The sequence below is a fragment of the Pieris brassicae genome, chromosome 9 (genome assembly GCF_905147105.1).
Source record: "Pieris brassicae chromosome 9, ilPieBrab1.1, whole genome shotgun sequence".
NCBI classification, from domain to species: domain Eukaryota; kingdom Metazoa; phylum Arthropoda; class Insecta; order Lepidoptera; family Pieridae; genus Pieris; species Pieris brassicae.
In genome coordinates, this window is record NC_059673.1 from 12,661,421 (window position 1) to 12,949,778 (window position 288,358).

General features: G+C 33.3%; 11 protein-coding genes and 1 long non-coding RNA gene across 44 annotated transcripts; 6 read left to right on the forward strand and 6 right to left on the reverse strand.

Moving 5' to 3' along the window:
• Positions 1–22,748: 22,748 nt before the first annotated feature.
• On the reverse strand, positions 22,749–26,344 carry LOC123714572 (V-type proton ATPase subunit D). Its single transcript, XM_045668890.1, has 6 exons — positions 26,197–26,344; positions 25,969–26,086; positions 25,535–25,682; positions 25,051–25,266; positions 24,420–24,550; positions 22,749–23,267 (listed from the first exon to the last, which is right to left on the reverse strand). The coding sequence occupies exons 1-6, from the start codon at positions 26,235–26,237 to the stop codon at positions 23,178–23,180; spliced, it is 744 nt and encodes a 247-aa protein (XP_045524846.1). The 5' UTR covers positions 26,238–26,344; the 3' UTR covers positions 22,749–23,177.
• Positions 26,345–30,855: 4,511 nt separating this feature from the next.
• On the forward strand, positions 30,856–33,000 carry LOC123714649 (gastrula zinc finger protein XlCGF62.1-like). Of its 4 annotated transcripts, none has more exons than XM_045669007.1 (5): positions 30,856–31,022; positions 31,098–31,213; positions 31,281–31,675; positions 31,759–32,222; positions 32,529–33,000. In XM_045669007.1, exons 2-5 carry the CDS (start codon positions 31,106–31,108, stop codon positions 32,762–32,764), a joined length of 1,203 nt encoding a protein of 400 aa, XP_045524963.1. In that variant the 5' UTR covers positions 30,856–31,022; positions 31,098–31,105; the 3' UTR covers positions 32,765–33,000. The 4 variants fall into 4 exon arrangements, with proteins under 4 accessions (XP_045524963.1, XP_045524961.1, XP_045524962.1 ...); XM_045669005.1 differs by having other exon boundaries at positions 31,281–31,678; positions 32,529–32,999; XM_045669006.1 differs by having other exon boundaries at positions 30,856–31,213; positions 31,281–31,678; positions 32,529–32,999.
• Positions 33,001–37,300: 4,300 nt separating this feature from the next.
• LOC123714614 lies at positions 37,301–82,744 on the forward strand. 3 transcript variants are annotated; one of them, XM_045668962.1, is made up of 7 exons: positions 37,301–37,689; positions 76,773–76,964; positions 78,092–78,272; positions 78,967–79,068; positions 79,354–79,526; positions 80,147–80,674; positions 81,558–82,744. In XM_045668962.1, the coding sequence occupies exons 2-7, from the start codon at positions 76,784–76,786 to the stop codon at positions 81,905–81,907; spliced, it is 1,515 nt and encodes a 504-aa protein (XP_045524918.1). In that variant the 5' UTR covers positions 37,301–37,689; positions 76,773–76,783; the 3' UTR covers positions 81,908–82,744. The 3 variants fall into 3 exon arrangements, with proteins under 3 accessions (XP_045524918.1, XP_045524917.1, XP_045524919.1); XM_045668961.1 differs by lacking the exon at positions 37,301–37,689 and adding an exon at positions 38,883–39,018; XM_045668963.1 differs by lacking the exons at positions 37,301–37,689; positions 76,773–76,964 and adding an exon at positions 77,672–77,987.
• Positions 82,745–84,175: 1,431 nt separating this feature from the next.
• LOC123714691 (spectrin beta chain) lies at positions 84,176–153,899 on the forward strand. 13 transcript variants are annotated; one of them, XM_045669064.1, is made up of 39 exons: positions 84,176–84,458; positions 118,509–118,680; positions 121,483–121,634; positions 122,038–122,211; positions 123,188–123,476; positions 124,240–124,411; positions 124,645–124,773; positions 125,103–125,315; positions 125,944–126,141; positions 127,106–127,235; positions 127,338–127,487; positions 128,148–128,287; positions 128,740–128,864; positions 129,692–129,822; positions 131,158–131,303; positions 132,402–132,525; positions 133,258–133,508; positions 134,229–134,388; positions 134,747–134,885; positions 135,172–135,353; positions 135,973–136,087; positions 136,277–136,401; positions 136,829–137,019; positions 137,146–138,308; positions 138,732–138,993; positions 139,567–139,771; positions 139,985–140,179; positions 140,744–140,923; positions 142,263–142,507; positions 143,378–143,601; positions 143,820–144,016; positions 146,575–146,722; positions 147,728–147,790; positions 149,069–149,173; positions 149,847–149,990; positions 150,481–150,574; positions 150,885–151,064; positions 151,197–151,367; positions 152,954–153,899. In XM_045669064.1, exons 2-39 carry the CDS (start codon positions 118,545–118,547, stop codon positions 152,955–152,957), a joined length of 7,152 nt encoding a protein of 2,383 aa, XP_045525020.1. In that variant the 5' UTR covers positions 84,176–84,458; positions 118,509–118,544; the 3' UTR covers positions 152,958–153,899. The 13 variants fall into 13 exon arrangements, with proteins under 13 accessions (XP_045525020.1, XP_045525016.1, XP_045525024.1 ...); XM_045669060.1 differs by lacking the exon at positions 152,954–153,899 and having other exon boundaries at positions 151,197–151,419; XM_045669070.1 differs by lacking the exon at positions 149,847–149,990 and having other exon boundaries at positions 84,177–84,458.
• A 964-nt stretch (positions 153,900–154,863) lies between these two features.
• Positions 154,864–159,829, forward strand: LOC123714332 (brachyurin-like). Its single transcript, XM_045668554.1, has 7 exons — positions 154,864–154,970; positions 155,455–155,586; positions 155,818–155,971; positions 156,668–156,766; positions 157,371–157,507; positions 158,027–158,083; positions 159,629–159,829. The coding sequence occupies exons 1-7, from the start codon at positions 154,914–154,916 to the stop codon at positions 159,746–159,748; spliced, it is 756 nt and encodes a 251-aa protein (XP_045524510.1). The 5' UTR covers positions 154,864–154,913; the 3' UTR covers positions 159,749–159,829.
• A 125-nt stretch (positions 159,830–159,954) lies between these two features.
• Positions 159,955–209,073, reverse strand: LOC123714286 (fasciculation and elongation protein zeta-2). The gene is made up of 7 exons (XM_045668501.1): positions 208,527–209,073; positions 169,804–169,912; positions 168,113–168,244; positions 167,718–167,841; positions 162,546–162,799; positions 161,893–161,968; positions 159,955–161,554 (listed from the first exon to the last, which is right to left on the reverse strand). Exons 1-7 carry the CDS (start codon positions 208,934–208,936, stop codon positions 161,472–161,474), a joined length of 1,188 nt encoding a protein of 395 aa, XP_045524457.1. The 5' UTR covers positions 208,937–209,073; the 3' UTR covers positions 159,955–161,471.
• A 777-nt stretch (positions 209,074–209,850) lies between these two features.
• Positions 209,851–213,690, forward strand: LOC123714452 (dnaJ-like protein 60). Of its 2 annotated transcripts, none has more exons than XM_045668693.1 (6): positions 209,851–210,011; positions 210,081–210,174; positions 210,355–210,521; positions 211,173–211,346; positions 212,179–212,281; positions 213,234–213,690. In XM_045668693.1, the coding sequence occupies exons 1-6, from the start codon at positions 209,950–209,952 to the stop codon at positions 213,336–213,338; spliced, it is 705 nt and encodes a 234-aa protein (XP_045524649.1). In that variant the 5' UTR covers positions 209,851–209,949; the 3' UTR covers positions 213,339–213,690. The 2 variants fall into 2 exon arrangements, with proteins under 2 accessions (XP_045524649.1, XP_045524648.1); XM_045668692.1 differs by having other exon boundaries at positions 209,854–210,011; positions 210,066–210,174.
• A 149-nt stretch (positions 213,691–213,839) lies between these two features.
• LOC123714453 lies at positions 213,840–218,855 on the reverse strand. Of its 3 annotated transcripts, none has more exons than XM_045668694.1 (5): positions 218,715–218,855; positions 217,851–217,950; positions 216,859–217,039; positions 216,185–216,387; positions 213,840–215,037 (listed from the first exon to the last, which is right to left on the reverse strand). In XM_045668694.1, exons 2-5 carry the CDS (start codon positions 217,916–217,918, stop codon positions 214,854–214,856), a joined length of 636 nt encoding a protein of 211 aa, XP_045524650.1. In that variant the 5' UTR covers positions 217,919–217,950; positions 218,715–218,855; the 3' UTR covers positions 213,840–214,853. The 3 variants fall into 3 exon arrangements, with proteins under 3 accessions (XP_045524650.1, XP_045524651.1, XP_045524652.1); XM_045668695.1 differs by having other exon boundaries at positions 217,851–217,965; positions 218,715–218,790; XM_045668696.1 differs by having other exon boundaries at positions 217,851–217,978; positions 218,715–218,790.
• A 13,919-nt stretch (positions 218,856–232,774) lies between these two features.
• Positions 232,775–253,123, reverse strand: LOC123714063 (gustatory receptor for sugar taste 64f-like). Of its 7 annotated transcripts, none has more exons than XM_045668154.1 (12): positions 253,055–253,123; positions 243,866–243,977; positions 242,085–242,226; positions 241,334–241,452; positions 240,587–240,766; positions 239,645–239,793; positions 237,895–238,017; positions 236,647–236,801; positions 235,651–235,698; positions 234,630–234,798; positions 233,814–233,903; positions 232,775–232,937 (listed from the first exon to the last, which is right to left on the reverse strand). In XM_045668154.1, the coding sequence occupies exons 2-12, from the start codon at positions 243,897–243,899 to the stop codon at positions 232,848–232,850; spliced, it is 1,299 nt and encodes a 432-aa protein (XP_045524110.1). In that variant the 5' UTR covers positions 243,900–243,977; positions 253,055–253,123; the 3' UTR covers positions 232,775–232,847. The 7 variants fall into 7 exon arrangements, with proteins under 7 accessions (XP_045524110.1, XP_045524107.1, XP_045524105.1 ...); XM_045668151.1 differs by having other exon boundaries at positions 243,866–244,003; positions 253,055–253,110; XM_045668149.1 differs by lacking the exon at positions 253,055–253,123 and adding an exon at positions 251,231–251,300 and having other exon boundaries at positions 243,866–244,003.
• Positions 253,124–256,312: 3,189 nt separating this feature from the next.
• LOC123714420 (gustatory receptor for sugar taste 64f-like) lies at positions 256,313–267,526 on the reverse strand. The gene is made up of 11 exons (XM_045668661.1): positions 267,405–267,526; positions 266,704–266,825; positions 265,318–265,497; positions 263,239–263,390; positions 262,740–262,862; positions 262,069–262,223; positions 260,572–260,619; positions 260,350–260,512; positions 258,967–259,056; positions 258,546–258,586; positions 256,313–256,376 (listed from the first exon to the last, which is right to left on the reverse strand). The coding sequence occupies exons 1-11, from the start codon at positions 267,524–267,526 to the stop codon at positions 256,313–256,315; spliced, it is 1,260 nt and encodes a 419-aa protein (XP_045524617.1).
• Positions 267,527–272,005: 4,479 nt separating this feature from the next.
• On the reverse strand, positions 272,006–283,345 carry LOC123714064 (gustatory receptor for sugar taste 64f-like). 2 transcript variants are annotated; one of them, XM_045668158.1, is made up of 11 exons: positions 283,208–283,345; positions 282,315–282,423; positions 280,059–280,180; positions 279,321–279,506; positions 278,237–278,391; positions 277,484–277,606; positions 276,922–277,079; positions 275,133–275,189; positions 274,367–274,523; positions 272,797–272,886; positions 272,006–272,419 (listed from the first exon to the last, which is right to left on the reverse strand). In XM_045668158.1, the coding sequence occupies exons 2-11, from the start codon at positions 282,416–282,418 to the stop codon at positions 272,357–272,359; spliced, it is 1,215 nt and encodes a 404-aa protein (XP_045524114.1). In that variant the 5' UTR covers positions 282,419–282,423; positions 283,208–283,345; the 3' UTR covers positions 272,006–272,356. The 2 variants fall into 2 exon arrangements, with proteins under 2 accessions (XP_045524114.1, XP_045524113.1); XM_045668157.1 differs by lacking the exon at positions 283,208–283,345 and adding an exon at positions 282,833–283,010.
• Positions 283,346–283,650: 305 nt separating this feature from the next.
• Positions 283,651–287,517, forward strand: LOC123714065. Of its 6 annotated transcripts, none has more exons than XR_006754264.1 (4): positions 283,671–283,774; positions 285,031–285,243; positions 285,749–285,814; positions 286,611–287,517. It is a non-coding gene; the product is annotated as an uncharacterized LOC123714065 (long non-coding RNA). The 6 variants fall into 6 exon arrangements; XR_006754263.1 differs by lacking the exon at positions 286,611–287,517 and adding an exon at positions 284,242–284,318 and having other exon boundaries at positions 283,675–283,774; positions 285,749–285,829; XR_006754265.1 differs by lacking the exon at positions 286,611–287,517 and adding an exon at positions 284,175–284,318 and having other exon boundaries at positions 283,747–283,774; positions 285,749–285,829.
• Positions 287,518–288,358: the final 841 nt, after the last annotated feature.

Here is a 288,358-nt window from a genome sequence, read left to right on the forward strand (position 1 = left end):
ACTCACGACTAAGCAATGAAACTTGTATTACAAAGCTAATTGTTAACCGAGTACCCATTTTTATTGAAGTAAGTACTTTACCAATGCATTATTTTAAAGAAATCGAATAAAACAGATAAAAATCTTTTTCCATTCCGTTTGAACGTAACAAAGCTTAATTCACTATGGCTACTAATTATTTTTAAAAAGTACAATTGACATTTTGGATACGGATAACATTTTGAAAATAATAAAATCTTTTTAGGTTAGTATAAACTTCCTACACAGCGAGGAATGTATGTCAAACGGTAGCAAGACATTGACCCGGTCTTATCGGACTTGCAAAGCGACCGTTCGACAATCCTCTTGAAATATAATCTACCTTGAGTTATTTATTACTTGCGGTGTACTTGGATTCGAAATTTGAATTGCGATTATATATTTGAACGCTCATAGAATTCCTTTTTCAATTAAAAAGTGACCCATATAGGTAACGTAACTTCTGAAACTTCTACGTCAGGTGGTAATAAAAAATTACTGATTACATGTTTGTTATAGAGGATATATGTATGTTAAGGATGCACTAAATTGGAGGGTTACGAACAAAGAACCCATTGGAAGTTCCGTTCAATTGTGATTGGTCAGCGACAACGGGTGAATCGTCATGAGACGTTAAGATATTAATTCCGTTTGGTAAAGCAAACTCATACGCTTCTTTCGTCTTACATTCTCGCGTCAAGGTTATGAAAGCTTATGTAAACAAAAAAACACATATCTTAGCGTAACATATAATCTAGTGCTACAGCCCTGTATAGCTTTAGACTGTATCATTGATTTGATGAATTTTCTTAAATACATGGTCAGTCTTCTGACACATCCAAACATGCGCTTATTACATCATACTACAATAGTGTTGAGTTCGTCGTCAAAACTTGCCAAGACAAGAATACTATCTAATCCGTATGAGACGATTTCATAAGCATTAATCTACGAATTTATCATGTCATATTAATTTTGTGATCTGTTTGGCCCTTCATCGATTTTATTCCTTTATTCTCGACGTAATGTATAAATTAAAGGAACTTGACAACAGACAACAGAGGAAGCGATTTTTTTGAACATATCATCGACACAACGGGAAACAAATAGCTTAGTAAATGGAATCCTTAAATTCGAAGTTATCAGAAAGGTTTATGATTGAGGTTTGGTTTCATAAATAAAACCTAAATCAAAATTACATACACTTTATGACAAAGATGTTGTGGATTATTTCAAAATATAAATGAATCGTAAAAATGTTGCTAAGCGCAAAACACGAAGATAGCTGGACTAATCGAATATTTTTTTTTAATTTATTCCTAGAAACTCTGAGGAAGATTTTTATTGAGAGCAAAGGTAGGCTAAAAGACATATTAAGGCGAAATGAAGTTCGTAGGGCAGCGAGTAATAAATAAAAAAGTAATTTAGAAATATTACTCCTAATACCTGTCAACATTATTTATCTAGGCATCTATGAAAGAAACTCTGCCCACATCTGCTGGAGTTTTTGTGTCAAGAAATGCTGTAAGATAACTAAAATACCAATGCTCTGTGAAAGAACTTCTCCGGCGTACAATACAATACAATTGGTACCTATTAGGTCCTATATCATACATATGGATACTCAGATCTCAAAATCTACTAAACTGTGTTTGATGAAAATGTTCTTTAAATTGGTTTATATTTGGAACTAAAAAACCTTTTTAAAGTTTCCGACAAATTGGTTGACATACACGCCGACATTTAGCATAATTGCTTGACCCCAAACAGATACACAAATATTTTTAACGCACAATATCAGATACAGGTCAAATAGATGCCCTTTTTGAGGTCTGATAATTTGCAAATTATTACATTTGCAATTAATGTAAATTTTAAATTATCCGAGCGGCTTGATCCCTTGGCGTTGCGGAGAGATGTGGATGCATCTACCGCATTTACCATGGAGAGTGTTCGAAGGGATTGTTGTTGTTGAACCTGCACCTGAGTTTCATCATCGGTCGTCGAGGCAGAATACGAAATTCTCGTTTGTCACCTAGATATCAGTCTATACCCAACTGAGCCCAGTGCACCACCACTATGTAGAACCAGTTGTCCACTGAAGTATTTCCAAACCAATTCCACTTAGGGTCCTTCAGATATTATCCTTCAGATTTAAGATAAGACCGTACCAATTCCTAAAACGCCGGCAACACACTCACAAAATTGATCTAACGCTAGTCGCCACACTACACAAGGGTTGTAACGTGTAATTTTACGTTGTAATTTACGTAAGATTACACTAATTCCGTGGTATACAGTGCATGGTTAAAATATATTTTTTAAGTGTTACGACTATTCATTTTATTACATATAAGACCTGAAGTATTCGTAAATATAAGTGTGTGCTTATAATACTATATTTGAAAGTTGTTATAAGCGTGCGTATTAGTTTTTAAAACCCCAGAGCCATGCCAAAATATGTGCCTGCCTCTGCAGAATCGAAATCCAATTCGGCTAGCATAATTTTTGTGCTTTTTGTGAGTTTCTATCTGGATAGTTTGAATATCTCAGAATCCATAGATTGGGAAATTTTATTATAAAGGACGGGGAGCCTAATTGCAAAAAAAGCGTTGGCCAAACAATGCTATTCGTTTATGCGTCGGTCATATCAAAAAAGTCTGTTCTTAGATATGTCCAAATTTATTAGTATTATTAGTTAGTGTATGAAGTGTATATCTCATATAGCATAGGATTTCGGCGTAACAGAACTCTTTTCGGTACGTCTGAGGAATGGCTATTTCGGCGTCCCGTAGACTCGTGTTTTTATAGGATGTGTGTCTCAGCCCTAATAGTATTATACGCTTTAAAAAGGGCATAAATATTTTAAAACTTAGTTTAACTTCAACCCTTTAAAGACATTTTACCCGGCAGTAAAACTAGCTCACAATTTTCGTCTAGTGTCTACACAATATACTACGAGTTACGTAACGAACGAAAAAGTTTTCAGTTTAAGTCTGCACTAGGGTCTTTCTATATAACATAGTTATTCAATTGAATAAACAGATCATGGTAATTACGTCGACAAAATTGTAAGAAAAGTATGGATATCTTACTATGTGTTTTTGTTAGTTAGGTTATGATCCAGATGCTTAAGGCTTAAGCCAAGTGAGTTCTGTTTTTTTTCTTTTTATAAGCTGTTGTCTTCTTTCAGGAATTTACGTGCTGTTTGATACACCAATGGTGCTACAACTTTTACGGGCCTCAGATTTATATATCTGTTCCGTAGTCATTTAGTAGGGGGAGCAATCTTTTCTACCTGACACACACCATCGACAGTTTTTCGCTATTGTTTCTTTCACCGTACGAGCGAGTGTTAAATGCGCACATAGAAAGTCCTTTGAAGCACAGCTTCTTTTGCGTGCTATTTGTGCTGTTTTTAATATTACTTTCGTTTAGACAACTTCGGGAGGTCTAATAGCTTAATAGATCGGAGCGGCTTATTTGTATTGTAACATAATTGCAAATAATAAATCTATTTTAACAAAATAAAGGCGTTTTATAAACTTAAAAAATGTATATAAATGGTATGTTTATTTCTGTGTACTAGTATGTTGTATGTCCTTCAGTCACTTTACTGTGGTTGTTAGCGGAATTACCGGTCGAAGGTCTGTGTCTCATTTCTAGTTTCAGTAAGTCACCTAATCAAATGATTTTAACGTTAGCGTTACTACGGCTAGATAAAACATATTAAACTTTTATTGATGTAAAAGCTACATTGCGAGGAACTACTTTCGAGGTAATAACAGTCAAAATCCTTCATAAAATGAAAGATTTCTAACAATTCATTTCTCATTCAAACTCGACTATTATTCTTAAAAACAAAAGAAAGTTTCTTTTGGTGATTATTGTATTGTAATTGGGATATTGTTTATTTTTCTGGGAATATTATGATTAAGGAATGATCTTTTATGGTTCTTCGATGGCGTATCTAAAATATATAACGTAAATGAACTAGAAACTATGTGGAACCAGTATTTCCTAACCAATTCAACTTAGGGAACCTAACCCTTAAATAACCCCTAAAGAAAAGAGCGTACCAATTCTTAAAAAGCCGACAAACCGACAAGCCTTGGCAATATGAGAGTTGAGCCTGCTGCCCGTTAGCCTCCTGTTAGATAAAAAACAATTTTACGCAAAGAACTTCCGTCTAGTTCTTTATTTTGCACTATTAAGAATAAACACGTGTTTCTTAGAAAATAAGAATAAAATAAAAATATTGGTACAGTATACCTCTTTGACCAATTGTAAGCTTATTTACTCTACTAGTCATATATATAACCCATATGGTTTGCCAGTATTAAATAATAGATATCACTGTAAGAACTTACTAGAAACTAAATATTGTGTATATTTTAGATAACCATATAAAACTGGACCAAATTTCGTTTTCTTTAAGCATGCACTGCTTATTTTACTAGAAAATAATGCCCCCACAAGTTTCAGTACTAGGCCACTAAGACCACATAAATATAAAGAGTTCTTTGAAAATAAGTTAAGCGCAAAATTACTGTTTGGAAGTCGGTGAGTTTGGAGTGGGACGCGGCTAGGTGAGGATGCGATGCGGCGGCGCGGCAAGGGGCAGGGTTGCGCGGGGAGGGGAAATAATCGATACCCCATAGAAACATAAGAAGGGTGGACATACGGGCCAGATTATAGCATTTTGGCGCGTAAATGTCGAAGCGCTTGAGAAAGTTCTTTTTTTTAAATGGCATCTGTGCTCGTCAAATTTATTATTTAGCCTTTATTTTTTAATGTACTTAAATGTTATTTTTTGATGCGTTATAACTTTACAAAGTTTTAATAAAATTTATATTTTATAATATCTTTTGCTTAGTTATCTATTTTAACCTCGTAGGTGATTTTATTTAGAAACATATGTGCTATTTTTATATAATATAATTATATATAAGCATTCGCTTTGTCAATATGTTACATACCATAGATATTCGATGTCGATAAAGATATTTGGTTAATGTATATAACATTTACGTGTAATAGCTCCGTTAATAGCACACTGATTTGTAGCAGAACAGAAAAAAACAGAAACTTTTATCTTTACCGCACAACGATAAATTGTTAATTTTTATTTGTGAATTTTTACAAGTACGATTTATTTTTCTGAAATAAAATTATTATTATTATCAACTAGCGAATATGGCTATTCAAAAGATTTTTTTTAAAAACAACTTATAATAGTGATTTACTAATCATCCACCATGACTTTCCCGTGTCATAAATAAAAGAACCCCTGTCCCCATGAATGGTACAGATGCAGCATTGCAGTGCGGTGTCACTGACCTCATAATGCCCGCGATGTCAAATTGTCAATATTAAATCCGCGCCACAGATTATCGTACAATCAACATGTAGATTATACGCTTTATTTAATTGTATCTATGGCTTTCACGTCTATATTTATTTGAAAGTGACTTCTATACAAACTTTATTATCTAATTAAATTATGAATGAATCCTAACCTATTAAAGTAAAGGAGTTTCAGTTTTAGGACTGAAATCTTCTTATATTGCTTCTAAAATTAACATTATCGAGAAGTATCGGACTCTAGAAGGAACCTTAGAAAATAAATTCCTAATAAATTATTATGTAGTGTGTTCAATTGTAATTGATAACCAACACACTTGTTTACCGACTCAATTACATAAAAATTGAGGACAATATAATTAATATCTTCACAGGAATGTAGACTTTTGATGCATTAAACGCAACAATAATTAATAAACGGTCAATTTAACCGTCTCATAATCGTTTAACATTTATAACTCCTACATACGACTCAAAATCGCGTAAAAAATCTGTAACTCGTGGTCTAAAACGAAAAGTTTTGTTGGTAAATCGTTTAACATAACCAATACAACTTGGTCTGTATCGTGAATCATTTTTCTGTTGAAGCAAGTTTGGTTTTTAAGTTGTTAGTAGGTCTATATATAGTGGCGATGATATTCTAAGAGGTGGCCAATGACGGAATGAGTCACGGGTGCATTCTTCACTGGTCTCGTATCCGTTCCTTTTTTGTTTTAATTTTCGGAGTGTCGACGCAACGTGTTACTACCGAATTAACAATAGGCCTTTAACACCTTTTAAAACATTTTTGTTTAATTGAATAAAAGAAACTCATAAACCAAAGAAATTTTGGTTTCCAATTGAATTTAATATCTGTTGTAGAGTTTTTTGTGATATATGAATGAATTATAGAGTGAGTGATAATAATCTCGAATTACAAGATATTTGTAGTTTGACAGTTTTTATTTCTCGGGATTCACTTCATAATTAAAACAATCCTTTTTCACGATAAAACAAATTATAGCTTGCTTTGCTTTTAAGTTATTCCTAAATCCCTGCCCGGAATACATATAATACTTGAAACGATAAATATTTATGACACCTCCGCAAACTTGTACGAAAGTGCGGGGAAAAATTCAATAAAACTAATCTTCTGTGGAATACATTTGTGTCATAAAAGTCATATTCGCAATTTTATTCTATATCACTATACGAGAAGTGATCTTTGAATCCTTAACTGTAATTTGTCAGATAATATAAATACTCATTATCCACATGCATCCACATACTCACTCACGCCTTTACGCGCGTTGTTAAATGTAATTGAAAAAAACATCTATTTTGGTATTTACTATAAGTTTGTTATGACCTGACACATGTATTTTTAACTTAAAAGGGTTCCCAAATATAACACATTTAAAAAAAATTACATAAATATAATGACAATGTAGTAGGTACATAATATTAGTACTATTGGCTTAGTGAAGAGTAAGGTCGAAACTTAAATCTTGTTGCAGTAATTTTTGGAGTCACCCTCATCACTTACTTCCTCCTTCAAATCGGGAAAGCCTTTTCGGCGGAGTTTGATGACAAACTTAGTGACACGAGAATTATATATAGATTTACATTCAAACGAAATTATTTTCCTTGTGAGCCTCTTACACGTACGTACTCTTACTTCTTGCCTCCTATTACATTTAAAAAATCTGACGTAAAAAACTTCCGTCTAGTGCTATATTGACGTAAGTATTAAGAATCATTAAGGAGGATTAAACACGATGTGACAGTTAATTTGAAATTAGACTTATAATAACGCATTGCGTGCTTCTGAGACAATGATGTCAAGCAAAAAACAATTGCAAACTAAAGTTTTGTCTGTAAGCTACGGATTAGGTTAGATTTTATTAAATATTCTAAGTCGGTATCCTTATAATATTTTTAACAATTTGGTTTTATTTTTTTCTATCATGACTAAAGTTCACGTGAAGGATGACTGATGACTATGTGTTGTTTTAGGACAACTTAGTAACAGTCTTGTAAAACTAAACTAATAATAATTTTGGACTGAAAGAGACGCCCTAAACGTGGTCACACTATACCCCTTTGAAGGGCAACAAGCTATAGACATCAGATATATTTGTACGTCTATAGTTCTATATATAATTGAATTTTTTTTTGTTATTTTCGTCATCTTTTTAAAACTATTTTGAATGCTATCTCATTTATAGTTTGAGGTAAGACCGTTTTAAGTACAAAGATATTGGAGAACTCTGATATTGTATGATTTAGAGTCCAGACAAAGAGTTAAGTGACACAGACAAAAGCGTTTTGGATTTTGACATTTGAAAGTCATAGCTGTCTCGACTATGATCCTCCATTAATACAAAGATTAAGTATATAATAACTTTAATACAATATAGGAATGGCACAATACCGAATCCTTTGTTCCGCAATCATCAAACCTCTTAATCCGAAATTATATACAGGAACAAACAAAATATTACGCATAATCGCTTAAAAATATTGTTTTTCATAATCTTTTTCAATCAATTTACCGTGCGCGCCGCAAAAGGGCGTAACAGCAAACTCGACTCTATGGCACAGCGTTCCGCAAGGGAGGTTTCTGGGCGGACTAGGGGCTGACGGGGGAAACGTTATGTGAATTAATGAATTATTTGTTAGACTCTTAACAAGTTACTTCTATCATAAATAGTATTTTTTAGGTCAGTTATTGCTGCTACTAACGGCTTACACACACACACACAATTATTTTTGGTGATATAGACATTATGAGTAGATATTTTTTTAAGATTTAACTGCCAATTTATTGCACGACTATCAATGCGAAATCAATTACATAAGAAAATAATAATTTATTTGCGAGTGCAAATTGGACAAAGACAATTACAGATTCAATAAAGATTTCGTGTTGCTATTAAATATATAAAAATATTTACCATGTGCTCCACAGACTATATAAAATTATGTATTATTCTTTGAGTCTCTTGATCTATGTTTTGTATTTAGAACGAAAATAGAAATCAACGTAAAGATAATTATATATTTGAATGAGATAAAACCCTTACCTTGAATCATAATTTATCTAAAAATAAATGTTTAAAGTTTCTGTCTCATTCATATAATTTATCTTATAATATGATTTGAGACATTTTAACAGTACAAAATCTTTTCATAATTAGCAATAATGTCTATATCTTTCGTTACCTTCGGTACTTAAACAAAATATTGCAAACAAGTTTGGGAACATTACTGCTTCATCATCACTAAGTGTGGTGATGATGAGGCGCCGTACAATGAATCTTAAGATAAAAAAAATACCTTAAAATACTATGTAACATACATACATCACAAATTCCCGCTTGATAACTCTATTTTTAGATTATTCATATCTTTATTGAATAGTAAGCAAATATTAAATAAAGATTTTTCAAATCTTAAACATCTCTACCTACGTGAAACCCGCTCAATCGAATCTCTAATGTAGCCTTCTAAAATTCAATTTAAGAGTATTCCTAGACATACTCCTATATATTTTTTAGAGAATACATAAAAATTAAAAACACACTTTTATATGTAATTTAAGTAACAAGATATTGTAATATATTAATGTAATTGAAAGATATATTAAATAACGATAACAATGATAGTAATAATTCTATTACAATTAATGAAATTCTGTAATAATCTTAGTAGTAATAAGGTAAAATGAAATAATTGTATTATTTGTATTCATGTCTATGATAATAAAAGCCTTTTGTTAAACTTTATCCAATTTAACTTTATTTAAGCAATTTCTGTAAAGTTGCAGATTGTAGATAATTTTTCGAAAAATAAGGTCATAAAGAAGTTCCACTTCATACGTGTGTACACTAGTACACGCACACATTTTTAATTTTCGACACCCTTATTACAAAAAAGTATTTTAGTCCGAATCGAAAATAAATATACAGAGAAACGTTTACGTAATACTGCAGTACAAAAATAATGCAGTGAATTCTAATAACAGGTTGGACTTAATGTAAATTGTAAGCAGATCACTTACGCAGGTGTCACTCGATAAACACTACAGCACGATTACCTATCACAATAATTCAACTTTGTAGAGCTAAATCTCTCTAAATGCCACGGCATATTACACCCTCCCTACATACATATATAATCCATTTTCGTGTAAAATATCAACCCTAATAAAATAAGTGGGAGCCCTATTGTTGCTTACGAGAAGATGTAATCTCTTATTTTATTATTACCTCAGTCCACAGTAAACTTTGATTGGAAGTTTATGCTTTAAAGTTATGACAATAAAGGTGATGTTTACTTGCAAGTATTTTTTCGTGGTCGTCGGATAGCGATGACATTCCATACTATTCTTGTTTTCTAGTAGTAATCGTAGTCTACTTATCTTTTGATATTCACAGCACAGCGTAAAGCAAAGAGCCTTTACTTGCTTTTGCAAAATATTTATTATCTGTTTTAAATGTTTTGTCGTCTTTTGTATGATCTAATAATCAATTTATAATCAAAATAATATGACATATATAATAATATATAGTGCAAATTAAAACGAAATAGTAACTATGAGAAGCATATGGCAGACAGAGAAGCATAATAGTGCCTCTCAGATGAGCAAGGATGCTGTACAATACGTAAATATTAAATGAAATAAAGAATTTTTATGAAGTACTGTTAGGTTGTAATGTTGTATATTAATAGAATTGGTTAACTTTCAACATTATAAATTGAAACCTTTCAAACAAATAAAGGTGTAGCAAGCCCATCAAACAATTTGTCCGACAAGATAAATTAATGGATAAACGCTGTAAGCTAGCGAGCAGCGCCATCTCTTGACGAGTTAAATTATTATTTTAGAACGTTTTACTTAATATTTTATATAACATTATCTGTATACATACCTATTCTAGTACAACAGTGTTTAACAAAAAATAAGGCTTGGTGGATATTTGCGTAGAATTATTTTAGAAAATAAATTAATGAAAATCCTGACTTGTTTGGATTTTTAAAATTATTTTAAATTTAAGTATTTCATAGGCGTTTAAGGTTTGTTACCATAAACAAACACATTGTGGTAACGCTTTTGACTTTTAAGTATCCGTAAGTACGAATTAACCAATAATTCATTCTGTTTTATCTACACAAATATTACCGGAGAGATTCATAGATAAAAAATAACTACAGATCATAACAAGTTTTGTTTTAGTAAGCTAATAAATATACAAGAATTCTAAAGTTATTTTCGTCATGTTTTACAATTTGTAACGGCGAAGAAAAGGTTATTTTTCTTCTACGCATTAGGACTCAATAGTCTACAGAATCGCTCAACTGATTGATCGATATAGTTGACTCAATATACGCAGGGTTGGCGCCATGGGTCCTTGGCATAATATTAAACGATAGACAGCTATTTATTAAGTAGAATGATGATAATAAGATGGCGCTTCATATCAACTTACTGGCGTATTGTCAGTGATTTGGTAGATCAGGTAGGTTTAAAGATTTTATTTTATTTTTTATTTATAAATTCTAAAAACAACGTGTTATTTATAACAGAAAATAGGACATCACCAATTTTACACACATACATATACAGATCAATTATATTAGAACATAAGCAAGCTAGCAAGAGAAATTAAACAAGCAACCACAAAATAAAAAATAAATAATAATGACTAAAAAAAATCATTATAACTAAAAATAAAAATAAAATGTTAATAATTTTAATAAACATTAAAACATGTTCAGAGTAATGAACTGTGGTTATTAAATCCTAATAAAAAACTCAAAGTCATAGTCAAAAATCATTTATTCATATAGGTAACACAATATACACTTATGAACGTCAATAAAAAAGAAATATACATTAAATGCTTCTAATTTTACATTTACTGCCAGTTCTCAAATCAAGGGCGTAGAACGGAAAAGAAGAACTGGCAATAAACTCTCCGCCACTCTTTTTAATCGCCAAGTTTTTTTGTATTACACAACGTTTGTAAGGAGCTGCAACCATTACACCATGTTCCACATGACATCAGCAGATGAGACAAAGAGAGCCGGAAAGACTTGAAGTGAGGCTCAAGACCAAACGCCATGGAGACTCAACGAACGAATGAACCCACTCCTATTTCATGTATCTTAAGAGCTATATTGTAAAAGCCATATCATATTTTGCGGCAACTAATCAAAATTATTACTACATCAAAAAAATATCATACAAAATTATTTAATAAAGATGTGCCAACCCTGTACTTCAGATGCAATTTAACCCTCCTAGTATCGACAAGCAATGAGCAGCAACTGAACAAATCTTAGGGCGACACATGTCTCGTAAATATAATAAAATAAAGCTAACTACTAAAAGTACTAAGTAAAGTGAGTACTAAAATTTTTACTATTCAAATAATTTGTATTATTCATATATACCATAGTCATGTCCAAGAATACCTAAGATAAATAGTCGATTAAGGAAATAGGCGACCTCCGTACTACTGAGTCCTATTATCACCTCTGGGCGGGAGCTCCCCAGAACCAGCTCCTTCCACTTGACCGTATTCTACAAAGAGTGATTGAAATCGTAGACCAGTCACTTTCCGAGCGGCTTGATCTCTTGGCCTTGCGTACAGATGTGGGGTCATTCTGTATGTTCTACCGTAGAATTACCATGGAAAGTGTTCAGAGGAGATTTTTGAATTAATACCTTCTGCTTAGTTTCAGCATCGAACCTAGAAGCGAAATACGAAATTTGACTCAAAATACCTCGACGTCTGTTGTTCCATAACTGAGTGATTGCGATGAGCGAACTGCGAGGAAAGCAGTGGAACCAGCTGTCGACTGAAGTATTTGCAAACCAATTTCACTCAGGATCCTTCAAGAAACGTACCTGCGAGCCTTCTAGGTATTTCCATGGGCGCGATATAACTTAACATCGGGTGAGCCTCCTGCCCGTTTGCCCTCTATTACATAATATATAACTAATGTGGCCATGTTACATAAAAACTTTTATTTTATTCCAACTTTTTAATTATTTTGAATTTCGAACACGTATATCATTTTAAAAACTTCTTTCGACTTTGAGCCATTTCACATATTGTTTCGTGTTCATTACCAAATTACAATATGAAATATGGTGTTAAAGAAAATAGGATTGCAGCGGGCCTTGCACAAAGCCATCGGTCATATTCCAGACACTTCAAACGATTTGTTATCAGCCGTAAGTTCGTATAATATCGTACTATCAACAGATACAACAAGACTTCGTCTGAACACCATAAAAGATCGGCGCGGCCGCATGTTGTTAGAACTACAACTGCTGTTAATGCTGCCAGAATTTGTCGAAATCCCATTAGGAACCAAAAAATCTTATCGCGAGAAATGAAGATTCCCTCTGGAACTCAGGGTATGATTAAACAAGACCTGAAGCTCGGTGCATCAGTGATGGTTTCGTGTGGCATGTTAAGATCCGTGATATGTCACGGAGTCACAAAACTACATTTTTGTGAAAAAGGAGTGAAAATTTCAGCCATAGTATATCAAGATACAGTCTTAGATCATGTTGTGAAACCTCTCAGCAATACGGTTTTTAAAAATATACCGTGGACTTTCGAGCAGGATTCTGAACCTGTTCACAAGGCACGAACTACCAAAGCCTGGCTTAAAACCAACGTTCCGAACTTTATAAAAGGTGAAGACTGACCCTCGTCTAGCCCAGACCTCAACCCTTTAAGACTTCAAATTATGCTCAGTTTAAGAGGACCTGGCCTGCTGTAACGACACGATGACATTAAGTCTCTTAAAAGATCTTCGGAGCAAGCAGTGGCGAAATTTCCCTTGGAAATATGCGTAATTATATATATTCGTGGTGAAGATTAAAGGCCTGTATAAGCCAAGGGTGGCCGAAATAAATAGAATTTTTTATTTGCAGAGACTTTAATAAATATGTAGGTATAAATGTTAATAAAATTAGATAACTTCATTCGAAAAATGCATTTCCATTTTTAACAGATCTTATGGCTGGACCAGGTATCCGTTTAGTTTTGAGTTTATTCGTCACAAACATTAAAAATACAATTATTTACATTTAATAATTGTGTAATTTATTCTAAACCATTGGAATAATTATTAAATATACTTATACCTACGTTATAAAATTGTAGGCTTTTGTTGTTGACTTCGGAAATTGCAAATATATGACAAAAAACAAACACAATAATAAAAATATTTTTTTAGGTCTGGTTTGTATCTGTTTCGTGACCATTTGTCAATCTGATACACAGCACAGCCAGAGCCCCGGCTGTGCACCAATGGACCTTCTTTCTATTTGCGCATTTATCATTGAAAGATTAACGGTGAAAGAAACCATCGTTAGGAAAAAGTCGCCGGCGATACACAGGCACAGGAGGCTGTTTACCTACTTGCCTATTAGATTGACAAATGATCATAAAACCTGCAACCTCGGGGATGAGACCAACACTGCTATGAAGGCGAAGAAAACCAAAACAGCCGTATAAATGTGACAACACAAGGATAATTCAAATTATATACCGTAAATATTAAAATCATAGCATTCGTATCGTCAACAATGAAAACAGAAGCCCTTTTGAGACTTTAAAACATCTTCTAAACTGTAGATATTAAATAAAATTGCGTATTCTCAGTAAAAATAATGTTCTCTTAAAAAGCTATGTCTTCACTAATTCATAAAGTTTTGGTAACAGTTATCCGGCGAATGTGGATCAAAAATTAATTTCGCGAGGGGGAACCACGCCTTGAACAATCTAGAACAAGTTGGATGGCATTTTGTATAAAACGTAATTGAATATATAATTATTATACACGCTAGTTTACGAATATAAAATTACCAAAGTCTGTTGTTGTCTTTGCTAAACACGAGAGAGGGTAGTAATATGAGAGAGGTATGCTGAATCATTTTTCACCTATCTTAACAGCCTAAACAGAGGACTATTACTATATTATCGGCTTATAAAAACTGTAGGATATGAACTTCCATATAAAATTACCTGTACACAGCGGTTTTGTTCGCGATAAATTGATCGTAGGGTGATGTATAACTGGACTATTCCCTATTTTGACATTATATTCTTTCTTTAGTTTATATGCTTACACTTTATATTAAAAATGTATTTTTTAATAATAAATTATTCAATTAAGTACCTCATAGCAAAAATATAAATGAATAATTAGAAAAAATGCCTTGAATATACCCTAATATAATGTAATATAAATTATTTACTTTAATTAATCTAAATATAATAAATATGTATACCTTACGGCACATATCTATTTTACTTATTTTCTAAAGAGCTTTCTGAGATCAAAAGAATGGATATAAAAGCTTAGTTTCGATTTGGGTCAGACTTTTCATGTTTCAGGACACTAGGCAATCGTTATAAACGCGCACTTCTCTATGCTAATGAAATTCTCTTTTAATTAAAAATCCTGCTTCTATAAACAAAGCTATGGAACATAGAGTATTATTTTGACTGAAATTTGATGAGGAAAAATATATACAAAAAAAATTACTGAAGCACATAAAAAAAATAGCATTAATCAGGTTTTAGCTAGGTCAATGAGTATTAAGTTTTGAGTTCTCTGTGACTAAACAAATATCGTATCGCCCATAAGTCAATGACAACCGTAATATGGCACTTTCGTGGAATACGTTTTTAGTTCAATAAGGGTGTCTAGATGAAGCTATATTTTGGTTTAACCGCATTCGAGACTCATTAGCTTTTAAACTAATAGAGTTGGAACTGAATTTGAAGTTTGGAAGTGATAATTGTTATAGAGACAACTAGGCGATATAAATAAAAATGTGTTTGATTGAGGTCTTTACGAATTTATTAGGCCAAATACAAAGTGCAAACTTATTTTCTGGATTTGAGCCGCATTAACCTAGTTATATCCTTCCATCGCACCACAACTGTCAATTTATATATATGTGAATAAAATCCTTCCTTCCGAGAAGGGAAAAAATTAATGGCATCTAAGACCGAACGAATCGATGTGTGTCAAGCACAAGTGGCTGATCACCTACTTGACACAGGTGTTAAAATCTATGGCCCACAGACAAACAACGTAATGAAAATCTATGGTAAACATACCGCTTTATCCTACTTATTTTTATTCTCTCGTCAAAAAGGGCTACCATATCACCTACTTGAAACCGGTGTTATAATCGAAAGCCCACAGAGAGAACGTAATTGGAATCAATGGTAAACATACCGGTTTATCCGACTTATTTTTAATGTGTCAAAAAAAGCAAAATACTTTTACCGCCAATAATCTCGTCTAATCTCTTGTCTCACATATTACATTTTTTAAATAACTTATAGTCTGTGCCCTCAATAAGTTTATCTTACAAAATGTTTTCAGTATCAAACCATCGGAGTTTTTACTGAGAACTTAGGGGTGGCTGTGGGGGTTTCAAGTGTTGTTCGCTGTAAACGTCACGAGTGATCATCGTTAAATGTAACTCTAGATGGATTTCAAGCAAATACCGCAAAAGTTACCTTATGTGACATAAAAAAATGATTTATTTTTGTTCGTATTTGTAAAATACATTATTTCACATCAGAAATATACAAATACGAATACATAGTTACCATCTAAAGTTAGTATAGTAATTATTATTATGGCATTTGGGCTGATATCTAGACGGACGGGTTTCATAAAAAATTCCTTTAGAAGCAAGCCCTGATTAGAGCACGAAAACTTCGTTATTAAGGGTCGAATGCACGTCCCTAGGGTGGAGAATAGTTATTAGTTTAACACTACTAACTAGTGTATATGTTATGTCGATGGCCTAGCTCATAACCTCTTCGAGACTCGAAGGTTCATCGTCCCTATAATATTAAAAAAATAGCATTTTTAAACTAGCCGTTTCTTTTTACTTGATTTTATTTATTATTTCTATTACTAAATTTAAATTACTAATCGACTAGTTAAAACTAAATACAATTAATACAAAAAAGGAAACGAAAACACTACAACAAACAGAGAAAACAATGCCTCCTATGTTTAAATACCATTGTTAAAAGTGCCAAGTGCGTATTGATAAGGGTCGATTCAAATACTTTCATTTAAATTACATGAGCAATTCATAAACAGGCAGCATCACCTGGTGCTAACAGACACTGCCGCCAATATTTGCTTTTGAGAGAAAAAATATTAGTTTTAAAAATACCGAATAAATAAAATGCTTTTAATTTATTGATAGACAGGGAGATAGTGACACAAAAATTTTCATTGCATAACCCCAGAAGAACCGCCATACTGGTACAAATGGCCCAATATTTTGCGTCACTATCTCCCAGTCTATGATAATGTAATATAATCTGTCATGCCTAAACCTATTGAAATAGCAATTTGAATAAAGGGTTTATGCTAAGGTTTCGCACAAAGTGCTTTGAAAGTGAAAATTCAATTCAAGAAACCAATTTTCATTGACAATTCAAAGACAGGTTTAACCGCCCACACTAGCGTTATAAATAAATATGACAGTTAAAACGGTAAGTATATACGTAATATGAAGGATTGGATTCTAGGTATCTCGATCGCCGAATGTCATATGTGTCATCCAAAGATAAAAACAGCGTAACAATGAATTATGTATATCGAGATACATATATGCATACAAAAGTACTATCAGTGTCAGAATTTAAACGATTATAAAATGTCTTCATTTTCTTGATTTATTCCTTCATAACACGACGCCTTAGAGCATGCCTGATAACTGTTATCTAATCACGATTTTTCTACACGAATTATGAATTTCAAAGTGAGTGTAATGACGTAGCTATTTGCCATGGTGGCGAAGCATTGTTGGCCAAGTGGCGTGCGAATTACATCCCTGAGGTCGTAGGTTCGACCCTGGCCTAATGAACTTTCTTGAAGAAAAAAAAACCTCATGGGATAACTGGCCGATGTCTGTGTTTGATTGACTTGGTATCCTGATCACCTACTGCCTAAGAGAAAATACAAATAATCACAAAACAGATACAGAAATATGAGGTTCAGACTTAAAACATTACATAATCCAGGTGGCCGTGTGATAAGCCAGCGGTGGAGTTCGAAACATGGTCTACCGAAAATGAAACCTTTGCAATAGTCGCCGTCTATAAAATGAAGGTGACCTTCTGACTGAATAATTACCGATGCGAAGAAATTGAGATAAATCCAAATTAGTTTAAATAAAATTATATCTATTCATTATAAAGTGTAAGATATGGGAAACTTTTTAAGTAAAAATACCTGTGTCAGGGTTCCCAGCTCTTCCATATCAAACTTAATAGACTTACGTAACACTTTTTTCGTTTTTTCAATTACAGTTTTGAATTATTATTATATTTTTAACACCTGTCGCATACTGTAGCAACTTGGCCAACACTTTCCACCTATTAAAAAGTATTCTTATTTAAAGAGTATTGTACTATACGACACCGACACTGTGGATCGAAACACCCAATCTAGAAAGCATTTAAATTTTTAATTAACTTTGTAAGACGCGAGTCAAACACAAATCTAATTTCATGCAGACATTTTGACAGAATTGGTTGTGATTTCAGATTAGTTGATATACTTATAGACTATACATATATTATGTGTATTTTTTCCGGTGTACATATACAGTGTTATAGGTAATTCGAATGTTATATGTGTAACTATTTGCAATAATTTTAATCGTCATTTGCAAAAACCATTTTTGAGTTACAATATTTGCTGGCTTTAAAAAAAAATATTCGAAAGAGTATCAATTGAATTTTCACTTTATTTTAAAAACGATTATACACTATCTTTTTATCCATATATATTTAATGGTTTTAATAGATATGATACAATATACTCAAAAGATCCGACTTTTTAGTACCTAAAAAATGAACCCTTTAGGCCAATTATTCAATAAAGACCAATATAATTAATTATTTATTCTACCAAAGGCCATCAGACAAGGGAATTACTCAGCCTTAATTTCTAATGGTCTCCATATTTCACAAAAGTAATATTTCGTGGTGCCCCACGAGACTATTGACAATTTATCCGGGACTGACAACTCACCAGAAGGAAAACAAATTGAATGTAATTGGCATTTTAACTGGGAATCAAAACCAATAACGCAGTTATATTATGGGATAACGTGTAGCTTTCATAAAAATATTTCTATTGAAAGTACTTTGTCATAATACTCGTTCTAATTTAGACTAATAATCGTTTAACACTATCTACGGCGTAGCTCTACGTCGTAGTATTAGTATTGTCATTGTTTTTTTATATATTTGCAATTCGCCGCCCACTAAGGCGCTGTATCTAAGCCTATAGGTGTGTCAAAGATCGATGGCACTATGTATGATAGGGAAAGATAATAGACAATATAAAGAATACAGCTTTAAGAAAAACAACTAAGGTAACATATGTTTCAATAAAAGTAAAAAAACTAAATCGAAAAAGGGCGGGTACATGGCAAGATAAATGGAAAAGTACAGCAAAAAATACTAAACTTGGGCCCACGGTACGGCAAATGAAAAATAAGAAGACATATTAGAAGTTGGATATACCAAATTAAAGATATAGCAGGTGGTGGCATGGCAGTGAGTAGCACAGTGCAGAGTGAAATGACGGGATTTGGAGAAGGCCTTAGCCAAAAAAGAGACACACAAATGAATATTTAAATATAAACGTGTTTAAATGTAAACCATCTGAATTAAAAGGCTATCATTAATTAAAATTAATCAGTATTCGGAGTCTTCTATTAAAATTATTAACTATTACAATTATACATCTTAACGGTGTCACAAATCAAAGCTCAATTGGAAAGACACGTAAGAACGCTTACAAGCAATGGAACTTACAACATTCCGCAGTCATCAGTCAAATATCGAAACAAATTGTGTTTTTTTTATATCTTGAAAACTTAACCCTGCAGTAATCTAAGGGCATTACCCTCCGCGGGGCGCCCTTAGTCTAGCCGCATCACAAATTGCTATGCCTATTCTCTAGGTTCTGCAAAACACAGAAAGCGAAGTTAATAAATTTTATTATTTTATCTGAGTTTCGTAATTTAAAACGTATTAATATTAAAGTATCCACTGTAAATCAAACGATTAAACGATCAAAGTAGGTATAAAACATCAAATAATTTTTATAAAAGCATGGTGAAATGTAGAGCTTTTTCATGCCCATGGGGGCGAATTAATTTCAAAGAGTGAATAAGTTCAAAGTTCAAGTGGCCAGCAGGCAATGAGCCTGAAATTATAAAGTTTAAAGGTCTGGGTGTATCTTATCAGGCGTAGGAAGGCTCGTGGGATGTTCAAAGAAATGTCGAACTCCGCTCGACCGCTAACAGTAATCTATTTAATGTCAAATTAATCTATTTTCATGAATATTAATATCGTGGCTCCTATAAAAAAACAGCTGTCATCCTATCAACATTATAATTTGATAATTACAGACTATAGGGTATGCCCTATTGTATAGGGTGTTATGACAGTTGGGCTGAAAAGTTCGTAGGTTCGTAAAATATTTTTTTTTTATAGAATTTGATCCGTTTCAATTTCGTTTTGATAGCGATACGACGTTTATAAAGGTACCAATTTTTATAATGCGATTTGAATTTAGCTTCAAAGTTGACTTCAGTTTCGTCGATTACCTCTTCATCAGCGCAAAATTTCTATCCAGCGAGCATTCTTTTGAGGTTTGAAAACTGGTAAAAGTAGCTGGGATGGAAGTATTAGGCACGGTCCTTATATTCTGGAAATAACGTGTAATTGACTTCTAACGTTGCACATTTGTAGGCAAAATATTTTATGCATTATTTCTCGATATCAGCACTTTATACTTGCAACTAGCTAGCGGTGTTTCTATTATTAATCTATTCTGTGATACGTGTAGTAAGTATGATCTTACAATTTAGTAATAGAGATCCAATGTTTACGTGGAGCCTGTTTGTTAAGAGGGTTTATTCAAAAAATTGTTTGGAATTTGAATTTTAGGTTCTCATTATATTTTTGGAAAATTTACTTACTGTGTTTCGTTCACAATTTCCTAGTGATTTCTAAAACCTTTTATTTAAGTTTCGTATATGAACCAATAATTCCACAATTTGGTTAATTATGTATGTTATATATTGGGCATCATAATTTTAGAAAGGCTTAGGTCGGGCATTGCAAAGTTATGGAAACACTGGTCTAGATGCTTTTATGAATAAAATTTAACAAGTATAAATTTAATAATAATGTCAAAAATTTAACATATATATATATATATATTATATATTTACTCAGAAGGAGGGGGCTTACCTGATGTTAACTGAGACCGCCACCCATGGACACTCGCACAAAGCTCGCAAGTGCATTGCCGGTCTTTGAACACACATATATATACAGTTATTCCAGTAAACTAGCCTAATGAAGCTTATAAACCTTAAATTATTCTATTCTAATATATGCTAAAGTACGAAAATTAGAATAAATTTAAACTATAAAAGCTGGAAATGGGCTACGAGGCGGTAGCGCGCTACACTTTCGTAGTTTCATAATTCAAATTCCAAATGAAATACCATAAACAAAAACCTAAGAGAATTTCCTCCGTAACATCCATAAAAGGCACAAAGCTTGTTCCACATTCATCGCACAGAGTGTACCCTGTGTCATTGTAAATGAACTCGCAATAAGTCACCCCTCTGGATTCACTCCATCCGAACTAGACTGATAAAACGACTAGTTGACAAACTAGTTGGATTTACATTCACTATGTAATACTAATGCTGGAAAACTTCTTTGTTTAAGTAAATATACATAATTTTAGCCCTATTTGTCAATATCGTTCGTTTGCAATAAGGACTAAAGATTGAAGAGTTATTTGAGGCTCGGAGCCAAAGGCTTATGTCATAAAATCAATTTTATATTCTAGAATGTTGAAAAACATAGTTATTTTTTATACACAAATATTATGAATGCCAATTTTGGTAGGGCTTTAACGCATATCGCTAATAAACCGGAGTTTAACAGGTAACGTACAAACTCAACTAGTGAAACAATGTTTTTAGCACAGTGGCATTGATATATTTTTGCGTCTAGACAAGAATGATTAATAAAACAGCGAGATAAGTGTTTGGCCCATTGGTGGTTTCATTACGAGATGTGTGGATGAAATTTTTATTAAACACAAATTACATAGACGTATATTATACTGACGATTTATGACTTAGTATGTCGTTAAGGATAAATCGTTATTCATAAGATAAGGTTATATATTTTTATATATATTTTGTAATAAACGAAAATAGTACATATAAATCTCTCTATTTCTTCAAAAATCTTAATTATGAAATTTAAAAAAGAATAAGACCATAAACAGATAAAACCTTATAATCGTCTTAAACTTGTCATAGATTTAACTTTTTTCACTAAATGACTTTGACAATAGTTTGCTGATGGCTTTGGATCAAACGTCAAATGCATTTGACATTTAAAAACAAGAGTATAATTCAAACATAAAAAAAGTCGAAAAATCTTTAGTAAAATGAAATCAGTCGTAAATTCCGAACGCTCGGTTTCGTCCTTAAGCTTTCAGGCGAGGATATGTCACTCATCCCCTGCGATAAGGCGAAAATTTGGTTTACGGAAGTCTGTACCAGCTGCAATAGTCCTTTGGGCATTCCACAAAATGCCATCAAAGGAAGGACTGACTGCTCAAAGACTAATAAGTTTCCTCAAAAAGCATTATAAAGTGGACTATTCGACGAAAGGCGCAATTTCTATAGCGACAATCCTCAAATGTGCCGTTGAATTTGGTTTATTGCATAAACGTGGTAATCGATACTTTTTAACGGCCAATCGATAACTATAATCTATGTACGTATTGTTTGTCTATTATACAGTATTTGGAGAAATAATAAATCTATAGCAAATTAGTTTATTTCATAAAATTAAGTTAAACTAACAATTGTAGTTTCCTTTAGTTTATTTATTTTAAAGCACTAATAAAAAGTCAAATAAACAAGTTATAACCAATGTGGAGATTATAGGTGCGGACTGCGTGCCCATAATAATGTTTTTCATTAGTTTAAGAGAAATATTGCTAAAGGATTACAAAAAAAGTCTTAAGGCTGGGCTTTCTATAATCGGATGGGCAATCCTACAAAATATAAAGATCGTTCAGGTCCTGCAGCCGATCGCACATTGTAGTCATTCTGTTGAGGGGAGCGTAAAACCCCAAATTAGAGCGCTTAGTGGAGATAAAATAACAATAGTTTACGTTTCAACTCCTTTTAAGTATCCACGAAGCCAATGGATAGAAATATTTGCTTTGCTTAAAAGCCTTAAAATAAAATAACATTTCAATCAATAATATTTATAATTCATAATATATCGCTTCACAAACTTTTATTTACATGATCTTACTTAAAATATAACAACGAAAATACTAGTTGGTGTACTTATGCGATCTTTACTTAAGGGACATTCCCGCGGACAATACCATAAACATACTTGCACACGTATACGCGTACGCACGCGTTTTCGCGTATACGCATATCTACACGTATACGCATTGCCTTACTTGTTTTCTTCTGTAATATAAATATCTGATTTAAAAACTGAATAACTCTAAACCTTGGAATGCTTACATACATTTAGCCATACAAACAGGGAGAACCGATTAAGCGTTAACATGGGTATGTACAGAACATTATGAAAACTTTGAACTAATATTTGATCAAACGTCATTGGACCAAATTGCAGTCTACTGTATGGCTATGAATGGATTTAGAAGAGCAAGTCCTCGTCGCCTTCATCCAGAAGATTTACGATATCACCACGAATATCCACACCGGCTGCCGCCAAAGCTTTCTTTTTCTGAAAATATGAATTATCAATAGGTTGAACAGTTTACTAAAATTCAAATTATTATTACTAGTGGCATGTATGATTGAAGTAATTTTAGAGTAAAAATAATATACATATAAATAAATCTATAAATGCTTTTGGTAAACAATATTACATATTTTGACACGAACAAGACGTTCAGAGGTTGAAATTGTAATCTTCTGTGCTTGTAAATAAAACTGTTTATAAAAAAAAAAATAAGTGTCTTAAAGTGGATTAGAGGTTCGTTGATACGATTTATAACTAGATATTTTATTTGTATTTAAGACTAGTTAAGTCAAGTGAAGTCCACTAGTAATAATAACAAAAAAGTAAATTAATGTTGTATAGAACCTCGTAAAAACAGAAGGTACGTAACGTGGAATAACAATAAATTTTGAGTCGGGACTTAGCGCTAATAATTGTAATTAATATTATTTAAAAATATTTTTTTGTTACAATTTTTACTTAAACGTAACGTTATTTGTTAGTAGCACTGATTGTTTATTATAAAATGAATGCCAAAAATCTAGAATATTACATTTTAATGTGGTATATATAGCTATTGATTGAGGGTTGCCATCCTGCCTATACAAATATTTTTCAGGGGAATTATCATATACACACACCGGTTTCCAGTAGTTCGAAACACGCACCATCGGACGTAGGTCAACCCATCCGAATAGTAATAATTACTATACTAGTAATAGTAATTAACGTAAGTAAACTCTTCAATTACTTATTCCTGTTAACGTATTTCCTATCATATTATACCTGTTTATAAAATTAATTCAGAGAGCAATTTAGCAACGAAGTCTCACTACGAATATATACCAAGAATTATTCCATTGTTAAAAATCAATATAAATAATGATGAAAATTAATATAAATAGTGTCTTTCAGAATGACTTAATTCTTATAATCGTCATTGTATATATAATATGTTTTAGCAGTTTTTTGTATTTAAAAGTTAACAGTTATTTATTTTTCAGCTCTGGATTATTAATAAACAGTTTAATAAAATAATCATGAACATTTTTTGAAATTCCGCAATTTGCTGACCACTTTACTATAAATACCAAATGTATTGTAGCTACGGGCTAGATAATTAAGTAAAATTAATTTATAAATTATGATATTTACAGCTTCAGCCTTATCTTTGATGATTTTCTTCTTGTCCTGGATTTTCTTAAGCCGGTAGAATTCCTCACGCTCAACTTCATCCAACTCGGAGATAATGTAGGCAAGAGTTGCTTCAAGGCGTGGTATGATTACTGAAAATAAATTATCCTTACTGTTATCTTTTCAAGCTGGCAAAGTAAATACAATAGTGGCTGACACAGAGATTAGACATATGACAAACTTTTTAATTCCAAAAGTATCATTTAAAGTTAAAACAAAAAACATCTTTTGAAGATGAATAATTTTTTCTTTTTATTAAAAACTAAGCTACAGAAACTTTAACCAGAGATTTTACTACTAAATATTTACATTGTCACCTTATTAAATGGCTGTAAATGTTAAATATGTTGTTTGACCTATGTAAATAATGAACAATGTAAAACTCGCCTTGCATAAAAATACTTGCATTTATCTATTTAATTTAATTTATCTATTAAATCTATTTAATGTATTTAATTAATGAAAAATAATTACTAATAAAGAAATATTTTTACATACAAAAAAGAAATGTAGTCAAGGTCACAGAAATTCACACCTAAACACAACACAAAACCTTTTCTCAAATTATCTATGAAGTATTGAACACACTTACCATGCTCAATAGCATTAACACGTCTGTTGGTAACCTTGATCACCTCATCAAGAGTGACAAAAGATGTCTGCAGTGAAGCCAACTCAACCAGAAGCTTCACAGCACTCTGGAAGTTCTTCTTGAGCTTGGTCAATTGCTGCCCACCGCGAGCCAGACCCGCTAACTCATAAGTGTCTGAACCATCTTGGTATGACTCAAAGATTGGAAGGGTTACACCTGAAATTAACCAGAGTATGTTTCAAATAAGGTACTAAAAAAAGCAAATAGTTAGTCGAGGTAATATGAAATTATTAAAAATAGTGCTTTCTTACTTAAAACCTCTCTTTGGAAACAAGGAATTTTAACTTCTTTTTAATTTATATATATGTTTAAATATGTCCTATCATAGTATATGACTATGTAAAATGAAATTACTTATTAATTATACATTGAAAATTTGCAAAAAATCTATGATAAATTCCCACTATTATATTATATTACTTACCAGCAACATTGTCCTTCTTTGATCGAATTTTTATTTGAGCCTTTGTAACATTCTGGAGAACTACCTGATTAAAGTCCCCAGTTGTGAATTTTGCCTCAGCCAATGAAAATGCAGCTTCCTTCATGACTTCACCCATCAAAGTTTTAGTCTAAATGGTTTTTTAAAGGAACATTAAACACAACATTAGAAAAATTTAACAGTTATTCTTGACAATTTTTCTAAATTATTTTCTAATGTATTCAAGTCTTTTTAATTAGTCACACTGTAATTGAATATGACATTTTTGTATTTAAATATTGTTTTTTTTTAGAATACATATTACAGAATCTGCTTACACTTTATGTAAAGATGATTATTAAATTTAAAAAAAAATGTAAGTAGTATCTTTCTTGCAATTTTTATGCAGTAATAGTAGTAACAGTAATGATACGTACCTCAATAATTTTACTCAGGATCATACGGAACCTCACTTGCAAAGCATCTGCTTTTTTCTTAAGAAGTCCATGACCCTTTTGTGCTCCAGCCAATCGATTTTTTATCAACATCTGAGCACTGAAAGGAACGAAATTACAGGTTTTTATGACCATTAATCACTTTGGTGTACACATAAGTTGGTACATAGAAAAAATATCAAATATGTCAGTAACGGGAATCTAGCTTACCCTCGGGAAGGGAATATTGGTAATCTATCCTTTGAAGACATTTTCGGTTGTTATTTTATTTAATTCAGCAATTACTAAATATTATCCAGCAATTTACTCCCAATCCCAATCAGGTGATGGCTGTTGACAGCGGACAGCCCGTCGATCAATTTTGTCTATGGTTGGTCTTGTGATCTCGCTCTAAAAAATTAAGATAGAATACAGATTAAAAAACCTACTACATTAAACTTATTTGTCAATTTTCATTACGACTTAGGACTAAATAAATAGAAACAAAGGATATTAGTTTAATAAAAATATAGGTATGTACATTTGAATAACATTGTAATTTTTAATCTTTTATTGATCCTTCGACTATAAAGTCTGGCTAATGAAAGAAGATATTGAAAAAGCGCGGCAAATTAAAAAAAAAATTATGGTAACCCTAAAAGTTTGGTATATTTTGTGGATTAAACTTACTTGATACTTGATTTTCTTTTATTATTTTTTACATTGATAGTAACTGTATTTCTATGAAAGTAAATACTATACGTATTTAGTCTTTTACTATTGATACTTAAAGTGACTAGCATTGCATGGAAAACTAAATCTATATTTATTACAAAACACAACTTTATTCGGAATAATCAAAATCAGAATCCAAAAAATAAATATGCATAAATTCATCAGAGTCATTGCTGTTATCACTGTCTCTCACATTGATTATGAAACTTTCCAAATGTTCCTCTGTAGTTCTGTCCCTTTCTTTATATTTATTTTCCACATGTACAACATGATCAGTCATTTTCTTCCACTCTTCTACTGTTACATTTTCAAATGACTCTTTAATCACTTGTTCTAACTGCTATGTAGTCAATTTAATATTTTTATTTGCTACTCCACGTTTTGCCAGACTCCATACCATTTAGCATTAATAATGCATCCATAATGGCATTTAGATCAGAATGGAGGTAGTCTCAATACCCCATGACCTCATTCATTGGCTCTGGTTTATACCATTTTACTAGAGATAGCAGTTCTGCTTCCGTATGGTACTCTTCAAATTGAATATTATTCAAAGTAAGCCATTTTCTTATCTCATGTTTGCGATTCTGTGTCGTAGAGGCTTTATTTACTATAACGGTATGGTAACTGGGGTTTCCTGGGGTAGGAGCTTTTCTTTTAACCACTTCTTCAAGTTGGTAGCATTCATATCATGGTGATAATCAGCCATTTTTGATATAGTGCTAAATACTTATAATCAGTTCGGCACAGGAACTTTCCCAGGCCCTGCTAGTACAATTATGTACATTTTCCAGATGAAATATTTTCAATAGCACCACTTGTAGAAGGACCTTGCCACGATTTTGTGGGCTTGTAGTTTTTATGGTTGCAAATAGCATCCATGTCAAAATTATCCAAATGAGACACTGTTGGTTTATGATGTCGTTTTTTTTCAAGGTGTGCTCCAGACACCTTGATTTGTTGCCCCTTCTTTTTTTATTCTGTGTATTAATATTACACTTACACCTGGAAAAAAATGAAAAGGTTATTACCACACCCAGTTTTTTTTTTCAAATTTACTTGAATAGTATTGAAAATTTTGCCAGTGATGGAAGTGATTTCTTTAAAGTACTGGTTCTGGGATTTTGTTCTATCTTTCTGCTCTAAATCAGTGAGCTTACCAATAGTTCTCACTATTGCATCGACTCTAAATCTTCCAGATTTCCTGCGAAAGAAACGATATATTCCATCAAATAAAACAAAGTATAGGCTATTATACCTGTTAACTATTCAGAAAAAAAAATATAATAGAAATAAAAATGAGTAATTGCATGAAGTATCAAGACAATAAATCATACTAACCTAAGAAATTTAACACCACACGTAAACAATCTTGTTTTTGGTAGAATTCAGCTTCTTTTTCTTCTTGTTTATCTTGGAATTTGGATATCATGCAGAACAATATCTCTCGAACTTTTAATGGCTTTACTCGTATTTAAACACGTAAATGAATAAATAAGAAGAAAATAAACCAAAGCGAATGTTTGACAGCAGCAATATAGTTTTCAAATAATTCAGTTATCTTCTTTCATTAGCCAGATTCAAGTCGTGCTAGTGATGTGATCGTTGCGAGCTGAACGGATCGAGGTGCGGATCGATTGAATACTTAAAATATCGGACAACGCAATCCGATCTTGTGTCATCGAATTCCTCAGATATGATTTAATAATTTTAAGCTTCGAAAAACTCCTTTCAGCAAATGCAGCTGTAACAGGTGTGGTAGCAATAATTCTCAAGACTATTACTATAGTGGGGTAAACTTCAGTTATTTTTTTTATTATTATGTATTTTAACACCTAGATAATGTTTTGACTTCTTTGAGATGTCTGTCAATATCATTTTCCTCGGCTATTTCTCTCGCTGTTACAACAGATGACTGAAAACCATTTTCTCGGTAATTATCGAGCCAATTTGTGAATGCGTATAGGTGTTGTATAGCCACATCTAAGTGCAAGATTTCACTTTGCCACATTTATCTTTGTAAGAATGTTAATAAAGTTAATAATGTTTATACCTAGATAACAGTGAAAATGTTTAGAGAATGAAAAACGGCTTTATGAAGAATGTTGCCAATACTTTTATTGTTTTTCGAAGTAACCTCCGTTCCTTTCTATTTATCATTACACTCGATGGAACCACTGATAAAAGCATTGGGTCCATTCTTCCTTAGGGTATTTTCACCGAATCTTCACGGCTCGTAAAGAGAATATCTTGAATTGTATCTTTAGTTCTTGGGAATAAATGAAAGTTGCAGGGTGCCGGGTCAGGACTGTATGGCGGATGACTAATTATCTCGATACCTGCCATAGTCACATATTCAACAGTCCGTTTTGTTGATCGAGCTGAAGCATTGTCGTGGTGAAGGAAGATCCTGCTTCGAGGGGGCTACTGTCGAATTTTGTCCAAGGTAACAGGCAACCACCAGCGATTGACATACCCGTCTGCAGTAACTGTCCTTCCATCTTCTTGCACAACTGTCGCGAAATGACCTTTCCGACCAAAGAATGAGCCAATCATTTTCATTATTTACCTTAGTTGGTCCATCCTCGAAATGAAACACTAACTGAGCTGATTGTCTTTTGGTTTCGGGTTCGAAGCAAAAAGTATAACTTTCATCACCTATGACAATGTCAATTGCAGCATTTGAGTTACTGTCGTTGAACTTATCTAAAATTTGGCGACACCAGTCCATGCGAAGGTGTTTCTAGTCGTCGGATAAAGTATGGGGAATCCATCTATCGTCATCGTTGTGGGTTTAGTAATCCATCGTTATTGAGTAAACCCACAACGAAAGTCATAATAGGTAAATCATTGACCGAATATTTTGTTTATAACAAGATTTTTAGATTTGCTGCCAATTCACAAAAACAAATGGCAAAAGAATGCAATATACCTAGTACATTAGGTTGCCAAAGAGTTCTAAAATTTAAATTCAAAAAAGTTTTCATTAACAATATTTCTAACTGGCCAGTTCTAAATAATTTTAGTGTTACCAACGCATTTCAATTTAATAAGTGTTATTTCAAAAGTTACTAAAGTAAACTATATTTTTTATAATTTGATAAAGTTTATACCTCAGGTTAATAAAACTTACATCACAATTGAATCAGCTTTATTTATCAAGTAAATTAAGTTTATATCTTAGATTGGCTAAATTTATATCTCAGGTTAATAAAGTACATATATCAAGTTGACAAAGTTTATATCTTTAGTTTTTTTTTTAATTTATAACACTACTCCCCTGCCATAGTGTCCATTGACTTTTTATCTCACATTTTTTCCAAAATAAAAACAAGATACATTTCATTAATTTCACTAGTTCGCGAATGGCGGGCTATGTGTCCTGAAATACGCCCCCACTGCATCGGTAATATTTTTATTTACAATATTCATGGGCGAGCCGGGGCGCAATTCCTCGCGAGACCCGCTCTATCGGTTTTGTTTGCCGCCTTTAAATATTTAAAAAAAATGTATCTTTAGTTAATAATGATTACATCTAAATTAAATAAAGTTTATATCCCAGGTTGATAAAGCTTATATCTCAATTTAATAAAGTTTATATCTCAGGTTGATAAAGCTTATATCTCAATTTAATAAAGTTTATATCTAAATTTAATAAAGTTTATTGCTCAAGTTAATAAAGTTTATTGCTCAATTTAATAAAGTTTATTGCTCAAGTTGATAAAGTTTATTGATCAAGATCAACCTATTGTTAACAGCCCGAGGCGAAATTGTGCAAAGTAGATACTATAGAGTATGTAAACGCTAAAAGGAAGCGGTTGGCCATAACAGAGCTAATAATGCAAGGAAACACAAATGGAATCATCATTAAATTTAAAAAGTAGATTTTTTTTATATGCTTACGCTGTAAGAGCGAGGCCCCGGGAGGTTGGCTTGTTCGCCACTCCTAATGCCGCCGCTGTATGTACATATCGTTCGTTTTTTTGGATTCATCATTTGAAAATCGAATCACATACATCTCACCACTAGGCAATAATGATTTCAGTATTATTGTCAAAGTCTCTAATTTACTCATTCATATTGGCCTATGACATTGACTTTAACAAGTAACAAAATGTCTATAATTAATAAGTAATAAATCCTATCAACTATCAAGTCAAGATTGAGGTTTTGCCTGTGATAACATATTTTATTTATTTGTAATTATAATATAACAATATATAGACATGCATAAAATATATGATTTGTCGAATTTCATAAATATTCGATAATGTTAAAACCGAAAAAGTATTTTAGGATAGATATTAAGTGACTAATAATAAGTAAGATACTACATACTGATGATCATCATTATAAGCTAAAAAACATTTATATACTTACTTTAACTTTATATTTAGATATACGAATGGCGGTAAACTTGTGTAGAATATGTCTGGAGAGTGGAGCTACCATACCACTGTTTGTAAACAGAAGTAATATTTTAACAAAACTTTCGTTTTGTGTAAATGAAACAGTAAGTTAACATACTTTTATAAATTACTCGTGCTTGTATATTTCTTCTCAATATAATTTAATTTTAGATTACAGATACAGAAGGATATCCTAAAAATATATGCTCTAATTGTAAACATTCATTATTTGAAGTGTATAATTTTATTACAAAATTCAAAGAAACACACAATATACTTAGGAATAAATTATTAGTCAAACAAGAAGAATTTAACTACAGTCTTGATAGTTGTATTGGCCAAATTGAAGTTAAAATCAAGCAAGAAAACTTTAAAAATGAATGTAGTGATGATGAGCCCCTTTGTGGTTTCAGCCAGATAAAAAAAGAATCAGAGACTGAGAACAAATCTAAAGAGAGAATTAGACTGAATAAATTACGACAATCATTTAAGAAAAATCTTACTAGAACCAATACAATAGCTTCATCTATACTAGAGGGCGAATTTGTATGGATTGGTGACACATGGTGGTAATTTTTTATTCTTATAAACACTTCTTACTCCCCTTATACATTTAATGTTTTAATAAACCTAATTAAACATTTTCTAGTTTAAATACCACTAAAGTATCAACATCAAAAAAAAAGGAAACATCAAAACTAAAACAGAAACAAAATAGAGTTGATATAAAATTACCAAAAGAAAAGGTTGAAAAACCTAAAGTACCTAAATTATGTGATCTATGTGGTGTTACATTTAAGAGCTTAGATAAATTAGCCATACATAAAAGGAATATTCACTTTAAGAAACCAACAAAATGTCCAGAATGTCCACAAATATTAGCTTCAAATTATTATTTAAATAGACACATACGAAGGTGTCATAAAAAAGAGGATAACTTTATATGTGCTACATGTGGTAGAGGTTTTACATTTAGAGGAGAAATGATGACCCATGTTAAAAATGTGCACAATAAACACTTAAAACCAAGAAAAACATTTTCGTGTGATCTCTGTGATAAAGTATTTAAGTGTCAGAAGTCTGTCACCATTCATATCAGATCTGCTCACACAGGTATAGTAATTGTCAGAATTCATTCATTTATTCATTAGAATAATCATTATTATAATACAGTAAAAGTAATTATTCTGTATTTTATGGTGTCTAATTCATTAATGTAAGTGTTCAATAAGTGGTAGAAAATGATTTGTTAAACTATTCATACTACATGCAAACTCTCTCCTCAATGGTTTATGTCTTTTTATTTTAAAGAGTAATTTTCCGGACTTAGATTCTCATGCTCATTATGTCTGTTATATGAATAATTTAAGTGTGTAAAAGACAAATTAAAACAATGTTTTTGAAATAAAAATATTTCAGGTCAACGGCCAGCAGTTTGTACTGTATGCGATAGTAGTTTTTTCCATGAAGATTATCTCAAAGAGCACATGCGTTTACATACAGGTGAAACTCCATTTAAGTGTCCTGTATGTGGGCGAGGGTATGCTCAACTTGGTAATATGAAAAGTCATCTTAGGATACATAGAAAATCAGAAGTTAATCCAGATTTACTTAGTAAATTGAGACCTAATTATTTAAGATTATTAAAGCCATAATTATGAAGCAGTTGATGGGGATTTAACTATATCCTTATTAAGTTTTTAACGAGATCATATTACATTTGCAAATTTAATGCAATGAGATTTATTATTTAAATTAGTTAAAACGAATTATATTTTTAAATGGTGCTTTGTTTATTATAGTGGATGTTTTTTCAGTTAAGCTTTATAGTAGAATAGTAGACTATATAAAGTGTGTAAATTAAGAATAGAGAATATATAATAAAATTGTCCAAAGGTAACATTTTTGTTTTTAAAAATAAAAGATTTTGTTTAACATCTTGTTTTAATACAAACTCGTAGAAGTAAGTATTTAAAAAAAACACTTGAGTGATTACAAACAAGTAACTATGGAAAGATACAATTGTACACAGTGAACATTTTATGCATACAGTATTAGTTTGTAAGGACTGCAGTATTTGTTTGTTTAATATTTTGTTACGACCGAATATTACTAACGCAACCGTAATATACCACTTATAATTAGGGTAAGATTCACAAAAGAGAAACGCAAATTGTGACTTCCGAATTTAACCCCCATTTAATTAAGGGGTTAAATTTAGAAACAAGAATTAGCGATAAGTTTGACTCCCGTACATAGTCATAGACTGCGCGAAGTGTCTTTTTTTAAATCTTACCCTTAGAATATTTGTAATCACTCTCTTTCTATTTCCGGAATTAAGTTTTTATTCGTCCACAGAGTAGCATAGTAGTAGGTGGATTGTTAAAATGTATTTAAATTTGCTTGTCCGTAAAATAAATTTGATAAGGAAGTGTTAAACTTAAGTAGACAAGAATTGGGATAGAAGTCAATTGGCATTTGGCATGTACTTTTTTTAATAAGCGAAGAATTAATGTTTCCAAAAAAATAGCAAACTTTATGTGTATATATGTTGTTTTAGTTTTAAAAAAGGATAGTTGTTACTGACGTATTTTGTCTAATCGTTTGTTTTGTTTCTTATGCTAGAAAAACGATATGTAGGATCATAACTAAAGGGGTAAATAAATTTCCTAAATGGGCAACACTTTATTTTGGTTTAGCTCGCATTTAGTTGGTAGATAACTACATAAACTTGTTTATATTTTTCTTTTCTTAAAAAGTTATCAATCATAAATTTTCAACTAGTCAATTGAGAAATTAGTGCGTAAAAATGTTACGCACGAAAATACATATAGCATTGAGTGCTCTCGGTGCGTTTCTTGGTTTGTCGGCGTTTATATGTTTTTGCATGGTTTATGCAAACATTGAAGCTGGAATGTGGGCGTTATTGTCTTGTAAGTATTAGACTTTTTCTTATCCTCTAAAATTGATAAGTATGGGCCTAATAGCTAGAATTTGTATTATTTTGTAAACTTGCAAGGAGTACTTGTAAGGAGATTATTTGTGTGTTTTAAGCCCAAATCACCTTATATTAAATTTACAAACTTTGTTTTGTTACTTTTCCAGGTCTCCATGCCTCATTGACTATGATGCTTCACTGCCATTATCTTAAAGACACCTTACATGTCAACTTTTCTAGAAAGGCTATGCAATATATTGGTGATTTTGGAATTGTTGGATTCATATCTGGGCTGGCACTTACACTGTTTTATTTATTTTTGGAAATTTATTACAAAGCAGGTATGTATATTATTTGTTGTAAATTTGAAATAGATAAAATAATAATGAGCTTAGCTTGTATATGTAATTGTGATTGTCTTATTTCAGATATTCTTCCAATTAACACCAGCATTGTATTAAGACTTGTATGGTCTTTTATGATGATGAAATGGGGTTTGATTCTGTATGTGTTTACAAAGAAGTATTTACGAACATATAATGATGATCAATTGTTCTCAGAAAACCCTAATATTGAAGAAACATAGACCTTTTATAAGTATCCTATATAGTTATATAGTTAATGAATATTTCATCAAGACTATATGGCATATTTAAAAAATTTAAGGTGTCTAGGATAACTTCAAACATTAATCAATCTCAAATCTAGTCTCAAGATCTAGCCAATTTTTTTTTTTTTTTGAAAAGCATGACATTTTTATTGGAGAGTCAAATAAGATCAGGATTGTAAAAACATTGGTGATTGGAGGCTTGAAATTAGTACCCAAGAATGAAAGTATATCTGAATTATGAATTTACCTATCTAGACTAGACATTATTGATTTTAGAAATGGTTTGGAAGATGGTATAATTAAAACAATTATCATTTTATTTTATAATCACTGTATGTTCTTCATAGATCACATATCTTTTTAAATTTCAGCAAAAAATAGTTATTTCTATATCAGCTAAATAGTTATTTATTAGACTAACTTGAAGCTTGAAATGTTACCAATATTTTTATTACTTAATTGGATGAATTTAATACATTTTTCATTATTTGTTTATACTGATTAATTTAAAGTGCTATGTACCTTTTATTGAATAATGTTTTAAAATAATGAGGATGGAATGTAATCCTAACAGAATAGATTTGATAAGGAACAAGTTAGTAAAATGAGTGTAAACTTCTTAAAAATTAGTATAAGTTTAAAATTATTAATTGCCAAAAAATCTCCAGCTTTGGTAAATACAGTATTAAAAAAGACCTAAGTTAGATGTTCTCATTGTTATTGATATGATTTATGTAGTTTCTATTTTCAAGATAAAATATTTATGAAAATTTCACTAGTATATAAGCAAATCTTGACTGACTTAACAGGTGGTGGTATTAATTTAATTATTAAATGTGTAGTTACATTTTATTGCTAGGGTTTTGGTATTATGTAGTGTTTGCAGGGTAATGTTATTTACACATGAGGTTTTCATTGCCATTAAAAATATATATATATTTAAATGTGAATTGTAGGTAATAATTGTTTATTAAACTTTTTCAAAAAAATATTTTAGTTTTTTTTTATACCATGTCAGGTTCTTACACATGTATATTATATTATTTACTTATTTTGAATACAGTTTATTATATTGTTTTGTAATGTAAGGAAACCTTAACACAGGTATCTTTGACTATAAAAGGTTTTCCAAATCTAGTAATTGTAATGCTTTGTGTTTTTTTATTTAAATACATTTTCAAAATATTTGTTGTACCTACTAATACATTTCCCTGATATTTGTGCTTCGGTACCACACACAACCAATCTCACTAAACTATTTAATTTGAAATGCTCCATTTCTGATGTAATGAAAGATTAATTTATACTTTTTCTACTCTCAATTTTCTATTATACTGGTCACATTCATTCAACTAGTAATATTGACTTAACAACCTATTTTTATTCATAACAGTCAAATGAGATTGGATAAAATTAAAAGTAAAACCAGATTTGACATTAGTGATTAAGAAAAAATATTCTGTTGTTTTTTCTGCTAATACATTTTTAGGATAAAAGTGTAGTTTCAAAAAATATCCATTGTAAGAACCTTCAATGATACTATATATTTTGCCTCCTATTTACCTCTGCATTTAATTACCGTAGTTTACAATCTTATTCATTATAAACGATCCCAAAGCGACCTAATTATGCCGCCTTAAGTCTCATTTAGATGGAGATCGTACGCGACTATCGGCAGCAATAATCGCCATAGCATTATGGTATCAAAATGTTTACATACAGGCAAGAACTAAATTCTCGCCTACGATTATGTTATACGAGAATCGCCAGAGATTTATCGCTAGGCGATTATTTTCCATCGACATTTTATCTTGTATGATATTTTTTTATGTTCATGCAAGTATCGTACAAATCAGTTTGAACCATTTTGAGTGCAAGAGAGTTTCATTCGAGTTTAGTGAGAACCTTTTCAAAAATTGTTTGAGTTTGAATATGTTAATAAATAATATGTTAATGCAGGCAACACTTGTAACATGTGAAGAAAAAGTTTTAGTTTAGAATATTGGAATGCCTGTTTAAATTTTATATGAAAAGATTGTTTTCTGTGATTTGCTAGTACTTCTCTATTCTAAGAATAGATGATGATGATGAAGATTCCGGAAATAGAAATAAAGATCATTCTAATGAAGCTAGTTTCCATTTGTAAGGCTTTGAAAATCCATGTTCCTTATGGTAAAAATAGCATGACAATAAACTCTTTCGAGTAAAAATCTACACACTTAGCTATAAAAAAATCAGTCTCATTCGTATTTTATCCATTTCTGAAGGTTCACTACTGGTAATCAATTACTTCTAATAACAATAGCGACTCAATCTGAAATTAACTCATTTACTTAATAGCCGTGGATCTGATGTGGTACAGTTTTGTATAAAAACACAACTTTGAAATCGGGATCGCTAGTAACTCATAAGAGTTACAAAGTATCAGAGCAGATCTTTGGTGATACCGGTTAAGCTATCTTTACCTTTAATTTAATTTCAAACTCAAACATATACTATCATGTTGGAGTTTCAATATGGAAATAATGGCAGGTTTGTCACTTGTCATATGTCAAATGTAAGAAAAAGTTTTAGTTTAGAATATTGGAATGCCTGTTTAAGTTTTCTGTTATTTATATGTACATCTCTTAAAGACACAGACAGTGAAACAAAATTGGAAACGTCCAACAAAAATGACACAAAAAATCCTTTAAATTTGGCGCTGCCGATAATATTTAATTCATTGAACTTTATAGAAGTTACGATTATTTGTGGAACACGGAAAACAAAAATTATAAAAACCGCGATGCGAGAAATGCAGTGCTTAATGTATTTACGAGAGAATTGTGTGTTGAGGGACTTGGTCCCAAAGAAATTAGTGTAAAAATTAAAAATGTGATAAATCAATATCTACAAGAAAAAAAGAAACTAAATCATCTTTGGGGTCTGGAGCTGGGGCTGAAAATATTTACGTGCCTAAATTTCGTTGGTGCAATTCGTTGGACTCAATTTGAAGGAAATCCTCAGAATTTCGTACAACAATCTCAAATTTGGTGAGTACCTACTTACTACGCGCTTTTTGTTCCTATAGTAAAATAAAATTCCAAGTTTTGTTTATTGAAAGCTGTTTATTAAAAAAAATGCATTATCCCACGAAACTGCTCCGCTATTATTAAAATTTTCACAATACTGTTCACGGACTGAAATTGCCTATTACTGGTAAGGTTACAGTAATTTTGCGAAGCTAGATTTTCAAAGGCTCCATTTGTATGGTTTTCTCTCCATGTACCTAGTCGTACACCAGATTCTTTTTCTTCGTCTAAAAACCCAGGAGGATTGTATGCATTCGGCGATGTTTTTCTCAACCAATTATGTATTTTATTGATAAAAGCTTGTAAACGCTCACACTGCACGCGGCACACTGATATAACAAAATACAATTTTTAATGTGACGAGCACTTAAAGGCAAACAAGCGCGTTACCAAAACGCGTTCTACGGAAAGTCGAGAGAAATTTAGATAGAAGGTTCGGGCAATCAATCTGATTATTAAATATCTTAAATGCAAACGATATATCAATTAATTTTCTGCGATTCTCCAATGACAATATCTTAAAGTGCGCTAGCCTGGTTTCGTATGTTGGCAACTTTTATTTTCGAGATGCCACTGGAGAAAAGCAGATGCCTCAGTATATGTATTTTTCCATTATTTCATTAAATATACCACCATCGGAGTTTCTTCTCTTTGCTCCAATGTTAACATATATAAAACAATAGTCATAATCAACGCAATCTAAAAGTACATGTACAGTGCATTTTTATAGTTGAAAAATACTGATCCTGGAGAACACTTAATCAGTACGTGTTTGCCATCTTGTTGCAAATTCTGTTTGGACCCATTCTTCATTGGTCCTAGGTACCTAAAAATATATAATTTTATCTATATTATATTATATATATATATAAAACACTGTGGGTAAATAAACTCCAGCTAAGTTAAGAAGCACCTATTATTACAACAAATAGTGTAATGTTCAAGCGTGTATCGGTATAAATGATATATCGGATTAAGAGGAGAAAATAAGCTCACTAATCCCTCGCTTCATGCTTCTACTACTTCGAGCTTAGTTTATACTGTCTTTTGGCTTGCTTGAGCTTCAGTTTGTGAAGGCTGGAAAGACACCAGTACAGGAGTATAATTGTTGTTTGAAACTTTGAATTCCAGTTGCTCGTAGATTGCGCCGGAGAGTGCACGCCGGCATGCGTTCTTAGGCGCGGGAAAATGAAATGTACGATTTAGTGTGATTGTTTTAATGATAATATTAATTGTGATGTATGAGTACAATTAATGGTACAAAGTTTGGTGTTGATATAATAAGTAGTGGTGAGTTTTTCTTTCGTTTAATTTTGAGATATAAAATATTACATTTACATTATATTGACTGTATTGTATAATTTTGGTCTTATATCGGTTTTGCTTATGCACATATTTTTTATATACTACTATATAATAATAATTTTAGTTATTAAAAATATATTATATTCTTCATTCTAGTCTTATAAACAAAAAAAAAATATCCCACGAACTTTTGAATAGTGTTATACATTTAATATCGTGCGAAAACCTAAGTGTTTAATGTCGTAATGGTACGAACTTAATGTTTATATTTTTTTTTGGTTGATACCTTTAATTTTAGAAAATATATGAATTTAGTCATTTGAATAATATTTTAGTTGTGAACGCGTTACATTACTTAAAATTAGCAGATATTTGGGTTAATAATGAGTTGCTCTTTGCTCATTTTCATCTAGATTTATCGCGCATACAAAACCTTTTGAAATGAAATATAAACTTTCTTCAATCATTCAAACGTCCTGCCTTTCTACAACGCGGAACCATTGATGCCTTTTCATCTACGAATAGATTATCGCTGATTGAAATTACTTAATAAAATTATGAGATGTTTTCTATGATTCGATCAATTTCGCAAGCAATACCTATTAGATACGTTATACACGTTCCGTTCCGTTCCACCACACAATTTAATGATTTTGTTATTCACCTAAGACGGTCTCTCGGAAGTGGAAATTCGTAATTCTAATCTTCGTGAATTGCATTTAAAATTCCGGAAAAAACTTTCCGTCTTTAGACAATAAAAATATCTAATGAGAACTCGTTGATTAAATACAAACATACATAAATATTAACATACATATCTACTCGATGCCTAATGTTCCATTACCGAGGGATTATTAAGAAATTTTCTGCCTTTGACAATTGACCTCTAAAGTCAAGTCCCAGTGAAGGTATTTCGTACTATGGAGTGGCATGAGGTCCCAAGGTCGTTTTAAGAGAATTTTTGAATTTGCGTTTCATACTCTCTAAGGTAACATACCGGAGGTGTCCATGGGTGGTGCTCAGCACTTGGTATAGCGTGTGTGTGTAAAGAATCTCCGGTGAACCTGGACAGACGGTAAAAACTAAATACAATTACAGTGTACAGCTATACCGTAACAATACATTCTAATTGGAAAGAGTATTTAACTAATCAATATTTATAGAACCTTAAGTTATGTAACCTAGCATTAGTTAAGTTACATATTTTTTTCTCACAGTGGTTGCCTGGAAGAAATAGGTCGAAAGTGATAAGGCCGCCAGCCCCCCATTCATTTAATTATGTTCAATTTTTATATTGTGATGCTACGAAGCGGTAATAAAAATAATAAAATATCTATAGGTATTTTAGTGCATAATAAAATAATTAGAAGCATAAACCAAATGTTATCAACCGTCGAAGACTTGAAGCCAACATTCTTGTTTCAGATAATGTCCAAAAAGTTCGTATTAAATTGTCACTTAGATAGATGAACCATGAGAAGACCGTATTTAGGTTTTTTAGCTCCGCAACCTTACCCCTAATCTTATTAGTTATAGGCTCATATTTTTAACAATTAAAGTCAGTTATAACCCAGCTTCAAACAAAGCGTTTCATTTATATATATGTACATATCTATACAAAAATCGCCACCGAATTTAACTCGTGTAAATAAATGCAATTATCAGTGACTGCAAAAGTACACAGTTTAAACCAATCGCCTTGTGTTTTTCTATTTTCTACTCCGCATAAATTGCGTCCATGGATAAATAAATAAGGCTTTCATTATCTACATAAATAACATTGGCGATTAACTAAGATGATTTATGCAAAAAAAGATGCATTTACAGTTATATAAAACACAATTTTAGTAGGAAACCCCCTTCACAAGTATATTACTCCTCTAAGGTTTGCCCCTAGCATTATTTTAAGGGTCAGTCCTCATACCTGATGTGACTCGTTTTGTTCATCTTACTTCGCGTCCAATCTCAAAATATTGTGAAACACTTCAGTAAATGTTAATCTACGTAAGTAAGAGTAAGTAAGAGTAAGTAAGTAAGGAGTAAAATCTACTCTGAAAGTAGATTTTTTACGAAAATTTTATTAATTCACAAGTTCAATTTAAAAACTAAAGGATTAATATTTTATGATTATTAACTAATATTACTAAACAAACGGAAACGAATGGTGTAACCTGTGCAAGGTATATCATCGCATCGCATACAACATCGAACACATATATAAATGAATTCTATCGTTAAACAGCTTTAGGATATAAAAGTACCGATATAATCCTCGTAACAACAACCTAGCAATTACAGTAAGTAGAAAATATAATGATTGTTCTCTTAGATTAGCAGTAAGTTGGTAGTGAATCCGCTAAGCGCGTTGCCCTTCCGTTTACATCAAATACAAATTGGTGTCCATTACGTTTTAAGACTCGGGCGCGAACATTCAAGCCATTTTCTCAAGCCTATTTATAATTGCACAGAGCACATTATAATTATATGTGTAATAAAACTGGCGGAGTCATGTGCATTTCCGTTTGCATAATACTTAACTAATAAATAATCTAATGTATTTATGTCTATTCTCAGCAACGCTTTTTATGTTGTTTTGATATGCAGATGTTAGTCTGGGAAATGGATGTAAAATATGTGGAATGCTTTGAAATCTTTCATAGTACATGCGAAACTTTTAAGTGTATGTGATTAATCTCCACTGTAGGCAATTTTAACTAACCAATACAGTATTAATTGTTACTTAGGCATTTTCTCATCCACATTTTCCTCTGTGTATTAAGACCGAAATCAATTGTACATCAATTAAACCATATAACCTTTAATGTCAAATATTAATTTAGAAAAAGGAAGAAATACCAACACAATGAGTGAACAAAACAACATTGTTTACAAATAAAATCATTTTTCAACTAAAGCGATATGTAAAACGAATCCGTTAAATGATTATATGCGATTTTCTTCATTAGAGAAATAATTAAACTCACTGTAAAGCAGTATAATAATTTGTTTAACATTGTTAAAAAACATCGCATATTTAACGAGAAAGTTTTTGTGATTTTTATTATACCACAACTTCAAAATTGGGAATACCAATAATACGTATGTTTAACAGCATTTTTATGCATGTAAATGAATCAGCCCGAGAAATTTTTATTTGGTCGCGTATTCTATGTCAGGAATGCGATTTTTACCGTCCACATTTTAGTTATTTCAAGTATTATAATGATAAAACTTATTAGTAAAATGCTGTTGTACTAAACTAATGTTTAATGTTACGCATGCCTTGTTTCGGCTCTACTATGGATCTCGCATATCCACTTGCTAAAGATCCGGCGGTCCATTGTATACCAATCATTGTGTTACGAAAGAAGTGATATATAGGATCGTGTTAAACAAACTGTGACATCTTTAAGAGACACAAGGATTGCGCAGTATTACAACTTGTTGAGGAAAGAAAAAGTCTTGTGCGTTCTATTTAATATTTATTTTACGCTTTTTGAACTCGAAAAAAATCAATAAAGTAATAAAAAAATAACAACCCTAATTAGTTTTTTTTATTTATTTATACTTCGTTACCATAATTATACAAATAAAAAACAAAAAGGTTACATAAGTTATTAGGCAACAGGCGGCCTTATCGCTAACAAGCGATTTCTTTAGGCAACCTTGAATTAAATAGAACAGTAAAAAAATACATATTTATCATAGAACTAATCGGAAACTAAGAAAGCAATTACTTTAATATGTCATTAAAGTAATTACATGTGTCAAACACAATCTTTTAGATATTAATAAATAATTATTAATATACATATAGTGGATCTTTTCTTTTTATAAATAATATACTTTCATAATTTTTACTTTTGTTTTATAAACAATAATCACGTGATTTATAATAATAATAATTTACTTGCAAGAATTTGGTACAAAAATGTTATTGGGGTACAACCTGAAGTTCGCATATATGTGCACATTAATCTTAAAAGGTAGAATAGAAGTTACAATTACATTATGAATCATATCATTATAGTCAATTCTTATATTATTTTATCATGTATTTCAATCTCATTATTAAAATATATTATTACGTTATCAAATTAATTATAATGTTTCACGCAAAAAATCATTAATTACTATGTGATTGAACGACTTTTACAATATATTTTGGCGTAGGATGTCTGCATTTATTGTTATATTCGGAAATTCTCGTCGAAATCTAATGCAAAACATTGATTAGTACTAATTTTGAAATGACATTGACAAACGTCGTGTTTGTAACCAAACTCTTCCAAAACGGTCTGATCTATTTATGAATGTGTTCGTGTATTATTTGGTCGGAGAATCGTAAATATTCAAAGTCAAAAATAAGGATTTTTTTCTAACACTATTAACCCAATATTAACCAATGTCATTGCAAAACAACATTTACTAGATGCCTAGGCCAGCTAGATGAAGATGTTTTACAAAAGCACGTAAGATAAAGAACAATTTGTAATGTATTTGTAACTAAGGGTAAAATGTTAAACATTTGCGGCTTAAAATGAATAAGGCTACATAAGTAGTTCAACTCTATTTATTCAATTACGTACGTGACAAACTCGGCTCAGTTAAGTAACTCGTAAAACGTATTGACAATATTAGTTTTTTTACTGACACGTTGCGTTCACTTTTAGTGTGTCGAATTACATACAAAGAAAATGGATGTGTTACGATCTTTCTTGTTTGAAGGTCATTTACAGTATTAGTTACAGCTTCGAAACAAATGTTACACACTGAATTTCAATGAGGTTATGAACCTAGATTTAGTAAATATGCATTCGTTATTGTAAGTAACAATATTTGGTAATACTTGTACCTTTGTCTTGGTGACAAGCAGTAAACTGCGAATATGTAGACCAAAACGTTGGAAGCTGGAAGAGGAGAGGCAACCAAACACTAAACTTTATATAATTTAATATATATTTTTGTGTTGCGTCAAAAATATGTTATTTTTATAAGGGGCCGTTCAAGTATTAGGTACGTAAGCAGATTTAGTGTAAATTGTCTCTGCCCCCCCCTTTCTCTTGTCAGCAAAAGTAAGCAAAACCCTCATAAATAATAGTACATAAACATATTATTTTTTTGTAGGAATCTTCAAAAATTCATTTCGTTTTCAATGTGTGGGTAATATGTGTGAAAATAATTACTGTTGATCCGTAATCACCAAATAAGAAATGAAAGACTCCCTCCCCCTCCTCCCTAAAATGCTTATGTATTACTTGAACGGCCCCTAAGGTTGGAAATAAATACAGCAATAAAAGCTTTTCTCTATTACCATGACCACGAGGTTTGGTCGAAATCTACTGGACATTACGACCAAACCGTGGTCCTTCGGAACGGATTTGAATTTGGTTTGATCGAACTTTAACAAAAGATAGAATACTTATTATGTTTTAACCTTATTAGGTTTCCGTATTCTGAGCTAACATTTTAAAATTAAGATGTGACTACACCAGCAAAAATTGGTAAATAGTCTTGCTAAACGTAGTTACAAAATATGTATACATATGTATGAAATGCGTACGAAACATCATTTGAACTTTTGAATGCATTCTGAATGGATTTTTATTCTATGTGCAATGCAGGGTAAAGACAAGTTTGATATTTGGACAGCTAAGCCTCGATTTTGAATTATATGGTAATACTACACTGGATCATGCATAATCATAATCTCACCCACCTGTTCGTGGTTCTGGCTTAAATAAATTATTAAGTGTACCCGCAGTATCGACGCAGTGAAGTCAATTTAAAAACCAAATCAATACAAAGTCAAACGTAATTTATTAAACTTTCTATACGTAAATCTCCAATGTCTTACGTGTTTGGCAAATTCCAAGATTAGCATGCCAAATTGTGGTTTACATAAGTTTATTTGTTACTTTTCGCTTTCCTTTACAGATTTATTTAACATATCTGCGACTGATTATGTATAGGGTTACGATACCTCTTATATAAGTATACTTATATTACCACATGAGAATATATATTCTAGCTTTAAAAACTTAAATCCATTCTGGTGTTAAAATAAAAGAAACAGTGTTTTCCTTCTAGTTCATTAAATATTCAATTATAATTGATAATTGACTTAAAATAACTCCAACATGCAACAAAATTAAATTCGTGTTAATTATTCTTGTAATCGTAATCATCACACGATATATTTTTGCTACAGGAAGCAATTTCAATTAATAATATTTGAAATATAACATTTGTTTTTCTTAAAAAGGAAATAAAGTGCATTGTCATCGTTGAGCGCACACTTTCCTATTACGTCACACGTAACATTAATCTTATTAAATCAAAGTAACTTTTCCGTTAATAATGGCAATAAACATTACTAAAAAAACAATGCGCGCTACAACCTTTTTAGGTCTGGGCCTCAGATGGCTGGCAAGCCGGTTTCCTCACGATATTTTCCTTCACCGTTTGAGCTAATGTTAAATGCGCACATAGAAATTCATTGGTGCACAGCCGGGGATCGAACCTACGTCCTCAGAGATGCGAGTCGCACGCTGTAGCTACTACGCCAGCACTGCTCCAATAAACATTATTACGTGAAATTAAAATTATCCCCTGACATAAGATATTAAAACTTTTAATAAGATTTTAAAAATAAATAAGACTGTCGAAATATAGGAATTAGTTATAAACAGCAACAGAATATAAATTCAAAATAATTTATTTATGTGGGTAAAACAATGTACACTTATGAACGTCAATAAAGAAATACATATTAAATGCATCTAATTTTACATTTACTGCGAGTTCTCAAATCAAGGGCGTAGAACGGAAGAGAAGAACTGGCAATAAACTCACCACCACTCTTTTTAATCGCCAAATTTTTTGTTTTACACAATGTTTGTAAAGAGCTGCAACCATTACACCATGTTCCACATGACATCTTTGCGTTTAACTGTCGCTTATAGAGGTCTAGGCAAGTATCAATCTCACTTGTAGAGGATTACGCGTTAAAATGACAATCACTTATACAGGTAACATGTTTCTCACTTCTAGAGGTTTTAGTACTTTCATAATTAGTTTTCTCGCTTACTCTGTTGTCACTTGCTTACGTTTTACTGTATTTTTTTAAGAAGCTTAAGCTAAAATTATCCTTACTCAGTTTTAGTGTTTTTTGCGAACAAAGGAATCATTATCATGTATATTTTTAAAGTCCCTATAAAGTTTTTTATCAACCGATCTTTCTATTAGAGTCTGACTAGAATTAATAAAAAATAATTGTTTATTTGCAAAGAACATACAAATTATTAATTAAAAAAACCGCGCAATCCGCTATTTAAAAATAGGTATGCAAATGTTATATTTATTATCCTAATGCAATAATTATAAGAATACTTAAGATGTCAAAACTTATGGTCTAAATACACTCCTACATTATAAAGGCACTTTGCCTTTTTAACATATAATTACCGTCCCCTTGAAAGCATAACACTGTGATCTATAACTTCTGGGAAGCTGATTAAATAGTTTCGATAGCCAAGACGTAACAATTTTTTAAATACATCGTGGTGCAAGTTACTTTAAATAATTAGAATACTTTTTTCTATAAAAGGCTGTGTTCTTTTAGGCTTTACACTTGGAACTGTCAAAATACCGAGTTCGTAAAAAAGTTCGGCTTTCAACGGCCATAATGAATGGCCTTAATAATTTTTTTTGATTATAAGTAATAAACCAAAATATATTTATAAACAATGCATTATAATGTGTAAGATTTTGAAACTTACGTTAAACATACATGTGTCAGGGTTCCCAGCTCTTCTAAAACAAACTTAATATTTAATTCCGTAACAATATTTTTTGTTATTATTTTTTGATCTCATTAATATGTCCCAAAATGCTTAACAAATACTAACACATGCAGAACACGCGTGAGTGAATGAGTGAGTGTAATGTCTAACTGTATACAAATATAAGTACATAATCAAATCATACACATAACATTTATTTAATGTCAAAAACATTTTATAAAACAGCGTATCTTATCTCAAAGCGTTGCGTGTTATTTTTTACAACTGTCATTTCCATATCGAATACCTTATGAATATTAAAGGTTCGACATACAGATAAAAAGCTAATATTGCGTGTCGATTATTCTTTGATTTGTGTCAGTTGAAGGAAACACGGCACGATCTTAGATGCACATGCAATTTTACTTGTTATTTTAATTGACGTTTAAAGAGTAGTGGTTCCAGAGAATTCTAGCTTATTGGTCTTCAAATCAAGGCTAGGGGCCGCCATATTGGAATATTCAAATATTTTTATGTAACAGATGATGTTTAGTGATACCACCCATAGACACTCAAATTACCAGACGGCTCGCAAGTGCGAAGAATTGGTACGCTTTTTTTTTCTAGGACTCTTAGTCGAATTGATTTGGAAATTTAATGGGCAGTTGGTTCCACGTACTGGTAGTGCTCAGTTATTTTTTAAGGACTCACGTCAAGATAATACGTGGGGAGTTTCATATTCTGCCGTCGAGACACGAATACTGCGCCTGATCTCATAATTTTGGTCGTGTTTCTCATTATATAGTTAGAGGACGATGCTACCATGCTAGAATTTAATCTACACGGCTGTTGATTCGACTTGTCTTTAATACCTCAAAATTTATTACAAAAACAGTGAAATTTAAACAAATATTTGAAAGGCATCTTTCAAGAAATAAACGCTACAATTATCCACATAGCCTTTAATATAAAAACGGAATTTATTGCAAACATAAAACCCAGTAACCAGCTACGTATAAAAACCATAAAATTTACGATTACTAATTTGATACAAATTGCGTGAAATCTTTTACTTCTTGTTGGCATTACGACCGCGAAAGAGCAAATCAGAGTTAAAATATAGCAGTAGATTGCCATAAAGTACAGTAGATACTATTATTTAAATGTATATTTAAACTCATTATCAGCCGTTATGAGCTAAACCCTCTACTGATATTTCTGGCCATCACGGTATTATTAATTTCGGACTCCCAAATGTTTCCTGGTTCTTCATCAATTACATACCACTAACGTAACACTCCTACCTGGTTGACTTCGGTGTTGTATTATAAGCTTAGTTATCATTGTATTAGTTGATACAATAAAACTAAATAACGTAAAGTGGAAATGGGCCGGGCATATGGTAAGAGGAACATAAAAGTGGAGCAAGAAAGACATGGCCAAGGTGCAATAAGCGAAAGAGAGGAAGACAATTGAGACGGTGGATAGCTCATATTAAGTATATATATTAAGTAGGGTTGCCTGGAAGAAATCGCTTGTTAGCGATAAGGCCGCCTGTTGCCTGATAACTTATGTAACGTACTTACTTTTTGTTTTTTTTATTTGTATATAAATAAATGAGTAAACAGCAGGTGGATAAAATGCCAGAAAGTGGCATAATGCAGAGAGGAATGGCGGGGTTTGGAGGAGGCCTTTGCTAAAAAAGAGCACACAGATATAGATAACGGCAAACATCTTGAACAAATGTTGCCATGCCAGCGCAGAAGCGATTTTTAGCGCGGCGGCGGGAGAGTGACGTGTCGATGGCGTGATTGGTAAATCAGTTGACGTTTGTGTCCCGCGCTGTGTACGCATGCGCAAACATTCCCCCACTCAAATGTTTAATGCTCAAGAAGTTTGCCTGTACCTAAAAAGATTGACATAGAAATATAAATGTGTTTAAATGTAAAAGTATCTGAATTAAAAGCCTATTATTATCATTGTATTAAAGATGCATTTTGCATTAAAGTTGTAAACTTAAAATTCTTGTACTGCTTTATGTTTTATAGTCCACTAAAACATCCTTAAAAATTTCATTCCACAGTAAGTATACTGTAACTGCAAGTACTAATTCAACGTACCAAGTTATATTGTGAGACTAAACTAACGGTCTTTGCCCGAGTTGCGAGGAATGCGTCAATATTGAGAGCTTTGCCACCGTTTACTATTGGTATCTTGGTAATAGAACGAATTACGGTGTGGTGTGTTTTTTATAAATTCTCTGTAAACATTTCTATTCAATGGCGTAAATGGAACAACTAAAACCTGCTTACATCCTATTTACTCTTGATTTTTAAAGTACGAATACGGCGTTATTGTTAGAACTGCCAAATTGTCTATGATACGACTTTTAGCCGTTATAAAATTTTTAATCTGTGCAACATATTTTTTTACTCTTTACTTTATGACTTCTTGCTATTCCAAATTCGTGTTCTGTAACAGGATTTTGACAATTTAGTTGGAAGACTTCTAGTTGTAATAGATCACTTACCAGGAATTTATAAATTTATTTGAGAATAAAAAAGCCTAAATGTACGAATTCTATTTATGTTGTTGGTAGGGTTAAAATATATATATATACATATATATTATAAACGATATGTTAAATTTATCCAATTATAGTGAAAGCTGATCATAGCATAAATACATATTTAAATTTAAAAATACTATTAAAGTAATAATTTTATAACCGGATGAAGTTACAAGCCTTAAAAATTTATTTAAAATGATGATAATAAATTAAATTACATGTGCGGAAATTGGCTGATGTGACCTCTATTTTCAACTTAAATAAAAAATCAGAACGCAGCCGCACCTACATAAGTGCCATTAAAACCTGCATGCAGATCTGTATTAAGTTACACACTAAACATACTTACAAGAAAGTAATAAAAATACTAATGGCGCTTTGAATTGTAGCTCCTGTTGTTTTTGACTTCAGATTTCTGTATCTGTTTTCTTTATAGAAAAGTAGGTGAGCCTTCGCCTATGTTCTTCACCGTATGCGCAAATATTATTTGCGGACATAAAAAATCATTTCAAACGCGCGGCATTCGTAGATACTTCTAAAACTGTCTTATCTTTTTTAATCATCTGACAAAATAATTAAACATCGTTATACGATAATACATGTAATTCATATGTATTTATCTATTCTGTCAGCTGTCAGTCTGTCAGTCTGTCCTTGTCAATTTAATTTTCCCGCGTAATCCCGTCAAAGATCTTAATTAGGTTAACAATGCAAATGTCTTAACAAAAACTGAGTAAAAAGCTTTTTACGATCAAAATTGTCACTATCATTAAATTAAATTAGCTACAGACATGGTCCTCATACATCACATTTCGAGTACGAAATCTTTGACTAAGTATGAACTACAAATCAAATTTCGTACTTTATATTTTGTTTTACAAACCGTTTACTATAGACTAATATAACTAAAAACGTTCTCTGTTGCCATTGTAAGATATCGGAAAGCTTTCCTGTCCATTTATTTGCTTCTATCTCGGTCGTGCATCCGACAAAACCAAACAACATTAACTGGGAATGTATTGGGCGATAATACAAAGTATTTAATAATAAATTATATTATTTGTTTACTGGAACTGGTTTGTGTGAATATTGGATTCAAGATTTTGACGATATTATGAATTAATTAAGACTGTTCAAATCTCAACATAACTAATGCACTGAGACAAGCTGATGATAGAGTGGCGTGAAGGCAGCAAGTCGACTTATCGCTTAGGGCTTTTCAAGACTGCCACGACTTTCATTATGAAGACTATGAAGGAGGTGTAATATGATTGAATGACTTAATATAACGATTTTTTAATATAAGTGTTACGGTCACAATTAACGGATATTTCATCTGTAACCGGCATACTTCGTATCGTTCATGATGACAGTTTAATTTTTTTTTCGTCGATTTTCCAATATTATTAATAGATAAAGGCAACCAAATCGGTCAAGCCGTTCTCGAGTTATAAGTGTTCGAACAAACCCGACGTATTATATATTAAGATGTGATAGTTTGGTTGGTAGATTTTTAAATTTGAAAACTGCGCAATGTGCGCATGACCATGTTTATTACGATAAAAAAAGCATCGGCGCTACAACCTTTTAAGATTTCTGTATCTGTTTTATGATCGTTTGTCAATGTAATGGGAAAGTTGGTGATCAGCCTCCTGTGCCGTACTCATGTGTAAAAACTTTTGGTTTTAAGGTTTTCTCACAATGTTTTCTTTCACCGTTTGAACGAATGTTAAATGTGCACATAGAAAGCAATTCCATTAGTGCACAATCGGAAATCGAAATTACTACCACAGGGATGAGTCACATGCTAAAGCTACTAGGCCAACAGTGCTTGTTATAATAGTAAATATATAATTACGATATAATTCAATATACATGTTGTTTTATGAATACATGCATAAAGTATTTCTTGTATGTATAGATTCGCATATCTGCAGAACAATGAGGTTCAGGTTGATTGCACTTGACTGTGAACGCGCTCTGCCCGCCTTGTGGTGCGCTCTACACTGTTGTCTATGAGTTAGGGTTGTCGATTGTTATAAATATTATTTTAAAAAAATGTTATGTATCTTCTATAGTGCCATTACAAAGGCATCATCATGGCCACTTTCTTAATAATGATCTCCTTTGATAAATCAATGTTGTGGTTTTCCGTTGTCTTCCTAATCGCTGTTTAAACTCACTAAAATAGAAATCGCTATTAAATCAATTAAGTTTCAATGAAAAAAAAAACCCAGTTAAAAGTACTAATGTGCCTGAAACCAAACTTTAATAATTTTGATCAATAGTTACGCAACTCAGTTCCCGTCTACAAATTATGTTTATTGACTGCAACACAGAATGTCGTTTTCGCGTATTTGGCCAATCAAGAAGTGTCAAATAATTATTGTTTGCGACAAGGTATGCTACAGATGCTTTTCTTATGTTACACATAGACGCAGCGGTATAAGACAATTCAATGAACCTGTTAATATTTTTAAGTATTCCGATTTTGACATCGCGCATACTAGATGGCGCTAGGGTAAATTTTAAACAGGCTTGGAACGCCTTTCCGATGGGGTGGATTAAATTTTAGGTTAATAATTTTTTTAGGTCTACTTAAAAAAAACTTGCCTTTATTTTAAAATTATTTTGTGTAATATATACATATATCATTAATATGGCTCCGAATAAATAAAATATGCAACGGTTTAAACATTGCCTCTTAATAAGTTGACACTAAATAAGTATTGTTGGTAACCCTATCTATAGGCCTTACTTCCGCGGCTTATATCACGCAAACGAACGTTAATAGCCTCATTGTCTACGATAAAAGATTCAGTATAGAACATTTAAAGTATAAAATATACTAAATAAAGCTATAAAATTGCTACTAAATATTGTAAAACTATTTTTTAGTTGCATCATACAGTAATAAGTTTTTTTACAGTACTGGACTACTGCACTCCCACCTAATGTATTTCCGAACCAGTTAGACATACCTTCAGGAAAAGTGCGTACCAATTATTAAAAGGCCTGCATCGCGCATTTTATTAAGTACAAGCGCGAATTCTAGGGGTACTCTAAGCTGGTTATTGTCTTCAGAAAAATAACATAGAATAAATAATGTCGGATACATAAGTAGGTGGTGAAAGAAGAGACAAAATAAAGAATACAGCGTTAAGAGAAATTACTAAGGTAACAGATGTTACAATAATAATAAATAAACTAAAGTGGAAATGGGCGGGGTACATGGCAAGAGGGACAGAAAAGTGGAGAAAAAACACCCAAACTGGTGCCCAAGGTACAGCAAATGAAAAAGAGGGGAACTTAGGAGCTGGATAGACCACATTAAAGAAACTGCAGGTGGTACGTGGCAGAGAGTGGCATAGTGCAGAGAGGAATGGCGGGATTTGGAAGGCCTCCTCCAAATCTTTTTGCCAAAAAAGGATACACAGATACACTAGAAGAGGATAAAAATGGAAAATATAAAGTATCTGAATTAGAATGTTATTATTATTACATGAGTGTGTAAAAATGATACACACCGTAAATCCAATAAAGAGAGGATTTCCACCAAATTTTATTTGTACCCTTTGTTTGTTTGTCCAATCATTATTAAGGTAAACGAGATAGTAGTGTATTAACATATCTTTATGTAGAAGATTTTATGGAGGAAAATTAAGAAAGCTTTGTGCTGTGGTCTTCTTTTGCTACAAATGGCCAGTTGTTCTGTACGGCTGTGAAGCTTGAACAATATATAAAAATACCCGCCGGAGAAGCATTTGAAATGTGGTGTTATCGTCGCATGCTTCGTATAGGCTGGACCCAGTTGGTCTCTAACGAGAGTGTTCTTAATCGAGTTGAAAGGTCGAAAAAAAATCTGAAACAACGGAAAGTTGCGTACCTGGGCCACGTGTTGCTCCATCATCGCTACAACCTTTTATTAATTTTAATGCGTAAAGTCCAGGGTAAACGGCGTAGGTAGAAAGAAAGAAATCATGGCTTCGTAACTGGCTGCGGGAGACTTGCTGCATCTGGCACAGGACAATATACGTTTCACGAGACTGATGTTCAAATAACATTATTGTATCTGAATAGTTATAGTTCTAACCAGTCTTGCGTCAAATTAATGTCGGCGTGATGTTTCCTAGGGCGTGAGTAACGGGGAACGCCCCTCAGGTTTATCGCTACTTTGAGTTACAGTTAGTAGGCTTCCGACGCAATGGCACACATATTTAACTAGTTTTTTCTCATGGTCACACCGATATACAGAGATTCTATTAATGTTAGCGACAACCTGGTAAGCATCTGTGTAAGTTAACTTTTTATAGTTTATATTCTACACAAGAACATCCAAAATTTTTTTTAAATGTCCTGAAATGTTTCTTTTAATGTAAAAATTTAAAAGAAGTTTTCCGGCCGCGTCTTTCTATGAACGCGGTAAACTCAAAAGCTTATTAATGTAAATTTACTGCAATATAATGATTAATGTTGGAGAGTTCGCCGAAACACGAAATCAACGCGGCTGCGGGCAGAAGCCAGTCGATCTATTATTATTATTACAGGTTATTAAGACTTAAAAGGGTTCCGAAATATTACACATTGTAATGCATAAATGTACGAACAAACACATTTTTATTTATTATTTTTACGTCTAAGAATGTAATTATAATCAGTACTTAAGCAACTAGCCGTTTTGTATATGTAAATATATGTTGCACATAATATGTTGTTGAGAAATGTTACACATTGTAATGCATAAATTTATGATGAGCAAACACATTTTTATTTATTATTTTTACGTCTAATAATGTAATAAGAATCAGTACTTAAGCAACTAGCCGTTTTGTATATGTAAATATATAAAGATTATATCGTGTTTCTGGAGAAAAGTAAGTTACTTAATTACTAGGAAAAAGCGAAATTTGTTGTTTCTCATCACGACTAAAAGTCTAAATGTCTTTAACTTTTAGCAAACGAATATTTTGTACCAAATTTAAAATAAGAATTACAGTGTCATTTCAAATTGTCTTTGGTCATTTTCATCCGATAGGTTTGATAGTCGTATCGTCTTAAAGCAAACGTTGCAGTTGAGACAAATATTCCAATAAGCTTTAAGGCTTCGTACTAAGGCATAATGTAACGGTCTCTCAAGTTCACAGACATTTGCAAACCTAAGTAAATTACCATAACCATGTTTGCCTGTTTAGATCGTAACTAGGAAATGGTATACTCTGTGCAATCGACACTGGCAAATTGGCCACAGATAATGTAGTGAAACCAGATTCATGCCTATGCCAAAGTATAATCTTAGGCTAAAAATAATAGCTTAAGATCTCAATGAATTGTTTTCGATTGTACGATGTACTGAACATTGTGCTGTTTGATGCGAGTATATTGTTTATGTAAAAACTATAGCTATATATTAAGGTCCTTACATATGAAATTGGCGTTTTGTCGTACTGGCCACTTTGACCTCAAATACCTCCTCTTTGGTTAGGAATTTCAAATTAAAATTTGTACAGCTATTTACTCATGTATTTGTGCTTCGATGACCGTCATTCATTTGTTTTTTTCTGTTTGCGTCACTCATTTTACAAAATGGAAAACATAAAGTATCGCATTATTTACGAGTACGAGTTCCGCCGAGGCACTAGTGCTGCGGAAACGACTCGAAGGGTGAATGATGTGTATGGCGGTCATGTTGCAAAAGAAAACACAGTTCGTTTTTGGTTCCAACGTTTTCGTTCTGGAAATTTCGACCTGCAGAACAAGCCCCGGGGACGGCCTGAGACCCAAGTTGATAATGAAGTATTGAAGGCTATTGTGGAAGCGGATCCATCGCAAACCACGTTCGAGTTAGCTGCAGGCTGCGGTGTTAGTGATAAAACTGTTTTAATTCACTTGAAGCAAATTGGGAAAATTAAAAAGCTTGAAAGGTGAGTACCTCACGAATTGACTGAAGCAAACCGGCAAACGCGCGTCGACTGCTGCGTTACATTACTGAACCGGCACAATAATGAAGGTATTTTAAACCGAAACATTACCTGTGATGAAAAATGGATTCTTTACGATAATCGGAAGGGCTCAGCGCAATGGTGGGATCCTGGCCAGCCAGCCAAATCCTGCCTCAAGCGAAAATTAACCCCAAAAAAGTTACTTGTAAGCGTTTGGTGGTCTAGTGCCGGTATTGTTCATTGCAGTTTTCTCAAATCTGGCCAGACGATTACGGCTGATGTCTATTATCAGCAATTGCAAACCATGATGGAAAAGCTAGCGGCTAAACAACCTAGGCTGGTCAATCGCTCCACGCCACTGCTACTTCACGACAACGCTAGACCACATACTGCACAACAGACGGATACCAAATTAGAAGAGCTTCAATTGGAATGTCTAAGACATCCTCCGTACTCCCCGGACCTTGCTCCAACAGATTACCATTTTTTTCGAAATTTGGAAAACTTCTTGCAAGGGAAAAAAATTAACTCTGATGGGGCAGTCCAAATCGCCTTCACAGATTTTATTGATTCCCGTCCGACTGGTTTTTTTAGTAAAGGGATCAATAAACTACCTATGAGAAGGCAAAAGTGCATAGAAAACAATGGTTCATACTTTGATTAATTAAATATATTACATTTAAAAATATTCGACTTTTTGTTCCTCCCATACAAAACGTCAATTTCATATGTAAGGACCTAATATATATAAACTAGGGCCACTTGTTATTATAGTCTGTGTTAGAAAAAGTTAGTTCTGCCGTCAATGCTATTATGAAAATACCCATGGAGTTCATACATTTCATTTTTTCCATAGATAACGTTCTCAATACAGATCAATATATTGTATAATTAAAATGAAAACATCGATTCATAGACATCGTTGTGTTGTGTGGTGAACATTATCTATGGACAAAAAGAAATGTATAAAATCTAGCCAGCGCGAATAAATGTTTGTTTTGTCAATAATCAAACTAAGCATAATCATACCTCGTTGTAAGCTAAGTCACCGTCAACATACGGCTACTAAATTTAATTACTCTTTTTTAATTTGTAAGTAGCTTTTACGGAAACAGTTAGCAATTTAAATTACCACGTGACCTAGCGTAAGCTATGTAATGCTCGCTAATAATACAATTGGAAAATGAATATAACAGGGTACATTAAAAGAAAAGATTGTTTTTATTATATTGAAGTGAAACTTCTTAATCGGAGTTGAAAAAAAAAAGTCGTCACATTTTTCGGTTACGTGCCATCTTCTTCTTGTCCCTACCACGTTTGATTCGAAGCCATTAATAACCAAAATATATAATAACGATAACAATGATAGTAATAATTCTATTACAATTAATGAAATTCTGTAATAATCTTATTAGTAATAAGGTAAAATGAAATTATTGTATTATTTGTATTCATGTCTATGACAATAAAAGCATTTTGTTAAACTTTATCTAATTTAACATTATTTAACCAATTTCTGTAAAGTTTCATACAGTAGATATTTTTTGAAAAAATAATGTCATAAAGAAGTTTCACTTCTTACGTGTGTACACTCTTACACGCACATATTTTATTTTTATAGTAGGTAAACACTAAAACATTAATAAGGTGCATGTCTGCCGATTTGGGAAAAATTTGGAGACTGTTTTTAAAATCTCTTTAATGTGTGTGTGATTCCTACATTAAACTTTCTTGAAGTCAATTCCAAGCAGCCACTACTTGGTTTAGGACAATTTTTAACATTTCGCCGCAGATTATTGGGTGGGATAAATAAGGCGTCTTAACCCAGATAAGCCTGAAACTAAAATTTTCTGAAAATTTTGAAAAAAGTTACATTATTTAGTTTATTAGATCTTATGAAACATAAAAAAAATTATGAAAAAAAAATTAAGTGTAAGGCTTTCAGGGAAACAGCCGTCCTATATGTAGGACAGTAGGATAATAAGAGGAATTAAAAGACCATTTATGACAGAATGTAATCAAAAAGTGTAGTTTATTAGATAACTATTGATTATATTACCCATTGTTATATGTAATTTACTAGATTAACACTATTTATGAATGATATGTTTCAAAACACTTGACACACACTCCAACATCACATTTCTTGCAACGTGTCAAACATTTTTTGTGACATTGACGACAGTGTGTTTGCTTCGATTGAGGAATAACCAGATGATTCATTTGGTCTTTACGACTATCAGCATGTTCAAGATGGGAGGGTCGGCTAGGCCCTCTTTTGGCATTTTTTCTGTTTGATTAAATCAAAGCAATTGCTACCCTTCTGCGAAAGCCAAGATGATCCAGTTTTCCATGATTTATTTTATATAACTGCCATGCATTATGTTCGGCAAGATCAATCATGTGTGTGAGCAACGGCATGTACCATTTCTTACCTCGTATACCAATTCGGTAATGTGAAATATTTTCATCAGACCGATCCACTCCTCCCATATATTTGTTGTAGATGGACACCATATGTGGTTCTTCTATGACAATGTTTCTCTTTTCACTTTGTGAGAAGCGTTTGGCAGATTGTTTAGGATTTATTCCTACAGCATTAGAAGCAATACTGAATATATTATTGTCATGCCATTTAGCAATAATGAACGTGTTGTCATGTGTCGTTCTGTAATCGACAGCACCACGTTCCTTTTTTTTCAGTAACTTCGATGTAATCAGAGGACAACTAGATGTCCTGTTTTCTCGAACTGTCCCAGTGCAACGAAGGCCTTTCTTTGTTATCTCTTCCAGCAAGGGCGTCCCAGTAAAAAAATTATCAAAAACTACGTGGTAAGGAAGGTCGAAGCCACGTGAAATCAGCACATCGCAAAAAGTGAGAACAACGCTTGCACCCAGCCCCAATTCTTTATATATTGGATTGCACATAGTTGTAGCACCTTGGTATGGTTCCATCCATAAAACATACCCTAACCGTGTAGCACCAACCCAAGCTTTGAACCCGTACCTAATAGGTTTACCTTTTATGTGCTGTTTGCAGCCATGTCTACCATAGTAGGGGATCATGGCCTCATCTACACTGTAATGCTCTTCAAGAGGAGAAAACTCTAAGAACCTTTTATTTAGAAGTGTAACTAGGGGGCGTACTTTTGTGTATTTGTCTTGCAAATCCAGATTATCATTGACATGAAGGTGGCGAAAAATAAAGTCAAATCTATCCCTAGTCATAGCCGAGCTGATCAATTCATTCTTTGTATCAGGGGAGTTTTCCCAATACATTCTTCTACGGGGGAGCCATGAATAACCACTAACCAACAATATGCCGATGAAACATTTCATATCTTCAGTGGTTATGTCTCCAGGCAAATTCTTTTTGACAGCATATTTATTGCTCTCTGACACCAACAACGAAATAACATCTTCATCTAAGAAGTTTTCAAACCACTCAATTGGGCGCTTATCTTGGCAAGCGCATTGAACATCTGGCCAATTCACGGGATTTTTTGCCAAGTCCCGTTTTCTCCATGCGTAGGTACGCCTACGTTTAGTTCGACCTGTAGAATCAGAAGGTTCTTCTTCTGTATCACTCACCATATTCTGCCCTTGAATCATTACTTCAGCCGGTTGAAGCAGAATGTTTCGTGGCAAATTATTCAAAGTTACATTATCTTCTTCACCCGAATCTTCGTCAGTGAGACAGTCAGGATCAACAGGAGGAGGTAGAATACATATCAGTCGTTCTCTATAATCTTCTTCATTATCAGAAACATTTTCTAAAGCATCTAAAATTTCATGCGCAGCTAACGGTCTGTAAAGAAAAAGTTGTATTATTGTACTAAAATCATGTATATTATCCTACTGTCCTATATATAGTACGCTAGTATTTGTAACAAGTTATACGTAATTTATTTATATTATTTTGCTAGAATATTTATTTAGTACAAAAGTTAAGGTTATCAACTAGATATTAACACAGAAAAAAACAACTCACGAGTAAAATATAACTTTTTATACATACCTGTCATTTGCCATGTCTGCAACGCACTTTTATTACACACTTATAAGGTAAAATATAAGGTAAAAACTGTTAAAATAACTGTCTTTTTATTTTTTCTAATAAAGCTGACACGTTTCTTACTGCAAATCATAAGACTAAATAATCTTAGATAAAGAGGGTATTCTGATAATTTTTTTTATTTCTACTGTCCTAAATATAGGACAGTAGGCTTATCTGGGTTAATTGTATATATGTACACTATTAATGTATAAAAGAGATAAATCGTAAAAACTGCATAGAAGAATGTAGAATGCATCCAGTGCATCTGATGAATACATAAGTTCACATGCCATTAGATACCGTTCAGTTCCCGTCATCTCACATAACGGCCATCATGACCCACATCAAGTGATATATGACAGGTGACAATATTATGATGGGAATAAGCTTTATCGAAGTTTTTTCGATTTTCGTTTTCATTTAGTTGTTCCTTAAACATTTTATTTTATTTTTCTTGCACCAATGAACCAGTGTGCCGAGCGTTGGCAAGCTTTTATAAATAAATAAACTAATTCGGTGGTATTTTTGCGCTCATTATTTAAACTGCGTGAACTAATTGCGGTGACTAATTGTTATATATTTGACAATAATTCCGACGTAGCTGTTGACCTCCACTGCTGCATAGGTCTCCAAATTATAATTTATAGTGTGGATTATAGAAATAGCACAAATGCTCATCGCCTTATCTGTCATTAAACTTTGACAAGTACGATTTTTTTAGTAAAAATTAGTTATGACTCAATAACTCTATAATTCGCTTTTACCTTTTTATTTTTCTAAATTATTGTTTAGTTAGTAGATCTAACCTATATTAGGGTTACGTCAAATATTATGCTTTATTTGTTAATAATTTTTGCAAATCTTGTACTTTACCCTCAGTAGGTATTTCTTTTAAGGAAGTATAAAAGGTAAGTGTAAATAAATATATGATGTTGCGAATCGGTGGTGACGAGATAGCTGTTCACATCGGTAAACGCTCCTTATACATATATAAATAATCTGAGTATGCAACACTCCGGCATGAGACGTAGCAATCTATAATAAACTAAATAATAAACATATAATATACAAGAACTTAAAATTTTAGCGACTGTCTTAAAACATAATTTTTACTAACGATTGAAAACTTTGTACAATCAATAACAATTTTAAACAACATCTCAACTATGCTAAAACGCATTCTTATTGTCAAACGATAAATTTTGTATGTCAAATACAAGATACTACACATGATACAGGGATTCCTAGGGGGACTTGCCTTTTCTTTTAACTTTCTTTTTAACTATGTCCTTTTTATTATGTATAAATAAGTTTTTCCTTTATTTTTATTGTAGCTCTGTAAATAAAAAACTCAAAGCCTATATTTCCTATTATTTAAAGAACTGTAACACAAATTCCGGACTATTACGTTGTTAAGGTCGTCAAAATACCAAGTCATCGTACGATTCGGTCACGGTCAAGTAACGGGAAATGCGCCCTAGAAAAAGGGATCAATGATCTTCAATGGCTTTGGGAGCAAATTACTTCTTCATTAAAAATAATTAGGATTATATTTATCGAACATAGATTGATGAAGATTTGTTGTGAAGGTATCTGAAATGTTTTAATTTTTTAGCTTTGGGAAACGCCCTCAAATTTGATGTTCACTATTGAATAATAAATTAACAATTTGTTTATGTAGTAAAGTTTACCACGTATAGGTTTGGTAGGATAAACTAATTATAAGATTTAGTTTAATATATTTTAATTTTGTATTTTGCTAGCTTACTTGTTTGAAGGTCCTTTTATAAATATCCCAATATGTGGTCAATTGTTTTATTTAATGTTGAAAACCCATAACAAATTTAAACAGAACTAAGAATAAAAAAATGAAAATTTATTTAAATTGCACAGTACATGAATAATTTGATTCAGAGACCTTTTTATCAATTTATAAAGTGTTTTTAGTAATTAGTTAATTACAAAGACTTTCTTGAAGCCATTGGGTAACTTTTCATACTTTCAGTGCATTTGAAGTCGCTTATATAATTCCTAAAGTTTGGCTGTTAACAACCTGAATTGGCAGGTATCTTGCGCTAGTCTAAAACGCTCCTCGGTGGATTGGACGGCAACCACGGATTCTTCCTTCCACCAGCCAGTCTCATGCCTTTAATTTTGTCCATCATTATAAGCTGCAACAAGTCGTATCGATGATGACGCAAACCATGTCCAAGATATGCAACATTCCGTATTTCCACAGTCTGCATTAATCAAATAATTAATAATTATGATGGATTTCACCGGAAAGAAACCACTTCCTAACAGTGTTCCTTGGCCTGACTTTCACACGAAGTCAAGGTTCTCTGGGTCACAGACTCAGGTCAAGACATGGGGACCATATTTATCAGACCCGAATTGGTTGTTAGAAATTTTGTCCTTATCAAAACACAATACGTGTTATAATCGCTTGCATATGTAACGACGTGATGAGGATGTTAAATGTTATAATTATGCGACCTAGCGGGACACACGCCGTTGGTACTGTATTTTGAAACTATTTTTTTTTTATTAAGAATGTGTAATAAGCTTACTAGTTCCTACTAATTAATGGTATACGTCTTGAGTATTTCAGTAACACGCCAATAGGACTGACATATTTTGTATTCATATGCTCAATCTTTTGGGTCGTTTGACCAGACAAAATATTGTTTTACTGAGAATCATACCAATATATACCATAATTTTTATTATTTAATGAATATAAATGCTTACCGTACTTTTTCTTAAGCCAAAGAAAATGATATAAGAAACAATTTTAAAAAATAATGTGGTGTATGATGAATACAAGGTTAAAGTAATAACATTTATTTCCTGGTAAGTTAAATATTTTGTGACGAGAAGAATGTGTAATAAAAAATAATAAACATTGTGTTATTTTCTTAATTTTGCTGCAAAATACGTTCTAATAAGATTCCCAGTAACAATGCAAATAACGCAATATAATGCTTCATTATGTTATCTTTATCTATGTTTAAAAAATATACAAATTAGAAAAAACTTAAGCTTTTAAAAAATATTCGAGACTTTTTCGGCAAATTCTAGCCCGTGTTGCAGGTGTCCGTAGACATTACTTTATTCAAAGCGACTCTGCTGCCTGCTTAGCAGAGTTAGAAAACCTTTAAAAGTATATAATGGAGTAGCTGATAAACTGTTTAGACTGATTCAATAGTGATAGTGAGAAAATTTTACGCGACTAAATATAATAAAAGCAGTGTTGGACTAGTGGCTCCAGCATGCGACTCTCATCTCTGAGGTCGTAGGTTAGTTCCCCGGCTGTGCACCAATGGATTTTCTTTTTATATGCGCATTTAACATTAGCTCGAACGGTGAAGGAAAATATCGTGAGGAAACCGGCTTGCCTTAGACCCAAAAAGTCGACGGCATGCATCAGGCACAGAAGGCTGATCACCTACTTGCCTATTCGATATACAAATGATCATAAAACAGATACAGTTATCTGAGGCCCAGACCTAAAAAGGGTGTAGCGCCATTGTTTTTTTTAAATATAATGAAAAATACACTTATTTTAGTATTATAGTATTTAGTATTATTTTAGTATTAATGGAGGAAGCCATATATTCTGTTTGGAGCAATTTCACAGTGACATCATCGAGGTAGGAAGTTTAGAGTTATATATTAGTATTGTATATCTAAATGTTAGATAACTATCAAAGACTGCGTGAGAGTGAAAGCGTTACGGTCCATTCACATGTGTACCAGCCTTACGTCAAGCATCTTCATGCGCCTATCACACAATGCCTAAACACACTTGTTAACGGTAAAATGCCGTAAGAATTACAAGACTCGGAATAATATTAACAGGAAATTTCATTTAAGCTTTTAAATTTGTAACATCAACGTTAGTCATTCTTGGTCATGTGGCCTTTTATCAAAAGCCCGACTGACCTGTCGGGGTCTTACTTCAAATTATGGACCTAACGTGGTGGTCGTGAGTTACTTGGTGTCTTTGAAGTTAGGTATATAAAATCTAAAGACTTTTTGACAGTGCAAACCTAGTAGAAACCCGTGTCCCAGGACACATTGTAGACCTAATATTTAGTTTGTGTTGTGTTATATTTATAACTAGACGTCCTGGTGAACTGCGTGTCAACAGGTATATTTGTATATTCGTGTCAAAACTTAATACAAAATCTTTAAAACAGAGTAAAGAGCAAGCATATCAAGCTATAAAATGCAAATTTCTGAAGTCATCTATAAATATCAGCTTTCCAGCTAGCAACAGCTTTTACTGGAAAATTCATTTGTTGTCTTAAGTATTTTACATTACTAATTATTTTTATTTCCCATCGTTTAAACCTTCCCTAAACAAATATTTCAAGATCATTATTAGCCAAAGCAGTCCAGCAATTTTCGTATAGCAAGAGAAACGTACAGCAATTAATTTTTCCCTCATAATCCCTCTGTGCTCTTTCCTCCATCGAACCGGATCTTCAGTAACAGCAAACATAAAGAATAAACTTTCATTTGCTATGGTTCAGAATCGTAAAATAATTTAAACGCATAAAAGCCAAAGATAAGTGCTTCTCGAAGACGTCAAAATTAATTTTCTTTAACAAAAACCAGAGTAACAGTATGTTCAAGATCGAACCATGACGAGAGTTTTTATCATTAGGTACGTTGAAAAATAACGATTGTAATGATTTAACTTACCAAAGTAAAACGTATGCTTTTTTATACAATTCACAAATCTCTAATTAACGGTGAATTTGTCGGTCATTGCATTTATTAATAATAATTTGCTAGGTGGCTAATGGCTGGTAATTAAGGAATAAATTATCTTAAAAAATTATAATTATAAATTGATAAAAAGAAAACAAAATATTATTAATGCTGGTAGAATTTCCGTGCTGTATTGCAATACTTATTCGTTGAGTGTAGAAAGAACCAGCTCTTAGATCACAGTTAGTACCAGCCCACGGCCCAAGAGTCTTTCCAAAGGGAACAAAGTTGGAGGTATCTAATTATATTTGAGGCGGATATCATTTTCCGCCGGCCACGCGAAAAATATTTATAGAAATGTAACTAAGTTTTGTTAAAGTAGTATTGACTTAGTGGCTCTCAACCCTGAGTTCGAGCGTTCGAATCATGGTGTTGCACCAATGGAATTCTATGTGTGTAAATTAAACTGGCTCATAGTGGTGAAGGAAAACATCGTAAGGAAACCGGAAAGTCTCTAACACAGAAATCGACGTAGAGAATAAGCTGGTGACCTACTTGTCTATACAATAAAATATTGAAGTAAAGTATGGCGCCAGTGGGTTATGATAATAAAGTTAATGATCAAGAAATAAAAAATATCGATTAGTAAACAAAGTGGCAGCGGGTTTAAAAAAATATATATTACGAATCAAAGTCAAATTTAACATATAAACACCTACATTCCAGTGAAATATAATCAGAATAAAACATTATTAAACCTCAAAACATTTAATGCAATGTCACTGTCAAGTTGTGTTCTTGGAAAGCCACAAACTTGTGGTTGTTCCGTGTGAACTTTTAGAATCCTGCAGTAATAGATAAATCATCATCATCATCGTTATAATTATGGAGGAAGGCTGTATAATATACTATGACCGAAATAATGTGTGTATAGCTGCGCGGCATATATAGTAAATAAAAAGTTCTAATTGGATTTCAATTCATCTCCCATCTGCCATTTATAAAAACTTCCTAGGTACAGAAATGTTCAAAACCCGAATTGCTCTAAAGCACTAGATTAAATGGCCTTTTATTCGAGATGTACGTAGGCATGTGTGTCACTTCAACAGCCTTCAACAGTCACTAGTGAAGGAAAGGATGTGGAAAATGTTGAACTTTCCTCTTTCCTAAAAAGGGACTTTATTCAAGGGTGAGAACTACTCCGGAAATATCCTCATAATACTTATGGGTGAGCCAGAGCCCTCAGCCCGGCGCTACCTATTTGCTACCTGCTATTTATTTTAGTGACAAGAATAATAATTTAAAAGTCTATTGATACAACCCAGCAATATGATACGACCGAAGAATGTAACGTATTAAATTAAACATTTACGAATATAAACGTCATCGGTTAAGCAGCCGAACTGGCAAAGTTGTGTTACGTAAAGATAATAAATATGAGAACGGATATCCGTTAAATTTTCAAACACATTTTATATAAATAACGTGTAAGAAGATTCCCATAACAATACATACGTGTACACATAGTATATATTGACCTAGTATTGAATTATTTGTATTGTCTCAATCAACGAGGAAGTAAATCCATTGTCTTTTAAGTTTTCCAATTGTTAAACACTGTTTCTGTCGTTTTCTTCTGGAAGTTGGGACCATTCAATTTAAATTGGCTTTGCTCTAAGTTGGATAGGTAGTTCATAGTACCCATGAACTCCGAGCTGGGGCTTTCCTCTCTCAACGAATAAGTATCGCAACAAAGCGAGAAAATGCTGCCAGCCTTTGTTAAATTTGTTCTAATTTTCTACTTATTAGTTTTTAATTATTATTATTACAATAAAACGTGTTTTCGTCTAAACGTTAAATATATTCTTCTTCTTGGAAAATCATTTTGCGATAATTTTTATTTATACAATTTTTTTCATATTTTTACATATTATTATTTAATATACTCCTTAATTAACTCTATATTTACAATCACAGACCTCTCCTAACATTAGTGTTTAGCAGTTTTTCATACTCTATTACTTACTATGATTTGTAGGCTGTAAGGTTACCGTTCTTCGTTATTTGGAGTCACCGCATAACCGTCCTATTCTTACTTGATTGGTGTGTATGCTCGTTCGAACTGTCAATCAAAGCTTATAAAGTCTGGGTAACAAGACGTTATTATATACTGACACATTCTTAGATAACCGTTACGTTTACTAGCTATTGTGTTTTCTATGCGTAACTATGTAGGGTACTTACCCTAGACCTTTAGACTTCTAAAGGAACCGTAGGGGTATGGGACAGTCTCATTTAATTATCTGTCATGTGTACTGACGTATTATTTAATGATTGTAGGTGTGCGAATTTGATAGTCAAAGTCAAAAATCATTTATTCATAAAGGTAACACAATGTACACTTATGAACGTCAATAATAAAGTAATATTCATTAAATGCTTCTAATTTTACATTTACTGCCAGTTCACAAATCAAGGGCATAGAATGGAAGAGAAGAACTGGCAATAAACTCTTCGCCACTCTTTTTAATCGCCAAGTCTTTTTAAGAATATTTTTTTAGATAGTCTATGGAAAAAGTATTACAATGCATTTTTGTTAGAATATTTCAGATTTTAATTGGGAATTTGATTAAATAATTGATTGAATTTTATGACAAGAAACAAACTCCAAATGTTTTTTCTATAATTATTTTAGCAACACACCGCAAAACAACATTTAGAGTAAAACGTTAGATTTGACATGTGACAGATAATGAATAATCTAAATATAGATATTTATTTATTTACGTTTATTTTACTATTACTTATTATGCGAGGTATCTGAGCTTTCTAAGTTAAACCAATTATCGTCATACCAGGAATCAATCCTAGAGACTCCAAGCCATCAGCCATTTGGCCAACTCAGTCACGGAGGTGACAATCAAGACAAATATGATAAGTCGTAATTAAGTTACAAAATAAACCTATTAAAATATTGTTTAATTGAATAATAATGATTCAAAATAGATCATAGTACCCTTGTGTTATGATCGCGATACGAGGTAAGATATTCTAGTTTCTGAGTTAATAATAACAACTAATAATACTAATAATACCTACACCACTTGAAAAAGCCGCTTAACTATAAAAAAAATTAAAGTGTTAAACAGAAATGCCACAATGACAAATGACATTAATATTAACCAATAAACCAGTTGTAACCGGTTCGTTATATGTTTAATTAAATAAAAATTAGCAATTTTCCCAGAAGCTTGTTACCGTGTAACGGAAACTATAACTGTTTGGCGTTACAACGCCGTACACTGTTTGCGTTCCAGTTGCTACGATAATCTCATAGCTCAACATATACAGGTTACTGGGCTAAACGGAATTGGAATTCCATTTGTAAATGAGGAAAATCGCTTACAAAAACGACTTCCACCATACCAGCTTCAGAAGTAAATGATTTTTTTCTTTATAGAACAAATTCATATTATTAGCATAGACACTACCAGAAGGCTCGAGCGTTGCCGGCATTTTAAGAACTGGTACGCTCTTTCCTAAGTCTAGTTAGTTCGGACATACATTTATGTCCACTCATTGTTGTAAACGCTTTTTTGGGCGTTTACAACAATCGACGATACAAAATAGAATGAAAATTTGTTCATACTACTGTTTTGTTTTTAAAACACTGAAAAGGAAATCTAAAAACGGCTCCAGAAAACCCGTTTTATTATACCCTATTAAAATATCCAGTCAAAAGTTATTTGATTTGTTGAGTATATTTGTTGTTAAGCGATCTAAAACACACTATTAACGGTTTCTAGCGCCTTAAGTTATCTATCGTGTCGTTATAAATTCAATTATAGATTTCTAGACGAAGGCTGTCTTAAAACGCCGCCCGCGTTTTATGACTTTATTCCTTATAATTGCATTAATTAAATGTGTTAATGTTGTGAATTGCGTTTTATGATTGTGCGATAAACAAGCAAATAAAACGGATTGAATTTTATAATGATGCAAATAATATGTATAATAAAATTGTCTCAAGTAATTAAATACTCTTCGGGCGTCTTCGAAACTCAAGATAGGATTGGTAAATCATCGACGATTTTAATTTTAAAAGACCTTCTATGTATATAAATGGAAATGAATGTGATATTATTGAAATATATTTTTGTTAAGACGTATTACTTTTAAGATTGTATCAATATATTAATATCGCCGAATCTGAAACATCTTTTTCTCTCTCGTGACACTGAATAGGATTTAAAGAAAATTGTAACGACCGTGTTGATGTTTTTATGCGTTATAGAAATTGCATGTCATCAACAATTGTATCATGGAAATCATTGTTAAATCAGCGACAATCAGTAATTTTCTATGGTTATAAGAAGTAAACCAGCAAAAAGGTGAAACTTGGAAACGTCTCTTGGAAACTACCGTCTCAGAAGAAATTTCCACACAATGCCTGTGAGAATTCGTTAAGATATTCACGTTGAAGATTTATTGCGTAATCATAATACGGTACGATAATATTTAAACGACGTGAATGTTGAGAAAAGTATAACATTTATTACTTTAGTTTTTAAACAAATAAAGAAATAGTAAACATAATTGACATTTGTTATTGTTATTGGTAGGTTTAGACGGAAAAATGAATTGTATAATCACTACGTATATTCAACTATCTTACTGCTGGGTTGTATACATCAAACGAAGAGACAGTATTCCAACGCAAGGGGTTTAGTTTTTGATAAAAAATATCCGTAGGTACTTAGCGTCGAGGATATGACCACTTTATTTATTTATTGAACAGTGTTGGCCTAGTGGCTTCAGTGTGCGACTCTCATTCCTAAGGTCGTAGGTTCGATCCCCGGCTGTGCACCAATGGAGTTTCTTTCTATGTGCGCATTTAACATTCGCTCGAACGGTGAAGGAAAATATCGTAAGGAAACCGGCTTGCTTTAGACCCAAAATTTGACGGCGTGCGTCAGGTACCTACAGAAGAAGGCCGATGCAATTAACTAATGATCATGAAATAGATACAGACATCTAAGGCCCAGACCTAAAGTTTGTAGCGCCATTGATTTTTTTATTAATTTATTAAAGTTTACCACATAATACTATATCTATGGTATGTTACAAACTCTTTTATAATAACTGTATGACAATTAAGGTAAACATTAAATTGAATCAAAATATGGTCATGATAAATTAAAAATACCAGAAGTTTTTTTGTTAAGCAGAAAAAAAATAAGTGGTCATTCCTTTTCCAACTTCTTTTATCTTGTCTAACTTTAACACAACTGCTTGTAACGTTGTTGTGTAAAGAAGTAAAAATACGTGTACAATGTATATATCTTCTTGAATAAGTAATCTAATTAAACTCTTTTATTAGTTTAATCGTTGAATTAACAAAAAGTATATATATATATATAAATTATACATAAAGTATGGCTACATGTTAACTATATAAAATCTTATTTTGTAAGATGTTCTTGTAATTTTCAATTCATACACGGAACAAAACTGGTATTGGAGTCGTTACGTACGTTTATAACAAAAAAATCTAATTGGTTGTCAAAAATTGCAACAGTTGATGTCTTATAAGTTTTTGTTCGGACATGATTCAGCACCTTACATTCCCTTCAAAGATTGTTTATCGACAATTATGCCAATTAAAGTTTAGCATGGGCTGGTTGCATGAACGCCTACATAGGAGACACCTCACGCGAGCCGTCATTGTTCTGCCAATTTAATGACCGCATTGGACTGCTATTGGATTTTATTTATGATCCTTGTAAATATAATCTTTACACAGTATAAAAAGTAACTTTTCGCTATGTTAATGATTTTATCTTTAAAACGAATTATAATGTATATCTTTCATAGTTTACAACAATATTGCTGACTCAGTGTTTACGACTTTTGATGTATATGTCAAAGTCAAAATCCTTTATTCATATAGATAACACAATGTACACTTGAACGTCAAAAAAGATACATATTACATGCTTCCAATTTTAAATTTACTTCCAGTTCTGTTTCCACACAAAGCCACGCGAAATAAAGAAACAATATATACATAGATTGGTGACATTCTACATTTATTTATATTTAGTGTATCTGTGAAACTTGGTTCTTTTTATTATTAATAGGCACCCAAGATTGGTAGATATACAATCCAGCAAAACCAAATCTCATTGTAATTTATTTTCGGTTATATTATCGTAACTTCAGTTCTTCAAAAAAAAGCGTACTAACCCTTTAAAGCCGAACAATGCACTCGCGAACCCTCTGACATTGAGTGTCCTTGGCATCACTTAATATCAGGTGAGCCTGACCGTTTATGCTATCGCTAGTTAAAACAATGTTAAAATTAAAAAGTATTTTTACAATTTTTAAAATAATAATAATTATTATTTATTGCAAGTATATGGTACAAAAAGGTGGTACAATAGTAATTTTGCATATTGTGCCACATACAATGACGCGCAAATTTGTCTTTAAGGGAGTTTTACATTTTACATTATTAGTCATATTAAAATTGGTCAATTCTTATATTATTTGTATCGTACATATCATATCAAATCTTATTAAATTTATATCAACTACAGTGTTTCACGCAAATAATCATTATTTGAGTAATACATTTTTTCCATAAGTATATACACCAAGTCGATTTTTAAAGACTTTAGTCGGAAGATCTTTTAATTCTTTTGGTAAATTATTGTAAACCTTAATAGCTATACAAAATATGTTTTTTCTAAACAATTCCAGATTGATTTTTGGCACAGCCAATGTCTCCCCTTGTCTACCTCTTACATCGACTTAAAAATATGTATGTTTCTGTGTACGAAAAATTTCTAAAATATAAATACAGGGAAGAGATAAAATTTTGAGCTTCTTAAATGAAGGTACGCAACTATCAATACATTTTGCTCCACAAATAGCTCTAATAATTTAATAATTTAATTTGGTAAACTTTCGTGACGAGCAATATAAAAGGTTCTAAATCGTTTTAAAATTATGTATCAAAACGAGAAAGCTTTTTGATTACTACGGCATTTTATTTCTGCATTCATTTAAGTGAGTGAAGTTCAACAAGCTACATTAATTCGGAACCAGTCTACAATGAATTCTTCCTATATTGAATAATATTAATATTATTCTTTTTATATTATTTTGATGAACAAAACAATGAAAGAAAACTTTTATAGTTTAGAACGCGCAACATAATGACTCCTATTTATATACTGTAAGGAACAAAATATATAAAATAAACAAGACAAGGCAGAGAAAGAAAATTAACCCTTACTAAATTTAATTAATTTCTGAAAAGTTTTTTTTATGTTTTTTTAGGTGTTAGTTTTGTTTTGTAAGTCTACATTGTCATCTGTCATTTTATTTTTATTAATTTATTAATGCACTTTGTCTTCAGTATTTATTTTTTCTTATTAGGTTTGTCTGGAAGAGATTGCTTGTTATCGCTTTCTTAATAATTTAAGTTATCTGATTGTATATTAATGCAACAAAGTGTTAATTAATAAATATTAATTCACCGGAGCCTGACCACCCAATCTGTGTGTGAATAAAGATTATGATTTTTAGAATAAATAAGGCATATACATGGTGAGACCCGATCTCACACGATCTTAGGGTAGGCCTTGTTGTACATACTAAATCCGCTAGGTACTAGAGAAGGGACAAGTTAAAAGTACTCATAACGGACGAGCATTCGATTGTCATGAAAGTTAATGAAGCGAGAGAGGTATCGAAGGAACGTAGCAAGAAATCCGTAGCCTCTGCCTAACCCTTCGGGAAAAAGGCGTAATAATAAAAATAAAATGATTCTCTTATCTTGATAATCAAATATTGGCCAGTTTTGTAAGTCAGTGTGGGAAAGACACCTAATTCGAAACCCAAGTATATTAGCCTAGATATTCTAGGTTTAAGCTAAGTTTCATTTATCTTAGATATCGCAAATGTGCAAAATGAGACGAAGGCACGATTCGTGACGGTTAAGTACAATTTAGGTTAATGATTGAAGTGATAAACTTTTTCATGTTCAATTTGTATGGAAATGGGATTTTTTAAACAAATTATTTTATAATATACATATCTATCATTGGCGCTATAACCTTTTTAGGTCTGTCTCATGATCATCTGTTGATCTAATAGGCAAGTAGGTGATCAGCCTTCTGTGCTTGACACATGCGTTGACTTTTTGTGTCTAAGGCAAGCCGATGTTTTCCTTCACCGTTCGAGCGAATGTTTAATGCGCACACAGAAAGAAAGTCCATTGGGGCACAGCCGGGGATCGAACCTACGACTTCAGAGATGAGAGTCGCACGCTGAAGCCACTAGGCCAACACTATATATAGTGGGCTTATAGCAATACTATTTAGCGTATGGTTATGCAAACAAAAGTTTTTTATTCCAGAGACTATATATACTTGATGCAATATTTTCCATTCTTCGCTATTCTCTCTCAATCCAATGTTATGTTACATACACGTACAATTTTAATCTTCTAATCCTAGAGATACGATAAAATTGGTTACAAAATTAGATGCCAATGAACTAGCCGAAGCAAAGATAATGATAGAGCGCGAGGCGAAAATTATAAGGATTACTTGTAGTAGGTAATTTTAATGTTAGTTATGTGCCTGAGAATAACACCATTATCATAATAATCCAATTAGGAAAATCATACATCCGCAATAAGACTATGTTTTAGAAAAGATGTAGAAATCGAAGTAAAGTTATTTTTATATATAACATGGGGCAAACGGGCAGGAGGTCACCTGACGGCCGCCCATTTCCAGAGGGCTCTCTAGAACCTTGCCTTTTAAGAATAGGTACGTATTTTTACTGAAGGTCTCTAAGTTGAATTGGTTCGGAAATTCAATGGTCAGGTGATCCACTGTAATAGGACTGGAATATGGAATCCACTGGAATTTCATATTCTCCCTCGACAGGTTTTAATTCCAATTGTTGTTAGTAATTCTATAAAGAAGTTAATAAAAAAATAAAATATAAAATATGTGTTTATTCATCTTAAGTACAATTGTATTACAAAGTGTAAGATTTGGGAACCCTTTTAAGTAAAAAATACCTGTGTCAGGGTTTCCAGCTCTTTCATAACAAACTAAATTATACATTCCTTAAAATATTTAATTATATAAATTAATATAGTTACATCTTTTTTTCTTATTGATTTTTAACTGTTATTAACACGCTTGAGTGCATAAGTGAGTGTGTGAGTGAGTGAGTGAGTGAATAAAGTCTGTAACTACATACTAGGCCTCAGAAGAAGCTCTAACTCTGCGTAGGGATGTTCATGAGCCTTTAGTCGTATTTTCAGATTGTAGACGGTGAGCGGGTAGATATTAAGCAGCCTATTTAATTTATTATAGATGTAGTCTGCTTGCATATTGCATTAAACTAAGTGCAAATGCAAAATAAAAATAAAAGCCGTATATAGTTGACATTTTCACAAGCATTTTCCCGCCGAACGCATAATACGCTGTGGCCTGCTCTAGTTCAAAGAGGGGCCGGCCTTCTTTGAACTTGTACGACTTGCAAATTTGTATTCAAAGGCCCAATTGTCTTCCTTAGTAAAAAAATTTCGTCAAATCAAAGTTATGAACGTATGTTATTTGATTTTTTCAAACCACAATATCTTATAGTTGGCGCGGCCATAGTGTTGGCGGGAAATAATAAACAGCTCAAACATAAGAATCGTTCATCGAAGTTAAATTTTGTTCCCTTTGGAGTCGATGAGTGGGCCGTGGGGTTCAAGTGCACAGGCTCTAATTAAAGATTAAAGTCGCCTGGTAGATAGTACCGGAGACGCCAGAGCTGGTGCATTCCTCGCTCCACGACTAAGCAATACAGCGAGGAAATACTGCCAGCATTTTATTGTTAATTGTTAGTTATATAACAATGTAGATTAAAAAAAATACCATATTATCTCTATATATATAAAATTCTTGTGTCACAATGTTCGTTCCCATACTGTTCCGAAACGGCTCGACCGATGCTTATGAATTTTTAATGCATATTTAGTAAGTCTGAGAATTGGTTACTATCTATCTTTTAAACCTCTAAGTGATAAGGGGTGTCCACCACGAAATTTTTTTAAACTATGTAGCATACAAAAATACATACAACCTTTAATTTTTACCCTTCTCCGATCAACCCCTATTTTATTATAGTAGATAGGTTATTTTAATTTAACTAAAAAATGTTTCCTGGAAATAATAAAAGTGGCAAAACGAGTCAGTGATTATTATTAAATATAAAAAGTATATCTCTATACTTAAAGTGACATAACAATTTAAATTTTAAAAAAATGAAATGTAAAGTAGAAAGTACGATTGTGCATACAAGTCCATTATCTATATACTTTGGCATTATCTCGACACGTATCTAAAATCACTCTCGCTATGCTTTGTTCCGCCGCCAGTGATGACTCTGTACGGACATCGGAATGAAGATGGTTAGATAAATGCCTGCATTCCGAACTCTACCAAATACATTTATAAAGCATTATTCTCACGTACCGCAGTATATCACTAGGTACTTTGAGATAACTAAGAATATTGTTAATATATTTCTGTGTTGATTCTAAAAAAACGTATTAACTTTTGGCGCTTTGTCATATGGTATGGGCCATATAAAAAAAGATTTGATGTGACTATCAATGAGGAATTACAACGTATAAGTCTTCGTGTTAGGGAGGTATAAGCAAGAAAAGGATAAACAATTGCGATACGTGAAAGTCTGCTAAATTCATTAGTAGGATCAACTAGTAGTTTATAAATTAAATTTATAAAATCTCCAAATAAAATAGTAAATGACGTGAGACTTATCTTAAATTATCGTGATTTATGTGTCTTTTTACTTTTTATTTTTAATGTATAATCTTTTTAGTTTAGTTTGTTTTTTTTTGTTCCTATTTAGTTTTGTCTTAATAACTGTGTATAACATGTATTTTTGCACTTCTTGCTTATCTTATGTAATTTAATGCATTTTTTTTCTTTACTCACAGTGGTTGCCTGGAAGAGATCGCTCGAAAGCGATAAGGCCGCCAGTTGCCCTTTCCAGTCCTTTTGATTTAAATATGTTCAATTTTTTTATATTGTAATGTAACGAAGTGTTAATAAATAAATAAATAAAATATATACTTTGTTTCCAAAATAACAAAGAGTGCACAAACGCTGTAATGTATTTTGTTATATAACAATGTAGAGCAATGAAAATTTATATACATTTTTTTAGTGTTGGCTGTAAACATGCGGCCGTGACCCTTAATATAGTATATGTCCTCTTAAAGGTCTCTTACTATAATCTACTAGGATTGGAAAGTCATTACATATTTCGGTCAGTGGAATCGGGACGCACGCGATAAAAACTTTCACTCACCTAATTGAAACATAGGGCTTTGCTTATAACGGTCCAATATTCAAATTATGTTTGTTGTCTGTGGGAAAATGTTACCATAGTGTCGTAGACGAAAGAAAAGATTTGATTTTGTCTTTCCTAATCTTTTTTCATGCCCTGTTATTATCAGGAAACTGGCAGAGAATTTAACGCTTTAAAAACACTCACTGTCTTTTATTAAAAAAATTACGAACTATAGAACTATTATATGTGCGACCACATCTTCAATGTTTTTGGTGTCTGTAACTTCACAGACAAACTATATAGCGGTCGTTTCGGTTTTTAACATGGTTAAATTGTTTTCGTCACGGTCACATTAGTCGTCACATTAAAGAAAAATGAATAAGTGATGTGCGAAATATAGGTAAGTATATTTAAATAACACACAATCCACTGGTGTCAGGTTTGTTTCTTGCCTGAACGTGATATTTCAGTGCCTGACTCTGCCGTAAATTTTTGTCGATGTACCTCACGATGTTTTCCTTCAACGTACGAGACGTATAAATTACGCACATACAAAAATCCATTGACAAAGAGTAACATCCGAGACTGACAGCTCACTTTATAATAACAATTAAGTCTCATTTATTGCTTGAAACATTCATTGATGTTTACAAGTACACATTTTTTTTCAAAAACCTCCTTTAGAGAATAGGCCTCCTTAACCTGGCTCCATCTCTCTCTACCTTGAGCATTTTTCTCCCAATACAGCCAGCTACTCTACCGCTAAACGCTCCACAGCTCACTTAATGCTATAATAAAAATAAATATATGACGTAAACAACTGAGAATACTTCCATACTAGCTAATAATATAAAAAGTAAAAGACGGTAAAGTGTGTTAAACTTTGAAACCCAGATAGCCCACTTCGATTAGACACAGTAACACAATTAAACCTATATGTTGCAGTTAAATATGGCCTCGCTTTAGATTTCTATCTGTATCCAACTAAATGCGGCATTATGGTATTTTGCTTTTGAAAAATTTATCAAATAAAGAAGTAAGATCTTTGTGATAAACTGAAAATATTACGAGAAATTTTATATTTAATTTTAAGTTTAGGCAAAAATTTACTTTGTTTGACCATTTACATGAATAGCTTAACAAGCTCCGCGACGTAATAGATAACCTGCATTGAGATTTCAGGTCTGACGAAGTCCTGAAACAAAGTATAGTTTCTGAAGAAATTACTAAATTAATAGTTTGAAGAATACCTCCCTCTAAAAGCATTTTTGTTCCAGTGTGCGCCAAAATGTGGCGTGCGGTTCTGCTAACGAGCCTGGTGTTTCACCATGGATATGGAATACCCAACCAAGTGGTGGACGTCACCACAACCTGTGATAAAAACTCCATAAGTATTCACGTCGCCATGGAGCAGCCGTTCAAAGGACTCGTTTTTAGCAAGGACTTTTCTAGGGAATGTCGTGTACAAGGTATGTAAAAACTTCTAGAAAGCCTGTTTTTCAATAGAACAGAACATTGACAACGTCAGAGCGTTGCCAGTCTTTTAAGAATTGGTCCGTTATTTTTTTTGAAGGACCCTAAGTTGAATTGGTTCGGAAATACTTCAGACGACTGGCTCTAGTAATTCTTAGCTATCTATACTGTTGCGATAACCTTTGATGAGGGTTCTAAGGATCGCCAGGCATTTGCAATACAATTATCGATTCTCTCTTGATTAGTCAAACGTATGTCATAAAATAATATAGATATATCACTTATATACAATACAATAATAGGCTGCCATTGACACCTTAACTATAACCAGGGCTTGGAGATATACCTAATATTCGAAACACTGTAATACCACAGGACACGACATAGACTACAATAATGGTATTAATAATAAAAATATATGACGTGACTGCCTTTTTTCTTAAGGGTCTTAAGAAAGCTGACGATTCATAGACTGTACGCCGTGAAGGTGTTAATCAACCTTTCGAAACAATAGAATAAGAATTATATAGAAAGGTAAAAATATGAACATTAAGTGTTCGTTTATTTATTTATTTACACTTCTTTACATTATAGAAAAACAAATAACATAATATGTGCAATGGGCAGCCTTATCGCTAACAAGCGATCTCTTCCAGGCAACTTTAATAAGGGAAAAAAAGTAAAAATGAATTATGATGGGTAAAGTACAAGGAGTGTATAACCAAATCGTATAAAAAAATTATAGAATCACCAACCATAATCTAAAATAATACAAAAAAACTAAAAAGCTAATCTCACGGATTCATGAATTGCCTTACAAAAGAATAAAATTTACAAGTATTGTCACGATTGAGCAGGATTGGATATGGTTAAGAAATATTTATGCAGAAGAATTTTAAAAGATGTTAGGGAGGTAGCCAATCGTATGGAGTCGAGCAGCCTATTCCACAACCTTATGGCGGAGATCCAAAACGAATTGCCTAAGAAGAGCTGTGAGATTGAGTGTTTGATGGAATATAGTAAGTAATAGTAAATCGAATCGTGTTTTAAACGTCGCGATATGAATAAATAATGACTCTTACATTATTTCTCAAATAACTAATATAAAATAACATAATTTCAGGGCAAAGACAAAAGACAGTTTCCATTAATCTACCCTCAAACGCCTGTGGTGTCAGAACGTCAACCCTGAATACGACAGTCAGTGAACCGGATGACGAAGAGGATCTATACTATAATGTGGAGCTGGTGGTGCAGATGGATAGACAGCTGCAACAGTCCACCGATCAAGATCTTATTGTTAGGTATGTTTGGGAATTCTCTTGTCTATTGTTTGTTCAAAGAGTTTCATATATTAGTTAAATATCAGATTCTAAAAACAATTCTGCCCTTTCATTTGTTATATTATTACGCCTTTTTCCCTAAGGAGTAGGCATATACAACGGGTCTACTTGCTACTTTGTTGACATACCTCTCTCGCTTCATTCACTTTTATGATATGCATTCTCGTCTGATGTGGGTAGGTGTTTGTCTTTGTAGTATTTATTATATTACTAAAGAATAATACAATTATATTAAAAAAGCTAGATAAATAAAAAAACAGACAATTTATTGCGCTAAACTTCAGTTACGATAATATATAGAGCAGGCTAGCCTAGAAAAGCAGTAAAAACGTTTACCCATTTTACCCTGACGCCAAGAAAAATAAGCTTATTATTCTTTTCTATGTATCTTTATTTAATTAGTATTATTACTATACGTGAGAGTATTGTAGATTTTTATTAAAAAGAGTATTAGATATATTTTATTTTGATCATAAGATTACCAACGCTCAACTGCATACACTGCTACACAAAATACATTTTAATGTGACAAGCACTTACAGACATAAAATGCATAAAAACACATCGAATCATTAAAACTGTTTTAATTTATAAAAACGAATAAAAATGTTATTTACAACATAATTTAGCCAATAACAATAAATTGTGGTTACAGGTGTAAATTACAGCGGCGCGCAGTCAAAATCAACAGCGCGGCGCTGGAGAACGTCATATCTTCACATTTACGGGAGATGAACGCTTCAGATAAGAAAGCGAGGTAATTGTCTTAAATCTTAATTATCTAAAATCTTGTTATTTACATATTATATATAAATAAACAAACGAATATATATGCCAGTGTGTAGCAGATACCGGCAAACTTCTTTAGCATTAAACAAGGGAGTGGGGGAAAGTTTGCGCAGCGTACGTAGCCCGGCAATCCCCGTATCCCGGTGTCGCCAATATGTCGTCTGTCCTTTAGATAAAATAAAAAGTGTCAGATAGGTAACACATACACGTCTGATTATTAAAAAAACTCAACAGATTAATAAAATGCTTATAGGACTGGTCGTAATCGCCAAGGTTGGGATAATCCAGTGGAGATGGAACAGAGAGAGTGGTTGCTTGATTCAGCACGAGCTTGGATGGAGCTGGCTCCAACTATCGCTGGGTCAGAACCAGCTACCGTTGAAGTTGGACAACCTACTAGATTATTGATCCAGTGTACTCTACCAGGTATTACATAATGTTTTATTCTTATTACTGGGTTATTGTATCTATTATAAAAAATATTTAAAATTATAACATCCCTTTAGAAAATCTGACGCATTCGATAAAAAAATACGTAGGACATGGAAGCTATCAATATCTGATAGCATCCTGACCATGGCACAGTTTTTTTTCTACATTTTTTAAAATCTATGGCGGCTGCCCCCACCGATGAAAAGGATACATTATCTAACTTTGTTTTCTTATTATTATCTAAGCTTTACAACCCAATAGGTCTCTATGACGCTCGAGTAAATCCCCATTTAGCATCGTGGGCTACTATCAATAACGTTTAAAAATACGTCTGAACTGAAAAATATATTTAGTTTGCTTATCAAATAAAATTATTGGTATTGAACATATTAATGTAATATTTTAAATATTTATTGTCTTGTCAAAAACTAAATCATTAAGTATGAATATTTTAACTTAAACATCCAAGTATATTTCAAACCAGCCTTAGTATATATTTAACATAAAGTATCCAATAACAGTACTTTCAGTTTCTATTGAGGGACATTTTGTTCTTATGGCGTGTACAAAATCTTTAATAAAATTTATAACACCGCTTTAAACACGATTTTCAGTTGGAATAGGTCTGCGCGTAACGAACTGCATAGCGCACGATGGCTTAGGAGAAGCGTCCCAAAAACTGCTGGACGAGGTCGGGTGTCCCATTGACGAGACCATCTTCAACAAACCATCGCTACACCGACATCACAAGGGAACAGAAATAGACTTCAACGATCTGGAACCAGTTGACACAATAAGAAACAGAGAAGAGAATGATCACTTGAAAATCGCTAAATCCGACCCAGAATTTATGTTCAAGAATTTGATGACATATCAACACGCAATCACAACATTTGCGGCCTTTAAATTTCCGGACAGGGCGAAGCTACACTTGACCTGCGGGATAGAATTGTGCAAGGGCCCATGTCCTGAAATTGATTGTAAGGCCTTGATGAAGCCTCAGAGGACGAAAGAAGGATTAGTGCGCAAGGCTCGTCTCGATAAGGAGGCTAAAGGAAATATCATAGATCGACTGGAGGTTTACAATAGTATAGAGGTTTTGGCGCCTAACATTGAGTTGGAGGATGAGGCATCAATAAGAGGTAATGATTTTTTATGAAATAAAGAAATCCGGTTCAATAGTACAGGCGCCTTGATAATATCACTTATATTTATGCTTTTATAGTATCTTTTATTAACATTGTTGGCTGTTATAAATAATAATAGTAGATCCTTTATTTGCAGAGAAAGTGGTACATTCAGATTGATTAATTATATTTTAAAGCTATTAAAACTTTTTCTATATACGTATTATAGTCTGTGACAGTTATTATTAACATTACATTTTGGTACGAGGCAGTAAACATTCTCCTTTGATTAATTTCGTAATCTTACGGTTGTATAAAACATTTTTTTTACGAAATATACCCAAAGATGTCATACAAGAAAGGGTTCCAAAAATTACGCAAGGAAAAAATAAAACATTATTAAGTATATTTTTAGTCTAGTCCCTACAACGTTTTAGTATCCAACAGATCTTTCTATTAGATCTCACTATAATAAATAAAATAATTAATAGTTTATTTGCAAAGAAAGTAGTACATTCAAATTGAATAATAGCCATATAAAAATAGGCAAACAAATGTCAAATATATCACTTATCATAATATCATAACAAGGTTAAGTAATTTATAATTATTGTCAAAACTTATGTTCTAAATACTCACCAACACTATAAAGGCACTTTGCGTTTAAAAATTTAATCACCTTTCACTTGCAAGCATTACACAGTAGAGTTCTATAACTTCTGCAAATATGGTTAAATAGTTTGATAGCCATAGCGTAAATTTTGTTAAATACATCGTGCTGCAAAAAACAGGTTAGATATTGTATTTATTCTATTTAAAAATTACTAACATATACAATCTTCTTATCTTCAAAAAGATGTGATAAATGATAGAATAAAATGAACTGTATTTATTTCAGGTTCAAGAAGATCGGAGGGAAAAGAAGAATTTGTGCGTGGGTTCTCACCAGGAGACAAAACAATTTGTTTGTCGCCCGGTAAAATGGCTCTTGCGTTTTGCGTTTTAGGAGTAATCTTCCTCTGTGCTATTGCGGTCGCATTTGCTTCATTAGTGCGAGCGAGACGGCGCACTAGCCGAGAGCAGGCCCATACATCTCTCTCTTTCTACACTGGCAGTAAGAGTGTCTTCTCTTCTAGTGAGAGTTCCAGTTCCGGATTAAGTGGAAGTAAATTGCTGCTAACTGATAGTCCTTATATGGACCACCATTCATCTTCTAGCAATAATTGGCCATATCCAAGACCGTTTTGACGTTAGAAATATTAAAAAAAACTATAAAGTATAAACGTCATTTGTCAATTCAGTTGATTTACAAAAAAAAAGTTAATTAAATATTTAATTCAAAACGAGATTAGTCGTTACAATAATTTAATCGTATTCGAAAATTTAGTGATTTTTATTTATCATCACAAATTACTATTTTTATATTTTAGTTATGGTATTTAGTCAGCTTGTTAGTCGGTTTTCATACGATGAAGCATAATCTTGGTATTTTAATAAATATTCCATGAATTGTTAAACGTATTCAAATAAGTACAGAAAACCCGTTCAAGATGATTTTTAAAAAATAGACGGAATGTGAAATATATATCCAGGGAGTTTTTAGAACGAGTGTAGTACTGGTACGTTATGAAATCGTATTAAGTGGATTAACTAAAAACATACGTTTTTTGATAGGATAGAGAAAGATGGTCGGAAATAGCATAATTTTTTTATGAAAAAAATAGGCATTGCAAAGGCCAATTTTGAGCACTATTTTTATTATTCATCAATATTAAACTATAAAATGTTTTGTCCTTGTCACAATAAATGACAAAACACAATCTATAGTATGTTAATTTAAATTAATTATTATTAAAACTATAAGACTGGATTTATACATTTTATCTAAATATATTATTTTTATATTTTAAACAACCTATTGAAATTTATAAGTACCTTCAATTAGGTTTAAGTTATTTTAGTTTTATTTATTATTTTTGAGGAAGCGCTTTTGTTATTTAGGTCAATGTTGTCCTGGGTTATAGATTGGTAGGTAAGGTATTAAAAATAAATATATATTATAATAAGAAAAAACATTAGTTCTTCCTCGAATAAACTAAGATATATACAGATTTTGTGATACATTATAAAAAAATTACATGAATAATGTGTTTAATGCAAATAAATAACTACAAACTGAGTTCTTCTATATTATTTTATACATTTTCATCCCTCGGTGATATTCTAGATTTGATTCTTATAATTCATAATGAGAAATAGAAATGTTTCCTCTTTATAATATTAAATAGATAAACCATAAAGGTACTTAACAAATTTTAGAAAAATAATTTATTTTGTTGCGAACTGCCTGATAACTTTCTTAAAATAATAAATTCGTGAAACTATAATTTTTACTTAAACTTTAAACTGACACTTATTTAGTGAGCTAGCATCCGAATCTATTGATGGCACATGAAACAATTTGATTGAAATTCATATTTCTTGTATATATATTATATTTATATATAATGTCCGTATGTATATGAATCTAAAGAATCTTAAACATCCCTTGTCCAAAAACAAGAAGAATGTAAAATGAAACAATTTGTAATTGGCATAATATACTGAACATGATGAAGACGGCTTAATAATTAACATACACAACGTATATTTTATGTGTTCAAAACATCAGCTGTACCATTACAGCTAGGCTGTATTCAAATATCAAATTAAATCTAATGGTTGCCATCTAGTGTCATTTTATTAAAACAAGCCTGTAGTAGTAACGTAGTATATTGTTTAGCTACAAGATGGTGCTTAGCTACAGCTCTCAAATTATGTTTATAAAAAATAGATATTTTAACAATTTGTATATTACAAAATATGCGATAAGTCTATGTAAAAACAAACTAACTTAAATAATAATATTACTTAATGTTTCTTGTAAACGTTCTAAGATCTTTCCTTTCTTATTGACAATTGACAACAACAAGTTACCATAGAGTATTTTTTGCCCAAAATTCTATGCCGGTGCATGACATCATCCGGTCCAAAGATTAATAAATAGTATAATAAAGACTTAAATATATGAAGTACATATAAAAAAGTTAAGAGAATAGAAATTTTTAAAATATGTATTGCCTTGTAGGTAGTAAAGCACTCGATTATAATAAGACTTGGTAGACAACTGTTTCGAACTTATACGGACCAGGGTTCTCATGCTTAATCCATTTTTTATTTTATTTAGATAGTAAACCCCTTTTATAAAAACTACAAATCAAATGTGTATTATACGTATTTCAAAGTTCCGTTCCGTTTATGGTAATTCTTTGTTAATACCTTAGTAAAATATACATATAATTGTTTCTCTTAATTTTAAAGTGCTGTTGATGGGTATGTACTTTATCCTATTTCAAGATTAAAATTATTACAGAAATGCTGTTAAAAAAAACTAGAATCGGTAGTCATATTGGGTCTTATCATCTTTGTCAAATGACACATCTACCTGAGCGATATTTTTATAATCTATGATAATATGGGCGGTGAGGTGATGCTATGCGACGGCCGAATCTTTTGCCTTGCCTTTGGAGCCGTGTTCGTACTCGTATTCACGGATGATAAAAAGACCTGTATGTGAAAAATAATTGTTTATGAATGCAAGAAGTGATTGTTTATGTAACTTAAATCGTAAATCTTGTAGAAACTGTGATAGTGCTACTTTTCGATCGGGGTTTCGAGGAAGCCTCAAAGTGCGGTATTTGTGAACTGTGAAAAGAACTACCAGCTGCAAGGGACACATTCCTGGATTTTATTTTAGCAGGTATGAGAATATACATCTTATACTACCTTTTTTCTAAATAAGTATCGATTAACTGGGTTCAAATTCCAAATTGTACCTGTTACCGCTGCAGGGACATCCATACATAATCCTAATGAATCATCTTATAATAGTTATTCCATTAAATTTCTTACGCTTAATCATGAAATTACATTCTGCTTCAAACTTAATAACTTGCATGCACCAGATATCGAGAAGTAGGTATCGTAGATATGATTATCAGTCTAATTGATAAAATAATTGTAGTACCACACCCAGATAACCTGTCTTTTAGATGGTAATTGGTAGTTCTGTTTTTAGTGACCCAAATAAAGTAAATGTTGTGTTTACTAAAATTTAGTTAAATCTTATTACATTAAACCAACTGGAACATGATCTAATAAACTAATGGAGCCAAGATTTTTATTCTCCTTCAATTAAGTTTCAAAAATAAAGTAAAATTTATGTAAACTTTGGAAAATTAGTTAGTTGTTATTTTTCAAATAAATATTATAGACATAAGTCTATAAGTCATAGATAACACACACACACATCATTATCACACTTATTAAGTTGAATGAGGTGTGACTTTTGCTGTGTGCAAGTACACTTTTCAGTTATGCTGCAAGGTTATGCCACTTCTACTATATTTATTTTAAAAATTAAATACACAATTAGAAATGCAACCATTGTTGTCAGCATTTGAAGACATAGATATAGAACATATAAATCCTGCATTTGATTTAACATATGAAATAATTGTTTGGACTTTGTGTAGCTGTAAGGCTGAGCCTACCTCATTGGGAGTTTATGTAACTACTCCACTACTTAATATGGAACTTTGTTTACTAACTATTACTGCTCCAATTTACATCTTTTTATTCAATAATATTCTACTCTATAACCACTCCAATAGTGTGTTAGTTTCTCATTCATGTAGCTCACCAAATTATTAATGAAATATTTATCCTTCAATATAATATTCATGCATTCAGCATGAATTTTGATATGATGATAGGATATACTGTCATTGACTGTAACTAAAAGCACTTATGTGTTAGTAATGTTGAGTGCAAATTTATATCAAGGTTGAAGACTTTTATGATGTCATTTGATGACCGTACCCTGTGTTATGTACTGCACATTTGGTGTGGGTCTATCAGTAAAAATAAGTTAGTATTTAAAGCTGCTCTATTCTATAGGCTGTATAAATTTTATAGAAAACATATATATTCACTCATGATTACCTAATTGTACTTAAAGTAGATAGTAGGAATAAAATAGAATCTTTCATTCCAAAGACTTCAGTACATCTAATGATATTAGCAATTAATTACACTTTACATATTTACAACTAAATATCACTAGTACTTTTATTTAAAAAAACATTACAAAGGAAAAAAACTAAAACAACTTTTCAGTAGAAGAAAAATTTGATCATATGAAAGTGATGATGATGATGATAATGATAAAATTAATTTTGTTAAATGTTTTTTAATGGTAATTTAATATGCATCCAACAAATACAAATTATCTCAAGGCTTTAAACTACATAATGCATTGGTAGTAATGATGACACTAGGTGTTTGGAATGCATAATTAATGATAAGGTATAAGACTTCATTTTTTTAAATATCATTGCATTCAGTTTGAAATGTCACTTATTTTGTACTCACAGAAACATTAGTATAACAACAATAGTTAAACTAGAAAATAATAAGAATTATAATACATATTTACCGTATGTATTACTATACTTAAATGTTGGTCTGAAATAAATAGTTTTAGATGTCCGTTCCATATTTAAAGTAAGGAAATAAAGTAACTACATACATATAAATCTTTCATAAAACAAAAAGTTTTATCCTGTTATATATTAAAATGATGTATTGCATTTGCTAATGAACTTAGATGCTTTATTTTTTGAACCAGCTAAACTCTAAGCCTAACTAAAAATGTAGAGAAAACTTTAATATTTGAAATAATATTGGTACCTAATTCAGATAATATATTTTGTTGGTGATTCATGAAGTCTTAAGTCAAGGCAACATTAATAATTTTACTTTTGTAACCTTGAATCAAAGTTAATTTAAATATACAGAAACCTTATGTAATGTCTTACAACAGAAATTGTAAAACGAAAATAATATTCAAAGCGGCTAAACTTGTCGTGTTTTGACGTAATTTTAAAGGATTCGAATGTCCTAGGGTGACGGTTGAACTGTTTAGGCCTGGGGTGAGTAGGTGGGAGGGGCTTGCGTGCAATAGGGATATGCGGCGCCGGGAGTCCCGATCGATACCGCGAAGTTGGCTCCGCAGAAACCGCGTTGGACCGTGTGCGCCGCTCGTGTTGTGCTCCGATTGCCGAAAGTTGTTCTGTGTTTCGGTTTTGGATTTGAGATGTTATAGTCGCTATTGGTATGTTTCAATTGTATTGTTTGGTAATGCAAAATCAATTTAAGTCTAACTTCGGTAATTACGAGGCGTTCTAGGTGCTGTAAGGTTTATTCAGGTCGAAGACTATAAAAAAAGAAAGTTTACTTTAGTTGGAACTGAAAAACAGATTTTATCGGTAAAATAAAATTGCGTTGCGAAAATTATAGACAGATGACATATCAGGCAGTTTTATCCACGCCCAGATGACCTAGAAAACCTAGGGAATTTAGGTATAGGGAGCAGGCGCGGACGCCAGACAGATAAATTAGATTTTATAGTTCCCGTATCTCGTCTGATAGGCATATATGAGGTCAATTAATATAACCGCAGAGAGGTTGATACTTCATGCTATAACATTCTTTAATAATTGAGCTGTATGTAAGAGATATTGAAATCAGGTCTAAGTAAAATTAAAGAAACCTTAAGTTAACCATCATATTGTTACTATCTGCCTTAAATGAGTCGATCACAAAATGTGCACTTCTGGACTTAACAAATTTTTGAAAGTTCATGTTGTATATTAATCAAAATTTAATTGGGCTGATTAAATTTTTTACTGCGTCTGATAAACCATTTGGCACAGAATTCGTAGTTATGATAATATAAGTAATAGGAACACTGTTTTGGGCGTGTACTTTTTAAACGCAACCGTAAGACTTAATACATATTTGCGGTAACATCTATACATATTGTATTATATGATATGTATAGATCTATATATATTCAAAATACATTATTTCATAGAAAACAGTATTAAATTATATCTAATACACCATTTATAGACCTTGCCCTTATAGATTGCCCTCTAAAATGTTAGTACCATTATTTTAATGGAATTTCAGTCCATTGCTATAGTTTGCTAAGTGATCTCCCACAGAGAAGTATGAATAATGTTTATGTTATCGGATTAATTTTATATGAGATAGTATTTTTTTTTAGTTAAATGAAATAAAAGCTCTTATGATTTAATTATGCAAGTTATTAATGTTTAAAAGCAAAGTATTTTGTTTATGAAAGTTTATTTTCCGGTTTTCTTACTGCGTATGCAACGCGATATATTCAAAAATATTGTGAACTCAGTTGCGAAACACTGTAGTTATTGTTTTAAGTATCGCATGACGTTCACGAGACCCCTTTGCATTATGTATGGCTGCCTTTCAGGCAGAACAAGTCTTATAGCTGTCTGACCAAAATTGGTCAATTGGTGGTTCAATTTATGTATACAACAGTATAGCTCAAACTACTAAAACTGTCCCATACAATTATGCCAAAGACTTGAGTTTTTTTAATATAAATTTGCGAGATTTACTCGACCGGTATAATCTATGATTTATTTTAAGTATATAAAAAGGTATATATAAAAGGCAGTATTGGCCTAGTGGCTTCAGTGTGCGACTCATGACTGAGGTCGTACGTTCGATACATTCTATGAGCGCATTTAACATTCGCTTGAACGGTGAAGGAAAACATCATGAGAAAACTGTGTGTCAGGGACAGGAGGCTAATCACCTGCATGCCTATTGGATTTATAAATAATCATGATACAGATACGGACATCTGAGGCCCAGACCTAAAAAGGTTGTAGCGCCGCTGATTTATTTTTATATATATATAAAGTTTATGACGATAAACATAGACAATGTAATACTAATTAGATTCAGGCATTCTATAATGTAGGTAACATTATAGAATGCCATATATTAATCTGTTATGACCTATTTTAGATTAATTGCAAGATAATTCGTTGCATTCAGGTCATTCAGCGCGCAAGGTTCACAAGTTGAGTTCATTTATATTTATCTTAAACATCTACGTCAGTTGAGAATGAGCTTTGGCCGTCTGAGGAATGATGAGTGGATTTCGTAATGGTTAATCTTTGCTTCCATTGTGTGGTGTTTAATTATAGATAGATTTTAAATCGCATTCGTAGTTCAATTGGTGACGCAGAACACTGGAGGTCACATGAGACCTTGGTTTTCGTAGCGTATTTTAATAATCATGCAGTGAAAGCGTTTTTTGGTAGAGACGAAATGAAAATCAGTTGAGTGTAGCCTCATTTTTGACACACATATGGTCCGTTGTGCGTTAAGTCCTGGCTTATTAAGCCAGCCTTCCACTAGCTTAGACGTTTCCTGAGCACTTCGCTTCGCAGCGGAGCGATCTCACGGTTCCAAGGATATCGTTGGGATGCCACAGCCATACATTCCAGGACTACGTGGGAGTCTGATTCCTCTGCTCTGAAACAGCCTCTGCACAAGAGACCGAGGAAAGACGATGTTAATTTAGGAGACCTTGGCCCGTAATTGTCCCTATCATTATTTCTAGAGTTTTTCGGTTGAGGCTTAGATCTCTTGTCACTAGCGGGTTTACTGCAGGTGTCCGCGTTTTGTGACCAACGGTGATTTTGGAGGGCTGTGGATCTTTGGCGAATCCAGGTTCGCACTTGCGAGAAGGGCAAGGGAGCGGGTATGGGCCAGCCGGCAGAATTTCGGATCGTCTCATTTATCCACTGTAGGGTAACTCTGTTTGTCAGGGTTACTGCCACCAGTGAATGGTGACACTCTAGTTGTGTAGTTAAAGATATAAGGGTAGAAACGGGGAAAAAAGCAAATTGTTATATTATGAACTTATTTGTTTTAAAATGTTGTCAGGGTAATTTTTGGTTTTCAATTATTTAGCATATTATAATTTAAGTCCAGTTTTGTCAAACGACTGTCAAATATCCTAGATTTCATGACAAAGTACTGATCAGCATTACGTGTAACAAATCTTCGGGTTCCCAATTTATCTCTTTCGGCTTGTGTTTGACCCAACAATTGACCTCATATGACTATGACGTAATACGCGTTTTTATAAATTGATAGAAACTCTTTGAATGGAGACGTGTTATGTGGGATAAGATTAGTATGGACAATTATTCATAATTGTTAGTCTATGGAAAAAAACTTGTGAAACGATTCTATAGAAATCCTATGAATCGTGGTGATTTTAACAGCTATACACATACACTCGAAAATAACTTTGCTTCGATACAGTATAGATATTTTTATCGCATTTAATCAGTTATCGGCCAATAACATTTTGATTATGGGGACGTTCCCCTCCCCCTCTTGTCAGCAAAAGTAAGCAAATCTCTCAAAAATTATATTACATAACCGTATTAATATTTGTAGGCATTCTCGAAATACATTTCGCTTTCACGTATAGACAATGTGTGGGTAATGTATGTAAAAACGTAAATAATTACTGTTGACGTAAACAACAAATAAGAAAATCAAAGAAGATTCGAAGTACGCCATTAGTAACTATATTTTACGATGTATTGCATAGTAAGTGAACTAGGCATGTCTTAGATCCTAAACTCAAATCAATCAGTGTATGACTTCTGATTCCCTGCTAGGATAGGAGGAGTCAATAAAACAGCCGCAGAACTGTAAGGCCAAGACCTTTACCAGAAGAAAGTATTTGAAATAGAAGTGTAGAATTTACATAATAATAATTGAGAGCCTAAAGTGTGGGCCTTTCACGGTTGAATAACGCCGAGTTAATTGCACTAACAAAAGGGTCAAGCTAGCGGAGAAAGCTTGGAGCATTCTTGTGCTGGGCTTAAAGAAGCATTGTACTACTCGACTTGCGTTGAGATCATTCTAGAATTTGTATTTCAAAAAGTATATAAAAATATGCTTATTCCCACGAATTTGTCCATTGTTTATCACTGAAATGTGTTTTAATTTTAAATAACTAATTAATAAATTCGGTTGAAAATTAAAGACAAAGTAAAAAACAGTGTAATACGAATCCTTATAAAAATAACAGACGTCACTCGAAAAAGTTAAATCGGAAGTGGGCCGGTCACATTGCCCAGTATGACATGACAGATGGGTCGAAAACACCCTTACTTGGAATGGCCCAGTGGGAAGAACAAGAGAGGACGCCCACCAGAAACCTGAAATAGCATAAATAGAACGAAAACACTTTTTAACCGGATTGAATTATAAGTTTCTAATAATACATAGCTACGCGCTAAACGCTGTAAAGCACGCGAAACGTCGCAAAAATTTTAAATTTAAAATGATGTAAAATAATTATAAGTTTATAATAATAGCTTCAATCCGGTTAAAAGTGTTTTGTTTCAATGTGAAAAAGCTATGTTAACAAAAGACAATAGCATAAATACGTCAATAATATAAGTGTAAGAGATAGCGACGAAAGAATGGATGAATTTGGAAGAGCCTTCACTCCGTGGAAGGTCGTGTATATTAAATTTAATAACATAAACTTAATAAACTATACTATAATTGTAGTAGTAGTCCTCGAATATAGGCTATCTTTTTTATGAGTACAAAATGCTTCTGTCAGCTGTATCTAGTATTGTCACAAATATATAGAAAAGAATACACCAAAGTCACAGCGACGAAACAAGAAACGTCCCATCTTCCCAGATTCCTCAGATAAATAAGCTCATACGACTAAAACCAATAAAATAAATTTCTTACACACAAAGGTTTTCTACCAACTGCAACATTTTCCTATTTTTCGGAACTGTATTGAAAATTTTTACTTGAGTTGGTCAAAAACGTTGTAATATTGTTCTATTAAAAAACATCTCTTATTTAGATTATAGAATTAGTAAACATTTATTCAGACCGTTGAGACGTGACGTTATCCACACGGAGATTAATTTTGTGTTAGTTGATTGGTTTCCACTGTTTCTATGTTAACCTGACCTACATTAAGTTATTAACTGTATATTGGAGCCAGTGATGCCTAACGATTGTAGACGACCTTTTGTTCAGTTGATGGCTTAACCTTTATAAATATCTGTTGGGTACGAATACCTTATTGGTAAAGATATACGAAGGAGATGTACGATCAAAATGTTAATAGAATAGTAATTGATTTTAGTAAAATAATTGTAAATTTCTTATTCAACTTTCTAACAAAATTATACAGAGTAGGATCTATTAATCAGTACGCGATTCTTGTTCACGTTGAAGTTTCAACGGTTATGTTACCTTGTACAACTAAATCTAAGCTCATTACGTTGAACTTCTGATGAATGCCATTTACATATGTTTGTAAGAAATTTGATAAGAAGCTTACATCTAAGAAAACTGAATTATACTCAAAAAGGGATAAAAGCTTTTAGATAACTGATACACCAACATAGTCCATACGAGTCAATATAATAACATACGAATTTAAATAGCAATAAAAATGAAACTCGTTGTACCGAGCGTATTCTGTAGCACAGACCAGCAAAGTAAGTTGTAAAGGTAACCAAAACCAGTGGAGCCCGAGGTTGCAATTAAATTTTATATTCCGATGGTGAGTCCTGAATCCTGCTCTATTGGTGTCAATGAACTCGGATCCAGTTCAAGTCTTCGCTGGCTCACGTACCGCTCTCTGTCCATAGTAAAAGATTTCCGATATTACACAATGTTTCACGACATATTTCTTAATTTATGTATAGATTTATTTGTATCAAACTAGTTGTATAATGTATTGTTTTTTTTTTTGTTGATTACGATTGTGTTTAACGTATAGTTGAAATTGTTTCGAACTTATCATAACAAGATCTATATGTGGATTAAAGATAGATAGAGCAACATATTTGTTACCAGTTTATGGTGTTTTTTTTCACAGTATAATAAGGTAATTGCTGTCTCTTTTTTCCTGTTCTCTCTTTCTATTTCATAAAAACAAAAAGAAGTATATTTTTTTGAAACAAAAAGGTTACATAATACCTTTTCAAGTAATATGTAAGTAGCTAGTATATAATTAGATTTTTGTCAATTATTTAGATAAATTTAATTAAAGTTTATTTCCTGATATACCGCTTGATAGAGTAATGTGTCGGTTGTTATGCAGCAATTGTTAGTAATCAATTGTTGAATGTCCGCTTATTGTATGTTTGTCTCTAAGGGACTGTTACGTAAGTGCGAACTTCCTTGTTATTTTTATAACGTATGACAGCATTGTACCGTTTCTTTTATAATGATGCTGAACGTTTTATAATAGATTTTTTTCGGCGTTCCTTAAATTAGTTAATTAATTTTTATAATTGTAGCAGGCGAGGTATTAAGCCTAGCGGATTAAGTCCCAGACAGTATTGAAAGGACGTACTTTGCGTGTCTGAAATAGGTTTCACCTGGGTATCAATTCGTTCTAGCTGGTAGCTATATGCTATAAGCATTTAAACCAGTATTCTATTGTATTTATTTTGTGCTACTAATGAATATTTTTTATGCATCTTTACTAAAATCAATGCTTACAGTGCCTTTAAACCAGCAGGTTAGCGAAAGCTTCCGCGTTTATATTCGTTGTAACAAGTTTTGCTGCATGATATAAAGCTTTTTTTAAGCACTGATAATTTTGTACATTTGTCGTATATTTGTTTAGATCTTTATATTGCAGAGAATTGCAAAAATATAGGCCATTGATTTTTAAAAAAAAAAAAAAATATACATAATACTTAAACATACTTTTACACTGTTTTGTATGCGCAAGAGCGAAAAAAAATTTAATAAATTCATCAGACGCTTGTTATGGTTCTCACGCAGTATAACATTGCAATTTTTAATTACCCAATGAAACGCAAGTATGGTTGCCGAAACATTCAAGGTTGTCATGGTTTGTAATATTTGTGAATAAAATACTTTGCTGGGTTGCAGCCATAGCTGTCGATATTATTTCTTTCTCTTTCTCTCCATTATTTATAATATGCGTCATATGAATGAATCTGTCTTAGACCAGCACAGCTACCAACCTGCTTGCCTCATAAATAATCCCCATGTCATATCAGTTACCAAATGGCAGCATCAGCTTTAATGTATGAAGATTTTTACTTCGCGTTTGTAATTATAGGTATTTCCGATACTTAGGCGCCTTAATGAAAAGAGCGTACCATTCCCTCAAAGGTCGGCTACACACACGTGGTAGGTGTCCGTGGGCGTTAGTAATAATAATAATAATTAAGACTAATTTATTCCTTGAAAAATTTACAAAATATACACACAAAATATATATAAGGACCTCCCATTGAGTTTAGGCCCCCTGCAATGGACGTTAGTACTTTATTCAAATAGTAATCTTTAAAAATAAATAGTGTAATTATGCTGGGTAACGATAATAAAGTGGAAAGAATTTGACAGAAAGATTTTCTTAACCTAACGAATGGGTTAGAGCAATGTTTATGAGGTTATTGTATGTTAAACATTGCGAAGCTCGAATGCATTTTGCAAAAGATTTCACTGCACCGTCTAGCTCTTGCCGTTTATACATAATTCATAATGCGTTAACGTGGACCGTTGTTGCATAGTAACCTATTTTCTATATTAATATTATTGATGGCGACGTTGAAAAAATATAAGATGTAATATTTCAACTTGTGATTGTAGGCTAATTTGTTGTTTGGTTGAAGTTGTATTACACAACATTCTTATGCATTGCATACATTTTAACAAATATGCTCCCTTGTAGCTACGCCATAAACAAGCAGCATGATGTGAGCATAGTTAGGCTCCATAGTTTAGCGAATATTTAAGTGAAACAACCGAACATTGGCAATTAAATTATCGAGACAGATTTCATAATATTTGCGTTTTGTGGAGACCTTGTGTTACAAGAGCTGATTCACTGACGTTTAAGGTTTTTGATCATCAGTGTCGCAATAAATAATTACGTAATCTGTATTTTTGGATGTTACTTTTTCTATTGATTGACGTTTCCCCCTATTTGGTATTTGTTGCTGCTTCTGTATTCCTGTACTGGTTAATGGCTAGAATAATAAAATAAACGCAGTAATGCTTTACATATTATGATTATAGTTTTTAAAAGCTCTAAGCTTGTGTATACAATTTAGGAAATTAAACGCTGAATATTAATTTCATATGGTAAATTGAACAAGTGTTTGCGTTTTATAATTTTTATGGGCGCGAGTTATATTGACCTAAATAAAGCAATATCGTCATCGCGCGAGCCGCGGCGATCTTGCATGGGGCGTGGCACAGTGCACTGCAGAAAAATGTTTTTAATGGCCCTTGGAATGGGATCTATGCCAATTTTCACTACGTTTGTGTTTGATGTAAGAAGATTTGCTCAGACTAGTCTAACCTTGACTTTTTGCAAGGCAATACGAACTGGGTTTCGTTTCCTACGTTATCATTGTCAAAACATAGTTATCTTTAAATAAACATTTACATTTACGTTACAATTAAATACCCTTAATTCACGATTGTACGGAAATATTTGTCCTATTATCTTCTGTAACTTGAAAGTATGATGCATTTACTGTGTGTTACATTCAAATTTCGAAGCGACTAACCGAAGTGCAGTCGTAAAACCGGTCTGACTTGCAAACATAGCCGGCCTTTGCTGACGCCTGATGACGTGATCACGCTTATGTCATACTATTATCATTACCAACAATGCCAAGTGGACTAAAGCCCTTTAAATTTCTGCGACAAAATTGTATGCTTCATGCTTCAATTGTTGTTTTCTTAGAAGTGATGAAATGATCCGCTCGAACAGTTCCGATAATGTTTTAAACATAGTTCTAGCTTCTTTAGATAACTACAATTTCTCTATAATTACCTTTAATGGATTAAAAAAATTACATTACTGAACGAAAACATCCTAAAGGAAAGATGCAGTTCTTAAAATATGTCCAGAAGTAGGTATGTTAAAGCCTGGAATTAAAATCTAGTACTTCAATTGTTTTCTTTGTAGTTTGATATTTTTATTCGCAAACTTGTGATTTGAATGAATTTAGGATTAGGTCGTTAAAATTAAAGATGGCCCTAAAGTTTATTGAAACGCGAAACGCTACAACCTTTTTAGATCTGGGTCTCAGATTTCTGTATCCGTTTCATGATCATTTGTTAATCGAATAGGCAAGTAGGTGATCAGCCTTCTGTGCCTGACGCCCGCCGTCGACTTTTTTGGGTCTAAGGCAAGCCGGTTTCCTCACGATGTTTTCCTTCGCCGTTCGAGCGAATGTTAAATGCGCACATAGGACGAAAGTACAAAGATAATGAAACATCAAGTATATATATAACATAAGTATAATAAATTCCAGCCAGATAAGGCCAGCGTCTTTGAGGGGAGAGTACACTCTTAAGTTTTAATAGATGGAGGTCGTGTCTCTCAGGGAAGACCCCCCACCGGCATTCGATTCCATAGTTCGGTAGTTCGCAAATGAAAATCCCTTGTGTAACGGGCTGTGGAAGAATTCCAGCCATCAAGGTGATGTTGATGATGTTTGGAATTGATACGGCTCGTACGGTGTTGAAACGAGGCAGGAGGGATCAACCCAAAGAATACTTCAGAACACTCATCGTAGTACACTTTATAGAGATGCAAAATTCGACAAGCCCTTCGCTGAATTTGGTCATAAGAAAGTAGCTGGTATTTGGGAGCACCAGCCCAGAGATGTGAGCAGTATTCCATATGAGGTCCTACTTGAGCCTTGTAGAGCTGCATATGTTGTACCTCAGTGAAATACTGCTTAGCCCTACCCAAAACACCGAACTAAACGAAGGATGTAAATCGGCGGCCGTACTGCTAAAAGCATTTACAAAACAATAGGTAATAAGTTAAAACAATAAAAAAACTATACAGAACTAACATTGCTGCCAGTTGAGGTGAGTTGTCAGGTTGACCTCCATGCTGGGCGCCGTTAATTCACATGTATGATGGAGTACATACGATTACGTGGTTGGTAACAAATTAGATTCATCCTGCTCTAGAGTTCAGTGCCGACGCCCACGCGCAATCTCATTCACTCCCCGTGATGGTGCAACATTAATGACGGCATAGGAATTGAATGACAAATAAGATTAATAAAAGAATGACGTAGTTTCATTTGAGTGTCATTTCTAATTTGTGTTTTTTTGTACGAATGACTATATCATTTGTTTGTATAATGGGAGCCAATAGTGTAACGAATTTTATTTATTAATTAGAATGTGATTCTCAATCTGTTAAATGTATTTTCGTAGACATACATTAAACAAAATTACCTTTGAATGTGATACTAAAATGTTTTACTAAACGAATACAATCATAAAGTAAGTGTCATATATTAATCTTGAAATTAATAAAAAAAACAGAATGAACATAAGAATTTCAAGTACAGTTGGTGACATTTTATAAGGCCCCAAAATGTGTATGAGGTAATTGGACTTTTAAGCGTATCATGCCAATTGGACATTTCTGGCCGATTGCGCCTCGCCATAAACGCGTGTGAGTTAGATTGGCCTTGTTTCGAGTACCTACGCGAATTTAAAAATATTCGTTGAATATCATTCACCAAAATAAAGTTGTCATGAATTGATAGCATAGCAATCGAGTTCCACTTTCTATGGAGCGTGTTAAATTGTTTTTATCTTTAGTAATGTTGAAAAGAGGTAGTTTGTTCGGGAATAATGTCTGTGTATACTGAACTGGCTTTCGACATTCTTTTACCAGAAGAAAGCAACATTATTTGTGAGTGACTACGAACAACGAAAAACTATTCTTACAAACGCGATGGAAGATATATTCTAGAGAAAAGTTGTAAAGGTTAAAAATGCATACAAAAAGCTAGCGTAATCTTATGTCTAACTTTTATATTATATGAAAAAGAAAATGTCCCACGTCTATCAGATCGTGAAAAACTCGAACATTACGCACGGAATTTATTGTTACTTTCACCGTCTAAAATTATTCGTGAGGAAGGTTTAGGGAACATAATTTCAAGGTTTACGGGTTGCCCGTGTGAAGCCAGTGTAATCTAAATGGCAACAAATCGTTATTGTATTAAAGCCTGATCAATATAACGTTTGTGATAAAGCCCCACATATAAAGCTCTACGCACTTAGATAATTGTCATAGCTACTTTATAGATTATATAACAAATGTAATATACAAAAGATCTTACCGTTTTTAGCAAACGACTAATGAATGCGCCGGCAACGCACTCGCGAGCCTTCTGGCATTGAGAGTGTCTATGGGTGATCAGTTAATTTTAGGGGAGCCTCCTGCCCGTTTGACCCTGTTCTATAAAAAAAATGTGATGTTATTAAATACGTAATTCAATGGGTCTGCTAGGCCTAAATTTAACTTAACAAGTTCAGCACTAATTTACGTCCGTTGTTTCTGTTTATCATCACGTTTCGGACCGAAATGTTTTGTTTATTATGACTATTTATAACACGTGGTCGGAGAGGCGAGCGATGCAGTTCTTGCGTTTATTAGTAAAAATGTTGCAGTCATTTTATGTACCAAAGCAAACGTTAGTATAATACGAGAGGTGAATAAAGTCAGGTTCTTTGAAGTAGGTTAAAAGTTTGGTATATCAACGCTTAAACCCTGTTAACACGGACTGTGAATATTTGAATATAAATGCTTGTTTACTAATATTAAGTTCATAATAATTCGATAATTTAAAATTACATACTAGCGTGGCTTTCCTCATTCTGGTATTCTTAAAGAGATTGTAAATGTTTTATTTAATTTATGCGTGTAAAACATCGAAATGCGGTACAATTTTCAAATTTTCTATTCAGATTTAACAATAGCGAAGAAAATATTTTATTCTTCCTATGAGTCTTTATAGACCTGACCAGTGTTGGCTTGTGGCTTCAACATGCTATATCGTCTCTGAGGTCATAAGTTCCATCCCCGGCTGCAAAGGACAGGGTTAAGAGTCGCACGCTGAAAATACTAGGCCAACACTTCTCAAAAGAACCGGAATGTCTCAATAAAAAACCGACTACATATATTATACGTAAGGCTGATCTTGTCTATGCCACTGGATTTTTATTATTCTTCAAATCAATGTAATCGACAAGTCAAAAGATATGTTATAATTTGCGTAAATTCTACTTGACCTTGTACAAAGATAGCTGTTAGTTTATTAAATTTCAATAGATATTGTTCCAAAGATTGACGCTTGTTTAAGCCTTTGTTTATAGAAATTAGATACACGTTCGTGATTAACTTCAGTTTACATAGGCTTCGAGCGATGACCATTGACGTAGTACACCTATCTCTGTCTAGCGTATAGTGTATAGACAGGTGGAACAGAGACATGTGAAGCCGTACAAGGCTCGGGCGCGGTCTATATTTGGGTTAATGGATCCGTCCGCGTTCTATGGGAAGTAGGTACCTGGTCAGGTCGACTGTTAATTTTGTACCTCCGATTTAGTCATAGTATTTTATATATGATTATAGTATGTGTAATAATAAAGTTTTGGAATAGTTTTGCTGTAGTAGCCAGGGCAATGCTGATGCCCTGGTAGAATTTCGTGAAGTAGCTCCTGATCTGATTATTGTAACTATCAGTTTAGTGGAGCTGAGCGTTGTTTGTGGCAGTTTGTGCCATCCACCACTATTTGAAACCAGTCAACTCAATAAAGTATTTCCGAATCAATCGACTTCGTCCTTCAAGAAAAGAATTGATCAATTCTTAAAAGGTCGGCAACGCATTCGCGCGCCCTCTGGCTTTGAGAGCGTCTATAGGTGGTGGCTTAAAACCCGTTCTAAAATATAATAATATGACTTAACTGAATCGTAAATCCGTTTTTTATTGAAGTGAAACTTTTTTATCGGCGTTGGAAAAAAAATATACCGTCACATTTTTCAGTTACGCGTCACATTTTTCGGTTACGCGCCGTCTTATTCTTGTCCCTACCACGGTTGATTCGAAGTGATTCGAAGGCATTAATTACAAAAATATATAATAACGATAGCAATGGTAGTAATAATGCTATTACAATTATAGAAATTCTGTAATAATCTTGGTAGTAATAAGGTAAAATGAAATAATTGTATTATTTGTATTCATGTCTATGATAATTAAAGCCTTTCGTTAAACTTTATCTAATTTAATCTTTACATAAAGTTACCCAATATAACCAATTTCTGTAAAGTTGCATATAGTAGATCATTTTTCGAAAAATAAGTTCATAAAGAAGTTTCACTTCTTATGTGTGTACACTAGTAACTTCAGTCAGTTTTCATGAGAAATCTGGTTCAGTAGCGATGCTAATGGCTATATTTAACTCCGAGTGCCGCATTGAAAAGCTTGAAAGATAAATAATATTGGTACGATGTGTTATTCTTATAACTACATTTAAATTTTCAAAATTAATTTAGTTTCGCTAACAATTAATTTGTTAGTTTCAAATCCGAAATGTGTGTAGTGATGGTCTAGTGCCTTGAGCGTTGCGCATCTCAAACCGGAGATCGCGCCTTTGATTCATGGCTTTAAACCAATAGAATTTTCTGTCTATGTGCGGAAATAATGCTCGTTCGAACGGTGAAGGAAAACGTAGTAAGAAAACTGGCCGACTTAGACCGAAAAATCGACGGCAGTGTCAAATGCCCAGACCAGTCTTCTAATAAATAAATACATAAGTTAAAATATCCGATACTCGTATAGAATAATAGTAGTAGTAATAAAAATTACATTAAGTTTGTGTTTTTATATATAATATAAAAACGCAAATCGTTTAAAACAGATGCTTCGGGCGGATATTGATAAAATACATATAAAATAATTAATTTATCATTTCTAACAGCAGTGGCAGTATCGTTAGATATTGCGAATGCCTTCAATAGTCTCCCTTTTGGTGTGGTCAGAGAGGCACTTGAGTTTTTCGAGGTCCCACTGTATCTGCGCCAAATAGTGGGGGACTATTTTGCGGAAAGATGGATCGTGTACTCCAACATGGAGGGCACGATCTCCTACCACCCTGTGCGGTGTGGGGTTCCTCAAGGCTCAGTCCTTGGGCCGCTTCTGTGGGACATGGCCTACGATTGGGTGTTGAGGGGCGCGCTTCTTCCGGGATTGCGCGTCTTCTGCTATGCAGACGACACCCTCGTAGTGGCCAACGGGGCAAGTTATGGGGAGGTGGCTCGACTCGCAACGGTCGGCACCTCTCTTGTTGTGAGACGGATAAGGGCCCTGGGCCTTAGGGTGTCTCTTGAAAAAACGGACGCCCTATTGTTCCATGGCCCTAGGAATGGTCCACCTCCTGGGGCGGTCTTGATGGTGGAAGGAGTGGGGGTTCCGGTGGCGTCCAAGATGAAGTACCTTGGTCTCGTCGTGGATGGCCGCTGGAACTTCACACTTTGAAGCTCTCGGGGGGAAGGTTGTAGGGGCGGCGGGGGCGCTTGCAAGGCTATTGCCGAATATTGGGGGCCCTAAGCAGAGTGTGCGGAGGCTGTACTGCGGAATCATACGCAGTATGGCATTGTATGGGGCCCCTGTATGGGATGCTAGGCTGAGGGCGAGGAACCGCACCCTACTCAGGAGGCCACAGCGAGTGATGGCGGTTCGGGCGGCTCGATGCTACCGGACCGTCTCGTTCGAGGCGGCGTGCCTGTTGGCGGGGACTCCCCCCTGGGAGTTAGAGGCGTTGGCCCTAGGCGACCTGTATCGTCTCAAGTGTGAGACTAGGGCAGGTGGCCGATGGGCTGAACTGGTCGGACCGGCAAGGAGGCAAGCCAGGGAGGCCACCTTTAATAGATGGGCCCATGATCTGGCTATGCCTAGGGCGGGAGTACGCACCGTGGAGGCGATTCGCCCATGCCTACGGGAATGGGTGAATCGCCCGAGTGGAGCCGTGTCCTTTCGGATGGCGCAGATACTGTCTGGGCATGGGTGCTTTGGGCGGTATCTGCACAGGGTGGCGAGGCGGGAAACCCTTCCCATCTGCCACCATTGTGGTGCCCCAGAGGACACGGCGGAGCACACCCTGGCCGATTGTGCCACTTGGTCGAGGCAACGCCATGACCTAGTGTCGGTCGTCGGGACGGACCTCTCGCTACCGAGCGTTGTTGCAGCAATGCTTGGTAGCCAAGAGGCATGGCGTGCGGTGGCCTTCTTCTGTGAGCATGTCCTGCTGCAGAAGGAGGCTGCCGAGCGTCAGCGGGAGGTGCGTGGCGATGGCCGAAGGGGTTGTGCTCGGCGGCGGCGAGGCGGGGGTGCGGGGGCAAGACGCGAGGAGCGTTTGCCCAACAGTATCCCCCTGCGCCGTCGCTGAGCCCGTATGCAGTCATATTCGCCTGAGTTCCCTGGGTTGAATGCCTAGTGCGACCCCCGGGGGACTCAATGCGGTGCCAGACGTCATTCATTCAGAATGAATGTGTCCGGCATAGCAGGCGATATGGAGGGCTCAGGAGGAAATTTTAGTGGGTCGGGTTTCTCCCCTCTGATTAGCAGAGGGATAAGAGTTAACCATCCCCACAGTCCCCGCGATAGCGACTGCATGCGCTCGCGGGCCTGCAGCTGTGCATTTTTACCTCCTTCATAAAAAAAAATAAAAAAAAAAGTATATTCATAGTTATTTTAAAGTTTTAGAATAATAACCCCTAACCACTTTCACGCAGTTAAATTAAATAAAATAGTTTTTAGTTGATTATACCAATTCGAAATTAATATTGATACTTAAGACAGGGCAACATCTGTCGGGTCCGTTAGTATTTAATATAAGTATACTGTGGACCTTCGCTACTGTTTCCAATCTTTCCCAGCTATCCTCCTGGCGTCAACTCTTTCTCTTCCCACTGGGCCAGTCCTAGTAAGAGTTTTTACCCGTCTATCATTAACGCGGGCTTCATATTAGAGGCTTTGGTTTGTCTAGACCCCGGAAACAGTGGTTGTTAAAAATCCATTACAAATCCTAACAGAAGCAAAGAGCGTAGAATAGCTGGTGGCTGATTATGGAAACAAACAAAACAAAAGCTTTTAGTGTAACGCAGGAATTTAGTAAGCGTACTGTGACGATGAATAGAAATGAAACAGTTATTTCGATGTTTCAAAATGAACTCTATCCCATTGATATAAGACGTTCTGATATCATATCCTGTGCACGCATTGCGTTTCGTGAATGGAGGCTTTGTTTTAAAGATTTAGGATGATAAATGCTTTTGTAATCATAACTGTACTACAGTGAATTGTTTTTTTATCATAGCTAAATGATACATAACTCGTGGCTCGGTTGGTAAGAACCATGGCTTATATTTATACTCGATTATATCGATGGCGAAGAATGTACATAGTTTTTTTTAAAGAAGGAGTATAATAATTAAGCCTCATTTATTCCTTGAAACAATCATCCATCTTTGCAAAATGTACACATTATCAAAAAATATTTTTTTTTCAAAGACGCCTTATAGAGTATAGGCCACCTCCAACTGGGTCTATCTCGAGCAGTTATCTCCCAATTTTTATTAAGCTCGTTGCAAGAGGGCGACCTCTCTTTCCTCGTGGTTCTCGTTTTATCCTATTGTTCGAACGTAAATTATACCTAGGTAAAATTCGTGTGTATTTTAAATTTAGAATGATCGAAAACCCTTTGGCCTTTTCGAACCGCGTCTAAAATTACGAAGTTTACAATTTGATCGTGCGATGAATGTTAATATTTATTCTAATATAAATTGAATCTTATTTCGATGGAATAAAGTATATTTTTACTTGTCCCTGATTTTCATAGTGCATTAACCAATTCCGGTGAAGTAACTGTACTCTTATTACTCTAGCTTAATCAAAAGTAAACGTGAAATGGAAAATAGCGTAATCGTGGCTTAATGACTAACATAAATGGCGTTAAACCGCTTTACATGCACTCTTCATGTAGTGGAATACTATTACATACAGTAAAAATGTGATTTAATACGTTCTATTAACCTAGTTTCGTTAAGGTAATGACATCTATACCTATATATGGAAGAGCTTTTATTTTAAGTTTTACAATTATATCTCCATGGAATTTCGATTAACAGCTGAACTGTCGGTATGGTATAGAATGGTTGGTGGACACATTTTCCGCACTTAAACTCGTAATTGGTCCGTTGTGCGTTAAGTCCTGGCTAATTTAGCCAGCCTAACTCCTTCCAGAAGTCTCCCGGGCACTTGACAGGCTTCGCGGAGAGACCCGACTTCTCCGAGGACTTTTGTACGTTGTTTAGTCACAACCTCGCATTCCAGGACTACGTGGGTGACTGATTTCTCTGCGCTGAAACAGCCTCTGCACAAGGGGCGGTGTCGCGCCTAGGAACTGTTATATTAATACTAATAATAATAATGTAGACATTGAAGAATGTATAATAAAATAAATGTTTTAAAGTTCGGTAATATAAATATAATTTCATCTACAATCCCTCAGGCAATTCCGTACGTACATTTGAGTACACGAGAAACTTATTTATTTACAATAGGTAACCCTAAATCAACAATTATGCATTTTCGATAAAACCATCACACACAAAACAAAAGGCAAACAGAAGAAATTAAGAAAAACAAAGAATTACATAATAAAAAACTAACATAGGCATTAAACAAATAGTAAAAGATTTATTCGTATAATTTGTAATTTAAAATAAAACTTTAAATTAATCGCAAAAGGTTTAATAGGTACACTGTTTCCCGACCTGTGGGACCCACGTCCCACAGAGGGGATTGATTTGATTATTATGAATATTTATTCAAATAATTTGGATTTAGAATTTCAGTTTTTCATTGTATATAGAAAATTTACTTTCTGTGTTTCTTTTGTCCTAGTAATTTCATCCTAAGGCCTATTATTTAAGTTTAAGTGAACAATGAAATCTTTGAATATAAAAAATATGGATGTTACATAGGTCGCATAAAAATTTAAGAAACACAGGTTTAATGTATTTAAAACTATTTATAATTGAAAAATAAATGGCTTTAATGATCGAAGTCGATTACGTTAGATGAGCGTCAATCTTTAGGTCAATCTAGACTAAAACCGCCGGATTCAGGATGTCCGCCTTCCGAACAGTAATGTCCTGTCTCCACGTAGAATTGTTGCGATGTCAACCTTTATCACGGTGTGATTAAAGGTTAGAATTGTTTACACGTAAATTACGAATTCGACAGCCCGGACTCCCAAAAAAAACCAATAATTATATAACTACTTTATTAATTAACTTATAATTAGTTTACAAAAACTACATCCGTTATCGATGCTAGATACGAATATAATGCTAACATATTTTATTGAATTATAATTAATAAAATGCGGTGAATGTTGAAACAGCAGAATGATTCCTCGAAGCCGGCACATTGATCATACACGTGCCGCGACGTCAGCGATCTTCTTTAGGGTACCGTATGTAATTCCTCCATCCTCAGAACAGCAACTATTTGAGCACTTTGAGGGAAAAAGTTGCTGGTACTCCAGGGTTTTCAGAACAATCAGGAACAGCGTATATAGGGTTGCTTCTTGGTTCTCCTTCTGGTGTAATAAGGTTCTTTCGTAGGTATCGTCGGAGAATATAGACAAGGAAAATTATAACTATACCAGATACAAGTGCATAGAGAGGCAACGTTGTATGGTATAGTGAAGAATCAAAGCGGGCAAGACGTATGGGATTCTGTAGCATAATTCTATTTTCCAGGTGATGTAATTTATCGAGATTTAAAGAATTTAGAGTAATATGTGGAATCTCATCATTTTGAATTTCAGTGAAATTACTTTGTATCTCGGTAATCTTCAGCGGCTGTCCCTTGACTTCATCTTCACTATTGGTTATCTTAAAGATATCTGTTCGTAGTGAACATTCATGGGGAATGGTTGCTAGGTAGCTGCCAGATAAAGATACATATTCGCGCCGTTCACATCGAAGTTCGACTTTCGTAGGCTTTGGGAAGACAATAGTATAGTGTCTATCATCTAGTTGTTCCATAGCTTGTCTTGTGATGGAGACTTCAGTGGGGCTACATGATTTATCTAAAGATTGATGAATGATGATACTCTGGATACAATCTGCGTGCTCTCGTGGCTGATAATAATTTGAACTTTCCTCACAGAGAAGGTATTCGCCAATCTTCGGGCATTCGGTTTGCAAGTACATGAAAAATTTCCCATTGGTTGCTATGAAAGGATGTATAGGTATAAAGGTCTGGCGGAATTTATTAGGAACAATGGAAAGCCTAAATAAGTCGTAACTATCTTTAGATATTATAGGAATTCTAAAAATTATAACAATTCTCTTACCTATAAAATAACTACCTGGTTTTATAAGATTATAATATTCTCTCAAATCAATATCTAAAATTTCATTATTACTATATATTTCTCTTAATCTACTAATCATATATTCTAAGTTATCTATGCTTATCATACTATGATGCGTGCTCGCTGCACGTATAAATCCTAAGATATTCTCTATTCTGATTAACTCTAAATATAAATCATCTGTATTTTCAGTAATAATATCTAATAATTGAGCGAATTTAGCAAACTTAGCTTCCAAAAAATAATGCTTATCCACAACTAATCGCAATGTTTCATTAATTTTAATTTGGTTTTCAGCTAAATTACTAATAAGTTGCGAATATTGGCTCGTCCAATTTTTATTAATACTGATATGGTTATTTAACTCCGAAACTAATTTATTTTCATTTGCTTCTAACAATTGTATAGCTTTATTAAATCTTTCAGCATCTGCATGATCCAAGTTTCCTGTAAGACCTTTAATTAGTGATCCTAATCCATTAATAAGTCCTCTTTTTACCCTAGAAGGTTCCAAAGTTTTTAATTGAGAATCTATTTTTGACAATTTAGTATAAAGATAATCAATCTGAATTTCATATATAGGCAAAGTAGTATTGTCTAGTTGAATTTTAAAACAGTCTAACTGTTCATTTATAGAATTAATACGATTTTCTAGTTCCGAAAGTTCTAAATATTGTATAAAGGTATGATAATGGGATATTAACTTAGCTTGACCAAGTTTAAAAGGTAAAAGTCCAGGTCCATTGTCAAGAGTCTCAAGTTTTATGTCTGCTGCCTTCGTCATTGTCAGTATCAGTATTAGTCGGTACCTGTAACAATTTCGATGACTTTGGTACTCGTTTCAAACGACATTTAGCAATAGGTCCCTTTTTCTTCGAAGTGTAAATGTGTATGGGAAGGTCTGCAAGGACTGTGTCGTGAGTGTATCGCGGTGCTAACTTCTGTCTACTAGCTAGGGGGTTCTTAATAAAAACTTGCTGATCGGGTACATATTCAGTTTCTGGCTCACGATTTTTATTTCTATTAGTCATTAAATTCGTACGGTCAATAGTTGTAGCTTCATTAATTATTTCATATACTGTCTTCATTTGGTCTCTATGCGTTATAATGTACTGTTGCATAAGGTGTTCGGCTAAATTAAGATCTAAAGGGTCTCTAGGATCAAAATGACCTCTAATTATATCGTGTGGTCTACATTTGGTGAAACTATGTACTGAACTGTTATAAGCTAGGATTGCATAAGGTATTTGATTTATTGCAGGCTCATCTTTATTTTTCAGGTGAAGGATACGAAGGTGCTCTAGTAAGGAGGAATGGAATCTTTCAATAATTCCGTTGTCATTAGGCGAATGAGCTAGTGTTCTATGATGATTAATTTTATGTAGCCTAACAAATTCTGCAAAGAGTTGATTAGTGAACTCAGTCCCGTTATCTGTCACAATAGTCAAAGGTAGTCCATGATGAGTGCTGAAATTTAATAGACCTTGGATGATACTTATAGCTGTACCATCTCGTAAGTGGTATGCTTGGCCGTATTTTGAGAAGGAATCTACAAGGGTAAGGTATTTTTCAGCTTGCGCTGTGAATAGGTCCATATGAACTATCTCAAAGGGCTTTGTTGCAGGTGGTACTATGTTAAACTGTGGTCTAATTGGGTTTCTGTCATATTTAGTCTGTCCGCAAATTGTACATTCATTTATGTATTTAGTAATTTCTTCCCTCATTTTAGGCCAGTAATAACGACGTGACAAGGCTAAATAACATTCATTGATGCCTCTATGGTTAGTTTTTCCTTCATGATAGTGTTTAATTATTTCTTGCTGCCGTAAGTACTCCTTAACATCTTCTAGCTCGGTTTTTACTAAAACCAGATGCATAGAATTACATTTAAAGTTATTTTGTAAAATTGGAATTAACGAATACATACCTAATGGTGGAGTTATTTTAATGGCAGTCTTTATTTTAGGATTGATGAATTCTTTTACTGCATTTATAACGTCTTGTTCTAATGAAGATTCTGAAACTTGTATATGTGTACGTGTGTGAGTATCAAAAGGTTTAGTTACATGCGGTCTTCTTTTAATGTCACCTACTATAGTCAAGCAAACCTGTCTATGGAATTTGTTCAGAGGTTCATCTGTGATGGGTATTTCAAGAATAGGATTTTCAGCGGATGTATGTGCTGTTGCAGTAGTAGATCCTGGTGGTTCAGGTCTTACAGACACATCTATACCACATTCTTTGAGAAGTGATTCTATTTCCTCATTATTAATTTGTACACGGGATAAAGCGTCAGCGTTAGTATTAAACTTTCCTTTTTTATAAATCACAGTATAGTCAAATTCACTCAATTTTAGTCGCCATCGTGTCAGTCTCGAGTTCGGTTCCTTCAAATTCATAATCCACTGGAGTGGTTTATGGTCAGTTATAATTTTGAATTTCCTACCAAACAAATAGGGTCTAAAATACTTAGTTGCCCATACTATTGCCAAAAGTTCTTTCTCAATTGTACTGTAATTTGATTCACTATCACTTAATGTTCTAGAAGCATAGCAGATCGGTTTGTCATAGCCTACTGTGCCTTGTGAGAGTACTGCTCCTAAAGCTACGTTGGAGGCGTCTGTTGTCAGAATGAACTCTTTATTGAAGTCAGGATATTGTAGTATAGGATCGTTAGTTAATAAGGATTTGCATTTCTCAAAACATTTTATATATTCAGAATCTAAAGTTATTTTGTTAGTCTTTTTAAGACATTTTGTCATTGGTTTCGTCAGTCGTGCAAAATCAGGTATGAATTTCCTATAATAACCTAATAGTCCTAAAAATTGTTTAATTTCTTTTGTTGTTTTAGGTAAAGGATACTTTTCTATGGCTCTAATTTTATCAGGATTCGGTTTAATACCTTCATTACTGATAATATGACCAAGGTAAGCTGTTTCAAGTTTCAAAAATTCAGATTTGTCCATCTGGATCTTGAAATTGGAGTCTCTCAATCTATCAAATACTTTTTCTAAATTAATTATGTGTTCTTGCAAAGATGTACTAAAGACTATGATGTCATCAAGATACACTAGACATATCTCATTTTGTAAACCCTTAAGGATGTTATCCATTACACGCTGAAATGTCGAAGGTGAATTCTTAAGTCCCATTGGCATACGTAGAAATTCAAAATGACCGTGTTCTACGTTAAATGCGGTCTTCGATATGTCTTCGGGATTCATTTCGACTTGGTAAAAGCCAGATGCAAGGTCAAGAGTCGTGAAATACTGACATCTACCTAATTTATCTAAAACGTCCGTGATATTTGGTATTGGGTATTTATCGTCAATAGTCTTGTCATTTAACTTTCTAAAGTCCACTACAAGTCGCCATTTCTGTCTACCAGAAGCATCAGCTTTCTTTGGGACTACCCAAATGGGTGAGCTCCAAGCAGAGTCAGAGGGTCGTATGATACCTTGTTCAAGCATTTTACCTATCTGTTCCCTAACTTCTTGACGGTGTACAAAAGGATATCGATAACTTTTGATGTATACTGGGGTTTCGTCATAAGTCCTAATGCTATGTTTGATTTTATTAGTGAAAGTTAGTGGTTCATCTTCAATGTAAAATATGTCAGCGTAGCGCTTGCAAAGAGTTTCTAAATTTACTCGTTCTTCGCTATTCAAATGGTCAGTTCTAAGTCTGTCTAAAACTTGGTTTACTCTGTCTGAGTCTGGTTCACTGTAAGAACTTTCAAAGTTAAATAAGTCAAGTTGTAATGGTCTGTCAATTGGAATAACTGTGTCTTCGTCCGTCATGTTTTCGACTTCTACTATACCAGTCTGATCAGTCACATTAGTAATACATTCATGGATAATACAATTACTTATTAATTGTTCTGGTATAAATACGTCACCATCGTCATTATGTATCGGAATACCAACTAAACGAGATGATTTTGCTGGTATTATTTGATCTTTGTATTTCTTACATTGATAACGTAGTAAAGGAATTTTTGCATTCTCAGTAATTAATACATCATCTCTGAAATCAATTCTACAATTTTCTAACAAATCTAACCCTATTAAACCATCAAAATAATTATGAAATTTATAGATAAATAGTTTAATATTTTTACAATCATTAAATTCAGAAAAACTAGGAATAGATATTGAATGTTCATGAATGCTTGTTACTCTAGAATTAGTTACTTCAAAAGGATCATAAGTTTTCGGAATATTATGAAAATACTTATCCACTGCTTCAGGGCTTATAAATGATTGATTTGCTCCTGTATCAATAAGAAATTTTAATGGTGGATTATTAATTTTAATGTAAGGTAATTCTTTTTTTGACTGTATATTTAACTCTATTCTGGTGCGGATTTTTGTTGGCTCTGTTGAAAATCCTGACCTTTTTTACCATTGGAATGTTTCGGTTGAATATCTCTACTGGTTTTACTAGTACTAGGTATATCATAGCGAACATCCTCTACTGGTGGTAAGTCTCGAAGTTCATAGTACTCATTATAGTCATAGTCACAATTAACGTATTGGTCATTATAGTCATTATAGTCATAATCAGTGTTACAATAATTATAGTCAACATAATTATTATCGTATTCATAGTCATAATCATAAAATTCATTAAAATTAATTTCTCTGGACTTAAAGTAATTCGATGGAGGAGGATTGCCAAATTTCTGCCAATCATGACCAGGAATTTTAGGTGGTAATGGTTTTGTCACAAAATGACTCACCCCACTCATAGGCTTAGGGCCAGAACTATTTTGTGAAGGATATCTGTAAGGTATCCTAAAACCACTGTTATGGTTAGGCAACGGTGCTCGGAAAATTTGCTGAGTACGTGTTGGATGCATAGGCATGCGCTGATGATTATTAAATTGAGGATTAAAATTAGGTTTTTGCCAACCTGGTACTGGTAAAAATTTAGAAGGATTAAAATTATTATTTATAGGAGGAAATCTAGGCTGTGTAAGTTGTTGGTGTGAGTTGTGTGGTGTCAATGATGATGATGGTTTTCTTAGATCTGTTGCTAAATTATTTCGCTGTTGCAAATACATGACATTAAGTTCATCTTGAACAAATTCCAAAGCCTTCTCAACTGTTTCAGGTCTCATACATCTTATACGGGACCCGAGAGGATCTTTTAAACCTCTTACAAATGCTTGTAAAGTTAACTTACGATATAAAACTCTTTTAGCTTCTATAGTTGTCTCTAATGTCTCGTGTAACGATACATAAGACATTATAGTGCTAAAAAGATTTTGGCATTTGTCATAAAATTCCTGCGGAGTCTCGCTAGATTGTGTCGCTAATGCTAAGTCATTGTAAAGAGCGGTCTCATCCCTTTGGTCAGAAAAATTATTAATTAATGTATTCCTAATTCCTAACCAATTTTCAGGAATTCCGTTTGAGTTTATTGTACGAGCTGCTGGACCAGTAATTTTGTTTAAGATGCCATTGATAACACATAAATTCGATAATTCATATCCTAACTCATCTTTCACGCATTGAATTACGATCTGATCACAAATTCTAATAAATCTAGGAAGAATATGTGGGTTCCCATCAAATTCAGGAACTGGGCGAAGGGCCTTATACACTGTATCAGGATCCATTTTATATTCTAAATTACTTAAATTTAACTTTAAACTTTGAGGGCAATTCAAGCTCTCAGGAAAATTATTTAAACCTACTGAAGGGCGATTCGAGCCTTCACTTAATTGACGATTCAAGTCTTCACTTAATTGACGATTCAAGTCTACTAAACTACCCCTACGAATTTTATGCCTGGAGGACACAGGACTATTTTTCATAGGATGGAAAATTGTGACGAGGAGAAAGCAACACTGATGGAAAAATGATTCAATGTACTCACATAACTCGTCGACTTCCCTGGTTTTCTTTGAGTTGCACTGAAGTTTGAGTACGCCCCGGCTGCTTCTTAGAGATCTTTGATGCTTCGGTGAACGCTTGAGAGCGACAGCTAGAACGACCGCGCGCGGTGTCGAATCTAGACCCCGGATATCTTCTTTATAACGATCGTAGTAGCCCCGAAACTATCCTACCGACTGCGCCAATTACGAATTCGACAGCCCGGACTCCCAAAAAAAACCAATAATTATATAACTACTTTATTAATTAACTTATAATTAGTTTACAAAAACTACATCCGTTATCGATGCTAGATACGAATATAATGCTAACATATTTTATTGAATTATAATTAATAAAATGCGGTGAATGTTGAAACAGCAGAATGATTCCTCGAAGCCGGCACATTGATCATACACGTGCCGCGACGTCAGCGATCTTCTTTAGGGTACCGTATGTAATTCGTATTTACAGTTAGGCGAGTCACCTACACGTAGCGTGATGTCTACGTGGGGAAGTGAATTGCATCAGACAAGACTAGATCTATTGTTGCCTAGGGCCCTGGAGAGGCTTTTTGTCTGGGAAATTTGAATTTATTTATTTATTGCTATTACTGTCTTTTTACTTAAACAGTTTTTTGGTATGTTTACCTTTCAGGCTCTTTTAGGATTATAAGACGAGTGCCAGCATTGTTATCTAGTTAGCATACGTTTACTATTTACTATAATTAGATTTTTAAAAAGTCGTGTTGATGTTCAAACGGTTAAATGTTCTTTGGCGCTTATCACATATTTTGTGATTCATTTTTATTTATAAAGATTATAAAAATAAATATGAATTTTGATGAATTCTTAATTTCACTAACGTCACTGGAAATCTTCCTCAGTCCGTTTCACAATTTTCTTTTGCGAACTAGCGAACTGTGGAATCGACTCCCGGTGGGGGTCTTCCCTGAGAGATACGACCTCCAACTGTTCAAAACTCGAACGTCTCGAACTCCCTCAAAGGCCGGCAGCGCGCCGACTAAGAATGGGTGTTTATGGGTGGCTATGACTGCCCTTTTTGGGCGCCCCGCAGTCTCGTTTGTCCCCCTATCATATAAAAAAATACTTTTATAAAGTCATAAATTTATTGAATATTTCCTCAAATTTGTTTTGTTTGTTTCCAATAATTGATAAAAACAGGTTTAATGTTCGTAAGGATACAAAGCAATGAAGATATCAATTGAAGGATTTAAAGTATTAATTAAACAATACGAACCTTACGAAGTAGGGGTCTTAAACATAAAATTCTCTTTAAATAAAACGCAAGACCTCAATATGTGTACGTGATATGTTAAAAGGTAATGTTTTAGTACCTTTAAATTATTATAGAAAATACTGAAACGAGGACTCGACTTAAAAGATCAAAGTGCTTGGGGGAGTTATTAAGTGAAACCTTACAACTTGTTCTTACAAAAGGTACCCGGGGTTGAAGAGTAATTACAGAATTCTAATTATGTGACTTATTAAAATGTTTATTATTTTATGTATATATGGATTAATGCCAATTCATTCTTGATTTAATTAATTTTTAACGACTCTTGTCCCGTATACCCGGAATATTTACTATTTTTAGTTTGCTTATCTTGCCGAAGCCGCGTATTATTTGAAGACGTCAATTAGGTATGAGGGTGTTCCACTATTTAATCAATTACCATCTAAAATTCGCAATATTAGCGCGTTTATCAAATTCAAAGGGCATTAAAAATACATGTCAAAGACAATCTATACTAGACTGAATTTGGGACGTGTATTTCGCTCGTATATACATAATGTTTCTCATGTAAATAAAATACAATTTTGTAATTATAAAAATAAAGTTCTTTAAATATTAACCTTCCGCATGTGCTGAAAACCGAAATACATTTCGTGCACAACTTTTTGAGTTTATCGCGAACGAAAAATACTAGCGGACCCAACAGACATTGTACACAAAAAAATTCATCAAAATCAGTCCAGGTTTAAGTGGAGTTAGTTTTAATCACACGGATAGGTTATATATTTTTATATAAATAAAGATAATAGACTTTTGTTGTCGCTGTATTCTTTTCCGTAGACATTATCAAGCTCTAGAAGCTTTTCTCTACTTAATCATCTCATATCGTTAAGGCAACGTTTCTAAGAAACATTTTCGTATCTTAAACTAAACACAACACGAGGCTTTCTATTGGCGAAAGAATTTTACGAAATTGTTTCAGTAGATCCATAGATTACCCCGTATAACCAACTATAACATTGTACAATACTACAAGAATTACCATTTTTTTATTTAAATAATATTTCTATTTTATATTCACAAAGTACCTACCTATTACATAATAAATACTGTGCCGAGATTTTAATAGGCTTCAACTTTACCTAACCTAAATCTACATTATTCAGTCTACAGATGACTACAAAGTAGTCAATTTGCATCACAAAACTTTGTATCGTTTCAAAGGTTTCAGTTCTCATCTCAGTTGTTAAAACGTTGTTGTTGACACATCTGTGTGTTTCAGTGATATTATGCTGTTTAATAGTAAATTAATTATTTGGTAATCCTACATTATATACAATATATACTAAACATATAGACAAAGATGGGATACATATTATGTACAAAATTGATCAAAATTTACGAAAGGAAAAGTCAGCTTGATTAAATACGTAATACCTGATTCGACTGTGTTGTGTGATGGTGTGAAAGTGGGGGGGGTGCTCATGATGCAAGTTTTTTAGCGCTATGGATATTCTTAATACTCCTTTTAAAAACATTCCGCGATAAATTAAACAAGTATAATAGTAGTCACTATATGTTCGGGCTGCCTGGTACTAAACAATTTTTTGCATAGTTGGTGTTGATGAGAGGAACGTGAAACAAAGCATGATTACGAGTCTGGTAGGCAGGAACATGGCGGTGAAATTTTTCTAACAGTGAGCTGAGCAATTAATTTTATTTAAGATGATGCCAAGTAGTAGCATTGTATCGTATGTATTTCCTCGAGAGTCTAACGTATGATGATGATAAAGAATGATTTTTAGCCTGAATCAACTCCTTTGGGCTTAAGCTACTGTCGTAAGCTTTAGATTAATTGCACACTATAGTGGTTTATAGTTTATACGTAGTAAGTCGATAAAATAATTACGTATTTATGAAATGCCATGGTGCCGACCCGATGTCTGCCCGTTGAGGTTAACGAACTCCATTGTGCTCGTTCGCTTCGTGCCATAGTTTCAACCTAGGATTATCAGTTCTTATTGTATTCATAGTGAATAGAGGTAAGGACAAATCCCTATATTGTGTGTTTTTTTTTAATTAAAAGTTTTATTTTATTTCAAACAAAATAACTACTTATATATCACATACAAAATAATACATACACATAGAAATAAATAACACAACTTTAAACAAATTAAAATATTTATAAAAAAAACCCTAACTGTCATGAAATTTTAATTATTGTTGTGTATTCATGTTTCTCTCAATTCATAATGCTTTTTACAGTCATCCAATCATCAGTATGTAAAACATTTTATTGGTTACGTTACATTAAAATATACGTAAGACAAACCTCTACGAGATACAAAAAAAAAATATATGATTTCCCAAGGAATAATACCTAAAAGAAAATATTTAATAAATACACACGAATGCAATGACAACAAATGACACGGCCATTATATTACCTATGGATAATAATTTCAGTTATTATATTGCTCAAAGGACTGACGTAAATATTGGTAGTATACACGAAATGGATGTAACATTAGTGTAGGCGAGCATACTACGTAATTAAACAATCGTTTTATATGAAATTGTGGGAGTAAAAGCTGGTATACTGATTCCGACAACTACCCAAAGCCCTTGCAACTTCATTCTGTAGACTTAACGATAAACTCGGGATAGACTCAAAAATAGTTTGGAATAATTATAGGTGGAAATATATGTATATGGCAGTGTTGGCCTAGTGGTTTTAACGTGCGACTCATCCCTGGGGTCGTAGGTTCGATCCCCGGCTGTGCTCTCGCTCGTACGATGAAGGGAAACGTCATGAGGAAACTGGTCATGCCTTAGACACAGAAAGTCGATGGCATGTGTCAAGCACAGAAGGTTCATCACCCACTTGACTATTAGTTGATTACCGAACAGATACAGAAATCTGAAGGTCAGACCTAAAAGGTTGTAGCGCCATTGGTAAATGAAATAAATAGGGTCGACGGTTGTATTGAATTTAGTAGTAAGCAATGTTTTTTATATGTCTACGCCGCATTATCAAAGAATATAATCGAAAAAGTGAGGCAAAAATAAATATCATCCCGTCAACCTTAATCCATTCTATTTATAAAAACTGATAAAGTTATGTCAATACGATAACCTTCGTTCAAATAGGACTATTGTTGAAGAAGGTCAGACGCGAGACAGTCATAAATACTTATTTAGTGAAACAGTTTACTCGTGCCGACCAAACATGAGTCATTGATCCGAAACGTGATTTATTCATACACCACATATGAATCAAAAAATATATTTAGCCTATTGAAACCGAAATATTCGGGAGTGTATAAGATCTTAATTTATACATAAATAAAGTGGCTTAGTGATCTTAATTTTTAGGTAAATACAGATCGTGAGTTCAAATAACGGCTGTCTACCAATTGAATTTTCTTTATATTTACGTAATTAGCATTTGCTTATACGGTGAAGGCAAACATCTTCATGAAACTGGCACGTCTTTAAAATATATTAAATGTGTCAGATTCAGTCAGAATTCTGTGAGATGCTATCTGAGACCAACACCACTGAGGGTTATAGCGGTCTTATTATAGTTATCATTCCTATCAACCTATCTGATTTATACGATATTTTTTTGTCTAGTGTTATATAAAGATTAGTAATTCTTTTGTAATACAGGCAAAACCGTTTACGAAGATATCGTTTAGAACAACATACCGGTTATATTGACCAAAATCAAAGGTCCCGGCTGAATTCCATTGTATTAGTTACGTCGGCTGTTGCAACTATCGGTTTTAGGACCAAATATGAGTCGATGTCGTCTTAAGATATTTTGACTGTTTTAATAATTTTCTTTTTGCTTAATTGCCGAAATTCCTCCTTATAGTGTCTAATATACGCGAATGTTGAACAAGAATTTAACGACAATTAAAAAAAAATAGAGGTCTTTACAGTCTCTCCATTTATGATAACAAAACAGTTGCTGACAAGACCAATATTTCAAGGGTCATCTCATCAACGCCTCTTACGCCGTAAGTTGGCTTTAGTAAAGAAACTCACGTCTAAGGCATATTCACTATTTTCTATAGTAGATGTCCACAATTTATTAAAAAATTACGATAGGGGGACAAACGCCTTTAAGTGCGGAGTAAGCTCTCTTTATAAATTCCAGTGTAACATTATTATAAATGGAACATGTTTTGTCTCCCTTCATCTCGTTAACACACTAAGTAGTTTTTTATAATGGTTGTTTTTTCAATAAATAATTAACATGTACAGTTGTTCTAATGTTGCAAAAATTTTAAACATAACAAATATATACATTAGAAAATAGCTGTCATGTGCCAATAGTCATAATTTGGAAACTGCAATTTGAAGGTTTTCACTATACAGCGATTTAGCATTTGTTAGATTCATTTAGAGCGCAAGAGATATATTTCCTTAGCACCTTAGTCAGTGTTACCGTTCAGAGCTTGAAATGATAAGTCTATTTAACTTTGAACGTGTTGAGCGCAGGTCGCATTTCGCGACTCTTAGCAAAAAACCAAATGATCACGAAACACAGAATCTAAAGCCAAAAAAATTACAAAAAATTTAATCATTGGAACAAAATGCTACAGTACTTTGACTCATGATCTGTGTAAATACAAATCATTATCTAATCTTATCTGAATAACGTCATACTAACAGAAATGAAATATGCACTTTTAGACTAATACTGTGCAGATAACATACAGTGTAGTGCTTTAATATAAGTCTATATAACGCTGCGTACCTCTTAGGTCATAAGTGTGTTGATAGGACTCGTTTATGTTGTGTTTAAAGTAAATATTGTGCTTATAGTGATGGATAGAATGTGCTGTATTTTATTATGATTACTGATAAAAATGTAAGTATCAGTGTTTATCGCTTATTTGGTATCACCGGTAAATGGTAAGGTTTCGTAACAGGTTACAACATTTTCCCGTATTTTATACATATATTAATATATACATAGTTAATTACTACAGATTATAGTATACAAAAATTTAAACCTTTTCTCTGGAAATTGATTTAATAATTTAATGACATAATTTAATAATATTAAGTTAAATTAATTGTATAATTTATGTTGCTCGGCGTACTAGTGTTATTTATTTATTTTCCACATGATTATTTTATCTTAACACTTACTACTTATACGATAGAACTACACAAGAATACCTACACCGATAATTCTACAATTAAAATACTTTAAAATTTATATATACCTAGATCGTATAAGTAATAAAGAAGCTCTTGTGAACTTAGCCAGTGTACACGTAAATAGGTCTACCGCGATATAAATCTTAGTTATTACGTGTATCGCTAATGTATTGTGTTATACATTACGTTGTCGTATATGGCCTACTGAAAGAAAGATTTGTCGGCTTAGTATTGTTATACTATATCTAATTGGCTAATCTTTTCAGAAGTGAGTGTGGCGCGGTGAAGAGAGTCAGGTCGCGATGACGACCGATATATCGGTGTCCCGCTGGGACCCGTCCATCGGCCATGGGCAGGAGATCATCGATGAGATCGAGTACGATGGCGGCAATTCATCCTCAAGGCTTTTCGAACGATCGCGCATCAAGGCGCTTGCAGGTAACTTATTCCCATTATACCTTATTATATACCTTAACTTACTAAGCCCATATGAGTGGGGACGTGGGGCCAACAAACTCTCATGTCATGTGAAAATAAGTATACAAAAATCTATAATGATTTAAGGTTACGTACGTTTAGGATAAGAGCTTTCTTTTACAATTATACGAGGCAAGGTTGTACATTTTTCTCACTCAAGCTTTCTTAGTTTTATAAGGAACAACGCCCCGAGAGTATAGCCAGACGCGGGCACTCTCATCAACTTTGCATTACGTTCGTTTCATAGATAAATAACATTTAATTATTTTCCAGATATTCTATTGTTTTACGCGAATTGTTAATTTAAAATATAATTCTATAATATTTAAACCAGGAACCCTTTCATTTTGTCCTTCGAGCCGGATTCGATTCATGTAAAATATAGTATTTTTGGGATAGGTATAGGATTTTCCCCCATTTCACTATAATAAATTAAATTTATAAAATCGTATAATAAAGTAAATTTATTATTTAATGACATGGTTGATTTGGCTAGCGCTGCTAGTTCTCATGTCATTTTCACAAATATCCTTTTTCATACTTATTTTCATAAGTGCTTGATTGTTCAAGATGTGTGATGTTTGCGAGCATACATATCCTTCGACAACCGCAAGCTCAACAATGCTTAGGACAAAAAAATGGCCATAATGCGCAGAAGTTGTCTTTTTAAATTACCCAAGTTACATAATGTAACTAATGTTTCAATACGAGATCGGGGAACGCCTTTGTAGATAGTATTAAATTATTGCGTCAACTTAACGACAGATGGACGACTTATGTGAAGAGGAAACGGCGGTTTTAATTAGTCATAATCAAGCAATAAAACTGAATTTTATTTCTTGAATATAAAAGTGTTTAGGGTGTTGAAAGGCCCTTTGACAAGTATAAAATTAAAACTTAACGCGTTCAACTACTTGACGTCATTTGATGATTTTAATAATTGCCGCATTATTAAGCAAACCATTACTAGTAAAGTCTAAAGTTGGAAGTGTAATATTATTTTTTGTCAAATTTATGTTCACCATATTTGTCATGTATTTTAGAATAGATAGATTTTAATTTATTATACAATTTGCATTATATATGACGTGTTATGTGGTTTACTTTAATAAATAAATAAATGAGAACACAATTCTCCGTAATTTCTCGTTGAAATTTTTAGAGAAAGATTTATTAGGGTATGTAAATAATATGGTCACTTACATGCGTTTCTTAACGATGTGTAACGAATATAGTGATAAAGTTGTGATATTGCTAGTAGCTATTGTAAAACTGATAATGGAGTTGTATTATAGCAATTTATTTATGATTTCATAATATCCAGCTTCATTGAATACATTTAACATACAACATACCTTATTTAATTGAAACAACTGTTACCTCTAGTCTTATCATTTATTGCGAGGCGATTTCCTTTTTCCCGTTAAATAGTACGTATGCTAAACATTTGGTTTTTTTAAATATTGTATTTGGTCTCACGGAATACACTCTTCCAATACCGTTATCAGATGTGAGGTATCTGATAAAAAAAAACTCATATTATTATCGCGTGGAACATTACGCGCCAAGACTCTCGACTGTCACGTGTCTCTCTAGAAATATGAATTTGATTTGTCTTCGGTTCTTGGTAAAGTTTGGCTTTGCTAGGAATGTGATGGTATTGAGTATTGGCAATTAAATAACCCAAGTTTATCAATGTTAAACCGGTTGACGACATCTGGAGCGTGCGTATCGAATATCCTTGTCCTGTGGCTGTATTTTGTCGCTCTAATTGCTGCCGGTCTTTAGTCTCGTAGTTCAGTCTGTGTTGGTGATATGACATCGTCGGAGTGTTACGATCTCATAAAGAGAGGAATAGACATTGAAGTGCCAGGCTTGGAGCTCTACTATGATAAAGTAGTTTTGGAGCTTAGAGGTGCGTTTGGATTGCAGTTGAGGATAAGTGCGAATAGGGCGTGGTTTGGACTTAGTTTGGCGGTCTTTTCTTACGTTGCAATCGTTTCTTTTTTTGGGAAAAGATTGCTTGCTGGCAAACAAGTAAGCCATGCCTAAGTGGGAAAACTAATTGACCACCGCCCTTGGTCAGCTACAACGGAAGACGTAAACAGTAGTTTTTAAGGCTCTAGAGACATAATATCTACTGGCCTGTTATGAAAATTATGTGTGCAATTGATGAATGTTGTATGCGCTAAATGTTGGGGGCCTATTAAGGTTTAGTTTTTGAGGAACATTTGATCGATGATATAAAAGGCACGAAAGCACTGTTGTGTGATCGTAAAAAAATACATTTGTTCAAATACGTTGTTCTGCATAAGTTCATTCCGGTCTAGTTCCGCTTGTGTGCGGACATTTGATAGTCTTATATTACGTGCAATATTATTTACTGATGTGGGCCCAGTTGGTGATATGTCGCTGGACGCGGATGGCTGTGAGCCTTCGGGGACGAAGCTGAGATGCCCTCGTCCCGGTCTACCACATTGGCGGTTGATGTGTTAACGTTCTTTCTTATTTTCTATTGCACTTGCGGTAAAATTGTGAATCTCAGAGGTACCTCTGAACATCGGGCAGATGTCTGGTTTGCCTCGGAAAAGTTCTAAGTTTGCTTGAGTTAAACTACACAACCAAATTGTACGTTATATCTCTATTTCTTCTTAACGGAAAATGCATTACAATCGTTGTAATTATTTTTGTGAGGGATTCTCCGCTACTGATATTACGGTGTTAAGAGAGAAATGCGATAACACAGGTATTCTATATTTCCAGACGAACGAGAGAGCGTCCAAAAGAAGACGTTCCAGAAATGGGTGAACTCTCACTTGGTGCGTGTGGGGTGCCGTATCGGCGACCTCTATGTGGACATGCGAGATGGAAAGAACCTCATCAAACTGCTCGAAGTTCTCTCTGGAGAGAGATTGGTATGTTTTACCTTGTTTAATCAGTCTTGAAAGTTTTACTGAAATTGTAGTAAAAAGAAGTTCAATTATTGTTTTTGACGTCGCATAAGTCTTATTATTTATTTATTTACATTAAAATGTGTACAATAGTGTTGTGAAAACATAAACTGGACACTGACACTTTTTCTGTCCACCTGGAAGTCGAACACGAACGAACTAAGACCAACGATATTATAAATAAAATATAATTATAATCATTCTATTGCGCGTATAAAACGATACAAACCCATTCAAACAGCGACCCTCCATAATTTTCCTTTAATAATGCTTTATTAAACAACAAAAAAAGGCTTTATTATTATTATTACACGTTCATCTACTCTCGTGATGTCATTATTTTTTGATAACTTAAATATATTTACAGCCTCGACCAACGAAAGGCAAAATGCGTATCCACTGCCTGGAGAATGTTGACAAAGCTCTGCAGTTCCTGCGGGAGCAACGAGTACATCTGGAGAACATGGGGTCTCATGACATAGTCGATGGGAACCCTCGACTTAACCTCGGACTTATATGGACCATTATTTTGCGGTTCCAGGTAATTTTTATATTAAGTTGTAATAAATGATAACAGATAAATTTTAATCAAAACTCATACTTTTCTATTTAAGATTTTTAATTGGTACAGACTCTATTATTTTAAAGTTTTCATTTCATAATTGGTTAGAAACTTGTAAATTGACGGCTACAAATAAACTCTGCTGCAACTGTGATGTGGTTTCATCAGAAAAATCTTATTAAAAATCAATTTGTATAAAGGAAATTGCATTTTGAAAGCCTTGTGAGGCGTAAAACATGTTTTTTATTACAAATTTAATACTTTATATAATGAAATTACCACAGACGGATAAATGATACATTTATCACAATTTTACAATTATTTACTTAAATTGAAATGCTGGGTTGTTAAAGGAGTTTATTTCAGACGGGTTACCTTTTAGTAAATTAACGTAATGTAAACAACTAACAAGATTTTACCAATAAACCTTTGTTATTTTTATATTAAGTTAGTAGTTTTAAGTTAATATTAATGTTTATGTTAGGGTTGTCTAGAAGAAACTGCTTTTAGCAGTAAGGGAGCGTTCAAGTATTACGTCACGCAATTTTTGGAGATTCTTGACCTCCACCCCCATGAAACGTTTTCTGTATCCAATAGTAAAACGTTTCGTGACCACCACCAGTGACTCTTTATACCTAAACCTTACCATTATGTGGTGTAAAGTACTGGAAAGTGGAAAATAATATTATTAACAATAACGCGTAATTCAATCTCCGCCCCGCATCGTAACGTTTTACAAGAGGACCCCCCCCACCCCAAAATTCGTTACGTAATACTTGAACACTCCCTAAGACCATTTATATTGGTTTCATTCATTTATTTTTTGTTATATTGTGCTGTAAATCCAGTGTAATTTTGATTGAATCGCGTATGCCGATAACGTAATTAGACCTGACATATAAAGTCATAATGCCTTAATGAAGTATTTTGAATTCTTGCATAATTTCCTTTACAGATTCAAGATATTACAATTGAAGAGACCGATAACAAAGAAACGAAATCGGCGAAGGACGCTCTCCTCCTCTGGTGTCAGATGAAGACGGCTGGCTACAACAACGTTAATGTTCGTAACTTCACAACGTCTTGGCGCGATGGTCTGGCCTTCAATGCGATCATTCACAAGCACAGACCAGATTTGATTCAGTTTGAAAAACTGCACAGAAGTAATCCGATGCACAACTTGAACAATGCCTTTAATGTTGCTGAAGAGAAGCTGGGGCTTACTAAGCTGCTGGATGCTGAAGGTATGATTTGATAATTGCTGATATGGGAGCCTTCAATTACATAACGAATTTGGAGATAGGGGGGGGGGGAGACTTCTCGTAAAACAGGTCACGTAACGTGTTACTAGGGTCGCACGGGGTACAGATATTTTATATCGCGTTACATTGTTTAAATCTGCAAATTTTGTACGTATACAGAGAACGAACGTGAAAATAAAAGTATTTTTTGTCCCTTGAAATGAATTAACTATCTTATTTATAAAAAATAAATCATTGTAATTGCACCAGTATTAATCTGTCTTCTTAGCAACGTAAACAAAATTGGAAGGAAAGAGACGAAAGAGTACATACGAATGTAATTGGTCAGTTTTAGTTTCTAGGAATAAGGGAGCGTTCAAATATTACGTAACGAATTGAGGGGGGGAGGGGTCCTCTTGTAACGTGCGCGTTTCATGGGGGGGGGGGTCAAGAATCTCCATAAATTGCGTGACGTAATACTTGAACACTCTCTAAGTGGTTTATTGAACACGTCTTATAAAAGCTATAATATTACAGACTCTTGACATAATAACGATAATTAAAATCACTTTTATTGGGTGTGTTTTTAAAGCTTAGATCATAGAATATTCAAAGATTTTTTAAAACTGAAAAACAACGTTAGTCAAGCGACCAGTTGACCTGTTCACTACGACACCGAAGGCCCATTATAACCTTTAAATAAAACGATCAGAATTATGTTCGTCCCATACCCCATTGCGGTACTTTAAACACACATATTATGCAGATATCGCGGTGGAGCATCCCGACGAGAAGTCCATTATAACATACGTGGTGACCTACTACCATTACTTCAGCAAGATGAAGCAAGAAACGGTTCAAGGGAAGCGTATCGGCAAAGTTGTGGGCATCGCTATGGAGAATGAAAAGATGATGCAGGAGTACGAGACACTTACGAGGTGAGACTGATAAAAATATTTATGATTTGATTTTGTGATTTTTTTTAAATTTTATTTCTACATGATAAGTGATTTTCTAATAACGTTACACTTTAATTTGAGTATAAGGAAATCAATAAATATTTAAAAGCAAGCCCGAGTCATAGTCGCTTGCTAATCGTTAAATACTTTTTTATTTTTAGATTGCCTTACTCATGAAATTTGCCTTATATATTATTTTAATTTTAACACAGCGATCTCCTGCAATGGATCGAGCGTACCATCGAAGCCCTCGGAGACAGAACATTCGCTAACTCATTAGAGGGAGTGAGACAACAACTGATTCAGTTTGCTAACTATCGTACTGTGGAGAAACCACCCAAGTGAGTCACTTTATATATATATATATATATTAGTCATATTGTATAACCATCTTTTACCAACAATTTGGAAAAAGCTAAAATTTTATTTAAAGCCAATTGATTTTTAATGATGAATAAAATCCACTAAATCAGCCCCATATAGGTATGCAAGCTTCTTAATATTTAAAAAAACAACTATTATATATAGTTTAGGGTAATAAGCCAATAACTATTAGGTATAATCAAAACATATATGTTCTTCTGCGTCTGTTAATAGACCAAGTTTCTAGACCACAGCTAAACAATATAAAAATGTATTATTACCGAGAAATACTCATTTTCCCCCACAGGTTTGTAGAGAAAGGAAACTTGGAGGTACTCTTATTCACTCTCCAGTCTCGTATGCGAGCGGCCAATCAGAAGCCGTACACGCCACGCGAGGGTCGTATGATACACGACATTAACCGTGCTTGGGAACGTCTCGAGAAGTCGGAGCACGAACGGGAATTGGCTTTGAGAGAAGAGTTGATAAGACAGGAGAAGTTGGAGCAGTTAGCTGCTAGGTATGTATAGATGGTTCTATATTACGATAATGTTACTTTAAATTATTATTGATTTTCCGTTTGTTATGTTACTTGTCAACTATGCATTAGAGCTGTCCAACTTTGATTTTATAATAAAGAAATTAAATTGATAAACGAAAATTTCGTCGTTAACATTAACAGTTTAGATTCAGATTCAAAAACTACGTCTGTCTGATGTACGTCAAAAATGTATCGAGAAAAGCTCAGTATAGCATGTTAGTAAAATCTCTTCATATATTTATGCCAAATATTAGTAAAATGTCCGGCATTCTAATTTTTTATACATTATTAGTAAACCAACATTTTATCTAGTTACCCACAACACAAGTCCCTAGTGTGGGGACTAGAGAAAGAGGAATTTTGTCATAACCCTTTTGTCATGAATAAAGCTTTTGGCAAAATAAAATATTTTCTTTCATAATCAAACAATTCGTACGTTTCTCGCACGGCGCGTGCACGTTCGAGTACGTACTTTTATTTACGATTTTTTAATTAAAATTATATGAATAGTAAAATTACAGTTCAACGTTGAATGGGCAACAACAATCCCAGCTCAGTTTGGTGTCCTCGTCAGTCATAATTTAATTTAAAATCTTTTACATTTCAGATTCAACCGCAAGGCTCAGATGCGTGAAACGTGGTTATCTGAGAACCAGCGATTGGTCAGTCAAGATAACTTTGGCTTCGATTTAACAGCAGTAGAAGCGGCAGCTAAGAAGCATGAAGCTATCGAAACCGATATCTTCGCGTATGAGGAAAGAGTCCAGGCTGTGGTCGCTGTTTGTGGAGAACTACAGGCTGAGAGGTAGGTTGATGTGTATAGAAATTGAAAAATTTACCATACAACGATATTACTACAATTTGAGAGAAAATATTTTTTTAAATATGTTTTATCAACTAGCTATACTTTGATTTTTCATCCCGTAAAATTCTGACTTTGCAACTTAAAAAGTTCTTCACTGAAAAAGGGACAAATTTTAACCAAATGTAGAACAATAAAATAAAATGCTATGTAATTTTTGTTTTACCTACAAAAACGTAAAACTTAATATTTACTTACTCAAGCGACCTAATAAAAAAATTACAAATATTTTTATACTACGAACAATATATCGAACTAAGTTTAATTACTTTATTTTATTATTTTGCTGGCGTCACTGCCTATTAATTCTGGGTTTAGTAAACCTTTTAAAAAAATCAAATTTTATCTTTACTTGTGTATTTATACTTATTGTGTGTTCTATACTTTTTTGGTATGAAAAATGACGTAATTATCACTTGCCGTATATATACATTATATATGGATACATTCACTAACAAATGAAATGTATACATAGACTAAGATGTCGTATTAAAATTGAAAATGTGCCCGGCCAAAAAGGTTTGCAATCTCTGAATCATAGCTGCCAGAATTCTACGGAATGAAAAATCTTAGTATAGATAAAGTAGGATATAGTACTAATCAGGTTATAATTTATTAAAATTTATATAACATGATATTTTTGAAAGCGTTTCAGTATTACGTATAGAAGTTGGGGGGTTTTTTAAAACGCAATCCAAGGTCTTAATTTAAATTTGTTTAATAATATTAATGCGATTAAAACAAAAACAAATGTATTAACGATTTTCCGGTACTTTACGAACTTAGGTTAGAAATGTTCGCATAATGTTTTACTGGAAGGGATACAGGAAAACGTCGCAGCGCATTACACTATTTTTTTAAATTGCGTCGCGTAAATGATTGTAGAATTATTATTTATTCATTGCAGGTATCATGACATAGAGCGCGTGTGCGCTCGTCGAGACAACGTACTACGTCTGTGGGCGTATTTGCTCGAGTTGCTTCGTGCGCGCCGGGCTCGTCTAGAACTTAGCCTGCATCTGCAACAGAACTTCCAGGTATTCGGAGATTTATTTAGACCTTTTTAAATGTTTATTTCGAAAGCAGTCTTTGTACACCGGGTATATTTACAAAATTTACTAATACCTAATTTAACACAGGAAATGCTGTACATCCTGGACTCCATGGAAGAAATTAAGATGCGTCTCCTGACCGATGACTACGGCAAACATTTAATGGGAGTAGAGGACTTGCTGCAAAAGCACGCTTTAGTTGAGGCTGACATCAACGTACTGGGAGAACGTGTGAAGGTATGAAAAGTCTTCATTTTTTATAGATTAGGGTGGCCAACGACACGTCCATAAAGGGCAGTAATTGCAGCCAATCACACATATTTTAGTGGTTGCATTGCCGGCTTTTGAGGGAGGAGTATGATCTCTTTATAATTTCTCAAAGATTTAAAAAGGAGATGTACACGATTACAAGTAATTAATACTCTGGACCTTAACCTTACTGTGCAGAATCTAGATTGATTACATATATCAAGATATGTAGTCGAAAAGAGTAGTACTAGCACAGTATGCAAACCAATTCCCTATTAATATGAAAAAATTAATACGTAGTATGTCGGAGAAACATTAGATATTGGCATCGTCATTTGGTTTAGTGGACGCCATGTAAATTGCGGGCACAAACAGAAATAATTATCGTACAATATTTAACTAAGATTGATTCCTTTTAAAACAAAAAATAACACTTTAGCTTCAATTATAATGAGCTGGTTTCAAAGCACCGATCTCACTTAATCACAATATACCCGATCCAACTCGGTCCAACGTCTCATCACTACAATACTTAGTAGTCAAACAGTACTGTCGCACGTCAAGATGGCGACTCGACTTGAGACATTTGCTGTGCTCTGATTGGTCGTAAAAATATAGTGGGTTTTAATGTTAGAATTTCTCTCTCAGGTCGTAGTAGGTCAATCTCAGAGATTCCTGGAGCAGGAGGAGGGTGGATACCGTCCATGCGACCCTGCCATTACCGTAGAGAGGATTCAGCAGCTGGAGAATGCATATGCTGAACTGGTTCACTTGGCTGTTGAGAGAAGGTTAGTCGTATTGAAAAAGTTTTGTTCGATAGCATTATGTATGTGGTCTTGTCGAAAATTCATTAGCCAGTATAATAATTAACTTTTTAGGGAGCGTTCAAGTATTACGCAACGATTTGTGGGGGGGGGGTCCTCTTGTCAAACGATGAGGGCGGGGATTGAATTATGCGTTATTCATAATATTATTTTCCACTTTCCAGTACTTTACACCACTTAATGGTAAGTTTTAGTTATAACGAGTCACTGGGGGTGGTCACGAAACGTTTGACTATTAGATACAGAAAACGTTACGGTGTGTTTCATGGGGGGGGGGGGGGGGGAACAAGAATCACCTAAAATTGAGTGACGTAATACTTGAACGCTCCCTTAACCCAAAATACGGAACAATAATTTAATAGAAACAAAAAAAATATTATTATAAACAATTAATGGATGGTAATTTTGATTTGTAGGAAGCGACTGGAAGACAGCCGCAAACTGTGGCAGTTCTACTGGGACATGGCCGATGAAGAGAACTGGATTAAGGAGAAGGAGCGGATCGTCTCCGTTGATGACATTGGGCACGATCTTACTACGGGTAAGTGTGAAATTAAAAAGTACAGAGCTCTTGCGGTTAACTTAAATATTGATTTAAATGGTCATTCGTTATTAACGGACTTTATAAAATCAGTGGACGTTATCAATTCGACGTGACAAAAGAACTATTCTTCTTTCTATTTCTTATTGTACATCTTTAACCAATATCCTAAAAACAAAACGGTAACATTTCAAAACTCACTTTACATATATTCACTAAAACTTAAATCCTTTTAGTGCCATACAAGTTTTACCCATATATTGTTAAAAATGCCAGTGCATTTTTATAGACAATTTATATGAACAAGAAAAATCACAAATCCCGTTACAATACACAAATATTTAAAAAAAAATACAACATTCTCTTCAGTAGATTTTATACTATCATAATAAAAAAAAACATAGAAATTGTATTCTACATATTTATTGTCAAGTACAGTTAACGAGACTGGCTGCCCACAACACAGGGAATCCCAGTTTGGGTGAACTTACCTATACATCCCTTATTGTGTATAATTAAGTTTGTCTTTCTTTATTTTTATCGTTCTTCCTTTATTCCTTTTTTTATTCATTCATTCTTACATTCTTTCGAACATTCTATATTCAAAAAACGTAAATACATTTCAGAAAGTGGCGATTTGATAAAAATATCGAATTAGTTTTTTATTTATAAAGTAGGCATACATCTCTCTGTCAAATTTTTAATAGTTTTTTAAAACCGGTATTAATTATTTATTAGTTTATTACTTTTTCGTCAAATCGTCTTTATTGTGTTAATTTTTCAAGAATATTCTTCTAGAAATTTTGCAATATGTAATTTTTTTATAGTTTACCTGCTGATATCGAAGCACAAGGCTCTGGAAGCGGATGTGGCAGCTCACGAACCGCAATTGATGGATGTGGCCGCTGTTGGAGACGAACTCATCTCGCAGGGACACTTTGGAGCGGATAGGATTCAGGTACTATAGATAACATAAGCTTTTATTGCTGAACTTTGTCTCTTGACAAAAGTCTCCTCCAAATGTCGCCACGTTGATCTGTCTTTCGCTATTCTATTCTACTTCGGCTAACCTTCACATGCCGTTCTCCCAACGCCTCACTTGCCTTCCCTTGCTACTCTTTCCATCTCTAGCATATATATGTGAACTCCTTAATTCTTCCTTTCCTGTTTCCCTTGTCCCGCCCATTGCCATATATACTGTTTTTTGCCTCTACTCTGTATCGTATTTAACAAACCTTATCAATTCTTTTCACTCTTACAATGTTTACAAACTTACAATCTAAGTTAGAATAAATAGTCTAGAAAAAAATAATTTACAAAGGTAAACGACATTTTTGTCAAGAGTTCATTAATATTTAATGAGTTTCTGATTTTTATAGTTGGTGCTTTCGTGTAGTTCCAAATATTAACTTCCGTCACTATTATGTGTTTTTTTAATGGAACAAACTGCAAAAACGCGAGTGCGTTGCCGGCATATTAAAATTTGGTGCTTTCTTTTCTTGGATTCCCCTAAGTCGTATTGGTTCGGAAATACCTCGGCTGCTGGTGGAACGATAGATCGAGAAACAAATATTTTATTATGTAAAAAAATTGCAAAGCATAGTAACTTCTAGACGGACCAAATTTGTGTCTAAGTGAGGAAACTGAGTCTATACTACTGTAGCGCTGATAATATATATATATATATATTGTAAAAGAATAATTACTATCGTTGTTATCGCTATTATATATTTTTGTTATTAATGGCTTCGAATCTCTTCGAATTAATTCCGTGGTAGAAACAAGAAAAAGATGGCGCGTAACCGAAAAATGTGACGGTAATTTTTTTCCAACGTCGATAAAGAACCACGTTTCACTTCAATAAGATTAAAAGGATTAAAGTACTGGCCTCTACAACTTCTAATTGCGATCGCGACATCAGTTTAGAGATTTTCTAACACGCGATCCCAAAATTACACGCGCCATCTTTTTCTTGTTCCTACCACGGAATTGATTCGAAGAGATTCGAAGCCATTAATAACAAAAATATATAATAACGATAACAACGATAGTAATAATTCTTTTACAATTAATGCAATTATGTAATAATCTTAGTAGTAATAAGGTAAAATGAAATAATTGTATTATTTGTAATGTATGATAATAAACTAACTTAATAAGTTAACTTTATGTAACCAATTTCTGTAAAGTTGCATATAGTTGGTCATTTTTCAAAAAATAAGGTCATAAAGAAGTTTCAGTTCTTACGTGTGTACACTAGTACATGCACACATTTTTATGTATTTTTTTACAGGAGCGTCTCCGAGACATCCTGTCGCAATGGAACCACCTATTGGATGTGGTGTCTCTCCGTAACAACAGATTGGATGCTGCTGTACGTTATCACCAGCTGTTCGCTGACGCTGACGATATTGACCAATGGATGCTTGATACTTTACGGTAAGAATATGTATTCCAGCAGTTAAGTTTAGAAATTGTTTTGAATAGACTTCTTTCGGCCTGTTATTTATGCTCAATTATTTTAATATTATTACTAAATTTACAGAGATTTTTGCTTCTAAAAGATATTTTTGTTGGTATGTTCTGTAATTATTTTATACTAGCGGACCCGAAAAATGTTGTTCGTTCGTTATTAATATAAATTTCGAATTGGTATAATAACTTTAAAAAAAATCAGAAACAAAGTGCTTATGCTTTATGATAAAAAGCATTCTTTGTTTGATTTCTGGTGCGTGTATTTTTCTGGCCATTTGAAAAACATGGATTTTCAAGATTAATGCCACAAAGAATGAGCGACTGTAATATTATATATGTATGTTATCAATATAATAACTTCGATCGAAGCATTTGTTTTAAACGATATTCAATTTTCTTATATCCCCTTTGACGATATTTGCAGCACGCATTCTGTCAATGTTATGTCAAACGCCATAAAAATGAAAATAAAAAATGATTGTAATAAATTTATAGCCATTTACAGCACATAGCCACGTTACAAAAGTTCTTAAATTTTCTAATTTTCCGCACAATTTTCTTATTTTTTCTTTCATAAGAGCCTACTCCTAACCATAACAAACACAAAAAGAAAAGAATTAGCGAAATCAGTTCAGCCGTTCCCACGTGATGCCGTGACCAAGGGAAATAGGGATTCATTTATATATATAGATATAAAATCAGTAAATGTTAAGATTCATTAATATCCTAATAACGACTTTATAGATTTATTTTTGAGACGTTTTTGTCCACAAGTTTTACCCATAACGAACAATTGGGCTGCAATGTTCTCAGGAACAAAAACATATATTTTTTTATTGGTTCTGATTTAATTATTTAACATAAATTTCCTTCGAGAGTAATACAGTTATAGCGGTCCTACAATTGTTGCAGTACTATTCTTAGTCTCAAAATAATCTTCAGTTTCGTCGACTACACTTTCAGTTAACGGTGAAAAGAAATATGAATCTTCATTTATTAGGATGTGATACTTAGAATGTATCAATCACTATTTGTTTGTACATTATTTTCTTTTGTTTTTAGGTTGGTGTCATCCGAAGACACCGGTGTAGACGAGGCCCAAGTGCAAAGTCTTTTGAAGAAACACAAAGACGTTACAGATGAGCTGAAACACTATGCCAACGTTATTCAACAACTTAAGCAACAAGTAAGTTATAATTTTTTACTAAAGTCTTTTAAAACGTTCGTACGAATTTCCATTTTTTTAAAGTAACAAATATTCCCAAGTATGTGCTATATTTATTGTGTCTAAATGAAAGTAGAGTTTATACATTATATATTTATAGATTTTTCCATTTGTTAACCCAAATAAGATTTAACAAAAATTAGTTTAATTTAAACTATGTATATAGAAGTCACAAAAGTTTTCTGACCTTTGCTTTTAAAAGGACTTAAAGTCCTTACAAGAGTACAAAATAATCCCAAATGTTTTTAGGACTCTTAGGATCTGTTTCACAATGTACGGATGAGTTCTACATAAGTTCCAAATAAGCTATTTATTACTTGGTTTGATATTTGTAGGATAAACACTATTGTTGTGTTTCACGACTGTCAGATAGCGCTGTTTGTCACATAAAGTCCATCATAAGTTACGAGTCCGATGAAACGAGAAGTTCCTTTTTGGAACCTTTATCATCCAAATAATTAATGTGTTGCATAGATATTTGGTACTTTATCCAACAGACCCTTACAATTTGCGTTATTCAACCACTTGAACAGTCAATGTTAGCTGTATTATTTATGTTTAATTTACTTATTGACTAGTAACATTTAAAACACAATACTGCTTAATTTACAGTTAGAATTCCTGTAATATATCTCTTTAAAAAAATCTATTTTCCATTTGAAAGTGTCTTAGTTATGTATAAATAAAATACAGGCAAGCGAACTGAGTCCGGAAGACGCGAGCAGCGCTGAAGTACGCGATCGTTTGGGAGCAATGGACGCGCGTCTCAACGAGCTATCGGAACTCGCTCGTCTACGCAAGCAGCGTCTACTTGACGCCCTGTCCTTGCACAAGCTGTTGGCTGAAGCTGATGCGGCAGACCAATGGATTGCGGAGAAGGATCGAATGCTGGATACTATGCATCCACCAAAGGATATTGACGATGTAGAGATTATGAAACACAGGTGAGTCCAAAGAAGAGTATTAGGGAAGTAGCCGTTTTAAAATTCATTTATCTTCTTTAATCAGCTACCCACTGATGTTTTTGCGAACCAATTTGACTAAGGTCCTTTAAGAAAATAGCGTTATACTTCTCAAAATATAGTAGGGAGTAGTATCTCATAACATCACGTGAGCCTCCTGCCCCGTTAATATAAAAAATCCTCTTGTTATATAAAAAAATCTTTCCAATTTTAATAAAAACTAAGCACTAATTCATATTATAGTTAATGTAATACAATAATGTTTTTTTTGGTTTAAGAATAACTTTATTTCTCATAAGAATTGCATACATAATTCACTTACTGAGAATATAATAATATGTAAAACTAAGAATAATAATTAGAGCGTACAGATGTAGGAAGTGAAAATAATAAAACTAAACAGCAACAAAAAGACATAATAAACTCGATCAGTCAACTAAGCAAAACATAGAACATGATGATAATTTGTTATATGAAAAGTTACATCGTTATAAATATAGTAAAATGTATAGAAAATCTATGCGTTTATGCTTTCAGGAACTAATATTTTTACGTTAATCAATACAACAGAAAATACAGTCCCTTCAGAGCTATAGAGAGTTTTTTCTGTATTTTAATAAGTTTCTTAAGATTTTGGTCTAAAAAAATCTTCCAAAAGCGTCATAAAAGTTAAAAAATATTTTCACAACAATTTTGTGGCAGATACGATGGCTTCGACAAGGAGATGAACGCTAACGCGTCGAGAGTGGCCGTCGTGAACCAGTTGGCTCGTCAGCTCATTCACGTTGAGCACCCTGAGGCACCGCGTATTACGGAAAGACAGGCTCAGCTCAACCAGGCATGGAGTGGGCTTAGGGAGAAGGTAAATATTTTTTTTTACTTTTAATTTTAGTTAAGTCTCCGAGACGGGATGTCATATATGGCATTTAAGTTAGAAGTCCTAGATTCAATTTCCAGTAATTAAAGTTGCGTCTACTTCTCATAAATATGAACACTGTACTGCATCTCCATGACCCATTAAAGTATTACGTCACGCAATTGTTGTAGATTCTTGAACGGCTTTTGTTTTCGCTCATTGCACACCAAAGAGAGACACACAGATAAGACTTCTGATCGTACCTATACTTTTTTAAACATTGAAGAATTAATTATATAATTTATCAGAACAAAAAAAAATATCTTTAGTACTTTTGTAAATCTTTATGAAATTATTTTTTTAGGCGGAGTCTAAGAAGGACGAGCTGAAATCGGCTCAAGGTGTACAAACCTTCTACATCGAGTGCCGTGAGACTGTCTCATGGATTGAAGACAAGAAACGTATTCTTCAACAGACCGACAATCTGGAGATGGATCTTAACGGTATGACTAGTTTTAATAGTAACTGTCAAATTTTATACATTAATTTTAATCAATTTTTTTTCATCGATCGTCTTACGTCCCAAAGATGTGAAAAATTTAAGAGTATTAAACATTAAAAACAATTGGGCGGTTCCATTAAAAAAGAAAACAGAGATAATGATGTTTGATGTTTAAAAGTTATATATATATATATATATATATATATATATATTTTTACTATAAATTGTTTGAATGATGGACAAGCAATATGACGTATATAATGTTTCATATAAATATCCTTGTCCAGGTGTGATGACTCTCCAACGTCGTCTGTCGGGAATGGAGCGCGATTTAGCAGCCATTCAGGCCCGCATCAGCTCTTTGGAGGACGAGGCCAATTCTATCGAAGGAGAACATCCGGACGAAGCAAGGCTTATCCGGGAACGCGTTGTCACTATTACAGAGAACTGGGATCAGCTTACACAAATGGTCAGTATTTTGTAAATTGCCATTCCCTACCGCTTAAAGACTAAATACGCGGTATCTCGAACTATTTAGACCTTGTAACTCTAACAAAATCTCATTTCCCTAAGAAGTATTGGTAACACATATTTATACTACTACTTATTCAGTATACTGTTTTAACTAGAATTTCAAAAAGGAGACTCCGTAGATAGAAAATATAATGACGTCTTACTAGGAATTCCCCAAAATAATAGCAATAAAATACGACCTCTAGTCTATTGTTTTTTTGTTGTGTACAATTTATTCATTCATTGCACACATTCGAAAAATACAATTAGAAATAGCGCATCTGTAAGTCGAAATATCTAAATTAAATGTATCTCGAATTTTTCGTTAAGTCGATAACTCGATTTTTAACAGTAAAAAAAAATTGTTTGTTTCGTATAAGATTAGTTCTGTGTATATTATTTTGTTTATTTTGAGTTAAAAAGCTCTAATGGTGTGTATCTAGGGGGGTTCGCTTGTGTGCGGGCTCGTCAATTATTTACCAATCACGATACATGCACGTGTTATTGTTTGGATTTCCTTATATCCCATTTTTTTCTCTCTATTCAATATGTTTTAATATACTTTTATTTTATAGCTCAAAGAGCGCGATTCAAAACTGGAAGAAGCTGGAGATTTGCATCGCTTCTTGCGTTCCGTGGATCACTTCCAAGCCTGGCTTACCAAGACACAGACCGATGTTGCATCGGAAGGTAAGGAAGAAGAAGAATGGAGGATATTATATAGCATGGAAAATATATTTAATAATTTAAAATCTTCTATTAATTCTGTTAATGATTTTCCCACTAAAGTTTCTTTAAAATAATTGGATAATTTGGGCTATGAACACATTTATTTAGGAAATCAATAGAGGAGTAATGAGACTGAACATTTAATTGTAGATATTCCATCGAGTCTTCCGGAGGCGGAGAAGCTCTTGTCTCAGCACCAGACCATCAAGGAAGAGATCGACAACTACAAGGACGAGTATGCCAAGATGATGGAGTATGGGGAGAAAATCACTGCGGTAAGAATTAATTTTTTTAGAACTATGGAGGACGTCTATTAATTGTGTTTTTATTAATATAACTAATTTTACGTAAAGATGTTCGTATAAGGATTTTTGAAAAAATTGAGTTAATTTTTAACTTGTTTTTTGTTTCATACACAAGTATAAGACGATTTTGATTTAAAAAGAAAGTATAGTTTAATTAAGGGAACGATACAAATGCTAAAATCGGTTCAGTACTTATTAAGATATATCCACGCATTTCTACGTTCACAAGTATTTAATGGTGGTCAAATTTTTAAATTTTTGTTCCTTACACATATACACAAAGTTAAAAAAACTAAATTATACTTTTTATACCATAATTAAATAAAAATAATTACGTTATTAAATAATTAGAAGCTGTAGAAAATGAGAATGTAAATCCAAAATCATTCCCATCTAGGAACCATCGACAGCAGACGACCCGCAATACATGTTCCTTCGAGAGCGGCTAAAGGCTCTCCGCGAAGGATGGGCAGAGTTGCAACAGATGTGGGAGAACCGGCAGCAACTGCTCACGCAATCCCTCGAGCTGCAATTGCTACAGAGGGACGCTCGTCAGGCTGAGGTGCTGCTAGCACATCAAGAGCATAGGTATGTTTCTATTTGTTATTGTGTTTGTTGTAGTGATTCTATGCATTCCAGCATTAGTTTATACCTAGAACTGGTTATGATACAGCAAAAATGTAATTAATATCTTAATGATTTATATTCTTATAGAATTGCGAAGATCGAGCCACCAGCGAACTTGGAACAGGCTGAAAATATGATCAAAGAGCACGAAGCCTTCCTCACCACGATGGAAGCCAACGATGATAAGATTAACTCTGTCGTCCAGTTCGCCAATCGTCTCGTCGAGGAGAGACACTTTGACGCAGACAAGATCCAACGCAAGGCTGAGAGCATCCGCGCCAGACGAGATGCCAATAGAGACAAGGCTGTCGAACAGATGGACAAACTTCAAGACCAACTACAGTTACACCAATTCCTTCAGGACTGCGACGAACTCGGCGAGTGGGTCCAAGAAAAGAATGTCACCGCCCAAGATGACACTTACCGCTCGGCCAAAACCATCCACTCCAAGTGGACCCGCCATCAAGCATTCGAAGCGGAAATCGCCGCCAACAAGGAGAGGCTGTTCGCCGTACAGAACGCGGCCGAGGAACTCATGAAACAGAAACCCGAGTTCGTCGAAATAATTTCACCCAAAATGACCGAACTGCAAGACCAATTTGAAAACCTTCAAACGACAACAAAGGACAAGGGCGAACGGCTCTTCGACGCCAACCGTGAAGTTCTCTTACACCAGACGTGTGACGATATCGATTCCTGGATGAACGAGCTGGAGAAACAAATCGAGAACACCGACACGGGCACTGATCTGGCATCTGTGAACATTCTTATGCAGAAACAACAGATGATCGAGACTCAGATGGCGGTCAAGGCCAAACAGGTCACCGAGCTGGAGACCCAAGCCGAGTACCTCCAAAAGACCGTGCCAGATAAGATGGAGGAGATCAAAGAGAAGAAGAAGTCTGTGGAACATAGATTCGAGCAGCTCAAAGCTCCCTTACTGGATCGTCAGAGACACTTGGCCAAGAAGAAGGAGGCCTTCCAATTCCGCCGCGATATCGAAGATGAGAAACTATGGATACACGAGAAGATGCCGTTGGCAACGAGCACCGATTATGGAAACGCACTCTTCAACGTACAGATGTTGCAAAAGAAGAACCAGTCCCTCAAAACAGAGACGGATAACCATGAGCCGAGGATTTTAACTGTCATCTCCAATGGCCAGAAGTTAATCGACGAAGGCCACGAAGACTCGGATGAATTTAAGAGACTTATTGAAGAACTCACGGCTCGGTGGCGAGAACTTAAAGGTATTTATTGATAATCAGTTATTATCAACTTAAGTCTTTATTTAACTTAGGAGACGATAGATTAATATTTTTTTCATATGTATAGAATCCAATAATCATATTTCACACGTACAAAGCCGGGAAGGCTGGCTGGAAATTAACCATATAGTCGCTAGTCGCTCTTAGGGTCCGTAGAAGAGCGTACCAATTCCCTTTGCCCCCTATCTATAAATAAAAAAAATTGCTCAGTAGTATTTAACTTTATTCATTACTAACATATAAAAAATTCATCCTTTGTACAATATTATTATAGTATATATACATCAGTACAAGATAAAACAGTGTTGGCCTAGTGACTTAAGCGAATGGTAAAGGATAACATCGTGAGGAAACTATACGTAGTGTCTGATAAAAGATATTAAAAATTTTGCATACTTTTCTTAGACGCTATCGACCAACGCAAGAACAATCTGTCTCAATGGGGCAAGGCTCACCAATATCTGTTCGACGCGAACGAAGCCGAGGCCTGGATGAGCGAACAAGAGCTGTACATGATGGTAGAAGACCGTGGAAAAGACGAAATTTCAGCACAAAACCTTATCAAGAAGCACGAAATATTGGAACAGGCGGTCGACGATTATGCAAACACTATTCGTCAGCTTGGAGAGACTGTTCGTCAGTTGACGAGTGAAGAACATCCTCTCAGGTAAAATTGATCATTATAATTATTATTATGATAGAAAAATATCTAAAATTCTTTACTTAATCTTCACATAATTTTCTAAATAAGACCGCAAATTGCAATAAAAGTGTATACAAATGTATATATATATATCCATCGCTCTATTGGTATATGGTTTTGTGAGGTCTATATTGTAAACGTCAGTTTAATGTAAAAAGTTACCCCTTCTTTACGGAACGTTCGAATTACGTTTCGAATTTTTTCTCCTTGTAAACCATTGTGATGAACATAATTGTGTTTGGGTAGAAATCATAATGGGTTACGTTCACGTATACGTTACGTTAAAAATCTCCAAATTGCTTAATATAATAATTGAACCCACCCTAGGGATAATAAGTGTTACATTTAACATTTATCATAAAATTCCTGTTACCAACGATAACTAAAACTGTAACACTGCTGTCTAATAATTAAAATTAGTGATACAGAGTTTCACTGCACTGTTTTAACTACATACTCATTTGTCTCTTTTCATCATAGCGTAAACACAATTCGATAGAAAGAGACGAATAAATTATCTTTTTATTTTAATTTTAGTGAGCAAATATCCGTGAAGCAATCCCAAGTGGACAAGCTGTACGCTGGTCTTAAAGACCTGGCTGGTGAACGAAGAGCTAAGCTGGATGAAGCCTTGAGGTTATTCCAGCTTTCGCGAGAAGTTGACGATCTTGAGCAATGGATCACGGAGAGGGAGCTCGTTGCCAGCTCGCAGGAGCTCGGCCAAGATTATGAGCATGTCACTGTTAGTATTATTATTAATATTATTTATTAATAATTTGAGCGGGTTACTTTCGAAAACCAAAAACTCTTTCAAACAAAATTTATTGCTAAATATTTTTTATATTTTAGTGATAATTACAATTTCATATAAAACCTAATTTTAGGGTTTATCAATACAATGATAATAGCTTGATATTAACTTCATATTAAGATATTATTTCAAATTAATTTTCAGCTATTATGGGAGCGTTTCAAAGAGTTCGCCCGTGAGACCCAGTCAGTTGGTTCAGAGCGGGTCGCCACAGCTGAAAGAATCGCGGATCAGATGATCGCTATGGGTCATTCTGACAACGCCACCATCGCTCAGTGGAAGGAAGGCCTCAAGGAAACCTGGCAGGATCTCCTGGAGCTCATTGATACGAGAACACAGGTCAGTTCTCAACTTTGTAATTGAAGAAATGTTAATAGTTGTTAATGTAGTAGATTTTAATTATTTTTATATATTTATAATTAGGAACCTAATCTTGTCTTAGTGTAAGATTAAAATTCGATAGATCAGATGATCACTTGAAATATCTGTCAAATGTTTTGCTTCCATAATAATCTTTTTAGTAAGAATTATTTTTGTACAAAGGCCAAAAGTGAAATAATTAAATTATCATAATATAGTTTTTAAACTAATACAAAGAGTAAAACTAGCGAACTGTGCCATCGACTCCTGGTAGGGGATTTCCCTCAGAAATACGACCTTCAACTATTCAAAGTTAGAGTGTACTCCTCCCTCAAAGGCCGGCAACACACCCACTAAAATGAGTGTCCATGGGCTGCGATGACTGCCCTTGTTGGGCGTCCCGTAGGCTCGTTTGCCTCCCTATTATATAAAAAACATATATTAACATTCAATAATCAATGATGAAAATATTTACAAAACACTATGCATTTATATAGCACCATTACAATGTTAAATAATCAAATTTATTTATACGTATTACAGATGTTAGCGGCATCACGGGAGCTGCACAAATACTTCCACGACTGCAAGGACGCTCTGCAACGAGTAAACGAGAAGGCAAGAGGAGTTAGCGACGAACTCGGACGTGATGCCCTCTCCGTCTCCGCTTTGCAGAGGAAGCACCACAACTTCATGCAGGATCTATCTACGCTGCAGAACCAGGTAAATCTTTACCTACCATACTTATTTAAGGAAATGTCAAATAATTTGTGAATTGTAAGTCATTTTAAACAACAGAAAATTAAATGTATCAAATTAGATTTAAAGGCCGGCATCGCACTGGCGAAAGTGAAAGTGTCCATGGGCGGCGGTATCACTTAACATCAGGTGAACGTTTGCCCCCGTGTCTTTAAAAAAAATAAGTTGTCATTTTGTAATCCGTATTAACTTACAAAGGGAGATTAGTATTTTAGTAGTATAAGTATACTGTATACTGTGAGATAGAGAAGATTATGCCAAAACTAAGCTATTAAAAAAAAAAAGTTAAATGCAATTTGACAGAAAGTGGCTGATTGTACGTACTACTAGTTTTTATGAGGCGGTAATTTTTATACGTATACGTTTGAATCGAAATCTCTGAAATTTGCATAATGTTTTCTTTGAAGCTACATAGAGTCTGAAGAGAGAGCGAGTCTTCATATACTGTAGAAAAAAGAAATAGGAGACAAGGAGAGAGTATATAATAATGTCTAAACGTACTTAAATATGACTTGTTTGTTTTGTCGTGTTTTTTGGAACTGGAGAGCGATGATGACAAAACGAATCAATGGGAAGTTGACCTAATTAGATGGGAACCCTGGGGTAGACAACCCGTTATAGAAGAAACTTATAGCTAAAAGAAATAAATAAAAACCTTTACTATACACATAATAAAAAAGAGTGTCTTGTTAAAAAGAATGCAATATCGACCCACATTAGGATTCCCTGTGCTGGGGACAGCTATAGTCTACGCATTTTAAACTGATTTGTCGGGTAATATATGTCACAGTAGGAATGTGCACGCAATGCAACCCGTTATCGATACTTAGGTACCTGCGTACGCACTCTGAATCCTGACTGTTCGTTACGAGTAAGGGTTGTTGTTTTTCTATAAATATACGATTTTTTTCTCTTATTACATTATTTACACCATGGAGAATTTTTGTTCTAACGTCGTTTTGAAGATATTAAATGGTGGCATGAACGCTCAAGCTCGGGTAAATTCACAGGATGTTTCTGTTTTTAAATTTGCATATCGATATGCACCTCTACAATTCTTACGCACATCACACCTTTCCATAAGACCTGTAAGTGCGAGCGAGACAGACAGATAAATATGATTTATCACCCGAAGCCTCAGTTCATAATGTCATCGACTTTAGTCCTTTCCGTTCAGCATAGGTTGAGAAGATGTTGTTTTAGATTGTTAATGAAAGTATAAATATTTTGAATCTAAACTAAACTAGTTTTATATATAATTTTTTTCATTTATTGTTATCTTAATTAACGTTCTAAATTTCAGGTTGAAGCTATTAACGCTGAGTGCGCTCGTCTCGGCGCGTCATACGCCGGGGAGAAGGCAGCTGAGATCACCCGAAGAGCCGGGGAAGTTTCCGAAGCGTGGGCCTCTCTTCAGGCCGCGTGTGAAGCCAGGAGAGCTAAGCTGGAAGACGCTGATCAACTCTACCGCTTCTTGAGCCAAGTGCGAACACTCACCATATGGATGGATGACGTTGTCCGGTCTATGAACACTGGAGAGAAGCCTAGGTGAGTTTAGAGTCTTCTACTTCTAGTTTTTATCAAATCTTTCTATTAATAAAGTATTTGTTATAATTGTACGAACGCTTGACCCCATATTAGACAACCCAGGATTGGTGAAGATCACAGCTTATCCGTGGTACATGATATGTTCTTATAGTAAAATATAATTTTGAGAAAAAAATATCTAAAAGCGAAATAACAAATCAAGTAATGCAATGTCTTTAGTTTTCTTGAATTTACTGAAGTAGGGTGTATTCTGCTTATATAAGGTAGGAATTTTAGGATTCTCCATATAACTGATTCAAAATTAGTTCAAAAGATCTTGTATATGAAAGATTTTTTGTCTCACGAGTTGGCTCATCGCGTTTTATGTTTATCTTTATATATAACCATCGACATCGGTTGACGTTGATCGATTGGTTTGGTAGCTTTAATTGTTCGACGGACACCGGTCGACTAACCAATCTATCGATTGCCAGTCGATGGCATCGATCGACGTAGATCGATTGACCCCGGCTTTATTCAATCAGTTTCTTTCGAAATGTATTCACAAGAGGACGCGTTGTTGTTGGCCAGTACAATTTTGCTCGTACTATTATTACGGAGACACAAACGCAGAACACTCTGGATGTGACCGATTTAAAGCCAAAGATCGCTTAAATTCTGCAAATTACATTTTAAACAGTGGTAGAAGTGATCTCCTGGTCTCTAAAACAAAAATTAGAGGTGTAAACTTAGATCTACAGTGATTTTTTGTAAAATAATTTAAAACTATGATATAAATGTTAACAAAATGTTTACGTTGATCATGGACACACATGATAACCTTGTGTTCCTTAAACTGAAACGTTTATAATTTGTTTTCTTAATTTCCAGGGATGTAAGCGGCGTAGAGCTTCTAATGAACAACCACCAATCCCTAAAAGCGGAAATCGAGGCCCGCGAAGAGAACTTTGCTGTGTGCATAGCTCTTGGAAGGGAACTACTCGCAAGACAACATTACGCGTCGTCTGATATAAGAGACAAGCTGCATCTGCTCACCGATCAGAGGAACGCCTTGTTGAGACGCTGGGAGGAGAGATGGGAAAATCTCCAGCTTAGTAAGTGTTTATTTTACAAAATATTTTAGATTATATTATAAAAGGTGGTCGTATGTCTTGCTTTGCAACACTTTGTGGGACCATTGTACTGAAACCGCCTCAATAACTCTGAATATCATATTTCTCTATTAATCATTATTTTACTTCTGAGTAATAACAGAAATATGTTAAAATTACTTTTGGAACAAGTTTTATAAACCTGAAATGTATTTTTACAGTTCTGGAAGTGTACCAATTCGCTCGCGATGCGGCAGTGGCCGAAGCCTGGCTGATCGCCCAGGAGCCCTACCTGATGTCTCAGGAATTGGGTCACACTATCGACGAGGTGGAAAGCCTTATCAAGAAGCACGAAGCCTTTGAGAAGTCGGCTGCCGCGCAAGAAGACCGCTTCAGCGCTTTGCAGAGGCTTACCACTGTACGTATATTGATGTATTGGATTGTTGAATTGATATATAAAGATTTCAGCCCAGGAGTTGAACTGTTAGGTAATAGTTTTGTTTTGCTGGAAATTTTAGTTCACATATAAATTTTTAGATTTACTGTAATATACAATACAGCAGTATTATTCAGTATTACTCATCCCTGAAGTCGTGTGTTCGATCCCCGGCTGTGCACCTGGACTTTCTTTCTATGTGCGTATTTAACATTCGCTCGAACGGTGAAGGAAAACATCTTAAACACGCCTTAGACCCAAAAAGTCGACGGCTCAACACCTACTTGGCTATTAGATTGCCAATGATCATGAAACATACAGATATCTGAGGCCCAGACCTAAAAAGTTGTACCGATTTATTTTATCATAATATACAATATTCCATTACTATATAAGGTTCCAGTTAAAATAGTTCATCATCGCTTTGTTTGGGTTGAGTTTAAAACGGCTTTAGTGTGGTGAATGTGGTGTGGTGTTAAAGACGTGTTTTTTACTTGAGATTCATATAACTTATGTATAACAAATGGATATAAAATACAAGTTCAAATCGACTTAGGATCCTTCAAGAAAAGAGGGAACCATTTCTTAAAAGGCCGGCAAAGCACTTGCGAGCCTCCTGGTCCAATGTGTGTCATGGGCAGTATCACTTAACATCAGATGAGCCTCCTGCCCGTTTGCCTCCTGTTACATAAAAAAAAGATTTAAAAAAATGTATATTTTATATTGTTTTTGTTTGTATCTTTTGCAAAGTTTTACTGAAATCAATCATGATTAGTAATCTCACTACTTTAAGCTTGGTGTTGGCACTGTATAATCTCTTACTTTATCACTAGCTTGAACTGAATGCAGCGAAACTATGGCCAAATCCTGAACCTTGGAAAAATTGTGACGAATCCTCATTTACATACTATCCCGATCCCAAAAACCGAAAGAAACCACATCCCATTAATATCGTTATCCCCAAAAGAGAGCTCCCCGTTGGACAAGTTGTACACGAGATAATATTAAATTCGGAGAACCACCGGATCCCTGAAAAATATCGTAGTAAACACTTGAATCACTCTCAAGTGAAAAACTACTCTTATTTGTGGAATGCAACTGATAATACCAGTTTATCACTTCCCGATACAAACACGCCAATGTCGCCCCTAAAATCTCCGCTCACGTCAGAAATATTCAGCTCCATTTTCTTTGAATATACGGACGAGAACCCCCACTCGAACGAAAAGTTAGCCTGTATCGATTTTATATTATGGGAACGTTTGTCTTATCTCAATATATTCCCCAATGTCTCACTGTTGAAACGTAAAAGTACCTCCTCGATAGCGGGTAGTATTATGAACATCCTTCGTAAATTCTACCAAAAGAAAAAAGAGACCAAGAGCGACGTTGCTGTGCTATCTTTACCAGGCTTGACGAGTAGCAATAAAGCCATCAACGATTTGGGGAAAGACATAAAATCTGTGCCACTGTCATCCTCTCTCCTTTTGCTATCGCAAACCCGTAGTCTCCTTTCCCCTGATGCTGCATGGTACTATGACTATTTGGATGTAAGTGTGGTTGTTGGTATACGCTCGCGAGCTTTTAACTGAAACTTGAATATTGCTTTAAGCTTACGCACTCATTACTGGTGGTTTGGTATTAATTTCTCATCTTCCATACTAGCTTGAATCGAGCGCAGAAACTCCCCACACGGAGAATTCGGAAAGAGCTGAATCGTTCACGTATCATTCGGCGCCTATCACCCGCCACAAAACCCAAAATCTCGTCATGTATGACGAGGATCTCGATGACATCGACCCAGAAGTCGTATTAAGGACGGACTGCCACAAACAACCTGACGAATACCAGTCGAGAAATTTGAGTATTAACTATTCGGACCATGAAAAAAATGTTAAAAGTACTGTTTGGAGTGTGGCCTCACATAGTCTATCTACGATATCGGAACAAAGCAGTCCCCCTAAATCACCCATGACTCCAACCATTGCAGGGAAATTCTCGTTCCTTGGACTTAATGAGAATCTACAGTCAAATCCAAGATTGTCCTCGATCGATTTTATCCTATGGGAGCGGTTAGCGTTGTTAAATGTGTACCCAAATATTGCTTCACTAACACAACCAAGTACGTCTACAAGCCGTACTGACAATACAGGAAATAAAAATAAAGGTATAAAAAATGTTCTGCGACGATTGTCCCTGAGGAAGTCCTATCATGAATCCGAAAGACCTGTCTGCACGCCTATATCTCTTTCTTCTTCTTTATTTTTGCTGTCACAAGTTGAAAACTATCTATCCACGAACGACATATGGTACTATAACTATATGTATGGTGTAAGTTAATAAGTTTGTTTACGCATGCGCAAAAGCCCAAAAGCTTTGTATATATTGCCTAATATGCCTCTTCTACAATTTCAGCTCTATGTTTATTATATTTATTGTGCAATTGACTAACGAGCACCACTTGGACTCTAACATTGGCATTTCGGCTGTTAACCAATATTTATTATAAAAATTCTCTCACGTGACTTGGTAAATTCCAGTTCGAAGTGAAAGAGATGAAGCGTCGCCAAGAAGCGGCTGCGGCTGCCGAGAGGGAGAGACAAGAGAAGGAAGCTGCCGAAGCCGCTGCTCAGGCTGCAGCGCAAGATGCTGTCGATCGAGCCGCATCTCCAGAGCCAGAGCAACCCGGTAATTATATCATCCATATACATAAACAGGTGTCCTACCGCTCGCTGATATATCCGTTTATAAAAAATTTGAATGGTAAATGCACTAATTTTGGAATTTTAGGTTTGCGTAGAGTCCCCCATTTAACCTGTAATGTTGAGATGATCCTCCGTTATGATATTGTCAGTTAGCGGTTCTTTGAATGGAAATTCTACCCTTTGAATTAAGTAAATCAGATTTTGATTAAAGAAAGTGCTGTCGAATTGAAAGAAAACACAAATTAACACAGTCACGGATTGCATTCTCAGCACGCATGTGTACTATCCCGCACTATGACTGACCTTTATTTTCACATGGGTTTTTGTATCTGATTCAAAATCAACGTATTTGTGTATTTACGATCGTGAAATGCCCTAGAATCAACGATCACATCTGAACGTATTAGAAATTTGGAAGTAAAAATTGTAAATAATTTCTTTAATGGTCTTCAGATACGTTAGCGTGTAGTTTTTGAAAGCAAATACTTGAACCTATGCTAGGTACAGTCATACTAACTTTTACGAAACGGTGGAATGCCTTCAAAATAACCATGATTCTTGAGTGAGACCTACTGATGTAACTTAGCACGTTTGCACTGCGATTCAGCAGCGATGCAGCTTTACGTGTCAAGTTTACAGAGCTAACTCGGAGTGAAAGCGAAATTAAAACTCACGCCTCAACTAAAATCTTCTTAAGCATTTTGGTGCTAATTCTGATATTAATCTAAACTAAATTTTTATATATACGAATTCAAATACTATCAGCGCCATACACGCCAGGTTTAGACACGTTATCATATTTAGCGCCAATGATACCAAAGATAAAATTAGTATTGACCATTTTTCTTGAATGTCCATATTCCTTTATGTACTTAACATATCTAAGTTTAGTTTAGTACAAGCCCCTTATTTTAATTTCGCTCGGCGAGTTAAGCGTTAATTAGGGCCGATACTTAAATATGTGTTGTCCACACATGCACACGCGTAGTCGTAAGGAGAACATCCACTAAAGCGGCTGAGAAGGCCCAAGAGAGACCGCATTCCCAGCCAGGTAACGAGCGCTTTACTATCGCCAGGGGCTAGTTGTACGCATGAGCTTCCTAGATATTGGTGCCATTTCGTATGAGTTTGTATGAAAAAGGGACATCCAATAAATATTAAAGCGGTAAAACCTTATTGAGAGCTTTGATTCAAATTGTTTAAAAAAAAATACGGTTTATTAGATTACCCTCCAAATTTAAATTTGATAGGATGCATAAGAGCCTTTGTATGGGGCGTCTGTTATTATTGGATGCTCTCAACAAAAGTCTTCCAGCTCCAGTTTCATACAAACTTTTCAATATTTAGCACTATTTAAGATAAGCTAGATTGAAAGTGTTGTCTCTCTCGGATATTAAGGTTTAGAGCGAGACAAATTTCGGTTTAGTCGAATCTGGCCCAATACATTCTTAATTTTGAAGAATTAGCGCTCTAATGTCGTAGGGGCAGTTGGTTTTGGAAGATAATTTAGGTAATGTAGATGGGATGTGGCACAAACGTCTTAGTTCACTCACGTACTATAGAAACCGATTCTGTTATTAGATATCTATGTAATTCCGCACAGTTCGCCATTTTTAATACTGCACATTTCTTCTTTATCTTATTACTGTGACGTCTTATTTGTGTATTGTACGAATGTATTCATAATATATTTTCATACATCGTTGCAATAAAATCCATTTGTTCCCTACATTCACGCTAATCACGGTGATGGTTTGATACTGTACTTTCTTTTCATGTGTCTTTATATATTGAGCTAATTGTGATGTGTCTATCAACTGTTGAAGCTGTTTCCAAGGTAGGTATATTTCTTGTATTTGCGTCTAATATCGCTATCCTGGTATCTGCACAGCTTGTTTTGCTTTATATATCTATCAAATATTGCTAATCGATACTTATTTCAATTTTCTGATTGTATTTAATGTTTCAGCTTTTTATTTTTATTAACAACTTTAACGCTTATCCATTATATAATACAAAAATATGTACGGTTTATTATTTAAAATACTTTCATATATCAATTTTTTTTAAGTAGGCAGGGAATAGGAAATAACATTTTTATGTTGTTACGCACGAATATAACATTATTACGTATACTGACTATTATTTAATAAACTATGTAACAATACGTTGGTATACGAAATAATGCGCATGCATACGTACAAAACCAACATCTTTACATATAATTGAGTTTTAAAACTGTGTTCCGTATACGTAACGATGCGCATGTACATAACGTAGCATGTGCACGTAGTGTAGACATAACTAGCACGTAGTCGTACGCATGCAGAAACCCCAAGCCCCGAGACTCCGACCACGCCCCCTCCCGAGCGGCAAGAGACGCCACGCCCGTCCACCTCGAAACAGACGCCCGTTAAACCCGCACGCCTTTCCAGTGAGTACACCTGATTAACTGGACGTACATGTTGATTCAAATTGTCGTTTTTATAAGGGTTATTCTTACAGATAAAAGAACAATAAGGAAATAGTCAAGATCTATTTATAGAACATAGATTTCTGAATGTTTAGCATGAAACAGAATTTTACTTGTGTGAATTTTGTTTTTATTTCTATTTTTTACGAAGCTATATGCCACCAATTAGATAAAGGATATATAGTAAACATTCAATAACATAATTCTGTTATTATAATTATGGTGTTTGAAAGGTAATCCTTTATTTTTTTATCTAGGTATTTTATGAAAAAATAAATTAACCTGTTTGAATCAATACTGTACGTGAACGTTGAGAAATAACATAGTAATCATTTATAAGTATGTAGTTAGAACGTGATTACTGATGACTAATGTTTTAGAAGCATGCTATTTTAACAAATGTGTTTTCTGGTGTACTGGTATCATATAGTGAGCATGTAAATGCTTTTGTTTTATTTTGCTGCGACGCAGTGTTGTTTTTATGTTGCTTTGAATTACGTTTTTTTGTTTTTTTTCTCCTCCCTACCTTTCACTCTGTCCTTTATAAAATATTTCGAACCATTGACTTCTGACATTCATATTCCTACTTAAACCTGACTCCCTACGGCCGCATCCCTCCCATCACTTGAAATAGCACCCGGAACGAGCTCGACACCGGTCACGCCGTCGACTTCTGGTAAGGTGAAGTCTCGGTCGCGAAGCAAGTCGCCGTTCCGAAGCTTCCGTTGGAAAGCCGCTAAGAAACTGCTCACTGGAACGCACCATAGTGATGATGAAGGTACCCCTGGTAATAATAATTGTGGATGAACCAATGGAAAAAAACTAAGCTCTTCACCGTTAAATGAAGTGAAAGCAAATTTTTCTAAATATGTACATACCTAACGTATACGTGTACAATATACGTACACGTCATCCACAATTGTACGTTACCACAAATTGTCTGCGTCTGCGACGAATGCTTTGTGTGCTGTTTGTTTGTTGAGCGCATGATCATGAATTATGTACACATATGTACATTATGTTGTGCATTAATAAAATACTATCTAGAAAACAGAGTTTCATTTGAGTAGGTTCACATAACGACGTATCAAACCACACGTGATAGTTTTAAGGACATATTCCGTGATAGAGTGTGTAATCGATTTAAGTAATTCGCGTCTTGCAATATGGTTTTTAGTTTAGTAGTAGGCTTTCAGGATAGTTCTTGTAAGCCTATTAAGATTTACAGGGCTCCTCGAATGCTTAGTAAAACCTGTGTCTATGTCCAGAGGGAGCAAGTCCCGGAGGTGAGGATGAAGGTGTCGAAGGCATGTTGGTCCGCAAACACGAGTGGGAATCCGCCGCTAAGCGTGCATCAAACAGGTTAGGTTTGGGAACATATATTTAACACGTATTATGAATTAAAACACTACCTCTACTAGAAAGGCTTTATTGCCCATTAAGATACATTGTGAACGAAACAGTTGAAGTAACGTTTTTTAAATGAAAAATATGCAATATGGAAGACTAGATACATATCTATTATTATTATATTTTTGACTATGAATTATATTCTATAGATAATATACTTTACTATAGTATACTATAGATATATGACTTTTTTTACTTTACTTTAGTATCTCACGGTAATATATTATTATTTATTTTATTAAATTAAATGTTGATACTTCAGATCGTGGGACAAGGTGTACGTAGTAGCAAAGGATGGGCGTATGTCCTTCTACAAGGACGCGAAGGCCTACAAGGCGGCGCCGGAACAACACTGGCGCGGAGAGGCACCCTTGGATCTTAACGGTGCTGTTGTGGAGCAGGCTGCCAACTACACTAAGAAGAAGCATGTCTTCCGTCTAAGGTATGTACTGTAATACACATACAGTTAAATAATGTATAAAGATGATTCTAGTTGCCCCTTCTGAAAGGTAGTTCTTTGTGGAGAAGAATGAGCAAGAAAATTAGTTATGAATAATATTTTGACGTCCCACAGGTTATCGAACGGCGCGGAGTTCCTCCTTCAAGCCCACGACGAGTCGGAGATGTCGGGTTGGGTGGACGCCCTGCGCTCGCGCACCGCGGCCCCCGCGCCCCGCTCTCATACGCTGCCCGCCCCGACCCAGGCCGAGCCCAAGCGGCGCTCCTTCTTCACGCTCAAGAAGAAGTCAGTCGCCACGCTCACCTACCTTTTCTCGCCATAGCATGCGCCTCACCACACGTCTGTACACACTTTACGGGGACAGCTTTCCGCCCGAACACCATTTCCATCTCTTTCAACTCTACACTACTACCACACCAACATACACACACCACAATTTTAAACTTGAATTTCACCCTTAATTCAGCACGAATGTAACCATTGATTTTAGGGAGCGTTCAAGTATTACGTCTCGCAATTTTTGGGAATTCTTAACAATCCCCCCCCCCCCCCCATGAAATGCCGCCGTAGCGTTTTCTGTATCCAATAACATCCAAAACGTTTCGTGACCACCCCCAGTGCCTCTTTATACCTAAAACTTACCATTATCGAATTATTAATAATGGATTATGGTGTAAAGTACTGGAAAGTGGAAAATAATATTATCAATAACGAGTAATTCAATCCCCGCCCCGCATCGTAACGTTTTACAAGAGAACAGACCCCCCCCCCCCCAAATTCGTTCAGTAATATGTACTTGAACGCTCCCTTATCACTAGTAGACTCACACTCTTATATTTTTTTAATGAAATGTTCTTTTGACTGGGACAATCTTAAACAAGACTAGCCTAATTTTAGTGTAGTAAACCCTTATAAAACTAAACCGGTCAAAAACACTGTTATTTAAAGTATTCTTTGTCTCTTTCTGTCAAATTGTGTTTACGCTGTGATTAAAAGGGACAGTTTTTTGTGAATGAGTTCGCAATTTGTAAATAATTAGCCTTAAAGTTTATAGAATAACTATACATTTGGTTTAAGCACACAAATAAACAATTGCATGATATACTAACAACTACTAACCTTTGCATGCTGCTGCAATTATACTAACAATTATTTTTAATTCTATGTCCCTATTAAATATTTTAAAATTTATAATTCATTTAATTAATGAATATAAAAAATAATTTATCGTTAGTCTTGAAACTAAATGCATGTGATTATTGACATATTATATTTAGTTTTTTTAAATAACCGCTTTCGCTGGTTTACAAATAACTATATGACGAGTATAGTGACCGTTTCCGAAGATTAAAAAAAACCTTGAATTTAACTCCATTTTGATTTACTATATAGCTCTTAATATCTCAACGGTTCAAGGTCACAAACAACGACAACCGTTCTCCAGAAATATTAAGATTACATTAATTTTTAAACCATAAATATGTTAAGAAAACACTTTTTAAACGGTTTGTATTGATATTATAAACTTATAATTATTTACATTATTTTAAATTTTCCGACGTTTCGCGTGCTTTACAGCGTGCGTGGTCACGGTGACTGAAGACAAAAGGTGTCAAAAGTATCAAAGCTGTAGAGAAAGTTGTGTTATCTGTATTTCTCTTTCGTTCGTACGTAATACATTCGTACATAACTTCAATCCGTTTAAAACGTGTTTTCTTTATGTGTAAAAGCGATGTTAACATAAGACAATACCATTAATATGCTTAAATTGTACTATCTTATGAATTCTTGCCTATGAATTAAAATAGATTTTTGGGAGCGGTCACTAGATACCTGATTTTTTTTTTATTAAAAAATTGTTTTGTTTACAGCTAAACTCGTGTGCAGAGACAGCCGTAGCCTCACACGTTTCTCATTAGACCCGCGTCCCCCCGTACTGAGTGCGAACACGTACACGTACAAGCACGCCCGCGTACGTTTCCGGGACGCCGCATTTCTCACGACGCTTGCTGCCGTAAGCTTTGCTAATGAAGAAATCGTGAGCGGCCCTTTCTCACAATTTGTTATTATTTTGTTGCGTACAAATACGTTAAGACTGTTCGTGAGTGTCTGAATATTTCCCTCGATCGAGACCCACCCCTTTCGTATAATTGTTGTCACTTACTATTTTAAATATGACGTTAAAAAAATCTAAATACGACACTATTTATTCGAACTTAGCGTAATTCAGATGATAATTTATTTATATAATATATTGGAAATTAATATATATATAATATATTCATTTGAACTAGAATTGTATTAACAGCTTGATGATTTATCACATTGACCAATAATTTATGGACGGAATTAATTGCATTTGTGGATGGATATGGCATTTAACATTTTATCCCAGTTTTATCGTTTGACGGCTCGTTGGATGTATGAGCTACGTATGTTAGGAATAATTTCCAATAATAAAGTGTCTTCTAGTACTTCGACGTCGTTATATTTATATGGATTTCATAGATTTATTGCGTGTAGACTAGATGGTAGTCGGAAAGCGAGCGACGTCGGAGTATGTCTTATAATTGTAAGTACGCTTTGCCTGCGCTTCTATTAACGTATTATTTCTTTATTTAACTGCCATTTTTTTCACAAATTGTTATTTTATCTTATACGTATCACCTTATTAGATTTACTATCACATTTTAGTTTACGTAATATTGTATAGATTGCGCGCGGTGTCGCCGCTTCAACGCAGGCGCATTACGTTTAAATATTTTATTTTTAAATTTTACTTTTTTGAGGAAATATAATAAACGATGTTTTCAAATAGTTGTGTGTTTTATTTGTTAATATAAGTTGGTCTACACGTACAACGGAACAAATTGCGGAAACTTGAGTCCATTTCCCAACCTTTTACTTGAAACTGGCATAAAGTCAAAACTATTGCAAACTATATTTAAAAAAAACTTGAGTCCTCAAAATTTGGTTATGGCAATTGGAAAACAGTTACCTTATCATTATTTAATAAGAATAGCCTGTCTTTCATACTATTAAAGAGTAGCCCCACGAAATAATAGTATGAAAGGCTTATGTGGATGTCGCAGCCAACTAGCTGAATAAGCCGTTCAATTAACAGCCTAGTCTCTACTATATATCGCCGTTTAACTATCCGCCTAAATTATATTCAGCCATTTGTTCAAAAAGCTAGACAAATGACTTGAATCGATGACGTTACATTACTTGCCTGTCCTGTTCATTTCAATTTAGTTCCACTTTCTGCTTCCTACTCTAAACTGTCAATAAAGCGTCAATACACAACAAATTTGATGATGTTTTCCAAAGTTGAATTACAAATTGTATGAAAGCATCTAGTGAAACTAAGAGTAAGCGTAATGACTAATAATCCATTTTAAATATATTAAATAAACACTTTCTAGAATTCAGATAAAATTGAAATTGAATAAAAAGTTGTTATGGAAGAGCTGGGAACTGTGTGTTAAACGTAAAAGGGTTTGCAAATGTTACTCATTAAAATGCCTTGCTATAACATAAGATAAATTGTATAATTGCTATTTCGTAAGATTTACCTTGTTTTGAAATAAATTTTCTTGAGCCACTGAGCCAAACACTAAATATAATAATCAACGTAATACAATGATTTTTTTTATCAAATAAATAGGATGTGACTTTTGGGTCAGATATTCCATGTCAATATAATCTCTAAGTACTCGATATCTCACGGAGATAAAACTTTCTCATCGATAACAGTTCTATTTAGTTTGTTAAACGAAAATGTGGGGAATAATATTATATACGGGATTATTCACAATCAGCGTCTCATCGATGAGTTCAAGGATTATAGACGGAGAACAGAGTGAACGCAATTCAAGACCGTATCAAGTAAGTACGTACTAAAATTACTTAATGTGTTATTATCAGCCTAAACCTTATTTCCCATGATCCCATCATATCTCTTTCGTAATAACTCTATTGAGAGTAGGCAGTCTTCTGCGTGGTCTGCAAATATAAGAAAATGTTTCCAAAGAAATATCACATTCCAAAATGTTGCTATATATATACATTATACATATTCTAATATTTTTATTAAACATCATATATGTGCTTTAACAATTTTTGTTAACCCAAATAATAGTAATAATTAAAATTTACAATATAATACAGTTACAATTATTAATGCTGAAATGAAATGTTTAGATAGCTTGTACTACACAAAAAATACCTTATTTAGGTACATAAGTTATAGATTAATCTTCGTTATTTTGTAGGTGTTATGATTCATGTAATTCCGGAAATAAATGAAAGCTTAGTGACGCAGACTTATATCTCATGAGCATAAATATTTTGTTCTTCTATATATATATAGGTGGCTCTATACCTTCGCGTTGGAACCACGGGACAGTTGGGTTTCTGTGGGGGCTCTTTGATAGACCCTCGGTGGGTAATTACCGCTGCTCACTGTTGCTTCCATGACGAGGTCATTGTGGATAACGTTCAGGTAATGAAAAAGCGACGACAACTTTTTTGTAAGTAATTTTTTTAATAGGTAAATATTTGTAAGTGTGTAAGTTCAAAAGGTTCAAGAACATTATATATATTATCAGGTAGAATGCTAATCATCTATTTCCCTAGAGAAAAATAACAATGAAACAGTACGAAACTGTCTCTAAGACTCCCGCTTGTTTTAAATTGTTTGCATGTTTTAAATAATAATATTTTTTTTATTCAGGCTATATTAGGTGCCTACTCATTATACGACAGGTATGAGAATGGGCGTCGAATTTTGAATGTCGAAGAAATCATCGTCCATCCTGACTGGGATCCCATGACCTTCACCAATGACCTCGCGTTATTGAAGCTTGCTAATGTCATCCAAATTACTGGTAAGTATGTTTGCCTTCGGTAAATTTGTGATTAATTAACTACATTCAAAGACTACATTCGCTCCGGGCCACCGCTTGCAAATCCCCCCCCCCCACTATCAAACGCAAATTCGGCCTCACATGGAATACTGTTCTCTGGGCGCGGGCTCCCCAGTACTAGCTCCTTCCACTTGACCGTATTCAACGAAGAGCGGTTCGAATTGCTGATCGTCCCGACGAATTATCACTCTCCGAGCGGTTTGATCCTTTGGCGTTGCGTAGAGATGTGTCGTCACTCTGCATCTTCTACCGCATTTACTATGGACATGTTTTAGAGGAGTTGTTCGGTCTAATAGGTAGAATACAAGAACCAATTCGACCAATTCTTAAAGGCCGGCATAACTCGCGAGCCCTCTGGCATTAAGTGTCCATGGCCGGCGGTATCACTTAACATCAGGTGAGCCTCCTGCCCGTTTGCCCCCTGTTCTGTGAAAAAATATTTCAAGAAAAAAGCCAGATAGTATTGCATTCAAAATATACACAATAATTATACTGAAACGTCTCTTGCTGTAGATATTTTTTGTTACAATAGAAACAATTTTCTATGTCTAACTAACAGAAACTATTCTCTCCCGTAAAATAGATTTGAAAAGCAGCACACATACACTAGTGCACTACTTCAGTAATGTAACTTAAATATTTATTACATAATTACAGAATCTATCAATATAGCAAGGCTGCCTTATTTAAATATATCAGACAACAATTTCGCTGGACAGGCCGGGACAGCATCCGGATGGGGAATTGCGGCACCACGTAAGATATAAATCCCCTTTTCATTAGATAGGTCTATAGACAGTTAAACTGCAATAGAAAATTATTTGGTACTGAACCTTTACTTACGTTTTAATCAAAAATATAAACAATTTATGAGTGACAGCTCATGATTTTTGAATCATAAAATTATTTTAGTTAGAAAAAATAACAATAAAAAATTCTATATTATCCTAAAGTTTATTTTATCGGTGAATTAGCATAAAAACGAAAAGAAATACCTATTTTTGGTATAAAGTTTCTTTGATAGTTATAGTTATAGTAATATGTAATATTTATTTTTTAATTTGTTTTCATACATATAGAATTACCGCGCGATAAGAGTTTTACGTTTACATAGTGTCGCTAGATGGCCACTACTAGTGACAAACAATGATCAAGTGTAAAAAAACATTTATTTAAATAGTTACATCTGCAATTAAAAATATAAAACACGGTTTTTTCCTACATACAAACTTTTCCCAATTATTCATTTCGTCTAAAATAAGCCGTAAGCATAAAATATCTAAATTTTATGCTTTTAAAAAACGATAATACTGGAAATGTTTTGTGAATATAATAAAATACGAATGTTATATTTTTATAGAAGTGACATTCGTATCACCAACTCTTCGACAGAAGACGATGACTGTGATTACAAACCAGCTATGCAATGCGACGATGTTTGACCAGCTCCCGGAAAACGTAGTCTGCGGTCTTAGTTCATTCTCGGGCACTTGCAAGGTAACTTTCAACTCTGAGTAAGCTTCAGGGTCTAACGCTAAATGTTTCCTGTCAAATTCAATAAATTTTTGAGGTCTTGTCTGGACTTTACTCTTGTAATTGTTCAAAAACAGATACAGATACTGATTTACTTTTTTGTAAAGATAATAAAACATAAATAAATCAATGGCGCTACAACCTTTTTTAGGTCTGGGCCTCAGATTTCTGTACTGTTTCATGATCGTTTGTGAATTGAATAGGCTAGTAGGTGATCAGCCTTTTGTGCCTGACACACACCGTCGACTTTTTGGGTCTAAGGCAAGCCGGTTTCCTCACGATGTTTTCCTTCACCGTTAGAGCTAATGTTAAATGCGCACATAGAAAGTCCATTGGTGCAAGGCCGGGGATCGAACCTACGACCTCAGGGATGAGAGTCGCACGCTGAAGCCACTAGGCCAACACTTCTCTTTGTAAAGATAATGCTTTTGTTTTAATATCTGCATAAAATTATGCGATCTAATTGATAGTAAACTTTTTCAGGGAGACAACGGCGGACCTCTTACTGTTGTCTATCACGTTACAGAAGAAGATATATTGGTATAACCGTTTTTCTCATAGTTTCAGTTATTATAATATCTAAAAAGTAAATAGAATAATACATACCAATATCATATAATTGGACATATACATGGGAATACTGAATTCCATCACATAAATGCAATTTTCTTAATCTTATTATTAGTTAGTTAATAATCTTAATTTACAAATTTACCAGGCGCCAACCGAAATCTTTAATTAGCGCCTGTGTACTTGAACCCTATGGGCCAAGAGTCTACCCAAAGTAAAAACATTGGTTTCTTGAAAGATATGTCTTTTAGTTAATGTTATCATTCGTGAAGTAGTTTAGACTTATTGTACATTTTCAAGTACAGTTGTAGTTTTTTTTGTAATACAATCGTCTCGTTTTTATGTATCTGTTAAGATGCATAGATCAGGGAATGAGAATATAAATTGAGAAACAAAACAATAGCGTTCGCTTTGAATCTGATTGGTCAAAAGCATCTAGTCACGTGACGTGATATCATTCGTTTCAATGCCTCCGACACTATTATATTAGTATATTCCCAGAGTGAATACTGTTTACTAACACACAGTAGCGTTAGCAAGTATATTATGTATTCTTTCGTTCTACATTCTCACTACTCAGTACTTTTGATTTAACTACGTGGGTAACACTGAAAATGTTTAGAACAGGCCAGTTAGAAACATTGCTAATGAAACATTTTTTTAATTTCCAATTCAGACCTCTTTGGTAACTTAATGTATATATATAGCATTAATTTGTCATTAGTTTTTGTGAATTGGCGGAAAATCTACAACTCTTGTTACACGTGAAAATGAACCTAACGCGAGAAAATTTTCGGTCAATGATTTATTATGACTTTCGTTGTAGGCTTACTCAACAACTTCTTTACAATTAATATACAATTGGTTTAACGAGTTTAAGTGTGGACGTAGCAATCTCAATGATGATACGCGTAAGGGATGTCTTTTAACAGCGACTACTGAAAATAACATCAGTGCTGTGCGACACGTGATAGAGGAAGATAAGAGAGTGACTTATCAGCAGATACGGGCAAGCATAGGCATTGGTATGAGTCAAGTCCAAAAAATATTACACGAACATTCAGGCGTTAGCTTTGTAACAAATGGATTCCCCATACTTTAACCGACGAACAGAAACATCTTTGCATGGAATGGTGAATATTTGACTACGGTAGGTGTCCAGATAATGAGTCATCCGCCATACAGCGCCCTGTGACTTTCATTTATACCCAAGAACTAAAGTTAAAATTCGAGGTATTCGCTTTACGAGCCCTGAAGATGCGGTGAAGGCTTACGAAAATGCCATATAAGAGACCCCTAAGGAAGAATGGGCCCACTGCTTTTCTCAGTAATTCCATCGAATGCAACGATGTGTAGAGAGGAACAGAGATTACTTCGAAAAACAATAAAAGTACTGGCAACATTCTACATTAAGCCGTTTTTCATTTCTAAACATTCATTTCAGTATTACCTAGGTATTATTGTTTGGCATAGAACCTATCGCAAAATAAATTATGATGAATGTTATCATTACAGATTGGTGTAGCGACATTTATTGATTCAACTGGATGTAATGACAATTTACCATCGGTGTTTACAAGAGTTCAACTATTTCTTCCTTGGATTAGTAATGTTACGGGTGTCGACTTGGTTTAACTGGTATAGTCACCTTCAAAATCAGTTATTAAAATAAATTTACTCCAATTCAACTACTTATCTTACTTTAATTAATAAAAATAAAATTTTGTAATATTGTGTACATTTATTTATCTGAATTCATTGTCGTTTTTAAACTTTAACGAACATTGTTTATTTTTGAATTCTAGAGAAAGGAAATAGTTGGCTAAAAATAAAATAACACGTAATATAAGACATTTATTTCTTTCATTCCATAGATTACAGACAACAATTGGTGTTGGCTACTAGTTCAAGTGTGCGACAAAGCTCTCCTAAAAATGTTAAATGAAAAAGTTCACATTCTTAAAACTTACGACTTATATTATCATATTCTATACTTTGCTGACATATTTAAAATTATTAAAATTAAATTCATAACACATTATTAGCAAAGTACAGAAAAACAAAATTATCACTAAAAACTGTTGAGACTAGATATAAGCATTAGAACCTATTTTTTAATTTTTAAACAGCTTTCAAAACTTACAATAAAACTGGCCAAACAGGCACACAAACTTTATTATTGAGATTATTTAAATTTATACAATAGCAGATAGCGTTTTTATTGAATAAAAAAATAAATGGCTGAAATTCTATACGTAATTAGGAACAAACCGGGAGCTACAACCCCTCTATATGGGTAAGGTTTTATTTTTTAATAACTTTTGTTTCAAGCAGGTCATGGTCATATCTTGTGTCTTTCATACCGAATTCCCTTTACCGTACGAGCAAGTAAAGAAACCAATGGCGCTCAAGTGTTGCCCTCAGATTTCTCTATCTTTAATGGGAAAGTAGGTGATCAACCTTTTGTACCAGACCACACGCTGTTTATGGGTCTAAGGTATAGTTTCTTTTCGAGTGTTAAGTGTGTTTATAGAAACATTGGTGCGCTATCAATTATATATTCGCCTTAATTTCTGTTAAGGAACTAAATAGCTAATGTAAGAACCCTATTTAGATCTGGGTCACAGATTGTATATTTTATTGACAGGTTTATACAACACAGAGTAGGTTTGATATATCCGCTTCTAGTTATTGCTTTCTGTATTCGTATAGAATTCGGCCATTTTGTGTCGCATTAGAGAAAGGTGTAGAACACATAATTAGCTATATCTACAAAAAGTATTTATTTACAAGCCTCTTTGCACCATTTTCATAAATTTTCACTTCACAATTCCATTACTTTATGTACAATTCAATGACGGAAACATAATAAATAATGATTCAACTTAAATAGATTAAATTCTAAAAAGGAAGCATTAATAATAAAGAATTAATTAAATTAACATACAATATCACAGTTCATTTATGCAAAAAAGTAGAAATATAAAATGATTCCAAATAGCGCGTAATATGGCATTCTAACGCATGACAGCACTGACAGCTGTGGAAGTGTTGCCACGTAGCGCCTCAAAGTCAACCTGCTTGCCATGCTTAAAAATATTTTGGTGGTAAATCGCATCTTTATTGTGAGTTTGCACTACAGCGTGATTATTCGAATTTTTAAACCAGGAGATAAAATTTATATAAATAAAATATAAGAAAAATAATATTGACACAATTCATAGTTTTTATACAATTTAAGGCATTTGATTTATATCATGAAACAGTCGGCTAGTATTTTTTTACACGAAGTAAAACAATAATCAAGACTAGCTTAAAAGGATTTTAAATCAAATTATTTTTTAAACTAATTAATTGATTAAGTCGGGCACAGAACTTTCAGAATATAGTCAGTGAGCAGTGTCGGGACTGTGGGGCTGTCTTCATTTATTGCCTTAAGAACTGGAAATATATTATAATATTGTTAAAACTATATTCATATAATATAACAACGGACAGAAACGCAGTATATATAAAAATAATAATAATAAGTTTTACGAAGTTAAGAAAATATTTAAACTTAAAGTTCTACTGTAATAATAATGAAAAATGCATTTTTCTGAATATAAAACAATTAACAACAAAATATCTATGTATCTTTATTAAGAGTTGCTTTAAGAAAATTTAGAAACTATGTGTTAATATTAAAATGTAAAACTCTCCGCAACTATTTTAGTTTCAGTCATATAAATATAATATGGGTGAAATGGGATTAAACGACGAATAAAATGTTTACTTACTCTTAATGAGCACTTGGAGAGACTGGTTGTCCGGTGGTCCATTGTGTAGGTGGAACGGTATGACGGTGGTCAGATACTGAAAATTAAAAATTACACAATTTTACTAACAAATTTCCAGTACAGTTTCGATAAATAATTTTGAATTTATTATGTAAAAAGAATATTTTAAATATAACTACATTTTTTTATGTAACATGAAGCAAACGGGCAGGAAGACTCACTTGATGTTACGTAATACCGCCCATGGACACTTGCACTGCCAGAAGGCTCGCAAGCTTTTCTAGATATATTCCTCCACGCATTTCAAACATTTACAAATTCATTTTACGCCCGCTTTCAATAGAGATAGCGCATATTTTTGTATGTAATCACGAGACACGAGGCTAAGGAACTTTGAATAAAGTGTTCGCAACGCCGCCTTGCGTATGTGTCGCCGACTCTTGAGCGAACGGTAAGGTCTTTTCTTATATATATGACAGAATTTGGATGCCGTTTTCTCAATAACCGTATCGCTGATATCGCAAACCGAATATTGAATACGGAATCAAAATCGGTCTATTGCTATTAAGGAAATTGTTAAGAATCGAAAAAAGATGTGTTTAATAAAACTGCATACAAAAAAGACATAATCCTTCATGTACTCCGCCACCCACCTTCGATTCCGAGTTGATTCCCGGAGCAGGCGATCGTTGCGGGCCAATCCTCTTCTTCTTCTCGACGTGGTACTGTCTCCGCTTGTTCTGTACGGCCAGCAGAAGTGATATGAACGTGTTCTTCAGCTCCTTCTCGTACTCTAGCTCATCCCGATGGGCCAGCTCGGCTATTAGAGTTTCGGAGAATTCACGAATAAGCACCTCAAGTTCCATGAAGATCTCGTTAAGTTGAGCGAGGGAAAGATGACGTAGTTCTGAAATAGTATCATTTACAGTACAGTAGAATAAAGCATCTCCGCTCTTATTAACAAAACAAGTCAATCAACGGCGGATCAACAAATTTTGTATAATAAAATAATATTCTTACATAAAGGAATACAAAATTGAATGCGCACAAGGACTTATAAGCCAATATCAGATCACAGAGAGGAAAAAGCATCGATTCAATTTTTTCCTCGCATCACCGCCATGTGGAACCAGCTGCCTAGTAGGATCCTTCAATAAAATTGCGTACCAAGTCATAAAAGGCCGGCAACGCACTCGCGAGCCCACTGACATTAGAGTGTCCATGGACAGCGGTATCACTTATCATAAGGTGAGCCACCTGCTCCTTTGCCCCATGTTCTATAAAAAAAAATAACGAAAATTGTTTTTCTATGTGACGGCCGCTATGTACAGTGTATACCCAAACCTAGTTCTTTCGAGCTGATATAGCTTTTGTTAATGTTTAATAAAATAAGATATGCCCGCTGTAGTGTTAAGTTACAACCTGTTTCTCCCAATATACGGACACCTGCGATCGTATTCGTAATCTAACACTATCTCTTTAAAACATTTCTTTCGAAAATTATTGATTTCTCGAACTTCACATATATAAAACCGGTATTGCTACGTTTTTGGTCTGGGCCTCAGATTTGTGTATTGTTTCGTCATTTGTTTTTTCTAATAAAAGTAGGTGATCAGCCTTTTGTTTCTGACGACTTTTTGGGTCTAGCAAATTCCGGTTTTCTCACGATCTTTACCGTATGAGCAAGTACTGAGCGTACATAAACAGATAGTCAATTAGTGCATAGCCGGGGATCGAACCTACGACCGCAGCAATAACAGTCGCATGGTGAAAGTACTAGGCAAATAGTACAGTTAAATTTTTTTAAGGTTTCCTTTTTTATCAATTACATTAAAATACTATGTAAATCAAATGGAGCTTTAAAAATATATTACTATATGGTTTATCAAGTATCACACCATATTTTGTACAAATGTCATGTATATCGTCGGCATATCAGTTAATGATTAATATAATTAATTATTACATCCACGTAGAATTCATCACGTTGTATGGTTTGTATGTGGGAGTGCTACTATGAAGATACACTAATTGCATTTAATAATCGCCAAGTGGAAGGACAGTAGGAGATACACGATAGAGTGCACTCCTCCCTCAAAGGCCGGCAACGCACCTACTACAATGAGTATCCATGGGCTACAATGATTGCCCTTCATAGGCGTCTCCTAGGCTCGATTGCCTTCCTCTTATATAATAATAATTAAAAAAACAATTCGACTTAGGATCCTTCAAGAAAAGAACGTACCAATTCTCAAAAGGCAACGTACTTGTGATTCTTCTGGCATTGGGAGTATCGATGGGTTATCACTTAACATCAGGTAAGCTTATTAAAAAAACGTCTAGAATATTTTAACGAATATTAACTTGTACTAAATATTGCGTGGTTCAAAATTTCCTTCCATTTAGAAGTTCGTATAACAAATAGAATTCAAAGAAATCAGTGTCTCATGTTTCATGACGTGCTGAGCAAGTGATAAGGTTTATAGTGTAGCGTGTCCGTCTTCTAGCTAAAGATATCGAGTTCCACTGTCCTTATAAATGTGTGTGTCATTTTATTAAAACAAGTCGAGACAGTCACTAGCATTTTAAAGGTTGGTTTTCTACAAAATAGCTCAAATCGCAATGTGAAACTATATAAAACGTTAGTGTACACACGTAAGAAGTGAGACTTCTTTATGACCTTATTTTATGAAAAATGATCTACAATCTGCAACTTTACAGAAATTGGTTAAATAAAGTTAAATTAGATAAAGTTTAACAAAAGGCTTTTATTATCATATAGACATTACAAATAATACAATTATTTCATTTTACCTTATTACTACTAAGATTATTATATAATTTCATTAATTGTAATAGACTTATTACTAACATTGTTATCGTTATTATATATTTTTGTTATTAATGGCTTCGAATCAACCGTGGTAGGGACAAGAAAAAGATGGCGCGTAACCGAAAAATGTGACGGTAATTATTTTCCAACGCCGATAAAGAAGTTTCACTTACACACGAGCATTCAATTTTATTTCAAGTCCACACGTAGCCGACATAATACTAATCATATAGATATAAAATTACAACCGAATACGGTCGCAAAAATTTTACCTATTTCGGAGCAAATCTTTACAACAGCTTGCCGACTACACCTAGATACGAGATGAAATAGTAGCCTGCGATGTTAGAGGTAGATGGACTCTAATGCGACGGTAGTGTGATATATTTATTTGACTTTATGTTTTTCATATATTGCTTTCTAATGTAATATACATGTCAATGTTTTTATTGAGAATAAACTTCCTTGAACCTATCTAGAACTATATAGAAATTAAGGTAATTTTATATGAGATTTTAGTATCAATTGAGCAAGTCATAACAATGCGAAATGCACGTTAATTATTAATAACTTGACAACAAATAACGAATGGTATTTGTTATATTTAAATCCGTGCGTACGTCAAAAACGACCAATGACAATGGTCACATGTCGTTACCTGACAGGTATGAAATAAAATTTTATTAAAATAATGAATTACTGCATGTAAAACCTTGTTTTTAAAGGTCCATATATCACGTCATGATCGATGCAGCGTCGCGCATATGATTGATAGTTTGACCCGAATCTGTGTTGTTCATCTCGTTACGAGCTACATGGTCACGTACCAGTTCGTTATGGCTTTTAACTACCGATGTTAAGAAGCTTTTTTGTATCGAGTTAGAATATTACGTAAAATACGCTTGTGTGCATAATACTATGTTATGTCTGTGGTTTGTAAGGTTTCTTTGTTATTACGTATGCGATTTGTTCACCAATGTTCCATTTTTGAATATATCATTTTGTATACTTTTTTATTAGGGGAGACGTCAGGCACAGATTATATAAATAATTTAGACATGTGTTTTAGAAAAAAAAAATCGAAAAATATACAGTGCATCTGCCCCATGAATTTATTTATTTGTTTTCCAGCATGAAAGGTTTACGGCCATTGTTATTTACTATGAGTTAAATTCCGCAGTCGCGTGAGATCGAAATATATACCATAACGCCAATGCAATAGACACGCGACAAGCCGCCAATTAACTCCATGCGGTTCACTAATTTGTGTGTTACATTTGATAATGAGAATAGATAATAATAAGCGATCTTGGTGGCCACTACACGTCGTGATTCAATGGCCTGTCATCCAGCTATATTCTAAGAGTAGCAGAGCCAGGAGAAGATACATACTTCTGTGCCCTAATAAGAAATGAGGGCAAATGATCCTACGGGACAGCCATAAACTGCAGTCATCACATGGATATTAATTTTAGTTGGTTTTACGTTTTAGGCGTAAATACATTTCAACCTTGCCTATAAATAAGGAAACTAAATATATCCAGATTTTGCTTTAGATTAGACTCGCAATACATGCACCTAACCATGTCTAGACAGACAGTGTCTGAGTGGTTTAGATGACTTGAGTAGCGGATGTCGTCTCTAAAACGCTATAACTTCGAACACATTCCCATTTTGTTATGTAAAATGTATTTAATTTCAACAGCTTATAATTTTAAAAGGTCTTGGCTTTTACTAAGTATTTGTCAAAACCATCTACCAAATAACATCGCAGGCTACTATTTCATCTCGTATCTAGCTGTAGTCGGCAAGCTGTTGTAAAGATTTGCTCCGAAATAGGTTACATTTTTGCAACCGTATTCGGTTGTAATTTTATATCTATATGATTAGTATTATGTCGGCTACGTGTGGACTTGAAATAAAATTTAATGCTCGTGTGTAAGTGAAACTTCTTTATCGGCGTTGGAAAATAATTACCGTCACATTTTTCGGTTACGCGCCATCTTTTTCTTGTCTCTACCACGGTTGATTCGAAGCCATTCAAAAAATCAGGGAAAGGTAAGATTCTTTTTACAAGTTAGACATTCTGGCAGCAATTAAATACAATTTCATGGCAAGGCATGCATGGTTTGGCTTTTTCGCGGCTCCTATTTTAGTATTTATTGTATTTGGTTGACGTACCAAAACACGGTCACATATCTGAATAAGTTATTAATTGATAAACAATTCTTTGCATACAGAAATATAATACAATTGACATAATTGAATGAAAAGAAGGGCAACTTGCGGTCTTGTCTCTTTCAAGCTATCTCTTCTAGGCAACTACTGTTAGAAAAAAAATTAATTAAACTAACTGTTGTGGTATCTGGCAGAATGACCAGCACTGTGGAACACGTCTTCTCTACAGCAAAATGCTGAGCCAGGGACAGTTACTACCAGAACACACACAGTACACACTTAATATATATCTTATTCATTTCTTTTCTTTCCATTACTTTTTTTATTATGATTATTTTGTGTGTGTTTCAGTTAAAATACGTAAGTTATTTAGACATAGTTAGCAATTAAAACATATGTAAACAGTGGTCGGGACGACATTTAAAAAAATGTATCTCTATATGCGATATCGTGTTGGCTAAGACCTATTTACCGAATAGTATTATATATTCTCTATATACTCCATAACCTTGAAGGGCCGAAAGCATTGTTATGCGCAGAGTTAGTAGCGACACTTATAATCCTCGGCTACAAATCAATACGAAGTTGTCATAACCTGAAACGCGCTAATGAAGTCATTCTAGCTGCGATACAAACAAATTCTCGACCTCGGCCTTTGGGCCAGTCAGTGATTCGACTGGTCGGACCACACAAAATGCTTCCTTCACAAATTCCAAGTGAAATGAGTAAGCTTTCAGATGAATAAAGTACCTTGTATTTGTTAACTGGCACCGGTTTTACAGAGAGAAAATAATTAATTAAATGATCTACTCACTGTCTTCATAAAGAGGAGAGTTGAGAACTTCCTTCCCCTTTTCCAAAGCTTCGTTGTACTCGATTATATTGTCTCCCTCAGATGACGGAGTCTCTTGCATCATGTCATCTATTTCTTGGATCACCTGAAATTAAAAAAGAAATATCATTTATTCATTATTACTCGTAAATCTTTTACTTTAAGATTAATTTATATATACAAGGTAAACAGGGACAAAATAATATGAAATATGTGGCTTGCAGACTCAAAGTATTATGTTTTATATAACAGTCAGGTTATCTAAAAGAAATACTTACTTTTAAGAATAATAAGGACGGTAAACAATTGTTTACAGATAAAGATTTTTGGATCACAAGTGTAAAATATCTACATGAATACATTTATGAGAACGTTACCTCATCAGCAGTTTTAACGGGACACTCATGGTCCTGATGCAGGCCGCCCAGGATAAGCGCGTGCATGTCCAGATCTGAAGCCACTGCCTCATCTTCGGAACTATGGATCTCATCGTCCGGCGTCATGGTGCTCTGCAAAAATATAGCAGTTTATACCAGCTATAAGAATCTAATAAATTCATTTTACGAAAGCCACTGAAATATATTCTCCAATGGTTAACGATTGGTTAAAGAAAGTCTTCGGAATGACCTTTTCTAGCTTTCGAAGCTGCGGTGACTTGTTAATATAGCGAACTATTTATAAAATTTATACCACGCACGCTGTAAAGCACGCGAAACGTCGGAATATTTTTAATTTAAAATTATGTAAAATAATTATTAGTTTATAATAATACATAGCTTCAATCCGGTAAAAAAGTGTTTACTTTCAATTTTTTACTTATCAATTTTTAATTATTATTAGTTCTATGTAGGTTAAGAGCAGTGCTGGCTTCAGCGTGCGACTCCTATCTCTGAGGTCGTAGGTTCGATCCGCGCCTATGCACCATTGGATTTTCTTTATATGTGCACATTTAAAATTTGCTCGTATGAAGTAAAACATCGTGAGGAAACCGGCTTGCTTACGACCCAAGAAGTACGACGGCTGGTGTCAAGCACAGTTAATCACCTACTTGCATATAAGACTGACAAATTATGCGCCACTGATTATTTAATGTTAATTAGGAATAGTATAAGCACTGATAATATCGGGGTTTACGGGTTTTCGTTTTCCTCTCACTCGCAAAACCGTAAAATATGTTCGCGTTGAATAATGCGTTCCTGAAATAGAGTATATGATTCACGGACACACGGCCGAACTCATTTCGCCGCGTAATTTTGTGTAAGGTCATTGAAAGTGTTACACTGACTGTCACTTGTATGATTATTACAATGTATACAACTGATATGGCAAGTGGTTAAGCTTGATTTTCAGTACTGGACAACTGCTTTTTTGTAAGGAATCTTGCTGTTCGCATTAAGGGCCTTTACAGCTCAGCTCGGGCTGCTTTGGCGAGCGTAGCTCGGCCTGATATGACGTTTTATCCCGCGGCTAGCCCAAGGGCGTCTACCGTGAGACTCGAATCTCGGCTTGGGCCGTCGCGGGGTGGTCAATCGCCTGAAGGGCAGGACGGAAGCTCACTGGAGTGAGCGAAGTACGTAGTAAAGGTCCTCGCATTCCCTGGTGAAGGCGTTTTTTTACCCAAATCTATTTTTATTATGAGTGGCCGCGCGGGCGGCATTTGAATTGTCATTGGCTATAGTGATTGGATCGTTCGGATCCGTTAGTATGTGTCGGGGCCTCCTACGAGCCTTTTTTGTCGGGAAGGGGTGGTAGTTGATGCTTTTATGCACCAATGGGTTGAGATGATGTTTAGCCTTGTCGAAGGGGCGTGTTGGACAACTGCAACGCCAGGCTAGGTTTAGGTTAAATTTACTTAAAATTTTATCTGTCTTTCTCTGTCTGCCTTATAGATATTCATATTGTTTCAGTTTAACATTTTTTGTATATGAATAAACAACAACCTAATAAAGGAATTAATATTTTATGGTTTTAAATTATCGTTACGTTCGACCTGTGTTTTACACAAATTTTAATTTAAATAAATATTTTAAATAATAACAACATGCTAATATCACGTTTAATATATTACCTTCTTATCACTTAGATTTAATGTTGGAATGTGCATTTTCCGTGAAAAGGACTTGGTCCAATCTATCGGCAGGATGTTTCCAAAATTCCCAGTAATAGTCCACCACATCCTGTAACAAGATAAATCAAATTATTAATTAAAAACATCGTAAATTACAATAAAAAACTTTCCCAAGAGCGACTTAAATCTCGGCTAATTTAAATCTTGTCTGATCTCTTAAATAGATCGTGAAGCTGACACGGCGTATTAGTTTATTTATATCCGAAAGAAAAATGACCACGTTATGAATAACGACAAAAATAGTTTGAAAGTTGTTTATTTTAATGTTTTGTTCTTCTATGAGTTTGTCAAAGTAAACTATGAATGCGTTAAATTTTTGTAAGAAAAAAAAAACGCAAAACTTTGCTGAACTTGTGGTTCATATTCAAAACGTTTTTTGATAGGCCACAGCTCAGTATTTAAACCCTTTTTACTGTAGTATAATTTGGAACTGATTTGGAGCCCAAAAAAATTATTAATAAATAATGAATAGCTCAAAATTTAAGTAGTATATATTCATATATCTAATACGCCATATCTTATTAAGTGCTAAAATAACAAAATTGATAATATTATTTTTTATAAAATAAGGAAGGAAGGCATTTTTATTGTACGAGCAGCAGAGTATATTCGTTCCCACAATATCCAGTACATCTACAGCTGGGACGTAGTAATTGCGCCATTCCCAATTACATTATTAACTACTCAAGGTCTGTTCGAGTGCCCCGCAGGGAATCAATGCTTGGTTTCAATCTATTTTGTTGGATTAACTTTGCACACAAAGAATTAAAATCGATATGTGAATATATTAATTTAATTATCATCAGAAATTGCCCTTTGATAAAAGAGTGCAAATTCATTTATACTAGAGGTAAGAATATACTTACTACGTCACGTATTGTCAGTCGAAACGCGTGTGAAAAGTTACATTAGATATTTGAAATACTTGGGAAGATCAAAACATAATTCTTATTAACTAATAATTTAGCAATATTAAAACTAGAGGTACTAAACGTTGAAAAACATGTCATTCAATAAATGTTGTCGATTCGCGCATTTATTGGCGGTATAACTTTGACAGATGACATTTGACACATGCCATTCACGTCATGTTTCGCATTAATCAAAGTTTTCTAAGAAGTTAACGAATGAATTTATAAATATATTATTTTATAATTGCTTTATATTTGCAGTTAAAGGCGACGTCTGTAATAGGATTATCGCACATATCAAACGGGTTCAACTTGATACGGCCAGACGCCTAATCACATAAGTGCAATGAGCTATAACCTTATTATACGCTTCATGTATTTACCTACTTTTAAAGATTTACCCTACATATTGGTAAATAATAAAATAAACTTATTGTACTGTTTTTATAAGCGTTCTCTATAATGGACGACATAACAGTGTTTTAGTTTAAAAAAGAGTACATATTTAGACGGATTATGTTTTTCAAATAAATATTGCCTTATTTATAAATGTTATCAAAACAGTCGGGTTTAATTGAATATCGCTTGAGGTGGAATTTCCATTGTTATTGAGTGGTTTGAATTGACTGTAAAAATCAAAAGTTTTCTTTCTCTTTCCCAAGTTTTATGTAATTGGTAAAATTAATTGTAATTTCTAAATTATAAGAAATATCCGTTAAATTGTGAAATTCAATTGAATTTATTATATTATTAACGAGTTTTTTAAAGTAAATTTTATTTATGCGTTCGCGTTTACAAAATACCATAATTAGTAGAGGTAGCCACAGTCAAGATCTAATCTCGAGAGTAAACAGTCATAAAATTATAAAGTATGATATAGTATGTGTAATGACATTCCTCAATTGAGTATGACGCGTCGAGATCACAAATTGGCGGCAATTTGTGTCTCCGGCTGACTCATGGTTATCACACATGCAGAGTATATCTGATTCGCATATTGATGCACCATAGATAATATTAATTCCAAATTCAAATTGCGATCCAATTTCCAATCTAACAAATTATGCAGATAATAAATTTTTGAAAGTAAAAGACAATATTAACATACTTCAATTCCCACCTCAGTCATGAGTAAAGCGACGAGTGTCGATCGAGGAAGTCATTAACTTGTATCATCATTCCTTTTTGTCATTATAAACCTTCCTTTTCCCGTATTGAATGTGGGAACTTCATTCCGGATAAAGAAAAAGCTTATATCTTTGTGATTTAAAAATATTAAATGCGATCAAATTGGTATTTATTTATTAAAGTTCACCACATAATATATAATGCTATATCTACATGGTAAACGTAAATGTTAGAAAAAATTAAATAAAAAAAATATTACACTTCCAATTTCTGATTACTAGTAAGACAGCAGATTAAGTATCACATAGGAACAATGCTTTTTTTAATACAAACGTCCCTATAAAGAAGATTAACATAAATTCAATACATTCGTTGTAATCTTTTTGTATCACATATATATTAAGAAAATATTTTCTTAATAAAATCATCTCGCAAATATGTAGGTGCTATTCAGAGTTGATAACCTTAAGCGTTATGTAAGTGGCTTATCGACGCCATGTTATCATATATATGTAGTTACAATTGCGCCATGTATGAGGAACCTACTTTTAGAATAATAACTACTTAATAAATATTTTTATTATCGTTGTAATACTTTATATTAAAAGATGTGTATTTTTCTATAATATAGGGGGGCCAATGAGCCTCTGGGATGCCAAAAAGGGCAAGTTATCCTAGCCAATGGATATATAAACCTGTCATGATGACATCTATACAATTTGTGGATTTGATGTAATACTAACTACTGGTTTTAATTTTGGATAGACTTATCGGTAAGGCTATATATACGTTGTAAAGCCTGATTTAACGTAACAAAGCGGTCAAAGTTTCAACTAAATACATTTTATTTATTAGCACGTTGTTGCATACAGAAATATAATACAACTAACATAATTAAATAAAAAAGAGTGCAACTGGCGGCCTTATCGCTTTCGAGCGATTAAACAATTTTATTATTGTAATGGACAAAAAACATGTATTCTTCCTGGATATGACAATGTATATATATATATATATATATATAGGTTGTCACAACCTATATATAGGTAACCTTCAAATTTACATGACGTTTATAACTGTTGTACAGGAGTGTTGGCTTTACCGTGCAACACTTCTTGAGGTCGTGAAACCTTGCACACTGGACTTTGTCAATGTGCCCATTTAACACGCTCGTATGATGAAGGAATCATCGTGAGGAAACCGGCATTACACCCGAAAAAACGGTGTGTGCCTGACACAGAATGCGGCTCACTTGCCTCTTAGAAATAACAAATGATCACGAAACAGATACATTCTAAGGATTTAATATAATATGTTTTTTTTTGTGTTCATAAGTTACTAATATTTATTAATTTTGTAATCTCTAACACAAATTATATAACAAAAACCAATTACTAAAGATATAGCCAAATATCAAATACATAATATATACAAACAGGTTCAAACATTTACGAAAGGAAAAAAACATTAAATATATTTAACTAAGTAATACATAATTCGGCTTTGTTGTGTGAGGGTGTGTATGTATGGTGTGATGCATGTGATTTAGCGCTATGGATATTCTTAATACTCCTAAAGCATATTCCCGATAGCTTAAACAAATCAAGGCCTAAATAGTAGTCGTTGTCCGGGCTGTGCGACACAAAACTAAGTTTGTTTAAATTAATAAATAAATTAGATTTTTTGAAGTTTGTATAATAAGTTTTGTAATAAAAACCTGTCAGATTAACACCGTCTATTTTTAGTAATGTTACTACATGTCTATTTTTAGTAATGTTATTATGCCTGTTATGATCATAATGACAAGCGAAATACCGCATGTGGCCTGAGTTTTTAATTTGCATTGGTGTTTTGTTTCATACGGTTTTTATGCGTCATTAGATCGTGTTTTTCTAATTATATAATCATGAGACCACAAATTGTTAGTACTTACAATAGTACATTTTCATAGCACTTCAAATAGGGCGAAGAATCTAGAAGGTTTTAAAAAAAACGTAAATCTCTTTATTTTTTAAAACATAAATGGCTGAGTATAAAATTTCTTACAATCACTCCATTGTTATGACAAGTGACAAATTGTAAGAGACAATAAAGTGTCCAGGACTTTCAAATTCAATTAATTGCTTTCATTCTTTGTTTATTTACAATGTGACACGTTACATTTTATATTTGAAGCATGTTTATGAATAAGAGAAATTGTCTATAACATTTACTAATAAGTATAATTAATAACTATTAACGTAAAGTCAATAAACAATATTGTTTATTTAGTTATATGTTTAGAGAGTAATTTATTGACGATACGTCAGGCACTGGGCGATTCATAAATATAGTATAATTAAATCGCCAATTATTTATATGGATTGGTCCACGAACGGTGAGGAAAAAGTCATTATAATTGAACTTAATGTACTAATTTATTTCATTCAAAAGAAGCCGTCAAAGATGATGGCAAGACGATCTGCCGAAAGGATGGAGATCACCTGTGACAAGAGCAGAAAAGGAACGGAGGCTTAATGTCGGAAGACAAGCTGACCAATTATCTGCTGATAAGTAAAAAAAACAAAAATAAATAAATAAAGATAAGTTAAAATTAAGTAAATCTACGTAATTAGTTAATGAATAAAGGCTTTTATTATAAGTCATTACATATGATTTTGGCGTTTTGTCGTACTGGCCACTTTGACCCCAAATATCTCCTCTTAGGTTAGAAATTCCAAATTTAATTTTTTACAGCTACTTACTCGTGCATTTGTATTACGAAAACCATAATTCATTTATTTATTTTTTTGCATTTTCTATTTATAAAATGGAAAACATGAAATATAGCGTTATTACGAGTACGAGTTGTCCACCACCAGTACTGGAGAAACGGCTCGAAGGATTAATGATGTGTATGGCGGGTGTGTCGCAAAATAAATAATATTCACTTATTCAGCACAGACTAGCATATAGGATAAAAAATGAAACTATACTAACCTATTAAAATCTTTGATCCCGGGTACTTTGACACTAGTATTTTTGGAACAATTCAAGATCAAGAGTCTTAATAGAAAATAAAGCTTTTAGAAGTTAGCAAAGTGCCCGTGCGTGGTCGTATACAAAAATGGTCAGCTCCAAAAAACAAGTCAAACCTTCGTTAGCTAATATGGCGACAGTTCCGTTAGGTAGGCCATTTTTTAGTTGTTAGATAAAATGTATTAGGACAGCGCATATATCGCAACTACTTTTTTAGGAGCAGTGTAGGTCTAGGAACGGTGAAGGAAAACATTGTAAGGAAACCGTCTTTCCTTAAACTTGCCTTTTAGATTAAAAAATTATCAAGAAACAGATACAAAAATCTGAGAAACCTAAAAAAGTTGTAGCGTCACTTATTTATTTTATTTATTGACTACTTTTCTAGATTAAATATTGAACTTTAATTTTGTAACCACAGAATATTAAGATACTTCTACAGATTAAGTATGAGGGTATGCAATTATTTAATCAATTACCGTCTTAAATTCGTAATATTAGCGCGTTTAACCAATTCAAAAGGACATTTAATATAGTGAGATTGAGTCTAGTAGACTAAAATCGGGATGGCTAATGGTGACATGTATCTCGTTATTACATATTAAGTTTCTCATGTAACTAAAATAAAATTGTAATGAGAAATAAAGTTCTTCAAACATTATATATTTTTTAAAGTAATTATTATACCCGAAGGAATTTTCGGTAATTAGTTGAAATCCGGGCTGTAATCACACAATAAGCAATATTATACTGTAATCATATGGAGTGGTCGTCAAATAATAAATATAATATTTGAAATACTGTAATTAATGGATTTATAATCTATATTTAATTCGCCAAACTCGATCGGACATGTCCTTGAATTCATAGTCTAATTGTCATTAAGATCCATAAAATCTCAATTTTAATATACATATCTTCGGCTTCTCATTGTCTTATTCAAACATCAGGTGGGGTTCTCAAAGGTCATCCTCATTCATTTCAACATCCTACGCTGTGAATATTCAAGATGACTATAAAAGGTCACCGGTGTTGACATGTTAAATATACTGGCCAGCTTCAAATTACGTTTAAAAAAACATTGAGCAATCTTTAAAACGAGGTTTAAGGTCTATTCTGTGCATTTTGAAAATGGAATTATTTAATTAATTTTTGCGGGAAAGAAAAAATTGAACTGGCATAAAGTTAAAAATTTTTTCTTATATTAGGATATTGCCATAATATTTAAAAAAAACAAAAATGGCGGGCTGTGTGATTTATATATTTTTTGTCATTCGAAGTAGTGTAATTTAGTCGATATAAAGATTACCTAAGATTGTTTTGTTGTCGAGCAACAAGTTTGGCCGAAAGGCGAATAATTATTTTGAAGTTCCTCATAAAAAGTTAATAAATATTGTTGACTATTCACATTAACAACACAAATTAAAACTGGCCAGTCAAGAGTTGTTTTTTACCGTTCTTTTTTCAAAACTAAACAATAGACGCGAAGTCCAACGGTAATCAGCAATTTAAATCGTTATGGTAAAGTGGTTACAAATTCACCATTGTTCCAAGATTTATTTCTTTAACACATTTTATTTTTTTTCCTATTTCAAAATTTTACACTTCCATTTTGAAATTAAAAATATCTACTTTGCAAGATAACCGTTGATACAAAGTTTTTCGCTTGGATAAAGAGTTCAGACGGGAGATATTAAATCAGAAAGAAATCCCGCTTCGAAGAATCTCGCCTGGACTGGATTTTGACCGCAGCAATCTTAGTCCCGTATATGGTGTGCGGCGAGCACAAAGCCAGTTCTTGTTGGTATAAAAAATACCGCTAGCTAATACGCAACTTAGCGGTTTGTTTTACACATACAATGATTTGTACTTGTGCGCGACTTCATAGATTCAAACTATATTTCTAAAGAGAATTTTTATCAAATGTTACTGACGACATACTTCATATTATAAAAATTATTCAATGGCGTGTAGTGAAGTGTAGCACTTTTTACGACTTTTTACTTTTGGGCATCAAATTTCTGTATCTGTTTCATGATCATTTATCAATCTAATAGGCAAGTAGGTGATCAGGCTCCTGTGCCACACACTCGTCGACATTTTGGGTTTCCTCACGTTGTTTTCCTTCACCGTTCGAGCGATTAAATGCGCACATAGTCAGAAAGTCCATTGGTGCAGAGCCGGGGTTCGAACCTACAACCTCAGGGATGAGAGTCGCGCGCTGAAGCCTACACGGCTGATTGCATATTAAAAGTAACATTTTATTACTAGATAGGTACTTTGCTTCCTGCCTTATTTTGTATAGGCTTCATATAATATCTTCTTGGAAGTTCGAGCAAGCTTACCTCGCGCCTGCAGTTATGATTTCGTACCACGTAATTCCGCGACAGGTGTATGGAGAAAACATGAACTGAGTTTATACGTATGACAATAAGAGCACCAAATCAATTGTTAACTAAATAAAAATTCATTCCGTGTAATAGATAAGACAGTTATAATAGCGATAAGAAATGAGGTTAAGTTCAAGCATTATCTTTAAACGGTTAACTGCGACAGAACAAATATCTAATTGCAACATGAATCATGTTTGTGTAAAAAATTGCAAAAAAATATTAAAAGGTTGGCAACGCACTTATGACCCTTAGGCTATAATTTAGTGGCTTAGCATTTAAGATCAGATGAGCCTCATGCCCGTTTATCCCGTGTATAACACAAAAAAAAAAACATACAAAGCTAAAAAAACTTGACTTTTTGTTGACACAGTTGACAGTGGCAAGTTTGAACTTTACTAGGTTTTCTACTAACTACTAATTATTCATGGATTTTTTTCAAACCTACAGGACGCTCAAAAAGGGCTGTCATCGCAATTCATGGACAGCCATTTTTATAAGGTGCGTTGCCGGCCTTTTTACTACAGTACTCAATCCCCTTTCATCACACCATAAACAAACTTCGTAATTGAGCGAAAGAGTACTAGTACAATTTATGGATACTAATATCATACTATATTGTATAAATAAAAAAAGTTATTAAGGACGGTTGGACTTCCGTCCATTGTTTAGAGCAGACATTGCATTAAAATATTGTAAATAATATTTATTGGTACATAACATTACAACGAAAGACTTTATGTAAGGACTGGAATTCAAAATTTTCTCTTAGAAAATATTTGTTGATAATGTAGGCACAATTTTACTATATTTTTCATAAATCCTCACCGCGTTTATATTAATGTTTACCATAGCATTGCCCCAGAAACAGAAATCTTCCCAGTACTCAACTCGTTTATTAACCTAGATCTAGATGCTGACAGGCTTTCCTCGTAATTTAAAACGTCATACTTGTGCCGAGTCATTGAATATTTAATAGAAATCTAATATTATTTAAAAAAAAACAATTATCAGATTTATGTATCTGTTTTGTAATAATTTGTTTTCTAAACAGCCTTCTGTGCCTGATACACGCCGACTTAGGTCTAAAGCAGTGCTGTGTCCTGCCATGCTAAAATTCTTGCTATGATGTTTGTCACATACTTAATGTTTAATATTGAAAAAATATTTGTTCGCTTAAGACACTTAATAGGTTATTAATAAATATTATTTCACGATTCACAAGGAGGCATGAAGTTAACAGGGTTAAAGATTTTTTAAAGTAAAATAATTATTGAAAGTATTGTTTGTTACTATTGATTCAAAAAGATATGAATACTTAAGTAGGTAATATTCATACAAAGCAAGGTCGTCCATTTGCAATTACGGTTACCGTGGTAACCACAATGTGTCATTATATAAACTTTTCTACATGTTTATAATATTATTTATTATATTTGAAGTTATACTTCTTTCGGCGCGATAGGGAATAATGATGATAATAAATTTTTACGATCTGCCCGCACACCGTCACAAAAACCGACACCCTGAAATTAGCTATAGTCAACATTTTAGTTTTTTGAAATTTTACTTCTCTTGGCGTGTTAGGGGAAAATGATGAGAGTAAATTTTTTCTATTGTTAGTGTCGATTCTTAGATAAAAAATTTGCAAAGATTTTTATCGTGTTACGCCAAAGAAGTATAACTTCTAACGCGTGTACTGATGTACACACACGTATATCTTTTATACAGGCTATGTTTGAACTGAAAATTGAATTATCGCGAGGGACATGACATGTGGGTGCTGGTATTTCTACAATAACGATAGGGATGTTTTTTAAGGTTTCAACAGCATTTGAGATCCTTATTTCATACAACATGCTTGAAAAGGTTCCAAGAAAGGCCACAAATCAAATGGTCAGAGAAGTGCTCTGGAACGAGGAACGAACCTAATGTCGCATGGTTTAACACTTAATATATATATACTCTATAGCTCCCGTATGTAAAAATCTCATACATATTTGACGTAAAGGAGTCAGACTTATCACTAAGTATTAGCACTGAAGGCTGCACCGACCAAGACCTATTTGGTAGTAGCAGAATGAAATGATATAATATTTATAATCATCAAACTATGATAGGTTATTTCAGGTTTTTATAAAAATAATATTATCAGTTATAGGTAACAGTTTCAAGTCAATGAAAAGAAAAAATCGTAAATAATTGCTGGCGACAATTTAAAGACAAATGCTTTAATACAGAGTTTAGACTAGTCTGCAGAATATTTTTTTATCTGCGAACTACAATGATATAATGGCGCTCATTTTAAAATCAGAACAGCGGGGGAGATTCAAAATTAGAATTTTATATCAGTCCTGAGTGAGTTTTTTATTTGTCACGGAGCGAGTGAATGGGGCCACAGCGAATAGATATGCGGATTGTGAATAATCTGAAGCGGCGCACTATGTTCCAATTTCAAACGTTTTCGCTCAAAGGGGTATTTCTATAAAGAATAAATTTTAGGCGAGTCTCTCGAATTTGAATCGGTATTTGCAAATTTTATTTGTTCTACGTTCCAAATAAATGTATATTGAGAGTATATTGATTAATACATACTTAATCTTAAAAACTTTAGCCAAGATATATAAATGTTATTCTAAATAATATGTTTTGAAATTTTAGGCTTATGGATCATTGCTGCGTAAGATTTTTTAGCTAATTAGTTTGGACTGAATCCAAAACTTAGGATTACGTAAAATTCGTGAACATAATAAGAATTTATATTTTAATTTAGAACACACATTAATTAAACGAAGACTTTTATAACGATTTAATGTTTATTTTATTGCTAAGTTTGTCAAGCGTTTAGTTTATTCTATATATTTCCGGGTTATATTCCTTGCAAAATAAAAATAGTTTCTGCTTAAAAGCAGCGACTATATCTGCTTATATAGGATAACTGATATCTCTACAAACTTGCTTAAATAGTTATCATATGTGCGTGGGGATTAAAAGTTAATACAGCTATATAATTGTGTTTAAATTAGGAACCATAACAATTTACTCTGTGGCAATTATTTAATATTATTTAAAAATAGAATGTCTAAGGCAATTTACGATTTTGGTAATCTGTGACTACTCGCTGCGCGCCTTTTTACCTCGACCATTCCAATTTTGAAGAATGAACATATTTGTATATGAAACTATGCAACAGTTGCAGTCTACTATAAATTTATACCTTAACATAGTAATAACGATGTCAATGAACTTTACATTAGCCCAATAATCATGCTATTTGTATATTAATATTTCACAAATCAGTTTAAAATTTCTTCAACAAAACATGGTAAAAACAACGTACAGTATTGATCACAAGATTTAAAAATAGAGTGTTTACATTTTTTATCGAAAGCAGGTATGGCACAAAGCGATCAGGTAGGCGGACTAACCCATTTCCTTAATAAAAAGTTCTAATAATGGATACCATAATGTGTAAGTGTTAAAGTCAGGGGCGGGAAGTCAGTTTACGCTCACCGCAAACACGCTAAAAATATTAAGAGCATTGTATAAAAGATCATAACAAACAGGCAGAATATATTATAAGTTACACCCATTTTGTCAAACGTTACAAATTTAATTGATTTTGACATATATAGTTTGCGATCTCTTTTCTTAATCTAAGAAAAAATGGTTTTTAAAAATGAAAAACTAGATTTAATTTTGAACAACGTTCTAGAATACGGGCCTAAGAGTATGATTCAGAGTCGAGACGCCGCTGAGTATGACAAATCAATAACAATACGTTATTAAAGAGTCATAATTAGCGCTAATAGACTGTAAAAATACCATATGTCATGAGACCTTTAGAAAGAAGTTTTTTTGGACAGGTTTTTGTGTTCTCGGTTCTTTTTTCAAATGGACCTGTTTGATGAATGACCCTTTTTTTAAACTCAAGTTTAATTGAATGATGAGAGGTATATTGTAGGGCTTTATACATTCAAAAGTGAAAAATTCTTACAAAGGAGATCAGTTGGCTCAGATACAAAAGAAAACATATTTTTAAGATTTATATATTAAATAAATTATGTAGTGAAAGTATTCTATTATTTTGAAATTATTTAAGAACGTTTTAGCTGCTGCCTGCACCTAAGATTCCTAAAAGGCGAGTATCAACCTTCTGGTCCTGACACACTGACGACTTTTTAGGTGTTAGGCATGCTGGTTATTATATATATCTTCGTTATTTTTCCTTCAACGTACGAATGTTAAATGCGCTCCTAGCCTTATATGCAGTAATCTTAATTTTATAGAAAGTAAAAGTTAAACTTATTCAAAGCTCATGTCAATACAACGCATTTACATATGTCACCATAAACACATGCAACTATGTCATAACAATAAACAAATAGTGAGGTAAAGTTTACAATTCAAAACTTTTTGTTTTTTTGTGGACGGCCAGGCATTTTGCCTGACAAATGACATCTTGATGTTAATTGTCAATATAAAGTGATATGTTAATTTTTTTAGTGTATGTCATTTAATAATTATGCTCTTTATTGTATTTTGTACATTACTTTTAAATTAGGTTCATAAATATGTTATGCATATGAATCGTCACTTCTTTATATTCGAGTAATTCTTGAAACAATTTCAGAAAGGTTAAATAAACTACATAATTTATTAAAGCAAAGAAAGTGTGACCATCCCAAAAAATAATTTACAATAAAATAATATTGTATTTTAAACATATAACTATTTCACAATTTACAAATTGTTGCCAAGCTTCATAAAAATATTTTTATAACACAATGCACAATATTTTGAAAAGCTTTTAGTTGGATCCGTATTCACTGTTCCAGTTTCGATTTACTCCAGTTTTATGATACTGAAATTTGAAATGGAAAATGGTAATAAGTAATCATCTGATTATATATACTATCCCTTCTTATGGATTAGTAGTATATTTAATACAAGATACACAATACAATGCAAATAAAAGTTCCCCATCGGCCCATTTGAATTAAACGGGAGCTCATACAAGGGTGCACCCTTACAGCATTGTAAAGTATTAGCTAATAAGATCTTTGACAGCTCGGACGTATCAGTTTCTTATCCGATTTGTGTAGTTTACTTAAAACGCTTTTATTGAAGGACCCTAAGTAGAATTTGTCTGGAAACACTTCAGTGGGCAGCTGGTTCCACATAGTGGTGGTGCGCGGCGAAAACTGCCTTAAAAGCACGTGGCAGAACAATGGACGACGACGTGATACGGAAATTCGTATTCTGTCTTGACGTCTGATGATTAAACTCAGCTTCTGGTATTATTCCGAACAATTATGTACAGTCTCTATGGCAAATGCGGTAGAATATTCAGAGACCTAACATGTCTACGCAACGCCAAGGGATCAAGCCGGACGGAAAGTGACTGGTCGTCGACGATTCGAATCGCTCTTCATTGAATACGAACAAGTGGAAGATGGTATATGGTACAGCGATGGTATTGCAAGCATATATGTTAATATTCTGTTTTAATTCGTTAGTTAGATTTAATGTAGTACGTATAATTTGCAGTAGTAAGCTGGACGGTTATATACTGTAGGAAATTTAAAAAAAATCAGGCGTTTGACTTAGCATTGATTGTTAAAAATATTCGAATAATTCAAATATAATATTGACATGACCATATCCAATTTTATTTTACACCTACACAAGGTCGAACGCCCACAGAGTATGACGGTGTTATGGTAATAAATTTCATAGATAACTACCATACAATCTTGTAACTGTTAGTAAAATTATTATTTCATTAATTACTTATATGAAAGTAAGTCCTCACAGACACAGAAATATGTTTGATGCTTGAACACTTGTTGACCAATAATGACCTGAATATATAGGTCGCCGCTATGTCGCCCAGATGGCAATTCGATTGACATTAATCGGTTTTTACGTTTATATCATCCTTAATGCGATGATGTTTACGGCCAAGACGCTGAAAGTACGTAATTAAAAAAGTCAGTTACTTTATTGTCTTCAGTCTCAGTATCAGTTTTTTTTAATTATTTATTTATTAGTAATGTTTAACAGGACACTTGTACATGGATAGATAAAAAATAAACTTAATATTTTAAAGAAAAAAATAATTACTACTGCTAAATAAAGTCAAAGCCTTCCCGCTTCCTAAAATATTCCATCACAGCCTCTTTGCTAAGGTTTTTTACGTTCATAAGTGTACATTGTGTTACCTTTATGAATAAATGATTTTTGACAAAGGTGGAAAATGTCAACAGCTGTAAACATTGTATTGTAGTAAGCTAAAACCCAAAATTGCATATTACACAGATAATTATATAACATCTTTCAATTATAAAACTCCTGCGGCCGTATAGAAACAGGGAATTGAATTAAAATTAATTTAATAATTTTTCGTAAATATATACTTGTCTCGGCTATGCACGGCTAGATTTATTTAAGATATTAATAGTCCATGTTACTTCAGACTAATGTAGCAATTTAATTGTCAAAGAATTTTTTTAAATCGGCTAGTTTATAAGATTTTTTACAGTATACAATAGTTGTCATGAAGCAATATTAGGAGCTGCCATCGACCCTATTCTTCCGGTTTCAATAAGGGTATATAATTTTAAAATATTTCTAGATAAAGTAATCGATACGAACAATGGAAATAAAAGTAGTACAAACGGAGATTATCGCGGCTGAAATGGCCACCGACCTCGCCATATGTTAAAGAATAATGTGAATAAGTGTGGGAAGAGGCCGATTTATACTTAATTAAATGATTGTAAACACAGTTTTGTCTTTAAGACAAGATTAGAATCGCCAATTTTGTTTTACAATATGTTTGTAAGGAGCTGCATAATGCTCCTGTGACTCCTTAAAGTTACCAAAAAGCGGCAAAACATAGTGGTTAAAATTAATTGATATTTGTCTAATGTCTATTTTTCCTATAAGGACATCAAAATGTATACCGCAATGTTCATGCATTCTTGCTAACATTTCTAAGAACTAAAACGGTTAGTAATAAAAAATATATAAATAAGAAAAAAATAATGTTTAATCACCATCAGCAATAGGAGCATACACTTACTTTGTGAATAAATACAATACTAAAGTACTGATCCCGGCACTGATTCGCAAATAAATGTAGGAAGTTACTTTTCTATCGTTTTAGTAGTCTGTAACTTCCTCTAGTGATTGTCTATATATACCCGCAAATATGTTTTAATTATCTATATTCTAGTTCTATGATCATAAATGTCGCAAAAGCAAGATTATTTAATTATGTTTTTAATTTACAATGTTATGACATTTGTGTTAAGATGTATACAGCGCAAGTTTAAAGTATTTTTTACATAGTCATCGTATCTAACTATAAAAACATTACTTTTATTTCCTATGGTATATACATAAGTGTCCAATTAACCTAAAATACATTAACAATGAAGAACTGCTTTTCCATACAAGCTTTCACCGTGGTTAGTGCAGTTAATTACTACGACAGCTCTAACTAATTGTTAACAAAATATCTCGGGCATATGGTAAGCCAAGCGTAATTCAACATTCAGTCATGCTATTATTTCCTATATTTTGAAAATTATTGATTAACTATGGCTACAAAAAAATATTCAGTACCACACTATATATTTACGAGAAATCACTTAATAAATGAACACGAAATCTCAGATATTACTAACAAAGTGCCACCGCGAACTTCGTTTCGCCTTAATATGTTTTTTACACAACCTTTTTAGAACCTACATACCAACATATTGAAGATTTTGCTATGTTACCCCATAGGACTGTTCGCCTTGGTTTTTAAGTTAAAACTGGTTTCTGGGTTTTTATCTCTCCATAAAAACCTTCCTCAGAGTTCAAGGAATACGTTTAAAAATTTCCTGAAATGGTTCAGCCTTATGGCTTAGCATATTTTGCGAATCATGTTTATTCATATACTTAATTTACACTTATGAACTTATACATTATAATACTAAGAGCACAAAAACACTGAAGCCACTAAAGGGTAAATATCATATTTTTATTGAGACCATCACTTCTCAGGTTGCTGTCAGGTTCCTTAATTCGATAATAGCTTTCTTCGATAAATGGACAAAATAAAAATAATTAATACGAATCAGTTGTTCTTGGATTGAGTGTTTAATTAAACTATGAAAGTCTACTATATATTAGCTAAGATAGACTATTTTAAAACGTGATTGTTGGATTGAAAAAAAATCAAAAACAAATGACATACTATGAGTCAGTCTATGTGTAATGGATCAGGCTATGTGTAAATTAATCTAAGGCTCAGTTGAGGAGATTCCTGTTTTGTTTGTAGATATAAAGAAATACATTGTGTACAAAATGTCGGAAACATGTTAATACAAGACAGGGTCATTACGATTGGAGTGATTGGATAAGATTTTTATTAGGCTTCTTGAAAGCACGTAATGACAAAGAAATATTGAAGATTACCGCCTACACAAATGTATTTATTTTAATCCGTATATTGTGAACATTTTTATTCTACATATGCGTGATTTTCTGTAAGCAAATAATACAGAATCTGCAGAAAGAATGAGAGCGCAGGAGCGGAGAGATGAAAGAGAAGGTTCACAACCGTCTCCTGGCACCTGTGTAGTCCCTACTTTGTTGACATATGGTGGCTACACGACTGGGGTCTGGACAAAATGCATTAGCGAACACCTATCCCTTGTTGATGCGATCGTGGTTGTAGCTCAGCTCTGTTTCCTGAGTAGCAGAGTGCCTGGAGTAAGTTGAGACCCCCATGTAGAGACACACATATGCGTGTTATTTATACTTATAACGTACCGTGTTTCAGTAGGAAATTTCAGAATCATAATGTTTTATGTGATTTTCACTTAAATCAATCGATATAATTCGAAATTATAAACATAACTTTTAGACTCCCGTAAGTCAAGTTAAATACGTTCTTGACGTAATGTTAAGTCTCGAATATGATTCCTATTAGCTTAATTATGTATCCTAGATCAATGACCCATTTTTAAACGGTTCGTCTCAAACTACACCGCGTTTTGAACGTACGAAATATCCATCATATGAATTGTGTATAAATTTATATGAAAGTTTACACAATTAAAAAATGGATATTATCTAAAAGTGACTGTTTTGTATGTTTCATGAGGAAATTGAGTTACATTATATGCCGCTGTATATTACCGCTTAATACTATTGAGCAATTCGATAATATTATTACAAAACAATAATTGTAATAAAACAAAACATTCCGTGAACGTGATTTTTCTCGGGATGCAAAGTACATATTTCACACTGTATATACAAAATTGTATGTGGATTTCGGGTATAACGACGAATAATGGACCACTCTCACGTACTCTCACTCTAATATCTGGACGTCGTTGAAGGTCTTGTTACCATACACATACACAGATACCAGTTCTTAAGAGGCCTTCAATGATCTTGAGAGCCTGCTGGCAATGCGTCTGTCCATGAGCGGCAGTATCACTTAGCACAGATGAACCTCCAGCTCGTTTACCACCTGTTAATTTAGAAAGTCATCACTTTGTAACTGAACGATACATTTAACTCGGAAACGTAACTACGTAACCAATATCTATAAAGACAGCGTGAAGGTCTCCACATTTGCTGACCATTTGTGTGATTGTAAACAAACGATAAGAATGTATCTTTGGCTGGTCCCAGTCACAGTATGGGATTACTAGAAATTTGTTACAAATCATTACCCAGAGGTATTATACATTCAATTATAATTAATATAAGAATTATATTAATTTGGTACTACTAGTATTGTTTATTATCAAACCTTATTGTTATATATATATACATCTATTTCTGTATTGTGCTGTTAATCTCTTTAATAAATAAATTAATGTTTACCAACCTTTTTTGTGCCGTTGCCAATCTTACCTATTTATAATGTATGTTACATAATTTATATATAAAAAAAAATGTTCACTTAATAAATATAAATGATAGTAAAATTTTTAACGAAACTAGTAAATTTTCAACACATAATGAAAAACTGAGATTCAAATGATGTTTCTATTTTTAGTGCAATCCTTTCGCTTGATGCCTGCTGCACAGAGATATCATATTAGGTTTCAAGTTGGTTACCTTCACATCCAAGTCTCCACATATCCCGCTGATTTCGACTAACCAAATTAACAACCCTGATTTTGACAGACCCCCTTAACAATGAAATTAAAGGCACTAATATTAAATGTTGCTAAATAGTCGCTATACCAGGTATGTAATTATCATATAAAAGGCACTAACACGTTTGCGTTTTCAGCTAGGAATGGAGCAGTACTTTGTCTAAGGGATCAAATTTAATGCTTAGATGTAATTAAACTACACACACAAAATTGTATTGTTTCTTTGGAATGATCTTTGACCTTACCATATTCCTGCCAATGTCAGAATACTCTATATGAATTAAGTTATCTTCTAAATAAATGAAAATCATAAAACAAATGTCAAAATTCAGACTCACTCACTAGAGGTCACAAATTACATATTATAAAGGTATATGTGTTTGTATTTCTATGTATTCATTTATTTACGAAACTAATTATATACATTTATTCGGGATTCGAACCCAATGCCGTCGGTTATCTGTATGAAGTTTTATATTACCGTGTTTACTGAATAAATACTTTCTCCGCCCACAAGTGACAGTATCATTACATAAACATCCTTTTGCATAATGCATATAAATTCCAAAGACAGCGGACATTGCGAATCTTGATATAAGAAAATATTGTGTAATGTTTAAGCTGTAAAATCTGATTAATTAATACATAAAGTTAATCAACTTAATTACGGTAATTATATTTTTTGTTAGTGTTATTAATATAATCGCCTACGTCTTGGAAGCGTTTCGCGTCGTTTTCGGTGTTAATTCTGAATTTGATAATACCTGTATATATACCTATATATATGGAATACATAAATTGGAAGGTAATGGATTTCATATTGTGTTAATAATATAAATGTGTTGAAAACTTTTGGCTTTTTGGCGTAATTGTGTGTGAATCTAACTGCTGTGGTCTGTGGCAGAATTACCAGTATCTCTATTATTATTCTTTTTTATTTATTTTTCTTTTTGATTATTGTTATTTTATGTTTTTCTGTGTGTGTTTTGTTCGTAATAAATGTTATGTCTGTTAAATCAGGTCAATTATTTGTTCTTAAATTAAATATTTCAATCTAAATATTTTATTTTATTTCCCACTGTCTTCGATACATTGTATTTATCGTCTTAGTCGTTTAGATCGTTTAGAAATAAAAACCTTGCATGTCCAGTACAACAGGAACATCCTCAATGTTTGAATTTAAATTTCGAACTACGGTCCGTATCGTTGCTAAGCTACTGTCCGAAATTGATTCATGTGGACGGGGCTATGCAGGATCAGTGGTCAAACCGGTATCCGGTCCGGTCCAACGAGCTTTCTTCGAAGGCTTCAACTTGTAAATTACATCATTTACATCACACAAGGACTCTGATTTAAAAAATATAGGTGAAGGGACATAAAATTGTTTGTACTGGTTTAAATTGAATCTTGTGTATAAATTTTCTAAGGTATACTGTAATAATTCGACTGAAATAAATAAGCTAAATTGAAATTGAACATTAACCAAATATTTATATATTATATGTAAATAATGCTGCCACATCTCAATTAACCCTAAAATGCTAACTGGATTATTAGTGACGCAAAGTCATTTTACCATATTAATTAAATAACTAAATAAAAACCAGTGACAAGTGTCCTTCAAGAGAAGAACTTACCAAATTTTTAAAAGGCCCTCTAGAGTTCGTTAGAATTGATAGTGTCTATGGGGATCACTTAACATCAGACGAGCCTGCTGCCCGTTTGTTCTATACCAAAAAACCCCTAGCTCAGCTACTGTGTATCAAAGAAAGTTATTACGAACTCAGCAACCGTTTTTTTTAAATTTATAACACTCTACTTGCCATAGTGTCCAGGGACTTTTTATCTCACATTTTTTCCAAAATAAAAACAAGATACATTTAATTAATTTCACTAGTAATATTTTTATTTTTAATATTCATGGGCTCGGCAACCGTTACCAATGTGTAGAGAATTATGATAAATACGTATTATATAGAACTAATTTCATTACTTCAATAATTTCTCCCGCCGCACCCCCACGAGCTCCAATGCGTTACGACAACTACGTTAACCATTGCAATAAGATTTAATTACTTTATGTAAGGCGCGGTCCTTTGATCATTACACAGCGTCGAAGCCTATTTCATTTTCTAACTGTAATGTACAGCTAATTGGGAAGTATAAAAATCTCTAATTGAAACTGTTAAATATATTTAATTTCAGAAATATTTGGTTTTAATTTTGCCGTCACGTTTTGAGTTTAGTTTTTAACTTGAATGATCTGTAACAAAATGTTACAGTTCGCTCTTTGCGACCTTTGCTCTAGTAGCATAATGTCCATACTCTCAATGGCGGCATCTGCTTCAGCAGTTCCTTCCAGACAGTCTAGATAAGTAGATCGTAAATATAAACCTAGAACAGTTTAATTATTAAAATAAACGGTAAAGTATGCAATTTCAGCGAATATGTTACTGTCAGAAGCGAGCGACGTGCAAAAGGAATTCCGTACTATTTTCGGAAAGACGATTAGCTAAGTTACATTCAGCTGACGTCTGCGATAATTATAAGTGATGTTCCTCTTAGGGAACCGACTGACCGACGCTTGAACATTTCATTAAAGCACCAAGTTATAGTTTTAGTTAAAGCCGTAATGTATCTATTCAGGAAAGGTCTACAAACCACACCACACACTAAGGTGTACTTTAGATGTCTATTCTCTTATAAAACATCCTCTGTCTGAACTTTAAATACATTCTAATCCGCAAATAGCTTTTGAGTGTCAGAAATGTGACAAAAAGTTATTTTATGACGACTCCATAGTATTTGTATGAAGATGACCGTAAATATTAAAAGAAAATACTCATTACAATACAAAGATTTTGTCCCCCTGTCTTACAACATTGACGCACTATTAAGCAATATATATGTTCATAAAATAACAACATATACCTAGGTGTCAGGGAAAGTTATTGCAATTTATCGAAACTAAAATCGTTAAGATATATGAAAAAACACAGGATTATCACGCAATCAATTATTTGTAATAAATTGGCAAATACTTCATCCACGCAAGATTCAAATTGACTAAACATTTCAAATTCAACTATGATTGTGGTTAATTAGAAGTTTTATATTAAAGAAACCCTTCTTTGACTAAAATATTTTTTTTAAATTGCGGTAAAAGCTCTATGCGATAGTAAATCTTTCGACTCAAGAGCAAGAACAGAAAAAATACCATATTTACGAGCTCAAGGTAAGCTTTTAGCTGCAACAAAATCTAGTGTATGCACAAGACCGTGCACGTCTTGTGACCATAAATCATTTTCTTTGAACTTTTTGTTCCTAAGCCGAGCATGCGCAGAGGGTCTTTTGAAACGACCGGATGAAAGGCGACAAACGACGTCCTTGAAAGAGTTTGTTTTAGCAAGGTTATAGTTGGTGTATCTTCGTAATTTTAGCAATTCCCATTTCGTTTATATTTTACGGCTTAGATAGCTTACGGATTAGACGGCTAATCAAGATGTTTAGGATTTAAGATATTGTTCATTTGTTTATAGTATAGATTCTTTTGTATTACAGTTTAGAACAATAAATAATCAGTAGCTATTGCTTTTTTTATTTTCCATACTGTGTTTGCCTGGAATATGTCAAAGCTGTAAGGACGCCCATTGTCTAATACATTATGTTAACTGATTTTAATGTATGTATCGAAGTGGAAATAAATAAATGAATGCATAAATAATTAACAAAAAATGCGTAGGTTCATAATTGACAGACACCTTTACTGTTTAATGCTGTAGGTATTAGCAGTAGGATGGAAGTACCATTAGCTATATCAATTGTAAGTAATTTCATACCATACGATCCCAAAATTGCCAAATCAGTGCTAGATATTAAGCCACCATCGAGATTTCATGCATCGCTCGAATCGGTATAACTTTTGGAAGTTACACAATACCAAAGCAGAACACAAATCTGAGCGATTGGCAGACGTAGTCATTACGATTGTTAAGGAATCATTCCTTATCATGTATCCTTGGTTGTGCCATGAATTTCCAACAATTAACTTATCCATGAGCAATATATCGACCATAAATTAATCCAAATATTGTTTTGTATATATTATTCCGATGCTGAATATTTTTAACAAGTTTGTATAGTTAATAATATCTTTGATATTGTGTGGTTAAATTACACTAAAAATACTTTAATAGTGTATTCAACAGAACTTATTTAAACTACCACCACTTTGTGGAACCTACTGAAGTATTTCCGAACCAATTTGACTTAGGGCTCGTCTGATGTACTTAACATAACATGAGCCGTAAGCTCCGTTTGCCCCCGGTTCTATAAAAAAATCTAATTATAATACTTCGATGAAAAACCTTTTTGATGATATAGACAAAGTCGCACAGTATACTAGTCAATCAATATATTTAGTCATCCAAACAATCCAGATGGAATGACGTAAATATCGCGAATGAACACGTATTTATAAACAACTGGGATCGTTGAGGTAAAGGCGAAAAAATTCCACGAAGTATAAACAAAAACAGCTGTGTTTATTGTATCTATGACGCTTATCTATGGCTAGGATTTAAAATATAATATATATACACAATAAAATAGACCTTTTGTTCTTTATTTTATATACAAATTTATTGTGGATTAACATTTATATATAGTTTACAATAAAACTGTATTTGTGTGCCGCGATATACCTGGTCAGCGCTGCGCCTTCGTAGTTTTCATGTCATTTTCATTAGTGTATATCTTATTTCCTACCTATATATGTGTTATTATCCTTGTTTTAATGTGATGTTTGAGAGCATATCAATGTACTATCCCAGTACCATTACTAAGTTACAATGTGATGATGTCAACAAATTAATTATTATATTTATTGAAATTTTTGAAATACAATACACATTACTGACTATGCCAATTTTCATTAACGAATTATCATCGAAATCTGTAATGATTTTACAGAATCAAGAGGCTGTTCAGTCTGTCAAATTCCGGTAAACAATTGACAGATGAGTTCATTACCAATTTGTATTACAGATAACGGTTATCGCTGGTAGCCTATAACACAAAAACCATTGGATATAGATTATAGTATACATCAATCAAGTATATCGTGTAAAATTAGATAACATTGACCCCAATATAACAACAGTTAAATCCTAACGCGTTAACCATGATTCCAGTTATTTGCCAATAAAGCTTTAACAAACAAGAAAATAATCTGTGTCTTCATAATAAACTGTAAATCATACCGGAAATAAGACATTGTCTCGTATATTTGTACTGGTCTTTTATTTGTACGAAAACTTCTGATTCCATTTGGATAAAGTCTTCGTTGAGAGAGGATTAGGCATACAATTTATCACAACGATCATTCTAATAAATTGGGATTCTTCAATAACTGAAGCAATTTTTAGTCGTTGATCCATATAGTTTTGACAGTAGATTCAAAAGGAAATATTGGCATGTGTATAGGCAAAGTGCTGCATAGCTAAGCAGTGGTGGAATAGTGATTTCGTCTTTGGTTCGAATACCGTACACCAATGGACTATATATACGAAGGAACACATCGTGAGAAAACCGGTATGCTTAAAACGGCGTGTTTAAACACATAAGACTAATCAGCTATTTGCTTATCAGATTGACGAATGATATCGAAATAGATCTTAGTCCCAGAAGTCTTAGTCCCAGACCAAAAAAAATTGTAGCAGAGAAAACAATCGCTAACAATAATTTTCAAAATAAATATTTTCAAGAGATATTGTGTTAGATTACGAATACGATCGCAGGTGTCCGTATATTGGGAGAAACAGGTTGTAACTTAACACTACAGGGGGCATATCTTATTTTATTAAACATTAACGAAAGCTATATATATATATATATGTCAGGTCTGGTTAAACATAGTTTCTCGTCTCTCACTGAAAACTTCTTGCTATAGTTGTATAATTTTTGAATCAATATTTTATTTCTCATCGTGGTCAAAATCTTGTATTTTTTTCCGTTTATGTACGAGTGTGGCTGGCAAGCTTTTGTAAATAAATTATAATTTTATTATGCAAACGTGACTGTTACACTGCTCTACGTAAACCATTCATAATAAAATTATAGATAATTAAAATAAATAATTCTGAGTTTTTCATTATACATGGAATAGTTTTCTTAGTAGACATCTATTTCTGGCTTTAGAAGTAACCGTACTGAATCTAGTAATCATTTTTCATCTTTTGTGTATCGTAAATAAAAGACTAAATAACGCCCAGTATATATATCCAAATAATGGTAACAGAGATTCTAAAATAGCATGGACTTTTCGAAAAAAAAAACTATACCTAGTTGCCAATAGTTCACTTTAATATCATTAACAAGTTTAAACATCTATTTTTGATCGACGTAAGGTCAGCGGTTTACAGTTTCTCTAGTTACGATAAACTGTGAAAAGAAATATAGCTTTGGGAGAGATTAGAAAAGTCCGTGGAGAATGAAATATGGCCCCATCAATGATTAGTCGGCAATGAATAAATAAACTATCCGTTAGACGTTTTACGATCGCCCGGGACAGATATGATCCACGTAGAAAAGAAAGAATTGTTTGTTCTTCAAGAACAATGTACTACTTCATACTAAGTCGTTGGAAGGAATGTTAAAAATGGAATCGTCAATCATAAAATTATGAATTACTAACATAATTTATTTGGTTTTAATTAATTTGGCTACATCAATGGTCTATCTAACTTATTTTTATTAAATTCGAGTATAAACTTTAATAAGGTATTTTATATATTAATATTATAAAGAGTTGGGAATAAATTCTGGATCATTTCAACTGATTTTTAAAATTATTTTACCAATTGAAAGACCCTTGACTGTCATATGGAATAATATTAACCCGAAAAGTTAAAACACTGTTTCGTAGTAGTCGGATTTGTAAATTAAATCAGAAAAAATCGATTTCTTACGAACGCTGCCCTAACGATGTGATTGAGTTCCCGAGAAAAATTGGAGTTGTGATAATGTCTAGTGACTACAAAAAAGTTAGCGACAGCATATATATACACGAGTATATTTTTTTACTTTACTATTAAATGTAACACACAAATATAAAAAAAATGTGTGCGTGTACTACACACGTGAGAAGTAAAACTTTTTTTATGACCTTATTTTTCGAAAAATGATCTACTATATGCAACTTTACAGAAATTGGTTAAATAAAGTTAAATTAGATAAAGTTTAACAAAAGGCTTTTATTCTCATAGACATGAATACAAATAATACAATTATTTCATTTTACCTTATTACTACTAAGTTTATTACACAATTTCATTAATTGTAATGGATTTATTACTATCATTGTTATCGTTATTATATATTTTTGTTATTAATGGCTTCGAATCTTTTCGAATCAACCGCGGTAAGGACAAGAGAAAGATGGCACGTAACGGAAAAATGTGACGGTATATTTTTATCCAACGCCTATGAAGAAGTTTCACTTCAATTATTTACAATATTCTTAACCTATATTGTAATAATAATAAAATAATTTATAGAAAAATTTAACAAATTTTATAAGTTTCTAAGTCTATTTGTTTGTCTGGTACGATAAACTCAAAAACAACTGCACTAAATTTATTGCTGTTTCTCCAAATATCTAGAAGGTCGTGAAGGTATATATTTTTTTTAGTTTTACGGTTGCCCGGGGGTCGCTGGTTATAAATTTTAGTTGAAACATTAATATTAAAAACACAATCTATTTGAAAAGTAATAATAATCAGTTCATGTGTCACAGGACAATCATTTATCAACGCTTTTAAAACGTCATAACAAACGATTGAATCAATTGGGCCATGCATTATGCTTCGTCATATTCAATGTGAAATTCATTCAGTGTTGTTAAGATCACTTGTTTCGTAGTTCTAAAGAGGTTTTCTTATTTCTGCGTGGGACTCGCATCCCTCAGGTCGTCTGTTCGATCCCCACCCGTGCAACAATGGACTTTCTATGAGCGCGTTTAATTGTCCCTCGAACGGTAAAGGAAAACTAATTGGTATATTGAACAACTACGATTTCTGTATTTAAATAGACTTATACTACACATTTTATAAGAAACTAGCTGACCTGGCACACGTCGTTTGGCCTTGTTTATTATTTCCAGAAAACATTTTTTTTACTTCAATAAAAATAACCTACTATAAAAAATAATAAGAGTTGATCGATTATGAGTGACAATTAAGGGTTCTATGTATGTTTGTATGCTGAATTATAAAAAAAATCCTCCAAAATATGAAAATAAAATTTGGGGGGGTCCCTTATCACTTAGGGGTGAAAGATAGATAGTAGCCGATTCTCGGACTTACTGAATATGCATAAAAAATTCATAAGCATCGGTCGAGCCGTTTCGGAGGAGTATGGGAACGAACATTGTGACACAAGAATTTTATATATTAGATACAATAGAAATTCTGTGTTTTTGTTAATTATTTATGCACTCTTAGTAAGTATTTTTTTAATTTATACATACCGAGAGCAAGTGATGCGCAGAGATGAAAATGGACGGCTCCATTTGATAATGAATATTTGCTAATATAAATAACTAAATGTCATACGACGACATACACTCTATGTATGTGAGTATGTGTGGGCAATTTCAAGGAAACTGCGGCATATGGTGATGTGTCATGTGCACGTCTGTTTCACGTAATATTTTGAGGATAATATACCAAAATAGAACGCGCCATTGTTTTACAATTACGGTTTGATTGACGTTTTTAGAAATATATAACCCAGAGATAGCCAAATTAAATAGTAGCCGTGAAAAATGCCTATTATATGGCCTATTTTGATTTTTATATTATTTTGTATACCGTGTTTACGGTATACCAAAACCGTGTTGGTCTAGCCTTGGGCGTTACGACGCCTCATTGTAGGTTCGAACCCCGGCCGCACCAATGGAGACTCCATGTGTCCTTTTAACAAGGTTGTATGTTGTTATAGACAATATAATGTGGAATGGCATGACGGCGTGTATCAGACACAGAAGGCTGTTCTTCTGCCTTCCCTTGCTTGCTGCTTGAAACAGATACTTCTAGATAGTTCTAGTGTTTATTTTTTTACCACAAGATTAAAAGGCCCGCCTTGTACCAGATGGACGCCGAGGGAAGGATGGCTGGAGATAGAAAATTGTGGCAGAGGCTTTTCCGTTGGTGGTCACTATAAATAGCTTTTTATTTAATTATATTATAAAATAAATCTGTATTATTATATACAGTACTGCTGTGATACTGACTGCGGAGATTATAATAATCTTACGCTTTTTTTTAAATTTCAGATGAAATGATTTTAACATAACATCTTATACACATTATTTTCGGTAATATGCTGAATTCCCCTAGCTCGCAGTATTATATGTATAAATATTATCGTGTGTTATCAGCGTATGTAAACAGTGAAATGATTAGATAATAGCGATTGTTTCTTTTGTTCTTCGCTTAAAATAGTCTCTTAAAATAGAAACGATATCATTTTCTTTTTCAGAGTCGTTATCAGCACCCTATAACAATTTATAGGCTGTCTGTACTAGGGCATTCTTCACCAAATACAGAAAAGTAACTTGCAGAACATTAAATTGTCGTGGCTTATTCATTCCTAAGGTTATGAGTAGAATTTTCCAAATTCCATCTGTAAAAACTAACTTAGGAGTTCAGGCACCTCTCATTCGAATTCTTCGCGAATATAACAGAATAAACTCTGCTTCAGAGCTTGAAATATTCGGTAGTGTGCTGATCAATTTAAAAGAGCTAATTAAGCTATCTGGTACCTAAGCCGCTTTGTTAATCAAAAAATTACTAGAAATTATAAGTCTCATATTTTTATTTGTTTTTGTAAAATTTGTGTTCATCACAATTGTCATGTATTTTAGAATAGATTGCTTGTAACTTATATTATAGAAATGTATACACTGTGGTTTATTCTAATAAATAAATAAATATCAATGATATTACGCAAATAAATGAAATTGTTACATAAGACAATAGACCCGTAACGAATATTCAAATGATAGGTTCTATCCATTGAATAGATTGAATTCAAAACATTAAAGTCAATGGCTTATTCAACAATGTAAACCTCTCCTAGAGTCCCTAATTGTTACTATTGTAAAATAAACAAAGAAAACCATACCTTAAAAGTTAGGCAAAACTAAAAGAAAACATTTCTTAAATGGTTTTATATCAGATTTCTACGCAATAAAAATTTTAAACACTTTATTCCAAATTTAAAATTATCGAAAAGTTAGTCGTCGATCGCGATAAAGTCATAGAAATCGGAGTTTTTAATAAACTTGCGTTCCAACCCTATCATAAATTATAACTTTCTTCTAAGGCGATTATCGAAGTCGTTGAATCGAATAATGTTTTGATTCAAACTGTCACCCACGCACTTACAGTTCATTATATATAATTGACTACGTTATTTATTATTTTTCAATGTTCATAACTATTCGGATAATTTGAGAAAGAACTTTCTAATGTAAAGGCATAATGATAGATGAATTTAAGTTTAGTTATTTATATTATCTATTCTCACTTCGTTACATAGAAAATACAAATAACATAATACATAACAATTATTAGAAAAGCAACGGGCGGATTTATCGCTAACAAGTGATCTCTACCAGGCAAGGTAAGGGACAAAACTAAAAAGCTAATACAATACAAAAGAAAAGAAAATAGAAGAATTCAAAAGTCACGATCGATCAGGATTTAGTTAAGTTATTCCAGAGACTTTCAAACATCTCTAGCTTCCGTGTTCTTCTACAGAATATATCGTGTCTAATTATTATATGATAGTTTTATAAGATGTTGAGAAATAAGTGAACGAGAGGTTTACGGTGTAAGTATATATGCGTAATAGAGGTTTTAACGACCCCAGAGCTGCAACTCAAATAACGCAAATGCCACGCTTTCGAAAATACAGCCTAGTCTTACGTATTAATTCTAATCCATTTCACATCATTTAAATATAAACTTTAGCTACTCTAAAATCTCTATTGGTTTAAAACCTTTTATGCCATAATTTGGCGAATCGCCTGACACCTCAATCACTCAGATTGGTTCACAGACTCAGGGACGTCTATAGATACGTCAAACATTAACATAAGTTGTTACGGTTTTTTTTGCAACAAAAACAACAGATTCTCTGTGATGTGTTACTGATATTACGAGAGAAACTATGTCTAAGAGTTTTTGCCACAGAGCTGAAACTCACTAACAAAAATAACATGTATATAAAATAATAAATAATAACATACAGTATTATTAAGATATAATTATGATATTTATATCCGACACAATTATGCAGTATTCATTATGTTCTTAACCTACATAGTAATAATAGGAATTTAAAATTTAAAATGTTTGGTCCCTATAGCATTGTACCTCTATCGCTAGCAGCATTTCCTCGCTGTATTGCAATACTTATTCTTACGTAGATTCTTGACCGCGCCGTAACTTTATCTATACCCAATAGTAAAACGTTTTATGACCACCCAATGACTCTTTATACCTAAAAGTTACCTTTATGTGGTGTAAAGTCTTAAATAATAACAACAATAACGCGTAATTCAATCCCCACATCGTAACGTTACAAAAGGAACTACCCACCCAAAATTCGTTACATAATACACGCTCCCTTAACAAGATTATTTAATATTGTAATACAAAGTGTAACTCTAAACAGTGTTCTTCAACGCCTTTGAAAGCTTATTGTAGGCCATTGATCTGGATCAAAGAAAAGAGACAAAGGAACTTGAAATATGAGAGTCTTAGTTTTACGATCTAAGTCAAACTTTCTGTAACAAACATTTCTTTTCAATCTTCTAATTAGTAAAAGATAAGGATAGAATATAATTTATAGATATTTAAACATAAGGGAAGGTTTTTATTAACACTTCGTTGCATTGCATACTTGGTAGATTTACTTTCAGATAACAAAAATTCAGGAGGCGACCGCTAACAAGCGATCTCTTCCAGCCAACCTTAGTAAGAAAAAAGAAAATATTGAAAATAATAAATAATATATTTACAATTTGATTTTAATTGGAGCAGATGAAAAGGATATGGCTAAGAGGTTATATGGAATACTTTTAAAAGTCGTTAGACTGAATTGGATTTGTTTTGTGGTTTCGTACTTACTTTTAATACTATACCTACTTGAATTGAATCGTTTATTAAAACCTAAACATAACAATCAAATAAACAGTATTTACAATTTACTTAACCTACAAAGTAACAATTAAAATTAATAGAAAGAAAATTAAAACCGATTTAAAAGTTTAGGTCCCTGTAGCACTTTAACGCTTCCAGCATTTCCAGCATTTCCTCGCTGTATTGCGATACTAATTCATTGAGCGAGAAAAGCACCACCTCTGGGGTTACGTGTACTACCTACCAGAAACCAACCTAAATCTTTAATTTTGAAAACTTAAACTTAACTTTTTACTTGAAAACATATCTTTTTATATACATAAACTAAACAGATCGCATTCCATTCCTTAACACCAAAAAAACACCCATTTGTAGTGAAAATCTTATAAGATTATTATGATTACGAAGCCGTTTATTTAAATTTCTCAATACATTTTTCTTTGATAAATTATTAACAGAAAGTTTCTAATGGCATTCTGAAGTTATGATATGTAGACACGACAAGTAGGTTGATACTCAATTTGATCTGATTTTATTATCAAAGAGAATAAAAGTGATAATTGTACTAATTTTGTCACATAACGAACAAATGAATATAACAAAACATTAAAGAACTTAAAAGAGATACATAGATAGTTCTCGTAGGGTAGAATTTTAAGGCTTATCTAAGAGCAAAGGCAAACGGAGACCCAGCGGCAAGCATATCCAGTATAATTATATAAAAGTATTTTAGATCCCGGAGACATGCTATCTGAGTGGAGCTCACGAATTGTCCTCTGCCATCAGTCACGTTTCCTCAGTCCTGCACCAGATCCGGATATATTTTTAACAGGTTTGGAAAGACTGAGTGATGAAATATATAATGTATTTAATGTAATTAAATTTTTAGTAGCAAACTACTAAAAACAATTTCAGGCAGTATGAAAGTTAATCTATTATTACATTTGTAAATAAATAAATAAAAAGATTTCAATATACTCAGTCAACTTGAGCGTATATATACAAGAATACTTTGAATCGAGGGTGCAATTATATCGTAAGTACGTCTTTGCGAAACAGAGGTCATTTACCCCGGCCCGCATAATCGTAACTAAATCGATTTAGTTCGGCATTTTATTGAAGAGGGGACTATATTTATTAAGAAGGTTCATGAAGACTACAAGAACATGCATCATGTACAAATGTGCTGTGTGCGTTTTGGAATTAATATTATCTTTGGGTTTATCTTTGAATCAAATGCGAAGTTTTATAACATAATTTAAAGGATGTATTCACTTGTTAATTATCTTAATTTAATTTATAGCATTTTAATATCTATTTTCTACCCGAAAGTGACCAGTGTCATTTTTTTACACGCAAAGGACACGTACATCTTTAATTCTAATCCATTCGACATACTTATACTTTACAAGTTCGGTCAACAGAAACCAGTTTTGTCTTCAGATAAAACAGAGATGTGTTGATCTGTGTCTGAAGTAGACTATGCCCAATTTTTGTCTGCAACATAAATACCCTATTTGAAAGCGGAAGAAATAAATGCAAATTTTACATGACCTGTAAATATGCAAATAGCAAGCTGCAGGTCGGTTAATTCCCGACAACAATATCTAGGGCATCCGCTCCGCAGTCGATAAGCCTGCAAATTGATTTTAAAACTCAACATGAATAATTTGCATTTATATTTTTTTAATATATAAGTGTTCGAATTAATTAAAAATATATTTACTTAGCAGATATTCGAATTAATTTTATAAAATAAATACTATTGATTTGATTATACTATTAGTTTACCATAATACCTTAAGCATATTAGAGCCGATTGCAAGTGCAAGTTTCGCGGCACTAGATGGAATACTACGACTAATAATCAATTACTGTTTTGTTTTATTAATATGATCTATGAGGTCTCTCGCCAACAAATTTTTTAAAGTATTCAAAACGCCGAGTTACGTTAATAATGTAATAAATTTGCGTTTATGTTAAATACAGGCATTGCTTTTTTGATATTCTTAAAGATCACAAAAGATTACGCAAACGATTTTACGTGAATTAATTGAATTTTTATAAGGCTTACGAGTTTAATGTCGTAAGGCAATTGAATTTCACTTTTAAGAAGTTAATTTATCACTTGTTTTAGAAAGCGGCAATATTCAGGAAGGCCAGACCAATGTATGATAATGATTGATTTTAACACGCAAACTGTTGTACATAAATGTAGAGGGCGCGCGAGTACACACATATACAGTCTAGTTAAAAAAATGTCATATTGTTTTATTTAGGACTAGAAAGGGCTATTTTTTTTAAAAGGATTGCATAGATATAAAAAACACAAACAAATATTATGGGGTTTCACACAAATCTTGGTACCTAAAGGGCAACATCTCTGTACAAATTCCTTACATCTAAGAGGAGGATAAACGTTTTTGTACTATGTATATGTGTCTTAAATTGTGGCTATTAGTAGTAAGATTCTTAACATTTACTGTATTTATTAAAATAAACAGTTGCAATAAGCAGACATTTCTACCAAAAAGGAAAGATCAATGAAACTGCATGGAGTTTCTACCCCATTAAGGGGCCTGATATGTACTGGAAAAAGAATGTTGTATATCCTTTCAATCATTATAACAATCACCAAATATGCAATTATAACGAATATTTAAACTGCTAGATACCGGAGACCCCAGAGATGGGGCTTTCCTCGCTCAACGAATAAGTATCGCAAAACAGCGGGAAAATTCGGCCAGCATTAAAGGTACACTGCCACAGGGACCAAACTTCTTAAATTTGTTTTAATTTTCTTTTACTACAATGTTTAAACTAATAATTTAGGTACCAATATAAAGACAAAATATTGGAATGACTTTTACGATTTCAAGAATTATTTTCGATAACAGCGCTAGTCTTCCTGAGTAATAAAGGCTACATTTGATTTAGAAGTTCTAAGTGATCTAGTTATCATCTTAAAACCTAAAAATTTAAGATGACTTAAAACCTACGAAGTTTGTTACTTAACTTTATTCATGATATTAAACTATTCGACCAATGAAAGGAACATTTACAACTCCACTTCGAGTTTCATTTCGAGATTAGCATCAGTGGTTCAGATCGAGCCACCGTACTCTTCTAAAACTGAGCAGCGTGGTCAGTTTCGAAATCACATAAGGTCAGAGGTCACACGCAACGATAAAACGTGTTTCAGAAATTAGTCTTAATAAGCTTTACATATGTTAATATAATTAAAAAATATTGTATGGATTGAGGGCTGTGGCTAAGTGGTCTTGTAAACCATAACGGGTTTGATTCTCAGTTGAAACGGTCCTACCGTTGAAATTACACACATCATAGTGTAGAATAGGAAATATTAATATTATATATAATATATGCAACATTAATAGTTTTAGCGATCAATAAATTTAAAACATGACGGGTCTTACATTTGGCCTATCTACTTTAAGTCTTGCCACCTGCAATGCTGGTGATGAGCAACCTAAATCGTCTCCAACAATACGGTTTCTTTGTGCCTATGGATGCCTAGGATATGTGTGACGACAGCCAGGACCAGTCTTTTGCACAGACTTGTTAACACAAACGTTGCGCTTACTGAATGGTTTCTTCGACACTATCGACATCTTTATATGATCACAGATTGAGTTCACAGTAGCGATATTTGTTTATTTTATCTTCATATATATAATTCATGTGCAAGTCACGGAACTCCTATTCAACGGCCTAGTATTTGAATGAATTTTTTGTATGCGTTACGCTGGCGGTCTGGATGGTTTAGTTATAAATCAGGGTCTGGCGCTGCAGTTGTTAACTGGGTTATTTATCTATACAGAAAATAAACATATATATCTCGAATGATTTCCATTATTAGATTTTTTTCAATGTTAGACGTGTGTACAGGACAATGTCTGTCGGATCCGTTAGAATTATACATTTTTTTAACATCGTATTGGTGTACCTATATGTATTTTGTGAATAAATAACTAATATTTATATGAAAAGGTCTGGTTTAAACAACGTTATCACCGGAAAGTTATAATAGCAATTAGTATTCAAAGTCTAAACTCGACTCATGCTGTAATTGAAAAGTTTCTCATCTCATCGGTGAAATGGAGAAATGTTCCAACGTTAAATAATAACGTCAATCAAGTTCACGTATGCGTACAAGGGCCATGTAAGAGGATTTTTTCAAGTCTAAGGGCTGTAATAGGGGTTGACTGAAAAGGTTGTTTTAAAGCACGTTTGTAACTCCCCTTGCAATTACATAAAGGCATAAAAAATTCATATCACATTCAAAATGCGGTTGACGGACGTGCGTCGTGTGCCACGCTCATGTCTTGATAATGCAACCATAATGAATACTAAACAGAAAACACGATATGAGCTCATATATAAATTGTTTTGGGACATCGTAACTCAACAATTTGGTAAATTTCTAACCAATGCGAGCGTAGAATAATATTTATATTCAAAATAATTATGTAGGTATACAATCCCATAATTCCCACTCAAGTACACATACGTACGCACATACACACCAATGTAATACTTGACTACGGTAAGCCTTTCAGTATATTTTAACAGTGGCAAGGGAAAAAGAATAATACACAAGAACAGAGTGTCTCCCCCTTAATAGAGACAACTAGTGTCATTGGACGCTTTCTTATGGTAGATATCCTGTTAAGTAAATTAGGTATGTTTTCAAATACTCACTAGGCTAAAATTAAGCTAGATAGTTGGACGTTTATAAGCTGTTGGCGACCTCCTACCTAGAGAGCAGAGTTGACCTTCAAGTCCAGCTTGCGACTCTCATCGCATAAGGTCGCATTTTAAAGTCAGGAAACTGGCATGCCTTTGAAACGATAGCGTGTGACAGAGAAAACAAATGATCACGACACATACAGAATGAGGCTCATACCTGAGGTTGTAGCCATTGGTATTTTTTTTGGCTTCTACAACAAATAAATTGACTTAATATCGAGGAATAAGTATAGTCGAAAGATATCAGCTTGTTTTGAGTCAAAGGTTCAGTGCTAACTTGTAAACAAACCCACGATAGAAAGTTAATCATGCTGTCATGCATGTGTCCATATTATACGCCGTATATATATATGATATAGATAATCTGGTACATGGAGGTTGGTTAAATAAATTAATAGGTAATGTTTATATAATGTAATAATTAATAAAAAAATATGTAACTCAATGCTCAATTCAACTTGTATTTTTGTCAAATCTGTTTTTAAAAATTTAAGAACTTTTGATAACTCTAATCGTTTATTATTAAATAACATAAATTTATAATGAACAACAATGAACAAAAATATGTAATACTAGCGGACTCAACAGACGTTGTCCCGTCGTAACTATGAATATTGATTTCGAATTGGTATAATTAACTAAAAATGCTTTATGATATACAACATTCTTTGTTTATATTTCTCGCGCTTATATAAATAGTTTTGTTGGTATTCCGACACGGTGACAGGCGACATATACTTGGCCATGTGAAATCATGGATTTTCAAGATTAATGCCACAAACAAATAAGTGACTGTAATCATTGTATATGTATTTTATCAATATAAAAACTCCGATCGAAGCATATGCTTAAACGATATTCGTTTTTCTTTCATCCTCTTTGACGATATTTGCAGCACGCATTCTGTCAATGTTATGTCAAAAGGTTACATGAAAAAAGTTTTAATCGTAAAAGCGCTATGCACTGAAAATGTAAAAATTGCTATCGTTGCATTAGTCGTGATTACTTAATATGGTGGTTACGTATTCTTAAATTTGACAATAACAAACACAACAAAAAAGAATTAGCGAAATTGGTCCAGCCGTTCACGCGTGATGCCGTGACCAAGGGAAATAGGGATTCATTTATATATATAGATTTAATGTCTGTACACTCTATTTCAAACGATTCATTTAGTATTGCACTTTGGTATGCGACAACACATAACCTACACCGGATGCATATGGATCCATGCAAAATGACAAATTAATCATGACATGATGCGGGTGATTTGATATTCGGCAAGGTGCACAACGTGCCCCATCTGCCGTAACATGTGTATCGCGAATCACAGACGAATCTGGACACCTGCTGTTTGAGTATCAGTTGATGTTCTTAATTTAAAAACGAAACACACGAAAGTTTTATGTATTCTATTTATGTCCCATATCGCTAAATAAAAGCTGTGTATATAAAATTGTTACCTTGGGTTACATTATCAATTTAAATAATATTGCCCATTACATGATAAAGGTATGTTACTACAGATATAACACTACTAAAAACAATGTATAAAATATAAATTAAAACTTTTTATAAATGAATCGTGAAATTTTATTTATATGCGATAAAGAATATAAAAATTGGATACTTCTACTCCATTGTAAAATTGACCTTAACACAAAGACATATAGACGTCATTACAATTCACGATAATTCAAAGCATTAATGCAGGTTAAGTGGCTCCTGTTTACATAAATCCTTTATAAATCTTTGTCGTTGCTTTATATAACATCATTAAAGGTTACAAGCCCATTAGGGTCATCTACTGTGCTTGCGAATAATACCAACCTATATAACCTACGAATTTATAGCGTAAAAAGAGATAGATGGGACGTAAGTTTATCAGGTTATTACATTGACAGAGTTTTCAGTAGGGTATACCTTAAACAGGTCATGTACGCTTGAAATATTATTTCAGATAAAAAGCTATTGTAAATATAGTCAAGGCCCGCAACGCACCCACTAAAAATGGGTGTCTGTGGGCTGCGATGACTGCCCTTTTTGGGGGTTCCGCAGGCTCGTTTGCCCCCCTATTATATAAAAAATAAGAAAAAAAAGTGAAAACAAATAATGGTAATGGCAGGTCAAACAAAAGGTAGTCTTGAACTACAGTGAAAATAACATGACATTGGAGAATGTTTTTTTATATAAAGTAAAATTATAATTTGTAAACATGAAGATACTAAGGGTCTGTTTCACAATGTATGGATAAACTACCAAATAGCTATGCAACACATTAATTATTTAGAATTATATAAAGAAAACTTCGCGTTTCATCGGACTCATAACTTATGGTGACTTTATGTGACGAATAGCGCTATTCGACAGTCGTGAAACACAACAATAGTGTTTATCCTACCAATAAGTAATAGTAAGCTTATTTGGAACTTATGTAGAACTTAGCTTTACACTGAGAAACCGACTCTAAGTTAAAAATCAATCTGAATGACACGTTTCTTTACACGCAAAAATATCGATTTAGGTTAATTACATTTAAAAGGTGCGAAGGTCCTTGACGTTCGCAAATTCGATTTATTGTTCCCGTCTTCGTGGCATGTAGGTCGCCTGGACAGCTTCCAAAGTTACATTTGACACAGCTGAATAAACTTTTGTTTACTATTTCACTGCAAAACGGTTAAAAATATTGAAAACTTCTTATACTTTCCAGGTGTGAATCTGCCTTTCTTTGTTCTTTAATTAAAAAAGCGAAATGAATAAAAAATTCAGCTTAACCATTATTTTGCAGGTTTACAAGTTGGTGAGTATAAAAGAATTTCTTTTTTACTTTATCTTCATAAAACAATGGGGAGACTAGACGATAGTACCGTGAGAGACAATTGTGTTTGAGCTCTCTCAGTTGTTACAAACGAACCTCTTTGGATAGTCTACGAGAAATGTTGTAGTGTTCTTTACATTGGTTTCTATTTGTGGTTCCATAGATAGTTTTACAGTCTTCTAATGTTTCAATAGTTTATTTTTTATCGCGTGTAGTTTAACAATTTACTTCAAATTGGCATAAGGTTAAAAAATCTATTGCCGTAATATAAAAAAAAAGTTTAAATAGTCGATTATTACTGTGTCTCTATAATAGTTGCTAGCATATGGTTTAGTATTTATCTTAACCGACATTTGTATCAACATATAAATCGTAATTTACCTCAAGATAATGCTCGCTGGAAAGAAAATTAGCGTTGGTAATCGAACTGATATTTTATATTGATATTCTGTTTTTTTTTTAATACTTGGAATTCAGATTATTTTAAAATGGTATCAAAAAATTGTATGTCTGCTATTAATCGTTGTCACCCTCTCAAAGGCAATTACTTACATTGCATAATCAAATCAAATTATAACAATAAAACCTGCAAACTTCTCAGCATACATAATAAGTAAATTGGTTTTCATCAACGTACTACTTAAAACGTAAACGTACTCTTTAAAACTCTTTATAACCCAAAATATGTTATTTTATACAGGTATATTGCTTGGCTTTTAAATGAAAGAAAGTAAATAAATTCACCTAAAGTGAGCCTGTAAAATGGGGACATTGCCAGAGCTAGGCTATTAGAACCAAATTCTGGTTTATTTTACTACGCAATTGGTATTATTTTGTATATAACTTTAAATTGAACAGTACTAATTTGTTTTGAGTATAATTAGCATTTCCTTATAAAAATAGAGATTTTGCAATTAATTTCGCGCACGTACTGATAACTGTGTGCGAAATGTAGGTAATTGGGTTTCTGAAATCAGTCGTTGGCGTCTGGTCGAGTGCGACATTTCGATGAACTCGGAATGGGAACAAAGCAGGGTGGGACGATGCGTCATGCCACCCCTAACCCAACTCCCTGGGGTGGAAACCCCTACGTCGATCGATTCCACAACTATGAAAGCCATGCGCAGAAACCGCCCTATGTTTATAATAATTTCACGTTATTGAATAGATTTGTGAAAAAAATATTTAGTTTGTTTACAAATATGACTAAATGATGATATCACGGGTGATAATTAAACAATACTTACTGGCACTCGTTCATAATTTCCTCCTGCGAGCGAACCTGCACCGGCGCCAGTTTTTCCACACTCTCCTCATAATTTCCGAAGCATTTTGTTATTTTCTCGTCAAAGGTGTTAACTAAATCTTCCAGAGAGCCAGAGAAAGTCTCAGTGAAATTATCTCCCTCGCCGTTTTGCAGAGTATCCTGTTTACACTTCACCGGTTTGGGTTCGTCATTATCGTTTATTTTGTTGGAGTCAGTTTTCATTTTGACAATTCCACTTTTGAGATTCTTAATATTGTTTAGACGTATGTCATTGCCGTTGATGGTCTTCTGCGGAAAGTCGGCAGTAGAAAGACAATCATCAGCGTCTTCGATTTGGGCAAGCGGCGCCTCGAATTCGAGTTCGGCCATCCTGCTAGCCGACTCTCGCATGACCGACAAACGTACGTCCACCCGCGCAGTTTACCGCGCGAATACTGAATTTAAACAAGTTAGCACTCAGCGCTGAGTCAGCTGTCGGCACTCAGCGGTTATTTCACAGCGCCTAGCTGCTCCTTCACATGTAGTTTCTATAAAATGTATATTTAAAAAAAATCTAAAATTATAAGCCTTTAGTAATTATTAACTTTTTAATATAATATCCATTGACAGTTTTAAAATTTTAAAAATAATTATAGCTTTTGCCTTTTAGACTATACCAATAACGCTAGTATGGTGTTGACATTATTCGTTCTAGATTCCTATTTTGACCTATTTAATATTTTAATTACCTACCCACTTTTATAAATTTGAAAGTTGTTAAAATATGCCTCAGCTTATAACTGGTATTTATTTTCATGTTTCATGTCAGCCTTAAATGTTAATTATATTAATTTAATTAATTGTAATTTTCAAACTCGACAGACGTTTTCATATAAAGCAGCATTTTACCTTTGATTTTCTATTGCGAATTTCACTTCGATCACACTAATTACCACCTAACATAAAATCTAATTATTTATCATAATTATTCATATTAATAACTAAATAATATGACATTATAATTTAACACAAGTTATCAATATTTTGAAATGGCACTTTTCTGCGTACTGTGCTTTGGATATTTCTATACTGATGCATTCATATTTTGTGTTGCAAAATTTTATAATATTAGTTATTAAGTACGTACCGACATGTTTAATAATAAGAATTTTAAATAGAAATAAAACTTACACTAATGGAACCATTCGATAGACTGTACGATGTATTTATTTTACCTGTGAGTAAACTTGACACTGTCACTAAATTTCCAGTTTGACAATATACACCCTAAAATTCATTTTTGGCAGTTTTTTAGAAAGTTATAGATCAACAGCTGAAAACCTATAGAAAAAAAGAAATGCCAATTGCCAAAATAAAAACAGTCAACAAAAATGGTTTAGATCTTTTTATTTTACAAAATCGTTATGTATTTTTTAAAACGTACTTGCGATTTTAAATCAATATGCACAATTCTACGTTTATCCAGGTAGGAAAGAGGTAAATAAAATAAACAATAAAAAATATATATATAAATAAATAGGTATTTTTATTCCAGTCAAATACGAAAATCGCACTACGACATTCTCAATTTACGCAAGAATTGTTCAGACAAAGAAATTAAAAATGCATTTATTCAAATGAGTAAAGAGGTAAGTTTTCAGTTACTTCTGAGTCGTATAGAACGTTAAAGATTATATATAGGTTTTGCCTTATGTGGGTTCTATGTTAGTGGAGTTTTATTTTCGAAAGAATATTTTCGTTATGCATAATTAGTAATTATCTAATTGCTTTTACGCAGAATTAATATTGCTAACAAATTCACCTTTCAGTATCACCCAGATAAGAATAAAGATTCTAAAGCTCAAGAAAAGTTTGTTAAGATTGTTGAAGCATATAACATTTTAAGTAAACCGAGCAGCAGGGCACAATATGACAATATAATGGACAGCCAAGTAAAGACTCATTCATATGTGTATAGAACACATACACCTTACAAGTAAGTATTTTATATAATATAGATATTAAGAAAATCTATTGAAATATTCTTCGTTTATTTTGTATTGTTAGGTGGAATGTCTAGATATAAAGCTTTTTCATTAGCAGTGATTTAATGTTTATGTTTAAAACTATCTTATATAGAGGTATGAGAAGTAGCTTGACATTTAATATATTATTAAGTATTGAATTTCTCAATTGTTTGGTGTATAGCTGAGTTAGTAGATTACTATCATGACTCTATCTGTAAGTCTAGGAGATATGGAGTTGTGTCTCTATTGATTTTTTTAATATATTGTTACTAGTGTATGCTGTGCTATTAATAACATTAGTGGAGGTAGAATTATCTCTGAATTTTTAGCTCCGTGTAATTAGAAATTTTATGTAAATTTAGCAATAAGCACAAGGAGTCCAAGGTTATTATAAATTGAAATATTTAGGTGACGTTAATATTCTATTTATATATATCACTAGACAAAATAATGATAAAGTGCCAGTGACAATGACCTTGTTGAAATATTGAAAGTTGTTAATATTTCTTGAAGTATAACATATAAAGCAAGCAGTTTTAGTGGAATGCCAATGTTACTTGAAACTTCACTTGTGGAATCCAAAAACCTATTGTATATTTATTATTGTTTAATATTTTCAGCTTGAGAAAAAATACGGCATATAACTTTTACGAGCAGCCTAACAGTAAAGCAAATAATGAAAAAACAGGATATTATGGAGTGAAAGGATTAAAAAAACTTTCAAATCTGGCTATAACAGTACTATGTTTCACTGTAGCTATGGTTGGGGCTATAATACAACTGGTTGTAATAAGGTAAAATCCTCAATTTTATTTTAATTCATAGTACATGAAGGCGTTAATATTTAATAGGAGACAATTAATAAAGTGATTCTTTTTTTAGCTTAGTTCTGTCATTAGTAAGATAATTCAAATAAAAAATGAAATTCTTGTTTGTGTTGGAAACAGATAGAAATTTGATATCGAGATTGACAAATGTATTATTTTGAAATAATAAATTTAACAATGACTTGAAGCCTAAACTTGCATCTACCCTGATGCAAGTTGATCTCTATTCAAACTGAAATCATTTGTCAGTGATTTCTTATATTTGAGCATTGGAACAGACTAAGATTCATTAACTATTTTCTTTGTTTTTGGGAAATCATTTTCTATCCTGAATCTAAATAATAATTCACCTATATGAGTTATTTTTTATAGACTTGGTGATCAGCCTTTTGTGCCTGACAATGTTGGCTGTATTTATGAGGAGTGATTGTGTATGATCTCAGTCACACGCTGAAGCCACTACAATTCTGCTCAATTGGATATGATAACTTTACAATAATGTACTAACAATTTGGCAATAAGCCAGCACCATCTGTAGTATAATATTAAAATGAAACATTATTGTCTTATTTCTATCATTGCAATATTCATAATAGTTATGTAAAAACAAAGGTGTTGTTTTCTTCAGAGATTAAATTTAATAGAATTAAAATTTAGTTTTATAAGAAACAGAGTCACAAATTGTTTATGAAAATCTTTTGGAAGAGACCATTGTTTTTGGACTGGGAATTTAACATGATGATAAAATTTTCATTCTAGAACAATATTATTTAAAAGATGTCAACTGTTTGAATTTCAGACAGTCATATTTAGTACATCGAAGAAGGACACAAGAAAAGTCAAAGATTATAGCTGAAGAATTAGAAAAAGTACGAGAAAATGCACAAGGGAAATCTAATAGTGTAAGTTACTTTAAATTTTAACTAAATTCAGATTTGTTAAAACCAACTAACTCGATAACTTGGTAAATAGTTTGGCTACTATTAATTATCCAAGTTATGTCCAGTAAATACAAACTGCAACTGTAAACAGCTCAAACAATTTTAAACCAAGTATTCTATAAATAGTTTTAATAATAAATTAATGTTTGGTTATAACAATTTTAGACTTTTAACACATTTATTTATTATTGTTATAAGTGCCAGTCCTGGGTTCGATTTCTTAAACAATTAAGATCGAAGACGCACTACTTAAAGCCTCAGCTAGCATCGTAGTACTAGGCGCTAACGTATCGAATGATGTTCAGTTTCGCGGTCATTTAGAAGGGAAGGCTAAATTAGCCTCCAAAAAGCTTGGCGTGCTCAGCAAGGCGAGACGGTAGTTCTACACATGGAGTACTGTTCTCAACTCTGGGCGAAACTGACCAGTACCAGCTCCTTCCGCTTGTCTCTTTGCATCTTCTAACGCATTTGCTATGGAGAGTGTTCAAAGGAGTTGCAGAGACTTATCATCAGACATATACAATATACCAACAATATTTCTCAAGGCAGTTTTTGCAGCACACCAAAACTACGTCGACTTATCTGCCCCCTGTAGTATTTCCAGACTAAATTGACTTAGTGTCCTTCAAGAAAAGAGTGTACCAATTCTTATAAGGCCGCCAACGCAATTACGAGTCTTCTGGGCGACGGTATCATTTAACCCTTCTGTCTGTTTGCATCTACAGACAGACAAAAGCAGACGGGCTTAGGTGTTATTGGGCTATTATACATAGAATATCATATGTTCAGTTTTCATAATGATATTTATTTTGTCTGTACATAATTTTAAAATGGAACTAGTACAACTACTTGCTAATAAAAAGTAAATATATAAAATTGTTTTTGATTTAATGCTGAACATTCCTTGTTACAGATGCAGACACAAGCTTTGCTAGACAAAATCGTAAGTTCGTCAAACTCTACAGTGGCCACTGCGTCATTAGGTCAAGCATTGGCCAATGAGAAAAATAAATCATAAAAAGTGATTAGGTATGGCTACAAATGGTTAGGAATTTTAGTTTTTTATTGTATGCCTGGGATCATTTTCTTAACAGTACTGGTGACTAGATTTCTGGGAACAATCATATTGTATATATTTAAAATCTTATGTGAAATTTGATTAAAAATACATTATTTTAATCATACAGAAATGAAATTTAAAGTATATTACTAAAATATTGTAAATGTACTTTAAAATCGAACCCTCAAGATCAAGACTGTATTTTATTTGCAGCCTTAACATCGCAGATTAAATTAATTACATATTTAAAAGAAACATATTTTTTGTGATAAATACAAATAAAATTATAAAACTCGATGTATGAATAAAACCTCATTCATAAAAACTATGAATATAATGTATTCAAACATATTTATTTGTATTATTAGAGTATATTTATTTAATTATTGTATTTAAACATTGTACATGATAACAATTAACATTAAAAACCTAAAGAGATATGTTTAACAATTACATGGAAACTAGAAACAATTATTATGATTCCGAGTACTATATTGAAAATAGTCGTAATTAGTATGATTTAACTTATTGTAATATAAATTGACCGGTATTTTTAGATAACAGATAATGGTTTGTTTTATTTCTTAATGTTCACAGGTTCTTTTTACACAGCATAGTAACCTAATATGTAAATAAAAATAGCGAACTTAAAGTAGAAAAATACATAAAGATTTTGTGGTACTACCTCAATTTATTTTTGTAAATATTCTAACAATTAAGTAAATAAATTCATGAAATGATATGTTTTAATTCATTTGGAAACCCTTAGGCATAATATGTTTAAGATCAAATTTTATTACGTAACTGGAAAAAAATATTAGTCTATTATCTAAAGATGGGTAATTCGATGGTAAGCGAAATTTCCCGCGCAAATTCATATGCCAGATCATAATTGACATTTAAGAATGACATTTCATGTTTCTTATGTTACTGTGAGTTAATTATAATCTTTTAAGGTCGGGTATTTTATTTTTATACATTTACTAGGCAGGAATTGGTTTACTGACAAATTAGACTGATGAAGTCTATTAGCTACGCGTCATTTTGTCATTTTAAAACAATATGCGAATTGTGTACGCGTTTCCAATGGAATGCAGGAAAAGGGTAAATATTTTGGGATGATATGTCCGATATTTCTTATAAAATCAATACGCAGATTTGAAGGATATAGTGTTTATAAGTATATGGTCAAGTGCATTGACTTCATTAAACCCAAGGTCATTGACCCTCATTGTTCAACCTTCTCTACATTTAGTTCACTGGATTAGCGTCCTTCTAATTCAATGTTTGACAATATAGATGAAATTAAATAGTTTCAGATAGTCGTCGTATCTGTAACTTTCAAAATAAATATAGCTAGAAATAAGCAAAGAAGTTTTTAAAACAAATCTTTATTCCACAAACAAACATATTTGACTACAGAATCTTTGATTCCCTTTAAATATTGAGCAGTACTACTTGTACTATACTATATCAAAACATTTCTTTAATAAAAACTCTGTCATATAAATGCGGGGGATCGGGTATGATTATATTTATGTCAGAGAAAGCTCGCTGGTAAACGCATGTAAAGCCCATTTTTTCTGCGGACTTAGCGGAGTAAGCGCTGGAAGTGTCAATACGAATAAGCCTCATACCCAACTCCTTTACTGCTTTCCTGTAAGTTAAGTATTTTATTACTCTAAATACATCCAATAAAATCACCTAGTTTTTTATATTTTTAAATATAATTATAAAAACACATTGTAATTGTATTATATCTTATCGAATAGGTTATTACTCAACTATTAACATAAGTACTATCTCTTTAATTATAGACACACACTAGATTATCAATAGTAATAATAAAGGTACATATTCAAAATGCAAAAGCAGCGGTTAAGCCTTGTTGAAGTCATGAGTTGAAGTCCGAGCTTTGCATCAAGGAAATTCTTACTACGCTTCTACGTCCTCGGAACCGACTCGAATTACGATTACTTCGCAGCTCTCACCAGTTTCGGTAACTCTTTGGACAATAATAGATTGAAGTCGTTCACTCAAAAAATTATTACGGACTTCCTTTCGAAAAAGGAAACATGCAAAAATAGGCGATCACCCATAAAGTGTCGTACCATTTGAGTAATAATTGTAAGCGCAACATTATCTATGATATTCATGTAAACTCTTTTTCATTTGAATAACACAGATAATGTTGTATTTCGTCTCTAGAATATTGGATGAAATTATATTAAAGAAGTTCCCTCGCATTTCAATGAAAATCGTAGCAGACATAACACAAATAACTGTAAATTTGAGATCCAGATATATAAGGAAACATTGCTCGAAGGATAAAAAATAACCTGATTACTTCACAAGAAACTGTTTTGCTACATCATTGATCGTCATGAGAATTCCTTGAAATACTCGATCATTGTTTATTACAAATTTTGTTGCATACAAATATGTCAGACGAACATTTTCCTATTTAAATTTTATTAAATTTAATGTCTATCCATAAATAGTTTATAAGGAATTTGATGAATTATGTTGTTTTATATATTTTGTTACATATATAGATAAAACGTCAGGTAATAACATAATAATAACTTACAACTGTCAAGAATGACGCAACACATTTGTTCAAAGAAAACATTTTCTAATAGATAATATTTTTTTTGTTTGACGCTTCGCGCGCTTTCCAAAAGTCACAGATTACATATAAAAGTAGTTATGGTACAAAATAAAGATTATTACAAGAGTAATTATGTGACTAATGCGATAAATGGTAAAGAGGTTCTATAGTTAAACCAAAATCGAAAACTTACTCCGTTTCTTGCATGAGCTCATTCATGACACCTTTATTTCTCCAATTCGCATCTGTCGCCGCGAGCTTTATTTCTAACAGCTTCTCATCGTTTGGGTACTTTTCACTTAATTTGGCTCCGCTCTCGCGAATTTTTAACATGTTTAGAATCTTCTTGAAAGCTGGACTAACTGTCATGTTTAATATCATATCGAAGTCCAATGGCTGTGAATATATATCATAATTATGTTCAGTAAATTTTGATATCATTAAATGAATTACATCGATTATAAATGAGTGCCGAAAAGTTTACCAGTTGGCCAGATCTTAACCACGTGTTAGAACAGTGTTGGCTTAGTAGATCCAGCGTGCGATTCTTATCCTTGAGGTCGTAGGTTCGATTCCCGGATATGCACCAATGTCTATGTGTATATTTAACATTCGCTCGAACGGTGAAGGAAAACATCGTGAGAAACCGGTTTGCCTTAGACCCAAAATGTCGTGCTTGACGGCGTGTGTCAAGCACAGGAAGGTCACCTATTTGCCTATTTGATTGACAAATGATCATGAAACAAATACAGAAAATTGAGACCTAAAAAGTTGTAGCGCTAATGGTTTTTTATGTCCGCGTTTATAATTCATTTTATTGGATATTTGAAATTACTTGTGTAATTTAATTAATAAGGTATTACTTACATCTTTCACTGAACTAACATCATTAATAAGAACTCCAATTATATTTCCATCTATATCAACAGCCTTAAAGGATATTCCGGGAAGACAGTGGCGACAGTAGCGATCAAGATCAATGCATTCGTCACTCTCTGATTTGCAATATCCGACTTTATTGTTCAGCGGCTCATGAACGAAAAATGTTCTGAAATTATAAAAATATGTACCTAATTTTCAATAATATTTACTTTATCACAATAATTTTAACTTTCATTAATTACTTTTAGTTCCCAGACTTAAAACGGACCCAGAGAGCGTTTTTGTATGTTCAAAAATACCATTTAAATGAAACACATTTTTAATATAATAGGTAGCCTATGGGACCCCCAAAAAGAGCCACCACGGACATCCATTTTAGTGGGTGCAGTGCCGGCCTTTGAGAAAGGAGTATACTCTTTATTTAAAAAAATTTAGGTCGTATCTCCAAGGAAATAACCCCACCGTCGATTCAACAGTTCGCAAAAGACAATGTCGAATTCAAAGAGGTCAAGCCAAATTTTGAATTCATACGGCTCGTACGGCGTTGGAACGAAGTATCCCTCTTGAAGTATCGAGACGTTTGTACGAAACTCGGTCCACGAAACACCAAGTATTCTCCACCAGCACCACATTTCCAGAGCCTCTAATCTCTATTTTAAATGGACATAGTTATAAAAAACAGATGCATTGTGTTACATTTATTATTTCAGTACCTACTATATGTATAATTACTGCATTTTGATGTTCTATGTTTTTTATGTAACGGAACAAACGGACAGGAGTCTTATCTGATGGTAAGTGGATAATTGATACTGCCGCCCATAGATACATTTACAATGATATTGAGAAGTCAATTAAAGATTAGTTATCGCGTCGAAAAAGTTATCTGTTTTCAAAGATTAAAATAAATCAGTTCAGTTGAACTTGACTGGAACGAAACTACTCGAAATATTTTTTATTATACTATATTTTAATACCTTCTCAATAATTTCATGACCTCCTCTGTATCGGCTTCTTCAACGCGTTGGATTGTAAAACCTGTCATTTTGCCACTTGTTGACGGATATTACTTGTTTACTGATGGGAAGGAAACTATAAGTTAACACTATTTAAAAACATAAAATATCTGTTATTAAAAAGTAGATTAAATTTATGTTAACATATATTTTTAATATGTAAATAAATAACGTATCGTATTCAATATATATGTATAACAAAAGTTTGTTAATAAAGCTTATTATGAAAATGTATAAACATTTTGTTTGTGAACCTCTTATCTCCTAATGAGTGATCTTTATAATAATGAATAAACTTTGACTTAGTAATGTCGTTTGCATGGTGTGAAAACGCGTAACCCGTAACCAGACGGCTTTCGTATCCGCGTTATTTTCTTAGAACCTTTTTCTATTTATAAAAATCAATCCTTATGTAACAATTGACCACAGTGCGCAACTAATAACTAAAAGCAATACATTAAAAAAACAAACATTAATTCGGAAAAAAATAAGATACTATTGCAAGTAACGTCATCTTGTTTCACGGGTAATCGAACCCTGGGCCTTTTTTAGCTTATTTAATATATTTTTTTAATATTCAATTGTTTATAGGTTTAAACTACATACGAATTGCTACTGTGTGTATTTAAGATACAATTAAAATATAACACTGGTTTACTTAGATTTTCTATGCAACACTTAACTCATTCTTATAAATTTAATAACCGTTTTCCTCATTTACATAATTATTAATACATCTACAATAATTAGTAATATAAGAAAAACATTTCCATACGAAGTTATTGAAGCTCATATTTAACATAAATACAATATAAATAAACTCACCTTTTCAATATTTATACACGGACCACGCAAATTATATTTGGCGCGCGCGCATCGCTCCGAAAACCAGATAGACTGGTCACTGGTAGCAGCGATAATATTTACATTTCATTGGCATGTCAAGATAGCGCCCAAGTTTTTTATAGTTATCAATAAATGTATATACTACATTAATTTAGACTATTATTGTTTCGAAAAACGAATTTAGGTGAGGTTAAAAATTTACAATACGTGGTAATTGTTTAATAGGATTTTTCTACTTTGAATTCCGCGCCATCTACATCATCATATTAGAAGTTCTTTCAGAATTCTTTTGGATAGTAGATAGTAGAACTAGTAGATTGAATTTGTTTTTCTGGAAGTTTGCTGTCTGTGAAATTGCATTGTATTATTTATAATTAGCATATTTAAAAGCATTATCTGGCAATTAACACCATAGACAAGTCACGCATTTTTAAAGAATAATAATTTGGGTATCTACAAAAATGCTAGAACTTCCGTAGAATGAGGCCTGGATTTAATATCTATTACGCTCGTAATTGCTTTAGTGCTCAGTTGTATTTTACAACAAAGAACAAGAATTGTCCTTCGCTCAAAAATCCTGAGACAAAAGACAAAATCTCCTTGTGACAGGCGTGACCTATTAAGGCCGAACGAATTTGTGTTTGTAATCACTTAACCAAGAATGAATGAATGTAATTTCTAGTCCCGTTTAAAACAGAATGTATGTTCAGTTTAACTATATTAAATCAGTCTTTATAAGCAATAAACTCTATCTTTTCACCATAGCAAGGAGTCGGAAGGAGCCAACTTTACCGAATATCCATTTATAGAATATATTGTAAATAGTAAAAAAACAAAACTGTGATTTAAAATATATATATAATGTATAACTAGTTTGGCCATACTGTTACATAAAAACTTTACTTTTTTTTAATTTGATAATTATTTTGAAATTTGGAACATTATTTTAAAAACTTCGTTCGATTTTGCGTCACTTCATATATTTTTTTGTGTTAATTATCAAATTACAATATGGAATGGGCTGTTAAAATAGAATTGCAGTGATCACCGTCGGTCATATTCCAGACAGTCCAAAGGCTTGGTATCAGCCGTATGTTCGTATATCGTAACATAAACAGATACAACAACACTTCGTCTGTCGACGACCAGAAATAATCGGGGCGGCTGCGTGCTGTTAGAACTACAGAGGCTGTTATTTTGTTAAAAGCAGTTGTTTGAAGCAAAAAATCTTATTACGAGGAAATTCCCGCTAGGACTTTGTCGCGTATTATGAAAGAAGACCTGACGCTTTGTGCTTATCGTCGATATACAAGACATGCCCAAAATCTCTTTACAATTCCAGAGAGCGGATCAATCAAAACGCCTTTTGTCGCAATACGCAGGTGAAAAGCACAGGTATATCCTTTTTACCGATGGAAAACTTTTCACGATTGAAGAACACTACAATAAGTAAAATTATAAAGTGTAAGTGCTCACAGTTCTAAAGAAGCTGCTCAAGTGGTCGGAAAGGTACAATCAGCCTGCGTCAGTGAAACTTCAGCCATAGTGTATGAAGATCTGGATCATGTTTTGAAACCTCTCAGCAATACACTTTTAAAAATATACCGTGGACTTTCCAGCAGGATTCAGCACCTGGTCACAAGGAACGAACTACCCAAGCCTGGCTTGAAACCAACGTTACGAACAACGTGGCGAAATTTGCAGTGGACACAGTGCGTAAATCCATAGATACGTAGACAAACAGATTACAGGTCTGTATAAAAGCGATAGGCGGCTGATTGTTTTATAAATATGTACGTATACATTTTGTTTATTTTATTGTAATGCATATCTACTTATAATTAATAAACACATTTTTGATATTATATTAAGGCTTAAATTGAAATAGTGCAGTTATAGTGTTTTTTCTGTTATTTCAAAGCGAAACTATAGTAATAAAAAAATATTACATTTAAAATCATACACCATCGTTGTCTCTCTCCGTAAAATATAGCTAGGGGGCCGAAGGCTGGCCCCAGGCGTCATACTCGTGAACGGGTGCTACTTGTGGTGACTGGCCGTACTAGAATTGGTGTCTGCGGTTGTTAGTTATTTCGACTATGTTTTTGCGTGGTATTCCCACGAGAATGTAAGTGCGTGCTCCTATTTCACCATGCTGATAGAGGATATTTAATCTGAGACAAATCTGTTTTTAATTTATTTTATTATTATTTATTACTTAAGATGTCATGTGGAACATGGTGTAATGGTTGCACCTTCTTACAAACGTTGTGTAAAGCAAAAACACTTGGCGATTAAAAAGAGTGGCGGAGAGTTTATTGCCAGTTCTTCTCTTCCGTTCTGCGCCCTTGATTTGAGAACTGGCAGTAAATGTAAAATTATAAGCATTTAATGTATTTTTTGACGTTCATATGTGTACATTGTGTTACCTATATGAATAAATGATGTTTGACTTTGACTTTGATACCACGATATAAAATTGCGTATATAAGATCGGAATACATACATAGACGATACATTTTACGACCGTAATAAAATAATATTTTTATTTCCACGCTGTTATAGTGTACCTTAAACTTACAGGAGACTAAAGGAAATTACTTTTATGATGTATGATAGCGACACGTGTAAATTGGAACCGTGCAGTGATTCTCAGAATAGTTTTTATATTATTCGAAAACGAGGCTTTACTAAATGTTTGGTACTTTAATTAAGTTTTTAATTTTTTTTTAATAAAGACAATGACGATCCAGCCTAACTTAAGACTAATAATTTAAAAAAAAAATTAATAAGGTTCCAGGTATCTACTAAATGGAATACACTCTCTTCTTGTGTTATATTTTTCAATAACTGACCTTTATTTAGCACTTTAGTTGAAAAATCTTCAATTAAAATTAAATTTTCGTCGCAGTTAAAGTTCGCATCTGTCGCATCTGTTAATCAACAAAAACCCTTGGAATCTAGTTTTTTATCCACCAAAGAATATTTATTTATCTATTTCTTAATAACTGTTCGAATTTTTTAAATTATTTTATTTACTATATACTTTTATACAAGACTTCATTACTTACACTACTAATTTTTACTAATACTATTTTTTTCTACTAAGTATTAGCATTATTGCATACTTTTAATTTTTTTGCGACTTCGGCGCAAACTAGCTGCTGTGGTCTGGAACTGTCTGCTCTTCAGCATAATGCAGAGCCAGGGCCAATTACCACCCCACCATTTAAACGTACCTTGTCTCTCATTCTTTTTTATATTATTGTTATTTTGTGTTTCTGTATGTCTGTTTTGTTAGTAATAAAGTTATGTCTTTGTTTATGTCTAAGACTAACGTGAACTAACACTAATCAACTAGATCAAATGGATCAGTCTTCCTACTAGCCCCTGGTGTCAATCAATTGAATAGCCTCGACATTCGTGGGCTTCATCGGCCTTTTTTAATAGCGTGACGACATACTCCACATTAAGTTTCCGTTGAAGGCATTGCGAATGTACCAGTATATATAATGTATTTAAATAAAACTTATTTATAAATATAAGTGCGATATTATTGCATAGGCTGTATGTTATCATTCCTTCATTTTGTATCTTAATTAAAGCTTGCCACACTCGACCTTTAGATCGGGCGTTCAAATCATGGTTGGCGTCAGGATTTTTTGATGTGCACAATTAACATTACCCCAGGTGAATTGCGGTGGATGTAACTGGGAAAAATCGCTTTGTCTTTGACCCAAAAAGTTCAGAATTGCGTAAGGTATTGCGATCCAGCTTATTTGGCTATCTGCCTTGAAGATATCGAAGAAACTGAAGCCAAGTTTACCCTTAGTTGCTGTTGTATTCAGGATCATGGCAAGTCTCGAACTATAACCGTCGTCTCTTAGTTCTTCAAGAAAGGAGCGTACCATTTCCTTTTAGGTCTGCACGCACTTGCGAACCCTTTAGAATTGAGTGTGCGGCGGTATCACTTAACTTCAGATGACCCTCCAACAGAGGGCTGTTTATTAAAAAAAAATCAAAATTTTAATATCTTTAAAAATCCCTTAAATACAAGGCAAAATTTACAATGATTCTTGTACAAATCTACAACACACTAATACGACACGACAATGAAATGTGCTTTCTATACAACGTTTTAAAGGTCGACAACGCACCTGGTATCAATTGACATCAGCTAAGCTTTTTGTCCGTTTGCCCGCTGTTCTATTAAAACTGTAGACAGCAATACGGTGGAAGTTTTGGTCCTTCCATACTTAAGAGGAAAGGCATTGAAAATCCATGGGATATTACGTGAATGTAGTTAGTCGAAGGGCAAAATCCCTGAATCAATTTTCTCAACGTCCCCCTAGAGACCTCACCCAATCTGCAATGTAATCAGTCTATAATAAAATTTTACTAGACCTGATTAGGGTCACGGTAGGTGGATGTGTACGTGAAACTTTTGTCAACGATTTTATATAAAACCTAGAAATCTAGCCTCAAAGTAATATTGAATACTGTATTTATATTCTTTAGGAAACAAACACCGAACACACCATATTGTACACAACGCAAATATATAAGCACCCCAAAGAACGCACTTTCTTCGCTCAGTGCTTTTTCTTCTTCACGGGCCCTTTCATCTATAACCACTAACGATTAAAAACTTTATAGATTCACTAACAATCTGAGCAGTGTTGATGTTATTTGTATAATAATACAAATAGCTTTAATCCGGTTAAAAAATTGTTTTCTTTCAATGTGTAAAAGCTATGTTAACCAAAGGATTGACTATGATTATTATTACCTATTGGCCCACAACACAGGAAATCATAGTGCTTGTGCATTTTTTAAAGTTCTTGTGGCGCGTTAAGGAAAAATGATGAGAGTAAATTTTTACGATGCGCGCGCACACCGTCACAAAAAACCGATAGCCTGAAGTTAGCGTAGTCAACATTTTAAAATAAAAAAATGTTAATTTCTTTAATAAGGTAGAAATATTATTTGTGATATTTAAATAACTTTATTGAACTAGATAATGCTTTATAATAAAACTTTCAATTAAATATCTTTCTTCCATATTATTAGAGTTGTTTTTTCTACAAATGTAGAATAAGCCTAAAGATAAAATGTTTAGAAAGATTTTATCTTGTTACGCCAAAGAAGTATAACATCTAACGCTTGTACATAAGTACACACATATAATTTTTTAACTAAACATCTGTTTTTATTATGGATAATAAAGTTTGTTTTTTATTTTCATTCAATATTGTTCTAGCTAAATTTTTACACAGATTCCTTAAGCCCCTTATAAAAATCTAAAGCTGTTATAATTAGTTAAAACATTTATTTATTTTACAGAAAAATAAAACATCTAATGAAAAGTGTTTCGTACTAATGTAACAATAGCAATCTTGTCAGGAGCACGAGATGAGATGAAAACTGTAAACTGTTTAAGTCGGGTAGCATTATCAGCGGCGATGGTAAATACTTCAACGTCCTCTCCATAGACGTTGTTTGCTCGCAGTATAAAGTCGGAACTACAGGTCGGGTCAATACTTCGTGCTCAGCACATTTTCTTATGTCACCTCGAAAAACCTGCTCAACTAAAAGAAATTTATCGAACTGTGTCCGTTTTTATTATAGGAAATTTTGTAAAGAACACAAGTATTTCTTTGACTGTAAGTATTATTTAAATTTAATTGTTTAATCAGTTGCTATCTAATATTCGCAATATTAGCGTATTTGACAGATTCAAGGAGGCATTAAAAATGCATGTCAAAGTTAATGTAGTGGACTAAAATTGGGACGTGTCTCTCGCTCGTATATACATAATATTAAGGTCCTCATGTAAATAAAATATAATTTTGTAATGAGAAATAAAGTTCTTTAAACATTTACGAAAACACTTTTTAAACGGATTGATTATTTATAATAATAATACATAGCTTCAATCCGTTTCAAAAGTGGTTTCTTAATGTGTAAAAGCCATGTCCACAAAAGACTACTATTTAACCATTTAAAGCCAATAACAAAAATATATTGTTACGAAGACGGGTCGACTACAATGTTTCTAGATTTTTCCACTAGTTAGAGAACTTTTCAGCAGGCTGAAATATGATTTCTGACCGTTTCAGGAGAGGCTCAATCACATATTAGTTAATTGTAATTTCCATAATGTTATCCTAGTTTTCAGGAAGCTGAAACATTTTTTCAGTCAGTTTCAGAACATGTGTAGTCGAGTGGTGCAGTTTTCAGGAGACCCGTTTTCAGGCGTTTTCAGGCCTAGTTATACCCCTTTGATGAAGGAATATTCTAGACCGAACTTTCTAGGTGTGAGACAAGGACGAAATGATACGAGAGAGAGAGAGAGAAGATCAGAACTTTCTCGAAACTAGACGAGCACTCTAGAACGCCGTACGACAAGGACGGAGCAACGTGCGAAAGAGACAAAGAGTGCGAACGTTCTAGAATTGTGCAATCGCTACTCAGTAGCAAGCCCGCCTAGAAAGTTCTCGAATATTGTTTAGAATTATTCCCAGGGATATATAAGCGAGCCGAAACGCGACTAGTGACTTAGTTTTGAATGCGATAACAAGAGCGAAACACCGAAGCGATAAAGTGCGAATAAAGTGAATATAAGTGATAAGGTACTGTGTGAAGTGTGCATAAGTGAAGTAATTAGTGACTGTGTTTTTGTGTGTGTAATTAGTGCATCTCTGCTATTAATTTGTGCCCATAAATTCCTCATTTGATTTACCAATAAATAAACCCTTGAAGAAATCCACGGCATTTTCTATCCGATCCCCTAGCTCGTAACATTTTGGTGTCAGAAGTGGGATAGAAACATGCCAATTACTCCAAGGGAGAATCAAGAGGAGTCTGTGGCAGAGTCTTCAGCTGCGGAGGGAGTGCAGACAAGGGCGCAATCAGCACGCGACGCCGCCCGGCGACAAAGTTTCGATGCGAACCGCGGGATGGGTGAAAGTAACGATGGCAACATCCTCCTTGCTCTGCAGCAAATGATGGAAGCACAGGCACGCCGTCAAGAAGAACAGACACGACAAATGATGGAAGAACAGGCACGCCGTCAGGAAGAACAGGCACGCCGTCAGGAAGAACAGGCACGCCGTCAGGAAGAACAGACACGCCAAATGATTGAAGAACAGGCACGCCGTCAGGAAGAACAGACACGTCAAATGATTGAAGAACAGACACGCCGGCAAGAAGAACAGGCTTGCCGTCAGGAAGAACAGGCACGCCGTCAAGAAGAACAGGCACGCCGTCAAGAAGAACAGGCACGCCGTCAGGAAGAACAGACAAAACAAATGATGGAAGAACAGGCACGCCGTCAAGAAGAACAGGCACGCCGTCAAGAAGAACAGGCACGCCGTCAAGACGAACATACACGCCAAATGATGGAAGAACAGGCTCAGACACGTCGCATGATAGAGGAGCAGGCACGACGTCAAGAGGAGCAGGCTCGCCGTATAGGAGAAAAACTTTGTGACCTGAAAATACAGGTAGATGAAAAGATCGAGAATTTGGAATCCAAGCAGGATAAACGTATCCTTGGATTAGAAAATGAAATCCAATGCCTGAAGACCTCTGGTGTTGTCACGACTGTAGCACCACCTGGAAATGTGAAAGTGCCTCCCTTTGATGGTACATCTTCTTGGGGCGCGTACAAGCTGCAGTTTGAGACTGTAGCAGAGTCAAACGGGTGGACTGACGATCAAGCTGTTACCGCCCTTATTCTGGGACTGCGAGACGAAGCCCTCTCCATATTAGATACCAAGAAAGGTAAGGTGACGTTGAAGCAACTGCTAGATGCCCTGGAATCACGGTATGGAGACGCACATTTAGAGCACGTTTACAGGGCTCAATTGAAAGATAGAATACAGCAGACAAATGAAAGTTTGCAAAAATGGGGACTTGAAATAGAGAAGCTGGTAAGGAAGGCCTACGCATCCTCACCAGATGTTGCAGACAAGATGTTGGTTCAAGCTTTTGTCGACGGTATTCGAGACCGTGAAATTCGAATGGCTGTGAACCTCGGTCACCATAAGGACCTTAAGGATGCTCTTGCTCATGCGTTGGAAGTGGAAGCATTTTGCAAGGATCATCGACCTTACCGCATTAGGGCTATCACGGAAAAAGCTAATGGTCAACGTGGGTCAACCTGTTACACCTGTGGGGAAGTAGGGCATATGAGGTTTTCGTGCCCTAAGAAAGACTTCCGAGGTGATGTGAAGGTTAGACGTGGGAATACCTTAGTTATCGAAGGAGAAGTCAATGGCACTAAGTGTGATCTGACACTTGATACAGGAGCTTCACGAACAGTGATCAGATACCAGCTTTTGAAGACATTTTATAAAAGCCCTTCTAGAGGAATTGTACAGCTTGTTACGGCAACAGGTCAGCGCATAACCGACCGGGGAGAAGGTATCGCAACCTTCAAGATTGGTGGAAGTTTATACAGACACAAGGTTGTTCTTGCCGACATAGTAGATGACTGCATAATCGGATTAGACTTCATGAAGTATTATAAGTGTAAGATAGATCTGGAAAAGGGAATGTTCAAGTGTGGAGAGCAGGAAGTTTGTTTTAAAGGCAACTCTTCAAAAAGTAGTTATGACGCCTGTAGAGTAATCAATGTGGACGGACAGGCTAGTAATCAACAAGAGTGGAACGCAGTTCGAACAGTTCTGGATAACTATAAGGAAGCCCTGTCAATACTTCTATCAAACGCAGAGGGACAATTAAAGAAATTTTCTGACATGTTATCTACTCATGAAAGAGAGCTAAGGAGTTCAGATGATGTGTCTCAAGGACCGTGCGATAAAGTTAACGAAGAGGATGGAAGGGATAATGAACCAGTGAGGATACTAAGAACGGATACGATTAGTCCAGATTGGTGTGGTAAATTAATTCAGGAAGAGCAACATCAAGATTCTGACATTAAACCAATTCTGGACTGGATGAAATCTTCAGCTGTCAAGCCACAATGGTGTAAAGTTGCATCAACAAGTACCACTACTAAGAGTTACTGGGCTCAATGGGATAGTTTAGTTCTACATAATGGAGTGTTATGTCGCAAATTGAAAAATGCTCAAGGCAATCATTTGCAGTTTGTTGTGCCAAGATTCAAGGTTCGCGACATATTAGAAATGTGTCATAGTGACTTGTCTAGTGGACATTTAGGAGTAAAACGGACTCTTATGAAGGTTAAGGAAATGTTTTATTGGATACATTATCGTGAAGATGTAGAAGACTGGATCAAGAAATGTAGAGCTTGTGCAGCTGTTAAGGATCCGCGGACTCGATGGGAAAAGATAATGGCCACCTATAAAGGGAGTAATGATGCTCGGGACGAGCATGTCTAAGGAGGGGGTAGTGTTACGAAGACGGGTCGACTACAATGTTTCTAGATTTTTCCACTAGTTAGAGAACTTTGCAGCAGGCTGAAATATGATTTCTGACCGTTTCAGGAGAGGCTCAATCACATATTAGTTAATTGTAATTTCCATAATGTTATCCTAGTTTTCAGGAAGCTGAAACATTTTTTCAGTCAGTTTCAGAACATGTGTAGTCGAGTGGTGCAGTTTTCAGGAGACCCGTTTTCAGGCGTTTTCAGGCCTAGTTATACCCCTTTGATGAAGGAATATTCTAGACCGAACTTTCTAGGTGTGAGACAAGGACGAAATGATACGAGAGAGAGAGAGAGAAGATCAGAACTTTCTCGAAACTAGACGAGCACTCTAGAACGCCGTACGACAAGGACGGAGCAACGTGCGAAAGAGACAAAGAGTGCGAACGTTCTAGAATTGTGCAATCGCTACTCAGTAGCAAGCCCGCCTAGAAAGTTCTCGAATATTGTTTAGAATTATTCCCAGGGATATATAAGCGAGCCGAAACGCGACTAGTGACTTAGTTTTGAATGCGATAACAAGAGCGAAACACCGAAGCGATAAAGTGCGAATAAAGTGAATATAAGTGATAAGGTACTGTGTGAAGTGTGCATAAGTGAAGTAATTAGTGACTGTGTTTTTGTGTGTGTAATTAGTGCATCTCTGCTATTAATTTGTGCCCATAAATTCCTCATTTGATTTACCAATAAATAAACCCTTGAAGAAATCCACGGCATTTTCTATCCGATCCCCTAGCTCGTAACAATATAATAACGTTAACAATGATAGTAATAATTATATTACAATAAATGAAATTCTGTAATCTAAATCTTAGTAGTAATAAGGGAAAATGAAATAATTGTATTATTTGTATTCATGTCTATGGTAATAAAAGCCTTTTGTTAAACTTTATCTAATTTAACTTTATTTAACCAATTTCTCTAAAGTTGCATATAGTAGATCATTTTTCGAAAAATAAGGTCATAAAGAACTTTCACTAGTACACGCACACATTTTTATACATACTAACACTAATAACAAGTAACTCAGTAATAGATAGCCAATCAATACAGATACGAAATATTATTGATACTTTTAAGTGCATTTTGGAGTCAGTTATTTTTTATGGATTTATTACAGATAGTTAAACGGTCAACCGCTAACTAAATTATCATATTTATTACTAGAGAAAAGACTAAACGTTTAAAAGTTATACGAACCATTTAAAATTCACAATAACGACACTGATTTATCGCAAACCGGAAGCCAGCTTGGTTGAAGACATCCTTCCTTAAGTTGAAGACTTTTCCATTGTTCCAGTATTTTCTCAAGGTGAGGCAAAAATGTTTTCAAGATACTTTCTTGGATGTGCAGGTTATCTTTTACATTTATAATGGAATCAAAAAAATTTGGAAATGGAAAAATTTGAGTCGTGGAAGTCATGGTAATTATTTATTTCGTAATTAAATTATAATAATAGATCGTTTATTTGACAAGATAGTGGTACAGTGGTTAGATCGATCAACTACGAATATCCTCACAATCAGCCATATATAAACAGACATGCAAATGTCATATGATTTTTTACAATATCTTGTAATAAGAACATAAAATAATGTCAAAGTTAAGTTATTTACAATCGGTGTCAAATCTATGGTCCAAATACGCTATAAAGGCACCTTGCCTTTAAAATTTTTATCACCTTCCCCTTGAAAGAATTACTTATTATTATAATTCTTCAACACCTTTTGTCTTCAGTGACCGTGACCACGCACGCTGTAAAGCACGCGAAACGTCGGAAGAAATTTAAAATTATGTAAAATAATTATAAGTTTATAAATACATACATAGCTTCAATCCGGTCAAAAAGTGTTTCCTTTAAAAGTCATACCTGCTTCAAGAATATTTAAACTTGGTACTGTCAAAATACAGAGTTCCTAAAAAAATGGTCTACAGCTTACAAGGGGTCCAACGCCCATATTAGCCCTAATACCATTTTTTGAGTAATGAAAACTTTATATATATATAGCGCAGAACTGAGGCAACATAGCCGTGAATAATTGCTGCTTACTTTGAAGCCACTTTGCGAGTTTGACTCAAAGCAAACACAGAACTATTAAGGCGCGTACATATATAAAACAATTATATTAAACATTTAGCCACAGATAGAATACATAATATATACAAAAAGGCTCAAACATTTACGATAGGAAAAATCAATAAAAATATTAAATACATTGAACTAGGTAATACCGGATTCGGTTGTGTTGTGTGACTGTGTGAAAGTGAGAGAATGCACGTGACGGTGTGTATGTGGGTTGTGCTGAAGATGCATTTAGCGCTACTGATATTCCTAAAACTCCATTTAAGCATATTGCGCGAAGGCTTCATTATCTTTAGATAATACGTACTATATTACTTTAATTGACTTTGGATAATTAGACAGTGCTACAAGTTGCGGCAAAACTTATACCCATTGTAAACCTCAATTTTCCCAAATTGTTAAATTCATTCTTATCCAATAAACAAGTTAAAAACCATCTCTTTTTCCTACTTTCATAGAATTTTCGGGGAGAGTTTTATTTTTTAAATTATTTTGTCTTGTATTTTTATTACTTTACTTACGTAACTTTATTCAGTTCCTTTACAGCAGTTATAATCAGCGAGAATGTAAATCATTATTGTTGTGACAATTGAACAACAATTCTTTACTAAAATTACAAACACTAAGGTGACTGTCTCACCTCCGTACTCGTATAAAACTGTGTTACGTTAAGAAGCCGCATAGAAGAACAAACTACAAATATTATTTTAAGAACAACAGCAATAAGATCAAAGAGGGAATCAAGTCACAAATTATGTCTCAATGTAATCAACAATAAACAATAATTTAATAGCTAGCTGGAAGAAAATTTACACTTAGAGTCGATACAAGATATTATATAAATTCTTAAATTATTAAGCTGGAACTAATGGTTTGAGTTAAAAGTACCTTTTTGTGTTGGATAGTCTATTTATCAATGAATGCTGTAACATCACGCTACAGGAGAACGGAAAATAATATTTCTTTTTGACAGCTTCCGTATCTTCTACAGCATTTACCTTGAAGACTGTTCAAAGGAGTTTTCGTGCAGAGTTTCATTATCAGACGCCGAGGCAGAATACGTAATTCCACCTGTATCATATCGATTTTGTTGCGTAAACTGGTAAAGTTACGCAAATGTTATGCAAGAGCGTTAAACTGACGCGAATAAAACCGCGGACACAAGCTAATTAAACACGACTTGCATTTTTGCAGCACTTGCAGCTTTTTCTACTGTGAGCTCGTGCGTTTGAACCCCAGCAGATACACACGTGATGTGTATGTCCTATGTAAGTTACTACATACATACAGAATAATACATTATATTATGAAACGATTACAATTTATAATCAATTTAACCAAGTATATACTTACCACACATATTACTGAAAATGCAATGAGAAAAATTGGCTCGCTTTTTGCGGTGAATTAAAAAACTGTTTTAAACTCAGTGCGGTTCCATTATTTACGAGTGAGGTTCACGCCTAGTTAGGAAAACAGATTTCACAATACTGTGAAATTATTTAAAATTGTGCTAAGACGAATAGAGATATAAGAGATAAGAGAGAATTTGCATAATACAATTTTCCGGACAATTTGTTCTAGATGTCATGTAGTTATACTGCCAATAGTTCCATGGTGTCAAGTTATAAAGACCGTGGGACACTTTAATAAGTAACGTAGAGTTTAGATATAATCTTGACAATCGGGCATACTACTTATTAGATTAAAATAATATATACCCATATGTACTCCCCATAAGTTAGTTGGCTTTGAAGTAAGTTGGACAGAATGGCCTTCATTGTCAAACGAGTGGTCTGGTCGTTTTCCCGCCACGCCGCCATTTTGGACCCAACAGGCATCACTAAAGACGATGGTAAGTGGCCGGATGGGATGTCGTTGAACCCTTGGCAGATGGGACGGGCTTTGGTATGGAATTCTACTTGTGTGGACACGTCTCGCCTCCCTCGGACAAGCAAAACAGAAAATAAACGGCTCAAATATAAGTCTTTTTTCCAACTTCGATTTTGTTTCCTTTGGAGCGCTAATAAAAGATTTAAGATGGCGCCTGGTAAATAGTACCGGTGACGCCAGAGCTGGTGGTTTTCTCGCTCATGGAATGAGTATGCAATGCAGCGAGGAAATGCTGGCCGCGTCAAAGCTACAGGGACCAATCATTTTAAATTTGTTTTAATTATTTTTACTATGTAGGTTAAAAAATTGTAATACATGATTGTTATGTTTAATTGAGTGTTGTTCCCACGAGAGTGTAAGTGTGTCCTCCTATTTCAACATGCCTCCTGCTGATGTCGTGTGGAACATGGTGTGATGGTTGCAGCTCCTTACAAACGTTGTGCAATACAAAAAAATAACTTGGAGATTAAAAATAGTGGCGGAGAGTTTATTGCCAGTTCGTCTCTTCTCTACTACACCCTTGATTTGAGAACTGGCAGTTAATGTTAAATTAGAAGCAGTTAATGTATATTTCTTTTTTATTGACGTTCATAATTCTAATTAAATTACTTTATAGAACTTCGTTTTTCAGACCTTTTTTATACCGGGAATACAATATACAATTAGGGTGTAAATAAAAGAGAGGCTAGATTATTATAGCGCAATTAATATTTATATTCGTAATCAATGCACTTCTGTTGTATTCGTGGCGCCATCTTGTGGTGAATTAAATTGGAACATCACTAATTCATATGTCACTATTGTTCCCGCTACCTGAAAAATTAACAAACCATTATCGTCAATAATAAATGCTTTTGTGAATCAATATTGCTTCCAATAATAGTATGAACAAGAGTAAAAGTCACATAATTTAATTCATTATAATGAAAATATAATAAATTAAAATGTGTGATGATAATATTGAAACAAAAAACTATGCGACTGTGGAACATAAACCACCACCTAAGCGTTGACATTACAATATAATAACAATTGGTTGGTGAGCTGATAGTGCAAAGTGCAACTGTATGAACCTGTTATTGACGTTGTTTGTTTTTTATCAAATTTATGTAGTAAATATAAAAGAAAAAACGAACAAAGACATTACTAATACTTTAGTAGTAATAGTTTTTAAGATCACTCACGCCTGATTTAAACAGTAAAAAAAATTATGTGGTGATTTACTATAAGTTTGTTATGGAAGAGCTGGGAAACCTGATACATTACGTATATATTTATGTATGCACAAGTATGTTTTCCTTAACATAAATATATAAGGGTTCCCAAATCTTACATATTATAATGCATTGTTTAATAAACACATTTGATTTAATATTACTATTCCCTATAGAAGCACTTAAATTTTGTTAATGTTAATGTATGCTTTATAATGATACCCGTTTAAGCAATAAATAGGCCAGAAACAATTTGTGAATCGTGCGCATCGAAACAACAGATAAATACCAGTCTAGTCTAGTATTGATCACCTACTTGCTTTTAATAAACAATTAAATCGTCCAATTTCAACCTCAAACCATTATTAAGAAGTTCATATCGATCTAAATCACAAGACAAATTAAAATATTATACAGAAATTATTTGCCTTGAACATCGTATAACATCAATTTCAATAGAACATTGTTTACTTACAGTTAAAAGTAAACCACGAGTTACGCTAAAGAACTGTAGACCGCTTAAGGCTACTTTATCTCCATTAACTTGATCTAGAAATCTTTGAACCTGAAAATAAATACGGTAAGTGTATTCCTAGAAAGTTTTTTAAAGATACTATATCTCAAAGAATTACATTCACTTAGTGAGAAAATTTAGAGTAGGTTAGTTATGTACATCCTGTCATGAAATTACTCGAAAATAACCTGTATAAAAAATATTAGTTGCTAACACATGGGGACATAGTTGAACGCTCTTGATTTGATTTATCTTATAACTTCTTTGTACGTCTTCGAAATTACGCGCCAAATATAATTATCAGTAATATAGAGGAAAACTAGCCCCTACCCCTAACCTTTATATAAAATATTTAAAACTGTGCTAAAGTAAGTAGCTTCTAAAAGAAGAATTTTTACTTGAATATTGAGATTTTCTGCGCTATCCCAAATTTGTGACATCAAGGCGGATATTGGAATAACTTAATAATAATAAAAAATACAGTTTTCCTGCCCGTTTGCTCCATGTTCTATATAAAAAAACTAAATTGAGCTTCAGGTGCTGGGTTTGTTACGTTTTGAGTTAAATGTCTTCTCAAACAGTACACCTTTTTTTACTTGGGAAAATGCTGTATATACCCTAACTGCAGCGTCAATAAGATAAGTGAGTGATTATTTGGGGCACACTAATGCATACCCACTAAAACCAAAACATCCATCGCTATGAGTCGGTGGTGGGCCAATTCGTCAAAATGTCACGAACATTTCGTGTCCATCGTTAAGCATTAGGAAACCATACCTCAACGCAATACACAGGTGAAGGTACGTCATACAGTACTGGGGCTGGGGTGTTTGATGCCGCGTTGACTTGCGATGCGATCAAAGAGACCGCTATCGATCTTGCCATCAAATATATAAGTGAGAATAAGAAGTATATGGCTGCTTCATATCCGCCGAAAACTGTTGATCTATAAGAAATAATAATTGTATGTTCGTAGATTCGTAGTTGTAGAATCTTGTTATAAATTGCATGTGTCTAACACACTTATAATTATTTTTCTCTTTATGTCGAATTACGTTTACGCTGTGATAAAAAGTGACTGAGCACCATAAGTTAGACTGATTTATTTCCGAATAAGGACTATTGTATTTGTGTGTATCGGTCACTTATATAAAATGATAATGATAATATAGACATAATATTGTCTTTTTATTGTGTTTTTAAAAGATATTTCACGTTCGATTTTAGTACGATTTTTTAAACAGTTTTTAAAATCACGATTTGCTCATACGGTGCAGTATAGGGATGTAACCCGTTTATAATAAAGTATTGTACGTTATTGTAGGAAATTGTACTCTAACAATAAAGTACACGAAAATACTTTGTTTCACATGATGTGTCTTTAGTCGTATATATCATTTTAGTTGGTGTTATATACAGACTGTAAAGATGCTGATGAATAGTGCAATTGCTTAGTTGAGATATTAAAAAAATTGTTTAAATATAGTTTTTTATATAACTAAACAACTATACTATAAACAAAAATAAATTCCACTTTAGTTTGATTCTATGTACTTCTTTTTGTGTATGGACTTTTATTAAAAAAGGGACATCCACAGTTATATAAATTTAGTTAATTTAAATACAACAGACTTAATGTTTGTAAATAATTTTTAACCTTTTACCTTGTGCTGTATGAATTTACAAAGAAATAATTTCAGAGATGACAGGAAATATTTATGACAATATACGAAATTGCCTTTTGGTAAGCACCTGAACCTATAGATAACAATATTCAATAATATAATAAATTTCATACCCTTGGTTCCGGCTGTTCCTACATTCCGAGGTTCCTTTTATTCCATGTCTGCAACATACAATATAAATATATCTTATTATAAAGCAAATGAGTATCTTAACGTATTTAAGAAAAACACTTTTTGAACGGATTGAAGCTATGTATTATTATTAAAAACTTATAATTATTCACATAATTCTAAATCAGAATAACTAAAAGACTGCTGTCTGTTCAAACAAATACGTTAGGATCAAATAAGCACGCGAAACGTCGGAAAAAATTATATAAGTTTTTAATAATAATACATAGCTTCAATCCGTTCAAAAATTGTTTTTCTTAATGTGTAGAAGCTATGTTAACAAAAAACAATACTATCTTAACGTATTTGTTTGAAGAGACAGTAGTCTTTTAGTTATTCTGATTCCACAAATTTTGATCCGAACGCCTTGATCCTTTGGCTTTGAGTTGGTTCCCAATCTGCCGCGTATCATACTGCAGAATTTATCATCGGACGTCGAGGCACAATGCGCAATTTCATCCTTATTAGGCACTTTTTGCGTACGACTTCTTCGTGAAAGCAGCTTCTAGAAGCATTATTTCTGGCCCAATTGATGGACCTTCAAGATAAGTGCGTACGCCCTTAATTGTCGGAAACACACCCCTATTCCTGGGAGTTGTAGGTTTCCATAGGCCGCGGTTAGCACTTGATTTAAAGTAAGTACTTAGACTGGAAGTAGGTTTTTAGTTTTAGCTATTATTGTGTACCCCAAATTGTTGGAAATTTAACTATTAAATTCGTTGAAAATTATGTGTAATGTATATGTTAAATAAATTAATATAGAATGAGATATTAGACGAGAAATAACAAGTTAATTATGTACTTAAATCGTAATTTAATTTGTATGAAACTTTTAAATGTAAATAATTACACCATCAATGCTTTTTAGCAATAACGGTCTACTTCTATTGTACTCTTAGAGAATGTATTCTCTCTCTATTTATTAAAAGAATACTTACTCTAATGTATTGAAAAGTTGGAGGCAAATAAAGAAGAGATTATTTGCAAATGAGATAAATACAACTCCGCTTATAACGTCATCAACCTTTCGCACGAGTTGCGCAGCACGGCCGTACTCTTCGCGGGTGGTTCGCCAAAATACCTCTGGTAAATACTGAAAAAAAAACGAATAATAATAAAAATTCAGCAGATGTCTGCGTTTGTTAATCACATAGATTATGGAAATTATCGTATCTTAATCTGTCAATTTAAAAGTTATCTATTATATCATTATTTATTACAGATATTTATCTGTTTTTAACTTTTTGTTCTTTAATCATTTTTATTATTGTTGTAAACTAGAGACATATTAACATTCGCTCGAACGGTGAAGAAAAACATCGTGAGGAAACCAGCTTGCCTTAGACCCAAATAGTCGACAGCGAGCCTCACGCCTACTTGCCTATTAGATTAACAAATGATCATGAAATAGATACCGAAATATGAGGCCCAGACCTAAAAATGTTGTGACACCATTGATTTATTTTTATTTAGTTTGGTGGGAGCATAAACCCCATTGAATAATCTTATATACTTAGATTAGACTCCGTCGTTTGAATTATAATTCATCATTTGACTAATGGAACTTTAAAGCTATAGATTAATGTTCCGTACTTCAAGGTTCTATAAAATTTGTTAGGACCTATTTTTTAAAACATTTTCAGCTCCAATTATATTCTACAGTACAACATGTATTACAATGCTAATGTTCTTACAAGTGGCAAGAAAGTGGCCGGATCTGGCCCGATACGCTGCTAAAATTGAGGATCTGGATCCAAACTACGACACGAAATTAACTTATAAGTGCAATGGTACTTGTGCTATCGTACTGTCACTAGCTTTGTGTAAGTAATATTCATTTGTTTCTTATTCTACACTAAACTTCTACACTAACTTTGGTATTACGTGATTAATAGAAACAATGTGTGGAATCCGACATTTAGAACCACTACGAAAACACGTTAAATACTGGATCGGTGTTTAGTAGTTTCTTCCAGTTTATTCTGGTTGCGACTCCCCTTAGCAGGAAGTTTATGATTACTTTCTTTACTGTTTAAATTTCGTTCCTGCTTTTGTGAAGTTAATAAACAGTTCAAAAATGAAAAGATTTTAACATAGCCTATACGACCCCTCGACTAACAAATTATGCGACAGCTCAAAGCCATCCTACGCCAATATTATCTTAGCGGAATCCATTAAGCACGTACCTTGCCCTGGGCTGCAAGCAATTTCATATTAACATGCTCCAAACGCGACGTCAGATAATAACTCATACATATAACAAACAGGTCTGAGAAGTTCCATATGAACGTTGACTGAAAGTGGAGGAACTGCAATTGAATGTCAAATTATTAGCCTAACTCTTGAAAATCAAAATAAGTTTTTTGAGAAATTTGTAGTGAAGGGCGCTCCTTTTGATTCATTCGTCATCGGACACACATCTCTCCAACTTATCTATGACATATACGTAATTCGTTTATACCATTAAGCCTCGACTTGTTTAAGCTATCGCGGAATAAAAATATAAAAGAAGTATTAAGGAACCCATAGGGAAAAATCACCTGCATCTTGAGCACACACCACACATACACATTTTCACGTACATACTCCTTTAACACCACACAACACAGCCAAATTAGGTATTACTTAGTTAAATGTATTGAATAATTTTTATTGTTTTTTCCTTTTTGTAAATGTTTGAACCTATGCTATAGTTTTATTGTAATTGTTCGATATTATATAATTTTTGCCAGCTGTAGAATTATGAAATACTTAAATAAATATTTTAAAGGAGTATTAACATAAGAATATCCATCTGCACCACGAGCGCACCTTACATACACACAGTCATCCTCACGTACATAACCTCACAGGATTAGTACTGATTAATAGTGCTGCTGTCAATCAGAAATAGGCATGTAAATATCATAATAATAACAGTTAATTTATAATTGTTATCACAACACGTATGGTCTACATACTCGCCCACATTATATTGCCCTTTAAAAATCTTATCATTTTCCATTGAAAGCATTACAGGGCTGTAATCTATGTAATCTATAAGTTTTAGTATATTAAAATAATATATTAAACTTCAATTTATTCCAAAACATTCAACAGATATATTAAAAAAATATGAATTAACATTTTTGCGGCTACGGTCACGTCTAAGATGAGTTCTATTTCCCTACTGATAGTACGAGAAAGCGTTTAATATTTTAGTATAAAAATTGTTTTGCCTAAGAAAGATAACATTGAATATTCCAACTACTTTCGTATTCTTAAAATATTCCAAATTTTTATTAATATTTAAAATTCTTAGCATATATTTTTTATTTTAAATATCATACTTCTTAATAAAGAAGATTTAAAATAAATTTTTATGAAGCATTTTTAGAAGAAAACCCAATCAATTCTAATAAAACCTAGCTTTCAATTCTTGGCAAAACAATAATTGTTTCAATTTAGTAGGCATTTTATATGGCATATGTAGCCTGAAACGTTGTATACTCTTGTATCCGAACAAAATACGAAAACAAATTTAAAAAAAGATTTATTTAGTTCACGTGAATCAGATGAAGCGTTATAAAAAGTCATAAATCCTTTTTTGAAGGAAGTGTAATTTATTTTATGGTTGTCAACATTTCCGCGGCTTTTCCCATTTTCCCACATTCAGTATGGCTTTTGTTAATTTGATGGTGGTGGTAAAAATCTTGATTATCATTCTGGTTAAGTGTCTCAATAAATTTTTGACTGATTTAAAAAATAATGCACTTTTACCGTCTTTTTGAAACTAAATATCACTGTACCTTATGGATAACTTTGATTTTATAAGACAGTGGACAGGACGCTCACCTGATGATAAGTAGCACCTATGGACATTTAAAGACTTGACGCGCTTGCGTTGCCAACCGTCTTGGAAGTATGCTCTTGAAGGAAAAAGTAGTTCGACCTTACCTGTGTCATAAATCCCAGCAAGGGTGAATATGGAAGATAATTAAAAACCCAGGGGTAAAAATGCTTCACGAACCCCTCGTACAAAGACATGTCAGGAAAGCACACCATTGCACCAGCGAACGCCGACAGTAATGATAGTATATGCTCCACTGAAAATAAGCTTTTTATCGACATTTATAGGTGTACTTTTGCTATAATAGACTAGTTTGAGCTTAGTATTAGCGAGAAATCTTGATACACATTTAATGTAAAAGTATACAATTTGTAACCCCCATTAAGGTGTGTCTACCCGTTTGATACATTAGCATTTTTGATTAGAATGAACAGAATACTTTTGGGTCTAAGATATGCCGGCTTCTTCGAGATTTTTGAAGTGACACTTCGGCGTTGGAAAAAAGTTTACCGTAATATTTATCGGTTACGCGCCATATTGTCCCTACCACGGTTGATTCGAAGAGATTCGAAGCCATTAATAACAAAAATATATAATAACGACAACAATCTCGTAATAATTCTATTACCATTAATGCAATTTTGTAATAATAAAAGCCTTTTGTTAAACTTTATCTAATTTGACTAATTACTGTAAACTTGCATATAATAGATCATTTTTCGAAAAATAAGGTCATAAAGAAGTTTCACTTCTTACGTGTGTACACTAGTACACTCACACATTTTTTTTACTTTACAAGCAATCACTTAGAACAATATTGTATTGGCGTATATAGTGAGGAATTGTCTTAGGTGAAGGCCCCTTCCTCCACCTCTTAAAACTTAATCCTACATAAGAATAGAACCGTTCCTTTGCTTTAGGTTACAATTATTATTACGCCAATAACATGATGTCAGTCGATTGGCTAACATGGCAAAGTCATTGTCCAGTACCAACTCATTAGTTGGTGAAGTTTAGTGTAGAATAAGAAACAAATGAATATTACTTACACAAAGCTAGTGACAGTACGATAGCACAAGTACCATTGCACTTATAAGTTAATTTCGTGTCGTAGTTTGGATCCAGATCCTCAATTTTAGCAGCGTATCGGGCCAGATCCGGCCACTTTCTTGCCACTTGTAAGAACATTAGCATTGTAATACATGTTGTACTGTAGAATATAATTGGAGCTGAAAATGTTTTAAAAAATAGGTCCTAACAAATTTTATAGAACCTTGAAGTACGGAACATTAATCTATAGCTTTAAAGTTCCATTAGTCAAATGATGAATTATAATTCAAACGACGGAGTCTAATCTAAGTATATAAGATTATTCAATGGGGTTTATGCTCCCACCAAACTAAATAAAAATAAATCAATGGTGTCACAACATTTTTAGGTCTGGGCCTCATATTTCGGTATCTATTTCATGATCATTTGTTAATCTAATAGGCAAGTAGGCGTGAGGCTCGCTGTCGACTATTTGGGTCTAAGGCAAGCTGGTTTCCTCACGATGTTTTTCTTCACCGTTCGAGCGAATGTTAAATGCGCATATAGAAAGAAAGTCCATTAGTGAACAGCCGGGCATCGAACCTACGAGTTAAGGGATGAGAGACCAACAATGAGACACAGCAACAGAGACAACAAAACACGCTTAAATGGCTTGAAATCCCATATAATTATTGTGTTTGTATCAATCCCTGGATTTGAGTGATTTGGATGCACTTATATGAAATAAAAAAAAATGAGATTCTTACTTGTTCCATTAAGCGACGTTTGGGAGTTCACAACTTTATGAATACACATAATTGTGATAAAAATTTGACCACAAAGTGATAGAAAAAGGTACAAGAATTTCCATGACAACCAAGTGAATCTAAAATATATATATTATAATATTTTTTGGATCTGTATTTATAAATTATTATATTATCAATTTATTGAACCATATTATAATATTGTTGTACATAAATACATTCGCATATGCTATGAACATATTAGGAGCCTTAAATAACGGGTGTTTTATATGTTTAACGAAAAGCATTAGTACTACAACCTTTTTAAGTCTCACTCTTAGGGCAGGGTCTCAGATTTCAGTGCGTTTCGTGATCATGATAAGTAGGTCATCAGCCTTCTGTGCTTGATATACGTCGTTGACATTTAAGGTTTCCTTACGATGTTTTCCTTCACCTTATGAGCAATTGTGAAATGCGCACATAGACAAAAAATTAAATACACTTCTGGGGTTCGAACTTACGACCTCTGGGATCAGAGTCCCACTCTGAAGCCTTTTGGGCAACAATGTTCATTTTGTTTACCCTAACAAAAATATTGTATCGACAACAATCCACTCCAAGATTAACACATAAAAATATAAAGGTTTATTGGAAAAACATATTTAATATCCCTGTAGAGAAGAAATTCCAAGGATATTTTATTTTCAAATTATAAAAATTTCTTATGACCTCGCCTACAAATCGATATACCAATTACAGATTCACACCTCACCTGACACCCGAGGTACTTCGAAAGACCCCGATAACTGGGATCAAAGAGAATGCTTGTCCAATTATTAAGGTAGCCCGTAACGATTCTCGAAACGTCGCCGGTGATTTTGCTGGCTTTAACTCTGACACGTCCACTTTGTTCCCTGAAAAATGGTAACATTAATCACCTGGCCGAGTCACACACGGCGGTAAATTACTATTGTGACTGGCCCTCTAGATATTAGATGTAGTTCATAAGTACATCTTCTTTTTCCATATCTTAAATTTGTTCCTGTGTAAAAGGTATTGAATTTAAAGAATGTCTTCCGAATAATATATATATATATATATATATATATGTTTACAAGTTTTATATATATATATAGCCACACAATTTGTATCTTTTGTAAAATTGCGCAAGTTCACTAATAAAAGTAACATTGGAACGTAGAAAATAAAACTATAACTTAAAAGTTTATCGAAGAAATACGAATCGTAACAGCGTCAAATTAACGTAATTAAGTAAATCTAAACTATCATTTATATCACGATCCACTGGGTTTCAAAAATTATAAAGACAACTAATCGTGGGCTGCTGCTAAAAGATTCTTATTGTAAGATTTTATAAGGTAAGAAGTGTAACACTAGTAGTTTAGTTATACTATATAAATTCACAAGACGTTGTTTTATAGAACAGGGGGAATTGTAAGAATCTATGATGTGAAACACACGAACATTCTCACGAATACTGCTTACGAATTGTTTAGTTCCAGGTCTCAATAACGTAGATAATAAGTTAGTTCTGAGCTGCTTCAAACCGGTACAATAAAATACTAATTCCAAATGAAATGTTTCTATTTAGAATCGTTCCAGCTAATTCGTGTCTCAATAATTTTCTATTGCCTTTTACTTATTTAGTATTCCCATTGCATTTTTGCAAGTCTCCTTAAGACTCAAGCGTTTGCATTTAAATCAGAACAATAAAGTTTTTATTCTGTGCGATTACTTTTATTCAGTGAGGTTAACAAGACAGAAATGTAATGTCTCAAATTTATTTTACGGTCAATGGTCGCATTTCGATTTTATAGAAAACTAGCTTTTAGGTAGTTATCGTGTTTTATGGCAATATTTTTAGCAACTTATTCAATCATAACCGTTTTATAAAATACATTTATACACTCATATATTTATGACAGTTAATCAAAAACAGTTGTGTAAGAGCAGTGTTGGCGTAGTGGCTTTAGCGTGCGACTCTCATATCTGAGGTCGTTCGATCTCCGGCTGTGCACCAATGGATTTTCTTTTTATGTGCGCATTTAACATTAGCTCGAACGGTGAAGGAAAACATCGTGAGGAAACCAAAAATGGTCGACGGCGTGTGTCAGGTACAGAAGGCTGATCAGCTACTTGCCTATTCGATTTACAAATGATTATGAAACAGATACAGAAATCTGGTGCCCAGACCAAAAAAGTTGTAGCGCCATTGTTTTATTTTAATAAATCAAAAACAGTAGATAAGTTCTGCAGGTTTTTGAGGTTGATTTCATCACGATACAAAATACGACGTTTTCGGAATTCATTCTATAATTTGGCTCTTTGGGTCGGTAGCTTATGTCTGTGTATCGTGGTTAACTAAAAGTTAGATCTGGTTTACATATGTACCTCTACTAATTTCGTTTTCACCTATATTATTAATTCATGCTTTTTCTTAAATTAGGTTTCAAAAACACTTTCTTAGTGAAGGTTTTATATTAATATTCCAAGCGTTTAAGCTATGAGCACAAATAAAAACAAATTACTCACTTTTAATAGGCATCCAATACGATGTATTCTTCATGAGTGCCAGTATTTGATGTTTGCGTGGCTATCACTCCACAGACGACAAATAGAATTAATGACACCCTGCCGTGTTGACCTGTAGGGGTCCTTAGGATTTATTATCTGTTGAAATAGTCTTTGTTACAAATTATATAATTAGATTTTATAGAAGATGCATGGTTATCATCTTTTATTTTTATTTTATTTATTTCCCCGGAGTTGGTATCGACTGTGTCGGTATATCGGTATCGAAATAAATACAGATAACACAACTTTCTCTAAAGCTGTGATACTTTTGACATTCAACACCTTTTGTCTTCAGTCACCGTGACCACGCACTCTGTAAAGCACGCGAAACGTCGGAAAATTTTAAATTTAATATTATGTAAAACCATTATAAGTTTATAATAATACAAATAGCTTTAATCCAATTAAAAAATTGTTTTCTTTCAATGTGTAAAAACTATGTTAACCAAAGACAATAAAATTGAACATAATTAAATGAAAAGGAGGGCAACTGACGGCCTTATGGCTTTCGAGCGATCTCTTTTAGGCAATCACTGTGAGTAAAGAAAAAAAAAGTATTAAATTACATAAGGTAGGCAAGAAGTGCAAAAATACATATTACAAATAGTTATAAAAAAGAAACTAGACGGGAACAAAAAATAAACTAAACTCATACTGGATACATGAAAAACAAAAAGTAAAAAGTGCACATGAATAACGATAATCCAATCCAAAATCAAAGTGTACCACAAAAATTATATAAAGAAATTACGAAAAAATTAACAGCTTTTTTATACCTGTACGACTTTAAACTAAATGTGGGTAGACTCGATCAGGTAGAAGAAGGCTTCAATGATTTAAGTAGACGCGAATCATGTCCAATTTTTTTTTAATTTTGTTTTATATGCAAATTCTTGCCGAAGACGGAGTAGGGAAGTGGAGGAAGTTGTGTGGCGCCACTAACACGACTGAAGAAGAAGGTATACTAATGGACAGGAGGCTCACCTGATGTTAAGTGATACCGCCACTCATATACACTTACCTTGCCTGAGAGCTCGCAAGTGCGTTGCCGACCCTTTAAGAATTGATTCTCAGCAGTAGAGTACTCAGTCGAATTGCTTCGGAACTAATGTTAGCGTTAGGAAAGATGTTTTATCAAGCACCTTTTATTACTCTTTGAAATATGCTCTGACGAAAATGACAGTAGGAAAGTAGTAGAAAATATATTTATTCCTACGAATAACAATAAAAGGCCGGCAACGCACTTGCGAGCCGTCTGGCAATGTGAGTGTCCATGGGCGGCGGTATCGCTTAACATCAGGTGAGTCTCTTGCCCGTTTCGCTGCTATTACATTAAAAAAAAAACGCGCAACCAAATTTCTGCCGCTAAGGATATATACAATTTCTGGACTTTAGTCACTGGGTTATCACGCCAGTCAGGGGTTGACTGATCAAGGATTTTTTTGATTGGAGGTTAACCGTCCTTTCGTCACATATTAAGCGTGTTAATGTTATAAAGGGGGAAAAATACTAAGGAAATTCCAAACTTTAACGAATAAGGTATGATAATTTAGATTAATGTGGACGGTAATACATTAATCGAACAGGTTATAGGACCAAGCCCACTACATGGAAATTATAGCTTTGCGTGTGTCCGTAATTATAGGTGCCCTCAAAATTGGCAGATACTTATCTATTGATTTTATTGTTTAAGGCTTTAAGCGACATAAATATACTTCATGAAAGCAAGTTTATTTTTTCGTTAAAAAAATATATATAAATGTTTATTCATTCATTCGCATAACGAGCAGTGATGGCCAAGAGGCTTCAGCGTGCGAATCTCATCCCTAAGGTCATAGGTTCGATCCCCGGCTGTGCATCAATGGACTTTATTTCTATATGCGCATTTAACATTTTCTCGAATAGTGAAGGAAATCATCATACGACTCGCCTTAGTGGGTCTAAAAGTCGACGGCGTCAGGCACAGAAGGCTGATCACCTACTTGCCTATTAGATTAACGAATGATCATGAAACAGATACAGAAATCTGAGACCCAGACCTAGAAAGGTTGTAGCGACTTTGATGTATTTTATTCATTTACAGCACACTTTAGAGAATCAATAATACAATGGATTTCGGGTATAACCACAATAAAGGGACCACTCTAATTTCGTCGTCATATCCGGAAGTCGTTACAGGCAATAGTTGAGATAAAGACACGTATATGTGAATAGTTTATTTTAATTTATTATTTGCACACATAGTACATTCACTTGTACATTTAAAAAATAACTCAGAATATCACTTTGAAACTGACCCATAAATTTAACTCCGTACCGTAAACACATACCTACCTACTTAGCTGATTATCATCTTTCAAATATAAACAAAAGCTAAAGAGCTCCACAGTTGCTGACCATCTGTCTGAATGTGAACAAAGTATAAGAAATCTTTGTGAAAGAAATAAATCTTTGTGTCGCGATATCTGTTCTGTTCTAATTGAAATTTGAATTTCTTACAAATGATTCATGAAAAACAGTCCCTACACCCGAACTCAGTGTTACATCCAAAGTCGCTATAGCCACATGAATTTTGTACTAAAGTCTGATTTAAATTCAAGGGACAGATTTAACGTCGTTATTGCTAAATGGTCGTAATTATGTAATGAAGCTAGCGGATCTGACAGATGTTCTGTACACACGACACAAGTTAGTTAGTCAGTATCTTTTAGTTTTTCCAATGTTATTTTCTGATTTCATTTATCATCAGAAAACAAATCTAATCTTTTAGGTTACATTGTGTTTGGTATCGTAGCTAATCGAATATACTGATTGTGATGCATTTTGTTAAATAGGTGACGTCATCTATACTACTACGACTACTACAACTACTACGAAATATATTTAAATTTTAGGAATACTTCGCGGTGCTGGTACATATTGCCTACTCCTTTAATAGAGCTTGAAGGTTGTCAGGGGTGATATTTAGTTAGATATTATATAACTCTGCGATGCCATTAACTAACACAGACAAAGCGGACGCTTATAACAACTCTTAGCCACACTCTCAAATATATCTACTATCGCGAAATGACCTTTCCGACCAAAGAATGAGGCTCATCTTTTTTTCTTTCTGTACCTTAGTTGGCCGATCCCCGTAAGGAAACACCCACTGAGCTGATTGTCTTTTGATTTCGGGTTCGTAGCAATATATTCAGCTTTCATCACTTGTGACCATGTCAAATGCAGCATTTGAGTCACCGCCGTTAAACATATACCTATTTGGCGACACCAGTCCATGCGAAGGTGTTTCTGGTCGTCGGTTAAAGTATGGGGAATTCATCTGGTACAAAGATTCCTGACGTCTAAATGTCCGTGTAATATTTTTTGAACTTGAATGATACCGATGCCTAGGCTTGCGCGTATTCCTGATAGGTCACTCTCTTATCTTCCTCTATCATGCATTGCACAGCACTGATGGTATCTTCACTAGTTGCTGTTAAAGGACGGCCCTCACGCGGATCATGATTGAGGTTGCTACGTCCACGCTTAAACTTGTTAAATCAATTGTAAATAGTGGCACAAGATGGGGCTTCATTAAAAAATGCTAATCGCATCCTATCATAGCTTTATTGTTGAGTAAGCCATAATAAATCATTGACCGAAAATTTTCTCGCGTTAGGTTCATCTTCACGTGTAACAAGAGTTTTAGATTTGCCGCCAATACACAAAAATAAATGATTGCATTGCAATGCATTGTGTTAGGTTAGTCAAAGACTTCTAAAATTGAAATTTAAAAAAGGTTTCATTAGCAAAATTTTCTAACTGACCAGTTCTAAACATTTGCACATACATCCATTTACACCCTTAAACATAGTATTGTCTTTTGTTAAAATAGCTTTTACACATTAAGAAAAACACTTTTTGAATGTATTAAAGCTATGTATTATTTTTAAAAACTTATAGTTATTTACATAATTCTAAATTTTAAATTTTTTCCGACGTTTCGCGTACTTTTCAGTGTGCGTGGTCACGGTGACACACAGCCTGAAAAGTACACACACTTACACATTCTTAATGTCTTATAAGACTTGTGTTTGATTAGTTGTAACACTAACCCTACTATTTCTTTAAAAAACTGTTTTAAACATTTACCATATGCCACTGATTAATTGTTATCTAGTTATCCACAACACAGAAACTTCTTATTGTTAGGACTAGCGATTTAGGAATTTAGTCATGAATAAAGTTTTTATTGAAGTGACACTTCTTTATCGGCGTTGGAAAAAAGTTTACCGTCACACACGTTACATTTTTTCCGTTACGCGCCATCTTTTTCTTAACCCTACCACTTGATTCGAAGAGATTCGAAGCCATTGATAACAAAAATATATAACAACGATAACAATGATACTAATAATTTTATTACAATTAATGAAATGTTCCATAAAATAACCTTAGTAATAATAAGGTTAAATGAAATATTTGTATTCATGTCTATGATAATAATAGCCTTTTGTTAAACTTTATCTCATTTAACTTTATTTAACCAATTTCTGTAAAGTTGCATATAATAGATCATTTTTCGAATAATAAGGTCATAAAGAAGTTTCACTTCTTACGTGTGTACACGCACACATTTTTTGTAGAATTTATATTTCGTGATGTTTTGTTGTAATATACCCCTCTTTTTTATTTAAATCATTTTTAGGTCTGGGCCTCAGTTTTCTTTACATGTTTCATGATCATTGGTCGATCTAATAGGCAAATAGGTGATCAGCCTATGCCTGACACACGCCGTCGACTTTTTGGATATAAGGCAAACTGGTTTCCTCACAATGTTTTCCTCACAGTTCGAGCGATTGTTAAATGTGCACATAGAAACAAAATCGGTTTTTGGTGCACAGTCGGGGATCGAACCTACGACCGGATAAAAGTCGCTTGCCGAAGCCACTAGGCCAACACTGCTCTTATTTATTTTTATTTGCTGTACATAATTAAACTATAGTGGAACATTAAAGTTATACTCGATATAATCAAGTATACAGAAAAAGAATATAGTATGTATATATAATCATGGGTCAATTGTCATTTACGGTCTTGTCTTGCATTATCCCCTTTTGTCTTTTACTTGGAAAAAGTTGCTTGTTCAGCAAGGTTACCTATCATTAAGTTTATATTTTTTTATATAAATAAAAAAATATAGTCAGTAAACACTCTTTCAATCATGTCTCAAGAAACGTAATTGCCATATGTCAAAAGTTAGAAATAGTCGCATTACCAGCAGGGGTATATGTTCGATTCATTTTAATCAGTTTTGTAAGCGTGAGCTGTTCTATCGAAAACTAGCAATCGCATGATCAAATTCCTATCATAAAATTTTTACGCCAACCTAATAAACTGAGAGTATTGAAGTCGTAAAATATTTGATAGTGGATAAGAGTGAAGGAAGTTTGTGAAGTTTATTTTTATATAAGTCAAAAAAATAATTAAAAACTTAAATTATATTAAACCTCTAAGACGGTCCAAGATTACGGTTTTCTAAAAGTAAGAAGAGAGATTCGGAGATTTAAACCTTATGTTACTTAATAATTGACATACAGGTAGGCAGTTATCTTACTTTAATTGAGTTATCATAGTTGTAGTCTCGAAACATTCTAAATAGCTTCAGATTTTATTAATTATTGAAATAAAATAATCACACAGTGTATTCACCGGAACACATTTCATTTATATTTACAACCAAATTAGGTAAAAGCTACTCAGCAAACAATTAAAAACCCTAATTAATCTGTAGTCATAATAAAATTACATTTTTACTCTTAAATATTTTTTTACTTATATTCGCTTACGCTACTCTATTCAACTTAGAAAAATGCAGTTCTTGGCTAGTGTTCTTATTTTGAATATATTCGGAGTTTTATCTTACGAGTATGAGGGTTATGGAAGGTACAATGTGGCCGTGGGGAGACGGGACGTCATACCAATGAACGAAGTAAGGCGAAGGAATGTTATAATGGACAGGAACTACAGGCGAACTAAGGATATACGTACAAACGTATATGATAGACGGCTTGAGGTAAAGTACATTGGTCAGGAATTCTATGAAAGACATTTGCTGACGTTTACTTAGTTCGTATGAAAAATGTGTTTTGATTACGCGGCAACCCATGGTTTTAGAGCTGCGTTAACCCTAGTTGGAATTAAGTATATATTTTTATACATACTTAATTCCAGAAAGGGTATATAAGAAATATATTTATTGAAGGGTTTTTCTTTGAACGTATGATTCTCTGCAAATACTGGTTCGAATTTATTTTTTTGTATTGAATAGTTTATCTACTTATATTATGCTATACACTCACGCTATGACAAAACGCGACTGAGTACAATGGACACGGCAAGTAAGATTTATGAAATCAGTATTCAAACACCGGTAAATTTCGATAAAGGCTTTATATTGACCACCATTTCCTTTTATCGTTTTAATCAAACACATAATTACAGGAAGCCCCGTGGAGAGAAGCGAAAGCCACAGATGACAGGGATCGTTTGGACCGACTTCACCGGGAACTGAGGTGGCTTACTATTAACAGTAACGAACTAGGTATTGGATATTAATAAGTCTAATTGGTTGTCATGGCACCGCAGTTCAGTTTATTATTATTATGTTCTGTATATATCTTACAATTTAATAAATGATTTATCAATTTAATTTATGGTTTAGTATTTTGGCTCCCGGAGACGACAAGTGGAAGTTATAATGAACAATTATTTATGGCTTTGGTGCTTGTCATGTGTTATTTTATCTTTAAAATCTAGTTGGAGTTCGTTTCCATTAAATGATACAAACAGCACAAAAACTACATTGATTCTTAACCCTTTAACAAAATATATTTTTAATTTAATTTAAAATTCAATTGACTAAAAGTTATCAGAGGAAAATTAGTAAATATTTTCCGCTAAACAGCTACTGTTCGCTAAGACAATAATGGCCGCTTTTACAATTTATGCCCACCGAATTCTTCGTTTCAAAAATATATTAGAGGGAAATATACGTGCAGTTTATATTAAGGTACATAAATAAGGCTAATTTGTAGAAAACATTTATATGAATAAGTTTATTGTTTAGCTTTCATTTAAAGTTCCGTAAATACTTGGGCATGAGGGCAATTACCTAGGCCAATTTCACTGATCACTGCTTTTTATATTTATTAAATGGTGATCAATCTGTTTCTTTTAAAACCTAGAGTTTGCCAGGATTCAATCTATGATTTTTGAGACTAATGTGTCTTACATTTAATAGTCGCAAACAGACAATTAATCCAAAAAGATCTTACATACCTGTAAATAAATAATCGCCAAAACTCGCGTCTTTTTCCACAGACTAACAAACTCTCAATATTACAATTGAATGAAACGTCAGTTTTGACATAAGACACATACTTCACAAACAAAAAGAAATATAATTATTTCTTTGGATACCAAAGCATTATGAGAATTGTTAAACACGAAACAACAAGATCAAAGAAAGTGATAAACGTGATTTATGTAAGTTTGATTATACTATCATACTTTTAAAAAAATATAATTCAGTCAAAGCACCTATATAGGTTCTAAAATCATACGAATGATTGAAGTTCTACTGTCAAAACGACTTAGTATATAAATATTGCAAGGAGTCGTGTAACAATTTTAAGAGATAACTGCGTAATTGCTTATTAGGAATGAAAATTAATGGAGAATTTAAGCGCCTATTTTATTTTAATTAAACGTTGTTCAAATTACTGTGAAATATACCTTGTTTATAAACGACAAAATATACTTTATATTATAGATAAAAGCGTTGGTTTTCGTAAATATTAGGTCCTTACATATGAAATTGGCGTTTTGTCGTACTGGCCACTTTGACCTCAAATACCTCCTCTTTGGTTAGGAATTTCAAATTCAAATTTGTACAGCTATTTACTCATGTATTTGTGCTTCGATGATCGTCATTCATTTGTTTTTTCTTCTGTTTTTTTCCGTTTGCGTCACTCATTTTACAAAATGGAAAACTTAAAGTATCGCATTATTTACGAGTACGAGTTCCGCCGTGGCACTAGTGCTGCGGAAACGACTCGAAGGGTGAATGATGTGTATGGCGGTCATGTTACAAAATAATGTTTTTGGTTCCAACGTTTTCGTTCTCGAAATTTCGACCTGCAGAACAAGCCCCGTGGACGGCCTGAGACCCCAGTTGATAATGAAGTATTGAAGGCTATTGTGGAAGCGGATCCATCGCAAACTACGTCCGAGTTAGTTGCAGGCTGCGGTGTTAGTGATAAAACTGTTTTTATTTACTTGAAGCAAATTGGGAAGATTAAAAACCTTGAAAGGTGGGTACCACACGAATTGACTGAACCAAAGCGGCAAACGCGCGTCGACTGCTGCGTTACATTACTGAACCGGCACAATAATGAAGGTATTTTAAACCAAATCATTATCTGTGATGAAAAATGGATTCTTTACGATAATCGGAAGCGCTCAGCGCAATGGTTGGAACCTAGCCAGCCAGCCAAATCCTGCCTCAAGCGAAAATTAACCCCAAAGAAGTTACTTGTAAGCGTTTGGTGGACTAGTGCCGGTATTGTTCATTGCAGTTTTCTCAAATCTGGCCAGACTATTACGGCTGATGTCTATTATCAGCAATTGCAAACCATGATGGAAAAGCTAGCGGCTAAACAACCTAGGCTGGTCAATCGCTTCACGCCACTGCTACTTCACGACAACGCTAGACCACACACTGCACAACAGACGGCTACTAAATTAGAAGAGCTTCAATTGGAATGTCTAGACATTCTCCGTACTCCCCAGACCTTGCTCCAACAGATTACCATTTTTTTCGAAATTTGGACAACTTCTTGCAAGGGAAAAAATTTAACTCTGATGGGGCAGACCAAATCACCTTCACAGATTTTATTAATTCCCGTCCGACTGGTTTTTTTAGTAAAGGGATCAATGAACTACCTATGAGATGGCAAAAGTGCATAGAAAACAATGGTTCATACTTTGATTAATTAATTATATTATATTTAAAAATATTCGACTTTTTGTTCCTCCCATACAAAACGCCAATTTCATATGTAAGGACCTAATATATGAAACGTATGAACAATATTTCCCTACCTCAGTTAAAATAACAAACACGAGTGCAAAACACTAGCGAATCAACACGAATATACTACTGACGGCCAGTCAACGTTTACTATCATACAACTTCACTTTTAACCCATTAAAATCGTATTTGATATCGTATCAAAGAATTATACGGTGTTCTGCCGATTTCACCCGTATTAATTCGGTCGTAGCGGCATGGTCTATGCAATACGAACGTTTTTCAATTGAAACCAAACTGATAGAGATACTTTCAAAACTTACGCTTTTCATAGATTTTCAGCTTCTTTTTATCATTCTAACTATTGTCTATGTTCTCGTTGATGTGAGCTTTATAAAGACGAAAGAGTTATTGAAATCGGTTTAGTTTTAGAGTTTTTCCATTACAAACAAATCTTATATAAGTATCGATTTATGTTTTTTCGTTATAATATAAGTTTAAACAATGACATATGTGTTTATTTTAAAAAAATAACCGACTCCAAAATACACTTGCATTGCCAAATTAAATGATAATTTATATATATCTACTAATAAATTCTTCGATTTTGGATGTGGAATTATTCGTCATTTGACACCTCAATGATTAGGCCATAGACAGTAGAGCTATGCATATAATTTATTGATTTAGTTTTAATTAAACATAAAGATTTAATAAAATTGCTAGTCCATTCAATAGTCATTTAGTTTATTACGTTAGATATTATTTCAGTAGAACCCCTTTAAGTCGAAAACTTCCAAAAATAAAAAAAAAATTGTGTTCCCTTTCGTTCAAGCCCCAAAACCATAACTCGAAATGTTAACACTCTTTTAGTAGAAATAATTAATGAGAGAGTCGTTTTGTGCATTAATAATATGCACAAAATATATTAATTGTTATAGATTTACCAATTAATCCATACGTATTGATTAGTTTAAATTCCTTAGTATTCTGTTAGTATAGTAAGTTCTCAAAATTAAGGTTATTTTTGTTAGTGTTCTAGTATTTGTATGTCTCCTTTTAGGGTAAATATTTCAAACTTTTCCATTTCTGTTTGTCTTGAGCAACATTCATACAGTTTTCCCTGCTAGTTCTATTTTTCATATATTCTTTTGTCGTCCTATACATATCATTCCCGTAGGTCCATTGTTTTAAGTGTCCATGATTTATACCATATTTTGGTTTTGGTATATATTACCCATTTACTATAATTTGAATATTATTCAGTTTAAAGTCAAATACATTATCTACATTAAGGATTCATATTTCACATTTCATACTAAATATTAGAAAGAATAAATACGTCTACAACTTTAATCAAAATTAAAATGATCCATAGGTCGGAATTCGAATAGATTTCGACATTAATTTCGCGTCTCCCTTGAAGTTCGTGTTATAGTGGTTCTATTGCATATATTTTTTAATGTTCTAAGATTATCTGTTTAATGCATTTTCTAGTTTTATAGTCTACGTATCAAATATTTCATAGAAAGCGTTATGAGAATATTAACACGTGATGTTTGATTGCCTTTATATAGATAAACACTTTCAAAGTTTATTATGCTATAAACTTCAATAAGGTTTTATTAGTTTGTTGACTACTTTGCGGTCTTGACTAACTGCCGTATTTTTTCCTAGCCTAACAAACTTAAATGTGACATAAACAATGCGTCAGTTTTAACACAAGACAGATAATTTACAATCTAAAACAAAAATAAAAGCATTTTAATATTTTTTCCGCTTTATAAACACGAAACGAAAAATAGGAGACTAAAGTTACAAACACGACAGCGTAAGTTTGATTTAAAAATTATAAAACTCCTTTTAAAGACCATCAATAGTATGAAATATGTTCCAAAACCAATAGAAAGTATTCATATTCAGTATTCTCAAATATTTATTAGAAAAGATGTCGAAGGCTTAAATGGCCGGCAACGCACTAGCGAGCCATTTCTCATTGTGAGTGTCCATGGGCGGTATCACTTAACTTCAGGTGAGCCTCCTGCTCGTTTGCCTTATAAAATAATAATTAATTGATTGTAAAATTGTCATAATTAATAGGTTGTTCTATAAAATAATAATTAATTGATTGTCGCATTGACGCAATTTACGCCATTGATTGCATTGATTGATTGAGAGGTTCGAAGCCATTAATAACACAAAAATATATAATAACGATAACAATGTTTGTTATAAATCTATTACAATTAATGAGATTCTGTAATAATCTTAGTCGTAATAAGGTAAAATTAAATAATTGTATTATTTGTATTCATGTCTCTGAGAATAAAACTATACAATTAAAATATATAATAAAATAATTGACATATATGATATATCATCTAAAAATATTATCTTGATTGTACATTAACCCATATGTAAACTTTTACCGAGTGTGTAGTCAATTTAAAGTTAATTTTACATTGCCTCAGTGCACAGATCCTTTAAATCTTCCAATTTTGTTACCACAATGCCACAGATGCTAGTTACCGCACGTTCTTGTAGCTTAGTACTTCCGTGTTATCCAGAAATAAGTGCAATAAAGCTCTTGTAAAATTGTCTTTTGCTTTTAACCTTGTTATAGTATGTAAGATTATTTGAGTGTAGTTTTTGAAAGTATAAACAATAATTTAGTATTATCAATAGAATTTTAATGCTAATATTGCAGCAAATTTTGCTGCAGCTGCAAGCCAACAATTGGCAGAAGGTGACAAAGGACTGGGAGCGCTGGAAGATTCTCATTTCTCATCATCTCATATGTCAGTCGCAGAGCGGAGTGTGTAAGCAAAATTATGAATTTAAAAATAAAACTAGTACATTTAAAAAAATATAATGTTAGAATGAGGTCCTAGATTAATTATTGTCGTAATTAGTGTTCACTTTAAACTAAGATTTTTTAGACCCGCTATCCATAATTTATTTTAGGAGACTAACATTATCCTAAAACAAATACTATTAGAAATACCATACAAAACACATTAGTATTGGTAGCAGTCATGTGTACTGACGCTAAAAATATCAACAAATAAACTGTATCCGATACACAAAAGTTATTTAAAAGATTCTATACAACTTTCCAAAACATTACCTAGGAAGTACATTATTTGGCGAGCCCCCACAAGTTAGTCTTATCTTTAAGATTTATGTTAAGGTACAAAAGAGGAACGAAACAATTTACGAAATCTGCATTTTCAATAAACACAAGTTAAATTAAATTCTGGTAGTCTATTCAGATAATTTTAAAAATAATCTATATCTTTTTATGGTAGGGAAGATTGGGAGAAAATTGCTTAAGAGAAAGATGGAGTCTGTTTGAGGAGGCTTGTACTCTTGAAGAGGTCGTTGGAAGAAAATCTGTAGGTATAAAATTTTTATTGTGTGTATCTTTTGTATAGATGGATGAATGATTAAGAAATTAATCAAGCTTGATTATTGTATATATATTTACTGAATTCGGACATTATCTTATGAGCTAAGTGATTGCGTAATAAATCATTCTGTATATAAATGAGTAATACTTTATTGGATAATTAAATATTGGACGGATACATTTTCTTTATTGGACAAACGGGTGCGACGGGGCTCACTTGATGTTAAGTGATACCGCCGCCCATGGACACTCTTAGTCCCAGAGGGATCGAGAGTGCGTCGCCGGCGTTTTAAAAGTTTGTAAGCTCTTTTCTTGAAGGACCCTAAGATGAATACCTATATAAGTAAAAATAAATTTGATTATTTTTTCGCATACAACTAAAAATTCATTGTAACGGAAACAGTTTAGGTTAGGTCATTTATAGGTTGCCCGTGCAAAGCCAGATGGTTCGCTTGTAGAATAGAATATCTTCTTGTGAATCTTCAATACAGTTAAAATCAAAATCGAAAACTCCGAGCGGCTCGATCCTTTGGCGTTGCGTAGAAATGTGGGGTCACTCTGCATCTTCTACCGCATTTACCATGGAGGAGGAGAGTAGTTGTTCGGATTAATACCTGCAGCTGAGTTTCATCATCGGACATCGAGGCAGAATACAAAATTCCACCCGTATCACCTCGACGTCCGCCGTTCCACGACTGAGCGTTTTTCAAGGCAATTTTTGCCGCGCAACACCGCTATGTGAAACTAGCTACCCACTGAAGTATTTCCGAACCAATTCGACTTAGGGTCCTTCAAGAAAAGAGCGTATAAATTGTTAAAAGGCCGGCAACGCACTCTCGAGCCCTCTGGCATTGAAAGTGTCCATGGACGGCGGTATCACTTAACATCAGGTGAGCCTCTTGCCCGTTTGCCACCTATTTTATAAAAAAAAATCAATGTATCATACAACCTCCATTAGGAAAATTCTCGTAATGTTTTATATTGCTTTCAAAAGCTAATTTTCACCCCAACGCTCGAATATATTATCATTAAGATAAAACAAAGCACAAAGTGGACAGTGAAAAGGGCTCAAATGGACTTTATAAAGTAGCAGTACAAAAGTTAAAACCGTAACACATTTACTCCGAGAAAGGCAATTTTGTTTTTCATTTCGAAAACAAGAGAAATGGCGTTTGGTTTTCGCCAGTTTTCTAAACATGTTGTACTCGAACGCCTCAACCAGAGATTAAATCAAGTTAATGGTTTTGAAACTAATATTTGGTAATGTACTTTGTAATAATTGATATTTAAAAAAACATTAGAATTATTTATAGCAGAAAATATTATAATTATATCTATAAATTTCCTACGGACTAATAAACGTAAGTTTTATATATGAAATTTTTGGCCCTGGCTGACCAATGAACTTTCTATGTGCGGTTATAAATGCGGTCCGCTAATGAAGCCGACATGCTTTAGACACAAAAAATCGGCGTGTGTCAGGCACATAAGGTTGATCACGTACACGATCGGTGACAAAACGATTTCACTACTCGTGACTTTTGTATACGATTCGATTAGTGATACACCCGCTTCGATACACAGATGAATATATAAATTCTTAAATAAAACATAAATTTGCAACACCCCATGGAACGCTTATATCTCACACCAAACCAAAATATAATATTTTTGTTACAATAACACATCGACACGTTGCATAATATACGTATAGGACCCATATTGTATATTTATTTATACTTGATAATACAGCATAATTAAAATAATTTAATGATAAAGAAAGCAACGGACAGCCGGCTTTCGAGCAATCTCTTATCAACAATTGTAAGGAACAAAGAAATAAGATGATCGCAAGAGGTGCAAGATAACATAAGATACATACAATTACTTAAACATAATGAATGGAACAAAACAACTGTTAGTCTCATTATTAAACTCGGTTCTTAAAAAACTTTCTAAATTCTACCAATCTATTGAAACATTAATGATTATTCTATAAATTTCACGTATAGTAGTGTTCACAAGTATAAAAGATTCTATCACAAGTTGTTATCGGAAATAAAGATCTAAAGCTAGATTAAAAGTAAAAAAGGTATATATATTATTTTCATATATTTATTCAACGTTGAGGAACAGTTGGCTTAATCCCAAACTGTAGCAACACCAGCTCATATGTGACTATTGTTCCAGCAATCTGTAGATACAATATAAATTAATTAAAATATAACTTGGATTATTGTTTACACGGGCTCAGGTAAATCGCACAGTATATATTTAAAAAAAAACTGTAAAAAAACGAAAAATATTTACAGCAGTTAGTTTTGGTATAATTAATACAAAATTTTATTAAGAATTTGTTGACTTTTGTCTGTGTCGCGTAACTTCTTTAACGTAACTGTTAATTTTTCGAAAGTTTCTAAATAACTATAAAAGTTTTAAGTAAAATATTCTCTCTCTTTTCATGAGAGTGTTAACACAATTTAACAGAAATAGACGTCTAGTTTTGTATGATTAAGCGGAATATCAAACGTGTTTTAAAAATGTAGGTAATAATTATAAATTATAAAACCTCACTGTCAAAACCAATCCCCTTTTCACTTGAAAGAAGCGAAGACCACTCAAGGCTACCGATTCTCCATGGACCTGATCAAGGAACCTTTGAACCTAAAATTATAATAATAATTTAATATTTGGAGAAGTTATCAAACTAGTTGATCAAATGAGATTTCCGTAGATTATCTTGCCCAAATTTGATACGTTTATTCCACGTTCAAAGTGATTTCATAAATTCTAATAATGTGCACAAAGCTGACCCCGGAGGCTTCTTATTATTATGATTGGCCATTTATATACCAGACATTACTATTTAATTATTCACAAAAAATACATAAACCTTTTTAGGTCTGGGCCTCAGATTTCTGTATCTGTTTTATGATCATTTGTCAATCTAAAACACACGCCGTCGACTTTTTGGATCCAAGGCGGTTTCCTTACGATGTTTTCCTCCACCGTTCGAGCGAATGTTAAATGCGCACATAGAAAGAAAGTCCATTGTTGCACAGGCGGGGATGGAACCTACGACTTCAGGGATGTGGGTCGCACGGTGAAGCCTAGTGGCTTGTGGCCAACAATGCTCAACACACTTCACATAGACATATACATTGACACAAAGGTCCCTTGTAACCTATCGATGACAAAAGACTAGTGTCTGAGGCACGATTTTGATTTGTATTCATTTTTTCTAAATATTTATTACTGTGGGTTTATTTTATTTTGTTTTAATTCTATTAATAGTATATTAGTATAGTGGGCTGGTCCCAGTTTGTAGGTGACACACCTGGAAACGCTCGTAAGTTATTGCATTATATAACTCCTTGATCTTAGCAACCGGAACCCTCAACCAGTTAGTGGTTAGACTGGTCGAGGAATAGGCCTTTTAGGTTGAACAAACACATTTGTTTATAAACATTTTGTACAAAACAATAGCAGAACACGTACTGAGCACGTATCGCGTTCGTCTTCTGTCTCCAGCGGCAATGCTGTAACTTTTGTGAATGCACAGCGTTGCACACTTGTTCACTGAGAAGATTTTCTGCCAACAGTTGATAATATGGATGGGCAGGAAAACGTTGTGCTTTGTAATATATTCTTGATCATTCAAAAATTACTAAGCATAGTGCGCGCACAATTAAATGTGTGTGGTAGCGGAAGCAAGACTGAGTTCACGAACAACAAGTGTGTGCACGCACACATGTTCATAGTTGTGCGTGAACTTTGCTAAAATATTCAAGCAAAATTTGTTATTGTTCGCTTGAGTGAGACCAAAACCAATTTATTAAACTTTAATAGTTTTTTTCCGGGGCCAACGGGCAGGAGGCTCACCTGATGTTAAGTGATACCGCCGCCCATGGAGACTCTCAATACCAGAGGGCTCGCGTGTAGTACATAGTTCCTTACCTCAGTACAGTGCATAGAAGGTGGAATTTCATACAAAGCAAACGCTGGTTTTTTGCTTGCAGAATAAACTCTTGCCGCTATCAACGACACAGCTAGTGACCGCATCACGAGGAACATGAAGGAATACATAAAATACACAGCTTGTTCGTAACCTTTGAGGGGCCTGGAAGTTGTAAAAAAATAAATGCATTGTAAATTATGCGACATGTTTGTAGACCTTACCTCTTATCGTCGCCATTATTGCATGATGGTAACGCTTTTATACCGTCTCTGAAATGTATAATAATGAGATAAGTTTACAAGGTTTTAAATTTTCAAAACTCATCAAATGTATTTATAGATAAAAATTGCATTGCATTACAGGTAACTAAAATTGTTAATAAGGCAACGGGCGGCCTTATCGCTAACGACGGTCTCTTCCTGACCTACCCTACCCTAGTAAGGTAAAAAACTAAGAATAAAGTGCATAACTAAGTAAAAACTACAAATAATAATTAAGATACAATTACCAAACTATTATCTAAAAAACCAAAAGCTACTTTCATCAAAAAGAATCACGAATGAATGCTAGGTTTCAACAGTCAGTAAGAAGTTTATAAGAATACCATAGAAAGCGCCAATTTTCTAAATTCATACGTATCTAATATTTATACGTATTTTTTTTCAACCCTTGGGTATCTTTGAACCCTTTAATTTATATTCCATAAATAATGTTCACTTATATATTTGCCAGGCAATAAATATGCTTTATGAAAATAATAAGATACTCAATAAAAAAATATTGTACTTTTTCGTGAATTTCTTTTTCAATTCAATGTTGCTGAATTGCTTTAAAAGTTAACTAATACAATTTGTTAACATCTTCATAAATATATGATCCTAAGTGAAAACTGTATTTAACGAGTCTGAGTTGTAAGTTACAATTGAAATAAAATAGTTGAAAATGCATATAAATAAAAATGAATCGCAAAGTATGTAGCTAAGCACAAAACTCGAAGACTGCTCGACCATTTCCAGTAAGTTTTTGATTTATTTCTTGAACTCTGAGGAGAAAACATTTGAAAATATAAACAAAAATTATGTAGTACCGAAGGTTATTCCGAAATAGCGAACAGTTTCATATGTTGATAAGTAGATACTAAAAAAGTAGGTAAAAGTATAAAAAAGGCGTTAAGGCGAAATTAAGTTCGATTAGTCACTTTCAAATGAATTCACATTGTTAAACAATAGATCCGTAACTGTGGACTTTGTTTTTATTAAAAACTAATACCGTTGTAATTTTTAATGTTTAACGTTAATGTTAGTAAAAAAATGTGTGCTTATACTAGTGTACACATGTAAGATGTGAAACTTCTTTGTTGAAGTGAAATGTGAAACTTTACAGATATTGGTTAGTAAAGTTAAATTATATAAAGTTTAACAAAACACTTTTACTATCATAGACATGAATACAAATAATACAATTATTTCATTTTACCTTATTACTACTAAGATTATTACAGAATTTCATTAATTGTAATAGAATTATTACTATCATTGTTATCGTTATTATATATTTTTGATATTAATGCCGCCTAAATCTCTTCCAATCAACCGTGGTAGGGACAAGAAAAAGATGACGCGTAACTAAAAATGTGAGGCGTAACCGAAATATGTGACGGTAATATTTTTCATGGCCGTAAAAATATGGTTTAAAAAAATACATTTTACAATACTTACGCGAGAGTATTTAATAATTGTAAACAAATAAAAAATAAATTGTTTGCAAATGATATGAAAATTATTCCGCCTATAACGTCGTCCAATCGTCGGACTAGGCTCGTCGCCCGGTTGTACTCCTCTCTCATATTACGCCAAAAGCTATTCGGTATAAACTGCAAAAAATATTTTACAACTAGCGAAAAGTTTGTTAATTTTTAAAAAATTGTAGGCCAAGTTGATAACAATTCTGAAGCCGAAGATTGGAAGTGCAACACCAATGTTATCTTTCCATTCTCGCAATACATTCTAGTACTGGCGTGTCTTTGCCTCAAACGCAGAGTCGTGACTTAGAATTAAGTTTTACTACTATACGTCAAAAAAGGTATTGGGTTACGCTAGGGCACATGATTTGTCAGGTAGAGACAGCCCCTTGTATAGAAATAAAAATTAAACACACCCATACCCGTGGAGGCGGTTATCGTCATATACATATCGTCGAAAGATTAAGTAGCGAACAAAAAATGGTCATTTATAAAATATTTTAATTTCAGTTTTCGTCAATAACGGATCTGTATGGACAAATACAATAAGCTTCAAGAGCTGAACTGCTGGTGCAAAATTGATGATTTTGTATATAATATATAAACAATATTGTCGTGTTTTTAAAACTATAATTAATATATATATACCTTGCCTTTAGCTTCCAATATCTTCCTATTAACTTGTTCCAATCGTGATGTCAAGTAAATACTCACGCAGATGACAAATAAGTTTGCAAAATTCCAATTAAATGTACACTGTATATTTATGAACTGAAAGATTGTGTTTAATATTAATAAAAGATCTAATTAAATATTGGCCTTCTGGCTTAAACATGCGTCTCCCAACTCTGAGGTCGTGCAAATTCCAGTCATTTGGCAAAATATTTGTATAGGGTTTTAGGCAATGTATTTCTCATCATGAAGAAGTATATTTACAGTTTAATGCGTATTAAAAATTTATCGCCTATGTGTCCAATTCACAGATTATACATTAAATGTTATAAAGTAAAAGGTTTTAGACCCAGAATTATAAAAATATTTATAACAAAAATGATGAAACGTTCAGATCTGACGTCAAGTCCAATATAGGGTTGTAGAGCCATAGAATTTTTATTTTTAACAGAATATATGTGTTGAATTTGATTACCTGTACAAATATCCCTAAGTAGGTCTTGTATTCAACAACCGTAAAGATCCAAGGGAAGCTATGCATAATAAACCCACCATAAGTGTCAAATTTATCGTTTGGGCAGTCCATTACATATATAACTTTAGAGAAATCGGCTAGAACATGTTCCACTGAAATTTTTATAATTTACGATAAATGGAGATGCTATAAACAAATAAAAATGTCCGTCCCTTAAATGTTTTTATCGCCCTTTACGCAATATTTCTTCAGTAGAAGTTTATCATAAAATAGTATCAAAAATTATATTTTAAAACAGTTCTATTTAAGTATAAATAATAGTCTTAGGAAAATACACATATCACTTTTACTTAAGTCCATACGTAAGTCCCAAAATTAATAGGCCTTACTATGAAATTTAAATGAAGACAAAGATTATTAAATGGAAATAGTTAAAATTTTCAATATAGCCCAACTATAGCTGTTATTTCTCCTATGTTTAAACGGAGTTCACTCACAGCCTCCTAATTACTAGCCGATTATGCCTACTAAACTTAGACCAGTATTTAAAGTACATATTAAACTATCCAATGCAAAAGAGTTTCGACATGATACTTAGAACTAAATTGGGCCGGTTCATTCTGGGACCACAAGTATATTGATTAAATTGATTTGTATAAAGTAGGTTTAGCAAAATAAATCTAAACCCTTTTAAATGTAGACACATTACAGTAGTACGCTTACATTTCCTCAAAGAGACATGGAATTTCCACGTATAATTTTATTGGGTTAATAAGCCAGGCGTAACGGAGCGTTCCATTGCTACGCAGCACATCGTAGCAACATTGCGTAGCATACTGTCAAAATCACGTAGCATGAACGTCATATCACAATGCATCTAATACTTTATCTGTATGTTTTGATAGTTGAAGCATTTTAAGATTTATTAGTCCTTTGTAGATAAAAATATAATCATGATTTAACAAAAGGATCTTGGATGGTTTAAGAAGTGGTTTATCAAGTGAATGAGAATATTTTTTTTGAAGTTATACTTCTTTTGGCGTTTAGGGAAAAATGGTGAGAGTAATTTTTACGATGCGCGCGCACACCGTCACAATAAACCGAAAAATATTTATTTCTTTAATAAGGTAGAAATATTTTTGTGATATTTAAAAAAACTTTATTAAACTAGATAATGCGTTATAATAAAACGTTCAATGTATTATAATACCTGTCTCATATATTATTAGAATCATTTTTTCTAGAAACGTAGAATAAGGCATAAGATAAAATGTTTAGAAAGATTTTATCTTGTTACGCCAAAGAAGTATAACTTCTAACGCGTGTACATAAGTTCACACACATGTTTTTTACCTGTTTTGATTCCTTTTCACACAATGAACAGTGTCATAAAATATTTATGCGCTCAACAATCACGCCTACATTTATTTTAGAGTGCTACTGTTATTTAGGAAGACTCAATACTTAACAGAATATCTCGCAGAACTTTGTTTAAAATTTACACGTTACATGTTATTTTTATTTATTGAAATGTTACGTAATTTGAATTGTTTTGCTTTTATTGATTTATCAAATGAACTGTTACAATATTCAAATTAAAGTCGTCAATCATACATGTCACAATATTATAAATAATTACTCAACGGGGAAGGTGATTAAATTTTTAAAGGCAATGTGCCTCTATAGCGTAGGCGAGTATTTGGACCATAGATTTGACACCAATTGTAAATAACTTAACTTTGACATTATTTTATGATCTTATTATAAGACAATGTAAAAATTGATATGACATTTTCGTGCCTAATTATATTTGGCTGATTGTGCGGATATTTGTAGTTGATGGATCTAGCCACTGTACCACTATCTTGGCAAATAAAAGATTTATTGTTATTAACTATAGACTATTAAATAGTCTGTAAATTTGAAGATTTAATAATATTGGCAAATCAAATAATCCACTTAACAGTTTTGAACTAATTCGACTTATATTATATTTTACTGCTCCGACTTTTACCTATATATTATTTATAAATGTATCTACTTTGTGAAAAAATAGGAACTTATATTAAAAAAACTCACCCAAAGCCAATGTCAAAACAACGATACATGACAAATTACATTTTGTTACGAATGCTCCATCAATATTTGGGTATATTGTCTCAACTTTAGTGATATAATTCATCAATTTGGGCCATTTGATAGCGGCACGAAAGAATAAAATTGTTGTAATACAATTCGAACTTCCAAACACCATTGGGGCTGAAATATATTAAAAACAACTATGTTTTAGAAATCTTTGATTGCCTAGAAGATATCGCAATAAGTTCCCTGCCCTGGTTAAGTGGCGGTGGCGGTTATTGGAGTATATTAAAAAAAATGATTCACTTTCTTCGAAGGTAAGTGTCAACTGTGTTTAATCGTTTCAAACAAGAGCTTATAACTAATATGAAATTACGGGTAGTAGGGTTGCACTAACAAAAAACTGTAACTTGACTGTATTAGTTTTTAAATCTAAGTGAGACATCTGTTACCTATAACGAATACAAGTGATACCAACCTATTGTATATCGGAAGCGAGAATGTTATATTATAATTCATAAACGTATGAACAAGTTAAGCGGTCAGTTATTACTACCAAAACTAACATTTGAGAGTATAATGTCACTCCTCAATAGTTATTTATATCATAACTTATTGTTGGTATACCAAAATTTAAATATATAAAGTTTATATGTGTGATAATACATTATTATTAACATTGTTGGTAGTATAATAATTAGTTACACATAATTAACTAATGTCTTCTTTTAAATTTGTTCGTAAATATTCTACAAACACCCTTTACTCACTAAGACCTTCTAGTAAAAATGATTCCACGTACATCCAAACCAATATAATATGATAAAAATATTTAATAAATTACTGGAAAATTTTAAGAATGGAACAAATAACTTGAGGTTTACCAAATTGTTAAAGGAATTATTATATAAGAAATGTTACACCGTTACAGAGTATCTGATATATTATTTCTTCATAAAAGTTAAGTTTGTTAATAATGTTAAGTACTTTCTACTTTTCGCAACTCAACAACAAGCAACTTTTGGCTTCAGCCAAAGCAAATATAACAAATAAATAATGTATCTACTTATTAGATTAAATTAATAATTAAATTTATAAGAATATAATTAACTATCTATAATAAAGCATGCGCTCTCACAACATTGCTGTGCCTATTGTAAGGTCCTTATTGTAACAAAATTATGCATCTTACGGTAGCAAGAGACCAATTGCGGTATGCCGACTAGCGCGAATCATATAGATTATTGATTTGTTCGTTTAACGTTTAATCTACAACTTACAGAACTGAAGTGTTTTATATATGATGAACTATCACGATTAATAATAGGAATTTGGACTTCTTTTCTTTGATGCAAACGTTATTTATAGTTATAATAAATTAATTACTTATTGAATGAAGAGATGTGTCTGAAAACATTATTATGTACATTGTACAGAGTAAAAATACCACAAATTGTCCCACTATTGTCAAGATACTGTAGATACTACGTACAGATATATATGAAAACCTGAAAAATAAACATTATATACAATTTATCTATATATATATATATATATACAAATGAATCCCTATTTCCCTTGGCCACGGGTCACGCGTGAACGGCTGGACCGATTTTGCTAATTCTTTTTTTGTTGCATTAATTATTGTCAAAAGATTCTAATGAAAGAAAAAACTAGAAAATTGCTCGAAAATTTAAGAATACTTAACCACCATATTAAATAATTCAAAGTATGGCTTCGATCGGAGGTATTATATTGATAAAATACATATCAAATAATTATAGTCGCTAATTGTTTGTGGTATTAATCTTGAAAATCCACGTTTATCATATGGCCAATTATATTTCGCCTGTTTCCCATGTTTGTACAAACAAAATTATTTATGTACACGCCAGAAAAACTAACAAAGAATTTAGTGTATCATAAAGCGTTTTTAGTTAATTATCCCAATTGAGGACATCGTCGGGTCCGCTAGTTTTTAATAAAAAACAAATAACGACAAAATATAAAGCTCGATTTAACCTGAATTTCGTATCAATTGTCAAGTGTTTATAAATTAAAATATTTCAAGATACATAACACTTTACCTCACTTTATTTGTGTCAATATTAGTGATTCCATGCACGGGGTTCAATCCAAAAAATTGACCAATTAAAATTGTTAACTTCATTGCATTTTGGAAGGTTGGCCTTTCTCTTATAATGTCCATATTTCTATATGTTTGTACTAAACAAAAACTTTAATATTAAATAAGTAAAAATCGAAGAACGAATAAAAAGATATAGGGAAACACTTAGCAGTAGCGAAGATGAGATAAGTGAAGGAAATTAGAGGATCCTTTTAAATATTTTTAAAGGTTATTGAAAATTATATGAAGAAATAGTTTAAGTTACAATAAAATAAGTCGGCAACTTGATCGCAAGCCATTTGGCAGTGTTACTTATCATGAGCGGTATCACGTAGCATTGATTCTCTTACGTATTTACCTTTACAGTTGAAGATAAATAAACAGTTTCTATATCCGGTCCCTATTCAAATATCTCACACCGATGGCACGCTTCCTCCGTAAGTATTTTGTTCAGAGTTTTTGAACTTCTTCGATATATATCTATCTATCTAGAGATCGCAAATATCTCGAAAGGGTTAAATTTTTTTTAAATTACCAAGCAAAGTTACCACCAGTATAGTAATACGTAAATAACTTTTTTGTATAAGAAAATTTAACTTTTGGACACCTCATCACACTACAATATTTTGGTACTGAATGAGGCGAAATGATTAATGCCAATTAAAATGTATTGCTTCGTACATAAATCAAATTACAGATAACATCAACGTTTTGAATTTCAGCGTCGATACAAATTATTTTAACGAATGATCGAAGATACAGTTTATATCTGTAAAGGTGTCAAAAGCAATAATTATTCAAAAAATTGTTTTTGTCTATGACAATTTAAACTCGCTTTCAATAAACCATAAACTAAACATAGAGTATTCCGTTAAAATCTCTGCAACTACGTTTTATTTAATTTGCTAAGTATGAAATATTATTGTTAATATATACGTAGTTGGTCCCAAAGTTCTGCCACTGGCATATTATTTTTAAATTTCGAACATGATTTTATAAAAATATTATTGCATTCTATTTATGAATGTTTGACTAACAAAAAATATTTCCGAATTTTTCACGAAGAGTGGACATTGAAAGAAAATCGAATAGCTGTTATTGCGTTGCACCGCTCTGTGGCCACTCGACGAGTACTATTTTCAAGTTTCAAGAAAATAAATTGAATATAACGCTTAGGTTTGTGTACCGTACTATTGATAGGTACAATGAAGTCTCCAGTGTTGAGGACAAGAAAAGAACTGGCCGGCCACGCTCTGCAAGAAAACCAGCAGTCTTACCTATCAAGGCGCGGATAGCAAGAAATCCTGTTCGAAAACAGAAGTTGATGGCTTTGCAGACGTGTCTTAAAAAAGGTTTTAAATGAAGATCTTGTTCTACGAGCATACAAAAAAAAGAATGGGCACATATTTTGCAATAAGGCTTAAGAGAGCGCGTGTATTGCTAAAGCAGTACGCGAAATACCGACACCGTGATATCCTCTTTACGGACGAGAAAATTTTCGGTATTGAAGAGAAGTACAATAAACAGAATGCCAGGAGTTTTGTAGAAGCTGGAAATAAAGTTCCGAGGGTGCAACATGGACATCATCCATCATCTTATCATCATCATCTTTGCGAAGGGGCGCCGCGGCGCTGAAGGGCCAGTTTTAAAAATAAGTGAGGTCATTTCGAATAATTTCATGCTATTTCTATTGTTCAATTAAAACACTATATATTGATGTATGAAAAATGAGTACTTTCATTATTTTCATTTATGACAGAACTTTAGGACCGACTACGTAGTATTAAAATAATTTGGTGAAACACAGCAGTGTAGACGAATTTATCAGCGTAAATAAATCAGTGCCGCTGCAACATGTTTAGGTCTGGACCTCAGATTTCCGTATCTGGTTCGTAATCATTTGCCCATCTTTAAGACAAGTAGATCATCAGCCTCTTGTGCCTGACATACGTCGTCGTTTGTGTCTTAGCCAAGCCGGTTTCCTCACGACGTTTTCCTTCATCGTTCGAGCGAATGTTACACACTTTTGTACTGCACTACGTAATTTACGCAGATAGAATGCAAGTTTATTGGTGCACAGCCGGGGATCGAACCGACGACCTCAGTGACGATAGTCGCACGCTTATGCCACAAGGTCAACACTGCTCTGAATTTAGCAACATACAAAAGTTTCTTAATAATATGTACACAAAGATTCGTATAATTATATTACTAGACTAAGAAGAAAATCACGATGAAATTTTTCGCGTAAGACGCTTAGGCTAAAACAGTTTGCCGTTTTAATTTAAGTACATTTAAAAAATTCAAGACAAAAAAGTACTTAAATTTAAAACACTAAAGTAATTCAAAAATAGAACTGTTTATACTTGCTACAAATCTCGGCTTAAACTTGGAAATTCATTTATCCCAAGAATCCTGTTGGAATTAAGTTCTAAGGAACACCTGTGCACAAACTTACATGGAGTCTTATATCAACTTGAGCTCAATGAATAATTCTGCTAACGATTTTATTTGACTGCAGTACAAAGTTATAAGACGTTCATAATGGTATTAAACCAAGCTCTCTCAAGAATTTTATTTATATTCAAATTTACGAGTATTTTTTCGTATATTACGAATACATATTTACTTATAAACGTTAGTTAAAGTATCTAAATGAAACATAGGGTAGACAACCTTCCTTAAATTCAATTCATAAGACCTAAAATAATTTCGCCGAGAATTCAATTCAGACTTTAGAATTTCGGCATTTGTGTCACGTGTGGCGTCGTTCATCTCTTTTGAAGGTATAAGGTATTTATCATTTATAGTAAATAAACACACAATCGACAAAAATAACGTAAAAATTGTAACTTATCTACGTTTCTGGTGATTTTGGCCAAAATTATGTGTGAAATTTCAAATATGCATTGTAAACTTTTCTTTATAACATTCCCAAGGTTATAGAGGTATTATGCAAGTTGTCTTACTTGGCACGTCGGAACTTTAAAGTAGTAAAACAAACTGAAGTATCACCTTGTTTTGACAGTCGATAAATTGACGCGACGGAAACCAAATAGTTTCGTAAAAAATATTCACCTATATTTTATCATTTTAAATTATTAAAAATAACCATAATATAGTTTTTACTCGTTCGTTTTATTAATTTTGAAATTTTAATTTAAGCCACACAATAATTGGATGTTTTTAAATAAGGGTTTGTTCTTAAATACGGCCTCTTTTATCCGCTGGGATCCACAAATAAAATACTTATATTTTATGATAATAAAAAACAACCACTTTAAAGACTATTTGATAGATAGATTAACAACCAATATTTTACATAAAACCCTGCACACGAAGTGTTCAATATACAGTATATTTTTATTATGCTGTTGATATTTGTTGTATGAAAAATATCTTTCCTTAAATTGTACTATCTATCTACTACTACTATCAATTATCGACGCATAGTTTAAAAGATAATCAAACCTACTGCTAAATCCCTTCCTTTCGCTTCCTTGCAATTAAAACCACCGTAGAAATAATACTAATTAAAATTACACAACACACATTTTGATTGCAAACAGCGAATTATGTATTATGGCTTATTATTATTATTATACGAGATGTCTTCGCGTGTTCAATAGTTATGACATTTGTAAACATTGCGACAAATTTTACCACAAACTCCTTTTATGAACGGTTTATTGCCGACAGTCTCACAAAACGAATCTTACGTACATAGATCACTTCATAAATCAAATCGCGTGTGAACTGTCTTCATAAAATATATCTTAGTTCTTCGGTGTCTGCATTCACACACGTAATCGTAATTCATAACTTGTAATTTTTTTTATGTAACTATTTTAAGACAAATCCTAAAAGATCGCTTTTTCAACTCAATTACAAACATTGATGAAATATTGATGTTTTTTAAAACAGTCTACCAACTTACTGTAACTTTGTTTTGCAGGCTCTTAATGTGGTTTAATTGTGGTTTTCATTTTGTTTGTTTGTTTATTACTGTTATTTTTTTTAGTTTACTTACTTTTAGTTTTAGTTAATTAATCATTAATGTTTAGTTGTTTGCTTAGTTTTTTTCTTTCATATATTGCTTATGCTTTAAATTTAATTGATGTGTATGTGTGTTAAATGGGAGATGTCATATTTTCTCGTATTTTTTAGGCAAACACATTGGTTTAGAACGTAAATATAATGAATTAATAAGTTAAACATTTTCCTGAATAGCTTAGTTAATAAAATATGCCATTATTTTTAAACAGTTGTTAAATTGTTTATTATTTCATGCACGACTTTGTCTAATCCGCAGAATCTATAAGACATAAATAATTATTTGATAAAACTAATATTTAATGTCTCTAATTGGCGCCAATTAGGACCACAGACTAGTAAGTAGTGAGTAGAGACAGTTTATGCAACGCAAAGCAGACGTGTTTCAAATACGAATTAAAACTCTTTGATATATACTTTGTAGAACGTTATATTTCGCAATTCAACTATTCTATATTGACATTGATATTCATACTTCAAGTTTCTTCGACACGAGGTTATATAAAGAAAATAAATTAACACGGAGGTAGCCATCAACTTCATGATAACATTTAGCTTGGCGCCAATTCTGACGCAACCACAGACTAGTAAAAAAATTGATGAACTATAGAAGTGACGCGCTTCAAATACCAATGAAAACTCTTTGCTATAAATTTCGTAGAATGTTTTATTTCGTAATGCAAACTTAAACATATTCTGGACCAGCATTGACATTCTTAATTCAACTATTCACTACAGGGTATATAAAGAAAATAAAGTAACTCTGAGGTAACAATCAACTTCATAATAACATTTAGCTTGACTCAGAGATATGTTTATTAAATAATTCTTAGTACATCTTCAATGGATATTTAAATTTCACTCATAAATATACATTAACTGTAGAACAAAAATTTCATATGTAATAATTGTGGACGTAAACTGAAACAAGAGATTTTTAATGCTTTCAAACTATAAAATGTAAGAGTCGAATGTCACGTGAAGTGGTGGTTCTGCCCTAAAGTACTAATGTGACTTAATTGGCCATTCATAAAAAACAGTAATATCGCACCGTTTCAATAAGAACTCTTTCGTCTCTTTCCGTCTCACTGATTTTATTTATCAATTGTTTTTTACGTTATATATGTGACAGACAATAAACTTAAGAGCTTGTAATTTGAACTGAAATAATTGCCATATAATTTTGTCTGTCAATATTTTAAGAGTTCTTTGTTGTAGTTGCGATATCTTACAACAATTTCCGGGCTCGATTGTAAAAAATCTTTCCAGCCTATTAATATTTAACATGACATACTAACCGTGAGAATAGTGCTTTGAGTAACAACAAAAAAATTAAGTCCACTCAAACCAATCATTGAATTGTGGACTTGATCCATGAAACGCTGCATCTAAAAAAATTAATATAATTATAATCACAATAAATATATTATTGTGATTTCCTCCTACTATTAACAATATAGTAAAGGCCTATATATAGGATGTGGCGTAAATTATTTATAAGTTCTAAAACAAGGTGTATGCATAAAATTATACAACAAAATATTACATTTTACACACATACACATCAATTACATAAGCAAGCGCAAGGGAAAAAATTTAACGACCACTAAATAAAAAAATAAAATAAATAACTAAACTAAATATAAACATAAACCTCATTAAGAGCACGATAAACATGGATTACTGTAATGATTGGACGGTATAGTGCGGGTAGAAGACGTGATTTAGTGGTTCTGAAATATATTGTTACGTTGTTGTTGAAGACGGGTTGACTGAAATGTTTCTCGATTTTTCCACAAGTTAGAAACATTTTCACTAAGCTGTAATATCTTTTATGACCGTTTCAGGAGAGGTCTTTGGAAAGGAGAAAATTGTAATTTGTTACATCGCTTACAAGATGCTGAAACATTATTTCAGGCTGTTTCAGAACTAGTGTCTTTTCAGAACTTTCAGTCGAGTGGGACAGTTTTTAGGAAATCCGTTTTCAGGCATTTTCAGCACCAGTTATACCCCTTAGATGCAGGAATATTCTAGTCAGAATTTTCTAGGTGTGAGACAAGGATAGAATGATACGTGAGACAGAGGGAAGATTGGAACTTTCTCGAATCCAGAATGAATAATCCAGATCGTTATATAGGACGGAGCAATGTGCGAATGAGATAAAGAGTACGTACGTTCGGGAATTGTGCAATCGGTACTTAGAGCCAATTCACCTAGAGGAATTCTCAAACATCGTTGAACTAATATAAGCGAGCCGAAACGCGACCTATTAAATTAGGTTCGATTGCGATTCCGAAAGATTAAAATTGAAGTGATGAAGTGCGAATAGTGAAGACAAGTGATAAAGTACTATGTTAAGTGCGCGTAATTTATTACTTTTTAGTGTAGACAAATTCCTCGTTGATTTATTAAAAAATAAACCCTTATCTACGGCATTTTCTATCCGTACCCAAGCTCGTAACAATATTTTTAATGTTTGGTAACAGTTTCTTGATTTTGGAGATTTTTTATGTAATAGGAGGCAAACGGGCAGTTGGCTCACGTAAAGTTAAGTGATACCGCCCATGGACACTCACATTGCGAGAAGGCTCGCAAGTACGTTGCCGGCCTTTCAAGAATTGGTACGCTCTTTTCTGGAAGGACCCTAAGTTGAATTGCTTCAGAAATACTTCAGTGGGCAGCTGGTTCCACATAGTGGTGGTGCGTGGCAAAAACTGCCTTATTAAACGCCTTAGATATTCGTTATTGTAGAAAATTAAAAAAAATATACATCTTTTCAACTTTTTTGGTGTGGAACACGTTGAACACCTTTTAACCTGTAAAATTTATGTTACGCAGAAGATATACTACGTAAAGTTATTTTGTTACCTCAATATTGTAGTCATTTGGGCCAATTTCAAATAAAGCATCTAGGGGTATCCGTGTTAATTTATGAAGCCAAGCCATCGCTGCCAGAGTGCTCCACGTCTTTGCTATTGAGTAAAACAGTGCATAATATTGTTGAATGTAGTCCAGGGTACTTTCTCTGAAAGCGTAGTTTTTTCGTAAAGCTCTAAGAAAGGCTCTAAGAAAAGGAAATGGGCTGGTCATATAATGAGAGGTATAAAAAAATTCTGTCTGAATAAAGGCTTATATTATTATTATTTTAAGTAGAATAAAATAATCATTATCTGCACATCGACTGTGGTGGTAGCTTATCTTCTATTGTTACGCACGCAGGAGATATATGAATAATCACTGACCCTATAGTGTGTGACCCTAAGTGATTTCTTCCAAACAAAAAAACTTATTATCGATTAATCTTGACGCTTCATGCCTTAAATATTGCTATTGGCGAGAATCTCTGGCCCTTTTGCGTCTAACGGAATAAAATCACGTTATTTTTTCTCTAAAAAATTTGGACAGATTGTGGGTCACAATTCCACCTAACGTTAAGAGATAAGGCCTATTGGAGGCCTATCCAGGAGGAAATAGGCATTATTTAACAGCCGTTTAAATAAACCCATAAAAACTATCTCGGTAGTGGAGACTTGCCTTCTACTCGTTCACTGTACAAGAAACGACAAAACGAAACGAAATTGCAGTGCGTTACAGCACAACCAAAGATATTAAAAATAAATTGTGTTTAACGTACCCATAATCGTAAGTACATTGTGTACTATAAGATCTCCCATCACTGAAATCACGGTTTCTGGCAAAACGTAATGAAATTTTTTTTTAATTAAAATTAATTTGAATTAAATTCTATATATATATTAGTCTGTAATAGCGTAGTTTTCAACTACTGAATGTTGAAGATTCACAGTTCTAATATCGCTATTAAAAGAGGTTTGTGGAAGAAGGTTCAAGATGGGGTTTATTTATTTTAAGTACTAAATAAAATAATAGTGCAAAATAAAATAAATAAATTCAAATAAATTAATTAATTACAGATCCAGAAGGTAAGTAAAAAGTATAAAGAACTTTATTTCAATAAATAAAGAAGGCATTTTAAATACTCAACCAATTTTGATGAATCTTTAACTGTTATTTAAGTTATATGCTGAATCTGCCTGATTTAAAAATTTATACAGGGTGGCCAAAAAGTCGTGGGGGGGGGGGGGGGGGAGGAAGTTATCCTTTATTTAGCGTTTTTAAAAGAAACCTTTTCCATTTTTTACTAATTCTTATTAAAATTCGAAAAAAATCTACACCTCTGTATCTTTTCATAATATCCACTAGATTGGTACTGATGAGTCCTTGCGTTAGACATGCTATTTAAGGTTGTTATTTGGGTGTATTGAAGTTAATGTTAAGTTATACTATATAAAATTTTCTCAAATCATAACTCATAACTTATTTATTTCGGACTCCGTTGTGAAAAAAAATACCCTCCCGAAAAGTGTATTATAAGTATTTAATAGGGATTCTGAAAAGGTATTACACATGGCCATGAGTGACTATAATTTATTTCTAGGACGAGAATACAAAACAACGATTCGGACTTATTATTAATTACCTGTAATCTGTGACCAGTACTGTGTGAATTAGACTAGATTCAAACGTGTACAGATAGCTGCTGCGAGGAGAGAATATACTCAACGGGAGTATGCAGAAATGCATTACTTATATGGCTTTTACGTCAATGCCTGTGCTGCGACAGGGAAGATTCTCATCGCCCGATTTAAATGCATTAGATTTTTTCTTTGGGGCTATTTTATTTTTTATCAAAGTGAGAACAATATCAAACAATTATCATTATTAACGACAGACGTGCATATCGTAGGTAACGTGGAAATTTTATTTATTGTAAAAAAAATTGTTTAATTTTAATAATTATTTCATAATTTTTGTTTTGTTTTTTCGTTCTAGAAATAAATTAGAGCCCCTCATGGCCATGTCATCATTTAGACCTTTTTAGAATCCCTATGAAATGCGTCAAAAAATTTTATATGGGGTCACTTTTCGGTTGAGTATTTTTTTATCATTGTAGTCCGAAGTAAAGAACAATTATAACTCTGCAGGGGTCTAATTTAAGGACCTCCTTAAGAACATTTTTTTTGCAGCTGATGACCCCATCTGATCTAGTTGCGTTTGATCTACGACTTTTTGGCTATCCTGTATATTACAGGAGACAAACGGACATTACGTTAACCTGATGTTAAGTGATAAGCACATGAACAGTTTGAATGCCACATAGCTCGTGAGATTTTTACCGGCCTTTTAGGAATTGGTACGCTCTTTTCTCGATATAGTTATTTATTTGCCTAAATATTTGTGGACAAACATGTATATTTTACACACGAACCCTTCTCATTATCGTGACCTCAACTCTAACAATTCATAAATGCAAACTGTCCCTCCGTTTTTAAATCTTTAACACAGTTCTGTTCTACAGAAAATATATACTAACAATCTGTATAATATTTGAAATGGCAACTTACATGAGAATGACGTAGATTAATTTACAATTTTTCAGAAGATTTGCGAGTAGTGATATCAATACAAATGGATTAATAACATTGTCAATGTTTGTTACAAGGTGACACAGTCGTGTGTACTGCATACGTACGTTTGCCCAATACATTTTATTACCTGCAAACTGTCATAACCATCATAATATTATTTATATTGGGACAGAAATTCCAGCGTCTTTCTAGACGAGCGTAGTTTAAAAAATGATGGAATCAGGTTGTGTAGTTGCCATGATCATTCTCCGGAAAGAAAAGTTAATATGGTTTTTAATTTAAGATCTCCAAGCTGGAATATTATCCAAGATGGAATCAAAAATGGAATCTTGTCGGATTAAGCTAATATATATTTCTGTGCGTAGTGAATCCTCGATCATCCGGTGTGGCAAAACATCGTAAGGAAACCCGCATGCCTTGGACGCAAGACTCAAAAGCCTCTATCGGGCAGAGAAAGCAATATTATAATTCTATGAACGGCTCTTTATACACACATATATATATATATATATATATATATATATATATATATACTTACTCTCACTGGATCCCGACGCATATTACGATTAAAGTTCCGAAAAAACATTGCCAAGTACAAAGTATGCGCAGTGATGAAGAAATCCATGCCGTTCACCACAAAGTTCAGTTGCAACCTCAAAAACTAGAATAAATACATTTTATAATATAAATTTTAATGAGACAATTAATTAAATTAGTTTTAACATAAATTTATACAAAATTGAATGATACGAAAATATTTTCGTAATTACTTCTTATGAACGTATTTCATAAATGGAGTTTTTTGTTTTTCATGTACCGTATAGTAGTTTATATCAGCTACGTGTATCAGTAAATGATATACACCGCCAAAGTACCTTCAGTAGTTGTCAAAATATAACTGGTTGTGAACGGTCAGGACGCTTACCTGATACCGCTGACCGTAGACACATATATTCAGTATTCAGTTCATTATCAATAGCACAAACATTTTTGCATATATATTTCAACGACTAACTTTAACGTTCCAGCCTATTCATGCCACTTAAGAACTAGGATCGTTCTAGGCATAGTACGAAGGACCCCACATATGGCCGACAAGGACAATGCTGATTCGGAGTTATCATCTAACCTTCCTCTCATGGAGAGGATTGAATATACGATTAGGTTAGGCGCGTAGTAGATATTACAAATGTTAATTATAAGTTACGTATTGATCGCGTATTTAGACCAAGCCGGTCCTAACTAAGCCGATAAAAGTACAAGTATATCTGTAATATTATTGTTAACTTACCTGAAAAATCATTGAAGTTGCAGGATTAAAAGGTATGTGTACAAAATGTTTTCGAAAATATGTTATAAAATACAATTTTATTTCTTCACTTAGACTCAACGTAAAACAATTATGAATGAAGTTCACAAATGTTGCTATGTGTAACGCTTGGTCGACTGAAATTGAAATATAAATTTACATAAATAAGCTGAATCTTGTTATGGTTTACTTAAGTTATAAGAAAAAAGGGAGAAAATCGAGAATTAATAAACAACAATGTTTACAACGGTGCTTTAACGCTATCTAGCCGCGTCTTGGGTTGAAAAATTAAATGAAGAACGTGAATACACCTATGTGGTATGGCACGAACTTGCTTGTTATTTTGGTCATAGAGTGCTGTAATCTCAAACTGTCATGACTGCATCGCTTTCATTGATATTTCATAATTCTGCCACGGGCGAACGCCTACCAATAGTTCAACTTTAACAGCAATAATTTTTATATCACCGAATCAAACCTCTACAGTCATAGTAAAAATTTATTTATTTATTTACACCACATATATAATAAATTGTCTCCAGTATAAGTTAGAATACATATTATCTAAAATATTTGACAATTAAAGTGAACATAAAATTTACAAAAAGTGGAACTACTACATTTTAGTTTTTACTTAGTAATTACTCATTTGGAAAAAAAATCGCCTAATGCAGTTTACGAATATATACTATATTAAATAGATCAGCTTACTACAGAATATACCAATATGTGAATGAGTCGTGTTCATACTTTTGTATTCGAAAAGAATTCACAACTTCTAGGCGTAATCAGAAATCTATAATCTGGTAGATTACCACCAGTTCCAGCAGTTCCCCAGAGCTGGGGCTTTCCAAACACAGCGAGAAAATGCTGCCAGCATCACAGGGACCAAACGTTTTAAATTGGTTTTTATTTTCTATTACTATTAAGGTTAAGAAAATTGTTAATACTGTATGTTGTGTGTTGGATATCTTCGATATTTTAAAATGATTTTTCTCTCTGTGTTAATAATTTTAAATATTTTAACACATATAAATACATATTTTATAAATTTAATATTACTTACCAACATGGGATATTAGAAAGATAGAAATGATTCTCTTAGAAAGCTTAACAAACTTCTTAGAATTTTTAAGTGATTTTAATAGGCTTTCACATTTATTTATATTTTCCAAAAACGTTTTCCAACGAAAACTGCTTTTTATAAAAATTATTATCGCTAGAGTTGACGTCATATGATCGATTAATCGAACTGAAAAACAAAACACAAAAATATGAATGGTAATTACAAGTTACAAGACGATGATAATGATTGAAGAAAAATAATGTGTTAGTGGTAAATAATAATATTCATTAATTTTTTAACACATCAGAGAGGAAAACGAGTATATGTACTCGAAGATATCTGTTTCCGTCACGTGGCACGAGTACAAGTTACCCACTAATATTATCCTAAACGTCCGAGCCCAGTCAAAGGTCCTTGGGTCTCTAATTAAATAGGGTTTGGATTATCTCATTTTTCGGCCTTACAATACGAAGAGGCGATGAGAACTTGGGGAATCTGATCGTGGTTGGTAAGAGAGTAGGCAAATGATCACGTGGCCTTTCGCCAATGACTCAATTCAAAACTGAAATACCTAGTCCACTTTACAAATTTCCTTCCTAACTACATAGTCAATACATGGGCTACCGACTGGAGAGGAATGAAACACACTATTCCATATTACTTTAGAAATTTTCATGATCTTGAACTTTGTTAGGTATAAAATGTTATTAAATATTCATTATATATAAAAAAACTTACTAGTATGCCGGAATGAAATATCCTCTTGAAACGTATAATTATATGAATGTATGCTAAGATACAAAATGTGAAGAATAATTATAAATAAACTGGAAATTGCATTAATTGATTTCCAAGTAAATCTGAAAATAAACATAAATATGTATTATGATTAAGTTGAGTAGGAACTAAGAGAGACAGCCTAATGAAAACTATTGTGGCGGCGTCCATGCGTCAGGTTGTCTCTCTCCCTGAAATATGGCGATGGCATGTTCCCGTTCACGAGTATCACACATGGCCATGCGTGATACTCGTGAACGGGTGCTACTTGTGTTTTTTCGACTATGTATTTGCTTATTGTTCCCACGAGAATGTAACTGCGTGTGAGTCCGAGACAAATCTTTGTTTTTAATTTATTTTATTATGATTTATTACTTAAGATGTCATGTGGAACATGGTGTAATGGTTGCAGCTCTATACAAACGTTGTGTAGTACAAAAAAAACTTGGCGATTAAAAAGAGTGGCGGAGAGTTTATTGCCAGTTCTTCTCTTCCGCTCTACGTCCTTGATTTTGGAACTGCATTTAATGAATATTTCTTTTTTATTGACGTTCATAAGTGTACATTGTGTTACCTATATAAATAAATGATTTTTGACTTTGAATATACAGTCAAAATCTTATAACGACATCGACGGAAATACTCATATTTGGTCGTAAAACCTATAGTCGCATATGACGTTCTTAAGTACCTATTGAATGTGTAATTAATACGTACAATATAAAACTACTTACTATTTTATCTATTTCACATGAAAATTATTACATAATAAAAATACATTACGTACATATTATTTGTTAATGTAGAAATTAACAAAATCTGTTATTTTAGGTTGTTTGAAACACTTCTGCAGTATGTACGCAGTTTGTAGTTCACGCTGAATTTTAATAAGAGTAGAGTTCATTTACATTAAAGAATTTGTCCTAATACATTGACAGCAGTGAGACCATCATTCAAAGTTGGCAATGTAAATTATTCTTTAGTCTCTTCCTGTTCGTAATTTTCTTTTTGAACTCCGTGTACAATATATTCTTCCGTAGCTAGTGTTCAAATTGGAATATAGTTATCTACATCAATAAATTCCTCTGCTTCAGTAGTAGATAAAGCAGGTCTTAAATTTTGGGATAATTGAGCCGAATAATTTTTTACTACATCAGTCATATTAACTGAGGGTATTTCTTATTATTGAAGTGAAACTTTTTATCGGCGTTGGAAAGAAGCTTGCCGTCACATTTTTCGGTTATGCGCCACCTTTTTCTTTGGTTCAACCACGGTTGATTTGAAGCGATTCGAAGCAATTAATAACAAAAATATATAATAACGATAACAGTGATAGAAATAATTCTATTTAATGAAATTATGTAATAATCTTAGTAGTAATAAGGTAAAATGAAATAATCGTGTTATTTGTATTCATTTCTATTATAATAAAAGACTTTTATTAAACTTTATCTAATTTAGCTTTATTTAACCAATGTCTGTAAAGTTGCATATAGTCGATCATTTTTCGAAAAATTAGGTCATAAAGAAGTTTCACTTCTTACGTAGTACACGCACACACTTTTTTATATTTGTGTATTATTTCTTTGCGACATGTTAAAAGTTTCACGAATAACTCAACAATATGTTTTGGTGCATCTTGGTTTCAGATAAGTAACAAACTGATTGAAGACATATGAGAAAGCGGGCTTTGGGCTTCGATTAAACTGCATACACGTGTACCTATTTTGTTTCTGAGAAATACAATAGACCCTAAACTCGAGTCGTGGTCTAATAGAATTCCGCCGGGACCTTTGATTATTGTCAATATAACCGGTATGTTGTTCTATACGATGTCGTAAACGGTTTTGACTGTAAAATTATACGTATATGTATCAAGTAGACGGTCGAGGTTTTATATAAATATCTTAGGAGCTATCAAATATAAATACTGAAATGCGAATTAATTTAAGTGACACACCCACACTATGATAACCCAACACATAGCAGAGTTTCTTTCGATTGATTTCCTTAGATGAAAATAAATAAAATTTACTTGATTAATCCTACAACTTGTTTTCAAAGCTATATAATTCATAATAGCCAAAAAAAACAAACAGTGAACAAAGCCACTACGAATGATATTAAATATTATACTTTAAAGATAAAATAAGCTTTCTTTAGGTGATTTTTAAAAGTTAAATAGCTTTATATCAACTAAATATTTAAACTATTAACCTGGATTGATTCTCATTATTGGCCTTTAGCAGACCCGACACGGGAAATAATCCCACAAGCTTGAATGGAATGTAGATTTGGCGCATACAGTCAAAGTAGCTCATGACTTCTGAAAAACAATGTTAAGAATGTAAGCTACTTTTAGCTAATAATAATAATGCAGTGGCGCAACAACCCTAAATGCAAATTGAATTCTTTGAACAATTTTTTTTTATATGCTGGGGTCGGGCAGGAGGCCCATGATGTTAAATGCAACCACCACCCATGGACACACATTTCCAGAAGGCAAGCCTTTTATGAATTAGAACGCTTTTTTTTAAAGACCCTAAGTCAAATTGGTTCCCTCCCGGCTTAAAAAACTAGCCAACGGGTTGATGTGGAGAAGGATCTTGCTGTGCCAAGGCTCATCTCACATCATCAATGGTCGTGGAATGCCGGGCCATGACGGCACATCTCGTGGCGAGTTGTGGACAAGGCTCTAAAAATGGTCATGTATGTATGCAATAATATTACTTTACCTTAAGGATAGAACAATGTTGTGAGAGGAGAACGTATTTCAGCAATAATTTAGTCGATATTCATCAAGTTTATACACAACTCAAATGACAAACAATTTTTCATGAATTTCGGTAACTGTAAGTCGAGCCTTGTTTGATTTACGATCAAATTGATGAGATTAAGGCTTTGGTGCACCTAGCTAGCGCCAAAGACAAAATAAAGTGAACAATAAAACAGAACCCATAACCAAGCAGGCTTAGTGAATGTCATGAATGGAGATAAAGCGAAAGAGGTATATCAGGACCGCAGGAAGTGGATTTTGAAAATTTAAATAATTATCAATAATTCAGGCAAATCGTCCAAGACCTCATTTTTTAGTCAGAAGCAACATATACCTTAATGAGCACTCGCACAAGTGATTTTAATTTCCTTCATAGTGTGATTGGAAGTCTGGCCCGAGATCATCACGATAGCAGGCGTAAAATACGTTAACATTCTATATAATATAGACATCTCAGTACGCCCAAAACTTAATCGCAATAAATGGTATTTAAACATTCGTACCAAAATAAATACAGCGGTTGATGGATTACTTATTTTGTAGAATCTGACAATTGACAAATACATCCGACTTAATTTCAAAGAAATTTTATCTAACATCATCATTAAATTGTGCTTACAGTTCATTTCTTAATTATTTATGTTGCATTATAATTCATGAAATATATAATTATTATATTATTATAATCGACTTTTAACTTTAATTTAATTAGCTGCATATCCCGGTTTTCTTTTATAAAATATTTTGAAAACAAATATAGGTATAGTATAAACAGTAGTTTTCAAATAGCTGTTTATTTTATGTGCCATAAAATGTACAAGAAAATTGTTTCGATTATATTTTACGTTTGTTACACGTTAATATTTATAGGTGAGATGGTGTAAGTTAGTAATATAAAAAAGTAAGCATAAGTTTAACCATATATCATTAGGCGTTAAGTGCTAAGCATGTTGAGATGCTTTGTACTTCAATCGATGCATTGTAAAAGAACGTACACTTTGGCTGAGATTTATAAGATTATTGTAAGATGGTCGAAGTCCATCTAAGCGCATATAAAATCGTATACAGACATTATTCTAGTCAAACTTTGCAAAGCCTGGTTTCTATCTTTACTAATGGAGTAATGTAATAATCATTGTAAAAAACGTATTTAAATATATAAATATCATTTATATATTTAACAAGAAACGTAATTTTAAGAGAGTAGAAAAATAATTTCGAATTCAAAAGTAGTTACAAATTATTATAAGTAATGACATATATTAATATTAATTTTAAACAAATAAATGTTATTGTTTAAGTTATCAAGAGTTTTAGAGTTCTATAACGTAATGTTAAACATTAATTTTTATCTGTAACCTATGACAGACAAGCGACAACTTGAGCTAAGTCATGATTTTGACATACGGGTCGTGGTTAAGTAAAGTCTTGTTTCTGAGGCTCACGTAAGTTCCCACTGCAAATCATTTCATACATGCATCATAAAAAACTGCATTTTGTGTATTAAAAAATTCGAAATTCAAAAACTATTTCAATCATATCTTTTATATTTTGATATTTATTGCGAAATCACTATATACATATTTTGATTGTAGCATACTAACAAGTGTTATAAGAAACGAAAGAGTACGTCCATTTATTTTACAGTAATGGCAGAACTAGTCCGATATGAACACAAAGCTTTAATGTCCGCAGATTATTAGTATTATTCGATTTTATTGTTGTGTCATTATATTATAGATATATGAGTTTAAAAATGTGTTTTCCCTAATTTCGTGGTCCAAATAAATCTGGATGCTACGTAACAAATTATCCTCGACGGCACCTGCGCGAACCGTTATGGTGCAACTATATCAGATACTCAGATTTGAACTAATCTTTGATTAATCTTGAAGATCAATTAAATTTAAGTTGGCTCATGGAGGCGTTTTTTTATTATAATGATCGTTTTGATTTAGGAAGGTGATCAGCTTATTGTGCTTATACGAGCAAAATAAACAGCTGAGCTTCGTTGGTGTTTGGCATACTTTTTAAAACCATAACTATTTAAACAAACCTCTTGACAGGATATTAAAGCTTAATGATACATACATATATATGTAGTATAATTTTTTAAAATTAAAATAACGATATAAGGAGAATTTTAAACTATCCAAGGTGGGATTAAAGCACAAAACAGCAAGCTTTTCGGTGTCACCAACCGTTTCCTGCAAGTCACAAAATTCATGGATCCATGCAGCGACGTCTGCCAGGATTTGGCTGCTGATGATAAGGAGCCAGTCTGTATGATCTTCAGCCGGTATAAGAAAGGTTATCAATTCTTTGTTAATCTATGCCATGCAAGGCGAAATATTTGCAAGGAAAATACGGGTAAGTGTTTTTAATTAATAAAAATTAAATTAATTTAAGTACATAGTTTTTTCTATGTACAATTAGTAATTGCTCTTACGATGAAGGAAAATATAGTGAAGAAACCAGACATGAGGCTTAAATATCGTCTTAGTCAGGAACAGAAGGCTTTTATTGCTAAAATGTTTTAAGGAAACAAGCCAAGAGTATTAAATATATATGTCACAGATTCGATTAATATTTGCCAAGTGATTATCACTATCATAATTTGACAATAATTCAGGGCAAAAGTCCAGAGCAGGCACCGATCTAGAACAACTACACTGAATCGATTCAATGATTGTCAACAGTAGTGAACTTGATTTTGATAAAGACAATTTACAACCTGTAAGATATATATCATATTGCGTGGATTCAGACGTCATGAATCATCCAACGAATCGCGTCAATTATTATTATTACATAATCTCTGACTCTATCTTGGATCAGATATAATATTTTTCTTATATAATTGATTTTGTTTCAGTAATGCATATGGTACACTCAAGCAGATGTCTGAAAAGTAGATTGTTTTTCATGCCAATAAATTAACGTAAGGAAAAACTTATCTGTTTTGTTATTTATAAAAAAAATGTAATAATTGACATTCAAAATGTACTTTAATTAATCATTTTTATAAGTCTGACAACAACATGATTAAAAGATTCAAGAAAAGGTGTCGTCACAAATGTTACATATATTGTGTGTGTACACGCGTTAGAAGTTATACTTCTTTAGCGTAACAAGATAAAAATATTTCTAAACATACTATCTTTCGCCTTATTCTACGTTTGTAAAAATACGACACTAACAATATCGAAGAAAGGTATTTAATACATTAAAACTTTTATTATAACTATTTAAATAAAGTTTATTTAAAAATACCAAAAACTTATTTCTACATAATTAAAGAAATGGACATTTTTTATTATAAAATGTTGACTAAGTTTAGGGTGTCGGTTTTTTGTGACGGTGTGCGCGTGTATTGTAAAAATTTACTCTCATTATTTTTCTCTAACGCGCCAAAAGAAGACTTCTAAAACACAAGCAAGGAAAATTTTTATAGAAAGTTATTAACGAGAGATTTACAGGATCATTACAAGTAGCGTAAGCGAGCTGTAGGTACGTAAAGAGACTTTTAGTTCTAGTAACTCTTGGATTGCACGCTAAGGTTCAACATACATGTTCTATATTTAAATAAACAACCCAAAAGAAAGCACATTTGACAGCCACATTTAGACATGCCGGGAAATTCAAACTTTCCTAGTTTATTATTGTCGTAAGAGAAACACAAACTAAGGCAAATAAAAAATGTATTAGAATTTTCACAATTGGTTTGAATTTTTCAGGTGCTGTCAATTTCCGCGACTGAAGCTGTTATACAAAAATATAACAGAGCCATACAAAATTCTGTGCAACATTTTATAAAACGCTGAAAATTTCAAGTACTTATTGTAAACACATGTATATAAAAGTTCGTTATTTTGAATAACGGTTGTGAGGTAATTCAAAGACTCATATCAGAATAGTTAATTGTTTAAATTTTGGCATTATTTATAATGTTATGTTACGTACGAAGCGTTTTCGTTGCAAATTATACAAACTGGGACACACATGAGCAAATTAAAAAAAATGGTCTTTTCTTGTCTCGGCACAATAAGTTCTCAGGAATTTATCATTATTTTAAAGATAACTAACGTCTAAACTGTACAGGCTGAAAAGTCAATTTTGTCATACAAAAGTAAAACATTCCAGATGGACCTGTAACATCTGGAATTAAGTAATTTGGACATGCTTTAGATTGGAGGAAAATTACTATTTTCTAATTCAAATTCAAAATCATTTATTCATTAACACAATGTACACTTATGAACGTCAATAAAGGAATACATTAAAAAAAAATGGTAAACACTACAATGCTCTCTTAAATGCTAAATGCTTCTAATTTTACATTTGCCGCTGTTCTCAAATCAAGGGCGTAGAACGGAAGAGAAGAACTGGCAATAAACTCTCAGCCACTATTTTTATCGCCTAGTTTTGTAAAAAACTGCAACCATTACACCATGCTCTACTGGATATACTAAGTAATTAATAGTTATTAACAATAAAAAAAATGATAAGCAGCAGGCATGATGTAATAAGAGAACGCACTTTTTTCCCAAAATGCTATCCTAAAAATGGTATGACTAAAATTTATATAATATTTCGAAAATGGCGCCAAAATCACTGCCATAAATATTACAGAGCAATCCCGTCTAATTCAAACGACGCAAAGGCTTTCAAGTACTCCATTACACGACCGATTTCTCTTTGCGACAAAGATATTCAATATTCAATAGAATTCTCCGATTTTTCTGACAATTTCCCGATTGTACAACATTCACACAGATGCTTCAAGATATCAGGTTAACAATGTCAAGTAATGTTTTTAATGGTAAATAGCTGTTTAAAGCAGTACAGATATAATAATAAAATTAAAAATGTTTTATGATCTCAGATTAACACAATACCGATTTTGTGAAGAGAATTAGATTTATATACATTTTGTAAAGTCGCGCTACATAGGCCTTGTCCTACCAAATCCAGGATATGTGGACCAAATTCAGGATATACTAGAAAGGGATAAGTTAAAATCCATATCCAATGAGCAGGCATGGTGAATGTCATGAAATTCGATGAAGCGAGAGAGGTATGTCGGAACCGTAGCAAATACGATAGATACCGTAATCTCTGCCAATCCTTCCGGGAAAATTTACTAAACTTAGTGTCGTCAATATCATAGTCAAAGAGAATTATATTGTATGGATTACATCAATACCTTAAAATAGTCTCAATAATAAACATATTGCATTTTATTTATTTCTATGTTTAATAATTAATCTGTCTCGTATTCTCTAACACACACAGTAGTTTGTGCGCTTCGAATGTTGTCTATTCAAAGTAAATTTAAATTAAAATGTAAATTTCTATGTGTTTGTAAACATGTGAAGAACAAACCAAGAAACCCAATAGAGCAGTACAATGTAAATAAAAACTTTAACACTAAATCGTTCCTTGAATGGAATTAATGAATCGTTATGAATCAATGAAAACTTTT

Excerpts from the sequence above, each read along its gene's own strand:
- LOC123714572 (XM_045668890.1), bottom strand. The coding sequence starts at position 26,237 with ATGTCTTCAAAGGATAGATTACCAATATTCCCTTCCCGAGG. Across the intron at positions 24,551-25,050 it reads TGTTAATGCTATTGAGCATG|TAATCATACCACGCCTTGAA; the intron begins GTAAGTGTGTTC and ends ATTTATTTTCAG. Across the intron at positions 23,268-24,419 it reads TCAAAGATAAGGCTGAAGCT|AAAAAGAAAGCTTTGGCGGC; the intron begins GTAAATATCATA and ends TCATATTTTCAG.
- LOC123714649 (XM_045669006.1), top strand. The coding sequence starts at position 31,106 with ATGGCGGTAAACTTGTGTAGAATATGTCTGGAGAGTGGAGCTACCATA. Across the intron at positions 31,679-31,758 it reads TGGATTGGTGACACATGGTG|TTTAAATACCACTAAAGTAT; the intron begins GTAATTTTTTAT and ends AACATTTTCTAG. Across the intron at positions 32,223-32,528 it reads TATCAGATCTGCTCACACAG|GTCAACGGCCAGCAGTTTGT; the intron begins GTATAGTAATTG and ends AAAATATTTCAG.
- LOC123714614 (XM_045668961.1), top strand. The coding sequence starts at position 38,970 with ATGAGTACAATTAATGGTACAAAGTTTGGTGTTGATATAATAAGTAGT. Across the intron at positions 76,965-78,091 it reads TAGGGAATGTCGTGTACAAG|GGCAAAGACAAAAGACAGTT; the intron begins GTATGTAAAAAC and ends ACATAATTTCAG. Across the intron at positions 79,069-79,353 it reads GCTTCAGATAAGAAAGCGAG|GACTGGTCGTAATCGCCAAG; the intron begins GTAATTGTCTTA and ends AAATGCTTATAG.
- LOC123714691 (XM_045669060.1), top strand. The coding sequence starts at position 118,545 with ATGACGACCGATATATCGGTGTCCCGCTGGGACCCGTCCATCGGCCAT. Across the intron at positions 118,681-121,482 it reads GCGCATCAAGGCGCTTGCAG|ACGAACGAGAGAGCGTCCAA; the intron begins GTAACTTATTCC and ends CTATATTTCCAG. Across the intron at positions 142,508-143,377 it reads AACACTGGAGAGAAGCCTAG|GGATGTAAGCGGCGTAGAGC; the intron begins GTGAGTTTAGAG and ends CTTAATTTCCAG.
- LOC123714332 (XM_045668554.1), top strand. The coding sequence starts at position 154,914 with ATGAGTTCAAGGATTATAGACGGAGAACAGAGTGAACGCAATTCAAGA. Across the intron at positions 155,587-155,817 it reads TCATTGTGGATAACGTTCAG|GCTATATTAGGTGCCTACTC; the intron begins GTAATGAAAAAG and ends TTTTTTATTCAG. Across the intron at positions 157,508-158,026 it reads CATTCTCGGGCACTTGCAAG|GGAGACAACGGCGGACCTCT; the intron begins GTAACTTTCAAC and ends AAACTTTTTCAG.
- LOC123714286 (XM_045668501.1), bottom strand. The coding sequence starts at position 208,936 with ATGCGAGAGTCGGCTAGCAGGATGGCCGAACTCGAATTCGAGGCGCCG. Across the intron at positions 168,245-169,803 it reads TAAATCTAAGTGATAAGAAG|AGCACCATGACGCCGGACGA; the intron begins GTAATATATTAA and ends ATATTTTTGCAG. Across the intron at positions 161,555-161,892 it reads TCTCCAAGTGCTCATTAAGA|TTCTTAAGGCAATAAATGAA; the intron begins GTAAGTAAACAT and ends ATATATTTCCAG.
- LOC123714452 (XM_045668692.1), top strand. The coding sequence starts at position 209,950 with ATGTATTTTTTAAAACGTACTTGCGATTTTAAATCAATATGCACAATT. Across the intron at positions 210,012-210,065 it reads ACAATTCTACGTTTATCCAG|GTATTTTTATTCCAGTCAAA; the intron begins GTAGGAAAGAGG and ends ATAAATAAATAG. Across the intron at positions 211,347-212,178 it reads ATACAACTGGTTGTAATAAG|ACAGTCATATTTAGTACATC; the intron begins GTAAAATCCTCA and ends TTTGAATTTCAG.
- LOC123714453 (XM_045668694.1), bottom strand. The coding sequence starts at position 217,918 with ATGACAGGTTTTACAATCCAACGCGTTGAAGAAGCCGATACAGAGGAG. Across the intron at positions 216,388-216,858 it reads ATGTTAGTTCAGTGAAAGAT|CCATTGGACTTCGATATGAT; the intron begins GTAAGTAATACC and ends ATATATTCACAG. Across the intron at positions 215,038-216,184 it reads GAGCTCATGCAAGAAACGGA|GAAAGCAGTAAAGGAGTTGG; the intron begins GTAAGTTTTCGA and ends CTTAACTTACAG.
- LOC123714063 (XM_045668154.1), bottom strand. The coding sequence starts at position 243,899 with ATGAAGAATACATCGTATTGGATGCCTATTAAAA. Across the intron at positions 236,802-237,894 it reads TGCTTGCAGCCCAGGGCAAG|TATTTACCAGAGGTATTTTG; the intron begins GTACGTGCTTAA and ends TTTTTTTTTCAG. Across the intron at positions 235,699-236,646 it reads CAACTTTTCAATACATTAGA|ACATGGAATAAAAGGAACCT; the intron begins GTAAGTATTCTT and ends TGTATGTTGCAG.
- LOC123714420 (XM_045668661.1), bottom strand. The coding sequence starts at position 267,526 with ATGGACATTATAAGAGAAAGGCCAACCTTCCAAAATGCAATGAAGTTA. Across the intron at positions 266,826-267,404 it reads ATTGACACAAATAAAGTGAG|GTTTTCATATATATCTGTAC; the intron begins GTAAAGTGTTAT and ends TTTATTTTTCAG. Across the intron at positions 260,620-262,068 it reads CAATTATTAAATACTCTCGC|AGACGGTATAAAAGCGTTAC; the intron begins GTAAGTATTGTA and ends TATACATTTCAG.
- LOC123714064 (XM_045668158.1), bottom strand. The coding sequence starts at position 282,418 with ATGAGCTACTTTGACTGTATGCGCCAAATCTACATTCCATTCAAGCTT. Across the intron at positions 279,507-280,058 it reads TATTTCATTCCGGCATACTA|TTCGATTAATCGATCATATG; the intron begins GTAAGTTTTTTT and ends TTTGTTTTTCAG. Across the intron at positions 278,392-279,320 it reads CTTTCTAATATCCCATGTTG|TCGACCAAGCGTTACACATA; the intron begins GTAAGTAATATT and ends TTTCAATTTCAG.